At 41.9% G+C, this 228027-nt stretch overlaps 2 protein-coding genes across 12 annotated transcripts; both read left to right on the top strand.

Annotated features, from left to right (window-relative positions):
- Nucleotides 1–102772: 102772 nt before the first annotated feature.
- SORBS1 (sorbin and SH3 domain containing 1) lies at nucleotides 102773–180075 on the top strand. 11 transcript variants are annotated; one of them, XM_031053118.2, is made up of 27 exons: nucleotides 102773–102883; nucleotides 110877–110932; nucleotides 111745–111810; nucleotides 116927–117046; nucleotides 118796–118911; nucleotides 122615–122986; nucleotides 125916–126063; nucleotides 131134–131163; nucleotides 134869–135044; nucleotides 135816–135879; nucleotides 142416–142463; nucleotides 142576–142705; nucleotides 144179–144293; nucleotides 146794–146877; nucleotides 150502–150567; nucleotides 151124–151225; nucleotides 152561–152610; nucleotides 155218–155384; nucleotides 159216–159301; nucleotides 160878–161045; nucleotides 162489–162535; nucleotides 163648–163762; nucleotides 163868–163993; nucleotides 164978–165172; nucleotides 175626–175684; nucleotides 176998–177110; nucleotides 177905–180075. In XM_031053118.2, exons 1-27 carry the CDS (start codon nucleotides 102852–102854, stop codon nucleotides 177970–177972), a joined length of 2919 nt encoding a protein of 972 aa, XP_030908978.2. In that variant the 5' UTR covers nucleotides 102773–102851; the 3' UTR covers nucleotides 177973–180075. The 11 variants fall into 11 exon arrangements, with proteins under 11 accessions (XP_030908978.2, XP_030908968.2, XP_030908970.2 ...); XM_031053108.2 differs by lacking the exon at nucleotides 150502–150567 and adding an exon at nucleotides 174816–174875; XM_031053110.2 differs by lacking the exon at nucleotides 150502–150567.
- Nucleotides 180076–182202: 2127 nt separating this feature from the next.
- Nucleotides 182203–227702, top strand: PDLIM1 (PDZ and LIM domain 1). Its single transcript, XM_005153868.4, has 7 exons — nucleotides 182203–182362; nucleotides 193898–194049; nucleotides 205546–205630; nucleotides 216022–216212; nucleotides 222227–222381; nucleotides 225409–225526; nucleotides 227165–227702. The coding sequence occupies exons 1-7, from the start codon at nucleotides 182267–182269 to the stop codon at nucleotides 227349–227351; spliced, it is 984 nt and encodes a 327-aa protein (XP_005153925.1). The 5' UTR covers nucleotides 182203–182266; the 3' UTR covers nucleotides 227352–227702.
- Nucleotides 227703–228027: the final 325 nt, after the last annotated feature.

Genomic DNA, 228027 nt, shown 5'->3' on the forward strand with positions numbered 1-228027 from the left:
CCCTAGAGGATGTTTTGAGTTGGGCTTTTGAGTATTTCCAGGTTATTACATTTTAAGGTAGAGGAGCACTCACATGACATTACTTTATTCTTTGACAAAAAAGAAATTTGAAAAAACCCTGCCTATGCAGTAGCTGGACTGTGAATACTCAGTGATGCTCCCAAAATCCCTTTAGAGTCTTTAATGGAAAGCAAGACTATGATGATGATGACAAGTAGTATTATTTCAAAATCTGAGTGTTAAGTTTACCACTATTTATTATGTTTCTTTATGCAAGATAGGTCTGAACTCAGATCTAATGCTCTGTACAAGCTTAAATCTCCATTATAAAGGAGACATGAAGGAATCTGATTTTTCTAATACTATTTTTTTGTCAACCTTAGCTTTGTATCTGGTTTTGTTTCTGTTTCTTTGTTTCTTTTTAATTTGCTGTGCTCAGTTCCTTCACACTACAAATAGTTTTAGGCTTGCAGTGGATAGGTGACAATTCCTTTGTGCTTGACAAAAATAGAGACAGACAGCAAATTAAGTACAAGCAGAGAATAAGTGCTTTGCTCCTCTCCCAAATTGCTTTCAAGACTTCTGTTTTACTAGTGAAAATACTGAGAAATAAACCTGGCTGCCAGTAGTGCTGAGTAAGTATCCACAGGTCAGAGATTTGGTGATGGGCCTTGGTCTAAAGTATGACAAGCTTCGGCTCTCTTGCTTTATTAATTTCCAAAGATGTTTAGATTCACTGCATCTCTTGGATTGTTGCTTTACCTATCTTTCAGTTAAAAATAGGTATAAAGAAATGCAAAGGCAGAAATACCTAAAAGAAAAGCTTTTCCAGATCTGTTCAGTTCAATTTGCATTTAAATTTAAAATTAAAGATTAGGTTACTGGAGCTGTATTGGTATTTCATCTAAAGCAACCATCCTTAAATAGTTCTGAATGAAGAAAAAAAAATCGTGTACTTTTGCTCATCTATTTGTCCATGTAAGCAATTAAATCTGCCTCTAAATCTACATTCTCTCAGCAGTTTCTCTTTTTAAAATCTGCCCCCAACAGCACAGCTCACCTTCTGCAGGTTTTAAAAATTGTTTCATTTCTTCACTCTCATTTCCCAGGATGGATGGGGCAAGAATGGGCAGAAGAGCCCTTTCACTTCTTCTGTGAGTGGAAGGGAAGAAATTGTCCTGAGCCACAGACTATTTCTGCTCCTTCAAGGTAGGAATAGTATAAGATCTTGGAAAGAGGGATCACGGGAAAGGCAGCCAATCTGATGAAGTTATTTTTACAGCTAGTCATGTATATGTATAGTACTATTGATTGCTTAGCATTTTCTTCACTATTTACTTTTGAGATCTATACCACTTTATGCATTGTGGTGGCTGAAGTTTCCAGCTAGATAAAGGTATTTGTAGAGATAGATGGCAAAAGTCTCTATAGTGATGAAACATCTAGATCACATCTGATCCCTCTTTAGGGTGGGAAGTCCCTATGAATTCTGAACATATCAGTGAAAGAAAACCTACATGCAGAGTTGCTTAAACCAAAACCTGAAATGCACTTGGACTCTGTTTCTACCCTTTTAATGTTGTTTTTATTATTATTTCTTAATAAATATTTTAATCTGTTGTCAGAATTGTTCTTCACAACAAAAAGTTGAAGTAGCCATTATAATTCATTTATAGAAAGCATTTCAGGTTCATAAATTATTACTGTTTGTATGGAAAACCTTATTCTAAGTGTCATCTGTATCTTATCAGGGAATACAACATAAACTGTTAAAATGATGAGTTGTGTTTAACTAACAAAGATGGCTTTATGCTCTCTGTGTGTACATGTGTATATGTGTGTATATATTAATAGATATGAATGACCCTGCCTAGCCTGCCAAAGAAGAATTGGTTGTTGAAATGGTTTAATGATTAATTAGGCCAGACAGAAACAGAGGCCCACATAACCTGTCACAACTGCAGGTCAAGACACTCCCTTTGAGGAAGCATAGATTTCTTGCACGTATGATCTGCAATAGAGTCAGACTAATAAAAGCTTTCTTGACTTTCTCCATAAGGAACAGGGAACATGTCTGTGGACCCTGGGTATGTGTGGCAGCCCCTACTTAAATTGAAGGGGCTGGAAATACTGGCAGTGTGATAAGAATGGACAAGTGTTTTTTACAGGGCTGCATGCAGTAGTGACAAAGCTGGAAACAGTCAGATCTCTGAATGATTATGTCTATATATCCACCTCCATCCTCACCCTGTATACCAGACAGAGAGAAGGAATAGGCTGTGATGGTGGAAGTCAGAGAGGGAAAAGACAAACTTTATCTCTGCTCACAAGAAAACTGTCTTGGTTTGCAGAGCCTGCTTCTTCCCTTTACATATTTCCCAGCAAGAGAAGTGTTAAACCAGCATTCAGAGCCTCATTCCTCCTGGGATTTGGAATATAACAGCAGATGCCAAGGTTGTCTTTGTTCTATTTCTCCAGTGAGGCTCTAGAGCAAGCACAAACAGAATGCTGCCTTCTTCCCTTTTTAAACTGTCAATACCAACAAGGATCATAGTTCTTTACGGTGGTTCCATTTATATTACAAAGAATAAAGGTAGTGGGACTCTCTAGAGACTCAAAAATAGTTTAAAAGTAACTCAGAATCTTTTGAAGACAAGTAAAGGCTGCCCATTGAATGAGTGCAAATCTTTTAAGCCAAAGGATTTCCAAAAGGCAATGCTGTCTCGACCCCTCCCATATCAGCTGGAAGCCTGCAGCATTTGCCACAGCCAAGGTTAAAAACCATAACACAAAATCCCTGAGCTGTTCAGGATCACCTCATAGCTAAACCTTTCCATATTGTAGTTTCTGTTTCCCTTGTTAGTCAGTGCAAAGGTGGTATAAATTGCCATAATCCTGATTTAATCATTTGTAATGGTTCTGATACAAAACCAAGGCAGTGCTGCCTAGTGGATGCATGAGCAAATTAAGAAAGTCTGAGATCTCTTCTCTGCTTTGCCACTGCTTTGTGGGGTGATCACAGTCTTATTGCCATTGCCACTGTTTCTCCATTTGTAAAATTGAAGTAATTTGTTCATGTTGCATTTTCTCACAATGCATAAGTATGGCAGTCTGTTACACAAATAAGGTAGATTCTGCTTTATTTTTTAATCTGTATTTTTGGGCCTCATCCTCAATAGCTTTGTACTTCGTGCGATTATTTCCACTCTGCATTTTTTATACAAGGCTAAGTGGGAGAGGATTCCTTCTTGATGGTAGCCCATGTACATTAGCCAAGACACAATGTCGACAGAAAAAGCAGGGCCGTGAAGATCCAGGCCATTCATCCTGACAGCAAAAACAAATGTATCTCATTTTTGCACTATTATTTACTCAAGCAGAAATCAAAACAATAGAGATGGGAAAAGACCTGAAAGAGCTGTCAGAACAAGTGCACCATGCCAATAATTTGAAGGATTAAGGACTCCGAGCAGTATGTACTAACACAATAGCCAGGGCCATCCTGTTCACTGGGTCCATGGATTAGAGGGATGTCTCATATGATTCTGGTTTTCTTTTCAACTCTGGTTGAACAAATATAGTCTGTGTGCCTGTAAATCCCTTGTTAGCAATGCAAAATACAATTTCCCTTTCACTACACTCTATGATTTTGCCCTTGGAAAATGTTGCAGTTGATCTGTCTGAATGCCTTCACATAATCAGATGACTTTGTGTCTGGTTTAGTGTGATGGTGGATAGTTGGAGCCCAGAAGAGGGGCCTGGAGTTAGCATACCTGCATTGAGACTGTGATACTAAGATACTGATCTAAGAGACTGACAACTCTTGATTTACTTGTCTTACCTGCTGTCCTATAAAGTGGGGTAGTTCACACTTGAAGTGCATTTTTACTCAAGCTGTGGGTATGGAAATGCCAGGGTTTGAGATTGGTGGTGTCATAGATTTTATTTTAACGATGTCTTTATTTACACCTAAAAAGATGGTGTTGCTCTAGTGCTGAAGAAAGTTTATCTGTGTTTGAGTCAAGCAGGGATTTTTCTTCCTCTCACATCACTACCAGCATGCTGCTAGGAAGCTCCATCCCATCCAATTCTTTGCCACCTCACTCAGGAGATCCCCATTCCAGCACTAAATGGCAGTCTGTTCATGCAAAGAGCTAATGTGTGCCTCCTCTGACCTAATCTAGAGGAGCAGTTTGGGAATTTCATGATCAATGTGATGGAACTCTCATCGCCATGAAAGATGATCACAGAAGTCTCACAAACTTCAGTAAGTTAGGAGTATCTGTACCTATATCTGTATTACATATAAACATCTGTCATTAAGAATCTACCAAGTTACATGGTTTATGGGAGCATGAAAAAAAATTCAAGGGAGGTATCACAGCTCTTGGGACCAGCATGTGGACTCAAATGTGAGCTGTCTAGTGAAGGGTCACGTTTTTTTTTTGTTAAACTCACAGCTCAAAATTTTCAGTGGAAAGTTGGTGGTGGTGTGGTAGGGGGATGGAAGAGCAAATATGTGGTATAACCAAAGTCTTCCTAGAAAGAAGGATTCTGGTTGAGTGCTTTTTGTCTGTGTTGCCCCATAATCCATTTATCTCTGTTTTCTCATGCCAGTATTTAGCCATTACAATTATCTTGTTTCAGTGAGGGTATTTAGATTAGCATTAAAATTCCAAAGCACCTGGGTAATGTCTCGGGGTTGTAAATGTGGTACAGTCTTTGTATTTGCACAAAGGACAAACCCTTTAAAGAGAGGGATGCCTAAAAATGGATATTACTGTGAAGGCTACTAGACAGTTGTTCTTACAGGCCTCTACCTAAAATATTGGCAGTGTTAGTTTCTTCTTGTACTTGTCCTCGAGACACAATTAAAGAGAAAAATGGAGTTCAGTCCTTGCTCTCTGGGACTGTTTGCTGAGGATGCAATCACAGTGGGGAGCATTCACTTATTTAGCCTGGGCTTCCTCTGCATTGGATTCAAACCAGTAACTTTGTGATGAAAGATTTGCTCCCTCTGGTAACATAACTCCTCGCAGGAAGGGCTGAGTTCACTTCCTAATGAAACGATTGGCCCTGCTGCATACTTCATTCTCATGTTCATGTGTCATCTTAGACTGTTATGTTAGTAGCTTGGCTGCTAGTAACATAACAGTCAATTGCATGCCTTTTTAATATAGCAGGGGCACAAGCAGGAAGGCAGGCTTCCTGCTTTTGAGTGGAGCAGTAAGATGGTGCATTTCAGGAGAAAAATGTTTACTATTTACAAAACTGCTTAGCAGATGGGCATCTGTAAAGTCACCTGCTGACAGCAGTAAGGTACAAAGCCCTCTCCTTTTACAGAGGAAATGCTGGCTTCTTGCAGATGTACTGAGTATAGTTTGATGGCATTTTTAGCTGTAAAATGGTGCAGGCTTGTTTTTTGAGCATTTATTGAAAGGTATCTTCTCTTATTTAGATGGATGTTCAGAAAAGCTCAACAGCTTTTGAAAATTGGGTCATGTATGTAGGTATGCTTTTGCAGCTTCTCCATGGTTTGACTTGCAGTTCCTGATGCTGTGGGTGGGACTCTGTTCAAAGCAGAATAGACTTTCATTTGTGTATTCCCTGTGATTCCACCAACTCATGTGTAGTGCTGTACAGGGTCTATAAGCAATGTATCATCTTTCTAAGGATAGCAGGAGTGGTACTTTAACACTGCAGTTAAAAATATGGCCCAAGACTTCTTGCACTGAGTAGTGCTAACACAGTAGAAGGGCAGAGCTAGCTTTGTCTATTTTAGATTGGCGGATTGACATTCCTGGGTCCAGGGATGAACTAGCAAGTTCCCTACTTAAATTAACAGTACTTGAGCTGGTCCTTAGAGCACTGTTTCAAGAGTAGAGACAGCCAGACAACTCTTACAGACCCTGAACAAGTCAGGAGAGATCAAGGCTGCAATGATTAATTGGCTTTCTACCTGCATTGATCCTGTCTTCTGCCTCTTTTGTATGGAGATGTACATACACACTTGCACACGTTTTGCACTTAAGGAAGTCTCTAAATTGAAAGTGAGCATTTCAACTATTAGGTGAACCCTAGGCCTTGCTCTCGGTTATTTTCGTAGACTGCTAGTCTTATGATGCAGGGAGCCTTTTTTTTTTTTTAAGGAGTGGCAGTATTACTGAGTAACATCTGAACTTTTTTTTTTTTCTTTATTGCTATTCAGCCTGGGTAATATGAGGTTTTGTGCCTAAGTGGCTTCAGTGGTCTTGGCAGGATGCCACAAATTTTGTCACCATTCTCTCTGTCAGATGAGAGAAGATGAGAGAGAAATGAACACTTATTTTCTCCCCAAGCAAGATTTCAGTTTTGAGATTTCCCAGCTGTCCATTCTGCTCCCAGATGATGGTCAAATTCCTCTCTCCTGGGATTGCAAGAAGTGGAGAGCTGCTCAGGATCATCTAAGCAAACTTCCGGTCCCCATCTGGAAGGCAGCTAGCCTGCCTTTTGTATGTATTCATCTCTCTGAAATGAAAGAGACTTTTCCAGCTGCCCTTGAGAGGTTAGTGAGCTTTCAGAGGGAGCAAAGTTTGGTGCTAAACTTCCTTTGTGTCTTCTAGCAATTGAAGCTAAAGTATGATCTTTTCTCAAGCTACTTTACAGATTGAGATCTAATTAACTTATTTTGGCAATTGCTTTGAATTATTTGGTGATATTTTTAATTCATGGTAGTAGTTAAGTAAAGACAAACTAGATTCCTGTGGCTGTCAGAATGTTAAAACCAAAAAATAACTTTAAAGTTGAAAAGGAAGAAAATAGAACTGTAACTGCTGAAGATGAAAAAAAGAACATGAGATGTCGTGACAGCCTGAGAAGGATGAAATTCCCTCAGTGTCCACTACGTTTCCTCCTTACACAAAGCCGGCACAGTCAGGCCTTGTGTGGGTTGGTACCTTTATGTGTTTTGTGCATATGGTCTTGAGCATGGTCTAGATTTCCCTCACCTCTGTGGAGCACCTAAGCTGATGCAGGAGCAGTGCCCTGAGCATTAACGAAACCAAAATGGGAATATTACTCCCATGCAATGCAAGATGAATGAGACAGGGGGTTGTTAGGGATTTCCCCACTCCTCTATTTGATCTTGTTTCCCATATAAATCGTTCAGTGATTTGCCAGAGTCATCTCTTTCCCCTTCTTCGTATTTTCCCCTTATTTTTCTTTGATTCGTATTACATACTATCAGACGGCTGCATTGAAAATCCCTTCATTTATCGCTTGCTACGCCGCGTGCCTATATGCACCCATGAACGACTTCCCTAGCCCTCCGTCCCCGGCAAATGTCACCACCCCGGGTGCCATCAGCGACTGCCACCCGCAACAGGTCGGGCGAGGGGCTGCCGCACCCCCCGCTCCCGGGTTGCCACCGGGGAGGGTGCTCCCTTGCCGCAGTCGGGGTCAGTTTCTTTTCCCTGGCCGGGGAGCGCAGGCCCTTTTCCCCTTTCCCCGCTGAGGGCTCGCTCGGTGCCGGTGCGGGCGGTTCCCGCGCCGCGGCCGGGGGGCGGTGCCAGCGGCGGTCGCCGCCTGCCGGGGAGCCGCGGCGGCGGCTGGGCTCGGCGCCGGGGAGCGGGCGGCGGGGCTGTGGCGGCCCGGCACGGCGGGCGCGGAGGCTGACGCTGCCTCTCCAAGGTAAGCTCCTCTGCGCGGTCAACTTTTCGAAGCAGCCGGGGCTGTCGCAGCTGGCCCTTTCCTCCCCCCCGGCTGCAGTGAAAATCGCTTTGGCTCCATTTTATTCCTGAGATTATTTATACCCGTAAGGACTATGTGTCCTTTAAAGGGCCATTATACTGTGGGATATTAGCGCCTCTTTTTCCTTAATACCTGGGGATGTGGTCGATGTTACGCCACAGTTTATGTGAGCCTTTGTGCGAGCCTTGTTATTTGCGGGTAAAATTTATTGCAGATGCAGAGAAGTAGATTTGGGAATGAGTTTCTTACGCTTGTAAATAGAAATGTTATTTTTCTGTTAGTGGGAAGGGGGAGCAGAATACAACATTGCTTTTAAAAGGAGAGGGAACACACACGGTCATTTTCTGGGAGCCTTCGGACTCAGCAAACCGAGTGAATTTGGTATGGGGAGTCTGTATCTACTTGTCCCGAGACAGCTAAACCCAGGATGTATGCATTACGACTGTTCATTCATCAGCGGCTGCAGATAATACAATTACCAAGTCAGCGGCACATGGATGCTGCCCTGCGTATGACATGCTGAGAATACTGTACTTCAGGAAGCCAACACTTGCTGTAGCTTGGATAAAACAAGCTGAGAATGGCAAGTTATGAAACCGTTGTGTCTTTAAGTAGCAGAGGCTACCGGTCAGTCTCACTAGCATTTCTGAGGATTTGTATTTTGTGTGCTTCTATGCAGCGGTGTAAATACCCTTTGCAATCTGTCCGTAAGAAATTCAGGAGTGAAAAATAATTGGCACCAGTTTCAGGTGTCACCAGTGCCTGATGAGTAGTATGTGGTTTAGATTCCTGAGAATTCACAGTATTTTTAATTAAATCCTGACATGGAAAAGGCTTCATTTAGATCTCAGTATTTTATTTACAGATAAGATTCTGTAGCCCTGATATGGCTACCCCTCTGCTAAGGTGTCTTGGAAAAATGAAGGGGCAGAAAAAATGATCAACGTGATTACCATGGACACAACCCTGTCTTATTTATTTATTAGGCTATTAGGATAATGAAGAAAAGCCATGCCTGCCCTGCTGTGCAGATCTCATTTCAGCAAAACTGCCTGTGCTCCTGCTGTTACCCATGTCTGATTTTTAACCAGTGAGTGCCCTGTGCTGGTGTCAATGCCATGATTGCTACACCTTCACCTCTGGGTGCTCATTGTAGCCTCCAAATCAACAGACTCCAAGGGTGGAGCCCAGATTGTTAGTGTAATTTTTTTCTAAACAGAATGTGCTCTTCACTCTTCTACCCAAAGATCAGTGTTTGCTTACTTGTAGTTGCTGGTTATTTATTCTACTTTGTACTGCTATTACTGCTGCTGTTCTGGGGCAATATTTGTATTATTATACAGTAGTATATATTTTTTATGGCTTATGCTGCTGAAAGTAGCATCTTGTATGTGTTGCTACCACGTCATAAAAGGAAACAGTATCTGCCCCAGACCCTTTTTCTACCTAGAAGGTACAGAAAGGCAGGGGGAGGTTTAGCTTGTTTAGGATTATTAGCAGAGTTAGTATTTCTTAACTCTTTAAGGCTGGACCATGTTTGTTCTGCTGCAGGTATACATATACAGAAAATGTGTGTGCCATATTAGTGCCCCGAATGACTCCCATTTGATTTATACACCCCTTTTATTGTTCAGTAAGTTAACTTAGTATCTTTAAATAGGAGTAGTTATTTGTAAAAATAATTCTGTTCTATAAACCCAATGTTGATTTAAAATACCATAAAGAGATACAAGTAGTGATATTTAGGCAGTCAAAACACAGAAAATGTGGTCTTTGGAATACATCAGATTTTTTTTAAACATAAGCAGATCACACACATACATGCAAGCTCATGCCTAAACTGTCCACAAGACGAAAGAAACTGTGCCTAATAAATTACACATGCCCAGAAAGCTAACCTGAAAGTCAGGAAGGTAAGAATTGTGTGCTCCACGTGAATAATTTTTGCAGCTTCCTTTTTCTTCAATATATAAGCAGTTCAGAGAGTACAAATGTAAGGATTCTTCCAAAGGAAGGAGGTCATGTGATAAACAGGTTTCTTCTTGTGTTTTCTGTTTGTAGGGGAGGAAAAGTATTTGGAGTGGGGGGGAAAAGGAGAGCTCAGAGAAACCTAGAAGCACTCTGCAAATGTTGAATTGCAAGTTTATTGGTTTTGCAAAGGTTTAAACAGGAATGTTAAACCTTCCTGCAAATTACACATCCTATTTTTAGGAATGTGCTCTATGTATGTGTACTTTAGTGCATGCATGTGTGCACAGACACTCGTATCGCTATTAAGAGATGGCAGCAGATGTTGGTCGCAAAATTTATTTATTCTAATGTGTTACTGTATACAGTGTGCTAAATAATTGATGAAACTACTAAGAATGCTTTGTCTCAATGGTATCCTGCAGCAGAAAACTACATGGGTTTATTAGTTGTTCCTCTATGTTTCTTTGGTGTGTTTTCTTCAGTTTTCTCATCCTTAACTTCTCTAAATGCCTCTTGGGTTTGTTATAGAAAAGAACAGATAGGGATATCAAAGCAGCACTGTTTTGTTTTGAGCAAAGACTATAGTTTATGGATCTCCCAAGATGGATGAACAATCTTTGTGTTTTTTCTCTTTGCTGAGTCCTTTGCGGTGAGCCAGAGAGGTTCTGTTGGTCTGATTCTGAAGTCTTCAATCCCTTCTATAATCCCATTAACTTCTGTGTAGCTATATATGTGAATGAGCATTACAGAATTAGGTTGTATGATGTGTCCTGTTTGTGGTGCAAGTCTTAAGACAGGGTCAGCACTTTCATTGCTTAGTGTAATTTGTATCAGAGCAGATGCTACCTATGGGATTATGGAAACTGCTTGCATCTTTAAAAGCAGACAAGACGTTTTCAGCAGAGCAGGGTTTGTCTGTTTTTTTGTGTGTGTGTGAGGTTTTCCCTTTAGATTTATTCAGCATTGGGAAATGCACTGGCAGCATGGATAATGTTCAGTGTTCTTTGAAAATTGTTTTTAATTCAGGCCTTTGAAGTTCTTGGTCATGGGTAGGTTGTTTTATTCTTTGTTCTTATTGTGTAAAAAATATGCTAGGGCTTTTACTTGCTGCTCAAGATTTCTGAAGTAGAAGACTAACGAAAGCCTGTTTTTTCAACAGTGCTGGGTACCTACATGTTTCCCTTCACTTTTGTCTTTTCCTTGGGTGATTGGCACTTAGTCTGTGTATTTAAATAGGGATTTATGAACCTGGTCTTTGAATTCAGTATGATTTCAGCCTCTGTTCCTGTGCGTACTACACTGTGACCTTTCTACATGCCACAACATAAGCAGGTTTAGGAAGGGATGGTGTCATCTTCACATACAGCTAAGATAGTACTTATTCAAGCATGGCAATAAAGGCAAACGTTCTACTGAAGGTGTCTTTCAGAGAAGGTGTCATACTGATGCCATGCATGCTTGAGTTCTTCAGTACTCTGCGGTTCTTTTTGCATGAAAGTTGATACATGCCAAACCACAGCTTTGATAGGCTGGCTGCTGTGTAATAACTCTGCTAACTAGATACAGTTATGCCTCGTTCTCCTTGTTGTGTGTGGTTGCTGAGTGTTGCTAAAACAGACACTACATGCTATCCCAGAGAGAAAGACTATTTAAATTCTAGAAGGAATAATACCTTTATATATGCCCATGGAGGCTGTGGATGCTCCATCCCTGGCAGTGTTCAAGGCTAGGTTGGATGAAGCCTTGGATGACATAGTTTAGTGTGAGGTGTCCCTGCCTGTGGCAGGGGGTTGGAACTAGATGATCTTAAGGTCCTTTCCAACCCTAACTATTCTATGATAAGCCTTCTCATGGTCTCACTAAGATATCATAAAGCATGATTAAGTAATTTTGGATTCCTGCATCATAGATGATGTTTATTGGAATGTGTTTAGAAAAACAAATAGTATTAGATGAGAATAATTAGGTAGAAAAACTGCTTTGTGATGTGCTTCTCAGATCAGACACTTCATATCTGAATTTGGGTGTGTGAATGCTTGTATGTCAGTCGGCATTTTACTCTCTCTCTCTTCCCTTACTTTTACACTTGTCTGAAGTATGCAATGTAAACCTGGGGATTTGGGTTTCCTAGCCATTCACAGTAAGAGGAGGTAATCTGGATTGATTTTTAGGAAAGTTTGTTCCATATACTGTGTGAAGTCTCCCTAGCAGCAGAACTACAGTGTAGCACTAAATCTGTTCCTTATATACAGGTGCCAGCATAGGCAGGCAGCTCTGCCATCACTTTACAGCTGAAGGAAATGAGATGTGGAGAGGTAAAGCAATTGCTACAAGAAATTATCTTTTTTATCCATAGCCAGTCTTGTAACAGTTTATTGATGTTTGTCCTTTTCATAAACAATAAAAACTTTGAAGTGAGTGGCCTTATCTTAGAAAGCAAACTGTTGCTAAAATTATTCTTTGTTAGGAAGACTTCTGAAATAACTCCACTTCCTCTTATCCTGAGAACAGAGAGAAGATTATTCAGTGCTGTAATGGCTGAGGGTTTTCAATGCCTCCATCAAAATGGGAAAACAGGAAACAGCAGCATGCATGAAAACATAGTTTGCCTTCAGGTTTGATTTATAGCTATTCTGGTCTTTCAAAGAATCAATTATTTACTTAATATGAATGAAATATGCCCGGAGACCAGAAGGCTATTCTGGTTTTGAATAAACACTGCAACACTCATTCATGTAAGGAGCAGAAGTTATATTTTTCATAGAGCAGTACGAACATAATTAGGATGACTGTGTGGAAAGAGGGGCTGATAACAGTATGTAAGTCCATTTTTCATTACTTCTATATCTGTATTGATCCTAGCATTTAAAGGTCAAAAGTAGTGGTTGTTCACTTATTATTACAAGTTCTGTGAGTTTCAGCCCACTTTCCAGTGCCTGCAGCATTGCTGTTACAAGAGACATCAGTCTCTTGGCAGGAAGGCCAAGCCTAATGGTCCTCACAGTCAAATGCCTTTTATAAGCATAGGAATGGTTTTTCTCTGTCAAGCAGGGCCAGTTAGTCATGTGAGGTGCTAAGAGAGAAAGGCCAGATTTAGGGACTTGGAATTTTGCCCAGCTACGTCAGTTGCAATAATGACATGTAAGGTAGTGTTAGCCCTCATTTATCTCAATCCCACAGTTTGGAAGAGCTAACAAAAAGCAGTGATTCCTACACTGGAACCGAATCTGGGTTGATATAAAGTGGAATTATAGATGTCATCTCAAAAATATTCAGATCAATTAATCTGAGAGTTTATACAGTATTTATGGTAGATAATGGTAAATTTACCAAACTGCCCCAGTCTATGTGGTGTAATTACTTATCCATTTATCATTGGTGTTATTTAAGCAAGGGATAGTACTAGATTGCACTGGGTCTGATTCCTACTCTCTGTTCTTTGTTGTGGTGTGCTTTGTATGAGCTCTCTGAATACTGTGGAAAACTGTTTGCAAATAGTTGCTTAAGTAACATGTCTTTGTAATGGAGGTACTTATAACTCCCTTTTATTGGCTAATTTTGTAGAACTTTATGGAATAAAGTATTGATTTTAAAAATAGTTATTTGTCCTAAAACTTGAGTGAAATTTGTTTGCACATGAAGTACCACTAATCCTCACGGAAAACCATTTTTGTCTTTTGGGGATAAACCAGTCACAAAGTGTAAGCTGTACTGAGAGACAAGCCAGTCATGCAGCATTGAGCTCCACAAACACTTGGTGGATATTAAAGTGTGGTTGGCAGTCTTTTGCTTAGTTCTGAGTTGAGATTTGTATGGTCATGATAGGAGGCAGCTGAGCCAGTGCTTGGTAGTGGGGGTAAAAAACAAGAAGAATAGTGTGCTCTGTTGATGCCTACATTGTGTCTTGGAGGATGACCCAGGTCCTAGATGCTAAGTAATGCACTGGCACCTGTGGTCTGACATCATACTGTCCCTAGTAGAGTCTGAATCAAGCATGAGTTCAGGCTGCCTAAAAATGCTACAAGTCCTTGCATCAGGTAGTGTTGAGACTATGGGGTGTTTTCATATGATTCCCACCTCATCTTGCCCTCCTGAAATCACCATTGCAAGGGCAGATGACGTGACTAGAGGCTGTACCATGTAGGGTTCTCCTCATGCAGCTGGCTGTGTCTAAGGTTTTCTCTGGGAATACTAGCAGGGTCACTGAACACCTGTCCAGAAGTTCCTTCCAGGAAGTAAATGGATTCACTGCTCTAGACACCAATGAGGGTACAACATCTCCAGATGCTTTAGAGTCCTCAGGACGTCTCCAGAAGCCTTAGAGAAGATCTTTGTGTTAATTACAATAGAATTTCTCCATGATGTAGTGTGTCAGATACTGCATGTAGTATTCTATGTATCATCTTAGAGTTACCAGTCAAATCTTGTAAAGAAAATTTGTGATGAATTACTGCTTAGCACCCTCTACCATTATAACGTGTCTTGAGAAGAAATCTGTTGGGCACAAGTCTACAAAATTGGGAAAGAATGTATTGCATATACAAACACTCTAGATGACAGTTAAAAGCTGCATGTGCCCTGGAATTACAGCTTCAGGAAAAAATGGTTAGGTATCACAGCTTCTCCTGATGCAGTGTGACATTTGAAGGGCTAGAAATAGCACTCTGATAACACATTTTAATAGATGACTAGGTATTTAGTTTTGTTTCTCCTCTTGAAGAGTCTGTCTGTGCTGTCAGGCTGATTAATTATTAAAAGAACCCACTAAATATTTTACACCTTTTTATTTTTTATCTGTTTATCTATTGATTCTTTTATTCTTCTAAGACTTTACTGCAGCAGGAAAAACCAATCACAATATATGTTAAGAACTTATATAGCTTCCTAGAAAAGATTAAGAAACCCCACAGACTCTGTAAATACTTGTTTCCTCACTCCACCTTTGCTTCAGTTTATTCTCACTTTCTCTACAATGCCCCTCTGAATCTGTTTTGCTGGGTAAGTAATCAGATTTATTTACATGTCAAGCAAATTTGTGCTCCCCTTATGCAAGGTGTTACGTGAACGTAGAATAAATCCAAATGTACGTGGCAGAAAGTGTGCTTTCTAGGTGAGATGTGCCAAACAAAGGTCACATGTTGTGACTAGGGTAGACGGACATCCATGAAGAATACATGGTTGTGTGCTACCTCACTGTATCATTAGGTACCATTTCTTATCATAGCTGTGAGTTAGGAGTCTTTACAGCCAGCTATACACGTGCACAAAAAATTATAGAATCAGAGACCACTGGAAATAAAATTTCTTCAGACAATTAAGGCATTTGGATATGAATTTAACATCTTGAGTGGATCAACAAAATACTTGTACAGTCTTTGCTTGCTCTTCTAACATCTAAATGTTTCAAAATGTGTACAAATTGTGTTATGGTTCTCCTACAAATGGTGCTTAGTTACATACCTGGCGGTGCTGTAATACAAACAATGTGGTGGGCTGCCACCTTTTCCTTTCCTTGTCTCTGTAGCTCAGCTTTGGTCTGTGATCTGGCATCATGGGACAGTTTGCATATTTGGTAATGAGTCCTCTCCTACCTCAGATAGGTATGAGACAAAGCTAGTGATAGAAAACCCAGAAACTTTCTAACCTCTTTTTCATAGCAGTCTGCATAGTTTTGTAAGACTTCTTCTGTGAAGACTTTCACAAATAAATACACTGCTCATTCAATCATGAGATACATTATCCAATTGGGGAAAAAAAAAGGTTGAAAGTGCTTAAAAGAAAAAGAAACTTAACATCTTCACAGAGAGATGGCTGTCTTATGGACCTGGAAGACTGATTGATACTCATGATAGAGCAGATCTTCAGGCCTGAGTATACTTATGAACAGTAAATTTTTAATAAAAGTGTTCTTAAAGTATATGTAATTTGTTGCTTCAGTTTGTGAGGTGGTCTGTGGAACACTGTTATAAAAGTGGTATCAGTATTTTAATGATAAAGCTGTACTTGTTTCCTTAAAAATTATTTATAACTAGAAAAAAATGAAACAAAGCCCTCAAGGACTGTTTCTTATTTTGTTTCCTGGGTCACTGTGCTCATTGTAGAACAAATGAATGTGAATGGAGCAAATGACTGGCCAACAGTCTTTGTGCTTCTGATGCTGAACGAGTGATGATTAGACTTAAATCATGTTGTTTAATTAGCTGAGAAATGTGAAACATGTATGTTTGCGTAAGGTTTTGTGAATTTCTGTAAAAAAGCTAGTCTGTATCTTGATGCTGAAACCAAACAGTAAGAACTCTTAATGAAAAGGGTTTATCAAGCAAGTTAGCTGGGTATTCTTGGGTTAGAAGCCATGAAGGATAGAAGGGAATCCTGTTATTTTAACTCTGAAGGGTAGAAAGTGGGATAGACTTCACAGTCAGATGTTCCACATAAAATTGCTATGTCCAGTGCAGGAAATGAACTTCTTCCTGCAGTTGGTTTTAACTCATGGCACTCCTGCAAGTAAGTCTTCTTCCTCAATCTACGTATTTCATATGTCTGTCTTTCTTTGAGTGGAATTTTGGTTGAAAAGAGCCCTAGTCTCTTGTTTTGCAATCAGATTGCTGGCAGGAATAGAAACATCTCACCTGATCTCTTCCATCCCGTTGGAGGGGGGGGATTATAATATTAATACCCTAACGTGTGCAATCATAATGTTAGTAGATGGCCTATGGAAAGTCATCTGTTATGTTGTGAGACCTTATTAAAGAGAGGACAACAACCCTTTGCTATCTCACAGCCTTCACTTTTGTTCTTTCTTGCTTTCTGCTTTGTTTTGTACTAGAACAAATAGGCTATGAGCGCATTCAGCTGCACGTAGTCATGTTCACTGAAAACCATAGTGCCAGGCATGTGCCCATTGTGTTGACCCAAACAAATGTTCTGCTACTGATACTGTACTCATGTGAGCTCAGATGTAGTGTGAGCTGTGGTATTTTGTGACTCATGCTTCATAAGACTATAGCTGTTAGCTGTGTTTAGCGCTCACCAGCACAAGGGACCCAAGGTCGGATCCAAACTTACTGGAGTTAATAGAAACAATCTTGTTGGTTTTAGTGAACTAGATTAATCCAGAAAGGTTTTGGGTTGTGTTATCAGGACAGGATGTGAAATAATTTCTTCCTTTTGGTTTTTAAATGTAAATCATTTACCCTGAAATTAACAGAGAGTGAGAAAGAGCATGGAAATACTACAGTGGCATTGTAGTTCATTGTTACTTTTGAGCAGCATGTTAGGTTCAGTGGATGGAATAGCCCTTACTGCTGTACTGCAGTTGGCATGAATCGCAACAGATGCCAAAATCTCCTTTTGAACACCATGCTGTTTTCCCTGTGATTCTCCATACTGCTACAAAGGTTCCCTGCTGTGAAGAGATGACAAATTCCAGAGTCTAGCCCACGGGAAAGGTCCAGTCACAGTGTTTCCTGGTAGTCTAGGGCTTGGACATATCCCTTGAATAGAGTTGACAGAAGAGCCCTGGACAAAGGTATTACTAGCCTACAGTGCATTAAGAGAAGACAGTGCAGTCATGTCCATCTTTCCCTCTCAAAGCAGAGCTGTTGAAAATTTCCCTGATCTTAACATGTTTACATGAACATTTTCATTTGCATTTTGGTTATCACTGGAACTGAGTGGGTTTTCTTTTTTTCTTTTTCTTAAATATGACATTTCTCCTCTTTTTTTTTTGGTCAAATGTTGTCCTGCTCCCTTCTTAGGTGAAGTACTGTGCTGTGATTTTGAAAAAAAAAACAATATAATATAATAGAATCTATAGAGCCTGGTATTTATAAAGGATTGTAGTTCAGCCCTGTGAAATCCTGTGACTAATTCATGATATGCCTTTGTTCTGTTCTAAAAGCTTATAAGCCCTTGGCCAAGAGGTGATGGATGTTTCTACATAGTTTCTTTTCTTTTACAGGAAGACTAAAATTTTACGATAAATGATTTCATGCTTGTCTGTCATAGGTTTTATCCCTCTACTAGTATTTTGCACTACTAGGCCACTAGGTCTTCCACGTTTCTGATGAATATGAAAGAAGTCTGTAGGAATTTCAGGCTGATTGCAGGCTTTAATTAAGACCCCTGTGCTCCAGTACATTCCCTGCTATGTGAGCTAGAGCAAAATCACTGTTAGTTAATAGTGCTCATTGCTCAGCAATTGAATCCCATCCCAGTTATATACTCCTATGAGTCAGTTCAGTGAAGTTTTTTAAGTGAAATCTAGCTGTTGAATAAAAAAAAATAAAAATAAAAATTTGTATAGACTCACGACCTTCAAAAATATCATGCTGCTTCTCTGGCACATCAGCTGAGACAGGAATTCAGTCACCTGGCAACCAAAGTCCTTTGTGAGTCCTGGGTACAAGGACAACCCACAGCCTCTGTTTGCCTCATAGCAATGAGCAACAAGAAATCCTTGCTGCTTGAGCTGCTGGATGTCACAGACCTCCTTATCTTAAGTGACTCCTTAATGCCAAACTAGCCTGGGGTTGACAGTTAGCTTCTCAGACAAAGCTTAATCCTGTGAAAAGTCTGCTTTGCTCTGCATCTTGCCAAACCATGGTCTGTCCTCATATTACTTCAGAATTAATTAATTAATCCTGTTTGTAATGGCTTAGTAAATTAAGGCCAAATCTGAGAATACAATTAGTTTTGTATTTAGGAAGGCTTCCACTGAAATGAAGACCATTTTGCTTGAATAAGGAGCCTTGGTATCAGTGCCTTTCATTGTTAAGACTCTACTAAAAGTGAGTTGCTATTATGTTACCTCCTCTTGTCATCACGTAGGTGCAGACAGAATGATAAAAATTCATCTCCTGCAAGCTGGTGACTGCATAAAGGGTAGATGCAGGGGAAAGAATTCACCAGCAAGCTTAGCTGAGCCTGTCTTAGCACCCATCCTTGCCTCCCCGTGACGTTATGCCTACATTCTAGCTTGCACATGCTTTGGAACAGGACTCTGTGAAGCACCTGTCATGCCTCTTGATGTGTCTAATAGGGGAGATTTCTATTTCCAGCTCTGTAACTGCTATAGAGCACGGCAGCGGGTAAATTACACAACATTCTTTTATGCTTCCACTCTCCCATCTGCGATGTGACTGGGGGATTTTTACCGGCTGATAAGATTTTTCTTCTGCTGTACAATAAGAACCTTGGTTTATTTGTGCTAGGGCTCAAGGTGATTTTGGGGCAGAAGAGGGATATCCTGTCCACATCTAATATTTGAATTTACATGAAAAGATAAATGATGCAGGAAGCAATGTTGGCAGCCCAGTGCAATGCAGCTTGCTGGTTGCATGCTGATCATACAACCCAGGGCAAGTAATTAGAATCGCAGAATCATAGAATAGTTAGGGTTGGAAAGGACCTTAAGATCATCTAGTCCCAACCCCCCTGCCATGGGCAGGGACACCTCACACTAAACCATATCACCCAAGGCTTTGTCCAACCTGGTCTTGAACACTGCCAGGGATGGAGCATTCACAACCTCCCTGGGCAACCCATTCCAGTGCCTCACCACCCCAACAGTAATTAGTGGACTCACAAGCAAAAATGCAAGCAAGAGGTCTGATTATCTGCCTGGCACTTTGCAAGTGTACAGAGACATGAACTCTGGTGATATCCTCTAATTTTTTAAATGCCACAGTTCCAAGTGTCTGTTGTAACCTACCACAGAATTGTCTGTGCTCCCTGTAGTGAGTACAGGAACTTTCACCACATGTGGTTTATGGGAGTGACTTTGGGCCATTGTGACTGGAAAGCACAATAGATGTGTAAGACACTATCTTTGTGGGAATAAAAAAAACATTGCTGGAACTGACTTAATCATCCTCACTACTGTAAGTTTCCACTCCAAATACCGAAGTTTTCTATATTCTTTTTTTGTTTGGTCAGTGTTTTGCGCTAGTCTGCTACTCACAAGATTCACAGAAGCTGTATATCTTATCTTTCAATTCTGTTCTGCTTTTTCCTTCATGAAATGTTGAGATAAACACTTTTATCACACATTGTTTGTGGGCCATATGTTCCTGTAAAAGCTATAATTTCCCACAAACGGATTCTGTTTCCATTAAACCATTATGAATGTGTGCTACATGCTGAAATACCCACTGATTAAGAAGCTTCGTTTTAACTCCGTTTAGGTACAGAACTGATGTGTGATGCTGAGACCTGAACCAAAAGCATAGATGGAAGTATTTGGAGCCTCACCTCAGGCCAGATCTGAATCTGAGTGAGAAAAAAATCTTATTTAGTTGTATGCGACAGAAAACACATGTATAAAGTGTCCTGGCATGGTCAAAGGTATAACACTGTTTTTTGCTCCCAGAACAATGATAGCACAGGGAATGTCTGAGGCAGACACACAGTGTAATAGAGGTGCAGCTATCCAATCACTGGTAATTTAGTAATCACATATAATTCAATTCACTAGATACCCTGGACATGAAAAGAACTAAAATAAGACTGTCACATTCCCCAAGCCATTTTATACCCAAGACACATGTCACACAAAGTTAACAAGTGCCATAGATCTTCTCAAGGTCTCTAATGGTTCCTGTGTAAGAGCCACTGCTTCCTCAGTTTCAGACTGGGTGATGCCAAGTTCATTCAGCATACGCATCCTTGAGTGTGAATTTCATGTGTGAGCCCTTCTGAAGTACCCATGTAAATTTACTCCATTTTATGAGCATTGTTAAGGATGACCAGCCTGTGACTTAGAGTGTTTGAGTCTATCAGTTTGCATCTGGATTTTTATTTAAGGACCCTTATCAGAATTAAGCAGGGATATGGATGAGGCTGAATTAACTTTGTTGTTGTTATGGCAACTGCTGGCATAGCATGTATCACAGATGCTCTGAGAGAAGGGCTATACACGAAGTTCACTGTGACTATTAAAATAAGGTGGGCGGTCTCCCTGCTGGGACTTCGGCTCTTATGCCTGGGAGTCCCAGGTATGGACCAGAAGACTCTTGTGCTCTGTGTTATCCCAACCAGAGAAAGAGGACAATCTTAAGAACCAGCCATGGACAATGAACAGCAGAATGAAAAAATGTGTTTCTTCTTATTTGGCGGTAACCTTCCCTGGTTACTCTGATCAATGGGTTATCCCAACTCCATTTACTATAGAATGCATCTTCTTGACAAGTCCTTGGTTAACTTTTGGATGCCCAAATTAGGAAAGGTGGAACCACAAAAGCAGAGGAGCACAAGGAAGCAGAAAACAAATACGGTTAGCTGAATGTCGTCTTTTAACCCTAATAAAGGACCAGACCTGACTCCGCTTAACTCTTGAAATCAGATGAAATAATTGTGGGCAAAACACACTCTGTATGCGTGCTACTATGGTGATCCCCATCACAATCAGCATACAAGTCTCAACAGTATTAAAAGGCCATTCAAAAACTTCAAAACTCTCAAATGATGCTGTAGACCGTCTGGAGAGGACACTGGGAGGATAGAAGAATGTCTCCTTCACAGGTTGACCACCCGAAAAGGAGAAAAAAGATGTGAAATTGCTAAGCACTTCTATTATATACCTCCCGAAGTATAAAGTTGGTGACCATACCGGGAACATAAACCAGATCAGTTTCATGATGAATGCTTCTATTGTATTACAAGTCATTAACATAAAGAACAATGAGATAAGAAACTTAGCCCAAATCCCATGATTGATAAACACAAATACAGCTAATATATACTGAAAGTAATTGGCAAAATCCTGAAACTGTGAGATCAAGAGAAACAACTGTGAGAGACAATAAATCAGCATTGTGACAAATGACTATAAATCCTGTCAGATCTGTTGTTATCTCAACCCCTCGTGCCCCACGTTGGGCACCAAAAAGAACTGTCATGGTTTAAAACCCCACCTCAGTCTCCCGCAGTGCCACACACCCCTTTTTCCCCCCACCTCCCCACTCCCGGAGGGAGGGGGAGGAGAACCGGAGGAATATAACTCCCACGGGTTGAGATAAAAACCAATCCAGCAATTAAGGTATAACACAAATCACTACTGCTACCACTAATAAATCAGTGATAGAGGAAATAAACAAGGAGAGAGAATACGATACCACCCGGCAAAACGAGCCCAACCTGGAAGCGAGCTAACCCCCCCCTTCCTGCCAACTTCCAGTTACCTCCCTGAGCATGACGTGCTATGGTATGGAATACCTCCCCGGTTAGCCCAGGCCAGGTGTCCTGTCTCTCCCTCCTCCCAGCTTCCCCTCCTCCCTGGCAGAGCATGAGCTCAGAAAAGGCCTTGGACAAAACCAAACATTTGAGCAGTAACTCAAAACATACGTGCCACCAGCAACCGCTCCCAGCCCGAAAGTCAAAACACAGCACTGCACCAGCTACCAAGAAGGAGAAAAAATGACTGCTACTGCTGAACCCATGACGCTGAAGGAACAAAAAATTCAGCCCATGTTCTCCTGTCAGCTGGACTCTTAGGCAGTATCTATTTTCCTTCTTTAATCTAAAAACACCTTTCTAGATTTTAATATTATTAATACAAAGAAATTTAGTTATGCAGATCTTATGATAATTCCACTTCCTGCCACTTTTATATTTCATAAGAAAATGTTATTTTGTATCTAAAAAATATGTTTGTGATGGTTGCATAGCAGTTAACTGCCTTCTCCACAGTTGTCCTTAAGCAGAGAGTTGTTAATTTCTGTAAACCCCCCATGCTTAGCAGATGAACTAATCAATTAAATATTTAGTGTACTTCTGGGGATTTTTGCAAGCTATTATTAAATAATCTATAAAAGATAAAAAGTACACGTGTGTACACACACCTGCTGTGGTGGATTTCTTCTTCCTGTTCTATATAAAATAGGCTCAAAGGGTTCCTCTGTTTTCTGCCTCTGGTTTTCTTCTGTATGAGAATAGCATGTCTTGTTTCCTTCCCCTCCCTCCCCCCACCTTTTTTATTTTATTTTAATAATTTCTTCCAGAGTTTATGCATAATTGATGATTTGTGAGAATTATCTCATGGATATTATGAGAATGAAAGCTGACCAAAGGTCCAGGGAAGAGGTACTTTTATTTTGATGGCATAAAAGTTTAAAATGAACTAACAAAGCTCCCAAGGTTTTGACCACCTGAATAAATATTTGGGAGTAAAGTTGTTGTTTGCCAGAATGTAACAGCTTGCTCAGATAGATGGCTGTAGGAGCTTCAACTCTACAAGGCATCTAAGGAAACCATAGAGTAAGACAAGTGATATTTTAAATGAAAAGACCAAGTGGCAAATAAAACTCCCAAACATCCCTCTCTCTCATTCTAAACAGTTTTCAGGCTTGTGTGAATTAAAAAAAAAAGAGGGCACAGAACTGGAAAGGTCATCTTTTTGTATATTTTACCATAGAAGTCAATGTTATATAAATTGATAAGCAAGATGTTATTTACAGTAATAAATATTAACTATGTTGAGCAAATCTTTTAATATGAAAGTAGCCAGGTTGCCATTGTTCGCTGTAAGTGAAAGATCTGAGTTGCAACATTTTTTCCCTCACCACTTGTACAGATAGCTTTGTAATTTCTGTGTCATGGAACATGGAGGAGTTTCAAAACCATCTTTTTTTGCTGCTGTTGGTGATCAGTAATTACTCTGGCTTCAGGAAATCATTCAATTTCTTTGTGCAGGAGGGTTTTGGTTTTAATTTTATCAGCTCCTAATCATTCCACTGTGTCTTGCTTTATAAAAGCTGATTTTGATAAAGGGTCAGTATTTATATAAGTATGTGACTTAGGGTGAGGGAGGTGCACAGGGCTGAGCTGGAAGGAAGGGCTGGGAAGGCTGCTAGGAGAATCTGTCAGCACAGACCAGGGTTGTTCTCTTTTCCTCTGAACCAGAGAAGGTCACAAAGTCACATCCTGCCCTTCAATTCCAGACAGAAAACAGACTCTAGACTCCTTTCTTACTTAACTCTGTGTATCTTGTTAATACTATGTATGTGTGTCTTCTGGGAAATGTTTTTCAATTGGCTGAATGTAGCTAGCTAATTTGATTGATTTGATTCCCCAAGAAGCTTAAGAGAGGTGTGAAAAAAAAAGTATTTCTGAAGCTAATTCATATATCTGAAAGCATTCCCATTAGATGTTTCTTGGGATTACGAAGTATTATACTAGTGCTTTGTGTTGGGCTGGTTTTGTGCTTGATTTGTATGTCTGTGTATTCAGTGCTCTGCAGGATGAATGTTAACTGTTTCAACTGTGTATTGTAAGTCCTGTGCTGCCACTGGAGTAGCTATTGGAGAGTCTCCCTGTTTAGGGATATATGGTTCTGGAGCAAGAACGTGTACTTGCTCTCTTTGCTGTGGAGTTGCAAATCACCAGTGAAGCCACAGCTAACTCACGTTTGTTTCCATAGTTGAGAAGGTTGCATGGCCTTAGTGCAGTAAGGTGCTCCCACTTTTCACAAGCTGTTGATTTATAAATACCAAAGGGAATGTGCCTCTCAGTGCTGGTCTGTGGAAGACAGAACAGCCACAAGACAACATTAAGGAGAATGCGAAATACAAGAGGGGAATCCTCAGTCTTTGCAGTCTCAGCTCTTCCCCATATTGTTGCTGCTTTCTTTTAGGAAATGGATGAGACAGTGATATTTTTGTCTGCCCTGGTTTACTTTAAATTCAGGTTTAAGTTCCAGGCAAGATTAGAAATAAAGTTTTGATATGGATTTGAGCAAACTGCTATCACTACAGCTGCGTTTGATTACTCCAGTGCAACCTTTCAGGTCTGTGGTTCTGATGGGCACTGACACTAGACTGCACAAGACAACCTCGCAAAGGTAATGAAAAAGGACAGCGATGCCTTCTCTGTTTGAAATTCATCATACCAGCATGCTCCTCAGTAAAATCTCTATTGCTAAGAGGAAAGGAAAATACTTGAAAAGGAAAGCAGTGTTCTGAACCAAGCCCTGCAGTGCGTACGGTGTTGCTGAGATTATGTCAAGGCTGGTAACTAGAAAGTCTGCCCTTGCTTATGCCACACTGTCTTTCTAGGTACTGCAAGATAGGCAGGAATTCGAGCTCTCTCTTGTCAAGAAGCATAGGAATAGCAGAAGAGTACTGTGGGTTTAGTTCAGTTTGTCCTTCTTGGCCTTAAGAGACATCATCCTTGTAAGTCTGGAATAATCATTAATGTGTATTTTCCATAAAGTGCTGTGGCTGTCCATTTTTCCGAGGGAAAATGTCTTCACTTGTTTTTACCTCCTCCTTCAAGGAACCTCAGTATTCTACATAGAAATCAAATTTTGTTGGTTTTTTTTTTTTTTTTTTCTGAGCCAGCTCAGGGCAATGAAAGTCCTGTCCTTATACCTGGACAGAGTTCGCATTCTGGTCTTTGTCACTGATTTTCTAGTGCAAGTTCAGGTGAGGCTGCATGAGGCTTCTGTGAAAAGGCCTAGTGGAGTATGGGGAGGTTCATTCATAATAATTTCACCCCAGAAGCAGTGCTGCTGTAATTGCAATGTGTAATTAAGATAGTATGGAGCTCTATTACTCATATGTGCCATTTTTTTTCATTAGAAATATATGTTAGTATTTAAATTCTCAAGTGACATAATCCAATATAGTCACTGACATCTGCAACGGGGGCAGAAATGCAATGTAATCATAACAACCTTTACACTTAGTTCACTAAACCTTACGTCATTTCACTCTAACTTGTCTTTCCATCTAATCAGTCTGTACTAGAATTTAAATTTAGCAGTTTGTTTATTAATTGTCATGGTTTCTGTCTGGAACATTGGACACTGATCTTTTTATTTCCCCTCCTGAGCAGCATGATGGTAAGCAGTAAAGAGCTCAGTGGCAGAAAGATTGTTGAATGACTGAGGAAAGCATCTACAAAAAATCTGTGACTTTCCTATGTAGGTACCTCTGCAGCTGATCTCCCTTCTTCACCCCAGTATCTCAGCAATGTGGGTGTCTTCAGAATTCTTTTTTGTCTTCTTCATCTTTTAGTAGTAAGGTCTGAACCAGAATCCCTCATCTGAGCATCCTTTAAGGTTGTATTTATGTGGTGTTTTAAAATTGAAATAAGAATGGGATATCTCAGGCTTGGATAGTCAAATTTAAATTGCTTTATTAGTTATTGATTTTTTCAAGCACTTAAAATGATTTATTAAGTACTTCAGCTGATTAAATATGGTATATTTCTTCTTTTCAACCTCCCTCTTAACCTGCTTGGGAAAGGAAAAATGAATTATTTTTGTGAGAGTACTGAGGTCTCTTAGTGCAGGATTTTTCTCTGGAAAGCAACAGAAGAAATTTTTAAAGCAAAACATCAAAATGTGTTTTCTAAAAGCTATGAAATGAAGAAGTAAAATATAATAAAGATTCAAAATGTATTATTTATGAGTTTATCTAAAAGACAAAGCAAAACCTTATGATTAAGACAAAATTCTTGAGTCAAGATAGCCGGCTCTTCTGATTTCTGAATGTTTAGCTGTGGCCCTGATTTCAAGGTGGTTATCTTCTAAATTCTGCAGTTTGAAACCCAGAATTGCTCAAGCAACAAAAATCTTAATTCAGAGCTTATTGTAGTAACTCTTTTAAGTCTAATGAGCTGTAGTGCAAGTCCTAACAGCAGGTAGTGCTTTGAGTGACTGTTACAGGGTGCAACAGTAATTCATTAAAGTTCTTCAGTAATGATAAAATGTATGTCAATCCCAGGCTGGTCAGGATCCATGATTGCAATTTCTGTCTCTGAATATTCTGCATGAAATTTGTCCTTTAAAGTATTACAGTAGTGTTTTCTCATCCTTGGTGGGAATGTACTCATGTGTATTTTCTGCTATTTTGAATTTTTTTCTGAAGTAATATGGACATGGAACTGTTGGAACAAGTCCAGAGGAGGGCCACGAGGATGATAGGGGACTGGAGCACCTTCCATATGAGGACAGGCTGAGAAAGCTGGGGCTCTTCAGCCTGGAGAAGAGAAGGCTGCGTGGAGACCTCATAACAGCCTTCCAGTATCTGAAGAGGGGCTTTAGGGATGCTGGGGATGGACTGTTCGTTAGGGACTGTAGTGATAGGACAAGGAGTAACGGGTTAAAACGTAAACAGTGGAAGTTGGATATAAGGAAGATTGGATATAAGGAAGAAATTCTTTACTGTTAGGGTGGTGAGGCACTGGAATGGGTTGCCCAGGGAGGTTGTGAATGCTCCATCCCTGGCAGTGTTCAAGACCGGGTTAGACAAAGCCTTGGGTGGCATGGTTTAGTGTGAGGTGTCCCTGCCCATGGCAGGGGGACTGGGACTAGATGATCTTAAGGTCCTTTCCAACCCTAACTATTCTATGATTCTATAATTTAGCAGTGATTTCTTGCTGTTTTTTGCTCTTGTCCTTGCTAAACTTTTAGGAGTGGAGTTAGTCCTAAACTCTTGTCTATCCCCTTTTTTCTCTTTAGTCACTTTCATTCTGATTTCTTTTTCAGTCAGGCTTTTCAGTCTCTTAGCCATTACTCTGATGCATGTGTGATGCTGTTTGTTGATAAACAGATCCTGTTAACTATTTATATTCATGCAGGTACTGGGCTTTGGCATAAAATGTCCTCATACTTCCTATCAGATGATCTGGTGCACTGTGATATGTGTTGTAGGATATACTGTTTTGTGTTTTACATACATAATAATTGAGAAAGTATGTGGTCTAATGTTTTAGAGAAAGGAGCTCTGAATCAGCATCTGGTTCTGATACCAGCTCTGTCAGAGTCTAACTGCCACATTGAGCAAATTCCTTCATTCTTCTACATCGCGGTTCATGAACAGAAACTGCTGTGACACTCTGGTGATGTAGGCAGTAACAGTCACAGTGAGGGACTGCAGTTGCACGCCTTTGTTCTGCCTGAATAGCATCTCCCCACCTTGCTTTGGCTGCCTGGCACCTCTTGCTAACCCATGCTCTTATTGATGTCTGCCCACTGCTTTACACCTTCATTATTTCATATGTGAAATGGGGAGGAATGCTAGTTATCCCACCAAATCCACCACTGCATGTGTAACATGAGTTGAAACATGCTTTGGTAAATGTTTTGGGTGTGCTGTGGAGTCTTCAGCTACAAGATGTTGGGCCAGGGCACCATGAGGAGAGATGTGTCTGGGTCCTGCAGAAGGGAGTCAGGTGAGGGGAACAGGCACTACTGAGTGCTCTGGTGGCTTTATAACACCTTCCATTTGTTAACTTTGGTCTTTCAGTTTCTACATAAATCCACAATCTAGTTCTTCTAGCAGTTACATTAGACTCCATTTTCAGGCATGCAGAAAAGCTTGTGAAATAAAGCTGAAAGATGAAATCATAATTTATGATTTATGAATTTATGAGTCTGTCATTACGCTGTGTGTTGCTGATCAAACTTTTTCTCTCATTTCTCTCCTCTGCTCCCAGATAAGATGAGAATTAATGTACACAGTGCACCAGGAAGTTGTGAGGATTAATGACTCATCCAGTAGTGCTCTGAACATTACAGGTTTTGAAAGGGGTTTTATCTCTAGATACAGATCCTGAATTTTTGATCCAAGTTGAAGGATGCAGGCAGGTGTTTTGAATAGCATCCTAAGTCATGCTCTCCAAGAGATTTATGTGACTGTTGTTACAGTTCACTGGAAAAGCAGTTGGAGGACTTCTGCCACCAGTTAAGTTGCTTGGACGATAGAAAGGGTAAAGTTTGTCCCATTTTCAAATGAGTGGGGCCAAAATTCTGCCCACTTTGCTTGGGCATGTTACTATTTGGTAAAATAAAAAATAGATTATGAAAGACTTTGTAGTAAAGGTTAAATTTGTAGGATTTGTTGTATTTGATTCTTTTCCTTTTTAAGTAGAAATAATATGAAGTACTTAAGTCAGCACAGAATAAATCTCAGTTTTGTTGCACCAGTTGTATAAAACTAGGTTGCTCTGCTCTACATTTGCCTTTAAACTGTTTATATTACCTAAAATGTCATTCCAGAGGAGAGTTTGGCTTACAACTGCAGTGAAAGCCATTTTATTCCATGTATGGACCTAGTCTCCCAAAGCTATTTTAGTGAGGAGATAGAAAATATTTTTAGTGAGCCATAGTTTCATTCGTGTTTATGTGCCTAGGTCAGTTTAATGAGGGAGTTATGCTGTTCTACAATTCTCTTCATTGTTTCAGGAAAAAGAGGAATTTTCAGATGCAGGCTGGGATGTGTTTTTTGAAATGCTTTATTTAAAACCACATCTTGAAATTGCTGTGCTCTCAGTATAGCTACCAAGGAATTAAACCCTTCTGTGCCTAGGAGAGGCTCTGTTAAAAAAATTACATCCCTGATTGGTGTTAATCAACATCGCCTTTAACAGAACCAAGCCATTTTTAAACCATTGCAGGCGCTGGTACAAACTTTCACATCTCAGCCTTCAGAAGCTCATTCACCACAGTGATAGGTGGGTGAAGAAGACTCACTGGTTCAACAGCAGAATCAAAAATCTTGAAGCTTTTATCCTCGGGACTGTGTTGTGGCAGTTCTGCAGAAGCGCAGTGTTATAGAACCATGCTGCTCTGGGAATGGTAGCTGTGAGTTTGCTCTCAGGGTAGCTTCCCTTGGTGTGGATCCCCAGAGAGTGGTAAGGAAAGTGTATAATTTGACCATATTTTTAATATGGCATTATTCCATGATAAAGAAGTAATTTTGAGTCTTTTTATATTTGAGACACTATTTGGTGCTTTTTCAGAATATTCCCTTGTAATTAATTAGTATGATGTGATCTTTTAACATAGAGAAAATGTTGTAAAAGTGGTGCCTCTATATATAATACCAGGAATAATTAGAAGCAGTAGTCTTTTATGCCACTGAATGTTCCTTTGAAAGTGGTAAACTTTTATCTTCTGCTGTAACTAGCAAAAGGTAGTTCTAGTATGGCTACCCAGTTTCCTCCATGTATAGTCTAGAAAGTCCTTTATTCCGCTTCCAGGGGATGGATTTCTGCAATTAAAGGGCAAGTTGCACCTCTGACAGGGCATGCAGCCTTTGTGTTGAAACTACCAACTGCTGTCATTCATTGTTATAATCTTTATGCTGTAAGTGACCTGGAGCCAGGTTTTCAAAGGTATTTATTTGCTTAAGAGCCATTAGACTCTAAAAGGGATTTCAAAATTTGCTAGTAAATTAGATTCCTAATTCACAATGTAGATCTGATTAGGAGGCTTTGTGTATCTCTGGGTGCCTAAATACCTTTGTTTGTATAACTGTCTGCTGGATACTAGGAACTAGTCTGAAAGCAGCTATGAAAGTCACAAAACAATAGTCAGAACACAATAGTTTTTGATAGATTTTTGAATTGGTAGTATTCAGATTACTGAAGAAGAGGTAAAGGGCTCTGAATTTCTTATTGATCTTTGTCTTTCAAAGTGCTTTGAGTCACAAGCTTGAGCAAGTCCTTGCTGTAGGGCAGGACTGAAGTGAATGTGGGGATGATAGGATGAATTTATGCCAGTGCCACTTCCAGCACCTGCTGGGCTACAGTCTGGAGATGTTTCATGCTTCTTCTATTGATATGAATAAAAACTTACAAAAGATGTTTGCAACTGAGAAATCCATGGTGGGTACCTCATCAGCTTGAAACTCAGTGTTTCCTCAGAATACTGCCATTCCCTAGACTGATTTAATTCAGCTTTGGGTTCTTGCAAAAGTAGGTTTGTCTTTCACACATATGTTCAGTAGGCAGTCCTTTAGTAATTTGTTTCCAAAGAAACGTCCTGAAAATCTTTTCAACTTACCCTTTAAACTTAGTGCTTACCTTGATCTTTCTCTTAGCAGAGAAATGAGAAAACATTAAAAAACTTCAGAAATTGTAGGACTGGGCCCTGTAAATCCTGAATAGGTCTTCAAAAATTCAGTTTTGCAGCAGTCTGATTTTTACATACTTGGAGTTAATATGATCACTATCAATTTTGTTTGTCTCAGAGAATTGTTAATAAGTTCTTAACAGTCAATTGAGAAGGTTCTTACACAAGAGAAGTTTCTTTTCAAGCCTGTGGCTAAATTCAGCTAAATTGTAAGCTGATCCAGCTAATCTGTCCTTGACTTTTGTGTTATACTCATGTATATCAGTTAAAACTCATGCATATTATGTAGGCTGAGAATCTTATGACCTACCCAGGATATCGCTTTAGGCTATGGTCTATATTCAAATGACACTGTTAGGTATGCAATGTAGACATGTCTACTGTGATCCACTGATGGTGCAAAGAGTCAGGCTTTTCTCAAATTTTGGGTGGTCTAAAGTGTGTATTGTGGTCTTGACTAAAATGGCATAATAGTCACAGCACCAAAGTTGGACATGGATAACATGTAATCTGAATAATGCCAATTTTCTCAAGGCTGCTGAACAAGTTTGAGACTGATGTATCTCAGATTTGTGTATGACTATTCAACAAGGTTGTTGAAGGTGAGCAGTGAATTCCAGGGGAAAAATGTTGAGTATTCTACCTAGGTCTTAGATCTTTTATCATCACACTGTGGCCATGTTTTTTCATTCTCTGTTAAGGCTTCTTTGAATGAATTCTCTGTTAATTCATTCAAAAGCAAATACAAAACTATTCCTCAGAAGCACTTTTGAGAAGTATCTTTATTTACTTTTACGTGTCAAATATTTGGGTTTCCTCTGTTACCCTTGGAAATTATTTAATTGTCAAATACACCTGGAATTTGCTGGATACTGAAGAGCACTGCTATCATTAAAAGAGGCAAAGATAAAGAAGTCAGTAAAACCTTTACTAACATACATTAATGTCATGCTAGAGTAACTCTTGGTAATAAAGGGTGGGTCTATATACTCCAGAGCTGGACCGTATTTTAAAGCTTTGTGTATTTTCTGCTTCCTCTGAGCTGATGGACAGTCTTTTAATCTGAAGCAGCAGAGGTTTGTACTTCTAAGTTAGTGTTCCAGTTTTGCTTTCTGAGTGAATGATGTTCCTAACACATTCTTGCACTGGGACAAAGGCAGACAATTGGTAGAAAAATACTAACAAAAAGTTATTGATTAGGCACAGTGATATAGGAAGAAGCACACCATATCATAGAATTTAAGCTCCACATTCCAAAGGACTATTTTGTCTCACACACTAACTTGGAAAAGTCTAGACAAATTAGCCTGTTTCTTTTACTGAGAATTTCACAGATGCTTAAAGACATAAGATTCTTAATATCAGCTGGGTTCCCAAATGTCTTGGGCTTCTCTGAATATCCTGAGTAGAAAAAGTCAGTAACACTCTTCTGAGGATGTACCACATGGAGAGGACAAAACACATGTTTTTGAGCAGTGCTTTGCAAAAGGCTGTAAATACAGCTGGGAAAATATTACTGTATTCATAGCCATAATGGCATATTGCTGTCATCTGAAAGTGTTAAAACTCTGTAGTGAGATGTTCAGTGGAAGGCCATTAATACACCTTTTAAAGTTTTCCGCTGCAGGTTCTAGAATGTATTTGCCTCCTTATTTTGCTACAATAGGCAGTTTTGGTTTGCACTGGCTTGCATACCAAGTAGTTAGCTAATGAATATTTAATTGCTATTAATGCAGAGACTCTTGTTACATAGAAAAATATATTGTACAAGAAAAGCCTCAGACCCATCCCCACTGGAAATGGAGTCTGAATATTTATTGTAAGTCTGCTTTTGGAAAGTTTGCTAGTTTAGTTTAATTGATTTTTTTTTTAAGGCTTGGAGTGGAAGCTCCACATTTACTGGATTTTTATTGTGACTTATGTGGCAAAGTGGTGCTAGATTATTGAGCTTGTTAAGTGGGGAAGGATCAAATATAATAGAAGGGGTTGTGTTGTCTGATTCCTAGGCTATAAGTCTCTGAGACAGTACATGTTATGTATTTGCACAGTTCTCATAATACAATCAATGCATAACTCAATCCAGCTTTCATTGCTCTCTAGACATGGGGAAGCAGAATCAAGTGTTAAAGGCTTAGAAATAAACATGAACTGAAATTAAGATTGTGAGTATCTGAAGCAAGTGCAGGTAGATGAAGGGTAAGCAGTCTCAAATAATTAGAAATACGGTGTGCATCTTCACTGCCTAAATCCTTAACTGTGTCCTTCAAGATGGTCTTTCTCTTCTGTATGCAATGAAAGGTTGTATCGTGCTCCAACTAGTCTGGTTCACTACTCAACAGGCATCAGGTTGCCTGTGAGTAGGGATCTTGAACATCCTCACAATTCATAGTCCTCAAAAATAGGATATTCAATGCTCAAAGTGTTTTGGTAAATGACATTGCAGCTTGAGAAAAGGATAAGTCCTGTGTGTTTCTGCTGAGTCAGATGATCTGTACAGTGTAACAATCTTTACATTTGATAGCATGCTTCAAGTGTCCTAAATATTATGTTTATTTGTTTGGCAGGCATTATGGTTTCTATTGAGAGCTCAAAAGGTTCACTGACAGTAGCAATTCATCTGTAATAATCTGCCTTGAATGGTTTTGTTGTTTGTTTTCTTTTCATTAAACATGAACTGGAATGATTTGTAGGGGAATCAGAATGAAAAGCCATATAGATTTAAAACACTTAAAGCAAAATTGCTTTTCACACAAATTTCTTTGCAATGTCTTTCTCTTTGCAGTGTTTTTTGTAGCACTATTCTGAGAGATGCGAACTCACTGACAAGAGACAGGGACTGTGAGATAAGATCCTAAAACCTGATCAGATACCTCAGTATGAGCTGTGGAAAATGTGGGTATCATGGGAAAAACAGCTTTTAAAAAAGAACACCACAACAAAAAAAAAAGCCCTATTGTTGCGAAGATCTGTGGATATTGTTCTTTGTGTAGTGTCAAGAGCAAGATCCAGACTCGGGAAGTGGTATTTAACTTTATTTGTTATCTTCAAGTCCATGATCTCTGCAGAGAGAGTCAAGAGAGAAGAGGCTAATTTTCTCAGTAGCTTACAGACGTCTGCCAGACCTGTTTTCCCCAGGTCTTTCAATTTAACTGCTCTTTGACTACTAAAAGCAAAATGCTAAACAGTCTTTTACTGCAGCCTGGATGTCTACAAACGATGGTAAGGATGAAAGCATGTTCTATCTCCTATTTCCATATACCTACATTTGATAGATGTAGCACCTTATAGTTAGGAATTAAAATTGAAGCTATGTTTTAACTACTGTACCAAACAAAGATGAAGACCTGTTAGCATCACTGGTCAGTCTGTCAGCCATTTTGCTAAGTCAGCCTAATTTATATGCATTTTACATGGTATTTTGAAAGATTATAAGGTCAAATTCAGACCTGCCAATAGAGCTGTGCTTGCAAGTAACCACCTACTTCTTAGATCTAATTCCATGAATCTGAAGAGGCAGGAAAGTTTAATTAGGTGAAGTGTTATGTCATCCTGTTTTATTGTAAAGAGCACTAGATGCATTTCAGGTTTCCGCCATTAATTCAAGTCTCAGCCAAAGTTAACGTTGCCAGAATTTCATCTCTGTGGGATGTGAGGAACTGTGTCTAATGAACTAGTCAGTATACTGGTGCCTTTCTGCCCACAGCACTCCATGATATTGCATCTCAGCAGTCTAGCAATATTTGGTTGCTTCCATTCTGCACCATGCTGAATGTCTGTGAGGAATTCTTAATACACGAATTAAGCGCAAATAAGCCAAATGAGCACTAAGGAAGGCTGGCATCTTGGCTAGAGTAAATCTACCTAGTGCTGTGTTTGAGAAAGTTTCTGTGAAAATATGGGTTTCTCCTTCAATGTATATATAGATTAATTAAGCTAGCTCATACTTCTGTTGGTTATCTTTTATGTGTTATTATTCCAGTTTCTCTGGAACCATTCATTAAGTTTTGATCAGTAACTGTCAATGGATAGTGTGTTATCTTATGACTTCCAGACAGTAAATAACTTTTAATACGCAGCCTAGGAGGTTTTAGTATGTAGGCAGCTGTGACACAACTGCAGTTGAACAGGAGACAGTAAGTATATGTAGCAGTGCTGCTAAGACACAGTTAGGATCACAGCCTCCATTTTTCAGGATGTGAACAAAAATTTAGCTCTTGCCCCAGAAAGCTTACAGTCAACCAGACATTGTACTGTGAACACATTTTGTCTGTGGCCAAATGAAAGTACCTTTGTTTACCTGCCTAACTGAAGGATCGTATAATGAAGTGTAAGTTTAGGAAAAAGCAGAAAGCAATTTTCACTTAGCCTAGAACAATACTGTGTAATTCTTTCTTATGACGTTGTTCAGCAGCTTCTCACACTCTTAAACTGTAGTAATGGTTGCTGCTAAACCTTGGTTTATCTGGTTTTGGCTCAGACCGCTCTTCCAAGTAATTTTTTCTCACTTTATTTGCATCCCAAATCCAAGTCTATCTACCTATCAGCCATCAGCAACAAAATTATTCTTAATGTAAAATGTTGTATCAGTTCACAACTGGTGTACTAACTCAGCAACAGAGACTGGATGTATTGTGGGTTTGATAGGAAAAAAAGGAAAAAGACTAACTGCCCCAAAAGCCTCAAACAACTTAATTTGGAAGTCCTTCCTCCTCTTGTTATCTTGGTTCAATTTGCAGTATATTTTGAGAACACATGTTACAAAGTGTGCAGAGCCACAGGACAGATAAAATTATGGGTTGAAATATGGTTGTGCTGTTAGAATCAGTTTTGCATGGCATTTTCCAGCTTCTCATTATGGGAAGAACATTTAATTCCAGTCATGCATCAGATCTGTTTGATTTATACATACCACAAGATATATGTAAGTAAACCAAAATGATTTCATGCATCAGGGCTCTGAGAACTTTCTGAGCAAGCGTAACATTCCAGGTACTTGGTGCAACAGTATACACTGAAATAAATATTGTCAGGAGATGCAGAGGGGAGGAATTTTTTATACAATACATTCACACAGCAAACCACATTGACTTCAGTTGGTTTTCTGGCAAATCACCAAACCTCTGTGATGATTTAAATAAAGAGGGGAAATCTTTTGTCAGAATGGCATAATTGTAATGTCCTAAAAGGTCAGGAAAAGCATATAAATGCTTGTTTAATGTGTTTTGTTTTACAGTGCAGTAACTTTTTCATTGTCATTAAAATTTGGCTGTATCTATCTAGAAAAATATTAAACATGTTTCCATAGGGAATGTGTTGTCCTGACACCGAGGAAGCTTGTTTGGAGGGTTTTGCATATTTTCTTCTTCTTTTTTTTCTTTTTTTTAGTAACTGGCATATCTGAGTCTGTTGTTGTTTACATCCTATGAAAGAGCTGAAGCCTTTTTATTTGAAATACTGAGCAGTAAATATCTCTTGCACTCAGATTGTGCTAAGGCAAAACACAGGAAGATTCTAACTCTGATGGACCCCTGCCAAGCAAGATGAAAAATAGCAGATTAAAACCCCAGCATCCCTTCCCCCTGATTTTACCCCAGTTTGGGTAAACACCAAGTATCATGCATTAGAGTGAACATTCTCAACTAATGCATGAAACCAAGAAATATTCTGATCATCAGAGCTTTTGGTGATAAACCTATAAATACTGTGTGAAACTTAGATAATGCTGATGCACATTCAGGCACATTACAGTTTGTTTCCAGTGACTACAAGGTGTTGGAAGCATTCCAGTGCAGTATTTTTAGTAAGTCACAAATTCTCTAAAATTGAAATATGTTTCAGAGATAGCTCAGTTTTGACAGAATGATGACAGGATCCTAACTGCCAAGCGCATTTCCTGTCTGGGTGCATGTCTAATTCATTGGTTGTCCATTTGCTGGGGTACCTTGTCCTGGAATCAGTAGCCTGGGGACATACTGACTGAACTGCCTCTGAGCTGCAGGTTCCAGGCTGCCAGGATTCCACATCTTGCCCTGGACATGTGTTCTACACCCTTTCGCGATGAATGGACAAAGATTCGATGCTCCTTCGTTATCATAGAATAGTTAGGGTTGGAAAGGACCTTAAGGTCACCCTGCCATGGGCAGGGACTTCTCACCTAGACCATGTCGCTCAAGGCTCTGTCCAGCCTGGCCTTGAACACTGCCAGGGATGGAGCATTTGCCACTTCTCTGGGCAACCCATTCCAGTGCCTCACCACCCTCACACTAAATAACTTTTTTCCTTATATCTAACCTGAACATCCCCTGTTTTAGTTTAAACACATTATCCCTTGTCATATTGCTACAGTCCCTGATGAAGTGTCCCTCTCCAGCATCCTTGAAGGCCCCCTTCAGATATTGGAAGAGTAAAGCACAATTCAGAATGGAAAAATTCCCCATAGTTAAGAATTATCTTCTTGTGCACTGTTCTAGAGCATGCATCATGTTGGCAAGTAGAATGAACAACTGAAGTTGTTCTGCTGATGTAGATTTAAATTGCTATCACTTTGCAGAATCATGTTTTATATTGCTGCAGGGTAAAAGATGAATGCTAGCCTTCCATTTTAGATGGGGGTAGCACTAGGAGGTTAAATGACTAAGTTATTCAGAAAGCTTTCTTCCAAAGAAGCTGCACTTATGTCTTCAGCCTTCACCACAGGGTCACCCAGCTTTCCTTTGTGAAACCTTTCAAACTTTTCATGGTCTTGCTGCCAATAGTCTCTGTATTTGATGGTCTCTTCATGTTGCTCTTCAAGTGGAATCACCTTCTTTACACTTGAAGGCTGGCTTCAGGTACCCATGTGGGTGTGATGATACAGTTTTGGCTGATGGTATGAACTGTGACTAAATTAGAAGCTCTGTTCCTGTGTTCTTCAGCTATAAAAATAGGAATCTTGTTATATGCCTTGGTTCATGCACAGAATGCTCAAGCAGCGCATGTTAATGCAGTTGGGAAGGACTTTTCTTTTCTTAGCTTTTAAACTAAAAAGTGGTAAGTTTAAATCACCTCTTCCTTTATTGTTGTGTTTCTTATTTAGCTTTAACATAACATGGCAAAACCAGGAAGCATTCACAGAAGTTGCCAGCCTTAGCTACAGTAGCGTTTCCCTTCCCTAAGCTGCACTAGTGCTCATAGTGATGATAGCTACTCGTATTTTAATTGGTGCCTAGTGTCCTCTCACTGTTAGCATGCCTGGATTATTTGGTAGTCCCACTTGGTGGCCATGGGCCACTAGGGTTAATATGAATTCAGGCACAGCTGGTCTGGGTCAAATCCCTGCATGCTTTAGTTTGTGAAAAATTCTGATAGCCTCCAGTATGTGGTAGAAAGGATATAGCAGTTAAATAGTTATATAGAAGATAGTTACCTTTCATTATCATAGACTAATTAGAGTTGTCCAAACTTCCTGTGGGAATATGTAGTAATACCCTGTAGTTACAGAAGATTGAAACCGGGCGGGAGTTATTAGGCTGTGGAGGAGAAAATGTATTTGTTTCTGCTTCTCTGTCCTTTAGCTCCTTCTTGTATCTTAATGAAATGTAACCTGGATAAAAAAGCTGGGAAAAAGATGAACAAACACCCTCTGTTCTTTGGAGCCTGTGCACTTAGGCCCTAAAGGAGGCTAGAAGTGTTTTCTTTCTCACAGTGGAAGTGTGATTGCATGTCAGCCTTGCTTTTGAAAATTTAGAGATTTTTTTTCCTCCTCTTCTTCATTTTTGTTTTACTTCTCACTTGCACTGCTGAGGCTGATGCTATTTTGCCTGCATTGCTAGAGTGAAAACAGGCTTTGCATTCATGAACTTCTAATCAGAAGTGATGACAAGCCCTTGAACAGAGCACCGTTGCCCTTGTCCTCATGAAATATTTTATCCTTTCTGATACTGTTAGACATGTAACTGTTATAAAGGGCAGTTTCTGCCACTGGATATGTGTAGAAGTTGATCCCTGTTATCTTTGTGTAGGAACGCCTCACAGTGACATCTGTGGCTCTGCTGAACATGATTTCCTCCATTTCATGGGAATAAGATGATGCTTGTGCATTATTAAAAGGGACTAACAAGCTTCCTGGGGAGAGACTGTGAAGTGCAGTGTATAACAGTATTTATGTAATTAACTCCTTGGGATTTAATGAACAGTACTGCTATTTTGCAACCATAATTTTCATTTTCTGGCAGCCTCAGAATAAGGAAACTGTGAGTTGCAGAGTCCCTAAGCTGTTGTCTCTGATGGGAAAGGTGGACAATTTTGCTGTCTTGAAGTGATGATTAGCTGGGATCTAGTTGTGATATTAGAATATAACCACAAGCATTTGGTGTAATGTCATCAAAATGTCATTCCAAGGATGAGGTGTAGTAAGAAACTTAACTCCCCCTTCCCCCCACCCAGCCCCGCCTTGAAGTTTTTATTTGAGAAGCAGTGAAAGAGATTCAGAAAACATGCAGCAAGAGGTGAAACAAAGCATGTGTGTCACTTCTGACTTCCCACTACATTCCTCCCATGTGAAGTTAGCTCAGATACCAGATCAGGTGCTAGGCACTCTGAATGGACTAACTTCTTGAGCTGTCACTTTGCTTTTCAGCCTGGTCTGCTGGCTTTCCCTGAGCTGTCTGCGGTTGTGGCTACACTGCTCTCCAACCATACCTGAGCTAGCAGAGCAAATGGTGTCCCATTCTTGATGGTTACAGTAATAACTGAAGGGTGTATGTATCTACAACTACTCCTTTGATCATAAGAAATGTAACCTGCAGGAACATTGTACATGCTGTTGGAGTTGTAGCCCCTTCTGAATGCCCCATCCGTTTGTGTGGAACATGATTTATCCTTTCTATAACAGGATTAAGCTGAATGTAGTGCCTTTGACCTGAGTTGGTTTAGCACTATTGTAAAACAACTGAATAAAGCTCCATCTGTCATCGAAACTCAACCCCTCTAAAAGTGTAAGTTTCTGTGATGCCCAAAGACTAGCAAAATTATCTTTATTCTGTAGCTTGTCTCCGGTGAGGGTCCCCAGTGCTCTCCAGGGACCTGAACACAGTGTGTCTGCCTCCTGTGCTGTTTTCATGGCAGCAGGATTCATGTGTAGGCAAACTAACGCAAGCTGCAATGGTCTGCTTGATAGTAGACAGGAGACTGTTTGCAGTTGTTTCGTAGGAAAGTCCTGGCATTTGGCTTCATTACAGAAGAGAGTAAATGAAGTTGAGGGGAAGAGCTGGTTGTTGGTGAAGCAAGAGAATAAGGAAGGGCTCTCTGGAAATCTGATGCTAAATTGCTGTCAGGTAGAACGTAAATTGTGGAGGTTTGTTTCAGTGGAGGATAGTATAAAGTCCTAAGCAGTCTTGTCCAAGGAATCTTAACAGGTCTTATGTTATGCCTTGTGTGCATATCATACACAATGTTTAACACATACACTTATGTTTATCTCATACATTTTTCAAATGTTCTGTGCAATTCAGTCCAGGATGGTTTTTCCTTCAGACCAAATTTTCAGGGGGATGATGCACCATATGGTGACAATGGACAGCCTACATTCTTTTGGTCCCAAGAGGATTTATGAGAGTTTCTCAAGTGAATGATTTACTGTCTCTTGCCCTGTTTGATTTCCAACACAGTTGAAATACTCTAGTGACTGCAAAGCTAATGCAATCCAGTGTCTCTGTAAGGAGATAGTGACATTTTTGGCAATGTAGTTTTGAAACATTATTGTCCCTTTCATTTCCAGCATTTTGGGATATACTTCTAGCAGCAATCATGACTTCAGAAGCCTCTGCTGGAAATTAGTCCATCCGGACACACTGGACAGATTAATATGCCATGCCATGCCATGCTATCCCCTGTGAAGGTGAAGCAGCTTCATGTGTGTACATAAATGGAAAACATGTCATAGAATCATAGAATCACAGAATAGTTAGGGTTGGAAAGGACCTTAAGATCATCTAGTTCCAACCCCCCTGCCATGGGCAGGGACACCTCACACTAAACCATATCACTAGTTATTATCTGTATTGTCTTAATCAGACCACCGAAGTTCTTTTATTTATTAAACTGTTTCATAGTCTGTGGCTACTGTCATATGTCAGAAGGTTTAGGAACAAGTTTCACTATGGCATTTTGCATCTGAAACTTTCAAATATTCTTCTATAGAGAAAAAAATATTTGGCTTATTTCCTTATGTTATTGTAGTCTTTTCTTCCCAAATCTCTTGCTCATACAACTATAAGCTTTCAAGCTGAATATCCCCATGTTGTGAATATAAGGACTCTGACTATACTGGCATATAATTAATTAAATTGATTGAAGTGACAAATAATTGACTCTGCACTGAGGTGGACAAAGAAAGATGTCCATTCATGACAATGTCACTGGCTTCAGAAGCTACTCTTACTGCACTTGTTGAAGATCTGGTCTTTTGAGCCTATATATACACTCCAGTTAATGCTGTTAATATAATAATAAGTTATCTTAATTGCTTCTAAAAGTGTTCTCTTAATTTTCCAGATGGTACCTTGGATATGATGGGAACTTGCCCAGTCAATTTTGCCTTCCATGGGCTGATAACAGTCTGCTTATAAAAGGTTTTAAATCCTCTCTTCCTATATTCATGTTCTGCTTTGGTCTTGTTTATTCATAACTGAATGCCTTTGATTTTTTTTTCAGCTGTCATGTGCTCAGTATTTGATGCTTTGCATAGTAGAACTGGAATAAACTGGCTGTGATATAAGATGTTCAGTGTATACATAAGACAATGACCATTTAGCTGTCTCATTTCCTTAGCAATACTTTAAAGATTAATCATAGAGAGTGGTGTTAGCCAAGAAAAAGACAGTTGAAATAGATCAGAAATAAAATATTTTTCTTCGTGTTGTTTTGCTTGGATTCAATATTTTGATAACTTGGTGCAGAATTTGCAACCACCACAATGACTTGTTTGTGTGCCTGAAATTTGGATGGGCAGTGGTAAAACAGTTCTTAAATATGCAAGGCTAAAGTTGCTGAGCCTGTTTCTCGCTCTTTGATGAGACTGCAGTAAGCAGTCAAATACTTAATACCAGTGGAAGAAGTGGATATGTTTCCCTCGGGGGCTAGAGGGTTGTCCACTCATTAGATAAACCCCAGGCAGAGGCACATGAGTCACTGTAGTATAGGCTTCCAAGCAGTTAAAGCAGTGGCTTCCTTCATGTCAGGGAGATTGCTGTGGGGGTCTGCATGTGAGAAAGAGCTCCTGGGTTTTTTTCAGTTTAGCAGCATGGGGGAGGGAGGAAAGGCTTTAAAACATGTAGGGGAAGTGTTTTGCTTTCAAGTACTCTCAAGTAAAAATGTATTCTTAAAAATCTTTCCTATTGGAGTTTGTTTTTTTAACTGTTTTGAAACTGTTTTTGAACTGTTTTGAACTGTTTTGAAAGTCATATTACCAATTTTATGAGAATAATTTTGAAGCCTGATTTTTATATTAAAAATTAAGGAGTGGCCTTAATGCCAACCCAATATTGTTTATGTAAAAAAAGTGAGCAACCAAACCAAACCCCACACCCAAAGAACAACAATCAAAACAAAAAACCTCACTGAAAACCAAACACCTCTACCCAAAGCAATCTCATTCACCAACCTTATTGCTTATATCAAAAGGAAATCATATGATTTCTCTTCCTTCAGAGGCATAGACACTGTTGCGGGGTTCCTCTTAATGAGTCATGATTCATTTTTGCAGGTGATTGACTAATTCTGCCATAGGCATGAGAGCAAGGAATGTTTTGTGCTCTCTTTTTTAATGAAAGATTATATTGGGGTAGGTTTTGTTTTGCTTTGTTTTGTGTTGTTTTTCTGATAGGCAATCAGTCGGTCTTACCTGAGTAGCTCCAAGTGGATGAATCATGGCATCAGCTAAACTCGAAGATGATGGTTTAGACTTTATAAAGTTTATTTAATTGCTTAGTAATACAGCAAGGACAGACTGGGGAAATTTTGACCTTCCCTGGTGTGGATTTGACTCTGTTTTCAGTATAGACAGCATGTCTCATGCATGCTGGCTGCTTATAGTCTTTAAATGCTTATAATGTGTTTAAACCCTGAGTGGAAGAGATGTCTGGAAGGACTTTCTGAAGCTCAGTGAGGCCTGGATTGCTCATTTTTTGCTTTAGACAAATCCTTAGCAAAGGATTCTTACTTAGTCACTACATAGGGGAACCTTTGCAGGCCATGTTTCTCAACAGTTATGCTATGTCTAAGTAGGCTCCTTGAGCAAGTAGCAGATTTGACAACTGAAATAGTGTTTTTCATGCTTTCAGGCTTAAGCACAAACTGAAGTCCTCAAACTTGTATCTGAGAAGATGTCAGCAATCAGTCTTGTTTCCTAAATGAATGGAGTTTGTGTTCTGTGCTATTGTACCTTTTCAAGTATCCTCTATATATTCTTGATTTCATATATGTTTGTAGTTACTTTCTTGGACCTTTTTCTTATTGCTTAGTCTTTCATACATCAGCATGAAGAGAATATTAAATTCTGCCATTCTGACATGGTGTCATTTTCATCTTTGATTACATAAACTCTCTGTACATCATTATTCAGTTGTTTGTATTGTGATAGAGTCTAAACTTGCTTCAGTCATGCGTCAGGGTCTCCTAGGATTTTCAGAAATACAAAACAGAAAGACTGTGTTGCTCTGGACTGAACTGCACAGAAGCTGTGTTGCAGCTGGAGATGGGGAGGCCATATGCAATGTACTGTCCCAGGGTGACACAAAAGGTTTCATTTGACTGGGGCTGCCTCAAGCTGTCACAGGTATTCTTCTTTCATTAACAATAGCTCCCTTGAAATATAAATGACTGCATTTATTACATCAGCTCTTTTTCCTTCTTTGGAATACCCCAGCTAAAGTTACATCACACATAACAAATGTTCTTGCTCCCTTGAGTACTGGCTTAATTACTGATGTAGGTGGGTAAAGGATCTATCATGTCTGAGATGTTAATTTTACCGTGCTTTAATTAAGAGGTCAAGTGTGAAAGGCTACAGAATACCTCCCACTTAAAGATGCTGAATAGAATGGTGGGGGATAGAAGGCACTGATATGATGAGTTTTTTTACTATCTGTAGGAGTATCAACTTTCCTTCTGCATCTTATTACAATGAGGTTGGCTTCTGGAAAAACATGCCAACTTTTATTCTCTCATTGTATTTTTTAACAATAAAGGCTTTTTCCATCCAGAGTCTTTGAAGCACAAAATCAGCATGTCTCTGTTTTCAAAGGTGATGGTCACTCCTAGGTACCACTGATTTCCATTAGATATGTCAGGACCACATCCTCTTGCCCAATGTTCTTGAAGAATGGGGCTCTGACTGCCTTTGTGCTCTGGCACAAGGGAGGATGTGGGGCATGTGCTCACCAGAGGACAACAGGTGCTACCATCTTTGAACACTCAATTGTTTCCTCCTTGTGTCTCACTGTGAATGTGGGCAGATTCCTTTCAGCATTTAATTTGAAAGTCTCATTTCTAGGTAGGAAATGGTCTTGGAAAACTTTTGTGGAAAAATGAGCAGGCAGAAGGAAGTAGTGTCTCATACCAATATTAGAGAAGACTAGACAGTAGAAATGCCTTGCAGTAGGGTGGCCAGAACATATGCAACTGAGCTTGTTGCATTTATCCTGGCAGCTGGAGCAGCAATACCATAGATAAGAGCAGGTATTCACTACGATTGTTTGAAAGTTTTCTTGAGATTCACCTGTTGCACTTTGAGTAAATGACCAAATAAAGCAGTACTATTGCTCTTCAAACAGCTGTGAAGGGGTACATTTGATGTTTTTTATTAATGTCTTTTTCATCACTTACTGTCTATGTGAATTGCTGATTCATTAAGATGTTTTTGTCATGTGTGATACAGAATGTGTCTTTCCATAAACTTTTCTCCTTTTTCTTGTATTTTCTGTTGCTGTTTTCTCTTTTCTATGGTGATCACTTCTCTGGCTTTTAAAGGATAGTAGCAGTTCAGCTATGCCGCTACATTACTGCTATAATACTGGAAAAACACAGAGTTAAATATTAACATGTGCTACTGAATGTTCTCACTGAAAAAATCAGGAACGCTTCCAAGCAGTGAAAGCAGACTTTCCTTTCCTGTAGTTAAGTTTGCTTCTTAACTTTTAAAACTATAGCTTCCTTGATCATTTTAATGTGGTTAAAAGTTAGAAACTGGGAGCCCTTTCTTGTGCCCTTTCTTGTGTCCAGACTGCTTCTCTTTCCAGATTATAGACTTAGGGGGAAGATCTCATGCGGTGAATTAGTGCTGAAACATATAATAAGATTTTTCAAGGTAAGAGGTTGATTTTTAGTTTTTTTTTAATTTTCTTCCCTGTGTACTTTGGCTTGGAAATGGAAATTTAATTGCTTGCTTTTATGATCAGAAAAGCGATGTTAATAAATGTTGTGATTTGATGTTGATTCTATAGTAACTCCTTAATCAGAATTGGGGTTCCTCTTGAGTTATGAAGACACATAGTTGTCCCTACATAGCTGTCCAGCTGCGTATTAGCTGAGGACCTGGTCAGCTGAGGCCTCAAATGCGGCATTTTCTTCCGCTGACATGTAATGCCACCACTAGTCTCTGCTGAGATAAAAGGGGCACAAAGGAAATGGTTTTGATGAAGAGTAGTCTTTCACACTTAACAGTTCTATGTATTCTGAAGACATATTTATTCTGTCTTGCTAGTTGTCTCAGTGTTGAAACTTCTGCCTCAGTGCACTGGGAATCCCTGCTCAAGGTGTTAAAGCTCTAATCTTTGTGGAGCCACTCAGGTATTAGGTATAGTGAAGCAGGAGCAATAAAGCCTGTGACCCTGAACTGGAAGGGCTAGTTCAGTTAATGTAATGTTTGTGGGGTGGTACTGCTGATGCTTCTCTATATGTGTAAAAACCATGCATAAGAATATGGACTTAATCTGTCAGAAATAAAATTATGCGGTTTATTTTAATTCCCATTTACTTGCATTTGTGCAGTAGCATCCCAAAGCAAGAGAGATCTTGGCATTTGCATGAGGCATGTGCTTCTGCCCACAAACAGACAGTAAGATAAGTCAATAAAAACAAGCCATGCAAGGCATGAATTGCTCCAAAGTGGAAGAGACCTATTAGGCTATCTGGCCCTCCTGCATGCCAGTGAAGAATTGTTTCGACTGGATTTGCTTTAGAGGACAGATGAATAGCTGAGTAAAACACAGGATCACATTTTCTGTATGATATGGTGGAAGGCTATCTGTATTTCAGTTTTCACCTGCATGTCCAGCTTTGAACCTCATAATCAGCAATATCCCAGAGAAATTTTTTTTATAGTGTAACAGTGGTTTAAACAGAAACTGTTCTGATTGCACAGCTGTGCAGTTTTTCTTTGTGGGGTGATTTTTATTTCATCAAAAGAAAACAAGAAGAGAAAGCAAAAATCTGTGAGTATGGCTGTCTGTGTGACCGTGTGTGTCTGTGTGTTTGACAGAGCTAGAGGTGTGTCCATGTTCTATCAATTGTGAGAATAAAATGGCTACTTTGCTTGACTGTAGGGAAGGTATGTTATAAAGGCAACACATTGCGAAGAGAACGAAGGCTGTGCTGTATTACGGCTATGTATGACACACTTAATGCTAAAGCAAGCTACCATTTCCTATTAGTGTCTTACATGTTCATGAAACAGAGATTGTGATGCAAAGTGATTTAGCTCACTGGTAGCTGATGCAGCTGGTTGTGGCATGGAAATAAGAGGTCTCTGGTTGAAAAGACAGAAAAACTTATTGGTGCTGGTCTTTTAAGCAGCTTCATCTGCTGACTGGACAGGGAGTTGCAGGCACATTTGTCTCATTGCATCAATTTCTTGCATTATTCCCTTTTATCTGTTATTTTTTCCTTACCAGCATTTGTGTTTGAACAGAAAAAGAACACTGTGGTAAATTATGTGCCTGCCCGACTTCTTTTCAGGCCTGACATGTTTATATGTACAAAGAATTATGAAGAAATTAAAAAGAGGACCAAAGAAGCTCATAAATTCTTTGGTAAAGCTTGTCAGATTTTTAATTAATGGGCATATAGCAAAGGGAATGAAATCTGTTGCTCAATACCATAATAGGCAGTGCAGTGCTTCTGCCTCTCTCTGTCATCCTTAACAGACAGATTTATTTTTGGTAATGAGACATTTATCTCCTTTGCATCTATTAAAAGCCAGTTCCAGTGTCAAAAATCAGTTGGTAATAACATGAAGAAGTCTAATCGAGAAATGTGTTTCTTTTGGATGCTTGTTACAGTTCCATCAAACCCTGGGGATCTGTTTTCACTTTATTTTGGTGTATTTTTAACTTGCTGCAGCTTGCATTTCCAGATGACTTTGAATAATATTGTTGGTGTAAATAATTGTTTTTCAACACTTTTCTCTGTGTGGACCCTTTAGGACTATTTGTTAGCTGCAGATACCTGCCTACCTTACTTCAGCCTATTGAAAGCAGACTTGCTTTTCTTCATGGGCATCCTTGAAGCAGTCCACAGAAAACTATGCTTAAGTGATAGCCTGGTTGAACTCACCTGGTGCTGTAGAGGAGGAGTCCACATAGAAGTAATTGTGGTGAAAGAATGCCCTTAGTCAAAAAAATACGTGCTCTGCATGTATTTCTGGTCCTGATGCAATTCAGTTAGGAAAGTATTTTCATGCCTGTGGATTGAGTAATGAATGTCATACTCAAGCAGATCAGCAAGCAGACAACATTACTTAATCTGTCCATAGAGAAGCTTGTGTGAGCTCTAGATGAATGCAATGGAGGTTTTGTAGGCATTTGTTTTAAATCCTGTGGGATTTATTAGATGCCTTTTAGTAAATTCCCAAACTGTTCTATAGAGTTCTGCAGGTGGGATGTAATTTTCCTAGTGAGATCTGAAGTGCCTGACAACTGGTGAAAAAACAACTGCCTTCTTTTAGATTCATAAAATAAGATTTCTTTAAAGAAGCTGTCTGGTGCCTGTGTGCCACCTCCATTTTGTTAGCTTTAAAAGAGGGGAAATGATCAGGATTATCAGAAAGACTTACTGATGTGAAGTGACCCAGAAGCTTATTCCAGGAGGTTTATTTTCAGAAAGTGTTGAGTATTTGTACTTTGATAAACCTGTAAAATATTTATCATTCACCCCAGACACTCCTTTCAGTTTTCATTGATACCCACCTCATAAAGGTGATGCAAGACTAAATACAGTGATGCAAGGAATGTTTTGACTTTTTAGCTGATAAAGTGCTAATTATAAGAATCATAACCCATCTAGTAACAAAACCACAGATAGCAAACATTGAAAGATTAATATTCCACAGGAGTTATGTCAGCCAGCTCCATGGATGAAACATCTTTTCCATAGAAGAAACTGCATCCTATATGGAAAGAATTGTCTTCTGTACTGTACAAATTCTACAATTGTCCTTACCTACCCGTTTCCTTTCACTCTTCCATTCTTTCATGGAAGTTATTCTCCTCATCTGGCTTCTGCTGCAGTCCCTTTGTATATGTACTGTAAACAATGCTACCCTTTCTTTCCCCTATCCTCCTACACATGCTTTTAAACAACTCCATTTGCTAGGATTACAGTTCTTATAAGGCTAGAGGTGGGGAAAAAAATGTCGTTTAATCGTCAGCTTCCTTTTGTGATCTTTGCATTACTTAAGTCATTTTTTCCAAAGGCATGTTTGTTTTAAGGCCTTTGACAGCAACACTGCTGCTGCTGTGTTTGATGTTTTTGTTCTTGCTGTCCTTGATGCTCTTCCTGGCTTTTGTTTAAAAAGGCATGGAAAGTCAGTGACTAAGTTGGAGAAAATGATTTCATTTCATTGCATGCTGTGAGCTAAACCTTCGGTACCTTGCACAGGGAATACTGTAATTTGTGAAGAAAAGGGACAGGTACTCTAAAATAGCAGAGACAGTGATGCTGTTCTGTTCCCTCTCCTTCCTCCCTTCTGCCCCGTATTCAGGTAGATGCTGACTCTGTGATGCATCATGTACACTGCAGAACTGGGCATGTTTCTCCTTTGCAGGAGGTGTGTGGAAAACGACAACCTTCACATTATTTCAAGTGGCACAGCAGCCATCCTTCGTGTGCCAGACTTTTTTGCAGGCAAGAATTGACACTGTATTAGTACCACGGGTACTACTTACGGGTAGAAGGATGGATATATGTGCTATTTGTTTTCTAATAAACGTGTGCTTCTGTATAGTGTGAGCGCTGATTTTTTTAAGCATGAATGCTGTTTGTCAGCCTGCTTGAGCTACAATGTTCAGCTACAAAAAGTTTTAGTGCTTCTTCCAGGAATCTTATTGTAGATTTTCCCTGGAAGGTTTAAAAAGTGTAGTCATTCCATAATCTGTGTAAAGCTATAAGTTTGAAATGCCTTCACAGTACTGAAAGTAGTACAGGATAGTACCAAGTTCTCCGAGCCCCCTGGACCTTTTTCAAAAGGCAGGAGCTCATTTCGGAAGGAAGTTTCAATGCATCTTAACACTTTGCCTGAGATACTCAGGAGTGAGCTGTTTAATAATAATGCTGCAGCTGAATAATTCCTCTTGATCAAGAGGCCCAACATGCAGCCATGGTAGAGTTTTGAACAGGCTGCACTGATCTCTGCCTCCCAGCAGCCTGGCTGATATCCCCACATTGCCTTGGGCACCCTGTGGGAGTGGACACCGCTGAAGTCCTGCCTCTGCATTGCTGAGCCACGTGCTTTGGGAGAGGACGAATGGCAGGAAGATGTGTCATTCACCTGAAAATACAATGTGGTTAGAGAGGAATTGACATTCAGCAGTTGCCTCTCTATGTAATAAACTCAGGACAGTATTTACTCCATCAAAGAACAGTGAAATGTTCTTACCCTTTCTGTCACAGAACAGCTCATATTAGGGCACAGAACATCTCTGTGGAAGCTTCTTCCTGGGTTTTACATACAGGAGACTGTCCAGATTTGTTGGATACATTCTCTTTGCCTGTGCTTCAGCTTGTTTCAGCTTAAATGCTTAACAGGTGTGGCAGAAATTGGCTTGGAGATTGAACAGAGCACAAGTGAAAAGCTAAAAGGCTATGGTGAGTGGTAAGAAGTACTGCAAATGGTGGTTTGGGTGGAGGCAGTGAAGTGGAGTAGTATGAATGAGGTTTCTGCATGAGATGCAAGGAAGGTTCCCCAGAATATCTGCTTCTACCTTCAGCAACTTTCAGTATTGCAGCATCTTTATGGATAGTATTTTGGATATGTACTTTTGCTGCTCCTAGCTGGGTATCCAAACATTTCACACTTTAAAGTCATTTAGAAAATTTACTTGAGCCCTAAAAGAGTGCCTCAGTCAGAACATATGTTCTGTACATTTTGCATACTACTTAATTTAAAAGTTAATAATTCAGATACTGTACTCTCATCTTGCTGAAGCTATTTGGAAGCTGCTTGGCTGGCACCTAAACAAAAGTTAGACCATTGTGCTTGCCAGAAAGGAAACTTGTGCATCTTTTGCCCTGACCAAACCATTTTGCAGTGAGCAGGTGATATGCTGGATACTGTGTCTTCAAGTTATAAATCAACGGTTTAAAAGTAGAATTTCATTTTGCTGTTACTGCCTTTCTGGCTGTTAGGAATGTAGTTGCAATGTGTGTCTGATCCTCAGGGATATCCGTAGGAAGCATGTGTTAGTGATTGAACTTAATTGGACTCTAAAAGAAGTTCCCCTTCATTGCAAACCATGGAAACAACAATCCTTCGGAGCTCTAAATTAACATTAGATAGGAATGGTTCATGTCAGAGCTACTTATCTAACGGGAACACGTACTATTACTGATATTCATAATAATGTTTGTTCCAGTATAATTGGGCATTTTGCTGTCCTGTGGTGTATGGAAATTCCATAATTTTCCTTGAGCAGTCTTGCTGGAATTAGGGTGTATGTATCTCACTTCCAGTTCTCAGCTTTTGACTCTACATTCTAGCCAAAAAAACACAGGGTGGTTTTGGTTTTCTTTTTGTTTTTAAAGAGATCTGACTTTTTGTTTTGTTTCTGTTTTCAGAGGCATTTGTGCAGTGTGTAGGGCGTGATTTGAGTCAAAAAGCTTTTTGTGCTGGTAAACAATCCAAGTTTGATACACTACAAGCAACCTGTAGTCAACATCTGACCCTCATAAATTAATAAAGGGGAAATAAAAATTACCTCTGTATTTCCATGGAAGTACCAGCATTAGAGCATGAGATAGGTGTAGCTAGGGGATTTGATCCAGAGTAAGCATAGGATAGAATAGGAAGATATAGCTGTGACACTGTTAGTGTGCCTCTTTTTTTTCTTTATTAGAGTTTCTCTACAGGGATGTCAGCACATCATAGCACTCAAATTGGGTAGAATAGTGTTACTTTTCCTGCTTTGCAGATAGTAAGTGAGAAATCAAGAGCTGAGTGTCACAGGAAGGCAGACAGCTGGGCTAGGCATGCAGGCAAATGTCTCTGCTGGTCAAAGGGGCATTAGGGTATCAGTGGTACCACATGGTATCTGACTGGTATACCCAACAATGCTATGGCATATTTGTGGGGTGTACTATACAGTGTGGTGAATTTGATCTGTTGGCTCTTGAGAAAAATGAGGCTCATAACCTGAGGAGATGGGGTGAAGAGGGATGAGGTGTTCCTAGAGCCCTTGTTCTTACTTCTGGGTTCAAGTAGCTGCTGAGTGAGGTTGCTTTCTGAGAGGGAGAGAGAGGTAGCAAAGTTGATGGGAATTTTACTTACCTTGTGGGACTGGAAAAACTCCTCACTGACTGGAATACCCACAAGAACATATCAACACATGCATAAATCTTGTGACTGAGAAAGCAACAGTAGGATGGAAAAGTAGTGATGTGCTGTGCATCTGATATAAGCAGCTCCCCAGACTAACTTCTGCTGCACAGGACAATGGACTAGTATTTGATGTCCTGTAGGCAGGAGCCCTTCCTGGTGGCAGACGGTGTGATGGAGAGATGTGATTTTGTTGGAAAAATGCAAGGACAGAAGGTTTCTGCCCTTTCTGTTGGCAGAAGGTATGTTTGAGAGATCCTCCTGCTTCAGGACTCCAGCTGCCCCGACTTGAAGGATGAGAAAGGAAAATGTGGACACGATATACACGGCCAAATTAATACTTTCCATCCAACATCACTTTTCCCCACTGGGGAGAAGCTGGTGTCTTTTCCCCATCCAGAGGTACCTACATATCTACCATTTGAGAAACAAACAAATTCATTGGTATTGAGAACAGACAGCTTTTCACTGGGAGTATACAAAGGGTGTAAAAGTTTCCTTATCAGAATCCAAGTGTAACGAACATTCAAAGCTGTGAGCTCTGTGCCGAGGCTCTGTAGCATGGGCTGAAAGAAAGCTTGGATCATGGGACCTGCTTGTATAACGCACACTGAACCTGGAGAGTAAGAGTTGTATTCTTCTGTTTACTGGTATTTCAAAACATTTGTCCTTGGTGGCAGCAGCAGAGAATGAATTTCCCAGCTGCTGTCACCTGCTCTTGAAAACATATGGAGAGCGTCTGTTGCAGGTGTGGAGATTGGCAGATGAGTTCCACTCTATGGCCTTAAAGAGGTGACAAAAACCTAGATTTAGCCTTGAGCAGAGATTCTGAAAACAGATCTACAGGGCTTAGATCTCATTGAAATACTCTAAATAGCATTTGCAGATCTGTCTGGACAGCTCTGCTCCTAGTTGATTCTTAGGGAAACCTGGAATAGAGGTGCGCAAAGGCCAACATCTTCAGCCAGAAGAGGCACTTCCCTGAAAGACTGCAAGATAGAGAAACAGCAGCAGCATAATTTCCACAGGAGGGAACTAGCTCTGCTTCACACCAAATGAATTTCTACATTTCGGTATACACAGGCTCTGTGTTTGGCAAGGAAGAAGGCAGCTAACTAGATAGTGATGGCCAAAGCTGTGCAGCAGATTTCTCTGTACATGAGAACTCTTGTGCTAGTCCTGATTCACATGTAACTTTGTATTAAACACAGCATAGTAGGAGTAGTGTTAAATATTTGTATACATCAATCAAGCTGTTATTTATGTGACAAACTAGAGAATTTAACTATTTACCAACTTCCATGGTATTTTTGGAATGTTTAGAACACTCTTGAAAAAATGCTAAGATGCTTAGTTGAAGTTACTCCTTATGAGTTGCATACAGTGTTTTCATATTTGGCTCTATTTTAAGCTGTTATGGAATCTAGTGCTTTTTTGTTCTCAAGCAAGCCTGTGTCTAATGTATTAGAGCAAAACATATTCCTGTCTCCAAATGCTAACAGCAGCACATTCAGTTCTCTGGATTTCAGGAGCTAAAGTGGGCATTGCTGGAAGTTGGGCACTGTTTCTTTTTACAGCATAATAAATACAGATGATGTTGCTTTTGGTTTCATACAGACATGGATGCTCTTCCATCATAAAAGTTGATTCATAGACAAATGGTGACTCTTAGCTTTAAAAGACAGCAATGCTAGTTGAAGTAGATGGGCTAGAAATATTTGTCAAATTTCCTAGCAGACACCAGGATGGTGGTTTCTTTTAGTCTGAGAGAACATTTTATAGTTCACTTTTCTAACAGCTGCATTAGATAACTGTGTTCTATAACACAGCTTTTTTCTTTCCCAGGAGGAGTCCAGAACATACCTGTAGAGCTGTGTCTTCTCTTTCTCCAAGCTCTGCCAAAGGTATGTACTTTATGCACTGTTGCTCTCCCCAGTATACATCTCAAATGCAGTGTGGAAACTTTCAGAAAAGTAAGTGTCAAAGTTGTTAGCAGAAGACTACTTCCTTGACTTGGGAATGCAGTATTTTAAACAAAGGTCTTCCCCAGAAAGTTGTGTTGAATCAGAACTAAGCTTGTTGATAGTACAACAGTGCTTTCCTGCTTGTACTAAGTGATGTTCAAAATTGGTCCGCCTGGTAATGGATAAACACTTGGTTTCAGAGGCTTCAGAACAAGAGCAGAGCTATTTAATAGCAGGTCTACACTGACTTCAAAATCATGGTCAGTGTCTGTTAATTAATAAGATTCCCCAAGTTTATACCTTAAGTCAGTTACCACTCCTGGGAAAAGCATGTGACGTAATGGGAGTGGGGTGTCCTTCTCTTGCTGACTCTGGGAGTCTTCCCAGCCCTCTATAAGAAGGTTTTGTTTTCTAATTAAGCACTGAGTCAAGGTTGAACTGATTATCCTCAGCAGCTTGGTATCTGAAGCAGTTTTAGCAGGAGGATTCCCTGATGTAGAGAAGGTGCTTTCACCAGATGTGTAAAATTTTGACCTAAAAATAGGATAACATAGTAAATGAGAGCCTGATGTTCAAACATTCAAAGCTGTCCTTGCTGTCTAGTTTTGTTGTAAAACTGGAAGAACTGAAATAGCTTTTGTGGCAATAATTGTTAACATATGGTTGCATAGTTAAGTATAAAGAATAGTATTTTTCTATAAATGTTACTGGAAAAGCCCATAATTTGTTATATTTCTGTGTTTTTTTCTAAACTAATGCAAAAAAAAATACATAGCATAGTGATTGATTTCTATATATATAAAATAACGAAAAATACATGAGTAAAATTCTAATTTCTGATGAGCTCTGCACATCAGTTTGACAGTGTCTGCCTGGTAGCAGACAAAGCAATGTATGAAGAGGGACAGTGGGGATCTTTTGTTTTGGTTTGGTGGTGGGTTTTTTTGGGGTTTTTTTCTTCCTTTTGAGCAGAGGATGGAAGTGGTCCTTTGAACTATCACATAAGCTTTGACTACTGCAATTTATACTTCCCACTGTACCTTTTAAACATATCACCCTTCCTTGTAGCTGCAGCTGATGGTGCCCCAGGTTCTTAATGAGCCATGGGTAGTGAAGGTGCTGGTTCTTGTTTTCAGTGTCCCAAGAACCATGAACATTTTCTCATTCTGCATTTTGAAAAACAGATATTCCCTGACCCTGTGTGAACTCACCAATGCATTTCTTCCTCCGTAGACCCCTCTTTTCAGTGTGGAAGAAAGAACTGAGAGTGATTAATTCACACAAAGTTTTCTCAAGTAATTCTCAGCCACCCATGGGTTTTCCAGGAAGAGTGGCATACAATAGGCCTTTGTCTCCAAATGGATTTATTTATTGTTTTTTGAATCTAAATGCCTAGCTTGACCCTAATCTTAATGGACTTTTTAGTCCCCAAGGCTTAGCAGTTCATTCTTGAAACCTTTTGACAATGAGACTCTTCTGTGAAAATGCAATAAATAAAATAAAAAAATCATAAATCTGTTCAGTACTAGAATGCATGCAAATTCCTCTAATTATATCGAAGTCAGACTTGTTACACTTTAAGTAAAGTAGAAACAGAGCAAAATGGCAATGAAGGAAGTTTTATAGTTTCTACAGAAATATGCTTTGTGGATTAGGTCTGGATTCCTTGACAAAACCAATACATATGGGGGGGGGTTAGGGGGTGGTGGAGGAGGGAGGGGCATACTCTCAGCAATAGTTTCAAGAGTTCCCACAAGCTATGAGCTCTAAATTAGTTGAGATTAATTAATTAATTAAATGAGATTAGTTCCTCAGTTAAATATTTTTTTGATTATTTGTAACTGTGTTCTGAAGAGACAAAACAACAAATGGATCTCCATCTTCTCCTCTTTGTTTCACATTAGCTTCATTAAGCTCAAAGGCATTGTACCATTTGTCCACTTGGTGATACAACAGTGATTTTAATTTGCAAATAATGCTGCTAAAGCAATGAGGACTTCACAAAGAGGTTTGCATTCTTCTGCTTAAAAGTTTGGGTGAGGGGTTTTTGGGGGGTTTGTTTTGTTGTGTTTTTTTTTTCTGGTCTCTGAAAAAGAGTGTGCTTTTAACTTAGCCTGTTTAAAGGTCCCCTCTCCATTTTAGTTTGATTCTGCTAAGTCATTTGGCCTTGTAGAACACAGCTTTCATGGGGAAATCCTCTTACATGTGAGCTCTGATATTTTATGAGCTGAAAACTTCATGAAAATGGTTATATCTTCAGAGGAAGTGTTCCTGACACTAATTACAATAGGTAAAGAGCCATGGCCAGGATTTGGTGCTTTTGTGGTTTGTTGTTTTTAATACTTCTCACACCTTTCCTCCCAGAGAGATATAATTTACACCAAATCTGATCTCCAAAAATTGCATTGGTTGCAAGTAAATAAATTTTGACTAGTACTGAAATTTTGTCATGTGTAATTCTGAAGTCAAGAGAAAAGATCAGTTCATCTGTTTTACAGCCATGCTAATATAGCTGTGTTCTTTGCAATATATTTTTTTACTGCTTGGTCCAATCTACTTTTAAATGACTGAAGTGGGGGAGTATTTTTTATGCCACTGAGGAAACTGTATGAAGTCCAATAGATTTCACTGTTACAGGAACTTTTCTGAATAGAGTTGTCTTTTGCTTAGTTTTAGACTTGCTTCCATTAGATTCCTAATACACACTGGCAATTTGGAAAACCTTCTCAATTCATAGTCAAATCTCTTTCAAGGATAAAATATTAAGAGTGTTGTTAGTGAAACCGTATTAAAATTGATAGGAAAGAGATGCCAACCATAGGCTGCAGTGCTGGCTAGATGGGCACCATCCCACACTCCTTTTTTCATGAACATGCCACAACAGTGATTATATCTCTGGATTTCATGTCAACAGTGCACAAATTGTTGAGATTATGGGATAAGATATGTCGTCACCAACTTCACCATTAGGAACAACCTAACATAGGGAGAGCAAACCTCAGTGATTTCTATTTGTACAGGTTGTGGGAATTTGTGATGTGGTTTGTCTTTGTGAGTGTTAACCTGAGGCTGGATGTCATGAAAGCCTGGCACTCCTCTTGCCCTGTTGGATTTTCTTCATTAGCATCACCATATTTTATTCATTGGCCCTGAGGCCAAGACATCATATCTTCCCTGTTTGCTTGAGCATTTGGTGCCTGTGTGGTGTCAGTGATGAATCACTCGGCCCCTGTTTGGTCCCTGAAACAAAAACTATGCATTTGATCTGCTACTGGGGTTTCTATTTCACAATTAAGTCTACATGATACATAATACACTGAAACCCAGAGAAAAATCAGGCCAAGAGCGGTGTGAAAATGGACAGGACCATTCTAGGCTATTCAGCTAACATTAAAGAGAAAGCTGATACTTGAAATATTTGTTTAAAATTTTGTTAACATGGAGGTCTAGAGGTAGATAACATGAAGGAGATGGGACGCAATGGTTGCATCTCAGCACAGCCCCACATCCATAGTACTGAGCTCCCAAACTATCCTAATTCAAACATGGAAAGAGTAGATAGGGCCATTTCCAGTGCTGTGATGTTTTGTTAGACTACTTGAACTGTTGCATCCTTTAGCTTTGAAACTGTAGTGTCACCAAACAACTGCTTGGGTTGTGTTCTGTTTTTAATTCCAGAAGCTTCTGATAGTCAGCAAGGATTATATCCAAATAGTCTGAGTACCAGCGCACACAGCTTGTTCCAGCTAATGCATTAGTACCTATTAAACATTTATACAGAAGCATAAAGTTAGACAAGGATTCACAAACACAAACAAGACCCGTTCTTTTCACTGTGGAGCCTTTAGTCTAAGTCGTGCCTAGATGATGACATACAGCACATCTGCTTATATGAGGAAGGGTGAGAAATACCTGAAAGAAAAGTGATTTCTGAGAAGGAAGTGGTTAGAGAAGGGTATTCGCAGGTCTAGAAACTAGCAGTTGGAAGGTGTAACAAGAACGAAAATAGGCATTGAAATTCAGGAGGTAGTAAAGAACAGAAAAGCAGCTGTTAGCTGTGAGAGAAGCTTGACTATTAAATGGTCATCTTGCCACTTTTTAACATTTAAGCAGAGATGGCTTCATATCCAGATCTGATTGAAAGCATCTTGCAGATACTGAGGATGGGACACTGGGTGTTTTTCTATCAATATTCTCTGCATACTAGCTGAATGAAATGTAGTCTTTCAAAGTGTCTGTTTTGAAAAGCAGTTAAGTATAGTTTCTTTGGTCTACTCTGATCAAAATGCAAGTGTTCCTTTGTTACCTTGGTCTTTGGAGCTCTGCACTTTTTTTTTTTGTTCTTCTCTATTGTCCACCTAAGGAAGCTTCTTTTACTAATTTGGTGCTTATAGAATCATAGAATCATGGAATAGTTAGGATTGGAAAGGACCTCAAGATCATCTAGTTCCAACCCCCCTGTCATGGGCAGGGACACCTCACACGAAACCATATCATCCAAGGCTTCATCCAGCCTGGTCTTGAACACTGCCAGGGATGGAGCATTCACCACCTCCCTGGGCAACGCATTCCAGTACCTCACCACCCTAACAGTAAAGAATTTCTTCCTTATATCCAGTCTAAACCTCTGCTGTTTAAGTTTCAACCCATTACCCCTTGTCCTATCACTACAATCCCTAATGAATAGTCCCTCCCCAGCATCCCTGTAGGGCCCCTTCAGATACTGGAAGGCTGCTATGAGGTCTCCATGCAGCCTTCTCTTCTCCAGGCTGAACAGCCACAACTTTCTCAGCCTGTCTTCATGCGGGAGGTGCTGCAGTCCCCTGAGATCATCCTCATGGCCTCCTCTGGACTTGTTCTAACAGTTGCATGTCCTTTTTATGTTGAGGACACCAGAACTGCACACAATGCTCCAAGTGAGGTCTCACGAGAGCAGAGTAAAGGGGCAGGATCACCTCCTTCGACCTGCTGGTCACGCTCCTTTTGATGCAGCCCAGGATATGGTTGGCTTTCTGGGCTGTGAGTGCACACTGCTGGCTCATGTTCATTTTCTCATTGACCAACACCCCCAAGTCCTTCTCTGCAGGACTACCATGAATTTCCTTTTTGCCCAACCTGTAGCTGTGCCTGGGATTGCTCCGACCCAGGTGTAGGACCTTGCACTTGGCATGGTTAAACTTCATGAGGTTGGCATCAGCCCACCTCACAGGTGTGTCAAGGTCCCTCTGAACGGCATTCCTTCCCTGTAGCATATCAACCGAACCACACAGCTTGGTGTCATTGGCAAACTTGCTGAGGGCACACTCAATTCCATTGTCCGTGTCAGCGACAAAGATATTAAACAAGACCGGTCCCAACAGTGATCCCTGAGGGACACCACTCATTACTGATCTCCAACCGGAAATCGAGCCGTTGACCACAACTCGCTGAGTGCCACCATCCAGCCAGTTCTTTATCCACCGAGTGGTTCACCTATCAAATTGATGACACTCCAATTTAGAGACAAGGATGTCATGTGGGACAGTGTCGAATGCTCTGCACAAGTCCAGGTAGATGACGTCAACTGCTCCACCCCTGTCCATCATTTTTGTAGCCCCGTCATAGAAGGCCACCAAATTGGTCAGGCAGGATTTCCCTTAGTGAAGCCATGCTGGCTGTCACCAAGCACCTTGTTGTTTTTCATGTGCCCTAGCATGCCTTCCAGGAGAATCTGCTCCCAGATTTTGCCAGGCACAGAGGTGAGACTGACTGGTCTGTAATTCCCCAGGCCATCCATGTTCCCTTTCTTGAAAATGGGGGTTATATTTCTCTTTTTGCAGTCGTCGGGAACTTCACCTGACTGCCATGATTTTTCAAATATGATGGCCAGTGGCTTTGCAGCTTCATTCTCCAGCTCCTTCAGGACCCGCGGATGGATTTCATCAGGTCCCGTGGGCTTGTGTACATTCAGGTTCTTAAGATGGTCTCGAACCATATCCTCTCGTACAGTGGGCCCAAGGTCTAGGTTTTCAACTGAATTTCTTTTCTTTCAGTTAACAATGAATTCTAATGGCTTCTTGCAGTTTTTCCTTTTCTTTTTTTACAGTAATATCAAGGAATTGAAAAACAATGTTGCAGATGTTTTTACCTGTTGCCTGGAATGTGGCCTATATGGGAGTTACAGGAAACACTGCATGATGAGCTTCCAGCCAAATGGAGTCTCAGTAAATCTGTAAGTCTAGTGGACTGTATAGGAAAAGATAGTGATGCTGAGGCTGACTCTGAGCAAAACTGTCTAGGCAGCTAGATAGCCCTAAAATTAACCCTCCCAAAAAAAGTTGGGCTCTCTCTGCTCTGAGAAACCAAAACTGTCAAAAACAAAGGTGCATGAAACAATGACATACTTGGTGTTGAGAAAGAAGTGGCATCAGTTGCTACTTTTTCTCCTTGCTGTGTGTTGGCAGTATTGGGAGCAGCAGGGCTCCACAGCAATCTTCACACAGCCAAATGCATCATTCAGATTCATTTGCTCTTGCCCATACTGCTGGGAAGCTTTTTGCCTATTACAGCTAACCAGTGTAAGCTCTTAGTAGATTATTCATAAGAATAATTACATGGCGGTGCTACAGAATTATGCAGGCTTCTGCCAGTTTTGTTTTGTGGTGCCTTGAGGTTTCATCTGAGATCTGTGCATAGTGCAAGTATAGCAAAAGACTATGGGTATACAACCTTGATATATGTAGTGTTAATGTAAACTTTGCCTGTTTATGAAACATGGGAAGATAAAATGACTCAGCTCAAGTCCTGGAGGGAAACTCTGAGTAAGGCTGGAAATGAAATGAAGGTCTTTGCCTAGGGCTTTTCAGTGCCTACGTGCCCATTTTGTCCTGCAAAAAAAATCTGCGTGTGGCATTTGGAAAGCAAATTTTTTCTTTGCGCAGCACTTCACTTAACGTTCTCAGACCATTACACTTCTCTTTGCTTTCCCTCACCAGCACAGTCATTTTTAATATGCAGATATCAGAGAAGTAACTAAACATTTGGCTGAATGCAGCAGTTTTTATCAGAGCACTCACGGAATGTGGGAAATCACACATTGGAGAGCTACTTGCACATAGACAGCAAATCCAGAAGTATTGCTGTCAGAAAAGGAACGTCCTGTCACCAGCTTTTGTTGTCTGACACAGTTGCCCCTGAAGCGAGAATGCTGGACATGCTGTCCCTCCTGCTTGCTGACTCTGCCAGCCCAAGTCTATTTGTGAGTGTTTCTGCAGTGTGGCTAGTGCCATGGCTGTGGAATGCAGAGAAACAGCACAGCTACTGGGTACTCCCTGCTTGGAACTGAGACCAGTTTCAGGACGTTAAGGAATGAAACCCTTCCTGAGAAGTATTTTGTGGACTGTGTCTGTGTAAGCCTCCATCCAGAAGTTTTTGACTCTGGTTTGGATAAAGTCTGGATGACTTTAGTTTGTACTTTCAGGTTTCTGGGTGCTTGGGTACTTCCACTGATTTGATCTGTTGGCAGCTACTAGTACTTCATAGTCTGATGCTTACCCACTCCTTGGGGCAGGGCTGGCTGATCAGTCTACAGAGTGTGGCTTTGTGTTTCTTTTGTAGGCCAGTGACAGTGTTCAGGACTTGACCTGAAATGAGTAGGCCTGCTCAGAGAAACATAATACTGCAAAGCAGGGCTGTACCCATCCATCTCCACCAAAAAGGAAGTTGCATTACACTAGCATTGAGGTTACAGGCCCCATCCAGCTGTGTTCTTTTTAGGTTTGATTTGCAGTTAACATAAGCTTGTGAAACAGGCTTGAATTGGACTGATATTAAAACCAAGTTTAGAAACATAAAGCAGAGCAAAGGTAATTTGTATAAAAGTCTACTGCTGCTACAGGCACTGGTGCCAAGGAAAGACAGCTGGAGAGAAGGAAATGTCACAGAGAAGGGGGATGGGACCTGTAAAGTGCCTATAAACTTCAGATTTGTATCTGTAATGAAGATTTAAATGGCAGCTAAAAAACCACAAGGATGAGGTAGAAGGGAAAGCAACAAATGATGCAGATATTAATCCTGCTTAGCAAAATATTTCCAAGAAATAAAATTTCATCCCTGAAGAAAACCAAAAAATACCAAAGCCAAAGCTGATAATCTGAAGGTGAAATAAGAACTGAAGGCTGTTCCAAGGTTAATCTTTCTTTTTATCTCCTCCCGGTGTATTATTGTAGGGGAAAAGGTAGAGACTGCTATTTTTTGCCTGCCCCAACCAAGCTGGCCAGGTTGTTTAAGGGATGCTTGCACTATTTTGGGATTGGATCTTAAAGATCAAGGAGATAAATTATTACTTGCATTGGAACATGTGCGGGTGGGGGAGAAAATAAAGGATGAAACACATGGGAAACATCTGCTTTAAAGAGACATTTTAGAAATAAGCTTCAGCAAAAGGAAAGGGGAAGCAGCTGTGCTGCATGCAAGGGACCACCAGAGCTGCAGTGAGAAACAGGAGAGAAGAGGAGAAGGCTTCAGCCAAATCCAGAGAGGAGGCAGAGCTAGTAATAAAGCTTCCGCCAAATTAAAGAAAGAGACCAAGGGAAGACCCAGACTGGAACTCTGTGACTGAGACACCTCTATAGTCTAGATTGAAAGTGAAAATTTGGAGTGTCTGTGGATCTTACAACTGCCTTTAACCTTGACCTATCTCAGGGAAAGGAACAGGGTGCTCTGAACTTGCGCGGAAAGCAGGGTACGTGATAAACATTCAGAATGATTTATCAGAAATGGTGTGCTCCTCATGGAGGGAGGGAAAGAAGGTGCCTAGAGAAGATTAAGCCAGCCAAAGAGGGTAGGTTAAGGCTTCCACACTCTGGTTCTCATTGTGCCATGAGTTCTTTAGATAACCTTGAGCAGAATACTTAAGAGTAAATTCAGGTGTTTGGTTCTAGGCCTTCAGAAGTGCTAGGTGCATTTCTCTGGAAGTACAGACAGTCATATTTGTTTTCAAATACCTGGCTTACTCAGTCTGTTCTCTTGGCTTTTATTTTGTTCCACTAAACTGTAGAATAACTTCTAAGTTCTTCTGCGGAGCTGTGGTTTTGTGACTGGTGTAAACTGATGAAATCCTGGCTGCCACTGAAATATGCTGCACTTTACCCCTACCCCAGTTTCAACCTTGTGTTAGCTCTAGTGTTGATGGGTTATAGTCAGGTAAACTGAGAATGAACCCAGCTAAAATCTTACCCAGCAAAGACAAAATGGTGCCTCACTGGAGTGGGGAAGCTGCTTTATGTCTTCTCAAGTAGGAGAGATGCCCAGCTGCATCTTTCTCAGAATTGCTGATTGGTTTCTTGTATGTGACCCTGAGGCTTCTGGTGCTGATAAAGGCTTTTGAGTTATGTAAATTAATTATATGATCAACTGTGGCATCTCCCAGGTCCTTTTTTTCTGTATTTCACATTGGTGAAATTACACTGGCCTTGTTTCTCTGGTTGTCAGACTTCATGTTCTTTTCATATTGCCCATGAGAGACCGATCTTAAGGTTCAGGTATTGAAGGTAATAACAGGATTTATATTACTGATAGACTTCAGATCAGCAGTAAATTCATTTATTATACCTGATGGTTGTACTGTTTGTACTCCACAGCTCAGTTTCATTGTCCCATAGTTATCATTAAAGACAAGTTGGAATAAAATTTATCCTGTATATCCAGTTGTCTCTATTACTCTTTGAATTCATGGGAAGTCTTTCCTGTTCTTAGATACCACAGTTGCCCTAGAACTGATCTAATCCTTGTTTTTATAAAACCTTTTTTTTGGATGAAAGCATCTCAAAGTGCTCTACTATAACTGTGCTCAAACTATGCCAGTACAGCTGCTTCTGTGGTTGTGCCACACCACCATTCCCATAATGAGCCACAAGAAATTGCAAGTGTGGGATTGCTTCCTTGCAAGTTAAAAAGAACTGTCCACAGATGGGCAAAGTTATACTCGGTTTTGGCTGGGACTAGTATTTTTCTCCAGCCTAGGTGGGCTGGAGAAAAAAAGCCAACAAAACTTTCCATGAACCACAGTAAAAGAAAGTTTCGCTTCCCTGGTGAGAAAAGCCACTCCCAAAGCAGCGTGCTTTCAGGGTGGGTGGGGAAGTTAGCTGGAAGGGAGAGGCTTCATGATCCAAAGAACAGATTGAGACCATTGAGGGTCTGCTCAGCATCTCTGCATCTTAATCATGTTGCTTCAGCCTGCCAGATTTCTGAGTTAGATCAATCTCAGCTTGGTTCCGTAAAACATATGCAATGTTTAATGGATCCTGAGAAAATTGAGCCTTCTGTGCTCAGGATGGGTATTAAAACATCCCATGGGACTTCAGTGTAAGCATAACATTTGTGGCAGCCTCAGTCAAAATGAATCTTGTCTTCCATGGTTGTGAAAAATGCTGGACATGGGCAACTTGCTGATCTTGGTTGAGAAAGTGCTTATTTTTTTAAAAAAAGATAGCACTGCTGAGGAATTTATTAGTATATGTTAGGCTGGAAGTGGGAAAGCTTATCCTGAAGTACTGCCATTAAAGTCTAGGGTTGTGTCAGATTTCTGAGGTCCACTGGTGTGCTTGCAGATGCTGGTTAAGGAGCAGTAGCCATTCGTTGTCTTTTAGGATTTTGTGATGAGAGACCAATAGATGTTGTCCACCAGAACTGTTTCAGTGATCTTTGTGAAAATGAAGACAGGCTGAGAAAGTTGTGGCTGTTCAGCCTGGAGAAGAGAAGGCTGCGTGGAGACCTCATAGCAGCCTTCCAGTATCTGAAGGGGGCCTATAGGGATGCTGGTGAGGGTCTCCTCAATGGGAACTGTAGTGACAGGACAAGGGGTAACAGGTTAAAACTTAGGGGAGGTTTAGATTGGATATAAGGAAGAAATTCTTTACTGTGAGGGTGGTGAGGCACTGGAATAGGTTGCCCAGGGAGGTTGTGAATGCTCCATCCCTGGTGGTGTTCAAGGCCAAGTTGGACAAAGCCTTGAGTGATATGGTCTAGTGTGAGGTGTCCCTGCCCATGGCAGGGGTGTTGGAACTTAATGATCTTAAGGTCTTTTCCTACCCTAACTATTCTATGGTTCTACAATTCTAAAATACAAAGCTGTTTTTTACGGTACACTGTAGAAATGGCCTGAAAAAGTCAAACACGGCAGAATTTGGGAAGGATCCCATGAACCCTTTGATTGTGTCATAGAAACAATGTTTAAAGCTAATCATCTGTGTACTAATAAAATCACTGCAAATTTTCCAAAGATAAGATCCCTAGTAATATAGTGCCTGCCATTCCAGAACCAATAGCTAAAGGTGGTTGTTTTGATACATTTTAGCCATCCAGTCCATTTATATTGCAACTTCCATCTTCCTCTTGGTATTGATTTTGAAATAATTGTGAATTTTTCCAGAAAGAAACAATTGCTGGTGAAAACTGTAATACAAAGTGTAGCAAAATAAGATCTTAAGTTTTAATGGCAGGATTAACTGCATTATGTTTCCAGAATGGAACACAAAATTTTTCACTTTTCAGCTTTGAAATCCCTTGTTTCCATGGAAAATTGTTCTCCCATCCTTTCTGCTTCTCCTTTCATAACCTAAATACCTGTGCTCTCCTTTCCTTTTAATTGGTTTGCCTCATCCAATGGAAAAGAGGGTAAGGAAGAAACAACTGGGAGAAGCTCACTGGTATCTCAAACCTGATTTAAGACTTTAAAAGATTTATTTATTTATTTATTTATTTATTTATTTATTTATTTATTTTCAAATGAAAACTCTTGAGTAACTGCTCAGAAAATCCTGTTGGATTGCAGTTGCTGCAATAAATTGTTACACTGTTTCAGCTCGTGGTACAGGTGTAACCCTCATCAAGTGGGCATGCTGAAGGCTATTCAGCTTGCACCTCCAAACACCATGACTTTTCCAATCTGTGAAAACATTTGTGTGCAGAGGCACTTGTTCAGAGGAAAACATCATTTATTGAACCATCATTTCCCTCTGTAACACCTAAGGGACTTTCTATCCAGCTATTGGATTGTCACAAGTTTGCTTTAGGAGATTTTGATGGAGTTGCTGTACAAAGAGGAATGCACACAGGAGCATCCCAGAACATGTCTCAGCACTGTATTGGTCTTGTTCATCTACTGAACTAATCTCTGGTTGCACTTTGGTTGTTGTTTTGATAACCATCATTCCACCACATTGCACCTACATGAATTACTCCATAAGTGATTTCATTAGCGTCTTCTGACATAAAAGGTGTAGTTGCAAGTAAATGAACATAAATGCCCTTCTTGAGTCCTCTTGATTTACCATGCAACTTTTAATTAAGAGGGGGAAAGAAGGAGTGGGGAAGAGAGATTTCGTCAGCTTTGATTCAAGCCTTGAAGAACAGAAGATTGCATCTAGGAAAGGCAGATTGTCCCAAAATTATTTTTAATTTTGGTGATTCTTTAGCAGTAGTAAAGTGAAGGAGAGGAAGGATAGACTTGTCAGGAATCAGTGGTGAAGGACAGGAAGGATCAGAGTTTGCTGCCATGAATGGATCAAAGATCAGGACCTGAAGATTATTGATTAAGGTCTGTGCAGGAGGAAATAAAACATCAATTCTTGTTCTGTCATCCCCTGCCATGATGGGAAGGAGATGGAACATACTCTTCACATTGAATTATAAGTGAGGTAAGAAGCAAAGCCTTGTTTATATTTGTGTCTTCACTATTTTCTAACTTGCTTGCACCAAAACATTCAAAATTTTACCAAAAGGTTGTTTCAATGTAGGTGTGAAGGATTACAAAGGAAACATGTTTTCTTAGGTAGACCAAAGTCTGTGGTTTGCTAGGTCCTGGTGACCACACATCTTGTACAAGCTTAAAGTCTTGACCAGCCCAGGATTTAGAAGAAAGCTTTCTCTTTGTGAGACCCTTCTGCAGCTTAAAAGAACTAGCTGGCAAAGATAGCATCAAAACTTTCTTTTTAATATGAAGAAAAATTATGACAAAGAGAACAGTGCCAGGATTAATTAACAAGAAGTAACCAAAAATAAGTAGCATCTGTATTCTACAATGTAAATGTAAAGCAGTAAGTATTTGTCTGTCCTTTCCTTCCCTTTGAAATAAGAACTTAAGACTCTGCAGTCATTCAGATAATCTCTGTTTCTCTACTAACCCATGTCTTAAAGGGAGACATCTATTTCCTATTACAACCATATAGAGGCCCTGAACTAAAATATTTTGCATGCCTTTGCAGGCTTCCAGGAAACATTAAACACACAAAGAAAGACAAACAGCTATGAAGCCCCTGTTTAAAATTAGGAGCAGAAAAGGGAAACAGAGTTTGTGGTTGCTTTTCTCAGACTTGATCTGAAGAGGATCTCAAGTCAGTTCGCTTGTTTTGCATAAAAGTATCTTGTTTTTCACTATTAATTAAAACTAGCTGTTGAACCAGCAAGGTTCAAGTGGGCAGTTCTGCCTTTTGCCACACATTGAATGCTTGGCTGCTACAAGGGTATTTTTTAAAAAAATAGGAAAAAAAGGAAAAATAGGAAAAAAGGGAAAAAAAAGTGACAACAGGCAAACAGAACCTTGATTGCACAAACTATTTGCAAGTTGCTGCTCTAAGAACGGCCATTACTCAGTGATTGCCTGCTTGCCTTACATTCAAAAATGCTATTTGACAATATATAAAAAACACACATGTATTTAAAATAGCTTTGCTACAGTAGGATTTCATGACCAGAATACATTCATTTTTGTAACTGTAGGCAGAGTAAGAGAGAGCAGGAAATAGGAGTAATAGCTAATGAAATCATTATGAAAAAACTTTTGGTGAATAACTTTGTTCCTGCAAGTAGTTATACTGAGGTAACTATACTGGAGTGAACAGGAAAGAGTCACAGGGTTTTGAAGGGCAAGCCATGTCAGGTGCTGCCCTTGAGATGTACAAAGTCACTTCAGGATGACTTTTAAGAGTAGTACCAAGCTGTCAAATTGTGGCTACTAGTCAAAGTTTCCAAAGAGCTGTGCTGCTTTGGGCCTTAATGTACATAGTTAATTCCCCATCTCTGAAATGTACCTAATAATACAGACAATTTCTCATTAAGGACTGTTGTGAAAGTTAGGTAAATGGGACTATAAGAATGGGCACAGTTGTGGCTCAAAGATCCTTCTAATGACATCTGCTCTGGCAGTGGTCAGTGTCACAGATTTAGTAGAAGGGTTAATGTAGAGGGGAAATCCAAATTGCTACTTCACCTCAGATAAGCACACCTTCTAGTTACTTGTGGTTAATAACTTCCCAAACTAAAAATTTTAATTTAGGATAGTTTTTTAATTAAATGTTTTGAGCTTGCTCACACAGTGGACCTCCACAAGATCCTGGGGCAATGAGCTCTGCAGTCCAGTTATGTGAAAAGGTACTTCCTTCTGTGGTTTAAAACCTCTGCCTAAACAATTCTGTTCTTGGTCCCTTAGTTCTTGTGTTTCCAGAAGGAATGAGCTGTTGTTTCAGACTGGCATTTTTGGTGCCTTTGACAATGTAATCGAGTGCTCTCATCTCCTCTCTGCCAACACTTTCTCAGCCTGAAGAATCCTCATTGATTCAGTGTCCCCATGTCAAGCGGCTGAGGAGGTTTCATTGTTCTTACCACCCTCCTCCGTTCCTTATCTAGTTTTACCTTTGAGGTGATAATCTATAAGAGGCATACTATCAATTCTAAATGTTACTGTTTGTGAGCTAGTATTTGTTGTTTCCTTGAGACTTCTTGGTGGGCAGTCATTTGAGATGAATTGAGGGTTACATTACGTGAAGATTGAAGCGTTATAAAGCACGCATGTACTTATACTTGCAGAGAGGAGAGGGAGGATATTTTAGGCATCCGTTTTCCTCTAGTGAGATGTAATGATTTTGAAAACAGAGAGCTATCCACTGTGTTGTACCTATTTCTGAGCTGAGTTAGAGCCAGTTTCTTTAAGAGCAAGGCAGAGGAAAAAATAAATTCGGAAGAAAAATTATTTTTCTTTTAGAGGTTGCAGAATGAAACCATATTACACCTAAGAAACTTAATCAAAAACTGCCTGGACATCCTTTTCCTTTCTATGGCAGCTGTTTCCACTCTGAATTTTAATGAGTGGGCTGAATGAAAACCTTTAGGGAAGGGCTTTCCCCTCCCTCCCCCCTCCTTGGCGTCACAACGTAAAAGGCTGTACTACAGTATCATGCTCTGTGCTTATGTTGGGTGAGTAAATGCCTGTGGCTGGACAGTCCAAAGGAAAAGCTACATCATGTTCTCAGCTAGTTAAGCTCCTTAATGCAAGCTTTTGAAAATTTTCCTGGATATTCAACCGATTTGATTTTGGCTGCAAGAAGTAAGTATTTAAAACCTTGGAAGATGTAAGACCTTTCCAGTCTGTTGGATTTATAGGTAGATTCTGTTTGAATTACTTTAATTTACATTTCCTGTTAACTGTTCTGAATTATTTATAAATTCCCTAAAGTTGCATACTGAGATTCTTGAAGGAAAGTAATTCAAATGGTGTTGTATATGATGTTTAGTGGAAAGTATTGATTCCCTTTTACTGTATAACAAAATGAGACTTACTTACTGCTACAGATGTTTCTAAAATACCATGTGAGTCTCCTATTTCTTTATTTATCTCTGCCTGCTGAGTAACTTTTTTAATCTTAATTGTACAGTTTTATTGAAAGTCTAATCAGTCCCTCTTATGTATGCTGAGAACATCTGCTTTGCAAGTTTCTGTCCTCTTTCACAGCAGTACAATAATTTCTCTGTCTTTTGTATGCTTTTTCATATGAAGCAGAACTTAGAAAATGGTGAAAGCAGCAGCAGGGTTTTTTTTACTGGTTTTCCGTCGGCACTAGATTACATTCACTAAACTCAGCAAATAGCAGAATTCCCTCTGGAGTACTGGGAAGCAGCACAAACTCACTACAGTCGCATTTTGTTGGATTATTCTTGTAGCAGGGTTTTCTTTTTTCCCCCCTTTCTCTTTTATGGTCTGCTGAAATTCTTTCTGTTGTAACTGCATTCCTGATTGATTTCATTTTTAGATAGGCATCTCTTGCCTGTTATATTTCCCCAAATGAACATCCTGAAACAAAAGTAAAAGAGATGCCATGCATTTAATTGCAAATTTGAGAGAGTTTCTACTAAAACTGCTAGTAAAAAGGGCTGAAATTCAAGGCACCTTTATAAATTTGGAGCTGAAGTTATTGTCTTAATTTAAGAGAGAATTGAGGCTAACATCAAGCTGTAGAAACTTTTGGGTTTGGTTCTAGATTTCTCTGCTGCAGCTGGAATTGTTCGGGGCCAGACTTGGACTTGATAATTTGACACAATAATTAGTAATACAGTTAAAACAGTTTAAATGGGACCTCAGGTTAGGTCTTTCTTGGTTATGCTGGCATAAATCATTGAATCATAAAATAGTTAAGGTTGGAGAGGACCTGAAGATCTAGGCCTCATCATAGACTATGTTGCCCAAGGCTCTGTCCAACCTGGCCTTGAACACTGCCAGGGGTGGAGCATTTACCAGTTCTTTGGGCAACCTGTTCCAGTGTGCCTCACCACCTTCACAGTAAGAATTCCTTTCATTTTAAAAGTTCCAGTCTGTGAGCATGCAGATGCCTGGACTTTAAGACAAGCATCTGTCCTTACAATGTTTATTTCACCTGAGATTTACATGGCAGAAAATAGCCTGTGCTTCCCTGTAATGGCATATGGCTATTCTGGGCATTCCTATGGCCACAGGTATGCTGTGTTGTGTGGAGCAGTTCACCTACTGCTCTTTGGTACCAGAGCTCTTCTATAGGCTTTGGTATGAAAAATTAAAACTGCAGCTGGTCTGGGTTTCATTCTGACATAGCTCCAGGCTATGAGTTTGTCTTGGTTAGGAAAACTGGGCTTAAATTAAGCGGTAACTCTAGGACCATTTAAAAAACACTTTTTGGCTTAAGTAGATTTGATGATAGTAACTCTCTCTCTGTCTCATGATGGACTTCAACTTTGATGTTGCCTTCAGGTATTCATCATCTTGCTGAGTAACTTATGGTCATTCTGATAGGCTGGAGCTGTATTTTATATTGTTGTAAATAAAGGGTTATCTGCTGCTGCTTCCAAGTGAAGAAGGGAGCAGCAGCACAGCTTTCTCAAGCACCCACCAATGCCTTCCCAGTTCTTCTGTCAGTGACTGGAGATGGCTGTTAATGACTTGATCTCAGGGGGCTGAAGAGTACTGAGTGCCCTGTCTTAGTTTCCTGTCACACTTCTCCAGATGATTTCCTTGAAATTTAAATGACAAATTTTGTTATTCCACAACTTCCTGAGGCAAACTATTCAATAGAGGCAGCCATTTAGTGGGAGAGCCAGAACCCAGAGTGTGGTTAATAGCTTTTAAAGCACCTTGTAGAGGGCTTCCTGACTGTTCTATAAGAGAGATTTCTCTTATGAGACTCTTCTGAGGTGACTGAATGCTCTTCCCTGGTGGAAAATATCCTCTCTGTATGACCAACATGTGATAGTTTACTGTCTTGCACACCTATAGTCAATGAGAGAAAAAAGTAACTAGATGGAAGCGTAAGTGGGCATAGCAGCCTTTCCAGCCTGCCCTGTGGCAGATAAAAAGAAGCTTTGGCAATGAACTGAGACTCACTAGGAGGAATAAGTTTAATACCTATTTGTGTGGTACATGCTGTGTGATCTCTGGCATGCGATTTGATCTGCCTGCATTAAGTTTCCCCACCTGTGAATGTAATAATGCTTCATTTGTCTGTATTGGCTGTGAACTAGTCTGATAGGACTATAGTGTTATTCACACCTAGCACATTAGGGATAGGATTTGACTAGACTTTTAGATAACACTGTAATAAAAATACTGAAGTATGGGAACAGACTATTTCAGGTAACTGCATCATTTGTATTTATACAGAAGGCATATGCTGAATTAAAGATTTGCTGAAAGCTTTATTAGAGAAGAGTCGCATCTGTCACATAGAACATGTCTCCGTTATTTCACTTCAGTTATCTCACAGAACTGAAATATTTGTCTCTTATTTTTGATTGTGGTTTTGGTAATATGTGAATGGAGGGAAGCAGAGATTTATGTGTTCATGTCCCGTACTAGGCAAGCTGCAGTGATGTTTTGCACATGAACGTGTTTTAATTCAACTTCTAAATTTTGATGCCATCGAAATCTGCTGGTTCTGTATGTGGTAGATTCTCCAGGGCCAAGAACACATAGCTCAGGGGTGTCCTGTTGTACAAGAAACCCCATTCAGCCCCTGACTTGATTAGTTTCTGAATTCCCACAGTGTTATGTTCAGAGCTCCCAAGACTCTTAAGACCCACTTAATTTTCACAGAGAATAAACTCAGAAGTCTATTTCTTTTTTGCCTATGTCTCATAATTTTGCCAGGTTATGAGAAGCTTTTGGCACTCAAATCTTTGCTAACCAGTTTTGCAGCTCACTCTGATACCTCTTCAGAGTCTTCATCCTCACTTTATGTCCTGATACCTTCCATATGACAAAGTAATTCTCAACTCTGCTGTTTCTGATGTTGGAGTAAAAAAAAAAGTTGAAGAAAAAGAAGTAAATGGCAAATTTGGGTTCTCATTAATGAGTTAGGGAGAGTAGATAAAATGTGAAGAGGTTTATAGGGAGTATTGTTTAAATATATGATTTTTCTGCCTGATATATGACTGATTCCTTAAAGATTATTTGAAATTAATGTATTTTACAAAGAACAGAGTACTAATTATCTGTAATTATATACCTTCTCGTGGATAGTATGCATAGAAAGACTATGAAGTAGTCATCTATGTTAAAAGGTATAGGTGGATTTTTCTTTCAGTGCACTTGGTATTCTCATTCTTCCCAATTTATTCATGTTGTGAATGACTGGGTAGGAAGAAAGGTGAGAATTGTAGAAGTAAGGGAATTGTTAATGATGCCATCAGAAATCAAATGACACTAGGAGTTATTTTGTCTTTCTCTGCGTTACCTGGTTTTGGAGTGTTTTCTGTGATTGGACAGATTAATGCATTTTCTCTGGTTGGGATCTGTTTAGCTATAAGTACTGGCATGGATCAGATTCAATGATGAGAGGCAGATCTTGGATTTACTGCAATAGAGCTGGCTGTAACTGTGTTTGAAATTAGTTATTTTGGATTGACACATGAGTAAGTGAAGTCTCTGCTCTTGAGAAATGCTGCTGTGGATGAATTGGTGTAAATGTTTGGAATATTTTGGGAGAATGCAGCAAATAACTGTCAAAATCTGGTTTGTTTGGAGTGGGAGGACTGAGTATTTAACATGGTGATAAAAGTGCAAAGCTTTTGTAGAGTATTGATCAATTTTTTAAGCGCTTGAAAAGAAGACTGGTGCTTTTAGTTCTGTTTTCTAATGGAGAAAATGAGACAGTGTTCTGTAGTGCAGTGATTACAGAGGGCTGGGAATAAGGCTCAGATTTCCTGAATCCCAGTTCCTCAATGTGCTCTTTGAGAATCTGAGTCCTGCTGCATTATCTTCAGGGAGAAAATATCACACTGAATTGTGATTACTTTGCAACACTCTGAATGGGAACATCCTAAAAGGTTTGAAAGTTGAGTATAATCAGAAATCTATTTTTCATAAAGGCAAATGTGGTAGATGTATAGATAAATGTCTTCTAAAAATATGGAAGAGGGGAGTGGAATATATCCATTAATTCTACTTGCATTTTACACTATTACCAGGAGCAGGATGTTTTACATGGTAAATTCCACATGCTTATGGGGAATGTCTTATCGTTGTGTAAGCTTCCACACATTTCCTGTATCCTGGATCTTTCTTCAGAGTGTTGTTGGTTTGTTGTTTTCTTTCTTTCCTTCCTGAATGTCTGTTTCATATAGGGAAAAGGAAGACAGCTGCAGTGTTCTCCCCAGTAAGTCATATGCCGCAAGAGATAGTGACTTTTAGGTTGTATTAGAGCTTTTCATGTGACCAACCACTCCTAAAAATGGCAAAACATTGCTGTTTCACATGCACCCTGAAGGGCTGTAAATAAGAAATAACCCCCAAACATCATAGTTTTTGGCAGGGATAGGAATATTTGGCAGGAAGTTTGTCTGCAGATAACACAATACTACTACTTTAAATGTTGGTTATGGTTTGGGGTTTTTTTAATAAGATCAAAAGGTTTTCCACAGTTCTTGACATGATAATTTGTATTTGGACCATTTTGGAGGCACATTGTGTGTTTATAGACTTGTCCAAAATCTCGGATAGACAACTCCTACACATGGAAACTCATCTATCACAACTTCAGTAGCAAGGGAGAGCAGGCTATCTCAGAGCCATTTGGAATGCTTTTCTTTCATATTTGCCAAGCTTTTTTATTCTCTGTAGGTTTTAATGACTCAAACCTCTGAAATCTCTTCCATACATGGTTAAAGTGTAACCACTGGGGGTGGAGGGGGAGGATGGAGGGAACAACTTACTGAATTGATAGAGTTTTAAACAAATTTGGGTGGTTTTCTTGAAACAGCATTTCAGTCCAAAGGCCTAGATATATATTCACACACAGAGTATCTCTCAGGTTTTAATCATGTTAGGAGCTAATGGAAATAATTATCCATGTACAGTGAATGCAGTATGTTTGCATCCAGCAAGGACAGCTAACCTGAATCCTCCATTGGGATCCATGTTAGTCAGCATCTTTTCCTGGGCTCTTATTACTACTAGATCCCTTCAGCCATTCTGCCTTTGCCATTTTTTATGCACAAGTTAATGAAATAACTTGGTTAATATCACCTTCTTTTAGCAGTGGACACCCACTGCAGATTTTCAAAAGCACAGAGTGCTTATGTGAATCCATTCCCATTCAGGCTGATGGAGGCCTAATTCTTATTTCCACTAAGGCTTCATTACGCTGCCTGCAAGGTCAAGATACTTAAAACTAGGCTTTCTGCCCTGCCAGAGTGGTATAAAGGGACCATATCTGGCACTGCCAATTTTTCTTTTTATTTCAGTGGAAGCAGAATTAAACACACATAGCAGTTTAAAAAAAAATCAAATTAATTTGTGCTGCTTTGTTTTCCCAGTGTAAAAATAAGCCTAATAATATGTCCCTACTTCATACAAATGCAGCAAAGCTAATTTAATGTTTGCACAGCCATTTGAAGATGTACAGTGCTACGCAAGTGTCTCATCATTAACTTGAACTAATTTGTGTGCTGATCAGTGAAAATGTTTTATGGCATATCGCACTCTAGCTCAGGATAACATCGCTTGATTTGTATTGAAGTGACAACAGAAGTAAAAATAAAAATTTGTTTTAAGGGCATTCTTGCTATATGATCTGAAATGGTTGTTAGATTAATTAAGAGACCACAATAGTGTCAATTTAATAGGAACATACAAACACATACTAACATATGCCTGCAAACCCTTGCTTGCAAGAGAAATCCCTGCCTACATGAGTGACTGCCTTGCTATCAGTGAACTTGCTTATGAAAAGGCTGATTGTGTATGAAATTGCAAAATCAGATCCTAAATAAAGAATTCAGCAAGGCTAGTCTGTGAAAGTGGGAGGTTATAGGCACAGAGCTTTTGTCATCTCTTTAAAGAGATGTCTATGGTGCAAAAATGGTGATGATCTAAAACATTGCTTCAGGAAACATCTCACTCCATTTCCATTCCTTAGTGCTGTCTCTGGATTCACATGATCCATAATGTACATAAATCTGTCATGAACTTAATCTATATTTCCTTCTCTTGGTGTTGTATTTTTGTCTCTGTCAACATTGGAATAAAGAGGCTCTGCCTGAACAGATTGTTAAATACAACTAATAACATTGTGTGTGGAGTGAAACCTGGTTTACACTTCGAAAAACTAACTGGGGTTTGTTTACAGAATAGCAGTAAAGCAGGTTGCAGATGAGTAAATCAGCGCTTTTCTGATAACTGTGTAGCTAGCTGAGAGGACTCCTTACCTACTGTGATGTTCAGTGCAGCATGTTAAGCAGCTGATGTTTAAATGCATTGTGCTTTATCAACTGCATTATTTTATCATTGATAGAGTTGTCCAGATACTCCAGTACTCCAAAGTGGTTGTATCCAGAGACCACCAGTGATGAATAACTTTCCTTAGATCTGTGGCTGTAGCCAGGGTGCAGGTTTCCTCTGAGGAATCTAGACCCAAATCCATCTTTAAAGAAAAGGGCCCTAGCCTCATCCATGTCAGAGCAGGGGTGTGCCAGGATTTAATCTCATTTGGATACTGAGCCACACAGCCTCCATGGGACTTTTGGGAAGGTGAAAAGGTGACCATGTTATGAAATTGCTGTTTTAGTGTTCCAGACCTATCACTTTCACCAAAGAACTGTGCCATCTGGCATTGGATTAGTTATCTTAATGCCACAGAATCCTAAATATTCCAATGTAGCCTGGTCTTTAAGTACAACCACATTTCCAACCTGGAATTGATACCCTCAGCTGTGATATTTGCACCAAATGTGGTTGGTTTTAAACGACTTCTCTGCCAAAACACGAACCACAGCTTTAAAATCCACAACTTCAAGTATGTTACAAGCTGATGCTACCTAACTGTATAGATACCATTCTGGTAGGAAAAGAAATCTACATGGCTGTTCAGTTCCAGTTCTACCCTTTCTTTTTGTAAATGATTAAGCATCTCCATGTAAAGGGAATGAGAGCAGCCCTGCAAATTCGGGATACTGCCCATGTAGCTAGTGTCCATGATCTCAACTGTTACCACCCAAGGTCATGACAGAAGGTTTATTGCTGTGTTTCCTAAGGGGACGTAAATCTCATTTCTCTGAGTAAAGACTAGGATGCCAGCCTCTTGCTGTAGTGAGAGAAAGAAAAGCACTGCTGTGTGATGATTCATTCCAACTTACTGGAATTCCAGTAGCTGTCTTTGGACAGGATGACTTGTCCTCCTAAAAGGCCTTGTTACTCACCATTGGCCTCAGAGGTAACTGCCTAAATGCCTGACAAAGGGTTAACTCTAGTTAGGTGAAGTGGATCCTGCCATTACTACTTATCCTTCATGTTTGTGTATGTGGAAATGTCTGTGTTTAGAATCAATGGCATTTCTAATTGTTATCTTGAGTGAGGATTATGTTCTACAAAGTTCCTGTATGTGTATGCTGGTTTGCAAGCCAAGCTTTGGCAGCATTTTTTTTTTTTTTGTTACAGAGCACTGTGTAGCTGGTCTTGTTGAGAAATAGAAAGTAGATGTTTGTGAAGAGATAATTAAAATTGCAGCTTTCTGCAAGATCTAAAATTTCTGAAAAATTAAAAAGATTAGAGTTTTGTGCTACAAGTGCTTAACGTGCATGGTATCTTTGGTGGTTACTTGGAGCTGAATGGGATTTCACCTTTTTGCATATGTGAAGTTGTTACGAATGGACAGTTTTCTTCTGAACAAATCACCTAATTCTGAAAACTAATTGATATGAATTTGCAAAGAATGTAAGTATCCAGAGCAAGGTGGGGGCAAAGTTAAATCTGTTCAGTAAAGCCCAGTGGCACTTGCTTAAGTGGTGTGCTGCCTCAGAAGCCTTCTGCAACTTCAGCTCTTTACATCCTTAAAGTTATGGTAATACTTAATTCTGTATAGTGAAAGTAATCATGTGCATAGACTTAAGTAGTTGCAGGGATAAATCCTAGTTTTGTAGTTTCCTTGAAGCTTAGACCTGCTGATATCCAAAGCTGTGCTGGGGGTTCCTTAACTTATTGTATGTGGGGATACCCAGTTTATCATTCCTGCAGGAAGAATGGTGTTCTGTTTGTATTAATTTTGTCAAGGGTGGGAGGAAGGAGTTGTGGTAAGATACTGTGTCCTTGTCTTCAATTTTTGCGTTACTGAGAAAAGAAATCTGGTTTGATTGCCAAGCATATTAAATTCCTTTAGTCATGGGCCCGGTGTTCCATGTGTAGTAGCAATGTCAGATTCTAATCTGCTGTCTACTGAGCTGCTTCATTGATGCAACCTGAGCTGTTTCCTGATAGGGCCAGTTTGGATGGATGTTTCTGTGATGAGTTCTTTACAAGACCCTGGGCAGCTAACTTGTTTCACACAGTCCAACAAAGTTATGATATGGAGGTGACTTCTGTTCACTCCTGGTTTCAAGATCCTGTTAGCACAGAGTGGTTATTATGTAGAAAGAGGTTCTCTTCAGAGTCATCTTCATTATCAATGTCTTCATTATGCTGTTTACGTGCTTCTCTAGGCATGCTTGTGGAGAGTGTCTGTTGAAGAGTGTCAGCACTTCACTGTATAAGTGTATTAATTAACTGTTAATACTTCGATTGTAGACATGAAGCCCCAAATCACTTCGGTTGTTCAGAGAAGCAGAGCCTGAAGAGGGCTTGCTGCATTACTAAGGATGCTTTTTATCACTTCAGGAATCTACTAGCAATTAATTGCACTCTGGACTCAGTTCATCCAGCCGCCATTTCTGATTTCCCTTGAGACTTGAGACAGAACATCCTGCCTGTGCTTTAATTTCTCCATTGATAGAGCAGGGACAACCCTTACATAGTCACAGAAAGAGGCAGTTCTCAACTTGGACTTGCAATGAAGTTCTTGAGGTGACATGTTATAGAAATATATTATTTTGTTTTGACTGAAATGCAACATTAAAATTCCCCTCATAATTCTCTTCAAGAAGAGAGTGCCGGGACTTCAGCCCTGATGGCTCACTGGGCAAGTTCTTGCTATTTGTACCAGCATAGTTTCCATTTGTGATGACAGAATATTTCTAAACTCTGCTCATTATTTAGGACTGGATTATATCACTTTATTTGTTTCTGTAGATGCTTTCATGAGCAACCAAGTCCAGATGTAGCGGGTTGGCAGTAGATCAGGTTGAACTACCCAAGGTTTTGCTGAGACTAAATAAGGCTTAAATATTTTCATTATGTTTCCTCTTCACCTTACTTATCATACTGGCATTGACAGAAGCAAGGCTGCTTTCCTGAGTGTTGATCACCCTTCTGCATCGTCAGTAAGTGCTGTTAGCAGTGTTTAAAATATAAGTGACTTGTTGATGCAAGAGAGAGACAGGTTTGAATATCTAACCCTCCTTGTTTTGGCAAGCCTATTAAGATGTCAAGTGGCTCATAGGGTGGAGAGGATTCTGAAACCTGCAGTAGCAGAGCCCTGACATTTGGAACTGGCAGCCAGCCCTGGAGGTAACAGTGCACTCAGTCTGTTTTCACAGTGATTCTCCTCACAGGTCTATATCTGGTAATAGACTGCCACTAGCAATTTGCATGGCAATTTGGACTGATTGCCAACAGCATTGTCACCTGTCACAAACGATTCACAATCAAATACTGCCTCTCTGCAACTGTGGGCAATTACTGTGTATCTTATAAGATGTGTTATAATGTAGCATGATCAGTAAACAACAGCATTGTACTGACTTGCTTTCAGAAGAGTGCTGGCGGAAGCCAACTTGCTGCAAAACATGGCTACCTCTAGCGCCAGAAAACATCCTTTCATTTTCTGTGTGCAGGAGCCAAGAATGAGGGATGGCTTACACTTGAAGTGCAGGGTGAGACAAAATACTGCTTTAAAACCACTAATGTCCCCAAAACAGCCTCATGGTGTGGCATTCTGGCTTTCAGTCGTTGTCTCAGAGTAAAAGACAAACTCCAGCCCCTCAAACCTAGGTCCTAGAGCAGTGTGGGCTTTATGGAAGATGCTGTTCTGATTTTTATCAGTTGAGTCAGTAAAACAGCATGACTTGGCATCTACTTATAGAAGAAGTTGGGGAAGGATATTGCTTGCCAAATATGTGAAGCATTTATGTGATTTACTGCAGCAGAGATGTGAAGTACATCCTACTCAGTCTGAGCTGAGGAGGAACCTTGAGGCTAGGAAGGTGCAGAGGTTTGAATGGCAAATGGAGAGTAGAAAAGCTGTGAGCCACCAAGAAGATGCCTGCTCTCCTACCTGCTTGAGCAGCTTGTGGTGGTGATAGACCTACCTCTGGATTGAACCCCTAGGATTGTTCTCTATGTGTCACAATGGAGCAATGATGATTTGACAGAAGATGAAAGCAAGTTTAGGCTTCTGTTTCAGAAGAGCTTCTGCAATATTTTGTTGAAGGCAGATTGCTGCTGGAACTCCTTGATGTAGTTAGGGCCAGTGCTGCTTTTCTGCTGATAGGGAGGTCTTTGATTTGTGATACAGCTTAGTTATGCATGAAGATAAAATGTCAACTGTTTGGTCTTGTTTGTTTCCTTAAAGCTGTAATATGAAATATCTCAAATACTTCAAGCTAATTAGCTGCAGATACTATTTAGTTACCAGTATTGAATCTGTTGTATCATCTTCTGTATATATGGACTTTTGACTTCTGAAAGCTGTAGGTTAGAACTTGTCCTTTTACCTATCTGAGATTAGGCTTCCTGAATACTTTTTGATGAATTATTCAAATGGTGAGGAGAATAAAAAGGTCCAATGTACATCAAATTTGGTTTGCAGAAGTTACCAAAGTAGAATTTCTTTGCATTACAGAATTCTGTCCCACTCCAGGAAGCATGTGTACCAGCGATCTCAGCAAATCAATGGTCTTATATGGAAGATCTCATTCTGTACAACTGAGATAATGAACTCTCAGTTACATAATCTAAACTGCATTAAAATATGTTTGGTTACCCACCTCTTCACAGAGCACATGCGGCATTCCTCTTTCCTTATTACTACATTACAATTTTCTGATAGCAAAGTGAGAGAGGATTAATTTGTACAAGAAGTCATGTCAGGTCCATGTGAAGAACGTATCACTGGTACACTGTGACAGAAATGTGTACGTACTGTGAATGTAACTTACAGAAAAGCTGCACCTTCTGGACAGAGATCACTTCCCTCATTCTCTAAAAAGAATAATTTTAATAATTATTGTGAAAGCTTATTTAGCTTCTCTTGACATATAACACAGCTGGGAGCCTCTATACCATATGTGAGTTATGGAGAGTTGAGAATGAAATAGTTCTCATTCTAAGGTTTGAACATGTTTCAAGAGTAAAATATGTTGGCCATGAGCACACGTTACAAATGATGGTATAACAGTTAGGCACAGTCACCTTCATTATGTTCAGACTTCCCAGATTTTAGCAGTTGAGAAACAAAGAACTGAGTCTAATGCTGTGTGCCTCTTGATATTGATCTTTGGAATGGGATTATGTTCCTAACTCGAATCAGTCCTGTCATGCTGGGAGCAGTTCTGTTTGCTCTGATTACAAGGAAGTGTGGTAGAACAAAGCTGGCTTGCAATTGCAGAGAACGGGAGTACAATGTAATGGAAGTTCTTAAGATCCTGGCAGCTTAGCTAATGGACACTGCATGTCTTTGTTAGTGTTTGAACATCTGTTTAGTTAGTAAATCCCAAGACAAGCGAGTACCTTGCTCTTTCTAGGATAAAACTAATAATGTTTGAACAACTTGTTGAAAATGTTTTGGCCCAGCATCATTTGGGCTAGCCCAGCAGTGTTATAATAAAACCAACCACTTCGTTATCTGGACAGATGGATGGATGGTAAAAAATATCATATTATAGCCAGATACAAAGCAGCTGAGTTACTAATCTTCCAAAATGTGTGTCACTTTTACTATGTAGTCATGTTCAAAAGGTCTTCCCAGCCCTTGCCATCTAGAGGAAATTGTCTGATTGAGCCAAAGCATACTCCACTTCCGAATGCATGGCCAGGCTCTGTTCAGCAGCCCCTTAGCCGGGACAAGCAAGTTGCTTACTTGGGAGTGACTGCAAAATTCCCTACCTTTGTTTAAAAAGTGCAGGTATGGTAGATGATGGGTGATAGGTGAAAGAAATAAGAAGAGAATTTATCCTCTTTCTATCAGCATGCTTTTTTCTACACTGCATTGATTTGGTCTAGCCTGTAAAGTTCCATGAATGAGTCTTTAGGTAAAAATTTCAGACCTTAAGTCTAAAGGGGATGAGGATCTGCACAAGACCACGTGTAGGGTTAACAGAGGGTTAACATCTAACCAAGGTGTGGTCTCATAAATGGGAGCACTGTCTCGGCTTGAAAGTTTTGAGTTGGATTAAGTGTATAAACATTTCTGAAGACAGCAAGAATATCTAGAATTTTATGCATCAATTAATAAGAAGCTGAGTTTCATTTCAATGTCTAATGCCAGATACGTTACTCATGTGCTTCTCTCAGATTTTAATACTTTTTCTTGTTTTTAAAAATGGAAGTATGTCACCTCACAATCATTTTACAAATCACAAAAGTACTGGATCATTTTGTCTTAGTCTTATAAACAGTATCCTTCCTCCCTTTTGAAGTTCTGCAACCACATTGACTGTTCCATCTGTGCTATCCTAGACATCTTTGTTGCTCTTATCAAGCACATGGCTTATTTGTCCTTTGGCACGAATTTGTGATCTGCCCTATCTTTTGTCTCTGATTTTTTATTTATTTTTTTTAAATGATAAGTCTGAAAAGTTTATAGTTCATCTGAGCATTTGTGAGGTGTCCTCATCTCTCAGATATTTAATGACCATATTAGGGAAGCTCTGAAAGCCCAGAGAATATAGTTTATAGGATTAGTTCTGAAAGCTTAATGTGCTTACAGAGTTTGAAAAACAACTTGACTTGCTGGCTTGTGTTTTATGCAAAGCTATAAACAAGAGGAGAGTAACCAATTGTTCACAGATATGAATACTTTAATAATATCTCATGGGAAATATGAGAAAAGGCCAGTTATTCAGGTTCATGGGCAGCATCTATTCTGGTGAATGATGGAGTATGTACAAAGATACGTAGGTCATGCTTTCATACTACCCTTTCACCATCCTGAGTGAAAATGTAAGGGGCCAACACATCCCAGTTCAGAATGAGGAACTGATTATGTTAGTGCCATTTCTCTGTAGACAGAGAAATTCTGAGATGTTCTGCACAATCTGAGCAAGTGTGCTCAATTATTAATTGGATTACCGTTATATCTCACATCCCATGAGATATTCAGCTATGAAGTGTATCTGCCTCTTCATTTTTATAGGATCCCAGTGAACAGAAGGAATTTCAATGCAATAACAAGGTGGTTGTAGTTAATTTGTTATGAGGTATGTGGAATTTTAAATAATACAAAGATCTTTCTGCGTCATTTTGATTTTTGTTCTGAGCTTTTGATGATGTTTTTCAAACTTATTTTCTGTAGCCTCAAGGCTGAGGTTCTTCAATATTCATATGGTTCTTTAATAAAAAAATAAACCAACAAAAATAAAAAAGAAATAGCCCTTTAAGGATTGCTATATCTGCTCTGCAAGGTGATGGAGTCTTATCACTCTTCTGCAGTGGAAGTACAGTGCTCACTTTTGCAAAAGGTGCAGGTAGTTATTTTCTCTGGAGAATGATGCTGACAGCTTGGTCCTTCAGAGGTGATAAATAGAGTCTCTAAGGGGAAGTCAGTCTTTAGGAATGTGAGAAGTAAATGCTGTCTAGGCCTTGTCTATATTTATAGTAGTAATACTCATAAATGCTTGATTGATCTCACCTGGGAATCTGGAGCAGCCTGCCTTATGCCCAGGAGCACAGTGCTGACATAGGTATGTGGCAGCTTGCTCACATATCTCCATATGGCCCTGTGTTGTGCAGAGTAGGCATTCCCAAAACATTAATATTTTCTATTTTAGTTGAAACCTAAGATTCCTGGTTACTGTGTGAGCTACAACAACACAGACTTTGCAGAAAACCCCAGCTGTCATGGGAATCACAGTCAGAGCACAAGACTGGCATGGCTGTGCCTTTTGCACAGTTGTCCAAGTGTCCCTTGATATTCTTGTCTCTCAACTGGAGAGGCATGAATTTGATGGATGAACTACTTGGTGGATAAGGAATTGGTTGGATGGCTACACTCCTAGAGTTACAGTCAATGTCTTGATGTCCAAGTGGAGACAGTGATGAGTGTCATTCCTCTGATTTTATTCAGGTTTGGCTCAGACACCTAGCAGGATGTAATAGTAGTCCAAGGTGTTTGCTGTTCTGAGTCTCAGTATGCACAGGTGGAAGTAACTGGGCTCTGTTAGAGGATCCTCAACTGACCACAGCACCTTCATGCCCCCTGCACCCAGAGCACTTGTGCCATGATTAAAGGAAAGCAGTGGCTTCTGGACACTGTCACCAAGCATTTAGAAAATCATCCTGTTTGGCAGCATTTCAGCTTCTTATTTATGAGTCTTCCCTCCTCTGTCCTTTGATATTGTAGGTCTTTGCGTTAAAATAGGATGTGTGCTTCCTGAGAGAGAATACCTGGAGCATGGTGTGAATTCATGTTGTATGTTCATGGTATTGCCACTTCAGATGTTCTTGCATCAGCGTGTGGGTTCCCCCATCACAAATTAAGCAATTTCACTTAAGGGATCATGAGGGCATTTTTTCTGTCATGTAAGAATATACATTAGAATGACTTATTTGCCTTCTGGTTCTTCAAGTTTGTCTCTTCACCATCTCTGTCTGTAGCTCACTGTTTTTATTTTGGGAGTTGACTTTTTTATTTACTTCAGATGAAAGCTGAGGTTCTTGCACAATCTTCTATTTCCATCAGGTTTGGCTTTATGAAAACATCACATATTGTAAGAACTGACAAGGCCCTACTAGATGTGCAGTGCCCAGTGGTCCATCAGACTGGCAGGTAGCACTTTGGGCTGTGCCCATTCTTAACCGACTGGGAGATTTTATATGTTTAGAGTAGCTGCATAAGAGATTATTTGCAATTCTGGATGGGTTCAAGCTTTGAGAATCCCCTAGGAGATTCTTGGTTAAAGACTGAATGTTATTACTTGACTATGTGAGAAGACTTTAGCGTTTTTTGCAGTGATGTTTTGGGACTATTTCAGTTACTTGAACAATAAATGTTAAAAATCTGGGCTGCATTTTAGCACCAGGGCTTTGCTGAAGACATGGTGGCTGTTAAAGTGACTTTACAAGAAATTAATCTGTGTTAAATTTTGTGCACTTCGTGGTGGTCTGAGTATGAAGACCAAAGATGGAGTTTTTTCATGCTATCCATTCATAGGAACAGACTGAGTCACAGCTGGGGCAGACTTTAGGGGGAGAAGGACTCTTGAGCTGAAGTAAGTTATTTGCTCGTTAGCTTTCCTGCTCACTGGAGGAATAGAAATACCAATTGTTATCCCAGAAAAATCTGTAGGCTTGCTCACTGGAATTAATGCAATCCAAAACTTTTTGAGAACTTGAACCAGTGCTCCCCATGGTTTGTGCACCCGTCACACATAAGACCATGTAAGGGCCAAACAGGAATTTTACAGCCTTTTTAATTCCAGCAGTGACTCAGAAAGGGCAGACCCTGCCTGAAGGCACAAGTACAGGGCTGCAAATGATTGAGAGGTGCCTTTGCTTATTCTTGTAACTCTGCATATAGCTCTCCCAACTGTAGGTATTATTTATGTTAATATAATTGTCTAATCCTTTTTGAAAGCCAGTAAAGCTATTTCTCTATACTATTCCCTCCTTGCCCTCTGGTAATAACTTCTTCAGGCTGATTTTACACCACATTTTATAAATTATTTTCATGAAAGAATATCAATTACATTTACTGCCTTTTTATAGCGTGGAGCAGCTATAAAAAAGCAGCACATCCCAATCTTGCTTCACAATTATTTATTCATTACTTCACTTGCAGCCTGAAATCAGTCAGCATTTCTTCTTTGCTTCCATCTTTTCAAGCTAAATATTCCTCTAATCTTCCCTTGTAACCTTAATATATGTTTGTCATTTTTAGTCTCTTAAGCTTTGATTTGATTCAGTTGTCTAATCTTACAAGGTTTCTTGTTATTATTTAATTATACATGGGTTAGCAAGTCAGATTTGCTGGCTGGCTGCTCCAAGAGTCTGCCTGATTCTTCTGTAACTCTTGCCTGGAACATTATGAACCCCAGTACAGGTAATGATGGGGTCTCCAGGATTTTGACAGCATTCAAATGTCTGTCCAGAACTGTTCCTCCCATTAGAACTTTCTTGTGCTTAAGACAAGCAGGAGTTATCTTAAATCATGCTTGTTGGGACCTACAGCTGTAAGCAGGGTGCTGCATAGTCCAGCAGCACCCATAGCAGCTTTGAAACTGCCTCCTGTGTTCCTCACTTCAGCATCCCATAGCAGTACCCTGCAGTGCATGGTAGCTGTCACTTGACATGCTCTGGCCTGAACACTGTTCTCTGAGATCTTAAATATCTGTTTAATCCATTTTAGGACCCTAGAAAGGCCACCTGAGCAGATGTTTCTTAGTTGTTTTCACCCATTTTAAGGAGACCTTACTATTAGTGTAAGTACGATGGTACCTGATGTAACTTTGCCAGCTACTTTGTCACTTGCAGTGTTCAAGCCCAAGATACAGAGTTAGAAGGGAATCTCATGACAATTTTTCTCTTTAGTGATTACAATCAGTTTTCTTCTGTTATGTGTAGAGACATCAAAACAACATGAGGTTTAACCTGAACATGAATTTGTTCTTTAGAACAGGAGGCGTTTTTCTTTTCCTGTTGTCCTGATTGAGAACCTTAGCATTTGCTCTTTATTTTGCCAAGACCAGATCATGTTTTCAGGGTCTGAGTCCTATACCTGAATTAGAAGAGCAACAAAGAGAAAAAGAACTAATCTTTTAAAGTCTCAGTGGGGAAAATAGAAAGTCTCAGTCATGCACAGATGGGAATAGAAGCAAGGAATGTGACTTGCTTACATGAGACATGCTTGCTGTTTCATTGCAACACAGAGCTAATGTACAGAGAAAGTGGAGGGGTATTTCACATCAGTTACACAGCTTGAGGATGGTATGCCTGTGTTAGCTTTTCTGTGAGCTGATAGTGACCCCATGCAGTACATTGTTCCTTTTCTCATTTCCATCTGCTCAGACTTCTAGTTTCTCAAATCACTGGAAGTTTGCTGTTGTTTTTTAAATGTGTCCAAAGTTTGATGTAAAGTGACCTCATACTGCCAGGAAAAAAGATTTCGAGACACCTTCAGCTCAACATCTACCCTTAAATGATGCTTACAAATCATTACAACACTCTGGGGATGCCCGAGTTGAAAGAGAATCACCACCACCTTGGTAGTTATTGATCTCTGCAGAGATCAATTCGTTTTCATGAGAGAATTTAGAATTCAGCCACTTTACTCTTTGTTCTTTGTATTTTTGTGTATAATCATCTCTCATTTGGTAGATGCATGGCAGAGCCAAATCTCTAGTTGTGTCTTTGTCCAGCATTGTGTGATTTCATTGGAAGGCAATGCAGACTCTGTGTTAGATCAGACAGATTCTGCTCTGGCAATGATATGTCTGCCTGACATGCCCCATTGCTCCTGCAGTCTACAGCCGAAACCTCTTTATATTATTCCACTGTTCCTTTTCTCATTCCCATCTGTTTGTCATCCTGGAGTTTCTTGAATAATGGAGACACAGTGATTGCTTTTGGGATGCGTCATAAGCTTGTTGTAAGCACTTTCCTTTAATAGCCCCCTTTGCCAGGCAGTGCAGTTGGAGGAAACAGTAAGGGGAATTGACAACTTACCCCAGCTGTTCTGCTGAAGCAAATGCCAGTGGCTCTTCTGTGTGTTTCCCCACTCACTGTCCACATTGATTTTTCTATTACTCTTGGCAGAAATACTGTTGCCTATTATTGCAGCCGCTGAAAATTAAGGGGGCCTTGCCTCTTGAAGTGTTAGAACAAGAGAGATTTTTAGCACTGAGGAGACGAGGAAAATAAGTGCTTGTACTTTAAACAATGACTGATATAAAATCTAAGGCAAGAAACTTACTCTTGTTCTGAATTTAGTATGCTTCACCCTTTTCATGTTCATTGACTTAAAATTCATTACCATAGCTGTTAGCTGTGAAAAATTATATTCACTGTGGAGTTAACTCATCTGGCTGGATTTAAAGTCACAGCTTTATTTACAGCCACTTAATGTTTACCTCAAGCTGTGATAAAGATCTTATACCTTAGGGCTCCAAGTGATTTGCAGAGAGGTCAAGTAGAAATAACATACTGTCTTCCTTGCATAGCCTTCCTGAGATGCAAAGGGAGGATGCAAGTGCAAAAGGCATCTGCCTTCCATGGGAGTACCAGGAGCCGTCTATTACCAGGGTCAAAGCCCAGCTGTGCTGCGACTCAGCAAAGGTGGGATCCTTGCAACCCCTGGAGCTGTGGCTGCTGCCACCCTCCCAGTGAGAGTAGCCCTCTCCTTACCTTGAGCCTGCCTCACAGTGAGTGCAGAACCATGGTCTGACTGCAGCATATTCACCCTTGTACAAAGCCTTTTGTGAGTGATACTGCACAAGGTGCAGAAATCATTCACAACCTTCTCTTTCTCTGCCCCTTCCCTGCTATGGTTTCTTTTTCCTGGGCACTTACACAGTTCTTGGCCTTCTTGAGCCTGACCTCAGTGAGATTTTGTTGCATTATGTTTCCCCTCTCCCTGGAATGAGGGGCTATTGTTTCCTCCTAGAAAAGTGTAATTGACACAGTGCCCTGAGGCCAAGTTACTGTGTGTTTGACCCTTTGCCTTGGTCACTGACCCACATTTCATTCAAACATGTTGGTAAATAGTGGCACTTCTTATGTCTTTAAGATTTATGTAACAGGCGGGGGAAGATTAGAATTGAAGCTATCTTTTACTATTTTGGGGTGTGGGCAGCCTGCCAGTTTTACTTCTTGAGAAGAAGCATTTGGTTTTGTGAGTATGAAGTGTGTGACTTGTTCTCCTCCTTGACATGCTTTAATACATATACTGAGTGGTGATGTACATGAGGATGCATTGAGGCTCTGCTTTAGCTGACAGCACTTGATGCACTATAATCTCACATGTGGAAAGAGGAAATGAGTTAATCTGCAGTTAAATATAGAGTTGATGAAAGAGGTGGGAAGGGGAGGGGTTGACTCTAATCTCGCTTAGGTTGGGGTCAGTCGAGAGTAACCTCTGTATCTAGATGGTATTACTCTGGGGTAAGTCATATCTCACCTCTGCAGAGCTGACAATATTAGCTAATGGAAAATGGCAACAAAGTGAGAATGTGCTGTAAACTCTGGCATCGCTGCAGTGTTGTTCTTTCTGTTCAATCTCTACATGTTGGTGACACTTTTTTTTTTCTTTCAAGAGGTAACCAAAGGATTGTAGGTGTGAGCAACTACACGTCACTGGAATTACATTTTAAGGACCAAATATGAGAGTGGATTAGTCTTGATCTACAAGCTTAGTTCTCTGTGATTGTCAAGAAAATGTATCAGGACTTTGTTTCTTTATTTTGCAGTTTGTTTGTTTTTTGTTTATTCCTGTCTCGGCTTTGAGCTGGGGATGCAGAAGAACTGAGAATCCAGGATACCTCCTCTGTAGCTATCCCATTCTCTTCTCTTTTTTTGTGCAGGTGTGTTCTTGAACTCTGTGATAGACAGAGAGCTACCAATGACCATTCTCTCCAGCTTCCTGAATGTCTATGCTTTTTTTAGGGGAAAGGCTCCATTACTGTATTGCCTTACTGGTATATACTGGCTGCTTCTGAGCAATTTTCTCTGTGAAGTGCTGCTGGTATGTTGCCTGCTGGTGTGCCCAACCAGAAAGACAGCTACACCCAATTAAAGACAGGTGCTTTTTGCCAGGCTGGGACTGCTGCCAGACAGGGTGCATTGCCTGTAGTGCACTGAAGAAGAGGTTAAATGGATTTTGCCATCTCATTTGGGCAGGTAAAACGAGACTTTTGAATATGGGCTGAACAAACCTGAAAGAGGAATTTCAACAGCAGCCAGGAGTTGCTTCTTCTGAGAAGGCAGTTTGAGCTAATCTGTTATGTGCTGGCAGTGTTTTCTCAACAGAGTTGAATGCAAGTAGTCCATGTAAGGAATTTGCATTCGAAGATCACATTACTATATGGGTCACGTTTGTTGAGCAGTGGGTGAGGAAAGCCACTGGTTTACATAAGCTTGCGAAGATGAAAGGTCCGTTGGTTAAAAGAGTTCATTTTTATACTGGAGAAAATCTACACCTGTTTATAGAGATTGGGATCTAACCTGGAAGGTACTTGGGCCTTTTTTGTTGACTTCACTGGGAATCACATGCTTTTGCAGGATTTGGCCTTGCATGTGAATTTGTAAGAGCATCGCTGTTGTCTTCACTGTTCCTGTTGGACCAAAGTGGTATAATGTCAGACAATCCAGTCTATGGACACAGGCTGAACTCTGGCCATCTGTCCCTAAGCAGCTCATATAGGTTGCATACAGTTTGTTTGGAAAAGTCTAATAAACTCGTCACAAGCCAATAACATCAGAGATGGCTTATCAATATCAGGCTGATTCTCAGTATTATTATTAATTATAAGTGGCAAAATGCTATCAGGATCTGATCTTTGCTGCAGTAGCTGATGGTGGCAGTTTTATTGTGTTTGATACTTACTAAGTTAGAACTTTCAAGATGGAGTGGCTGAGATAAGGAATTTTAAAAGATTTATTGGTAGCTCCTCTTACCTGCACAAGTCTTATGACTTCCAGAGTGGAAGACCGAGGGCAAGCATTAACTGAGCAAATGATTGCTCAGGTTGAAGATGGGGACCTTTGTCCTCTCTTCCACACTGCTGCTTGATGCTGTACAGATAATGATGGTTGACTTCACTTACAGTTGTGCCAGCTGAATAATGCATGTGAGCACTGTCTGATCAGCATCAAGAAAATAGATGAGCTTAATTTATTCACTGGTTTTGTGGTTTAACATGGTGGATTCTGCTTTTTGCGACTGTGGAGTGCTCACGCTGACACTTCTGCTACCAGCATTGTGAGAAGTGGTAACCTCCAGCAGGTGGGATGATGACTAGCAGATTTAAATGGAGACACCATCAAAAGATGGGTGTTGATTTCCACCCTTAGAGGCAATATTAGACCAATGAAAAGACCATTGTGCTGGGAAAGCAGGAGCCACAGTTTGTTCCTGGCACTGATCCTGGTGTTATGTGATCAGGTCAAGTCACTTCTCATCCACACATCTGTTTTCCCTTCTTTATGCCTTGTCCATTTAAACTCCTTGGAAAAGGGTCTGCCTTATGTGGACAATGGTGAAATAATATTTTTATCCTGCTAGTCTTCCAGAGCTGCTTAAAGTTGTTGTTTGCTAAATGGCCTTTAGATCTGAGTATTGTTTTTTTCATTTCTTTCCAACCCTTTGTGTTTCCATTGCAAATCTGGCCCCATGCTGATGTGTTTGATTATTTTTTCATTACCATTGTACTTGCTTTGATTTTGCAGCTCAGTGCCCAAATCACAGGGTGCTGTACAAACAACATGATGAAGTCAAGCAGGGTTAGCCTCTTTCTCTTTTTACCTTGGAAACAATGTGAAACTCCCGTGTTTCTTTTGCTTGGCACTTCCAGTTCCTGAGCTCAAGGTTGTGTGTGCATGTGTGTGTGTGCTGACCTCCTGCCATGTTCAGGTGTGAGATCACTTGGACAGTATTTTCTATTGCTGTCTATAGAGGTACTAGATGCTGTGCTGTTTGCTTGGTTGTGTGTGATAGCAAGCTGTGAAGTATAGAAAATTAATGCAGGTACAGCAGCATGCTGAGCTGATGTCCATGTGTACAGCGTATTGGTTGTGACTAGGTGCCATTACTAGGGCTCACAAGTATACACTTGTCTTGATGATCATGTCTCACCACTGTCTGTGACAAGGAATATTCTCTCATTTCTCACCTCTCCTTTTTGATTTTTGGCAGCATTGCTTTCTCCATGGGGATGCGGCTTGAGTGTGGCCTATGTCCAACCCTTTTAAGAAGCGCCAGGTTACTGGTTGTTGATCTGAGAAAGGAAGAAAGAGCTGGATAGCGTGATTCTGTGCTACTGTGGTGTTGTCAGCCACTGTATCAACCTGAATAGAGCAGCCTCCAGAAACATCCGTAAAAATGTGGGCCTTAGTACTTTTGTACTTTAGGCTCATCCCCTTCTTGCTCCTACTGTTCCCTTCCCATGTCACTCAAAAGCCCTTAGGGCAGCTTTGGGTACCAGGACAGGCTGAGGCTGTGGTTTGGTTTGTCAGAATTACAGGCTGCAGTTTCCCTAAGCCAGGGTGATTTGTGACTGAGGATCTGAACACCCTAAACTTAAACAGTGCTTAGAGTTAGGGAAACCCCTACCTTTAAGAGAGTGGGAGTGGGAGACAGATAACCCAACAGGAAACCCCTTTATCAGCTCTGTGGTGGGGGGTTGATTTTGTGATGGTTTTTTGTTGTCTGCTCACTAAGTTTGATTTCAGCACTCACCTGTTACACTGCTGCATACTCAAAGTTACCAGGTGGGAGTGCTGGTCCAGTTTTATGCTCAGTTATCCAGTTTTGTAGTTTACCAAGCAGTTCAGTCACTGTTAGGGGCCCAGTGTGCTGCCTGCTTGTGCTCGAAGAGTCCAACTACCTCTTGTATTATTCAGTGGAAACTCGTTCAGCAGAATTTTCTGTTACAATGGATAAAGCCAGAACACAGGTGAACACCTAACAATGTTACAATTAAAAAATGTTGAAGACTTTTGGCAGTGTCCTTCATCTCTGACACTGTCAGCTGCCCTACTTCTGTTGCCACTGACAGTAAGGGAAGTTTTGTCACTAACAGCAGCGGGTATAAAGTTTGTCTGAACTAAATCCTAGCATAAATCCTGCATTGATTTTTTTCACAAAAAAATAGCTTCTTATGGTCCTCCAGGAGTTAATGTGGGGTATATTTCCAAGGGGAAATTTCAGATGTCGAGTGCTGTCTTCTAGTCTGGGGCACAGACCAGCTATAACCTGCGTCTATCTTCCTGTGTCTTCCTGCACTCCATGGCTATATGCCAGGTTAGAGTCTCAGTTGTAACAACTCTAGGCACCAGAGGAGTTTTTATCAGTTGCTTTTTGTGCCATTTATTCTCTCCTCCCCCTCGCAACCTAGCTCTTAGCCCTTGTGATGGGTAACGAGTTCTCTGCTCTGGGCAGCTTTTGGTAGCTGGGACTCTGGCCAGCTTCAGCCTTTTGCCAACTCACAAGGACAAGGCAGGTTGGGAAAGCAAACAAGCTGTAGTTAATGTCAGCCGAGCAGCTTCTTATATCACAGCAAAACCAGGACTTGACCTTGCCACTGAAGTGTTAACTCTGTCTTGGTGCATACTTTGTCAACCTTATAGGAAATTTTCTTCAAAGTACTAAATAAGCCTGGACAGAAAAATTTGTTTCAGCTTGTATTTTCCTAAGACTGTTCTAGGTTATTAAAAACTAGCCTGGTTCTTCTAGGCTTATTGTTTGAGATATTAATGGATCTTGAAAGAAGTCTTGAAGCTTGGAAAAATACCACACTATTGGAACTTTGTGAGCATATTCTGACATGGTTCCTCCTCCTAGGCAAGGTTCCTGATACTCTGAGAGTTTTTACCTCTGAGCATCAACTTCTGTTTATGCCCTCCCTGCACTGTCATGAGGACATCTAACTAGTAAGGTTTATTGGCTGACAAGCTGGTAGTACCAGGCATTTGGAGGTTCTGGTCTTGTGTTGCTTGGAGAAAGAAATGTTGATCCACTCCTCTCAGAGCTTGAATAAAACACACATAAGGATTTGTTCAGTCATCCAGCATAGGTATGAAACTTTTCGAGTTGGTTTCTTGAAGTTCTTTTTGAAGTTGTTGAACACAGAAGTATGAAGAAGGCAGTGTAGATAAAGGCTGGGTTGCCTCCTGAAGGAAACTCTCCCTTCACTCAGTGTGAAAGAAGCTTAGGGTGAGTGGCTGACTAGTTCAGCCTGACAAATGACATGATTAAAGTTGAGGGGTGTCAATACTTGCCTTATAAATTAAACTTCAAAGACATCTCACTAAAGCCGGGCTGCTGTTAATGTTTTTGAGTGAACAAATAAAGCTGCACAGCCATCTTTCAAATCAATGTAAAATTTAACCATTTAGACTTAATATTGATCTGGATGTAAATAGTCACATTTAGTAACCATCAATACATGCAAAAATTTAAATTGTCCTCTGTGAATTCTGCCTCTGTAGCTGTCAGTCTAGCTGTGTACCAAGGAATTTGTCTGAAGACAACCCAATGTATGTTTCTCAGTATGTGTCTACTATCTGTCCTTCTTTCTGAGGGTTTTTATTCCTGGCAGTGGGAATTTACATTTTGTGACTGTCCTTACCTCTAGCTCCCAGCCCAGGGTCTGTATGGAACAAGCCTATTCATGCATCAGGGATATCTGCATAAGATGTATATTCCCATCTCTCTCTGCATCTTGCAAACCAGTATACTAAATTAAGCTGAAATCAGCAGTGATTTGCATTAGTAAACAGACTGTAGGTTGTAGGGAGGCGTGAGTATTTGTGCTATTTAGCCGTCCTTGCTGCTTGGGGGGGAATCTCTAGCATAAAGGCAGGAAAACGGATGTGGTTTCAGCTTTCCCAGGAAGCAACCATAAATACCAGTTCTCACATAGGGGATGCTAGGATACAAATCTGGTCAGGCTGCTGTTTATCCTAACTTTCTGCATGGTAAGGAGGGGGAATTGCTTTAATTAAAAGTAACATTATTTCTGTCAATGGCTGTTTGCTTTGGTACAGTCCTCTTGATAGTTAATAGCATTTTTTGTCCTCTTTGACTTTTATAGGTATGTGCTGTTACATAGCGGTTGCATGTGAAGAGAAGACAGAGTGGAAGTTGCTGTCAGAGGATCCTGTCCTCATAAGCCGGGTCTAAAGAGTTCTGCCAGCTGACTGGTGTGAGTACTCTGAAGGAGTGGGGAAAGAGCATGTCACTGTGAGCCCTCATCCTGAGTTGGGGCACTAAAATCCTATCTATCTCTATCACTTGCAGTGAAGGAGTTTGTCTTCCTAATAGCAGCCTACCTGGGTGGTGCAGCAAAAGCTATTTGTGGGAAGAGCACCAGTGTAATATAGGGGCTTTTTTAGTAGATGTGCCAGTGGAAAGCCCCGGTTCATGAGAGATCAAGCTCCAAGTGCTAGTTTTCTGGCAAATCATGAGTGCATTAGATGAAACATAGTAGTTCCAACAAGGTTTAAATTTACCTTTGTCACCATCAGATGTGTTCCTTGTTTATTATTTGCATTTATGACATCCTTTTCTGTTTATTTGGGTGCTGCTGCCAAAAGAATCTTTTGTGCCTTAGTCTAGGTCAGAAGCTTATGGACATAGTGGGATTTTGGAACTGGTTATGCTTTAGGATAAAGACCAAAGTTTAGCAGTTGATCTTGAATAGGCTACAAATGCAGGTTTAGCACTAGTGCTTGTCTGTATGGGAACAATGAGCTGGATTCATTGCCTCCTCTGTAAGAGGTCATTAGGTTAGGCTTGAGTGGATGTCAGGATGTGTGACTTAACCTGGTGTAGGTTTAGAGCAGACTGCAACTGTTGGACTGGGATTGGGGTTGGAGGGGAAATATGGAGCTGATTACATAAGATCAGATCCTCAAGGGGTTACTGGACTAGATTTAGGATAGCTGCAGACATGACAGCTACAAATACTGGTGAAGCTGATTTGCTTTCTTTAAAGATGGTGGGGGGAGTTTGGTACCATATGGTCTAAGATTAAGTCCTGGTGGAAAGAAGCTTGACAGTTCTTAGATAAGGTTTGATATTCTTACTTGCCTAAGGCAGAAATGCTTCAGCCTTTGAGAACTCTGCATTGAAGCAGAAGTCTTAGACACAATCAAATCTGAGGCTCACATGTCAAGCTCTTGAGACCATTTTTTCTCCATTAGGATGGCTGTTAGAATGGAGCCTGTTTGTGATCAGGACAGCAAAGATCAAAGCAGCAGTTACAGAAGACTGAATCAGTGCCATCCCAGAAATAGCAAATACAACTCTTTTGGACTGCTTCTCTCTTTGTTTCTAAAAAGGCTGAAAGTATCAGGGGAGCAGTCTCTCCTGTCTTTCCCCTTCCCTTTTCTCTGCCTGGATGCTCTAGTGGTCTCAAATTCCAGCTCTGCATGACCATCTCAACGCCTTTTCCGTATAACACTGTACCTGATCTTTGTCTTTAAGCCACTGTTGCATCCATACTGACATGGTGATTCTCAGGGTTTGCTTATATCTCTCTTCTTTGCCAGTAGAGATCCCTTTCAGTAAGGCTGCATCAGTCTCTTGCACGCTGAACATGCAGAGGCTGTTGTTAGCATGACTGTGCTGTACTTTTTATGAATTAGTCCTCTCTGAGGAATGAAAGTCCAGGTTGTTGGGGAGGAAGCTGGAGAAGCTTTTGGGATGTATCAAGCCACATTTTATGTTGTTGTCCTGCTGCCTTATAAGCAAAATCACATTAATCCTGCTGTTGAACTGGTACAATGACTTGGGCCATTTCACACCATTTTATGATCCTGTGCTTTGCCTGCAAAAGGGAGGAAAGCTCCTTCTCCTCAGTTTGCCTGCTTTAGATAGGAGTATGGTACTAGGTTAGGTGGAGCTTTAGATGGCTCTTCTTACATTACCTTTTTATATGAGAGAAAATGTATGCCTTTCTGTAGTCTGACTCTTCCATTATTTGAAGGTTAATGGGAATGCATGGAAGTGTTTGTATACCATGTGAGTTTTGCATTTGTTGTTTTTAAAGATATAATTAAGGCATTGTGTTGGTTTTTAATATGACCTGCAATTCATGCTGCAGATCAGCTGTTCACTTCAGATCTTTAGTCCAAGCATCTGGAACTTAGTGGTGACAAAACTGTTCTGGGCTTGACAAGCTGGACCAAAGGCATGGTTTTGTGAGGGGATATCTAGCCATTGTACCAGGAAACAAAGTAAGTCTATGAAAACACAGGGGGAAAGTCTTGACTATATCTTTTGCTGTCATAGGTGAGGTAGGCAAAGTGTGGGAGAACACTGCCAAGTAGGTCCAAGACCTCACTAGTTGTTTTTCCTGCAAAGGAGGTATCTGCTCTTAGTGCATGTAGAGAGCTGTTGCGGAAGCTGCTAAGGAGCTGCTGTTCTCACTGATGGCCACATTTCCCAGGGCCTTCTGGTCAATAGCTGTTGCCTTATTCAATTCCTGAATTCACTGCTTTAAGTGAATTCTGGAGATCACTCAGGCTGCTTTAAGGTGCAGTGAGTCCTCCATTCACTAATTCCCAGAGACAAAGCAGGGTGTCTTCTAGAGGAAGGCGTTGCCTAGAATGTCATTTTGTCTCCAGTCAGCTCATCACATCAGCTCCACACCAGCTCTGCCCATCTTAGACTATAAGAAGTTTAAGTGGTGCAGCATGGTGCCAGAAACTAGAGCAGTAACAGTGAGAGAGAGTGTATAGAAAGCAGGAAGATGGAGTTTTCATTTTTTCCATTGAACTTTTGGGAACAGATGGAGAGTTGATGAGGCAGAGATGCTGGAAGGGATAGTGTGTTTCAAATGTTTTCCTTAATGTCTTCCCAATCTGCTCATAGATTCATAGCTCCTGCCTGTTCAGTATGGGGCAGTTAGTGTGTGATGTGATCACTTCAGTGCCCCCAGGCCTCCAGAGGTGGATATTCCCCAAGGCCTTTTGAGCTGTGTTTTTTAGCCAAGGAACTTCTGACATAAAGGGTCATGGGAACAGCTCGTGGCCTCATGGACAATGTCTTTTTTTACTTCATTCCAAGTCTCTTTAGTGGTGGACTTTCTGGATAGAGACAGTGACCCAGGAACATCTTCACTGAGCCTGGTACCGATGCCAGCCTCTCTAGCTGGCCTATGCGGGGGGTATTTTTCTTTCTGTGGGTTTTTTTAAAATCTGAGTAGAAGCCAAGAAGAATCTAATCAGATCCCAGCAGTGCACTGACTAGCAGCCATTATCATTACTTAGTCACCCACTTGCTGTTCCTTTGCTCTGACAAGAAAAGTTGGTGTGGTGAAAGGGGACGGAAGATCAGCTTTTGTCTTTATATCCTTTAAGAGGTTCAAGCACATTTCCTCTCAATACACCTATACCAAAATGTTGCCATTAGAGGACAGACTTAGTGAGGAAACTCGGTGGCAGCCACAGTTTGAGGGAGAGTAATCAATGAGGAGGGGGAACTTAACCCCTCATTAACTTCCAAAGGCAATGAATTTCAGCTGTGAACTGTGAGATATTATTACTCTCTCATTAGCTTTCATAGTTACAAATGTAACTGGTTAAATAATTCCAGCCAGCTGGCCAAGTTAGAGGCAAATCCACATTTGTGCTCAGACTGTTTTTTTTAGGCTGGATCTCTAGTTATTAATGACACACACAGCATGTACATTGGGCAGAACTGCTGGGACTTAATTTCCATGATAGCCTGGGCTTGTCTACTGGAAGGCATGTTGCTTCTTTTAGCTCTGTAGTTCTGTTCTGGAGAACACAGGATGAACTGTGGGTAGCCTCATTTGATATTCACTTGTCTTTAGCAATTAGGGAAAAGCATTACAGAAAAATACTGAGATGAAGAGAGTGCACAGCCTGAATTTTCTTTGCTGTCTCTGCTAGTTCCCTTCTTCACTGCACTCCTACCTCTCATTTTTACCCTTGACGGTCTAACAAATCATTGTAATTAGAAGAGGTAGTAAGCTTGGGTACTGGTCTAAAGATTATGCTAAATACCTGAGTATTTTCAATAAGCAAATTCTACAAAAATCAGCTTCCTTGTCCGTCATACAGATGATTTTGTCCTGGCTGTACCTTAAGGTTAATTTAAGCTCTACAGCACAAAGGTTTAAGAGCACTGGCAAACAGCTCATGCCATTACATAAGTTTATAATATTGGTTGGGCTGCATTCTGTTATCTTCCCAGTCAGTGGTGCCTTTAATTGAATACGGTACTGCTGGTTGGATCAGTTAGGATGGCTCTGGCCTGAACTAAACTTGTTATGTACTTGAACTGTTGTTGATGGTCTTCTGTAGTAGAGCAGCAGAAGAGCCTGGGTTCACCTGCCTCACACAGTCCAGTATCACTGAGAATAATCCTTGTGTCTCACACCCCAGTTGGGCACATATGCCACAAATCATGCATGTAAGTTTTTGCTTCCATTTTGCCTGAATGTAGGTGGTAGTGCAGGGTACAAAGTGCTGGATATACTTAATGCAGGTGAGGATGCATGTTTTCTTGATTGCATGCTGTAGTGGCAATTTCCTTAGGACTTGGATAAGCATAGCTGAACCCTAAGTTTTCCCCCTGTAGTGTTGTATTTACCACATCCTGAATTCTACTACATCACTTGGTCCAGGGTCACCAACCGTTCAAGATAGATGAGCAAGGTTATATTTTCTTTTATGCATGAGAGTTTAAATAGGTCAGCAGCTGGGAGAAACTACTACTCAGGTGACTGCTAAACAGAAGATCACTCCCACTTTGTGTTGGTGTGAGGCGGTGCTTTCCAGCCCCTGCCAAATTCTTTGTTCAGGAGAAGACAGCAGCAGGAGCTATGCTTCTCACAGAAGTCTCCCTTAAGATGCTGTAGATCCTAAATCCTGGTTAACTGTAATCCTACCAGGTAGTATTTTTTTCTGTTTTAAATGAGAGATCACTAGCCTACAGCATCCCTTGTTTCCAACAGACAGAAGGAACACTAGGACAGTTCTGCCGTCTTCAGCCAGGAAGCCAAATTACGTATTTGCTTTTCTCAGCCATTTGAGAAAATTTTCTAGCAGTTTGTCTTGTAGTCCATGCTTTGTTCTCTGTACACTTAACATGTAATGTGCTTTCATTGGATTAATACATATATTATTATTGCAAGGGCCTCTTGGTAGCCTTTAACTACTTCTGCCCTAAAGACTTATTAATATTGGCAGATCAAGTTCCTATCTAGAGCTCTTAAAAGGCTGTAGACATCCTTACAAAGTGTTTTTCTCTGTCTCTGGCAACAGCCTGAACACCTTTATGCCATGCAGATTCAGCTATAAGTGCTCCCTGAGTCCTTATGCAGTTGCACTAAGGTGCCTGGCAGTTGCAGGGGCTGCTGACAGCAGTATGTCTTTCTGGGGTGACACTGGTTCCTGTAGCTTTCAGCTGGAAGGACTGAGCTGCAGTGTTCAGGCTCAGGTCTGAGACATCCAAGGGGTTTTGGGTGTTGGGAGCTCTGGGACAAGCTAGGGCTCATCTCTGATAACAAGGAGGGTGCTGTAAAACTGTACTAACCAGAATCTGAGTGGCTGTTCTGTAACAAAGCAGAAGCTCCAGCCCAGCAGGGTGAGGCTGTGGGTGAATGGGTTTGTGTTCATTCATGGTACTGGGTGGAACCCTAGCAGCAGTGTGTTGCTTTGGCTGAGTTATGTTTTGCAGTTCAAAGCCTAGAACTTGGAGGAAACTGACCATGATGTAAGTTTGCTTGCCTTCCTCCTCCATTGGCAAAACCAAGTAAGCTCAATCGCTTTTGCTGCCATCTTCCAGATCTATCAAAAGTACCTCCTTTTTTAAATTACATGTCACAGCTCTTCTTTGACCTCTTCTGGTGGTGGGGAGGCCTAGCCCCACAGCATACTGGATGACATAAAAGAAGTTGAATGGCTTTGTGACATTTATCAAAATGCAAAAACTGTGTGGATTGTACAGCAAACTTTTCAGGGTAGCTTGTAATTGGAACAATCCACTCCTTCTAGTGAAAGGATTTTGCTACTTTGGTAGCAAAACAGACTTGATGAGGGTAGCCTTGTCCAGGGGCTGCTACAGCAGTGATCCAGAACTTCCTAGAACTGGCATCTGTCCCTGTTACACCAAAGACTTCTTTTGTTGTGCAATTTATTTTGTCCCTTTTGCTAGGTGTGATGTCTTTTGCAAAGACATGGGTATTATGGGGGGAAAACCACAGCAGTGGATGTGCAGCAGTGGGTGCCAGGAAAATTGCAATATGTAGTACACTATTACAGCAGGTTGATGGTAAAACAGCAACACTTCATAAAGCTGTTTATCCTGCACTCAAGGTTGACTTTGAAAACAAGCAAGCTATGTAGCCATCAGGTTTTACCTTCACCCAAGTGTTACAGCAAATTCTGTGAAAATTCAGTTTTCTAGTCTAGTAGCTGTCTGTAGCAGAAATTCTTCCCATTATGCCACATTTATTGAAGGTTCTCTAAGCTGGTTCTTGCAAAGACTAGAATGTTTCAAACCCCAGTCCTTGACCTGAACTTTCCTATCTAAGTTTGGTCATGAGCCAGCCCCTGAATTGTTCCCTACTTTGCCTCTCCCCAGGTGCCATTCTTTTGATCCCTAGATGTTATTTTTACAGTATAGTTTCTACTCTTTCAGCATTTTAGTCACAGTCATTTTTATTACCTGAAGACAAACTATCAGAGGCTTGTTTATAAACCCCTGCTACACAGCAAGCAGGGCTTACAGCTGACACACTCTTGTGTGGCCCAGGCTCCACAAGAGACTTGAGGAGATCAAGGAGGTTATTTTCAGGTGGTGAGGGAGGTCTCCTGTTGTGTACTGTTCATTTCAATTGGCACTGGTGATGACTGCACATATTACTCTGGACAATGTTGTAGGCTTTTTTATTGGCTTTCCTGCTTTGTTGTTGGAAACAATGTGTGTTAGCTTGCTTAGGGCTGGTTGTTTTTTTTTTATGGGGGGAGCCTGAAGGGAGGTTTGCAGAAGGGACAATAAGGTCCAACTGTTCAAAACATACTGTTTCCCTATTCTTTATTCTGACTCTTGATGTCTGAAATAATCCTCTTCCTACTCCACCCAAACACACCTAACTTTCAAAGGGGCTGGAGTCTTCACCTAGATCCAAACCTGAATTTTGCAAATAGCCTCTGATATCTGCTGCGGTGAATGGAAACAAAACTCCAGGTACAAGCTCCCCAGTGTCAGTCATTTGTGATGTAGTAGTAAATGTAGGCTCAGGAGCCCTTTGTTTCCCCTGATTAGAACTACCAGTGGCATGTTCACACTGAGGCATGGGATTGATCATAAATGAAGTGAGATAGAGCAGTGTTTTCCAACTTCTTCTGGCCCCTCAACCAATAAACCAGGTTGTGCCCATGTTGGCTAACAATTAAATGCTTCATTTGGTGGGAAGCAAGTACTGGTATAAGAAGGTGTATTGGGGAGGAAAAAGGAAATCTTGTGTTGCTGACAGAATCTTAGTCAGCATTTCACATTGCATCCATATGGGTTTATGTGTGTAGGTATTTGGAGACCTTTGTTCTGTGTCCTTTGACAACACTTTATTGAAAGGATCTGAAGCTAAAGTAAACGTTGACCCAAAAGTAGCCTTTGCTCTACGCCCTTCTGCAATCAGCAGCTCTTGCCATCTGTGTTGCATTCTAAGTCTTGTTTCAGTGCTGACATGCTTGCCTTCAAATAATTTTCAGTACATTTTCCCAGTCTGTGAGTTTGGCAGCTTATCAGTGCCTGTACATGCATTTTTGAGGAATAAAAATTCAGAGACAGGCTGCAGACAGAGATACTCTGGAATGTTATTGATGAAAACCAGCAATGTTTGGCACACTGGTTGCTGTGTTTTGGTGACAAAGGACAGTACCACGGCACTTGAGGGTCTACTTCAAATTATTTCCACTGTTAAGCTATCACTTGGTCTTGCATGAACCAACCACCAAGGTCTGATTTCAAGAAGTCTTGGTCCCATTGGTTTGTTTCATAGACATTCACTGTGGAAGGAAGTATGATCCTGTGGTGCTACTCACCTTACTTACCAAGAAGCTGCCTGGGCCCGGGGATGTATGAATATACCCTCATTCTCCTAAAAGCTGGCACTATCTTCGCAGCAGTGCAAGTCTTAGGCTATCTAAAGGGAAACCAGGCTGCACTGTGGTAGGGAAATTCTACTCTAGGGATACGCTAGTAGAGCTTGTGTCTTAAAAGCTCCTTTGATGCCTGTTATGATGCCCATGGAGGAGGCATGTAATATGTAATAGCAGTTCAAGCAGTTAGTTTCTCTGTGTGTCATGTCAAATATTTATGCTACAAATCTCAGCTGCCAAGTGCAGAAACTTTAGCTGCCCCTTCAGCTCCTACCCATTGAAATAGGATCTGCCATGTCTAGTGCTAATGAAAATAGTCCTTCTTTGATGAGCAGATGCTGCCTGGTTTAAGAACAAAAACAAAGTGCTTTTTGAAGTATTTTCCCTATATTTTATTATATCTTCAAGGTCTGCCTGTCCTTTCCCTTCTGAAGGGCATCCCATGCCTGTGCAACCATGGAGTGTCAACTCCAAATTTACTCTTTTTTCATTCCCTAGCTCTAGAGCTGCAAGAAGAGTCAGTGTCTTTCATGACGACAGTAGTAGGGTAGTGACAGGCAGGCTGGGTGGGGGTGGCTGACGGTGAGCAAGCCTAGTGACAGGATGAGGTGACTAAGAACCAGCTGGCTAATTAAAGCACAGCAATGGGAGGAGCAAAGTATTTAAGGGTGCCAGAGAGATGCCTCCACAAATTTCTTGTTACACCTCAGCAGCCAAGTAACTGGTTTCTTTAACTCTTTCGTGCCTCTTATGAGGTGAAATCAAGGGTCCAAGAAAATGGCACCATTAACTGAAAAGCCTGAATCAAGGTAAGGACATCAGTATGGTTTTTTAGTCACAGTTAGTCATAGGTAGCCCTCCTAGAGCTGCTGTGAGCTGAACTTCCACAGCTTTACATGATACTAGTGTATGCTGTGACACTGATAATTGAGTACACTGATATTCAGGTTGGTTCTTTCATTTGGATGTGCTGCTTGAAAAGATAGGAGATACCAAGGTAGTCATTACGTGGGTTTGTGTTCTCATTAAGGGAAATGGGCAGGCACTCCTTTCCGTCATGACTGGATCTTTCTCCTGACTATTTTTATGGGAAGGAGGGATTGAAAGCAATTCCTGAATGCTGATTCTGAGGAAGTTGCTAAAATTAAAGTGCTGAGAATGGATGTGGAGTTCTCAGCGATATGCAAGTTTGGTCACCTGAGGCTGGAGGAGCAGAGGGAAGTGAAGATGCGGATGTGATTTTGTGCTTCTTACAGGGATGCTTTGAATGTCAGACTATTGGTTATTCCAGCAGTTTGGTTTTCTCAGAGCATTTTCTGTACTCAGTAGAGGAGCAGTCACTGTGTTCTTGTTGCAGTGTAGGTGACTTTAGAGGCAGCACAGTCCAACAAGGATATCAAGACAGCACTCCACTCTGAACTCTGGCAGTCATGGGTTTGCTGTCTGGCCTTGGATGTGTAACAGTAACCAGCTTTCTGAGTTTTGCTGGGACCTTTTTGTGTCTGATTTCAGGTAGATTAATCAGTTTCCTGGCAATTTTCGTAGTGTAGCAATGCTTCCAGGTCAGCAAAGGCTAAGGAAAATGACCTTGTCTAATTTCAGCTTGCATCCTTAGGCTTGTCAGAAGTGTGTTGGAAGTACTGTATGCCTGGATCCTCATATGCATTGGCTAGATTTAGCTTTATGTGGTTCCCTGAAGTTCACTGCAGTTGTGTGTAAATGAGACCAGCTCTAAAACTGGTTTTGCTTATTCTGAAATTACAAAAAGCAATATATAAGACTGATATATGCACCTTGTTATAATGTGCTAGTTTAGCTGATTTCAGATGTTGCATTATAATAGCGACCCGAATCTCCCATCTCTGTATGAAATAGGAATATCATTTATATATCTTGAAAAGTGTTAGCTGTTGCTCACTGAGTGCATGTGCAGAGCTTCAAAACTGCTAGTGCTAGCAGAGGTTAATAATAAAATATTAATGTTTATTGTCACAATGAGCACTCATTAATGCCTGTGCAATTCCTTTGCCTTACACTACTAGGAATCTCAGGGTGTGTCTGGGATGGCATAAGGTGACTGTAGCATTGAAGTTTCTGGCTTATGTATTAGGGGTGTATCAGAATCTTCTCTCTACCCTCATTTTTGTGAAACGTTTGTAACCTGGGTTTGAGCTTTGTGATGATACTGAATCTCTAATTAGTATTTCTACTTAATGCAACTTTCTCTTATTTACTGCTTCACCATTTGCGGGTGTGGGACAGAGGTGAAGACAGTCTTTGTAGTCTTTGTTGTACAAAATCATGCAAGAGAAGCTTCTGGATGTTGTTTAGATGATCTAATTGATTGTATTTATAGAACGCCATTCACTGTAGTAAATGCAATGTAGTGTTTGTGTCCTGCAATCTTGCAGTCAGCTGAATGGATTCATTGTTATACATAATTAGGGCTTCTAGAATTTGGGTCTGTTTATTTACAGCAATTGTTCTGCAGAGGGGCAAGTGGCCCCATATCAGAGGTGTAGAGGGAGCAAAGTGTGGTACAAATAGCAGCACCCCAGCTGCATAGCTATTACAAGTAGTCTCACAACAGCTTGAACCCTATGAATCATTTGTTTCATCCAGCTGAAGTATAAAACCAGCTTCCTCTTGGCTAGGTGTGGTCATTGCAGATTGTCTAAAGGTAAAAAGATAAATTTGATGTCATTGAATTATTTACCCCTTAACTGTAAATAAATCCCAATTTCAGTAGTTATGTGCTCCCTGTCCAAATTCCTGTATGAGTCTCAGTTAAGTGTCCTCGATGGTCCAGGCTGCATTATGCGGTTAATTCCTTTACAACTTTCCCTTGAATTGGCGGCCTGAGAGCTGTGCCCAGTGTGCCTCCTTGTACAGGATGTACATCAGGCTGTTTGTAATCTCAGCTTCTGCTGCTCTCAGATGCTGTTCCTTATGTCTCCTGCTAAGATGAATACGGGATTTTATTTAAAATACCATAGAAATCTTTATTTTCCTGTCTGAAGTTTTAAAGTGTTCATGTGAGCTGCTTGGGTGTATGGTTGTGGCACAAAGGCATGTGTTTCTTTAGTAGACATGAATGCTAGGTGCGCCACAGGTGCTGTTACCATGATATCAGCCTTTGAGTACAAAAAAGAGAGAAATCATGGCGGACTCCGGAGGAAGTCAGAGCTGAGTTAGTGTGTTTAAAACAATCTAGTGTAATGAGAAGAAAGGGGTTTGTAAGGCAACTGATAGCAGTTATCCAGATGGAACTGGTGATACACTGCATGTCAAGTTACTCTTCTGTCTGCTCTGTGCCAAACAGCCCTCTGGACGGCCGTTTTCCAACCCTGTGTCTGTAGTAGACCAGAAGGTTGATGGCTCGAGAAAGAGACACCTTTCACACCCTCCCCAGCCCTGCACGTGTAAGTTATAACCAGTGGCTGATATGAAGCATTCTAGCCTATTTCTTTTCAGGGAGGTCCCTGTAGATATCAAATCACTACCTGAACTAACACTGACCAAATAATTGGTTTTAATATAGAGGCCAGAATTAGAATAGACCAAAAAAGCCAATTTATCTTTTAAACTTTGCTTTTCAGCTGTTGGGCAAATCAGCTGTGGCTTTGCTCTCTGGTTTTGTGTCATTAAGCAGAGTTTAGACTTTGGACTGCCAAGCTTTTGCAGTCTTCTACTATTTGACAAATTTTAATGAGATGTGTGGCAATGTTGCAGACCAGCTGTTTTGGAAGTGCTTGTTCACAGGGCTGCAAAATGAAGACCCATTGCAATCACCTTCTAAAAATGAGTGTATGGGATGAGTGCAAGGAGGAAGAGCTGCTTAAAGAGAAAAGTCGTGTCGGTACAGAACGATTTAACTGTAGCTGTTCGTGCATTAGGTTGCAAATGAGAAACAGAATTAAACCGTAAGAGGAATAAGTTCTGGAGCAGGCTTCCAGGAAGAACAGTGGAGGCAGGAAGCCTTACCAGTTTTAAGCTGGAATGTGAAATGTTCTTGCATAGGATTGTATGACACAGTTGCCTGCAATAGCATGGGAGTAGGCCTGATGACCTAGGAGATCCTTTTCTGTTCTGGGCTCCAAAAGTGGTGACCTTGAACTGAGTTAACTCAGGTTGCAGCTAAACTTTGTTTACTTTGAAATTGATGACTCTAAGATTACTTAGTTCAAAAGCATTTCTGAGTTCTTAAAGCCACATGTCCTAGTTTACATTTCCTGTCTGATTTTTAAAGGTGGCATATTCCTCTTAAATTGCAGAACTGCTGCATGTGACCCAGATAATTTTGTCCATTAGGAAGGAAACAAACGTACCATATTAGAAAAAAAAAAAAAGCACAGTGATACTGCATATGAAATGTGCTGTTGTTTATTCTAACAGCTCCAAGTTCAATTATTTATAAGTATACCTTATGCATGCTTCTGTTCTATGCTGCCATTTACTTCATTTAGCGAGCTTTCACTGCTCCCACTCACTGAAGAGCATGGGGAGGCTGTGGTCTTGTGCAGAATTGCTATGATTCTTCTATGTGCACTGCTTGCTTATTCATAGTCTTTTCGTGACATTTATTCTTAGAAGCATAATGTCTTCTCACGGAATAACAGAATGTTCTTTAACCCTTAAAATAAAAACGACAGGCAACATATTTCTCTCAGTATTTTAGGATAAGAGAATAACGATTCTTGGAAAGAGAGCTGATTGCCTGGGTTATCCTGAAGCTGCCTCCTGTATGCTAGCTTTTTTTTTTACTTGTCACATTTTATGTGATACAAAGTGAGAAGTATAGAGGAGATCTGCTTTCCAGCAAGTTCTTTTAAGTGGAAGAACCTCCTGGTAAGAGGCACTAGCTGCAGTACAGCCCTTTGCCCACTTTCCAGATTTGTGACTCCACATTGCTGGTGTGGCTGGTTGAGCAGAGCGTCTTGGTCAGGAACAGCGTCGACAACGTGGGAAGGGGTCTGAGTCCTGGCCTAAATGAATGAGTGCTGTCAGTGATGAGTGAGGTGAAAAGCAAGTTTTGTGATTGCGGATCATACCTTAAATCTGAAAGATTGTAATTTTTCTAAAAGGTTCAACTCCTAGGTTATACTAATATAAATAAGACTTTGATTTTTCATGTAAGTGCAGCCACAAAGCACTTAAAGCTCTTGAATATAGAGAGAAAACTTTGAAAATGTTAAAAACTTTGAACTGAGATAAAGCAGGTGTCCAGGTGTCAGGAGTATAGGGGAACTGCCCAATAAGTTTTGAATGCTTGTCTCATGCTTAGTAGTTGTTTTATAATCCGATGTGAGTCATCAGAGCTGTCAATAATAACAAAAGAAGAAACAGAAGGAAATTACTTTCCCCCACACATACACATTAGATCACCAAAAATAACCACCACTTGCAACTCTTAGTTGAGATACCAGTGACTTAAGAGCATGTGTCCTTGCTTGGAACTATTAATGAGCTGTTTGTTACCCCCTGCCATTGTAGGGGGAGTACTCAAATGTTTAGCACTGTGAGATAATCCAGAGACATGCTGTGCAGAAGTAGTTGCCACTTATCTGCATTCCTCCTAAATAGGCTTCTAAATGCCCTGTTCTCTTTTCCACACCAAGTAGGGAAGGAGCTACTGCCTTGGAAGAAATTGGGGGGGGAGGGGAGGGGGAAGGGGACGTTGGAAGGAAGAAAGGAAGCGTTAAGCATCCCTCTAGAGGTATGACTGAGCTGGCAAGTAGTTGGTGGATGTTACATATGGACATTGGCATGTTCAGGGTTACAGCTGCTTGCTTATGCCCTGAGGAATTAATTACCTTTCATTGTGTTTTGAATGTCTGCAGCTTTGAGACCTTTGTTGCTATGTCTGTTACATTTCAGGAAAGGCACTAATTCCAGTCTGGCAAAGAGACACGGGTTACAGCAGGGAGCTGGAAGGAGACACGTGGGGGTTCTGGAGGTTTGTTGGGGTTTTTTTAGTTGTTGTTATTTGTTGGTTTTGTTTTGCCTGATCTGGCAGTACTGGTTTCTCTGTTTTTAATACTGACAGATCTCATTTTTGCTTCCCTTGGAAAGGCTCCCTTCTGAAGCACTGTTGTGCATATTTCATGTGTATCTACAGGAAGGGCTTGGCTGTGTCTACAGGAAGTTCTTGGGCACTGGGATCCAGATGCACTTGTTTCCACAGCCCAAAGACAGCTTTTCTGGTCAACCTGACAGGAACTGCTGTTGTCTAAGGATGTACCATCCAAAGACTCATGGCACACTGATTTACAGCATGTAACTTCTCAGGTGTCAGAAGGCAACACTTTGCTATACTGGGGCCATGGAGCCACATATGCTATCTGGCTGGACCAAGTATCTAGTCTCAACAGTAGCCTTTTGGCTAAGATAGGCCTAATAGGACTTCAGTATGTATTTTGGCTTAAGCATATAGGAGACAGAATAACTGTATCCCTGACGCAAAAAAAAGGCACTGAAGTATGTTCTTTTCTTCAAACGTGCACGATGATTTCCTCAACCTAAACAGCAGTTATTTCTACCTGCATGCAGCAGATCTGTATGCAGATCCTCAACTGATCAAAATCAACTTTTAAATGGAGTTTCTGGAGCTATAGGTGCTCAGGATTGATTATGCTTACCCTGAGCATTGCTGAATCCATTCTGTGTATGGGAACCTGCATTAAGTATGTGTTTGAGTGCTTGAATAATGTTGATTAGTTTCACAGTAAGTGAACACTGAAAGCTTGCTATTTTAAATTGAATTCCATAGTTGCCATGTGTGGTGATATGTGGAAAAGGGTTTTTCTAGATCTAATGAGCTTGTACACCTCCTACGTTTAATTTTAGCAAAATTCTTTAACTATCACTTTATTTTTAGCTTTGAATCACTTCTTCTGGAAAGTAATTTGTTCTTCTAAGGCCAAATAATTGTGTTTTTTTTTGGTGTGAATTCTTTGCTTAATGCTTTCCTTAATGCAATGAAGGCCAGCACTGTAAGCAGTGTCAAGATTCTTGAATCAAAAAGACAACACTGAAAATCAGGTTGATGGCAGTTGTGATGTCACTCTTTCTAAATAGAGTTTTTTAAACAGTCTGTTTCTAAAGTGGGTGTTTAAAAACTTGGGCTCACAGGTTTAATTGCTTGGATACTGCCATTGTGGAAGGGGATCAGTGTTGCTCTGGGATTGCAGCAGCAGTGGACCCTGCCTTTGCCCAGGCATGTGAACTAGTATTTCTTCTTTCCTCTCCTGAAAAGGTATTAGAATAGATTTCACCATCCCACCATCCCCCCTAGATCATTAAACTGGACTCAGCTTTTGTTGTTGACTGGTTTTAGACTGTGCCCTCCACTTCATACTGTATTTTACTGGGATCAGCTTGGAGTTATGCTGCATGCTGCTGAATGTTCATCAGCCCATAATGTATATCTCATGTGGTTATTTTAATGAAGAAAATATAAATAATTAAATGTTGGCAGCTGTTGCTCAGTGCCATGCTTGTTTTACAGACTGATCTGTTACTATATTTGCATGTTGAATTTTCTTTCCTTTTGGGTATCTGTTGAATATACTCATTATGTTGGCTGGTATGAAACAAATGCTAGTTAAGAATGGGGATACTTTTGAAGCAAGAGAGCAAATTCAGTTCCCCAAGGGCAATTTCCACCTCCTACAATGTCCCACTGGTAGCTTCAATTCATGTAACATGAAAACAAGTATCTCAAACTCTCTTGTTTAGTTTCTTGTTAACATGAGCAATTTTTCCCTATAATTGACAGATTAGGGGCTTTGTTTATACATGATTTTGCAGCCTCAGATACCTATTTATATTCATGTCATGGAAGCCATTAATTGACTGTAGTGACACTTGATCTCACTATCTTTAGCACCAACTTTTGAGGGGAGTGAGACTGAAACATAAAATTTAAGGGCATTGAATTCAACCTAGGTCCTTTAGAGAACTGAGAGATCCTGGCAAGTATGCCTTGTTTTCTAGAAATACTGCTTTTTGAATGTTCAAATCAACATCTCTGATGTGACATTTAAACATGTTCTTTTGCTGCGGATATCAAGTCCTTACAGGAGTGAGTACTGGGTATGAACAGGACCCACTGGTGTCCTGTGTAGACTGTCAGGACCATGATAATTGACTTTTTTTTTCTTCTTTGACCTCATCTGGAAGTTTTTCTCTTGAGTTAGTAGTTTCAATACCTTTGGTCCCAGGAGGATTAAAGCTTCAAATTTTGAAGTTTCACTCTTGAAAATATAAGTGGCACTGAGGGACTGGAAATGGTTGGTGCAGAAGTTAAGGATTTTGACAAGTATATCTCTTCTGTATTGTAACATCTTTCAAAAGAAACACTGACTTTGAGCAACAGATTGCCTTGAAATCTGGCAATAGTCTAAGTCGAGGGGTTTAACTTAAAGCTTTTAGTTTCACTGATTTTTTTTTTTCTTAAAGGTGATTCATATTTTATATATTAGAAACTTGCTGGATTTGCACTTTGCCATATATAGACTCTTGGACTTTAATCAGTACTTTATGATTTAAAATTGAGGATTAGTCTTAAATTCTGAAAGTAGTACCTGTACTGGGTGGAAATAATCTTTAGTTTCTGATAATTTTCAGGAAAAAAATGTAACTGGTGGTTGTCATAAATCCATTTCGGTTTTAAAACTAAGTTTTTTGAAAAAAACTGTGGCTATTGCATGGACTTTCCTGATGAACGTTCAGCATCATGTCCTGTGCTGTCTGGGCGGACTTGAAACATAACATAACTATTCTGCCTTTCACTTTAAACAGACATAAACAAAATCCAGAAGTGAAAAAGGCAAGTCCCTCTGCCACAATGAGCTCTGGTAAGTCTCTGTTGTTTTTCAGTTGCCCTCCTTGGCATTCCTCTTTATTACTAGAAATATTCCTGTCTGACTCTGTTGTGCAACTGCTCTTTTTCTTTGTCTGTTTTGTTTGTTTTTCTGGGGGGAGGCCTTAGAGGGGCCTTTTTTGTTTGTTCTGTTGTTTTTTTTTTTTCCGTAGGGTTTTTTTTGTTGTTGTTTTTTGTTGTTGTTGCATTGGTTTGTTTTGTTGGGGTTTTTTTGCCTCCTCTTCTGCCTCCCAGAAGTGTCAAAGCCTGTCAAGAAAGCTCAGGGAATCTGACTTATAATGGTGGCAGTGGAATAGCTTTCAACTAAAAAGTGTCTTGGCTTCATGTTTGTTGTTTCAATTTGGCCTTAATGCTCAAAAAATTATTAAAAACATCTTGAGGTCATCAGCTTTTTTAACCTCATAATATGAGAATTGAAAATTACCCCTAAAAAAAAAACTGAATTTGATATGTTTTAGTAGGAATGAATGCAAATTTTGACACCTGAATAGGAAAAATCACCTGTTCAAGAAAAAAAAAATGGAGGCTGATTGGGAAGAAGAAAACTTCTGGGCTTGTCTTGGTAACAGGCTAAATTAGAGTGAAAAACAGACACCATAATGAAGTGAGATATGTAGGACCTGTGGAATAATATTCCCACTTGATTTTAGCAACATCTCCTGAGATAGTAGGAATACTTCGTGAATCAAATAGTGCTGATGCATGGCATCCCCTCATAGTCAGAGGTTAAATTTAGTTGCAGAGGTTTTAACCCAGAAGTAATCTGCTTCTTCATTTGTCTTGCAGAACACGAAGAAATTGATGTTGCAAAAACTGTTGTTAATGGACTGAGCAGCAATGGACGAGAAAAAGGTGGGTTAAGAGTTTCAGAGACATCTCTGCAGCTCCCCCTGCATGTCAGCTGCGTGATGTGTTAAATTCCCCTAGGCATTCACTTCAACAGCGGTTTCCAAACTTGGTTTGCTTGGCTACTGATACAAGAAGAGCCTTATGTTGCACTGTGCCAGTAGTGGCAGCATTTCTTAGCTGAACAAGTGTTCTTTGTCTCTTGAAGGTGTAAGGATGGCTTTACCTCTTCAGATACTTTGTGCACTATTTGTGTTACTTGTGAGCACCTGTGAATCAGTATCTTAGTGTGTTTAAACAGCATGGGCTTGTGGATGCCTATGTGTGAATCCTGTGAACTTCAGTAGGAAATGAAATTTTGAGCCCAGGATTAAAGAGCAGGAACTAACCATTCAAGTAATAAAATAAATTTAAAAAAAACCTAAACAAACCAGACTTCACATTAACTTCAGCAGGTTTGCAGTGTGCTTTATAGCATTCAATTTGGTATAGTGATTCTGTGTGTTTTGGCAGGCTGAGAGTATATGGTTGTATAGGTTGGTTCTCTGCTGGTTTAATTTCCTTCTCTTTTGATGCCTTTTTATAGTGATTAGTATTTTAACTGCATTGTAGATGGATGAATTCAGTCACATATAGGGTAAACATGTTTAGGATTGTTTCCACAGGCTGCTTGGATTTGGGATCTATTGTATTTGCAAGGCCTCCAGTACTCAGGAAGAAGCATGGAAAATAGAGTTTGATCTGTGTTGCTCATCTGTAAAAAAATAATTTAAAACAATCCTGTCAATTAAAAAACTTACTATTTTGAGGTTTGAAAACATTCTACCAGCTCTTCCCACATCCGTGAGAGCCTTGAGAGCTCTTTTCTAGGTTGGTGGTCTGTGCTTTTCAGTTTTGCCAGGGACCAGAAAGATCTGCCACAAGAGGGGGTGTCCACACCACCCTGATGTGGATGCCTCTTGGGCTGGCCCAGTGCTCAGAATCAGTGTATAAAGTATTAGAAATGTGGTTCCTCTTACTCCTGATTTTGCAGACCTGTGAGGGATGGCATGGAATGTGAGGAACACCTATCATTTTCCATTTAATACATGCAGAAAGCTAATAGGTTTTAAAGGAGAAAATCCTGGCTCTGCAGAAATCAAGAACAAGACTCAAGTTATTCTGGGGGAGCCATGATTTGCAAGATGTTTGTGTTGGCAGATCCTGTTAAGCTTCACCTCTGAGAAGTTTTGCCTCATTTTTTTTAAAAAACACCCCCACCCACTAGCTGCAATACAGAGTCAGAGAGAAATCACTGCCTGGTTTGGGCAGTTTTGTAACAATTGCTGGAATTTTGCACAGTGCTATGTATGGTTTTCCCCTATATTACTACATCTAGTATAATTAGTGTGCTAGCTGATGGATTCCAATAGAAATTTCTTCAACTTACTGTTTAAAGGGATGGACTTTTTTCTGAAATAAGTATTTTGATGCTACCCTTTGGCATTGAAAAATTTTTAAGATTATTTCACGTTTCACTTCCTTCTGTTGCTGAACTTATAAAATATGTGCCATAAAATACAGAATTCATGTAATGTGTCTAATGTTTCTCTCTCAACCTTTCAATCCTTGTTTTTTCACTTTTTGTTTTAACTGAGTCATATTAATGTTAACATTTTTATTTTTGCATGTAGTGTATCTCAGCTAAATGATTACACTAAAATTTTTTGATGGCTTCTAAAGAACTAATGCTTCCAGATTCTTTTTGCCTGCAGCATAGTGGCATTCAGCAGTTAGTCAATTCAGTAAGCAGTTCTGTATGCAGCATAAAACAGACATGTCCTGAATTAGAGCGAACGAAGGGATATTTTTAACAGTTGCATCACTGCTCTCTGGACTGCTTTTGTATTTGAAATTTCCTGCTATTGTGTCTCCAAGTACATTAGAAAATTTTGTGGCATGCTTCCCAAACTCTGCTCTTCCCTTTTTGGATGTGCCATTTACACTTTTGTGTTTGCAGCTGTTGATGTCCCTTTATGTACACGCTCTATTTCTGCCGTTAAAATAATCCCTGTGAAGAAAGTGAAAAGTTCTCCTCATCTAGTGCTGCCTACAGGTATCTTCTTCCTTCCTCCCCCTGCCATGCATTAGTTTGCCATCATCCCCTCCTCTTTTTTCTCTCTCCTCCTCCTCCGTACATCTTTCTGCTTCACCCATGTGCTTTGGCTAGTTTTCAGCTTCATGCTCTTCTCACTGTTTCCAGAGCAGTAGATTTCATCAGTAGGTAATAAAGTTAGCTCTTAATGGCACCGTACATTGTTCTCAATTAGGCTGCTCTTCTGCAGGCATAATTGTGTCTGCTTGAATCTGGGATCATTGTAAGCTCTTCAACTAATGCTTGATTATGAATAATATTGTTATTACAGCCTTGTTTTGAACCAAACTCCTGATGAACCAGAGAATGTTTCCTGCATATCTTTGGTCTTTATGAAAGTGAATATATGTCAGAGATGGTACTTTACAGGTTCAGGCATAGTTCAGCATTGGTTGGATGGTTTTGTTTTTCTGTATATACACTGACTTTACAGAATCTTTATACAGATGAATAAGAATGTTAAGCTGTCACACACCCCCCCCCTCCCCCCCCAGCACATTTTCCCACTAAAAGTAGAAGAATATTTTTGTACTTTGCTGGATTTGCACAGTCAGAGTAGTCTAGCTGATACTGCTTGTCTCTCCTAATCTGTCACGCATGTCCTCTGTTGGACTAGTATAGTGCCAATGTCATATTTATTACCATCTGCTGGATTTCTGTACTGAGAGATTCAGATTCTTGTTTTCCATCATCTTGCCTAAATTGTGAAGGAATTCAACATCTGAAGTATTTGTCTTCCTCTCTGAAGTTGAAATAGTCTGACAATATTTTATTTTCAGAGTGTTTCAGAACATTTTCATTTTTCTGATTTCAGAACACTTTTTTCTCATTCTTATTCTTTTGATTCAATATACAGCTTTAATATGTTGTATGAAAATAATTTGAATCCCAAATTTGATCCTCCTCCAGTATGATGTAGACATTTATGACATGTTGAACTCTTTATGTGTTTCCATTTCTCCAGTGCCTGTGAAGGTAATCTAGATGTAGGAGCATGAGAGAACCCTGTACTCTTTGTGATTGTCTAAATCAGGCCTGGTGACCCCTAAGAGTGTGTCCATGCCTCAGCATTACAGCGATCTCAAGACTGGATTGCCAGAGCTTAAACCTTTGTCCTCTGGTGTGAGTGTATCCATTAGAGTCCTTGGATGTGTTGTGCTGTGTATATGGGAATGATAGACAGAACTGGATTCTTGGGCAAAAGGAATCCTGACCCTATCTGAATCATGCAAAATCAGTCAGAGAAGTCAACTTCAATTTTGCCAGTCATGTGGGTAACCTTAAGGCATGATCACTTGTGTGGTGTCAGGGCAAATGTGATATATTTAAGGATGAAGAGCATTTGATATGTCTTTGTGGATAGTCTTTCCCCTCACCCAGGCTGCCTCTGTGCTGCCTAAATTAACTAAAGGCTGAACTACAGGAAAGTATCCTCTGATTCTGTACTTATTCCATCCTTTCTCAAGTCGTGTGTATCTGAAACTATGCTTTTTGTGAAATCTCTAAAGCACTGGAAGCCATGTAAAACCCTGAACTGCGGTGACCTCATCATAGAGGCCTTTCCATGTGAGCCAAGTGTTCAGCGTTGGTTGAGTCTTCCCCCTACTGCTGTTGTTCATCTGGCACTATTGATGTCTCCTTCTATTATGGCCAGATTGGCTGTGGTCTGTTTTGTAACCCTTGTTGAGGCATTATCATGGTCTATAGGCACTGTACTGGTGTGATTTTAATGGGACATTATCTTCCTGGAGTCAGCCAGGGAATATTGATCTGCACAGACATCAGTTGTTGTCTAGGCAATGAGTGGCAGCCTTTGCCTGCTCTGTTCAGTCTGAAGACATGACCATCCAGTGCTATCTCCATGCAGAGATAGCATGATCCTCACCCCATAAAAATAACAGTCATCATGTTGTGTAACACAGTGTATTATGCTCAGTACCTCTTCATGCTCCCTGTGTGGTTGCATGGTAGGACTAGCACCTCTGTTTAAATAAGTCAAAGTGAAGTCTGATGGCAGCTGCAGGGTCAGTAGTAGTGCGTGAGAAAGGGAAGTGATGTGTTTTCCTGTGGAAGTAGCTTAGATAAGTGAGAGACTCTTTAGGCTTATTTTTCTATAGGTATCTTAGCAGAAAACTCTCTGGAAGGATTTTGAGTAAGGGGAGGAAGATAGCATTGAAGTATTGATTTGCTATGACTTAAAAGGATGATAGCAGATTTAAAAAAAAACAACAAACAACCCCCCCAGAACAAATAAAGAAATCCATGGACTGAAATGCACAAAAGTAAACCTGCACAGAAGCTGTGCTGATCTGGGCCTCAGCAAGGGTGCTAGTGTGATCTAGTGTTTGGCTCATAGGGTGATTTGAGTGTGTATATGCTGAGTCTCCTATTTTTGGGGATTTTGGTTCCTATGTCAGAAGATGAAACACTGCCATGAAATGGGGGAAGATGGCAAGTAGATGGCTTGCAGCACCCTGCCTTTAGATCATACTCAGCATAGTTACAAGATTTTATCCACCAGTGGTCATAAGACATTTTTATTTTTCTTTCAGTCCTGCACAAAAGACATATTCAAGGCTTCAGCACACAAATTGTATTGCTTTATACCACTGGGACCTCTCAACAGAAGAACTAGAGGTGTAATGGTAGAATGTCCTTCTTGGTGCAATATCTCCATACAAAGCTGACCAAATAAAGCAAATGGGCCTGTGAAATTTGGTTCAAATACTCATCCAGTTTTCTTCCTTTCTTAGCTCTGTTACACTGACTCTGAACTTACTTCTATATTCATCAGTTACATGACTATGAAACTGCTTTGATTTCTCAGTGCTTTAAATCCAGAGCTAATCTTCATCTGCATAAACATTACTAGATTGGTTCACCCAGAGGCAGCCATGCTAAAATTATTCCATAGAGCTCTGATGGATCCTAGTAGCTTTGTACCATCTGTTTCAATATGTCTTCTCTGTGTATGTGCATTTCCTATAGAAACAGATCCTACTAGAGTCTGCAGTGGAAAAGGAGCTGTGACCCTGCGGGCATCTCCAGCCTGTCAGGAGAATCAGAATATCACTTTGCCATGTCCTCAGAATGTCGAGCAACCTGAAAGTAAGTGGATGAAATGTTAACTGGAATATCTTAATCTCAAGAGAGGTCAGTCCAGGGTCTTGGGGTGACTCTTTTTTAGCTACGATTTAAAGCCCCAAATTCCAGTAGCATGGTCGGAAACTTCAGGCAAGAACCAGGCCAGTGGAGGGAGACTGAACCCGGTTCTTTCATAGTGCCAGTTTGATGACTGCTGACTCTGGCTTAAGTTTGTTTACAGCTCCCTTTTGCTGTCAGGAGCACAAAACCCTCTTTCATATAAAACTCTCAGATGTTGTTTTGTATTTTTTTTCTCCTGGCAAGCCTATGTCACCTCCTTTTATCCCAGACACAAGGTTAACAGAAAGAGGGCGGGTGGTGCTTCTGCCACTGAAGCATTCACTTGGGTTGTCAAGGGATGGGGATAGGGTCCCAGACAGACAGTGTCGCCACAGAGCTGTGCTGTCTTTCAGTAGCAGATGTGTAATTACTTAATTGTAGGAGACAGGCAAAACATAACAAATCTGGCCAGTGTTTTGGGTCTGGCAGAGAGGATGAAGTCCTAAGGGCACATGCAGTTAAGAGGAGGAGGGGTCAAACTTACTCTTGAAAGCAAAGCATACGTCATTTATGAATATATTGTTGGAAGAAAGGCATTTCCATTAATTCCAGCTCCAATGTGCTGCTTTCTGCTCTGTCTTCTCTTCTTATTCTGCTCCACCTATGACCTACCCTTTTTTCATGCTTGCCATTCTCTGTTTCTTCACTCCTACCCTCCACAATTGCCTCTTTCCTTTCTGTTGATGGCTTCATAAATTTCCAGCAGCTTGAATGGCAATGAGCCCATTACTATGGAAATTGCTCATTAATACTTCTTTTGCTTAGTCTCTCAATAGCTTTATGAAATGTACTTTGGAGCTGGAAGAGCTTTTTGTGTATAACTTAAGCAGCAAAATGGGTAGAGGGGTAGGGAGGAGCCCAGTGGGAGGGTGGGTAAATAGATGATGAGACCAAAGTAGGTAGCTGCAGGAACTGGGCTATTAAGTGACACTGTATTTTGTAACTCTGTTCATGCACACACATTTAGGCTGCAAAACCTGATCTAGTTGTTAGCAGTCCTTTGTTTCAGTTAATCCCACATAGTGAATTTGGTAAGGCTAGTTATGTCTTTGTAGGGTGTATTATGGCTGAATAGGGGATCCCTACATTTCCAGTAATTTGTGGTGCCTGGATGTCAAGCTGCAGCTTTAGAAAGTAGCTAGCTGGGCTGCCTTTTTGCTTCTGAAATAAGAATGTCAATGAACAATTGTTTCTTCATTGCTCTGAATGAATTGCCTTGTGTTTACAAAGGTCAGAAACAAGGAGGGCATCATGTTTAGGGCTGGTCTCTATGGTAATTAGGCAGCCCTGTCAGAAAGCATTCTATGTGTGAAATGAAGTAGCTCAACTCTTAACTTCAATTGGTACATGTTTTCTGTAAATATAACGGTTTATTCCCCCCCCCCCCCCCTTTTCCTCTATGCCTATTCTCCACTCCGACCTCTTCCATCCCTCTTTTCTGTGAAATGCGTAGGTCTGGAGCCAGAAAGCCCAGAAACAGGTACAGATATTGGCTGCTTATGTTGTTGCTTCTGTTGCTTTCTTAGAAGTATTTCTTGTTGCCTGGGGAAAAAAAAAAGGGGGGAGGGAGGAAAGAGGAAGAAAAGAGTCCCCTTCTTTCATTTTTACTGTAGCCAGAGAGAATTCTCTGTGATCTGTTTTCCTTTCCCTCAGATGATTGGAGGTCACCGTCTAACACTGATGCCAATGGGGATGCCCAACCATCTTCTCTGGCTGCCAAGGGTTACAGGAGTGTGCGTCCGAACCTTTCCTCAGACAGCAAGCCACAGGTAAGCCTTTCTTCTGTGACTCTGAGGGTGATCTTCTGAGTTCAAGCACTGGATTCATGGTCAGGATCTCTGGGTCGAACTCTAGACCTTGCTGCAGACTTTGGTAAGTTTAAGCTTGCCTCCACTTTTCCTGCCTTTAAAATGAGGCAACACTGATATGACCAGAGTGCTGTGGGGCTTGTGTGTTCAGTCATGCCACAGTATTTCCTTGGTGGATGAAGGAGGAGGACAACACTATCTGATTGGAAGAAGAAAGGTGAAGTAACCATGTAGTACTGTTTTGAATTTTATGTTGGTGTATTTCCTAGAGGTTGCTGCAGGTTAAAAGCATTGTTAAATTAAAAACAAGATATTGGGGAAATGCCTTTCATTCTTAACACTGTAACTGATAGAAGCCAAAAAGGGAAAGGTTATTTGTACCTGAAGGTGAATGGTTGAAGTCAATCTGTTAAGAGAAGAGTAACTTCATCCTTTTTCTTTTGAGCAGTTGGTCTGCACAGTCTCAAAACTGGTAAGGAAACCCTTCATTAGAAACCACTTTCCCATGTGCAACAAGAGTCTCTTTAAAGCCTTGTCCTCTATTAGGGACCTATAGCAATGCCCCAGGACAGTGTTCCTGAAATGGTAAGTGAAAGTGGAAAGAGGCACAGCTTGTAGGAAGGCATGAGAAGGAGCAGCACCCTAGAGGAGAAACCCATTTACTGCTTGATACTTACAGCTGTCCTGTAGTCCGTTATCGATATTGTCTATGAACACAGAGAGCACTGATGCACATAGTGATTTCTATAGAAGTTTCAAGGACTACTGACCAAACTAAGCTGAAGTGGAAGAAAATGGTAAAAAAACAATTTTAGGTGGAGAATTGTTATTTCCTCATAATACTATGTAGCAGGAAAGTGAGGCTTCCCCTAACCTAGGGAAATACGATGGCATTCTGAAGTTTCCAGGCTGAAACTACTGTCCTTAAGGAATCAAAAGGAATGAGCCTGTTCCAGAAGCAGAAGCCCTTCAGAAGAAGCATTTACCAACCCAATTCTCCTCTCCCTTATATATCAGGAAAGTGGAGGGAAGAGTTGCAGCATGAGGACAGTAGTTTTTGGGACAGCAGCTGTAATTTTATGAAGCTGTTCTAGGTCTATATCCATGTAAGAAGAATACATGCTGGCTGTAAATTGTCATATGTGGATGAATTATAAAGGAGGTATATTTGTCAGATTTGAATATTGCAAGCTGTTAAGGCATCTTCATTTTCTGATTTTGACCATTTTAGCAGTGGTTTAGCCAGCCTTTGCCTATAAAGATATGACAACAAGGTAAAACCTATTTTTGCAGTCTCCAGAAGGTTAAATTTCAAGAATTCAGGGAGCTACTGTTCACTAGGTGGGTGTCTTAATTCTCTTCCTTTCAGTAGTTTATAGTTTTCAGCCACTGGCAACAAAGCAGTAAATAAAATGAAACTTCTCTATTGCTGAATGATTTTACTTCAAAACGGTTTGGCTTTCAGAAGAAAATTGCTGGAGCTGGAGTTGAAGTTGATAGGTGTTTCTGCATTTAGCAACCTATATGTTGCAAAGTACCAAAACCAGTTGTTTATTATTTACTAGAAGTAGGATTTCTCTGTTGGTTATCTTGATTCTGAAGGCAAATTCTTATGAATTCAGTTAATCACAAAACTTTAATTGTTCTTTTCTTCCTGAAGGCATTTTCAGGATGGAAAAATCCTGAAGAGAATTCAACAGCTAGCTTTTAGAAGGAAGAAATGCTGACTTTTTACTTAGCCAGCTGTGGCAGTCTATAATATTCACATGATGTCTGCTTTCATTAGCATTCATGAAACTTTGCAATGTTCATTTTTCGGCAGTACACTTAACATGCAGAGATGGCCTAGAGCTCTGAATTTAGCATTGTGATTCAGATGTCTCCAGTGGGAAGTATTTAGTTATGGAGACATGAGCCTGGGTTTTGTTAGGCAGGATGTTAAATCTTGACTGTAGCTTCCCAAGGGGCATGGTGGGTGTTGCTCTGCAGGCCTCTTGAAACAATATAGCACTGAGACTTATTTAGCCAAGAGAGAGGAGTGTGTAGGCAGGGATTTGAGAGCTGGGTAAAATTTGTGTGCTTCAGTAAGCAGTGTTAGGAAAAACAGAGTGTGCAAGGTGATGTATGTGAGTTCTGCACTGGCCTTCCAGATACTGTATTTGCTTTTAATTCTTGCTGTGTTAAAACCTGCTTAACCCAAGTCTAATGATCAAATTAATTCTTGGAATTTATTTATTTTTTCCTTCCTTATTCCTTCCATTTGGTGCTGCTTGCTCACCCTCTCCTCCTTCTTGACTGCCTGAGCAGGCCCTTGCTCCTCCCCGTCCTCCTCTTCCCAAAGAGGAAAGCTTTGCATGGCGTCCTCGCACTGACACTAAAGTGACCAACCTGTTGCCAGTGCCCATCATGGACTGTGTGTACCTGAATGCACCCAAGCCTTATACACAGCAGTGTGCATCACCAAATGCCAGTGCACGGTGTTATTTCTCATCACCTACCCCGTATGGGACTGTCCCCAGTGGGAAGCAAGGCTTGCCAGCAGCATATTCTCCCTCTCCAGGCCCCAAAGATGAGGTGCATGCTGGGCAGCCACTCTTGGAAAGTTGCTCCTCGTCAGATGCATCATCTGTACAGCACAACCCCAACAGGGCAGATCCCAGTAGTAAGGCTGGAATGAATTCCAGTCATGAGACGAAGGCGGATAAAAAGGTCAGCAAACTATATGTAGCTTGTTTATCTAACAGCACTTGCTCAGCCACATCTGAGAATTCCACTGGCACCACTCATGACCCAGCAGCCAGCACCAGTTTGGGCGCTGAGCTCACTCCGGCACCAGCCACCAACATTGTTTCCTCTGTAACAGACACTGGAAAGTCTCTTCCTGCTATTCCTCCTCCTCCTGTTCCTCCCAGGCCGTACTTTTACATTGTCCTCAATAAAGACGCAGTTAGTTATGGTGCGGGTCAACCCTCCTGGACTCAGTCATCACCTCCGCAAGCTGTGAGGGACAGAGTGCTAGAGCCCCAGAGCACAACTGCCACAGAGGACAGGATGAGAAAAGAGCCTTATCTTACCCAGCAGCGACAGGCACCATACAAGGCAATGGGACGCAGCATGGTACATGTTTTCTCCATAATCTTGTTTTCTTTCAGCCGTGTGAACAGTTCTTTAATTCATTACAATGTTCCCTTGATGCTTTATTCCCTACCTAATTTCTGAGCACTTGTTGTGCCACTTGAGTCTCGTGGTCTTCTACTTGATAATAATTAACACCCCATGTGTGCCCCCTCAACATTCATCTGTGTGTGTGTGGTGTTTGTAAGGGGTTGGATTGGGCTGGCAAGGATCTTTCTGTTTTAGGGAGGTGTACAAGAAGCAAACTTTGTTATGTGATCGTGAATGCTTCTCAAATGATGGTGGATACATTTATGCCTCACAGCACAGGGTTGGAGAAGAGGGGTGGTGAAGGGAAGGAAGATCTTTGTGAAAAACTGTGCATGTTCATAGAGGTCAGGGCTGCAAGACTGAAGTATGTCTTCTGAAGGAAAGAAAATCTGTTGGGGCTTTGTATAATTTTGGATGCCTCCTTGCATGGCACTATATGGCTGCATTAGACTCAAGTATCAGTCTCCCCTGTTGCATAACAACACCTTGTTTCCTACAGGATACCACTGCCACCACCACAACTCAGCCTGGGGTTATAGTAGTCCCCCTCCTCCAGGTTAATCCAGAAAGACAGCAAGAAGGCAGTTCCAGCACTCCACCACCGCCTCTGGTTCCTTTCGGGCAAGGCTCCACATTCCCTGAGATTGTTCCTTCTGGCTCACCCTTGACTTTTCCGACTCTAGATGATTTCATTCCCCCACATCTCCAGAGGGGTTCCCACCATAACCAAGCACCCTCCTCATCTGGCACATCACCCTATGTTTACCCGAAACTGGCATTCTTCTCATCACCACCTTCACTTGTCCCTCCAGTCACAGGGACTTTGCACAGGGGCTTGAAGCCTGAAATCACTGGAGTCATCTCACGTACAGTAAGCTTGCCAAGTACACTCCTCGCCCTTTTCCTAAATTTGTATTCCCAGATAAAAATTACTTTCTCCTTGCAATACTAAACTTGAAAGGGGAGTGATGACTCACTCCCTGCCAACAGCATGACAACTGAAACCCTGTTTACATCCTGTGCTAGTGCATGCATGTTGCCTGCCTTGTACAGCTTTGAACCTTCTGTTGACTTCTCACAACAATATTTGACTGTCTCCCTTTGTGCTCATTCTGCAGGTGGTGCACACCTTAAGAGTATTCACAGGACTTGCTCAGAATAATTAATTTTGCATAAACACAATAGTTGCAACTAACCGATCTCTTCAGGCTCTTTTAATAGCATCCTTAATTGTATCTGAATAACTTTTAAAGCAGCAACAGCAGAGCAGTTAAAGGTTAGGGCTGGCTTTCTGTTGCACTTGGAGCCACTGTACACTCCCGACACAAATCCCTGTCGAAATCAGTGTAAGACTAATGCCAGTATCCAATGACCTACAAGCAATAGTATCAGTTACTGAGCTAAGAGTTTTCCAAGTGTGTAGGCGTTATGGGCTAGATAAGAAAGAGAGTGTCTCTTCAGTTTGGAATTGCTGGTCTTTGAAAATTTTGAAGGATTCAATCCACATCACTTTTAACTTGGAATTTACTGTGTTCTTTTTGGATTGTTTGTTCATCTTTAAGCTCATCACCTGTTTTAAAAAGTCCTTAGGGACAAGGACTAAAAGTAGCTCTAAGTCGAAGTTGCAGAGGAAGCAAAAAGTACCTGACCCTCCTTGTACTGGAAGCCTTACAACCACCGTTTTTTGGGGTTTTTTTTGGACAAGTAAGAAGTTGAGCAGAAATCCCCTCCTCTCATCATGGTGCCTTTTCCTGCCCTCTGACTGACTCTATAGGCATCCAGCAAGCAGGCAGCTGGGAGGAAAAGAAGAAAAACAACAACCAGGATGATACTTTCAAAAGTTCTCAGCATTGGCCTTTCTGCTTTTGTTGAAAGTTTTACAGTGGGGTTTTTACTGCAGATAGTAATGGAAGTTTGAAGGTTTTGTCTGTGGTGTTTTGGGTTGGGTTTTTTTTTTTGGGAGAGGTGTTGGTTGGGTTTTTTGTTTGTTTTTTTTTTGGGTGGTTCTGTTTGTTTGTTTTTTAGTGGAGCTTATCTGCAGGCTCCAGAAAAATTCAGCAGGCAGAGGAGGAGTGGAAATTTTATTGCACCTGATTTTCATGAAATTAGAGCTTTGAAACATTTTTGGGTATGCTCATTTCAGTCATGTAGTCACAGAGCTGTTTTCCACAATGATTCCAATGGTCTTTGTTCACCAACTTTTGTGACAGCTGGGGCTGCTGAGCCTGTCCTTATCTGACATCCCTCTTCCAGGTGTTCTTTATATTTTAGTTATCAAAGTGAAGATCAAATCTCTACTACTTCTCCTTGACTCCCACTCCTTTTCCCAAATTGCATTGTTTGGAATATTATCATGGCCAGCTAAATGGGGCTGGGGATCACTCTTAGGGACATCTGTTTCTGAAGACCATTGATTCTCTTCTGTCCACATGAAGATCAGATGCTGCTTGGAGCAAGATCACCTCCACCCATCAGAATAGGATTGTACTTTCCTATTTCCCCTCTTGGTTGGACAGGCTGTAGATGCTTGTTCTGATTCTGGCAAATTCTTAATGATTCATCTCTGAGCACTGGTGCCAGGCCTCACTCTGGCCTCTGTTCATCCCCCCTGCCTGATCTTGTAAGTTCTTTCACCTGATGCTGGTAAGTATGAAGGGCGCTGGGTTGCATTTGGCCAGAAAAGCCAGGAATAGAAATTTTTCCGGAGCATTATTCTGCACATATTATTTTTTTTAATTAATATTAGTAATATTATCAATGAAAATCCCCCTGAATGCTCAGTTCTGTTTTGCAGATCAGTGGCCTGCATCATTTCAGACTGGCAGTGGAGTAGTAGGAGTGCAGAAATCTGCTATGTTTTTCCATACTCTTTTGGTTTGGATGCTCATTCCCAATTAATGGTAGTTGTGTCTTCAAATTCCTTAGAAGATATGAAAAACCTCAGCCTAAACTGACATAGTCTTAGTCATCACCCCTTCTTTATCTTTTTCCTTTACTACCAACAAAAGCATAGTATCCCTGGACTCAGATTTTTCAAAGATTAACTAGTTTTTAAAGTCTCCTTGCTGATACAGCCTGTATTTCTACAGAACAACCAGAGGTGTAGTGATACCAAAGGTGATTTTGAAATAAACAAATAATGTAGCTGTATGCTTTAAGAGAACAAGAGCAGCTTGCTATCCATACTCCAGCTGCAAAGCCATGTTGAGTATCTTCCTTGCTACAGTCCTGCTTTTTCTCATCAGTTTTGGGGTTTTAATGTCATTATTTGAACCAGGTAGGTGTTATACTATCTCCTGAGTTGATGGTGTTGACCTTATTCCTCAGACTTTACTTACCAAACCAGCTGCAATAATACTGTTTCACTACAGAATTGCATGAGTTTTGCATGCCTGATTTCTTGCTCTAAAAGGAATATTTTCAAAACAAAGGTCTGTGTGTGTATATATCAGGGGAAAGATGTATGTGTTTTCCCCCTCCTCAGAAATGAGATATGTTCATTCTGGCACCCTGTGTTTCCTCCAGAGAGTTCGCTGTATTAATTTAGTACCTCCTTTTGGGGTTGGAGTTGTGAAACTCAACACCAAATAATTATAGTACTGCATTACCAAACTGATTGCATTAACAGCGAGGAGGGTATGTACAGGGAACAGGGTAACACTCATGCTTATGCCTGTTTTACTAAAATTTGCTGTGATTGTGCTTCTCATTCAGCTGCCACATGTGGGGGGTATTTTCCAGATTTTCGCAGTGTAGCAGCCTTCTGCATGCTGCTAATGATATCTTGCTCTCCTTTTCAGGACCCAAGTCCTGTGCTAAATGAAGTGCCCCAGCCTGTCATTGGCACTGACTATCCAACCTCCTTCACTTCAATCAACAAGTCTTCCTCTGCCTATCCCTCAACCACAATCGTCAATCCTACTATTGTCCTTTTGCAGCACAATCGAGGTAAGGAGACATCCAATTAGATATTTGTGACTCAAATTGAGCAACCTGTTGTGTTGCAAGGAACTGGGGAGTGTGCATACCATGGACAGTTAAGTCCAGACTACTAAAAGCTAGCAGAACTTAGAGTTGTAGTTATTGGAGCATACAACAGGTGCAAGTAAGAGGCTAGAGCTGTGGGACAAGGCCTGTTTCTTCCTAATTAAAACCTGTGGATCACAGCCACTCTGAGGCTGGGGGAGAGGCTTACAACAGGCTTACAACAGGCTGTGGACATATGAGTAAGTTATTGCAGTGTAATAGCTTATCCCCCATCAGGTGTCCTGTCATAGTGTAAAGGGCGGCGCATGCTCACATGTGTCAGTAGCAGCAAGGTAGCTTGAGGTAGGTTCACCCTCACTGGAAAAGGGGCTATGTTACTTCTCAGCTGCTGCAATGTGAAAGCAGACATATTTTCAGTTACTATAGGAGAGATTTGACTTGTGATTGTCAGCAGAAGTTACCCAATAGTAAATAATCCATTTGCGGGTAAGTTTGAACTTGACAATTTCTTCCTATATAGCTGGATCGACTAAAACTCTACTTTAGTAGGCCTAAAGCTCTGAGTTTACATATGAGCAAAACAATGTTGTTGAGCACTGCTTACTCGTGTTTATTCATCTAAACCTTTCTCTGCCTCAGGGCAGCTCTTCTTGAATGGATAGTTACATCTTTTTGCCTCTGGCATTAGAGGGAAACTTTGTTTCTCCTTTTTAGTGCCCCTGATGCCTGGCATACACCAGCTTTCTAGCTTATTGCAGGTCACTGGAGAAAGTAGCTTATAAAGGGCCACAACGATGCAGTCCAATTTGCCTTGACTTCCAGTGGATTTAGGAAACTCCAGGGCAGATTCCAATCTACAATACTATGACTTACCTTTTGCAAAATAAAACAAGAAAATAAGGAAATAGGGCAATGCCTGCACTCCTCATATTGTATTCATGCTATAATTGCAGGCATGCATTTATGTGCTGCTTTGCAGTCTATCATATGTTGTTTTTTAGTGTATATTTAAAGCAGATTTCAGTTGCTGATCTTGAAGACAGGATCTTCACTGTAGCCCAGCTGATTATAGGGGTCATTAGTGGGTGATCTCTTCCTTTTTGCCAGCATCTGAAGCAGCTTTGCTTATGTGCTTCTGAATGAGGGTGTCTGAATTCCTCAGCTGCTTCAAGAGGAAAAAATACTTGAGGCATCCTTTTTTATCTCAAAGCTTTTTGCTCACTATCTTGAGGTGTTATATTCTTTTAGTTGTTTTTTTTGCATTAAATCTGGAGCATTTCAGTGTGTACCACACAAGGATATTTTCTCTTTGTAGGCTTTAATAGCATGAGAGACAAATCTATAAAATATGATCCACACACAATGGCTCTGAGACAACTGGTATCAAGTTTTTTTGTTAATTAATCACCTTCACAGTTACTGATTTGTCCTGTCTGAATGTCTTTACTCTGACCACTAGCACTCACAATATTGTATCCTGATAATTTGAAGAGCCTTCTCTCATCACATTTTTGTTGACTGCAATATAGATAATCACCTGATGAGCAACTTTATTGTGCCTGTATCTTGTTCTGATGTGTGTTTTTCAGTCTTTTTTAGTTAAACTTGTAATCATTGAACTGGTTTGACAAGGCATCTTAGTCATAAATCTGCATTGATTGTTGTGTGTCATGCTATGTATTTGTTAGTAAAATCACATATAAGTCATTACTGTTTTTTGGGGTTTTTTTTGTTTGTTTGTTTTGGGGTTTTTTTTGTTTGTTTTGTGTTGTTTTTTTTTCCTGGCATTATTGTCAACTTGACAGATAGAAATCCCAGCCATCATACTAATGCTTTTCAAAGGTTGTCACACCATTTGCTTTCTTCCTTGTCCTGAAAAAGGAAGGTTCCTTTATATTCCAAGACATACGGAGGATGAATGTTAATGGTCCAATGAGCTGCTCTCTTTAGAGCAGAAAACTGCTCTAAAAATCTTCACTACAATTTATATGAAGATGCTACTTTTCGGGTATCTGACCTCAGTTGTCATTCAGCATAGTCCTTAGTTGCTGTTGAAGTGGAAAATATTTCTTCATGGGGCAGCAGAATGTCAGATTTTTTTTTTTTTAATTTTTGTCCTCCAAATGCAGAATGGAAAGAGTAATCAGATGCATCATCTTTTCTGCCCTCTTATTAACAGTTCCACTATGTCTGTTTGGTAGAACAAGATCATTGCTAGGTTTCTGTTTATTCTTCATGTACCTCAAAACCTGTTCTTGAGTCTGAGACATTCTGTTAATTGTTTTTCTTCCATTGTCACTTTCTTCCATTTCTGAGCATATGGTGTCTACTCATAGGTATACATTTTCTTAGTTTTCCATCTTTTCATGTGTTGAAGGTTTCTTAGAGTTCATTATGCTTCTATTCCTATCTAGGCTGTACCCAAGCATAGCATTCAAATTTCTGTTTGCTTAGTGTTTTAAAATGGTTCTCAGATCTTAGTTATCTATTACATTTCTGTCCTGACTGACATGGTTCATATTTGGTTTCAACTTTATGGACCTTATCTATTCAAAAGTTGTTTGGTCTTGTAGCATGTAAAGAATTTTTACTAGTTTATGATCCACCTTCACCTGAATGGTTAATTATGTTTGTGCTGAAATCAATTCCTGTATGTCAAGATGAGGTTTAAAATAAATTTCTTTTATCTGCTATGAAATACCCTCTGAATTAGAATTTTGAAGGTCATTTTGGTGCTGGCATCTGAAATCTGCAGTAGCTTAGTCAGTTTTCCAGATGGATAATGTGACTTTCTTTCTCCTAATCAGATTATTGATTGCTTTTTAAGGAATTGGTTATCTTTCTTTCTGGAGTGACCTACTGTTCTATTTTATTCTTCATCTGCTGGCTCATTAATCTGTAAGCATGTAAGACCCTTTGATGTGGAGCTGTCAGAGACTTAGAAACAGGTAATGGCATTTGAAGCACAGAAACTACACTATACCCTTTTTTGTCTGCTTCATCTTAGTTTTGATGAGAGAGCTCAGAATTTTTTATACTAGATTTCAGTAATGCCAACTGAATAAGATTGATGCTTATCAACAATTCATTTCAGATCCTCTTTCTCATTCCTAGCAGCAAGGTAAGTATATCTTCCCTTCACAATCTGTTGGTGTCTTGGTTAATCTTTGTTTTTATTTTGCACTAAGTACTTGTCTCCTCTTCCCTTTTTGTCGCTAGTTTCGAGTCTTAGTTTCCTCCAGTGCTCCTTCCTTTGGGAACTTTGAAGGCATCTAATTCATTCCTTCATTGATGCCAGCAGTTCTGTTCCTCTGCTCAACCCTTTCTCTGAGAAGCCTACAAGTTTTTGGCCTTTGCTTACACAGAGCACAAGATCAGGAGTTAAAAACTCATTTAGCTGATGTGTGCCTGGGACTTGCGAGCTGGTTCTGGTCATGCAGGAGAGTGAAATAGATACCTCCTACTCTTTCCACTTCTTTCCTACTCAGAGACTTAAATGAAAATTAAACCTCCTTTTCTTCCTCTTCATGTAAAAAGTACTTCTTTTCTTTTTTTTATGAAAAGTCTATTAATCTTTTCTCCCCTGTGGAGAAAAAGGCATGAAAGAGCTCTCAAGCATCTACTCTTTAAACCACATGTTCTTGTCAGGAGACCTTAGTGATTGAACGTAATTCTCCTCAGTGAATGTGATGGCAGAAGCTGAGACCATCCTTTACTTGCATCTTTTCCTCCTTTCTCATAATACAGCAGCCTATCCTGATGGCCTGCTTAAAAGAGTGAACCCTGAAGGGAGGTGGTTCCCACATGCTTTCCAGGTTCAGATTGCTAACCCTTTTACCTATTTCATATAGCAGTTTGTTTCATGTGATAGTAGCTATCATGTGACCATAATGTGCAATAGCAGCTTGCTATTGGTTGTTAGCAGAGTAGAAGTGCTAGGGTTAAAGAAGAAAGCTGATAGGTGTTGGTGAGGGCACTGTACTTAGTGAGGAGAAATATTGGTCTCCTTTGCTGAGATGATCCACTTAGTACAAACATCTAGTAAAGGTGGGTTCTGCTAGCAAACAACATAATCCTGGAGGATTGTTACCTACTGCAGACTTGCTTGGCAAGTGTCCCATGCTACCCCACAGCACACTTATTTCCTGGCCAGGCATTGCATGGCATGGTTTATTATGTTTATATAACAGGTGTGATTAATATATTAAAGTTTTTTAATCTTTGCATTAACAATATGGGCTTCCAAGAGTGTTTGTATATTTGTATGTAAATAAAATCCTTTATTCTTTTCAAATGGTTTTCATGCTTTAAATGAAAGGATTAATTGCTACGGAATAGAAAAAGCAGAGAACAGAGAGTTAAGGATTCCTGGTTTATTCCCAGCTGTGACTTGGGCAAGTCCGCTGGGCATCCCTTTAGAAAGCAGCTGTGAGCATTAGCTTTAGGGTGGTCAAACATGCTGGAAGATACCACAAATGTCCCAGTGTGGGAACTCATAAACGAAAGACCCTAAACCAAGGGAAGCATTCTGAGAATCAAAGCCTTTATCAAGCTGTGTCTGTGTGGCTCAGTAGACTGTGATGACACTCAGCAAGCACCAGCAATGACTTGATCCTTTCCTGTATCCCTTCAAAGCGCTACAGTATTATTGCTTCAAAATGTACTTCATGCTAACGGGTAACAGAGTTAGCTGACAAGTTGTTTGACTCTGTGAGTCTTTACTGTTTTTCAAACTGTCTCCTGTCCAACGTTTTTTGTTCTCTGATGTTAAAAAAAAAAAAGTCCTTTGTAAATAATATTGATCACTGCATCATGAGATTTATATCATTCCACGAGGCTGCTGTGTGGAGAAGAGGCTGTGGGCTGTTACTTTGGCAGGGTATTTGAAAACATATTATCTTCAGCAGCTGCTGCCATTCTGTCTACAGTGTATTTCTTGCCCATCAGAAATGCAGCACCAGAGCACTTGCTGTTTATGTCTCACCCATTTGTTCTGTATTTCTTCTTGTTTTGTTTCTTCCTTTACCACAGAACAGCAAAAAAGGCTTAGTAGCCTGGCAGGTATGATATGAAAGGTCTGCAACCCTCAACTGCTGCTTCTGGTGGAGCAAAGCTGCTGCTTTGTTAACTTGTGGAGTACCTTTAGCAAACACACTTCCCAGAAACTGCAAAGGAGTTAGTATAAATATTTGTCCTATCTTAATCTGGGTCACTTAATATTTGATTTCAGTCTGTTATCCAAATGCTACCTGTGTTGCCACATGTTAGTATACTAAAAACCTAAATTACTCATCTATTCTTTGTCAGTTATAAGATTTACATAAAGTTTGATTGTTCTAGTTGACTTTGGGGGCTGCCTTTTGAGCCTTTAGGTTTATTCTCATGGGGCATATTATCAAGTTTCTCTACATAGCCATTAGTCTTGCTTGTGGTGAAGGGAAAGGAAAAGGAATATAAAACAATATTTACATGACTCTTAAGAGTATAAGTATTTGTGCTAGATGTCAAGAAATAGACAATACAATTGTAATGTGCAAGTATGCATGTGTGCTGCCATCCTTCTTTCTCTGGGCAGTTCTCTGCTCCTGTAATTGGAATGATAGTCTGTCCCTGAAAGAAGAGCAAGTTATTTTCCTGGCTATCTTTCCCTCCCCATGCCCCAAACAGAAGAAGGTCAGTCTGCAGTGGGCATTATAGGACCAGCATATTATTCACCCCTTACTCATATTGTTATTGTTGGGTTATGGCCATGGCAGGGTAAATGGAGAGGTGAGAGAGAAGAGTCACAGAGAGTGCCTAAGCACTTTAAATGTCACAAATAGAAACACAAGGAAGCCAATACTGTGTGCTCTTACTCTGCTGTGTGAGCCCTGGACTAACAGAGCCTGTCCCATGAGGCAGCTGCTGACTTAGTCCAACTTCATCCGTCAGGCTCCTTCAGCTGCTACACCAGTCTGTCCATCCTCGCCGCTGCCACCCTGCTGAGGTGACAGGCTGCATACAGCTTACAGTGGTTTCTCTCAGCTGACGCCACTCAGCTATGAGTTTGATACTTGCCTGCAAGTCCTGATAGAGGTTTCCTGTTGATTTTCGCTTTTTTAAGGTGTTTCCCTTAATTATCAGGAACTCCTTTGTTTTCTGAACTAGAGATAGCCACAGAGCAGTTTATTAGAGCCTGAATGATCCTTGGTCTGGAAGAGTGAAGCATATTGTGGCACAGCTGGGTCTGCATCTGATCTTAGCGTACCAAAACAACAGCACAAAGTTGCTTGTTGCCACCTCTCCCCCTACTTTTTATGTCCTGTTTGTCACAGCAGTAGAACTCTTTTGCTGTAGAACCCCATATATTGCTGCTGCTCTTGCAAAAGGATAGCTCAGGTACCATGGAGCATGCTTGCTGGTGCAATCTGTTTATTTGGGTGATAAGGCATCAGATTTGGTGCTCTAATTTTTAAATACCTCCAAGTCTGGTTTACAGCTCTATAAGCTCTTTTGAAATCATTCAAACCCCACTGCAAAAAACAAGTATGAAGTTTAGCCTTTATTTTCCAACTTGTAGGGTATTATAGGAAATATGTGGCGAAAGATGTCTGCTTTAGTTCCTCCCTCTGCAAAGAAAGTTGTACAGCAGGTGTCTTTGTTTGCAGCATCAGCTGAGCAGCCATACTGGACCAGCAGCTAAGCTGATTCTCTTGGTTGAGTCCTGTGGACCTTGGAAGAGCTTTCCTGGCAGAGTACACAGGGAGGGCTTGCCCTAATACAACTGTCCTGTCAAACAGACCTCTCCTGTCTCAAGGGTTGTCAGTCCAGCACCTTCAGCAAGTTCTAAGTGCACTAAAAAAATATATTTTTTTAATATATTTAACTGGCTGGTAGATTTCCCACCTGGCTATACCATGCTCGATTGCTCCTAAAATTTCATGTTATAACATTAAAGATGTGATTCCATGGTTGGGAGATAACTGGCACAGGCCAGGGGCCAATTTTTGCTGAATTAAAGATTTTACTTAGATCATGGCTGGGGCACTGGGGTCTGCCTGACAAACAGCCAACCACTTTTCCAGTGCAGGAAGCTAGGGAATCAAAAAGAAATAATATATATTTACCAGTCCTGTTAGAGAAGGACTTTGTGACCTTCTCTGGTGTCAGATTCTTTGTCCTGCGGAAAATAATGATTTTTCCAGACAGAAGCTTGGGACTTGTAACCAGTAGTGACAATGATACGTAATGGAAGAAAGCTGTGAACTTTCCTGATTTTTGCATCCTCTCTACATCCTTATCCACATCCAAAAACCCACTTACTTTTGGTCTTCAAAAGGTTATGGAAGAATGGTCTAGTTTCAGTTGCTCTTTCCCTACCCTCTTCCTAGAGGCTTAGTAAGGAGTTTAGTAATGTAAATGGACTAAATACTTCCTACAAAATAGAGAGCCCTCTACATCAGCAACATGAAAGGACCAAAAGACAGCGCACACACCTTCACAGGTCAGGGAAATAGTCTACCTAGTCTAAGTGGAAGGTGCCTTTGCCTGTGGTAGGGGGGTTGGAACTAGATGATCTTTAAGGTCCCTTCCAACCCTCCAACCCAAACCATTCTATGATTCTATGAAAACGCTAAACAAGGATTTAATAGATGCTTTGCCTGATTTTGAACATGTATAAACATTATTTAATTTTCTCTTAAAGAAGATGAAGACTTAAAGTTTGATGGTAATTTCATACCAACCACTCAAACACAAATCCTTCATGCACTGAGTTTTGCAGAGCAGAACTGTGTTTGCTCAAGGTACCAACAGATCAATGCTTTGTTATGCATGAGCCTTTCCTCTGCTAACTGCCCCTTTCAGATTTCCGCACACTTAATGGCTTTGGGCAGTATGGTGATGTGCATGTGAATAAAAGTATCTTTCTCTTTCTTAAATGCATGCAGTGACGTAAAAAGGATAGAACTTAGCAAAGTCTTGATGAGGCAGACTGTAAAATCAAACATGTTTCCTCTCCAGAAAATCCGCATAGAAAAAGTCATTGGCAGAGCCTAAGGGTTACTGTGCTGCAGTTCTCCAAAACATTGTAGAGCTTCAGAGCAACCTGGGCTCCCTTCGTTCTTTGGCCAGTAGTGGTGGTGCCTGCTGCTGTGTGGGTGTCAGTTCTGCTGCATCAAGGAATTCTGGGTGAAGCAAGATGGTCTGGAGCAATTAGGTGTTTTGCCCAGCCTTTATGCAAACTCATGTTCAAGAGGAATCATATGTATGCATAAACAACACTGGAATGTACTGTTTAAAAACTAGTTAGGGCACAGAGGTGTATTAAAAGCATCATATGTAATGAATGGGACTGTAATGAATGGGATTGCCAGGCAGGTGAGTGCAAGCTGTTAAAAAAATACTGCTCCACTACCTGGTAGGATGCTCCATTAGATTGAAATCACCAGCAGAAAAAAATTTCTAGGAGACTGTATCACTGATATTTTTGGATGAAGAATGAGACTGCAGAGTCACTACGTAGTCAGAAAGACACAAAACACAACCCACAAACAATCCTTGAAACCAGGATTTTCTGTTGTCTTACATGACAGCTGAGAGGTGCTAGCCTCCTTTTGCTGGCATCAAATGTTTTCATGCTAGGTTTCCTGCGGTCCAGATGTTAACCACAACTAGCAGTGGTGCAGTCTGTCTCATCAACTGCTTGCTAGGATTTTTGTCTTAAGAGTGTGGAATGTGGTGATGTGGTGAAATGCTGGGATAAGAATTGCTCATTGTCAATTCCAGATTCAGTGCCAGACAAACTAGTTTCTGATAAAGTTGATTCAGCACTCATACGGGACAAGCCACTTCAGGAGACAGTGCCAAGTGAGAAGAGAGCAATGGAGGAAAAGAGAAGCACTGTCAAGAGTCCTCAGCACATGGCTGATACCTCTGTTGATGACATTGGCATTCCACTTAGGGTAAGACAACACTGAGCACAAATGTACAAAACCTGGGCCAGATTCTGCCTACCTTAGGGGTTGGGGAATTCAGTAAAGCACCAGATATTGCAGAGATTTAAGAGAGGACATAATTCTAGTTCCAATGTATTTTATTGTATGATTTCTTATATTTATTATTTATTTCCTATTAGTGACCTATTTCAGTCGCCTTGGGGAGTGGGGGAGGGATGTGGATAAAAACTTAATTCACTCTTCTCGTATTTTAAAATACTGATTTCTGCTCTTTTCTTTTGCAGCTAGCAGCTAAGGGAGAATTTTGTCCTATTTTAGCTATCTTAAAGGCAGATACCTCTTTTATATGTCATGTTTAAGTTAATTCAGTGTTCAGGGGAATTATCGTGAAGAGAATTATTAACCTGTTTTTACAACTAGTGTCTGGAGTGACTTGAGCACTAAATGTTTCTAACTGCCCATTGAATACTTAGGAAATTGGTATGTGTGACTAAAATAGGCAAGGTGTCTGCAAAGCCTTCCACACAGTCTACAATTCTACATGGGTTATAACCAACCCATGCAAAGCTTGTGTGCTAATTAGTAACTTGAGTGAAGGCCTGTAGTTTCATTATATATGAGATTATATATCTGAGTGAAATCACTTGTATTTCAAAGTATTAATTTCATATACCAGAGTGTAAAACTTTTTCATTGCTGTAAGATTCGTAAGAACTTTGAAAGACTGGTAGAATTCATGGTTGTGATTATTTATTTGCATATTTATTTTTCCAATAGAATACAGACAGATCGAAGGACTGGTACAAGACAATGTTCAAACAGATCCACAAGCTAAATAGAGGTACTGTAACACAGATGTTTTTTTATTTACTTTAAAAGACCACCTTGATAACATTTTGTTTCATTCATAGAAAGAATTGTACTGGATAATCAAATAAAACCATTTTATGTTAACTAGCGTTTGCTCTGCACCACAGAACTCAAACAATGCATTTGAAATCTATGAAGGCAAAGGTGGGAGAACAGTGAAGTCCAGTGAAGGTCTGAGTTGTTCTGAAAGGTGAACTGCAGTGCCCTCATGAAATCAAGAGAGCTATTTGAGATCAGAAAGTTGCTGATAATTCCATATTTAAAGAAAATAGATCCATGAACTCTAGTTTTAGCAGCTAAACCTGATACACCCACACACTTTTAAAGGACAGTAGGTTATCACTAAAACTGCTCTGTGCGAAAGAGAAATTTTTACACTGTAAAGCTTGATTGGAAGCTCACTGAAACTAGTTGAAAGGTTTCCATTGATTTTTCGGTGAGTTCAGAATCTGAACTCTGCTTTTTTCAAAACCTCAATTTTTCTCTTTTCAAAACGTCAGATTGCGGTGAGCACTTGCAAACCTTGTAATGGTGTACTCTCAGAGGATCCTGTACTTTGGGGCACTTCTGTGCCTGGCTGCTGATACACTCATGTTTTCTTCTGTGTGAAAAATGGCTGCAGTAGCAGTTGAAAACTACTCTCTGAACAGCCTGACATGCAATAAAATGCCATTCAGAACCATGCTTACATAATAAAACACAGAGCATGCAAAACTGGAGCTGTATTTGCTGCTGCAGGTGCTGTCATGATGAGCTTTATGCATAGGTAGATGCTGTGTTAAACTGATTGGAATGTGATCCTAATCTTCATGGTCCTAACAGAGGTCCTTCAGCTCAGCTTTAGAAGCTCAGCTTCAGAAGGAGAATTATTTCAGGCCCTTTGGCTTCCAGCATCTCTCAGAGGGCCCAGACATGCATGGCAGCAACAAGCAAAGAGGCATCTAGGTTATGTCATGCTAGAACACCAGCATGAGAGAGACTGTTCTGCAGCCACGTTGTATGGATTCTTGTCTCGCCGTTCTTCCCCTTTAAATCTGTCCTCTCTCTTCTTTTTTGCAAATCACGTTCCTCTCCTTAGACACTCCTGAAGAAAACCCTTATTGCCCTACCTACATATTTCCTGAACTTCCTGAAATCCAGCAAAAAATTGAAGGTACCAGAAGTTTAGTCAGAGTATCTGTTGTCTTGTGCTTTGAGTTAACTGTACTATAGCACCCTAATAGTAACTAGATTCAGGTTCTAGATTTCTGTTAAACCGTGTGTTACACTGGTTGGAAATTCACTTATGCCCACTATACCTTCTTCTGTGATGCATAAAATAACAAAATCTTTGCTAATCCATTAATCTTTTTTAAAGTATGATGCCATTTAGTATTGTTAAAGTAGGCAATAAAATCATACAATGATAGGAGATTGGGGGATGAAGCAGAACCTCCACTATTACTGTGGATAGTTTCAAAATCCACTGCTTTTCTCTGCTGCAGAAGACAATCCTTATTCTCCTACATACCAGTTTCCTGCGTCTACTCCTAGTCCTATCTCTGAAGGTAATAATAAAGGACCATATATATTTTTCTGCACAAATGCTGCCTTACCCATTTATTTTCTTCCTGGATTTTTTTTTCTAGTTGCTGAGCATTATGCTGCCTCATAATGATTTGCTGCACTCTAAGCATTGCCTTGACTGTATGATGCCTTTTTGGCTTTGCAGTTCTTCTCTGGCTTTGTAACTAGTATTTGACTAATGTTACTTGGGGTTTGCTTGGTTTTATGCGCTTATGAGTTGTATTTAGCCATGTGCGTGCAGTGATTATTTAACATGCTTAGAATGTTGACTTACACATAAAGATGTGGTTTAACCGAGCTTTCTCCCACCCCCCTTTGAGATCAATACATTTCTTTAATTATTGGCTTCTGGTTTTGAATATTAACACAGTATTAGGGCCAGACCCAAAGTGCCACTGAAGTCTATTGGTAAAAAGGCTGCTTGCTTCAGTTTGTTTTGGGTCAGTCCCTCAATGTAGTCTTTTAAAATAAATATAACTTGGTGACATAGGTACAGGGCTGGCCTTAGGTGCACTTGGCGTATCTAGGCAAGGTCAGATTTTAATAGTCTCGTCAGTACATCTTGCAAATGTATGCTGTCTTTACCTGATCCTCTTCATGTGCTGAGCAGATTCCTTTAAACTTCATGTACGAACCAGAATTCTTTGCAGTCATGTTTCCGGGGTGGTGAAATAGCATCTCTTGCAGTGATAATCGTGTGACTGTGTGCGTGCGCATAAAAACATATATGCGAAACACTGGAATCCGCTGCACACATTGGACGTATGAAAATTTACTGATTGGGAATTTCTTATTGGTGACAGCCTTGCTGACTTGGTAGTGCTTTGGTGTCACTTTAGATCCTGCAATTTAGGAACTTGCCTACTTAGCCTGTGCCTCAAGCCAACCCTGGTGAGACTGTTAACCATTTCATTCAATGTTTATATTAAACATCTGGTGGGTACTGCATAAAAATACATATGCATACAATATGGGTTCTAGCTGAGATGCTCTAAGAAAGCCTGGAGATGTAATGTATATGTCACTGTTAAAATAGATGTGGACAAGTGTCACTCAGGTATCTAAATTAATTGCTCATTTCTTGGTGTAATGTGTAGGTGAAGAGTCCTGTCTTGCAAATCATAATACAGTGTAAATTATTTTCTATTGGTAGAATGGTATGTGGATATGGATGAGAGAGAAAAAAGAGTCTCAGTAACTAATTAACAATTGAGTTCTACAGAGATTCATTTTGCTCTTTTTTGAAATAACATAGCTTGCAAAAACAATGGTGATAACATATTGAGTCTGGGTTACTGTCCCTTATAGACTTACAAATGTGCATATGGAAGTAATATGCTGGCTTAGGGAGCTGGAATTTTCTTGGACCAAACACTCTATTTTTATTCTCAGTATGTTAGGAAATGCTTCTCTAATATTTGCTTGTATTCTTTCCTACATTAGGAAACCAGAATATCTGATGGGTTGGAGTGTGTGTTTCATGCTTAGAAAACATTTCAGAGTTATATACTAAATGGTAAAGTGTTTACAAAAAAAAGGGCTGAAGCCTCAGTTCCACATAATCAGCGTTTGTTTTTTTTTTTTGCTTTGGATTAGAATAATAGAATCATAGAATAGTTAGGGTTGGAAAGGACCTTAAGATCATTAGTTCCAACCCCCCTGCCATGAGCAGGGACACCTCACAATAAACCATGTCACCCAAGGCTCTGTCCACCCTGGCCTTGAACACTGTCAGGGATGGAACATTCACAACTTCCCTGGGCAACCCATTCCAGTGCCTCACCACCCTCACAGTAAAGAACTTCCTCCTTATATCCAATCTAAACTTCCCCTGTTTTAAGTTTTAACCTGTTTTCCTTTGTCCTATCACTACGGTCCCTAATGAACAGTGCATCTCCAGCATCCCTATAGGTCCCCTTCAGATACTGGAAGGCTGCTATGAGGTCTCCTTGCAGCCTTCTCTTCTCCAGGCTGAACAGCCACAACTTTCTCAGCCTGTCTTCATGCGGGAGGTGCTGCAGTCCCCTGAGATCATCCTCATGGCCCTCCTCTGGACTTGTTCCAACAGTTCCATGTCCTTTTTATGTTGAGGGCACCAGAACTGCACACAATACTCCAAGTGAGGTCTCATGAGAGCAGAGTAGAGGGGCAGGATCATCTCCTTCAACCTGCTGGTCACAATTCTCTTGATGCAGCCCAGGATATGGTTGGCTTTCTGGGCTGCGAGTGCACACTGCTGGCTCATGTTCATTTTCTCATCAACCAACACCCCCAAGTCCTTCTCTGCAGGACTACCATGAATTTCCTTTTTGCCCAACCTGCAGCTGTGCCTGGGATTGCTCCGACCCAGCTGCAGAACCTTGCACTTGTCTTTTTCCAGTTGTCAGGAACTTCACCTGACTGCCATGATTTTTCAAATATGGTGGACAGTGACATAGCAACTTCATTTGCCAGCTCCTTCAGGACCCATGGATGGATTTCATCAGGTCCCATGTCCATGTGTACATTCAGGTTCTTAAGATGGTCTCGAACCAGATCCTCTCCTACAGTGGGCCTAGGGTCTTCATTCTCACAGTCCCTGCATCTGCCTTCCAAGACTTGGGTGATGTGGTCAGAACTTTGATGCATAGGATCTCCTAGAAACATCAAGACTTAAGCTCTCCTCTAAAAAAAAAAAAAAAGCTACAGTCTCTCTAGAAACATAGAATATATGGCCAACCCATGAAAAAAAAAACAAAAGCAACCACCGGCAGGGAACAGTCTCTTGTTATAGTGATCAGATTTTGAAATTACAAACTGGTGATACCCTGCTCCATTAGGGAGGGTCCCATAGATAGAATGCAGCTCTGAGAAATAATACTCATTTCTGATTCATTCTTTAATCTTTATTGAATAATTCCAGATTTCTGTGTGTCAGTATTCCTTGGTGTGAAAAGAGAAAAAATGTAGACACTCTTTATAAAATACTTGAAGACAAAACATACCCATTTTCCGTATTATTGTAGATATTTGAATGCTAGCAACTGGAAAATAGCACTTTTCTGAAGTGAATTTTTCATTGTGTGATTTTCCTGTCTGAATAATGATCTATAATGTATATTGATATTTCTCTTCAAGTAAATTGGTATTTTCATTGATCACAAGCACTAAAAAGGGCTAAGATAGGTGAATGGCTGTGAAGACAGTTTGAGACATTGGTTCATCTCTATTTGCAGGTACAAGAGTTTTGTGATTTACTAAGTGGTTTGCTGTCTGAATAAACACAACTTTTATAAAGGAATACCAGTGATTTTTGTGAACAATTCAATGTAACAACAGCAAATAAATATTTGTTTCCTTTCTTAGGCTGAAAATGTTGTAATTGGCCTGAAAATTGACCTTCACTCTTTTTTAACCTGGGGGTTATGATAAGCACACTAGAGTCAATAACCATCTGTTTGGAACTTAAACGTTGTAATTCATTCACCAAAAGAGGAGCTAAAAATTAAGTCTTATTTGAGTCTTCCTGAAAAGCTTGATTAAGGCTGGAGTGCAATTTCAGGGCAATCAGCTGTGTTAGCTAGATTGTTTTTTCCAGCAGATGACAGTGGCCATAGCAGCTGATTGATGTCCTCCTTGAGAGAATATCTAGGAATTGTTTCAGTCTGTTGATCAGCATCACTAAATTCACAGAAGTTTTTTAGTATGTTCTTCTTATTTAGCTTATTTTGGCTTCATCTGTTTTGTTTCTCTCTTTCTCTCTCCCTCTCTCTCTGAATCTCTCTCACACTTTTGGTGGTTTCTTCACAATAGCATTGGTGATACTTTTGTTCACAGTTCTTGCATTGCATTGCATTGTAGTTTCCTGCACTTGCCTTGGCAGTCCTGTAAATGTCTCATGTACACATCCCTGCAAGTTTGAACCCTCCTCAGCATGGAAAGGTGATTGGCCTGTGGCTCCAGTTTCCAGGTCTGATCCCAACTTCCCCTGCTACTACCTCCAATTCATTGAGGTTATTCTAAAGCCCGTTAAAGATGGTGGAAAGATACTGCTAGGTTTTTGATCCAAAGTCTCTGTCCGTCACCTATAGAGTGGGGGCTGGTAATGCTGCCATCCTCCCGCCTTCTTTCTGGGCACGTCTGCCTTGTGCACTACAGTACCATGTTACCTTTGAATAGGGCAGTCTGTTGTTCCATGGCCCAAGGTGACACTGTGTCCTGGGAGTGACATTGCTGTGTTGATGCAGTGTAATACTTCCACTGTCAAAGAGAGAAAGTTGTTCAGCTTGGGGGCCAGACTGCACCACTGTTACACTGATGTCATTGCTAGCTCTTTTAGAGCTGCTTGAATATCTCTACTGCATACTATAGACATGTCTTTCCTATTTAAAAAGTTCTTCAGAACAAGGATAGTCTGTTGGTGTAAGTATACACATGTGTCTCGTGCCAGGAATATTGTCTGTGCATAAAAAATAATCTGAGTCAGAGAACAGATTTCAACTTGGTGTATAAGTTAATGCAACGAAGATGGCCCAGTGATTATCATATGTGATTGGGAGGAGGACTTCTCAGTTCTTTACTATGTCCAGCACATAATGAATTATTTTTGGCATATATTATGGCTTTTAGATACTCTATTTACCTTTCAGCTTTTGATAAAGTGGATCTAATAACCCTTGCTGTAGGGTTTTGTGATAAAAAGTGATTGTTTTCTGAAGTGCTTTGAGAGCCTGGAAAAAGGTATTAGTGTAAGTAATAATTCATATTTATGAATAACCTAGGAATTGTTTAAACGCAAATTAAACCTCATTGAGATTTTCTTTTTTAGGATCCTCTCCCTGTGGTAAGTATTGGGCTTATCACACGAATTATGACCATTGTTTTAGTAGAAGAAATGAGAATGGTCTCTGTTGCTTCTTTGGGGCTTTTTCAGCTCACTTGCAAAATGCTTGTGTCTTTCAGATGAAGATTCTGATTCATACTCTCCTCGTTATTCCTATTCTGAAGACAGTAAGCACTTCTCATTTATTGTGTAATCTGTCAAACAGAAAGTGCATGTAAGCCATGTATTTATTTGGCTTTTATCCAGTTCCCCAATGCTTGTATATTTGTCATCCTACAGGCAGAACTCACCTTTCAGTTCCCCGCTCCAAGAGTGAGATGGACAATATTGATTCGGAGAAGGTTGTTAAGAGGTCTGCCACTTTGCCACTGCCAAACCGTACTTCATCATTGAAATCAAGCCCAGAAAGGTGACCTGAACTTCAGTAGTGGAAGAATCTCTGAGAGCTGTGAATGGGAAGGGAACAAAGGTGGAAGCTTTAGGTCCACAATTCCATTTAAACTTCTTTTGAGGAAGTGGAGATGTAGTTTTGTCTCAGATTCTTCTGCTAGCTAGCAGTGAACTCCTTCATTGTCGCATCCCAATCCTCCATTTTGTATGTCCTGTTTTTTACCAGGCATCCCACAGTCTGTTGCATAGTTTCCTGCCTGGGTGAGGAGTGCTTCCCTGGGTGTTATGCTGATACAGTGCCTACCACAGAGGCACAGTGGAACCTCAGTGTGACACTGTAAAGGCAACTCTGAATACAAGCAAGTAGCAGTAATTGTGAAGAAGTAAAATTTGGATTTATGTTGAGCCTTGGTAAAAGTTTTGTTACATGTTCAATTTCTGAGTAGTCCCCCTCATACGAACTTTGTTAGAAGTAGGTTCTTGGTAGTGGTGTAATTTCTGATGTTTCTTTTCTGTCTTCTGATATTTTTTCCCTCACCAAATTCCACATGTTCTTAATATTTTTAACTTTAAGAAAATTGCTGCCTAAAATGAGCAATGCTGTAATTTGAGATTGCTAATTCAGAGAACATCTCAAGCCACTGGATCAGGAGGCAGTGTCTGTTGATAAAATATGTCTTTCTGATGCAGGAATTGAAGACATACTGCTTTGGCCCTCTGAGAAAACTCTTTCACATGAAAAGATTGCAATAATCAGTGCTTCCTATTATCCTATATTCCTTTATTCCTTCCTTATCCTTCCTTATATTCCCTATTCCTCTTATTCCTTTCTATATTCCTTTTCAGAGGAGCTGAGCATTGTAGGATATGGACCCTGAATACCCTGTGGCTACTGCTGTCTGAACTGTGCTAGTGTGGACACTGCACAAAATTACAGTGGTTTGGATAGTCAATAGACTGTTCTGAGCCATCTTTAAATATACTAGTCTGAGATGGTTTGTTTGTATCTCTAGAAAAGACTCCCTGTTGGACCCCAGCGCGGCCCCTATTAGTAGTACTCGGGTAATCAGTGAGGTGGCTAAAATGAAGAAGTTTAGCAAAAGAGCTTTAATCTGAGTTCTGCTCAGTTTGAACATATTCATGTTTGTGAGCTTATTTGAAACCCATCACTAAGTTGATTTTAATGAGGAAAGATATTGAAGCCTGGAAGTTTATTGAAAGTATTTGCAAGAAAAAACTCTCTGCTCTAGTGATTTCATCAGTTGAGCTGTACAAAAGTGCTATAAATAAACAAATACACACCTGGAGCCCTATCTGAACTATTCTTTTTGCAGCAGGCTTCTTTCCTAGATGAAAACAAGTGCTCTGTTTAACAGAGTAACAGTAAAGTACTCTGTTTAACAGATTAACAGGGAAAGGCGCCTGTCAAAAAGAAGTGTTTATCTCCACTGAAGCCACAGTGTTTTGGGTTAATTGATCTTTCTTTCCTCAGGACTGACTGGGAGCCTCCAGACAAGAAAGTGGACACCAGAAAATACCGTGCAGAGCCCAGGAGCATTTATGACTATCAGCCAGGAAAGTCTTCAGTTCTGAACAATGAAAAGATGGTAATATTTCTTTTATACTATGTTGTGCCTTTATCCTGTGATTGTAAAATACCCCTCAAGTGCTTGTCCAGTTCCATTTAGGTAGGATTCCTTATGCTTACACTGCAATGCTCACGATGTATTTCCTGTATATTTTGTTTAATAACTGGTTTTTGTTCTTAATAACTTCCTAACATTTTTATTCTCTTTAAAGCAAGATCCAGGGGGAGTGAGAGACTTCCTTCGCTTTTCAACTTGTTTTGTTTTCTGTGTTAAGTATGGATCACTAACCCTACTTTTTAATCCATGTTTGACACTATGACCTGTTCAGCAGCTGTTTTGCCAGTGCTAGTTGGTGCAGGAGGGTTGAGTGCATTATGCAACAAAGGAGGCTGGTTCAGTTTCTGTGTTCCTCTGAGGCTTTAAACACCTAATGCCTAATGTTTAGAGTGCCTGTAATGTACCTCAGGGGATGCCTCTGAGGTGCATTGGGGCATGGCCGTCTTCCTAGGTTGCTTTTTTCCTCAGCTGGACTTCACTACTTCTGTGACAGAGGTGGCAGAACTTAATGTGAGCTGGCTCTCCAGCTATGCTGGTGTGTAACCTGAAGCACTAAGTGAGGTTTTACCAGTTCCAGTTTGAATCAATAAGAACTGCTGCAAATTGTGACAGATAGGGCACATACAAAAGTCTCGTTCTGCAGGCTTGGCTGAGAACACTTGGCAAGCAACAGGGCAGAGAACAGAGAGGTGGTGCTAACCTCCTAAGCCAGTCCTGCATAAATCACCACAGCTCACTCAAGGTGTCCTTCAATGGTATAAGTATGTAAATGCTAGAAATGGTACAGGAAGATATAATTGCTCTATATAGGTGTTATTTGAAGGACCATCATCAGCATAATTGGGAAAAATTGTACAAAGCTCATCAAAGACAAGAAGAATGCGTTACTTCCAATGTTATTTTTTGAGCTTTAATTTCAAGCCATTGATCACAGAAGAAAGGAGGTGCTGAAGAAGTGGCTTCATGGTCTCTATCAGTCTCGTTAAATACAAGACTAATTCAGTGATTAGCAACTAGATCTTTCAAGGAAGTTGCAGGAGATTTGTGATATCACAAATCACACCCATGTGCAATCACACCCATGACTATCAGAATTTCAATCCAAAACTGCTTCAGAGCAATGGAGAGCCTTCTGTTGATGTCAATGGGCTTTCTTTCCATGTAAAGACAGTTATATAATAAGATGAGTACTTCTGGTTGGAGTGCAGTGAAGAAGAAAATGGAGGCATTGTTTCTATTGTGCCTTTAAGAAATTGTCAAATATTCGTCAGACCGCTGGAGATCGAACAAGATGTAATGATTTATCTTTCATATTGAAGCATTGCTTCTCCTTCAGATCACTCATGAGCTCTTGTCCTGGGGCGTTTGTTGTGATGTCTAATGGCTGTGTCAGAGTCTGGGACACCTTGCCAAGCCCAGCACTGTTGGGAACTCCCCGCTGTCTCAGTAACATCATCACAGGATGATTTGCATCAAGACACTTTATGTTGGCTCTCTGTGCATGTGTGTGGCTCATCGCTTGTGGTGATAGAGCACATGGAATCACACTGGCATATCAGACATAATGTGTTTATATTTTTAATGCACAGAGATCCATTATGTCTAAGACTAGGTACACTGAAATGCAAGAGTTTGCTAGATGTCTTTGTGAAGGTGGCACCTCATAACCCTGAGCAATGGGCTTACTCTCTTATCTCACCAGTAATGTTTTTAAACAGCTACAACTATTTCAACTTTGTTTCATTAAAACAGATTGTGTGAACAGAAGGGAACTTACTTTTCAACTGTACTGTTTTCTGTCCTGTCTGATTTTTCCTTCTTCGTAGTTTTGTCTGATTCTCTAACATTTATTTGTAAAGAAACAAGTAATATTGTCTTTCTATCCATCCCTTCAGAGATCTTTCAAGGATGCGCTCTCTCTGACTTGTCTCCTTTGATTCAGAAAACCACCATTCACTCTGTTTGCAGTGTATAGAAGAGGGTTTCTCACATACTCATGTGCTGTTAAAGATGCAGTATTTGATTCAGGTCTCACTGAATCTCTATTTTTAACCAAATGAAGATAAAAAAAAAAATTCTAAGTACATGCAGCTTTGGACTCAGTGGAGTGTCTGACAGTAGGACTGAGGGAGTGGTTGACTCCCAGCTCTTCCATTGAGTCTCCCTGTGACTCTGGGCAAGCAGCATTATCTCTCTCTGTGTGCGTCTCCTGATCTGTAAAATGCAATTCATTCATATTCATGTTGCTCACAGAGATGCCATTAGGCTTAACTGATGTTTGCAAAGCAGTTCACGGCCTTTGTGAAGAGAGGTGCTACAGAAATTCCAAATTAAAAGGCGAAATATCTACATTTTAGAATGGGAACCATGGAATCTGCATCTCTAACAGTCCCTTTCTGTGTATTCTTTGCATAATGTTATCCTTCTCTTTCTTCCATTCCCCTATCACCAACTCCTTTAGACTCGGGATATAAGCCCAGAAGAGATAGATTTAAAGAATGAACCTTGGTATAAATTCTTTTCGGAATTGGAGTTTGGGAAACCGGTAAGTTTGATAGTTCCGATGACCCATGAAGTCAACCTGCCTTTTCTTTTTCTTTTTGCCCTGTCCCCTTCCCTCCTTTTTACAATGATTTTCACATTCTTTTGATAGGCCTTAAACCTGGAACAGTTGCCTCACTTATTTAAAAATGTGATTATTCATAACATCACTCTGGTACTGATGCAAAGCAGCTGTTCTGTGACCACTTTTAAGTATTTTTGTCATTTACAGACATTGCCCACCTTCCAGCCATATGTATCAATAAGGCAATATTTTTTCACACACCATAGTTCAAACTGCATTTTTGTTGTTAATGTGTAGAAGTAATGCCTTGTTCTCATTACTGAAAGGCCTAATTAAAAGCCCTTATTCTCCCTCTGCCTAACAAGTCACCTTTAAGTCAAGGTGAATCGCTCATTTATTCCTGGCCCTGGCTTGTAAACTGTAGGTCAGTAATTTCCAGCTATCCATAAACAGATCATGACCCTGTTTCCTGCTCATTTCCTTATGCATGTAGCTGCCCATTGCCTAAATGGGGTGCATCAGTCTGTGTTGAATAGCCCTTGCTATTCCCTGAAAGCAAAAGAGCCTGAGAACAGTGTGCTTTCTTTACAAATGTGTTGCTATGTGTGGGGAAAGAAAAAAAAAAAAAAAGAGAAAAAAGCCTTGATTTCCCGCTCTGGAAAAGATGAAGTAAAGCTTAATTACTCAATAGGACAAAGGACATTTTGATGGAGAGAACACAACAGTGGTCATGGCTACTGGAAAAAATGTGACCTTAAAGCATTTTATGGCCTGATTCTTGCTGGTTAAACTATGTTAACTTCATTATTAAATACTATTTAATAAGCTACTCTTATTGCACCAGAGGGTCAGTATCAGCCTCTTACATCTACTCATGTATAGTGGTTGTTTCTCCCTTCTCCTAGAGATCAGTCATCAATTGGCCACACACACCATTTTTTGAGTGCTCCTGAGATTTCCCTGCATGTACAGCAAAACAGAATGTTATTTTTAAATTCAGTGCTAGCAACTGCAACTGCACATGGACACCAGAGAACAGGTTTTCTTTAAATCTAGCCTTTGTTCTCATGGAAGTGACAAAATTCCTTTGCACAGAATGTAGCTGCCTGAGGTTGGGTGCCCAGTCTGATCACATCATAGAAATAGTGTAATTTTTCCTGAAAATCAAACATGCACAGGGTCTGTATGGTAGTCCCTTTTGTCATAGCTATGTATTATAGCAATGAATCTTCCATTGTAAGTCAAAGAAGGAGCTTCAACAGTGTTTGAAATGAAACCCCCTAACTTTTAGGCAATAGAGGTCAGGTAAAACCAACCTCACTGGGGCTTTGAAGTGATGTAAGTGTAAGTATTTAACTCTTCACAAGTTGTCACAGTTTAACATTTCCATGAAGTGAGAAGAAACCTGGTTCTCTTTGCTGCTGCATAATTAATCACCCTATGCTCTTGAAATTAATTAATGTTTGCATCTCCATGATCCTTTGAGTTAGTATAAGTTAATGGAAAATATGTCAGAGAAAGGTGAGTATTTATGCTCTTGGGGCTTTCTAGGAGTGAGGGTATATCTGTTCTTCTAGAAGTGTGCATTTGTGCTTTCAGTCATGCAGACTTGGCCTTCAGAAGAGAGCATGTCAGGCTACACCAACAATCCATCATGTCAAACTTGCCCTAGCTCCAAAGCCATCCAACTATGCACCCTGATCACTATGAATGTAGTATTCTGTACTTTGTCATCAAGCACTTAAATTGAGGATGCCATCTCAGACTTCTATAGCTACCAAAGCTCCATCTGAGCTTCCTTACCACAGCCAAAGGAGCATTTTTTTTGTAGTTTTGCTCACTCTAATCAGTAGAGGACAAGATTTTTGTGACCAGCTGGTGGCTAAGTCTCATACCTAACCAGAGAGTTTAAACTGATGTTTGCTAGTGATTTTCAAAGGTTCTGTTTGTTCCAGCTTTTTTTCCCAGTGCTGGAGATAAGGTGTACTTCTACAGGCATGCTTCTACAGGTGTGGTTTCCCCTGGCTTTCTGACTTTATTTGAAGCTATGTGACATGGACGGGAAACACCCATAGTAAAAGGATTCTCATAAGGATTCTCCTAAGTCTGTGAGTGTAGTTCTCCAAATGGCCAGGATGGGGCTCTCCCCATTGTAGAAGGCATATGTGCTTCTTAGGGCAGCTGAAGCAACACTTCCCTGGACCAACATCCCCGGTGCATTCCTGGGCAACTCCATGGACATGCGTGTGCCCTGCAGACAGGTAGATCAGTCTCTGCAGTATGGATGCTTTTTCATTGTGCTGCTGGGACTAAATCGTCACACACTCCTTCCTCCTGATCCATGGCTGTGCAGCTCCATGGAGCTCATCTGTGAAACTTGACATTTGGTCAGTCTAAAGCTCTGTTGTCATCTGCTGTGATTGTGGGATCGCACACAGAGGAACTTTCTCCCAGCCCTTCCTGAGATAGCACTGAATAAACCCTTTGCTATAAATGGAAAAGCAGGGGGCTGGAAAAAGGTGTGTGTATCATGTCTTCTCACCTCCTTCCCTTCAGTTCCTTGCTCCAAAACTTAGACCTAAATCTTTACAACACCATTTACACTCCTGCAGTTGCTAATTTGATGGATAAGAAATAGGTATTTAGCATTTGCATCCACAGAGTGGCTGTCCAAATGTCAGCCAACAGGTTATTTTTGTTTGGAAACAGCAGATGTATTCTGATTTCAAGAAGTAAGAATAAAGTCTTTTTGAGCATATTAGTGAGAGGTGCATATCTGGTGAAACAAAGGTATTAGCATGCCATTTGGATAGGAGTGTCAGGACAAAGGTCTTTCACTTTGAATATGTGCACATGTGCATCCAAACAGGAAAATCCTATTTGGAAATTGATGCCTTCACCTATAAGATTAATTTTTAATAACTAGTTCCCAAACTTCAACATGTCCCACTCTTTCCACCAAAATCGTCCACAAGCAAACCCTCAAATGAGTGAAATAAAGAATAACAACTCTGCATTCTCATTACCCCACAATGCCACCACTGGAAATTCAGCCATTTGTTCACCTGGTATGTATTCATAGTCTGGTGTGAGGGGGGGGGAAATCCTCTGTTTTTTTTTTTATCAAAGGCCCTTGTTTTACCCTTTACTTTTGAAAAGAAGAATGAGCAAAACAAATGCTTTTTATGACTGTGTGTTTTCCCCCCTTCCCCTCTCCCCCCCCTCCCCCCCCCCCCCCCCCCCCTTTGTTTTTTGTGCTAAGAATGCTTTAACCACCAGCTATGGGCTCCCTCTAGAGAGTCCAAAATCCCTTAGATCACCTTGCAGAAGTAAGAATTTCCTCAAACACTACTGTAAACAGCCCCTCCGACTGCATGTACGCTCCCTTTTACCTCCCATGATCTCTTGATATTTGTGCTATAGTGGATTTATCCCTCTTTCTATCTCTCTTTCTCTGTTGTGTTTGGGTTTTTTTAAACTTCTTTTCCGTGTTGATGCAAATCCCCTGTTGTATTCCTTCTCTGTTCTAATCCAGTTTCCATATTCTCTGTGATGTCTTTCCTTATCTTCATTTCCTCATTTCCTTCCTCTGCTTTCCATCAGCCTCCAAAAAAGATTTGGGATTATACTCCTGGAGATTGCTCTATCCTTACTAGAGAGGATAGAAAGGTAATTGTGTCTCACGTACGTTGTACTACAGCATCTAGCGCGTATGTATGTGTGTATGTGGTTTTCCTTTTTTTTGTAGCATTGCTTGGGTTTTGTGTGCTTGTGAGTGATTTGTTTTAATTGGGCTTGAGCTCATTAGCCTAACAATTAAGTAGCTAGTAAATTGATTTAATAAACAATTCCTAAAGCATAATCAGCCATAATTGAGAGTGGTGGTTTTGCTATCTTGCAATGATAATGATACTAACAGCATATTGCATATTGTTACAGTGTCTTTTTTTTTTTTTACAGGTGGGTTTTATAACTTTATGGTTTGTAGAATTAGATTCTAGCAGGCCTGTGCTTTTCTTAATTTTCAGTGTTAAATGCTTAAAACTATTTCTTCTGTAATGATTGAATCATGATTAATCACTGGTGAATTTCTTTGTATTGTCCAAACCATCTTTGTCTTTTTTTGATTAAAAGGCTCACTTTTTTTTTTGTTAAATTAACATTCCTTTGGTTTCCCCTAACCCTAAGCATTATTTTCCCATTCTTCTTCTCCTTCTTTAACCAGACTGATCTAGAAAAAGACCTCTACCTCTACCAGACTGAGTTAGAGGCAGATTTAGAAAAAATGGAGAAGCTTTATAAAGCACCACATAAAAAGCCACAGAAGGTATTTCCTATTCTTTTCATGCTGCCAGTCCCTGTTTCCAAACTCTCTGCTCTAATCTATTCACTGCTGGATGATTATTAAATGAGGTTGGGATAAATAATGGTTCTGACTGTTCTGACTGCATGGCTTGCTGTGTTGCTGTCAGAAATAATAGAACATGATGCTGAGAATCCGGCTTGAAATCCATTTCAGATACATCTGCAGTGATTTCCTCTATCCCCGATTCCCTTTCAGCTGCCCAACCTGTCCCTCCCCCTCACATCTCCCTTTAGGATTTGGAGTTCAGTGTCTGCAAAAAAACCCTATTTTTCACATGAATAGGCAGCAGCAATCAGCTTAAAATTCTTGGTTGGCATCACGTCATCATCTCGTGCCTTTCAAGCGTGTTGCCATCTACCCTCCCTTCATACAAGCCTGCTCTCTCCTAGAAGCTCATGCCTATCCACGATTTGGATATTCCCAAGGGATTTTACACAATTTTTCTTATGCTGCACCTTGCCAGGGCCGTCTAGGGGCAGGTCAGCTGCTGCTGCTGTTTTGAGGGTCTTCAGGACCCGAAACATGAAGCAATAGATTAATTTGGTAGCACGCCTTTTTTTTCTATTTCATTCTGTTGTGATTCATTTCCTTTTTTTTTTTTTTAATTTTTTTTTTTGAAGCTGCGGCATTTCACCAGCACCTGAGCAAAGCTGCTCGCTCTTCTACATAGGAATTCTCAGATAGTTACCAAGATAGAGCATTTCTTCTAAAATTGCCTTCAATTTTTAATAATGTGCCTAGGAAGTGTTAGATGGATTTAAAGCAAGCGGATAAGAACTGGCTTTTGCAATTGAACCTGTGCAGCTGGCATTGCTTCTCTTAAGTAAGGAAACTGAACTGAAATATTGCTTTACTTGTTAGTGCTTTGGTATTATTTTTTGAATGCTGGGGAGTGTTTTGCTGCAGAAATGTAATATACCTTTAAAGCAAAGGCGGGCAGTGACCGGTTGGGGAAAAAGCTTGGGGAAATAATTATGAGCATGTATCTTCTGGTCATGGCCCAGCTGGTTATCTCTTCTTGCTTTTGGCTTTATTCACAATGACTCATTTGCAGACAAAGAATAGGCTCTGCGAAAAGGCATCGGCTGTGCTAAAAACCTGTCACTGCCCTGAAGGAACTCGGGAAAATTGTGACTTTTCTGCAAAGACATTGACAGCTTAAATTTCATTTAGACTTAAACCTCAATGTCTTCTAAAGGCTAATATTCAAGCAGTAGATGGAAAATTACTTAGGCAAGCCTTTCTCTTTCTCCCCATGTGTGTGAGTGCCAATGACTTTCATTTTGACTTTTGCAGAATACAACAGGTGTCACTCCTCTGGAAACTTCCACAGAACATTCTTCCTAGTAAGTTTTCCAATTGCTTTTTGATGTCTCTTTTACCATCTGAGGGCACGTAGGGCAGGGTTTTGGGTGTTGGAAATGGGTTGCCTTTATTTTTTGGTGATGGATATAGACAAATGTGTGTACCGTGACAATTGTACAGGTGCTTTAGATGAGTCCAGGTACAATATCTGCTCTTTGATCTTGAATGAATTTTGAAGTAATTACATCAGTAATTTTATTGTCTAGATAATAATTGCTGTTTATGCTAGGTAATGACTTTAAGATCTGTTTTTGTTGTTCGTTTGTTTGCTTTTTAATCTCCATCATGATGTGGTTTGTGAATTGTATGATTGTAACTTCATGCAAGTAACTTCACTGTGTGGAATAAACAAAGTTTGTTTCTGATACACATATATGATAGATTGGCTCCTGTTAGTTATTCTCAGTTATGTGCACCAAATCAAATGGATGCTGCACAGTGATCCCCTTTGCATGGATGGTTGTTAGGAAAGACATGTTCTTTTCCAGACACCCATTAATATAATGTATTCACCACCCCTTTGTGGCTGCCTCAGAGGCCTCTTGTACTTCTTTCAACAATGTTGCCTTCTGTTTGTGCTCATTGTGCTGAGAAACTTGTACACTGTTGTATTGTATTGTTTGCTCCTATGACTGTTTAGTTTTGGTAGGGAGAGAGCAATAAGATAAATGAAAATCTCAGAGATTAGCATAAAAAGCTTATACTTGACAAAGGACTGCTAAGGTTTCCACCCACAGCAGCACTCTCTGTGGCCTTTCTGACACCACCAAAAGCACACAGGCATTCTAGTGCCTGAGCCAGGGAAGGGATGGTCTGGGAATGGGACAGAACAGTGAGGCCTGGTGTGAGGGTTGCACCTTCTTCACTGCCCCATCTTTAGAGAGCAGGGAGAAAAGATAGCTGAAGTTCACTGGCTTTTTTGCAGTGTTATTCTTCCCTCTGTTTACCTGATTCGATGCTGCAGCCTGCTTTGGCCCTAATAAGGGAGCAACTGGTAAAGGAGCACTGCCAAAGGCCTCCTCTCTCTCCCCCAACTGTATTCTTAAAGGTGGATAGTTTTAACTCTTTGGTTTTTAACAACTAGGCTAAAGTGCTTTTACTTCCCAGGTGAGGAACTTCAGGCCAGTCATTTATTCCCTGCAGCAGCTGGCAGGGCTTCCCTGTCAGGGAACCTGACAAAGAGAAGCACTGGGATAACCCCTGTAAGACACAAATCCACTGTAGCTGTTGGTTTGTTTGAGCATTGCCTAGGTTGAAAAAGTGACAGTATTCCCTTTTTTGTGGTGCTTTTCATGAGCTTTTACTCCAGAAAATAACTTACGAGACTGCATATGACCTGGTTTTCCTAGGCCAGAAAGTAAAGTCTTCTCTGTGATCCAGACGTTGTGTAATTCCACCTCCGTAGCCAGTCCTCTGATGTATTTGAAATCTTTCTCTTTCCCCATAAGTACAGCATGTATCCAAAATAAACAGATGCATGTACAAATCTATCCACAACAAGCAGGCATAACCACAATGTTTCCACACTTACACAAGTTTGAATCACTCCTGGACATGACTGTTCACTGGCTTTCAAAGTGTTTCCATGAATTGGCAAATGCCATGCTTTATTTTTTCAAGCTTTCCAGCAGTCATGCTTTGGCCTCAAAATAGCTTTGTGTGAAACTGCATCTTATTCTGAAGAGCCCAGTTCAGTGCAAAAAACTGGTATCAGATGAGTTTAGCTTTTAGAAAACACTGTCTGCCTAATTGCTCAGTGAGTCTTTTGTACCTAGCAAGGCCATTTATACCACAGCACTGTCAATTTTTTTTGTTAAGAGAGAAATCTAGAAATCAGACGCAGGGGCATACTTGTACTCAGACTCCTGTCTGAGGAGAGGGATTTGTGATGAATGTTCAGTCTTTAAAAGCCAAATAAATTTAAATTGTACTCATTTTAACAGCATTTTTTTTCTATATCTGCATGGTAGACCCAGAGTCCTGGGCTTTTCATTCCCTGTAGTGGAAGCCTGAGGAAAAGCTTGAGCAGAACTCTGTGCATCTGGGAATTTCTTTGGTATTTAAAACAGTAGTGTCAGCAACCCCATACTCTGCATGGTCCCCCACCAGTGGGATTCAGATATTGCTCCGGGAATTGTGAACTATAGTGTTAACTGTGAAGCTGAATTGGTTGGGATGAACTCCTGAGCAGCTGTGCTTTGTAAGCAGGGTACACGCATGGCTAGTGTTTAAGGAGAGAGGGCTGGGAGCTGAAAGTTATTTGTTCTACTTCCAGCTAGCAAGTGAATTTGTGTCTATAAAGAAATGGTGCATCTGCTCTGTGACTCTCTTGTCTAATCTGTGAAATAAGGAGTGGCTTTCTGCCACCTGTTTTCTGTGGGATTGAGCTGGCAGAGTTTCCACAGGTGGAGAATGCTATGGTAGTGCCAAATCTGGAACATTATTGAAATGTCATGTTCTTCGTTCAGAACCAGTTCTTCATACTCAGTTTATTCTGTGTTCGCAAGTGTGCTTTTCTCTTACTCTGCAGGAAGCTCTCAGCAAATAGAAATGACTCACTGGTGTCCCTCCTCTTTTGTGTTTTCCAGCTCTGCATATTCACCCAACTACCAAGCAGTGAAGAGGGAATCAGAACCAGACCCTGCTGGCTTGGAGAATGAAAGGCAGATTTACAAGAGTGTGCTGGAAGGTGGAGATATCCCATTCCAGGGGCTGAGTGGCCTCAAGCGACCTTCTAGCTCTGCTTCCACAAAAGGTAGGTGATCAGGGCACTAACCTCTTCATTCTGCACAGTGTCAAAAGACAGGTGATAAAAGTGTGAACTGCTGCAAGGTTGATAGTCCTCGAGCAAGTTGAGGTTTCCTTGTCCCCCTCTTTGCCATCCCCTGTTTTCCCTCCATTTTTGTCTTAGATCACACTGGCCAATAATTTTCATGACCCCTTTATCTGATCCAGGTTCCTCTTTTCAGCAGGGACCAGCTCACTCCATCCAGCATATCAACCACACCCTGTACCCTTATGTTCTTCCTCAAGGCTGCTTAGGCTGGCCTTGTTATCTATCTGCTCCCACTACCTTGCCATGCTAGAGCCCTTCCCTGCCCTCTCTGCTCTTCCTGCTGTGGAATCTCAGCAGGCTACACCATGTCTACTGGCCTGGCTACCTTGATGTAGCTGCAACTGTGTGCTGCACAGCCTCCTGCCTGCCAGGGGTGTGCTGAGAATGCATGGGACACTGTGAACCAGCAATGCCCTGCAGGCTCTGAGACAGGGAGGCAGCAGGGTCTGCTGCATCTCTTCCCCTTTCCTTCCCCCATCATGGACTCTCTAGATTAGGACAAGGAAGAGCCTGACTCCCATCAGGGAGTTGTACTGGGGAATATATCCTGAGCCAACTTCAGCCTAAAAATGGCTTCAGATGGGGAGAGGACTGAGGAAGGAATGCATTGGTTTTCTGAGCTGCTTTCCCTAAAAATAGTTCATCATACCAAAAAGGTCTCTCTCTGTCTCCCTCTTTCAACTATTTTCAGCATTATGTCAGGCCTGTAGGGCTGGGAGTCAAACTGGGTCTGAACAAAAATATCCGTTCAAACAGTTATTATTTCCCAAACTGCAATTGAACCTGAATGGTGATTTTGACATCCAAGTTTAAATTCAAATTGGAAACTGACCTAAAAACTGCAGTCTAAGCTGAAACCAGACTGGATCTGAATTTTAAAAAAAAGTAGTGTCCTGATCTGACTCCTTGATTTTTAAAGAAAATATGGCCAACCACAATGTCTGAAGGACACTTGGCTTATTCCTAGTATGGGACTCTCAAAGAAGGCTGTTCTTGAGCAACACCAGCCGCTGCAGCCTGGATGTGCTAGCAGTCAGCCACAAATTGTAATCTTCCTCCCAGAAATAAACTGTTTGGCAAGTACTGTAATGAGACCATAGTAGGTGTGATTAAAAGCTTAATATTAAGCCATTTTTGCAATGTTAGTGCCCCTGCATTCTTGCTGACACCCTGATCCTGCCCACAATTCAGCTGCCCTTTTCCATGGTGCTGCAGCTTTCCTAGAAGCTGATGTGCTGGCACTTTTTTAGAAGGGTACCTTCACAGTGCTCCAGGTCTGCTTCTGACCAAGCCTCTCATTTTAGAGATGTTAGCAGCACTTCACCTACTCCTGTAAGCGTGGCTTGTTGTGCAGTTTCTGCCTGCTTTCCTTTGATTTGAAACTTTGTTTCTTTAAAGTGCATTTTATGAAACCCAAGCATGTTCTTTCTCCTTTCTCAACAGCTTTCTAGCACTTAAGCTAACAGGTTGTATTTATTTTATTCTGCATGCTTACCAGTGGATCGTAAAGGTGGGAATGCTCATATGACTGCACCCTCTTCAGTTAATAGCCGAACCTTTAACACTAGTCATACTGGTATGTTAGGTCACGCATGTAAACATAAGAAGCCCTTATCAGCTGCAAAAGCCTGCATTACTGAAATCCTCCCTTCTAAATTCAAACCCAGACTAGCAGCTCCAGCTGTTCTTGTGCAGGACAAGAAGGGTATCTTGCTGCCTCATGAGAAAGCTCAAAGCTGCGAAAACCTTCGTAGCTCCATTACCTTGTTTGATAATAAAAAAGCTTTCATGGTAGACATAGGGGAAAACATAGAAAACATGTTGATGAAGTCAAAGGAGGAGTATGCTATCAAATCTGGCAGTACCATGAGCCTGCAGGAGTATGGCACCAATTCTAGGAAAGGCTACCTGTTCCCTGCCTCCAAGAAGAGTGGGATGGAGTTTACAATGCTGTACAAAGACATGCACCAGATCAACCGGTCCAGGATCCATTTGAGCACAGTCTCCTCCTGCAGTGTGAGAGATATTGCATCTCAGTTTGAGAACGAAGCAAAGGACAGGATGGAGCACAGCCTTAGTCGAGAAGATTCAGAACAGATCCCCAAACACACCGTTTCCTCCCGTATCAGTGCCTTTGAGCAGCTGATCCAGAGATCCCGATCAATGCCCTCACTTGACTTTTCCACTGGACAAAACAAACTCACCACTTCTCTCCAGTCTAAGACTTGCCTCAGTTCAGCCTATTCTGCAGAGTTTCTTCTGGATTTGCCAAAAGCACACCAAGAAGAGAAGGATGCTACCAGCTTGGCAGATAAATCCTCTCTCTCCTGCAGCAACATGGAGGACACTGCTTCAGATGTCAGTGATGCCATCCCTATGGACACACTTTCAGCTTGCACGGATGAGATAGACCTCCTCTCAAATGCATCCAATGACAGTGGTGGCAGCAGCAACCTTAATGGGCCTCAGAAGCATAAAACCAACAGATGCAAAGGCACATGCCCAGCTTCCTACACCAGGTTCACTACCATCCAAAGGCATGAGCAGCAGCAGGCCTCCAGGAGCCCTGATTCCAAAGGGGATGTCTATGGAGACAAACACATGCTCCCCAGAAATGTCTACCTAATGAGCCCGCTGCCCTTCCGATTGAAAAAGCCCTTCCAACACAAATCCCGCAGGACTCCACCCCTAGACTGCCCAGGAAGCCTGGCAGTACCCAGCCCTGAGAACGCAGGTGACCCTATACAGCTGCAGGGTGGCATAGGAGACGAGAATCGCCACTTCCAGCACCAACTGTGCTCCACCAGGAGCAGGCCTCTAGCCCCCATGCGCTTGTCTTCCTATGACATTGTGGAGAGGCTTAGCTACTTCCCCACCAATGGATCTAGCCAAGATAGCTTCATGGGCCGGGATGACACTCCTGACTCCTTAAACAATATGAACCCTGTTCCATATGCCCTCTGTCACAGCCTGGACACAAACAACAACCTGCAAAGTGAACTTGGGACGTACCTAGGAGGTGGCTTTTTGTGTTCCTTACCAGTGTCCCTTCACCTGTCTTCTTGCTTCCTTTTCCCTCCCCTTTTCTTCCACAACCCTTGCATTTTTTCTCCCCATCTTTGCCTCCCCTGACTCTGTTTTTTCCCCTCGTGTGTCTAATGTCCTTTGCGTGTTTTGCTGGACATTTTTGTTCAGGACTTGTTTACAGCTGCACTTCTGAGAAAAGATTTCCACTGCCTTTCTAATCGTACCAGTTTCAGTTTGTCTCTCAAGCAACTCTGGGGATGCAAGAATCTCAACATGAGATGTTTCTAGTCCTATATCATTTGTACACATGGGAATACCAAACAAACCCAGACGATTTGCTTTAAGGAGTAGTTTCTCAAGGTCTAGTTGTGTGTGTGTGTGTGCGTGCGTGTGTATTATATTTTTCTTAACAGTAAAATGCCAAATTGTACTTTTGATGGCAGCGAATCTTTTCTTCACTAAGTCCTTCTATGTCATTACACTTTCCCGTACTGTTATTTTCTCCCCTTTTTTGGACCTTTGTTCACAAGTACAGCCCAAAAGGGAAAAAAAATGAAAATGGATAAATTATTGGGCATCTGATTGGCAATTTCATCAACAGCAATTGAGAATCCTTATTGTCAGAATGGAAACAAATTGTTTTAAAATATCTATTTTTTTCCTTTCTGGTTATGCTAGATAAATCCATCTGTATTTTAACTTCCTTATGTTGTTTCGAAGTAGATTCAGAATCACCAAGGCATTTTGCACCAGTTGATTACATGGAAACTCCAGAAGAAATTATCCGCAGACGGCATGACGATAAAGAGGTAATGCCCTCCTTTATGACCTAATAACAGCTGTAGCAGCTGCACAGATAAGAAATATAGCATTCAGCCTTATTACAGCTTGTATGTCCGTGGCTAAGTATATTGGAAGTTAGAGCAATCTAGCTGGAACTAGTATGTTTTAATTTTAATAATACTTTTGACACTGATTTAATGTATAATGTGTAGTCCAGATTAGTTTTTGTTTAAAATAAACCTGATAGTTATTTTCAATTGCATAAAATTATATATGGGGCCTTTAAAGACTGTAAAAAGATTGGAGATGTGTATGAGATGTGGTACAATACCCCAGTACTGACAGATAAAGATGAAATGGTTATTCTGTGAATTAAGGTTTTATTGTTCTCCAAGCAAGCCTCTTGAGTCAGTATTAATCAGACTGGTGAGAACAACATTTTCTTGTGGGGGATCCTTATGTTTCGAACAGCATATGTAAGATATTTTAAGCTATTGGAAAGTGTGAAGTTTTCCCCCAGTGCAAACTAGAATTCTTTATGGTGTCTCAAGTTGTTGATGACAGAATGTAGCAGTCCTTTCCAAAATGGCTGGGCAACACTGGGAAAAGCCAAAATAATAGGAAAACCACATAGACTTTTCAGCACTGACTGTATTCACACTGAGTTAAAAAAGTTATAAAGTGATTGCTTTCCAGGAAGCTGGATTTAATTTTAACTGTGGGAGTGGGGAGGGAAAGATACATTTTTAGTGTTGACTTTCTGAGTTTAGATAATGTGTATGTGTGCTTTGAAATATGGTAAAACCTGCTCTTAATTCCTGTGTGAAATTTTTTTTTGCTGGCTTCTCCTGTGAAACAGTTGGTAATCCCCTCAATTTCTGAAATCCAGCACAAGAAGTCATGTAAGAGCAAAACTCTGAATTCACTAAGACCTACTGGCTTCAAATAAATTGGCACAGAGCTGAACTCTTCAACCTGCAGTCAGCCCTAAAAGGTGGAAGAATCCTTCTACCTAGGTGCTCAAGAATGCACATTTCCCTTAGTGTTTCAGAGACTTCAGAAGTCCAAAATAACTATTTGGGGTTTATTTATTTTACAAAGTATATTACATGAAACCAAAGGAAGTATGGAAGATGTGAAACCTGAAGGTGGTTAGGATCTCTCCCAAGCTTTTTGCAAAGCCCAGGGGAGTTTGATGCCTTGGAACTTACTTTGTGGACCTGATTCAGGTCTCTTGGAAGTCAATGAGAGAAACTGTTAGTTGAAGGGTGTTTGGATCAGCCATCTGCATTATCAGCAATCTTCTTAGAAACATCCAGGACCCCTCCAGAACTTAGAAAAACTCCTTGTTGACTTCCATTAGCTTTGGATCAGATCCTCTGTCTGAGCTGGATTTCAGTTATGCCATAATGGTGTTTTATTTTCTGTGGTTGCAAAATCAAAGGGTATTGTGTAATTAGCAGAATCAGTATTTTATGTCGAACTGTAAAAGTCTAGCTATTTGCCGGGACCTCCGAAGTTTTATTTAAGCCACATTTGTGGCAGCTTTTGAATACATTTAACTAGATGATTTACTGCCCATTTTATGCAATTTTATGGCAGAAACTTTTAGAGGACCAGAGACGGCTTAAACGTGAGCAAGAAGAAGCAGATATTGCAGCTAGAAGGCACACAGGGGTTATTCCAACGCACCATCAGTTTATCACTAATGAGCGATTTGGGGACCTCCTAAATGTAGACGATACAGCAAAGAGGAAATCTGGGTCAGAGGTCTGTTTTAGTTACCTCAGTCTGCTGCTTGACCCAAAGCAATATTTGCCTCTCACAAAGTTGTGCTTTAGGCCGACATTAGCTCTTCAGAGAATGTTCGGGTTTTTTCCACCTTCCCCTTTCCCCCTCTGGCTTCATTTAGATCTGCTTTGACTCTTGTGCCTGGTAAATTAATTGATATCTCATTACCAAGCTGCATATGTTAAAGCATGGCTGCTAAGAATTGCTGGTGCACACCTGTGATGCATGCCTTTAAAGATCAGCTACTTTTAGTGAATCAAAGGCATTCTACATCTTTTGCATCATATTGCTACATTGTTGTCTTGTCTGTGCCTTATGCTTAGAAACATCATGTCTTGTTGATCCTGGCCATGTCACTGTCTTGTAGTTTTATTTAGAAATAGATTGTTTCTTTTCCTCTTGAAAGGTGCTTAATGTCCTTTAGGAACAACTGGAAAAAGTCTTGGCATGTTTCACTGCATACGACCCAGTTGGTCTTTCTGAAAGAGACAAAGGAGGAAGTAGATGCATTTCCCATGAGTCCAACACACTTTTCCTAAGGACTGAATGCTAGTTCGAGGGTCCTGGCTAAATGCCTTTTTCTGCCTTAGGGATTTTTGCTGGGGCTTTTGACAGTGGTTCTATTTCCCCAGGGGTGCTGCATTGCAGCGGTGCTTGAGGTGTTAACCACATGGATGGAGTACACTTTTCTGCCTGTATGTATTTTCAGATGCTCTGGTGCCATATGAAAGTGGCTGCTTCTTATTTTGTGCTCTGCTACCAAAATTACTTTAAAATTGGCTGAATATTTTGTGGCCCTTAAAAAATCAGCCGAGTAAATCAAGCTATAAAGCAGAGGACTGCTGTCAATGTCACCTTCAGCGTTGTAGCCACTGGACATTTTTTTAGCCACATACTTAATTTGTTCATATTTCCTCCTCACCTTTGTCTCTTTCCTGCCAATTTATACAGAGTACATGGGTCACATTCCAGGAATCAGCAGGATCAGGTAATAATCTGTAAGAACCACATCAAATAAAGTCCTGCTGTTCTTTTCCCCAGTTAGCAAACTTTGCTTTTCCATTCACGTATCAAGGAAAATTTGGTCCTGGAGCCCCCAGTAACTGTGGTTACTGGAGAAGCTTTCATTCAGCAGGGTTTGCCACATTTAAAAGTTTATTGGTGTTAAATCCATGTCCTGTAGAGCTCTTAATTACTGTTATAGCAGAAGCTGGCACTTTTTGCCCTGGTGGGAGAGACCCATCCAGCATATTTGCATTGTAATACCAGTTGTACTCAATGCAGAATACCTGCATTCAATTTCTTCCCTAGACTAATGTTAGCTATAGAAGAGTTTGGGTGTTTTTCCTCAGAAGAGGGTTAAAAACATAATTATTAATTTTAATGTGTTGATTTTATTTTGTTTGTTTTTTTGATCTCTAGATGAGACCTGCTAGAGCCAAGTTTGACTTTAAAGCACAGACGCTAAAGTGAGTACAGCTCGTTACTACTGCTTTGGTTGTTCTTCATCTGCTTTTTTTCCCTAGGATGCAGCGTTTTTGAAGTGTCGTGGAATTGGATTCATGTTTTGGGAGTATCTTTGCAGCAGCTCAAACCAAAGCTGTCCATAGTAAGACAGGGAAAAGTAATATGAATTTTACAGGTCATAGTCTCTAAAGGACTTTCAGGAACATGTCTTCTTTCTCAGTGCATTTGTAACCCAGGAACAAATTAGTGTTCTCCTCTGAGGGTGAGTTGAGCCATGGGAGAGTGCTCTGGTTGATGTGCTTCCACACACCTTGTAAGAACAATAGCTGGGTGAGACCTCTGGGCAGCAGCTCTGTCACTGCCCTTGCGGAGATAGAAGGGATTCCTCTCCATGACATCCCTGGTTGTACTCCAATCTAGGATCTGAAAGAACTGTATTAGTCCGTAGCTTACTCCCATACAGGTAATAAATCTATCATACAGTTGGTCAGAACAGCATATATATGCAGAACAGCAGCATACTTTTCACTGTCCTAAGCACTGGGACTTAAACAGTTGTCTAACTTTAAGCATGTCGAAGTGTGCCCTTAATTCAGGATTTTCCTGATTCAGGAACTGTAAGGTTACAGAGTGATCAGTCCTCCTCTGGCATCTGTGGATATACCAGTGGATGCTTCTGATGTGTACCACATGCCCTGTTGCAGTGCCTTGCATGAATCGCACAGCAATACTCATTCTTTTTGGGACACACTGTTGTGAAGAGAAGGCCTAGAAGGCCCTCTGCATGACCTTGGAGAAGCTCTTATTCTAACATTGCTAGAGAAGAAAGGAAGAACAGAATTCAGTGAAGGATCTGCTGGTTTTCTTCTCAGCTGCTAAAGTCCTGGGAATATTCTGTATGTGTTCTATATGTGATGATTTACACAGCATCTCCCCAGCACCTGTAATAAAAGAGAGGCAGGTGTAATTCTCAACATGTAGCTTTCACTTCGCATGGAGCATGATCTGTATCAATAGGGCTGATGCAGACCTTGGTATTTCAAGATTGCTGGACAGAAAAGAAACACATCTATTCTCCAGTGATGTTCTTATAGAGCACTTGTGTTGTTAACAGGGAGCTTCCTCTGCAAAAAGGAGATATTGTTTACATTTACAAGCAGATTGACCAGAACTGGTATGAAGGCGAACACCATGGCAGAGTTGGCATCTTCCCACGATCATACATAGAGGTAGCTGCTTTCCTTGCAGGTGTTCTCTTTGCCCACTCCCTTTCCTCCAGTGACCAGTTTATGGGCTTTTTATATGTGACTCATATGATTGTTTGTTCATTCCAGCTCCTCCCACCAGCTGAGAAAGCTCAGCCCAAAAAGCCATCACCATTGCAAGTATTGGAATATGGAGATGCTATTGCCAAGTTCAACTTCAATGGAGATACCCAAGTGGAAATGTCCTTCAGAAAGGTAGGACTTTCATTGTGCTGATGAACTGAATCCAGACATATGCTTTTTAACACTAGTAACTTGCAGTTTCCAAATGAAAGCTCAAATAAGATGAACTCCATATTCAGGAAGAATTCCTTCTTATCACCCATGTTTTTACTCCATACTCATTATGTAGTGTATTGTAGAGACAGTCAGGTAGGCTGACTCAGGAAGTGTCAGTTGCTTCCTTAGGGCTAGCTAAGAAGATACTTTGAGCACAAGTGCTGGAAGCCTGGCTCTGCACGACACATGAGATATTTGGTGACATCTCCAGTCCGATTCTCTCCAGTGAAGATGCACACAATCACATGAGAACAGAAATATTAAAAAAGAAGGAAACTAGATTCACCTTCCTTCGTACCACAAGCCAAATCATTGAGACAGGCAAGTTTTGCAGAGTGAAGAAATAGGAATGGGTTGTGTAATGGCTGTTCAGAGCACTCAGACGTATTTAGAGGTCAACCAGCTTTCTATTTTACAGCTCAGATTAGATTTTGTCTAATTATCTTAAAATTGTACATGAAGGTAGGGCTTGCACTTTATATTAATGGTCTGGAAGTCAGTTCATTTGTCAGCAGAAGAGGAGAGAGTGCAGAGATTTAGTTTAAACTGCAGACCTGTGCATATGCCCTGTATATCTCATACCCAAGAGTCTTGTGGTCAGCCTGAAACTGCTGGTTTCCATTTTTTTAATTGGTTATAGCAAGTAGAGTCCTGAAAATGTGAGCATAACTGAGTCTGCAGACAGCCCAAGTCAGCTCCAGAATATCTGCATTTCCCTCTTCTCTGAACTGAAAAATATCATTCCCACCCAGAGCCTAGGGTTCCTCCCTAACTAGGAAATAGAGGAGACTGAGAGCCACCAATTGTTTTAAATCAGATGCAGCAAGATTAAAAATGTAATCTTCTTTGGACTGATGAAATACGTTAAGATCAGGACTACATTACTGTTCCTTCCCACAGGGTGAAAGGATCACATTGATTCGACGAGTGGATGAGAACTGGTACGAAGGCAGAATCTCTGGCACCAATCGTCAAGGCATCTTCCCTGTCACTTATGTGGAAGTGCTGAAGCGGCCAGTGGTCAAGAATGCCATTGACTATCCAGACCCACCAATGTCCCTCTCCCCTAACCGCAGCATGACAGCCTCACCACAGGTATTTGGACTAGGTGCAGCCAGTTACAACACCTTGCAGAACAGAGGGATGTTGCCATTGCTGTAGCTAAGACTAGTGTTTTGCACAGTAAAAGCCATGTGCTCCCTGCAGTATACTGCAACTGCAGAAAAATGCAATGTTTTATTTACCAGAAGGGTTAATAATGGGTTATGTGGGGATTTGGAGACTCAGCTTTTTATCTCTGATCTGCAGCTTGAATTCAGGCCAGGTTGAAAGGGTTGCAGTTCACAGCCATCTGAATAAATTTCACTGCCAGAGATAGAATGAATTGGTGGTCCAGGTCCTTGTGAGTGCGTGTTTACACTTTATAGACCTCCACTATGAAGAGTGAATTTCTTATTATGACTATCAAAAGGGTGTCACAGTCTGTTATAGTGTGTAGCAGTCATTATGTTGATTCCAGTCAGCTTGAATCAAGCTGTATATTTACACTTAAGTGTTCCAGCTCACAACCAAGATTTTGGGAGACACGGTGAGGAGAGCAGCCTGTATTATTTGAAATTTGTGCTAATTGTGCTCAGGGTTTGAAAGCAGGCCAGTCTGGGATCTTAGATGAATATTGCAGTCACTATAAGCCATGCTTCAGTTCAAAGCAGAAATCAAAATGGCAGCAGGTAATTATACGGGGATCCCAGAATGTTTGCCATTAAAAATGTATCAGGGCAGCAGTGAGTCTCTAAATCCCCTTCTTTTGTTCTCATCCTGAAAATACTCATGCTTGAAGGTCAGCGTATGTGTCTGGTTTGCAGCCATGAGGTTCTGGTACATCCCTCTCTCACCCATGGGACAGAAGCAAGGTCATTTTGAGGTCAAGCCTCCAAGAAACAGAAGTGGAGAACTGAGATCAGGAGGGAAGGGGAAGGCTGCCATGGCTCATGCCTGATGTCTATCTGGATCTTCCCTAAAAGGAGTGTTTTTATTCTTAGCCACTGTGTAAAGAGGAAAGACTTGTTGCTTTTTTGGGGTTCCTTGTCGAAGTGGACCTCAGTTGAGCTTTTCTGTTTGAGCTTGGCAGTCTCTCTCCATGGCTGTGACCTGTCTGCCACGAGCTCTCTGCGAGCTTCTCCCTTTAATGGAAGGGATCGTGTTCACCCTTTTTTCATTTCCTTTACTATTCTTTTGATTCTTCCCTTGGTAAGTCAATTATCTCCCTTACTTTTTTGGTCTAACTTGGCAGAGGACTGAGAAAACACTTATCAGTGCTAATGTAGCTGATCTCACTGACATTACTGGTTGTAATAGCTAAGGGCAGAAGTCAGTTGTGTGTTCTGCCTTTATAAACATAGGACCTACTTTAATCACCAAAACGCCAAATAGCCACAGCTGGCTTTTTTATCCCTTTTTCCTCCACAGCTTCAGCAATGCAAGTCTCTTGAGGAGCAGGCATTGCTCATGCTAGAGTGGATAAAGTCAAAATTCGTTGCACCAGTGAATTCTGACTTGGCTCCACAGTGTGAGTTGCTGGGGCCCCAGCTGTTACTGCCAGACAGTCAAACGCTACATGCTGCCATCATGAATGGTGGCTTCAGCTGCTCCCTGAGGGACTTAGGATTTATGGTATGAAGTCTTAAGGTCTTCTGCAAGATGTTTTGTGTCTGAGATCCTGACAAAGGATTGGCAACACAGATAAACACTGGACCCTGTGGTTGGAGTAGCCGTGAGCAGCATGTTCTCCAGCACAGTGCACTGTCTGTGGAAAACCTAAGCACCATGCTTGGTCACAGATCTGCTCTTCTCCATACTTGTTTGCTCTCCTTTTACTTTTGCTCAGTCGTTTTATATATTCCTTTGTTTTTTTGTTTTTTTTTTTTTGTTCATTTCTTTCTTTTTCTCTCCTACTTTTGTCTCCTTCAAGTCTCCCAGCTCTGAGCAGCTCCATACACCAACTCCTCCACCTTTGCCTTTCGCACGCCGTGCCTTATCTCCAGAGGTGCAGGCGGTCACATCTGAGTGGATTGCTCTGACCGTGGGAGTATCTCCTAGCCCCACTCCTGCCATAACTCCTCCATTGCCTCCTCCGCCTGAAGCCTCTCTTTCTCACACTGGCTATCTCTCACCTTCTGCTGCAGCCAGCCCTTCCCCCACAGTCAGCCTCCACCATTCTCACCTCTCTGGCTCCTCAACTCCCAGGTCCATTAAATCCCCATTGCCCTCTTACTCATCCAGACCTCAGTCCTCCTCCCACAGTTTCTATGAGGCCACCCCACAAAGTGAAGAAAAGTTTGTTGGTTCCCCTTCTCCCAGTGTGAGCTACTCTAACTCCCCTCGCTGGGCAGCGGAGAGCCCCGAAAGCATCTTCACAGAGCAGCGTGACATCACTGGCAGCCAAACGTGGCTCCAAAAGACTGGAGAGGGCAGCAGCAGCCCTGAGCAGGGTGCTCACACTGTTCCCAAGATCTCTGTTGAGCGCTGCCTGAAACCATCCGAACTAGACATGCGTGTGGGCCCAGAAAAGAGACCTGTGGGTTCGTCTGAGGACAACCAGTTGTGTCAGGAACTAATGGCTATTGTGCAGGGAGGTAAAACAGAGAAAAGAGGCATGAGGAAAGGTGATCTGGGAAAGTTTCAAAGCGGGGAAAATAAGGTACTTCTCCTGCATGTGTGTGTGCTGCTCTGATTTGCTGATTTATCTGGTGTGTTAAGGTTTGTGCCGCTCTGCTGTCCAGGCAGAGCCAGTGGTTGCCACACATAATTTTGATGACACTAAGAACTTCTTGCAGGGTTTACCAGTGGTGTTCACTGGATAGTAGATCAAAAAGTTTTAGAAGAGGGCTCAGGAGCAGTGTAGTGAAAATTATTTTAGAATAGGTAATAACAAAGGACTGACTCAACTGGCCACCTCTAATGAGGTGATTGTCCCAGACAGTGGCTATTACCAAGTGTGTCAGATGAAAGTATCACACAGGCCTCATGCACATCTACCTCACTGTGTGGAATACAAGCAATTCCTTGCTATTCAGAGATTTTTCCAGTGCATAATGGATCATCTTTGGTTATAGGATTTATTTGTTACTCCTAAAGCCAAGGACTAAAAAGCCTTGTAAATGTCAGCCTGGCTCCTAGCATCACAAAAGCTGTTCCTCAATGATCCCAGAGCCTGTGGTTCAGTGAACCTCACTCTGACATGTATGTGACTCAGTCAGGGAGGCTTGATTGTTGCCTATGCATTGAGTGGAACTTACTGCTTTTGTGTCTCCAAAATGACATGAAAGGATCTAGCCATAAATAAGAATTAGAACTAGTGTAGAAGCAGTAGCTTCTACAGTAAATTCCCAAACCTTGGTCTTGGTGTAGATCTGCCCTAGTTTGCAGCTCTCAGTTGACTTGGGGTCCACTGTGGGCAACAGACAGCCCAAATGCATGACAGCATCCCCCATGCTATGTTGTGTAAGAGTGGAAATTTCGAGAGCTCAAAATCGTAGCATTATAAAGACCATCTGGAATGCACTGCGATAAGCCACTATGACATACACCATCTAGCAAACATTAAATAATGAAGAACTAAGATTTCTAAGATGACACGTTTCACACTGGGAAATCATATGAAGAATTGCTTGATTTCTGCTTGAGTCATAACCAGAAGCACATTAAAAACTATATAACGACTGTGTTATTTACCATCTGGACATACTTTTAGTACTGTTTTTTACAGACATGAGCTGCATGTTTAAAACAGAATGAGGTGGTCAGCTCAGATGAACTAACTGAAAACTGCACTTGCCTTTGCATGAAGTTACGTTTGCTGTGTGTGCATCAGATTTACTGCATAGTAGATGCTCTTACCACTAGCAGTGATAGTGATAAGAGACTATGTGCCAAGCTGACCAACTTTTCTTTTCTTCAAAAGACTGCAGACTCAAAAGCATTCTCTTCATCTGCTCCTCTCCCTTCCTCTGCCCTTTCTTCCTCTACTGTCACAACACAGCCACCTCCCAGACTTACATGCAGAGTCAATAAGCCACAGGTAATCATCTTTGCTGATTACTCCTCCATTACTTAGAGATGTTTCCATGCCATTGTTTTATCATATGCTTGTTTAGCCATTCATTCACAGGTGAGATATTTATCCTGTCATTTAATTCAGATTTTTTTTTAATCATTTTAAATGACTTCCAGGCTGTGCAGAAGGGCAGGTATGGCCAAACTGTTCAGATGGTGCAGATCCACATAGCTCAAAGTCTGGGTTTCTGACAGTTTGTACCAGCTGAGGATCTGATTTTCTGTTACTCCAAAGGATTAACCCAGGGCTCACCTAGTTCTGACCTTGAGTTTCTACAGCTTGATTGTATTTAGGCAGTATTGGTGGCCCTGTTAGCAGGAATTATGTAGTGTGAGATACTTTGGTTCAGGTTTTGTTTAACCATATCAGATCAATTCAAGGGTTGAGCATTTCGGACCTAGGGGTAAGACATACACAACTTGCTATCCATAATGTCAGGGACCTGTGCCAGCCTTCTCAAGTAGGATCCAGAGGTTCTCAGCTATATTGCTGACAGGTACAAATGCCTTTAAGGAGGGGTGCAGTTGGATTTGGACAGCATAACCAACTCAGCATCAGCATTGTGTGGCTGAGACGTTCAAGGTCCGGGCATGAGCAGTGCTCGCAGCTGCTTGTGGCTCATCCGTCCTTCCAGGCAGCTTCCACAAGATGGCAATATTTGAAAGGGACAGTTCAGCAGAAACTGGACTGAGTTTGTAGTGATGGGTATTGGGGAAGCAATCTGGTTTGATCAGTGAACCAGGCAGGCTGCTCATGCAGGATGAGTGTCAGAAGTAGCTGCCAATGTTACTTATTTTCTTTAGCAGTTTATGAGGCCGAGATACAGCTTGAACCCTGAAATTTCCCTGTTATTTGCTCATTTCCCTCTGATTGTGAGCTTGCACAGCTTTTACTGAACAGCCACCTCCTGCTTCCATTTTAGTTTCAGTGTCTGAGTCCAACAGGATACATATTCTACCTCATGTTAAAAATACATAGAAGTTTTCTGTATTGGCCTTCCTCCGGACTTCTGATGTGCCTGGTCCTGCTGTTGCTTGCACTGGATGTATGTGATTTAAAGGAGCAGGAGCAAAAAGATGCTTTTGGGGAAGGACGTTTCTCCTGAGCTCTGACTAGCATACAGTTCTATTTTGGATGTTTCACCTGGTTGTAACAGGGCCCTGTGGCCTTTCTTTGGAGTCAAAGTCAAGGCAACATTTATATTTTGTATGCCTTAACAATCAGAGCATTGTCAGTGTCGAATTAAAACTGTATCTGACATTACCAGTAGTCTTGACCTCCTTTCCTTCTCTTGGCCTACAGTTTTTTAGGGAGCAGGAGCAGTATTTATGTGTACAAATGATCTCTAATTACTTGTGTGACCCATACAGAGGCTGATGGCTTCAGCAAAACTGTGGGTAATATGTTGGAGGCCTTTACAAAACTCTGTATCTTTTCATTGGTTTTAATCAAATGAGAAAATTGCTTGGTAGACATGAAAATGAGTCATTACATTTGGGGTTTGTTTCCAGTGCTGTCTGCCCTTGGTGTCTTACTATTTTGAAGTTTAGTTTTCTAATTTAATTTCTCATTATAGAGAACCTTCCCAGATATGAAAGTCTGACCCAGGGGTCTTTTTTGCAGGTTTAAGATTTCTTTGGTACAGGGCTGGTGAAAGGAGTGTGTTCTTGCCTGTTCCATTTATTAATAGTATAAATTGCAATGGCTTTTACCTATTCTGAAGTTGTTGCATTTTATTTTTACTGTCCATACTAAAAAGAACTACCCCACAGCATGTGAAAGATAAGTCCAGTATAACTTACAGATAATTTGTTTGAATATTCCAGTAAAACATATTTTTATAACATAAATATTAAGCAGTAATGCAATCTATCATGGAATTTATAGTTTAACCCCTGTTTTACTCTGGGGTCCTGTTAGCACAATGTGACAGTCAGCAGTGGTAAGCAGTGGTGCTATCAAGTGTGTAAGCAGCAGGAGTGTCTGGACGAGGGTCCCTATATCACCTGACAGTGTGAGGAGTGTCAGGGGGGCTGCCTGCTCTTTTGCACTTGTACAAAACCACTGCAGCAGAGTGGTAATTTCACCTGCCTGTGGTAGAGAGGGAGAGCATACAAGGAGGATGCTCAGACCCCATCTTCCCCAGCACAGACTAGCTATGCTTTCTTAGCATGTCTATTAAATAGTTAGCACCATCTCCAGATAAGCTTTTATATCCCCCAGTGGTTTTCTGCTGCTGCAGAGGTTCAGCATGGTGGCATTTCTACCCAGCATGTTTACTGTCCAAGTCAGCACTGCACAACCTGCAGCAGGCATTGGCGCCTGCTCCCCGTGGGAGATGCATCTTACTGGTTCAGCTTCTGATCCAGAGGCAGAGGGGGAATCTACCTTCTGACAGCCTTCAGGCTGCTCTGCACTTCAGCCTTTTCAGCATCCTTTGTGAGAGCTCTTTGTCCAGCTTCTCCCTCATGCTCACCAGAACTGGGGCTTTGGTGTGTCCAGAGGTTTTTCTTTTTTCTTTCAGCTGGGCTGGGGACTCCTCCCTGCTCATGATTCTCCATTCACGTGTGGGAGCATCACTGCTGATGTGTGCTCATCTTGGAGGGGCTACCAATTTGTCTGTATGTCTGTCTTTTCTGTCTGTTAGTCTGTTCTGCTTAGCTTTCTTTTTGCTTATGTAGTCTTCTAATTCCCACCAAAAAGGGATGGAAGAATACAGGTAAACAAGAGCTGCAATGGATAGACACAGTGAAGACACTCGACTTCACTAGGAGTAGGGAGAATACTACTGAGTTAGCACCAGCATCTTTCTTCCTAATGGTTAAAACCTGTCTCAGGGCTTTGCTAGGCTCTTAATTATTTTAGAATGTTTTTCTGACGTTCTTACATATTTGTGGTACTCTTTAGATCCATCCTCAGACTCCATATAAGGTGGAACTAGTGGCCAGCTGTGCTTCAGGACTGATTATGCCACATATTTGTATAGTCTTGTCATGGTTTGAGCATGTTTTGAGGGTGTTTTTGTTCAAGGTTTTTTCCAGCCAGGTGGAGGAGGGGAGGCCGGGAGGAAGGAGAGACAGGACACCTGACCCAGGCTAGCCAATGAGGTATTCCATACCATAGCACGTGATGCCCAGGATGCATACTGGAAAAGAGAAGGCTGGAGGGATGGAGCTCTAGAGAAAAATGGAGGAGGGAGCACATGGTGCTCGGCCGGGCAGGGTGGAGTGAGTTATGTGTCTGTGGCTGGTGGGGTGTTGTATTCTTTTCACTTGCTGTTTGCTGTATCATTATTATTTGTAGTAGTAAATGGCAGTAGGGGTTTTGTGTTATGCCTTAGCAATTAAACCGTTCTTATCTCAATCCGTGGGGGCTACATTCTTTGGATTCTCCTTCCTAACTCTCCGGGAGTTGGGGGACTCGGTTTAAACCACGACAAGTCTGCACACTAAAGGAGCCATAGATACTTCAGCACCTGCTTAAGTTTATTCACTTAGTTTTACAAAGCACATAGTGTGATGGATGGGTAGGAATTGAGTTGTCCTCAGGGATTGTGAATACTTGATCACTTTTAGTGACCTCAGTTTACCTCCAGCAGCAGCAGCAGGGCTGGCTTATTGTTTTGGGGAACACTCTTGTGGTTTTTATTTTGGAGCTGTGCCCCACACTTGCTGATTCCTTGTCCACTTCTGGCACATAGAGGCATAACTGTAGGTAGTATGTGGGCTTTCTGAACCCATGTTTGAAGAGCATTCAGAGGTAGTATCAGATTTTTCCATCTTTCAGATAACAAACATACTTCATAGTTATTAATGCTTTTTGGAGGAAAAGCTGGTCAGGGAGGTCACAAGTGATCAATGGGAAAGGGACCGTACAACCTTAGGAGCTCATGAGGCAATTTGAGCAGTCAACTGATTAGTATGGAACAGAGAAGCACTTTCTTGAATTAAAAAAAATATCACAACTGCCTCTCACCTCAGCCTGGAAACTGGTTTTCCCAGCTACTTGACCACCTGCATTAGCTCTGATCTCATCTGTCTGGATCCACTGTATCCAGCTGGTTACCACAGTATTAATTTTAAATATCTAATTATTCTATTTCCCTTTCAGGACTGATGGTAGACAGGCAGGAATGACTTCCAGAAATCCTGTGATGATTTCAGGCTCCACAATAAATCCTTTGGATGCAGATTCCACTGCAATTAGCTCATCCAACTGACATTTAATGTTCTCTCTATAGGAATATGTATGGTAACAGAGCATTGTTTCATAGGGCGGTGATACCAGATTCCTGCACCAGGCAGTGCAGCTGATTATGAAGGAGTTACTGTTGGGTTGGGTTGGCCTAGAGTAGGTCACAATCCTCAAGAAAATAGAGTTTGTTCTAATGCAGTGATGGGCACAGCTCCAGAGGTGTAAGATGTGGTTCAGAGGAGCTTTGAGAATGGGAATGGGACAGGGATGAGCTCATCACCCTGTACTTCTCCAAACTCTTTGCATGCTTAGACTGAAGGTGTCACAAACCTCTTGATCTTCTGCTCTGTCTCTGGATGCTATGAGAAAACAAACCTTTTACTGAAGGACACTGTTGAAGTGAATAAAGGAGGGAAAATGTAAAGTTTGAGGCTGTTAGAATTTGGGTTGAAAATTGCGTTGAATGATCACAGAGGTTGGCAATGCTCTATATCTTATCCAGTCCACTTTGCTAAGCAGTCCTGCAGGTAGTACAAGCAACCCTACACTAGTTCAGACATCCCATTTACTCATAGCATGGCCCTTGCTTTCAGTAGGTGTTTGAATATGCAAAAAGCATGCAAAACCAGGGTCTAGATATCTGTGCAACATTCTCAGTGAACTTTCCCTTCCCCATAAAACCTCCAGCCTCAAACACCTTGTTTTTCCTTGCTGTGCCTTTGGATGTATGAATCCTTGTGAAAAGTTGTGACTGGGGACAGAGGCTGGGCAAAGGCCAGAGGCTTCACAGATAGTGGTATTTGGAGCTGGGGTTTCCACTCAGGGCCTCCTCTGACCTGAAGCTCTGCCTTTGTGTGAATTAACAGAGCAGCTCAGATCCTCTCTTGGTACAAGCTAGAGGGATTTTTGATGGGGCTGCATGGCACTGTGCCTTCTGAGGACCTGAGCTGATCTTTTTTTAAGAAGCAAAAGAGTTACTCTTCTGTGTCAAAGTCATTGAGGACTTTTTTTAAAGACAGCAGCAGATTCTTTCTAGCATGCTTTTGGCTTTTGCGTTTGATGCTTTCAAGTATGTGCTTCTGTCCTTGTGGGGTTTTTCCCTTCATAGGAACGCAGTATGACAGTATGTACCATTTCTGGTCGTAGCGGTGTCCATAATCTTCCACTCCGGTTCCCTGCTCTGAACTTCTCTTTTGCCCTCACCTTTCTCTTTGTAGCATTGTGTGCTGCAATGCAGATACATTACTGTAGCCTCAATGTCTCTTGTGTAGAAGAAAGATGTTGCTGTCCAAGAAGTGTGGTGTTGGGGTGGGGAGGGGAAGAGTTGTTTGTTTTCTTTTGTCTGCTCTCCATTTACATTTTTTTAATTCTGACCAATATAACATCTGCTAAAATATCTTCCTTATCATTTGCTTGGTGATCACACAGCCTTCCCACCATTCATTGAGAGCTGGACCAGATCTCACAGAGTCTGAAAAGAGCTATGTGGTAAGGCCACTGTTTAAATCAGATGTGTAGTCCTAGACTCTCCTCACCCAGACAGTAACACTTCAGTAGAGATAAAATACCAGCACTGTTTTTAGCTGCAAAGTAGGTACATATTTATCTATTTGCATATATTGTTTACTTTGCAACAGTAAAGGGAACTTATCTATTAGAAAAACTGTCAGTGCGAAGTTTGGCTAATTGTGCTGCCAGTCACTGGGTATAAGTTAAATGAAGCAAAATGCATGAATGGAGCGGCCTGCCCTGCATTCTTGAACTGACTTCATAGCATTTGTATTGGTACCACTGCATAACTAATTGCAACCTCATATGCTGCTGCTTTTAAAAGTGTATATATATGTATTTGTTACAAATCTTCAAACTAAATGCCAAATTCTTCTGTATCTTGCCTGTTTTTCCATGCTTACACCTGGATCCCTTCTGCACTCCACTACCTGGATAATTACCTGGATCTACAACTTTTTTTTTTTTTTTGCCTTTTACTGGACTTATGTGCTGCATCTGGAATGTCCCATCTCTTCTTGTCTATATTTTCCCCTCCCTCCCCCCTGTTGACTGTCCTTTGGGTGTTCTTGGATGTCAATGCTGCCCACCACACAGGAAGCTGTTTGCAATGAGATCATAAACATTGCAGAAAAGTCTGTTCATTACTGCAGTACTATTGCTCAGCCTCTTGACTCTCGCCACAAGGTGACCTCTAATGATCATAAACCATCTCTCATCATTTCTCAGCAACCTCAAGCACAGCAGCAAGGAACCAGCCCTGACAGAAGTCAAACACCACGAGACATGTAAGTCCTTTTGGCTCCCGTCTCTTCCAAGGACCTTATCTCTGATTTGTGGTGAAAATGGGGAGCTGTGAAAGCTTCAGCATTTCAGGAGTTACATTAGAATTATGAGAAAGTGTTAGCTTTTCTTTATAGAACAAAAATAGCCATGTATCATCATAATGAGTAGCTTGAATCTGGGACCTTGTGTCTGCATAGCACCTGAAACAGTGACCTCATGATCCAGGACTGGGTCTCCTTTTGGGCACTTGGCTCAGGCTGGTCATGGAGACTGTCTCAATTTCTTTGTATTTTGAACCTGGAGTCTACTTAATATCCACTGGCTACATCATGCTTGTATAGCATGGGTCAGTGTGTTCACCCCTGTTCCTAGCTTCTCCCAGTACAGTGAGCAATCCCAGCAGTGATGCCACTTGGTATTTTGTTAGCCAGTTCTACAGATAAACTGGTGCTAGGTGATTTGAGAGACCAAGCCTGAGATTTTTAAAGCTGTCTGGTGGATTTAAACCTGGAGCAGGCATTAAGCTAGGTGCAGGTTTTCACTGATGATTTTGAGAATAGTAGCCTGCACTATGTGCTGGGGACTTAAGTTCCTGGGCACTTTGCTTTGCTTTCTCCTGCTCCTTTATACAGAATGGAAAGTCTCACATCAGCTGTTTTCACTCACCACAAACAGGAGATCCAAGCCTCCCCAGATTTGCCCAAAGATTGTTGCCACTCCATAAAGTTCCTTTATAATAAATACAGAGTGCCTCTGGTGCAAGTGATATCTCAGGGCAGGATTCAACCTTGGATTTTGTATGCACTGTACCTCCTTGGCCATGATTTATCCATCAACAGTGGATATTAGTGCAGTAGAATAAGCAGTATCATTTTCTAAGGTCATTCACTCTGCTATTTGGTCATTCATGGCCCTGCTTATGTGCCTGGGCAAGGGAAGAGATGTCTCATTTAGCCCAGGAATGAGTGTATACAGGTTTTGGCTTGTATTCAGTAGGGTGTCTGCACTCATACACTCTGTAGGTGCTACATGCTAGGAAGACACCGATTATTACAGTCTATGGAGATGGCTACATGGCAAAAAGGAAACAGATGCTCTCTGCGTATCCCACACAGTGGAGGCATGACACTTTTTACTGCCATGGCCTTGTGACAGCAGCCAGTTTAATGCACTTGGCTTCCATGTCTCAAATGGAAAACACAGGTCTAGATTGCATTGAACATAGTGGGAATTAGAAAGGAGAAGGGAGATGTCCCCTTCTGAAGGGATGTGAGGGAAATCCAATGGCTAACATGCGGTATCTTTCTGGATTTAGAGTTAGCTACCAAGCCCTCTACAGCTACACTCCTCAGAATGATGATGAGCTGGAACTGAGGGATGGTGACATCGTTGATGTCATGGAGAAATGTGACGACGGCTGGTTTGTGGGTGAGTGTGACACTTGCTGTCAACAGAGCTTTTTGAGATGCAGATGAGCAGTTTTGCAGAGTGTTTGGAAGTTACTTTCATTTGTGGCGTTAAAACAGTGAAAAAGTCAACTTGACTTTTTTCACAATTTCTCATCTTTTCCCACCAAAAACATTAAAAATGAGGTGCAGGGAGGTAGAGCTTTGTTTTCCTTGCTATGTCTCTAGTTTTAAATTTACCTTTTCTTAATTTCCCCATTTCCCTCTTCCTCCTGATCCTTTTTGCTCACCCAGATAGCAGAGCAACAGAGGGATCTAAGGAAAAATGTATTTCTGTAGCTTTTCCAAAGCTGAGGTAGCTGTGGCGAGTTACCACAAGTGGGAAGCAGGGGACAAAAATAAAATATGGATGGGAGTTGTAGTCCCTGAAAATCCAGCCTCAAATGCAAAATCTAGCCCTTTACCTGTGAAGAATGCAAGTCTGGACAATGTTCTTCTTCTCAACACTGCAAATCTAGGCTTGTTCTCTCTTAAGGGAGATTAGCTCATTTACACTGATAGGAGTTTGGCTCCTATCCTACAGGCCCAGGAGCTTCACCAGCACCTTACTAAGTGTTACAGGGGAAGACAAAGATGATTAGTAGTAGAACTAGTTGTGAGCTTGTCTTTACTGAAAGGCTCTTTGACCAGGATTCCTATTTAACTTTAGAAAGAAATGCCTGCAGGCAGGAGAGGCTGCCATATCTGCCTTACCTCTAAGCCTCCCCTGCATGGCTCCATCTTACCCTGGCTTCATTGTGTTTTATTTTGTGACAGGTACATCCAGGAGAACAAGGCAATTTGGCACCTTCCCAGGCAACTATGTGAAGCTTCTGTACCTGTAAAATAACAGTAATCCCACCGTGACAATGATGGGGTTGTTTTCCAGATGGCATTTTTGAACAGTGAAGAAACAGACAATTTATGAATGTAATAGAGAAGAGACAAGATGTGTTAGGAGGATGTGGTTATGTGGTACAGTATTGAGTTGAATGTGTAACCCTGCTTCAGTGGGTTCAGGGTGTGATTGTTTGCTGAAAAAGAGACAATTTCTAGTTTACAGTGCTGCCTTTATGTATTCCTCTTCCCTCCCAGCAAGAGTTTTGATGATAATCTTAATTTGTATGGAGTACTTACCTCTGAGAAGGCTTCAGGGAAGCACATGGTATAGGTTTTGTTTGTGTGTCAAGATAAGATAATGCTTTGGGGCAGTACACACCCTTGCAGCTGCTCCCTTTCACTGGCAAGGTTCAGGGAGGCCAGGCTTTCTGCCCAGTGTCTGCCTCCCTGAAAACTCACTTTGCACTGCCTTACACTTCCATAGAAAACCCTTCCTTCATGACATGCATCTTAAGACCCAGCAGAGGACAACTGATGTGGTTAAACTGCAGAGCTCTATGTGGAAAAGGAGTCTGGGACTCGTGGTTTAATCTGTTTAACCTGTGCAGCCAAACCATAACGCAAACATGAAAATCCCGAACTCTTTAATAACATATGGCCTTATCTCTGCAGGGTTTTTTTTCTTTTGTGCAGATGGTGTGTGTGTGAGTGTGCATCAAAATGAACTGAGTCCTGGTTTTTAAAGAGAAATCAGCCTGGCTTTGATATTTATCTGCACAAAGAATAGAACCAATAAACAGAACAGCCATGAGAGCAAATCCCATTTGAGTGCTATGGCCGTTCACTGTCTTTTTCCTCCTTACCCTGTTGTTGTTTTTAAAGGATCACACACTTTCTGAAGCATAAACTTTGGGATGAAGACTGCTTCTTTCCCAGCATTGAATCTTAGAAGCTCTGATATATCTGAGCAACACATCACTGAGGGTGCCTTTTTTTTTTTTCCTTTTTGGCTAGTGTCAATGGTAGGTCTCAAAAAAATACATGCATTTTGGCGTACAAAATCCTAATCAATTTGGAAAGCTGTTTCCAGCAGTTATTACCAGTCACATAGATGCATGTTTCCTTGAGAGGGGGGAAAAAAACTGTGGCATGGCTGTATGGTTGCCTGTAAATCCACTGTTTTGATAGACAATTTGTTATTAAGAAGAAGCATAAACAAAACCGGTTCTATCAGACTCTGCTTCCTACAGTTACCATACAAATAGCAAAGGGTTAAATTGCTATTTTGTCATAATCCGTATTTAATAATATAAAATGCCTATTTTTATGCTGATGCTTTTATACAGATTTATTAAGAGTAACTACAACTAACTGTTAGCACGACTTGCAATGTTTTGATAAACTAGCCATGCTCCTGGGTTTGAAATCAAGTAGGCTTGTCTTCCGCCTAGCTCAGCGGAAGAGAAGACTCATTGTCTCAGAAGTTTGACTGTAAATATGTATATTTAACTTTGTACAGACAATGTACTTACCTTGTATAGAAAAAATAATTTAAACACATTGAGAGAAGGGAGGGGGAAAAAAAGGCAGTTGTGAAAGGTTGGGATTTTTTTCCACTTTTATTTAAATGATGGAATTCTATGTATGTTCACATAAAGAGTTTTAGCACAAAATATCCATTATGAAAGGTTTTCAGATATGACACAAAGCACCACTGTTTCTTTTCAGCAGGAGATACCTTTAATCCTGCATCTTATTTATGGGTTTGTTTTTCTGCTTTGGGTTTGCTCTCCAGTTACTTGCAGCAATATTTAGGTCTGTTGCTAAGATTGAATAACACCAAATTAATCTCTCCAGCAAAGTAACATGATGATACTGACTGTATATAACACACTCATTTAAAGGTTTATTTTTTGTTCTTGCTCTTGCCATTTTAATTTACACACACACACACAGAGACACATGCACATACAAACTGCAACTTATTTTTGTGTTGATTTTTTTGTTTCTTATTGCAGTGGATTACTATTTGACAATTAATAAATGGAATTATTGAATTACTATTGTGTTCCTTGTACAAATTATTAAATAAAGTCCATTCCCACTGTTCCTGTAGCAGTGCACTTCTCTATGAGTGCCACTCCTTGGCTGTGTCCATATAAGCAGCAGGTGTCTGTCACAGGCTTTCTGAGTGTCCTGCACCTGAGGATCCTGCTTATGACTTGTTGACCAGTTCTCCTTCCTGAGCTGTAGGCAGGCCATGACTTTTTCTTCAAAGAAACCAAGGTGTAAAAGTAGAGAAAAAGCTGTTTTGCACCCAGTCTCACTGTAACATGGGGTCAGGGTGCAGCTGCTGTCGTATGCATGCAGAGCTGTGAGCTCAGGAGCATACCAAAATCCACCAATTTACAGAGGCTCTTTGTGACTCTCTTTTAAGATTAGAAGACCACACAGGTTAAGTAGGGCAAGAAGCCCCAAATGCCAACTTCTGGGAAGGGGTGTTGATTGACATTGGGTTTACATAGGCATTTTTAGCCCTAACCTGTGTTGAAAGCCGTAAGATGCTGACCTCTGCAGTAGCTGTGTTCTGACCAGGCAGGTAGGGCTGCAGTACTAAGTCAAGGGGCTTATGGTGAACACATCATGTCTTCTAGCTGTGCAGCAGGAGAGCTAGCTGGGGCTTTTTGGGTTTGCCTTGTAGAGGAACAGTCCCTGCAGGAGCAGAGCAAGGGAAGGCTGGAGCTGAGCTGCCTTGGGGGAGCCCACTGGGGCTCACAGGTATCACCAAATTGCACCTTCCACCTCCACAAATCTGCTTAATGCAATCTGTCTGTGAGGCTGTGCCAACGCCAAAGGCTGGTCTTTCACTTCTTGAGGCCTGCACCTCAGCCTGAGCCAAAATTGGGCAACAGATTCAAACTGTGATGGGATGACCAGGCAGACACATACAACACATCGTGGCTGCAGTCACAGTGATTTTGGGAAACTGTAGGCAAGCCAACCCTAAACCTGAACTAACAGAGCAGCAAAAGCCTCAAGCTATTTTCCACTTCCCCCAAAAAGCACACAGGCACGAGCCCATTTTTCTGTTTCGCAGGTTACCTTATATGCTGCAAAAGGGCAGCCTGATCACTGCTTTGCTGCACTGTCTGTCCTAACATACTTGTTCACAGGGAAGAAGAGGACCCAGTGATGTGTCACAGCCCTCCAGAAATCCCTCACACATGGGAGAGAAGGAGCTCTTGGTGTCACTTTCTTCACTGCCAGGAGATGTGTAATGATGTGGTAGAACTGCTGCTCTCTGACAGAAATGAGATTAACTGTCCGGATGCAGGTACGCTGGAAGGAAATAACCCATGAAACAAGTGAATGCAGGAAAAAGGAGGAAGCCAAGAAAGGGGATTGCAGAGGCAAGGGTGTGCCTTGTGATTGGGCCATTTGTGGCCACATCTCATAAGGCCAGCACTTAGTGACCCACCTCAGCCACATTTGCTGACTGCTCCACACTCCCCCTCTGTGCCTGAGTCCCAGCTTCAGCAGCCGCTTTGTGCTATGGCTTACTACTGTTCTGGTCACTGATGAGCTATGTGTTCATTTACCAAATATGCAGCAGTGCTTACACTCAAGTTGTAAATGCCAGCACCATTGCTGTAAACAACCTCTCAGATTGGTGGGGGCTTAGCATGCAACTGGAACAACTATTTTTCCTGAATCACAGCTAAGGAGGTTGGCTGGAAAATTCATATATGGGAATTCCTTTGTTGGCGTTACCACCCTCAGGGGCTAGAGATAAGCACTGATGCACTTGAGCCGTTTGCCACCAGCTCCCAGCTGGGAAACCGCACACAATGCTGCTTATTTCCATCACCAACATTAGGTTTCAGAGTTAACACCGCGCCAAGCTAGCGCAGGCCGGTCCGCGTTTGCATGAGAAGAGCCGCACCGGGGCAGCCTTGCGTGCGGTTGCCCACCGACGGCCGGCTCGGCTCTCAGCTGGGAGGGGATGAAGTGGAATGGGGCGAGACGGGGTGTGAGGCGCTCAGAGTTCCCGACGAGCGAAATTCTCGCCCTCCCACCGCTGCTCGGCCCCGCAAACCTCCCTCGGGAGGGCTTCGCCTTGGAGCGCAGCGGGCCAGCGGCATCCGGGGAGCACTGCCCCGGGGCGGGACAGCCAGCCTGGCGGCGGCGGAGCCCCGGAGTCCCGGGGAGGGGCTGGGGCGGGCCGGGGGCGGGCCGTGCCGGGAGGTGCCGGTGCAGGAGTCGGGGCTGCTTCGCGTCCTGAGAGGTGCAGTCGCGCACATGGGGACACACCGCATCGTGCTGTCGGGCCCCGGGCCCTGGGGCTTCCGCCTGGTGGGCGGCCGGGACTTCGAGCAACCCCTCGCCATCTCCCGGGTAGGGCGCGGCGGCGGCCCGGGGGGGCGGGCGGTGCTGGGGGCCGGGGAAGTCGCTGAGATCGGGTCGGCGAGGCGGTGGCTCCGGGGAGGGCTGGGGCTGGCTGGTGACACAGGGGCAGGGGAAGGTCTTCTCTTTTTCTTCCCCCCGTTTATGTGTCTGATGTTTATGGAGAATCCATGATGTCCCAAACAGCCCCTTGACCTGGCTTTGATCAGAGCCTTTGCTTCTTATCGTTCATCCATAGCAAACCCCTTACTGCAGGCAGAAAGAATGCTCTTTGCTCCCACCAGCCTGTAATTTGGGTTTTGCAGCCCATCCTATGGGAAGCAGTCACACTGAGGTGGTGTTAGTGCTCTCCTGCTTTGGCTTGCCATGTATAGGTAAAAGAAAAGCCTTTGTTTACAGAAGCCGTATTAACCTACCGCTGCTGCCTGTTTATGTTCTAAGCACTTCTTACCCACTTACAGAAAAATTAAGTTATGAAATGACAGTAAAGTTCCACATACAAACAGTTTTAGTGGTGTAACTTAATGTGCCATCCTGGGCTCCAGTGTTCGCCCTTGTAACGTCAGGGATTGGTTCAGAGCGCCTGACTTTGCTGTCCACGTACCCCCTGCACCCAGACATCCCTGCGCAGGTGCTGCCACCTGCATGGCTGCTGCTGGCTGGGAGCTGGGCCCTGCTCACTGCACACCTGCAACAACCAAAGGCACACATGTCCATTTCTTCCTGTGTGCTGTCAATGCACCCCAGACTCCCTGTCTCTCTGTGGCTTTCTATGGGGTGGGCTGCTCAGTGTCTTGTTGGGGCTGGCTGCAGGCCTGGCTCCCGCCAGGGAGAGAGACTTGCTCTGATTTCATGATTTCTAGCAATTCCTCTGCAAACCACAGGCATCCGATGAGCTGCTGGCAGCTCTGGCTCTGGCATCACCTTTACATGGCTTTGGGGTCTTCAGGTGAGGAAGGGCCATGGGAAGTGGGACATACAAGAACTTGAACCTCTGTGAACTGCACTTCAAGAAGCCCAGGATGCTGAAACTTCTGAATTGTTCTTAAATATCTCCTGCCCCTTGGTCTCATGCAGTGGGGTGCCGCTGCCTGAACAACCCCAGGTGCCACGGGGAAGGCTGCTGGCTTCAGGAAGGGCAGAGCTGGGAGTGCTGTCAGACTCACAGAGGGGGGAAGCTATTAATTTTCTGTGTAAGCTCTTTCAATCACAGTTATAATGCCTCATTCTTCTAACGCATTTTTTTGACATGAAAGCAGCTTTAGTGTAGGGGAAGTGATATTTACTTCATTGTTATGGTAATTGTTGCCATTTCCCTCCAGCAAAAGGCTCTGAGGCAGAAGTATATCTGAAGTCCTACCTCACTGCTCTTACCTCTTCTCCTCAGTCACCTTTGTCAGCATTTAATGGGCACTTACGAAGAAACACAGATCAGCAAAGCAGCAAAAATAACCACCTCATGAGAAATTGTGACCCTGGAGACTAAAATGTAATAAAATATCCTCTCTAGTGGTGATGACGTAAATGCTGACAATTGGCAGCTCTTATCATGGCTTTCTCTGGTGGCCCCTCTGACATGTTTAATTTCCCCTCCAAGACTTCAAGCCATTAATCTTTCCTGTGCTTCACTGTGCACTTGGCTCAGGAACAAACGTCTTGGAGAGTCCCCCCACGCCATGTAAAAAACCCCAAAACTGTACCAAGATCTGGTCTAGTTTTGGTCTGTTTTAGAGTCTGATCCTCCTTGTGTGGTGATTTTATGGGGCTATAACTTAATTATTCTTCTTCCTTATTGCATTTTATACCTGTACTCTGACCAAAGAGTTTTTTGGGCACAGAGTCCTCCTCTCCTCACAGGTGTGCGCTCACAGCCCAGTAAGCCAACTGTATCCTGGGCTGCATCAAAAGGAGTGAGACCAGCAGGTTGAAGGAGGTGAGCCTGCCCCTCTACTCTGCTCTTGTGAGACCTCACTTGGAGCATTGAGTGCATTTCTGGTGTCCTCAACATAAAAAGGACATGGAACTGTTAGAACAAGTCCAGAGGAGGGCCATGAGAATGATCAGGGGACTGGAGCACCTCCTGTATGAAGACAGGCTGAGAAAGTTGTGGCTGTTCAGCCTGGAGAAGAGAAGGCTGCGTGGAGACCTCATAGCAGCCTTCCAGTATCTGAAGGGGGCCCACAAGGATACTGGAGAGGGACTCTTCATCAGGGACTGTAGCAACAGGACAAGGGGTAATGGGTTTAAACTTTAACAGGGGAAGTTTAGATTGGATATAAGGAAGAAGTTCTTTACTGTGAGGGTGGTGAGGCACTGCAACAGGTTGCTCATAGAAGTGGTAAATGCTCCATCCCTGGCAGTGTTAAAGGCCAGGCTGGACAGAGACTTGGGAAACATGGTCTAATGTAAGGCATCCCTGCCCATGGAGGTTGGAACTAGATGATCTTAAGGTCCTTTCCAACCCTAAGCATTCTATGATTCTGTGATGGATAAGCTTTGCCAGCTAGCTCTGGATGTAGGATTGTCATCTGCCACGGGTTATTAAGGCTTTGGTCTCCTTAAGGTGTGAGATGGGGGGCTACCTGAGGGAATGAGAGGGCAGGGAAGCTGTAGTCAGTGATGAGAGCATTGCCCACAGAGCAGGGAGGATGTGGCCGTCTCTCCCAGCACTGTTATATGTTTGCTGCGCAGGTCGTTGTATGTCCATGGCACAGATGTGCTCATGAGGAGTGCTGTTAGGAGTAGTACACAGGGCTGGGCTGCCTGCCTCGATTGCACTGTGGAGCAGCATCATCCTGCTGCTGCCAGCTGGGAGCACAGCGATTCAGGTGTGTTACATGGGGGACAAGTCCCCTCCTGCATGGTCAGCGGAGCCTGGCTGTGCCTCATCCAGGGCTGCCCATCCCAGTGAGGCACTGATGGGTCACCCTGCTGTTCCAGGTGTGTGCTTGCAGGGTAGCTTATCAGGAGAGAGACATCCATCCAGTCATGGGCCTGAACTGGGTGTTTGCAGCTCTCTTTGAATGAAGATGCCAGAATTCAGCCTGTATTGCCTGCCAGGAGCTCAGATTTGGCTTCTGGCTGTGTTGTCCTTGTGGTGGGCTTGTCTTGGTGTTTATGGCCCTCATCACCGTTGTACCTCAGCTCCTTAATAATGGCTTTTGGCTTCTTAAGCTCCCCTCTCACATGACGTGTTTCATGAGATGAGATGCTGATGAAGTGGAGCTGGCTAAAAAGCAGTACAGCTGATAGACTCCCATCCCCCTCCATCCCTCAGGTAACATGAGCTTTTTCCTGTTTGGTTGCCTTTAATTTTGATAAACACTGGAGATTTCTCTTTCCAGTTGCATATGTACATGGAACTGTCCAATAAACCTTGTTCTTGAGGTGATTTCTGTAGTTTGTGGTGGTGACATGTTTATCTTGAACAGCTGACCCAAAATAAAGGCGTAGGGGAGTTTTGCTCTATATTTTGTCATTTAAAAACCTCCCAGCTTCATTAAGGAGGGGTGACTGTCAGAGTCTGTGGAACTGAACATTTTGTATTGAAACTTAGCAGTTTCCCAATGAAAAAGTGGTTTCAGGACAGCCTAGTTTTGCAAAAGGCAAAATATGAAGTCCCAGTATTATGCTTGTTGCTGAGTTCAACCACAGTAGTGTGAATTCATCCCTGCTTAGTCTGATGATTATCTATTCATGGTATTTTAAAATTTCAGGATTTTTAGCAATTACAGAATTGGAAGATAATTGGGCATTTTTTTTGGTGTTTAGTATTTTTAAGCACGGTCCTCCAAGCCAGCTTTGTAAACTGAAAACCTGATTTAGTGAAAATAATGGGTGTGATGGTTTGAAATCAAGCACAGGACTGAATCCCATGGTATGAAAAGACATTAGGTTTTACTTTGGTATCATCTGACATCCATATCCCTCTCTCAACTGAGCAAAGGCATCCTGGACCTACCAGTGAAAGGAAGCCCCAGTGGTACGGGACACCCTGCTAATGGGCATCTCTTGCGGGGCTCAGTGGGGTGACCATGGCAGTGGATGGGTGGAGACTGAGCTCCATCTGGACCCTGCCAGGGCTCAGCTCTGTGGCACAAGTGTCTGTTCTGGGAGCTGGGCTGCAGCCTCTACCCCACACAGAAAGAAAGAAAAATAACCTGCAGCCATGTTTGATATGTGGGGAGTGCTGGGGCTGGCCAGGGAGGCCCCTGCATCCAGAGGGGAGCTGGAATGCCTCCCCCTCTGCAAAAGAAACATAGGGCGTGGTGGACATGACAGGACTTAGGGTTGGGCTGGTTTTCTTCCTCGGCATAGGGAGCATTGGCTGGTCCCCACTGTGCACACCTATGGTCACTGCCCAGCCCAGCTTTCTTGCCCGTAACAGCAGATACCAGCATTACACTTGGCTCTTGTTCTGAGACTGGCTGGGCAGAGGGAGCTGGCTGGAAAAAGCTGCTAGCGTTTATGGGAAGGTGAAAGTGGCTTTATGTTTCCTGCAATGATGTTTGCTCTTGCACTGCTGCTCCCAGCTGCCAGGCTGGACTGGGGCTGTGGCAGCACCAGCCCTGCTGGGCCATGCTGTGCCGCATTGCCCGGGGTGTCTGGCATAGCTGCTCCATAACTAGACAGTTGATCAGCACCTGTCGAGCACTGGTCATTAAGGTCACCAGCCAAGAGCTTCTGGCCCCAGCAGAATCTGGATTGATGTTTAGAGCCCAGCATGATGCCCTGTGCCTTTTTATGCTGGAGGGAGTCCTGCCTGGTCTGTCTGACTGTGTGGGGTATGGAGAGCAGAGGTTCACATCGCAGTAATTCCTCTATAGACTTCAAAGCCAGCATGAACCTTGGCAGCTTCCTGGGCAGTTGCTGAGGCTGGACAAGCTTTTGCTTCAAAGAGACAAATGGCTGCTGAGGAGAGGAAGGGACTTTGCTGATCTCCCTGGCTGCTGGGGTTTGGCTGAGATGAAATCATCCTGAATTATAGCAAGGGGAAAGCAGCAGAATTTTCTGTCAGTAAAGATGGAGCACTTTGGGACACAGGACAGGTGTGATCTTGCCCAGCCCTCTCTCATGAGTCTGGGGGCAGTTTTATCTTTAGAAAAACATTTAAAAGAATTAGGATATTAGTAAAACGCCTTCTACCAGAGTTACATGCGACATCAATAGGAGCCATAGTTGGACTTTCTGCAGTTCACCTTTTCAGACCAATTTGCCACGATTATGCAGCAACTTGATATTGTCAGACTCTGGAGTACTCATTTCTCTGTAACTCTTCTTTGAGTCCAACCCAAGTTCTTTTCGGAATGGCAACCCACCTTGATACTGATGAGTTTGCCAAAGAACATAGAGAACTCCACTTCGAGAGCACCACTTTGGCTAGCTCTGGAACAGACAGACAGAGCTTTAAATCTCAGAACTTAAGTTGATAAAGGTAAATGTTGGACTTACTGGGAGAGATTCCTTTTTGTTCTGTTATCTGCTTATTCCTAGTTGTCAAGTTACAGATGGTTGCAAGCTTCTTGGAACCTTTTACCTTCAAAACTCACTTTGTCCATCAAGAGATGTATTTGGGTTGTAAAATGCTTCATATTTGAAGGGTGCAACATCAAAATAGCAGCAGCAAATGAATTTTTTATATGTTTTTTTTCCCTCAGTAGTATAAACAGGGAAATTAAAGGAGGCCTTAACTACATAAACAATTGATGTTGTTCTGGGCAGTGACACAGTATCTCTTAGACGGTTGCTGATTACTGGACATGTTGTTTGTTTAGAGGATGAAATAAACCATCAGGAAGGCTCAGCGGATGAGCAGCTCTGTGTAATGTTTGTGAGGTCTTGTAAGAAATCCTTATATTTAATATTTTTTTTAATGTAGGGCATGTTGCAGAACAGGCTGTGAGGCTGCCCTGCAACTCCTTGACCACCACTTGAGCATCTGTCTGAGCAAATAATCCCACATATGTCCTTTTACACCACCTTCCTGAGCTCAGCCCTCTCTGTGCTGTGCCTAATGCCTTCCACTTTCTGTGTTAATAATGCCCATCTGGCTGTCAGAAATAGGCAGGACATGAAGGCAGGCAGGAGGGTGAGGGCAAGCTGGGCTATCACAGAGGGGCTTGTTGTAGTGGAAGCCTAGACCTTGCTGGTGTGGGCTGATGCTCAGGGGTTTCACTAGCTAGGGGCTTATCCACTGTCCCCTTCTTTCCTTGTGATGGTGTAGTGTGGGCCTTTACAGAGCAGCTACAGAGCTGTGGGCTACAGCAGTGTCAGACTGTAATGGTCCAGAGAATGGGAGCAGCTTGTGAGGAAAATCTCCCAGAGCCGGTTGTAAGAAACTGGCTTGTCATTCCCCCTTCCCCTAAAGAGAAGGGATGGGGAATGTGTTTGCCTGAATTTTCTCATAGCCTCTGATCTCTGGTGACCCAGCTGCATGCTTTTGCTGGGAGAAATTGTGACTGCTTAGCATAATACTCCAGTGCTAAGGACATTACTCATGGTAAAAGAGCAGTGTGTGTGGGTTGGGAGGATTAAGCTGCATGTCAGAGTTGTCTAGTTGTCACTGGTGGCCTCAGAAGTATGTTGCTGCATGTCTGTTCTGTCCCTTGAAGACGTAGCTGGGTTTTCCTTGCAGGTTCAGAGAGGTGCTACTTATCAGGATCTTTGTCTTGGCTGATGTTAACTTTCTCATTCTTATCTCTTCACCACTTCTTGCTATGTGTGTCTAGGTGTGGAGTGATGGGTGGTGCCAGAGGCTGCAGGGTCTGTGAGAAACTGAAGGGCTGATGAAGTGAGCAAGTAGTGTGCCTGAATCCATGGGGGAGAATGCCAGAAAGAATTGAATGAATTTTAGACCCACCCATCTGTGTTGACTCACATGGGGCTATGTTATGCTGCTTTTCATAGAAATGCTTTCCACCCTTTCTTCCTTTCATTTGCTGTGAGCAGCAGCTTCCCTTAATATATCCACTGCTGCCTCAGATCCTCGCCTGCCATAAGAAAAAAAGCACTGTATATCCCTGTCCAGGGACTTCAAATGTTCAAAGTTAGCATGTATGGAAGTATGGAAGTAATTGCATCAAATGTAAAACATATTTGTGTTAGGCTAGCTCTGGAACAGGTAGAAGTTTTATAAAGAGGGCTTGGGAGCTGGGTAAACAGCCAAATATATCTTCACTCCTCCAAATATATCCCTCCACTAAATAAAAATATTTCCTTTTCTATTGTAAATGCATTTGCCCAAAGACTAGCTGAAGACTTGATATGTCATAGCAGAATCTTTCATTTGCTGCTTGGCTGCCAGTGCAAGGGGACTATAGCTGACAAACCCCCTAGTAGACAGAAATGTGAACTTTGCAAAGTCACAGTGGTGTTGGCAAGCAGAGCCCAAAGTGTGTGTGCAGGGAAAGTGAGGGAAACTAATAATTTTCTACTCACTTCATAATTACAGAGCTTTATATATCTATATCAATCTCTGTGTGTGTACACGTGTGCACAAAGCTTCACTTGGTAGTATAAGAAGATAATGTCTGTTTTCCTTCTATCCATACCAACCCTCAATCTGTGGGTCCTCTTGAAAAAAAAACAGTGTTCAAGCCTATAACTGGTTTAAACTGTAATCTACCACACTGAGCTCTGCATGAGTATGGAGTGCACAATCAAGCCTACAGATTATAGAGATTATTTGTTTCTTCCACATGCTGGCAAAAGTGTCTGAGCTGGTATCAGGGACCTAATTTGATAGGTCTGGTTATAGGTATCTAGATTTGTGGTAGCCCAGATTTCTTACACAGAGACACCAGTCAAATGGCATCACTGCAGGCGGACTCTGGTGACCTCTAGGACCTATTTTGGATACAGTATGAAGCAGTGTTGTTCAACCTGTCTCAGCATTGTGTGTTCAGCAGTGAAATGAGCTAATGGTAAAGTGTTACACAATTGCCTGGCAGCAGCCACCACAAGGTAGAACAAAGCTCCTTTCCAAAGGAAGTCCTTGGGCATGATGTTACAAGGTGTGCAGAGCTTTATTCACAGATACTGTCCCTGGAGCTGGGGGCTCCTGGGGCCCTGTGATGCTGCCCATATCCCCTCTGCCAGATGCTGCTTGACCAGTGGGGGAAGACAGGGAGCTCTTTTGAAGGAGACCAGAGAATGTACCTTTGCATGAGACTTGTACAAAGTTGTGTTTGCAGGTTTTGTTCCTTGCAGTGTCTTTCAGCCCTCCTCACCTTCCCATGCAGCAGTACAGCTCTGTCTGCTCAAAGGAGAGAGGCTGGTGCAAAGCTTTAAGTCATCTGAGAGGGGAGCAGGACCAAAGCTGTTTCAGGCAGAGCAATATTCACTGGATGCCTGTGAGCCTGAAAGCTTTTGCTCATTTTTGGAGTCCTTTTGGTTGGGTTGTGTAAGCTGGCTGGTAGCTGTCAGTACTCTGAGAGCCTCAGCCTTCCCTCCCCAGCTGTACTCCTGTCCTTGCTGTTCACCATGGCCAGGGAGAGATGGGACAAAAGTAAAAGCAGGAAAAGGTCTTCCCAGTGACAGCACTCTGCTCTTAGTAACAGGAATGTTTTTTCTTTCCTGGCCTAACTGGTAGGTGAGCAGATCTCAAAAGAGCGGTGACAGCACTGAGATAAGCCCAGACCTTACTGCGAGGGGGGAAAGGAATGTTATTAGTAGCTGTAAATCATCCTGAAAGATTGGGGGATGGGTTCACTGCAGTACAGTGCCTTTGTGCAGACATGCTTGCTCAGAGTAATCCTGGCAGGGAGTACAAGCTGGATGTTGTAGGGGAGCAGTTTGTGGATGGTTGCATTTTAGGGCAAGTTATTTCCAGAATTGAAGAAACGGGATTTTAAAGCATGTTTCCTTTTGGCAAATTCGCTTATCTTTTTCATTGCTGTGCATCATTGTAGCTTCCCCTCAGGGGAGAGGTTTGTATGGTACCTGAGTGGATGTAATCGCCCTTATGCTACCAGTGGCTTTTATCTGATGGAGAAGAGCACTCACATTTCAAATTCCTCTGAAGTGGACACAGAAGGGGAATGTGACACCACAAGCACTGGCTTGAGATATTACTGTGAATGCCACTTGCTCATCCCCATTGCTCTTGGGAATTTCTTCAGGAGGCTTCAGTATTTAGTGTCCCTGACTGATCTGGCTCAGCTGCTCCTTGTGGTACAGGATCATTTCTAGCAACCTGCCACATTGTGTAGATTGTTGGTCTTTAAAAGCTATATGGCCGAGCCTTCAGCAGGGTTTCAGTGGTGATGTTAATCCACATTTACTCTTCACCCTTTGGCAGTCTTGTTTGATCAAAAATGAATCACAGTAATAGTGTGCTGAGCTCAGTGCTCCTCACAGGAGTGAGTAATGTGTTGCTCTCCCTCCTTTGGTAGTAGAGAAGGTAAAGGCACCAAGAAACCAAGTGACTTGGACAAGGCCAAGTGACCCACAATGCATCTCCTGCAGGCTGCCTCTGGTGTGGAGATGTCTTTAGGGATCTATCTCATGTTTTCTAAAATGACAGCTTCCAAATCTGGTGTGAATATGGGTGACTTCCAGTGCTCAAGATTTCTTCATGGCTTCTAGCTGTCCCTGTCACAAGGTTTGCATGAAGGGGTTCTCAAAGCAATGCATCCAGTGGAGCAGCAGCAAGCTACACTCAGTGGTCTTAGTAGGTCACCAGTCAGCTGCAGGCTGCAGGTTGGGAGATGATGATCTTCACATTTAAAGCAGATTTTCTATATCCATCTGGTGACTTGTCTGGTAATTTCATTAGCACTTCTTCTGTCACTTTGTATTCTGCTTTGAAGCATTAAAAGTGGTGAGCAGGTATTTGGTTGACCTATCTGATGATCTTTGGGGAAATATTGAGCACCTTGGCTAACCTTGGACATCCGTGATACACATCTATGTCCTTCCCGTTTCCATGAAATACTATCTTAGTGGAGAGGTGAAATAAAGAAAAGCAGTTTATGATCTTCCCTCTGGTTAGGGAAAATTTCCCACTACAGTTGTCAGGTGATGTGCTGAACAGCCTCAGTTTTGGCCCAGGGAAAGCAGTGATTGCAGCTAATGTGTGTCACCTCCAGGACATGAAGGTTTCCCTACGGGCAATGATTTGCCATCCAATCCCACACTAGGAATCTCTAAATCTTGTGAACAATGTTTATTTATGTATGACAGCTCTGCTGGGTTTGCTCAGCTGCTTTCCAGCATGCTGAAACCTAGCATGAATGCATAGAATGAACACCAGTTGCAACAGACTCATAAATGAGGTATGTCTCAGCTGTGAGGCATGTTTTAATCTGTATTTGTGTCTGACATTAGCCCACCCTTCTAATTTCCTCTGCTTATTAAATAATTGATGAGAGCCCACAGTAATCATTATGCTTCTTCCACAAAATCATTAAGACTGCACAAAATCTTATGTAATGTTTGCAAAGCCACAGACAAATGTGACATTCTTCACCCTCTGCCCAGGCAATAATTCAGTCCCAAAGAGGTCTTGGTTGTTAAGAGGACATCCCTTTAAAGGAAGTAGGAAAAAAATAAATGAGCCATTTAGCTGATTTCTTGGAAATGCCAAGTTTCAGCTGGGACCTTCTTTTTCATGAGGAGTATCATAATGATGGCGTTAGTGTCTTCTGCTTGGGATCTCCGAGGTTACGCTGAGCTCCTTCCCATCAGTGATTTCTCAGGTAGAGCACAGCACCTCTTTAGCCGTGCAGTGCTGTAACTGGGAAGCCAAGCACCACACATGCAAGGAAAGGGAGGTGTAATATGACAGAATGTGTCAAGCTAAGCTGTGGTCAGCATGGAAGGCTGCAGATGATGTTTCTTTTCCAGAAAATATCTTCAGGTTGTGGTTTAAAGATGAAGTTACCGATGCCTTTCTTCCTTCCAGTCTACTTATTAGATAAAGCACTGCTTTGGGATTGATCTTACTGAAGTCAGTGAGTGTTTGTTGCAGTTGTTCCTGGCAAACCCAGTTCATTACAACTAAAGAAGTGATCCAAAATCTCGACCCCAAATGTTTCTCCCAAGGACAGAAACAAATGAGATAATGATGCAGATGGAGGTGTTTGTAATTGGCATTGATTATATTGCAATGACACTGATCCTCTTTTTTGTCACTTCCATTCTTAAGGACTCCAACTTCCTGACTGTCCTCCCACCTTCTGTTAGGAGAGGCCTTCTCTGTCCAGCAAAGAACAGTTGCTTTCTGTACAATCTCACTCTCTAGCACAGAGAAAATTGCCTTAAGTAAAAATGTAATTTTTGGTATTTACTTGCTATCCCCTCCCCAGACTGTGGGTGCTGAAACAGAATCCTGCCCCTAATACTGAGGAGTAGCTGAGGGACCCAAATAGATTTCTGCTGAGCATTTACTTCCATGAATTTTCACCTCTTTGCTTCCAGGTACCAGTGAGAAAAACCCTGAGTGCTCCAACTCTCTGGGGCTTTTTTCAATGTTTCTATGGAAAGCTCTTCATTGAAAGTCCAATCACTCTTTTTGTTTTCTCTTAGGTGACTCCAGGTAGCAAAGCTGCAGTAGCCAACTTGTGTATAGGAGACCAGATCATAGCTATTGATGGAGTTAACACAGATAACATGACGCACCTTGAGGCACAGAACAAAATCAAGGGTTGCACAGATGAACTAACTCTGACGGTCAGCAGGTACATAACTGAGCGAGGCGGGGTGGGGAGAGGGAGGGAGGGAGGGATTTGGGGTGGGCAGTAGCTATGTTTTGGGTTAACAAAAGACTTCTGGCTGGTTTGTTTAATTTGACCTCTTAGTGCTTTCTCTGGTCAGACACTGTATAGCAGCTCCATTTCAGCCTTTAATCCTAATGCAGCTTGTGTTTCCTGCACTTTGACCTTATGAAAACACTTTTCCCACTGAGAAATTGGCTGATAATTTGTGGCAGGGTCTGGCAGCTTGTGCTGTTGCTCCTGACAGCAATCCAGGAGGTTTCTTGATTGTGTGGAAGACAACTTCCTTCTGCAAGCAATAAAGGAGCTGACAAGGAGAGATGCCCTGCTTGACCTCGTGCTCACCAACAGGGAAGGGCTCATTGGAAATGTGGCTCTCCAGGGAAGTCTTGAATGCAGTGATCATGAGATGGTCGAATTTGAGGTCCTCAAGACAGTGAGAAGAGCGTGCAGTAAGCTCACTGCCCTGGACTTCAAGAGAGCAGACTTTGGGCTCTTCAGGAACCTGCTTAGCAAGGTTCCATGGGATATAGCCCTAGAGGGTAAGGGGGGCCCAAGACTGTTGGTTGATGTTCAAGGATCACCTGCTACAAGCTCAGGAGTGTTGCATCCCAACTAGAAGGAAGTGCAGCAGGAGGGCCAGGAGACCTCCTTAGATGGATAAGGAGCTGCTGAGAAAAATTCACATGAAAAAAGAGGCTTATAAAAGGGGGAAGCAAGGACAGGGGGCATGGGATGAATACAGGGATGTTGTCAGGGTAGTTAGGGACCAAGTTAGGAAAGCTAAGGCCCAATTGGAGCTAAACTTGGCAAGGGATGTTAAAGATAATAGGAAGGGATTTTATAGGTATGTAGCAGCTAAAAAACAGACTAAGGACAATGTAGGCCCCCTCTGGAAACTTTCAGGAGAACTGGCTACACAGGACTTGGAAAAGGCTGCGGTTCTGAATGGCTTCTTTGCCTCACTCTTCACTGGCAAAGGCTCTGACCGCAGCACTCAAGACTTGGAAGGTGGATGCAGGGACTGTGAAAACCTAGGCCTTGGGACCACTGTACAAGAGGATCTGGTTCGAGACCATCTTAAGAACCTGAATGTACACAAGTCCATGGGCCCTGATGAAATCCATCCGCAGGTCCTGAAGGAGCTGGCGAATGAAGTTGCAAAGCCACTGGCCATCATATTTGAAAAATCATGGCAGACAGGTGAAGTTCCCAACGACTGGAAAAAGGGAAATATAACCCCCATTTTCAAGAAGGGGAAAATGGATGACCTGGGGAATTACAGACCAGTCAGTCTCACCTCTGTGCCTGGCAAAATCTGGGAGCAGATTCTTTTGGAAGGCATGATATGGCACATGAAAAACAGCAAGGTGCTTGGTGAAAGCCAGCATGGCTTCACTAGGGGGGAATCCTGCCTGACCAATTTGGTGGCCTTCTATGACAGGGCTACAAAAGTGATGGACAGGGGTGGAGCAGTTGACGTCATCTACCTGGATTTGTGCAAAGCGTTCGACACTGTCCCACATGACATCCTTGTCTCTAAATTGGAGTGTCATCAATTTGATAGGTGGACCACTGGGTGGATAAAGAACTGGCTGGATGGTCGCACTCAAAGAGTTGTGGTCAACAGTTCAATGTCCGGCTGGAGACCAGTAACGAGTGGTGTCCCTTAGGGGTCGGTGTTGGGACCGGTCTTGTTTAATATTTTTGTTGCTGACATGGACAATGGAATTGAGTGTGCCCTCAGCAAGTTTGCCGATGACACCAAGCTGTGTGGTTGGGTTGATACGCTAGAGGGAAGGAATGCCATCCAGAGGGACCTTGACACACTTGTGAGGTGGGCTGATGCCAACCTCATGAAGTTTAACCATGCCAAGTGCAAGGTCCTACACCTGGGTCAGAGCAATCCCAGGCACAGCTACAGGTTGGGCAAAAAGGAAATTCATGGTAGTCCTGCGGAGAAGGACTTGGGGGTGTTGGCTGATGAGAAAATGAACATGAGCCAGCAGTATGCACTCCCAGCCCAGAAAGCCAACCGTATCCTGGGCTGCATCAAAAGGAGCGTGACCAGCAGGTCAAAGGAGGTGATCCTGCCCCTCTACTCTGCTCTCGTGAGACCTCACTTGGAGTATTGTGTGCAGTTCTGGTGTCCTCAACATAAAAAGGACATGGAAGTGTTGGAACAAGTCCAGAGGAGGCCACGAGGATGATCAGGGAACTGGAGCACCTCCCATATGAAGACAGGCTGAGAAAGTTGGGTCTGTTCAGCCTGGAGAAGAGAAGGCTGCGTGGAGACCTCATAGCAGCCTTCCGGTATCTGAAGGGGGCCTACAGGGATGCTGGGGAGGGACTATTCATTAGGGACTGCAGTGATAGGACAAGGGGAAACAGGTTGAAACTTAAACAGGGGAAGTTTAGATTGGATATAAGGAAGAAATTCTTTACTGTGAGGGTGGTGAGGTACTGGAATGGGTTGCCCAGGGAGGTAGTCAATGCTCTATCCCTGGCAGTGTTCAAGACCAGTTTGGATGAAGCCTTGGGTGATATGGTTTCGTGTGAGGTGTCCCTGCCCATGGCAGGGGGTTTGGAACTAGATGATCTTGAGGTCCTTTCCAATCCTAACTATTCTATGATTCTATGATGGGTCTTGTGAAAACTCATAAACAACTGGAACCTGGGTGGTTTTGAGGGTGCTGGAGATTTATACTTCCTCTTGGTTTGAATTGTAGCCTTGGGTCCCAGCACTTGTCAAAGTAACATGACAGATGCAACATGGCATTTCTAGTTGCTCTGGAGTGAGTTTTTCCTGTGGCTGCCTCCTCCCAGAGCAGTCATCCATCAGCATCATGGCAGATGCAAGGGAAGTGCTTTCAGGAGTGCAAATGCATGACAGTAGTTTAATTGTTTAGGGCTTTTCCGCGATAAACAGAAGTCTTTTACCATAGCAATTACGATGCCAGTTCAGCAGGCATTTCCCAGTTCAGGAAGAAGAGATGGGTCTTGGCCAAAAAAAGCCTGATAATTCATTGAGGGAATTCACAGAGGGAAGAAGAGAGCTCAGTGCTGGCAGTGTGAATGGGTGGTGAGCATTGCAGCAGCCTGTTAGCCCCAGAGTTTCTCATAATGGCCTCTGACTTGGCAGCCTGTAATCTTCCTGCAAAAGAGTGCTCCTTTTCCTCTCTGTAATATCCGGCTGCTTGACTTAGCAAACCAGTGCCATGTGGCTCTGGCTGGGAGAGAGGAGGGGAGGCTAGGGCTCTTTCAGCCTGCGGGCAAACTCACTCTTACAGATCGTTGAGTCTGTAAAATGCGTTTGCTAATGTTAATTAAAAAGTCATTAACTTCACAGCTACCCCTATGCACGTTTCATGGGCCTTGTGTATGGAAGCTGCCCAGGGAGAGATTTCTAGCTGGATGTGCAGCTGTGTAAAATGATGCAGGGACTTTGATTTAGCAGAGCTCAATTCTTTTTCAAGACCCCCTTTCAATGACGTAGCATGAGTGTGTGTTGGACGCTTCTGCTGCTGTACTGGTTGATGAGCACTGCTTACAAAAGGGACAAGGAGTGTGAAGACCACAAGGATGTGAAAGCGTTGATCTGACTACTTACCCACTTCAGCATTTGATATTGCTACTCATTGCTCTACATAAAATCCATTTTATATGATTCTGGGGGACTTGAAGTCTTTGGTCATCCTCCTCCTTGGAAGCAAAGCTCTGCTTAGGGAAGAATTTCTTACTCTTTGGGTACTTGATAGCTTGACAGCTGCTAGAGATGTGTTTGTATTGGGGAATGTGATACTGCAGCAGGCTTTCTTAGAGGAAAAACTGTTCTTTAATGCCAAAAGACAACAGCATGTATCATGTGGTCTTTCCTGGTTGTGCTCTGTTGAGAATAATTTATCCCTAGCACCCAGCTGTCTCCTCCTGGCCCCCTGTAACTGTGTTGTTCCAAATGCAGCTGGACACAATTGTCAGAATTGTTATGTCTCTGTTCTTGCTGCTGAGGCTGAAGACCTTTACTTTGCAGTCTAGGGCCAAGAGCTTAAAATGGAAGATCTTACAAGAAGCCTAGAGGGGTGATGTTTTAAAACAGTTGGAACCCATGCTTCATCTTCCTGTTCAGTTTAGGGTAGAGGAAATGGGTGAGGAAAGCTGACTGGGTCAGTGGTCAGCCCCCCTCTGTGAAGAAGGGGAGCTACAGAGGTGGAAAGGGTGGAAGGCACTTTGGAAAAGAAGTGCCATCTGAAAAAGTGGTATGGCTTGGACTCCCTGAACCTGGTGGGCAAACTCTGTCAGTAAGGCTTGACTGTACAGTTAGTGAGGAAGGCTGACAGTACAGTCAGCTCAGAGCTGGAAGTTTTTTTCTTGGTCAAAGTAGCTCTGTAAGTATTTGGCCAAGTATGAAAATGAAAGTGTAATGCTTCAACATCACCAGCTCTCGGGTCTGGTCTTCAGGCTCTCCAGTTGTAGGTTGTTGTTGAGTCAGTTGTACCAAATAGCTGTACTGGTAAGGATCACTGGTCTGCAGTATCTCTGCTGCAGAAAGCCTTTAGCTACAAGTGGCTGGAGGCTGGGAAAGTTTTAGGGAAGTACTGCACTATGCCTGCCTCTTGTGCTCCTTCTGTGGACCAAAGCAAAGTTTATATGTGTTCTGCAAATATGCAGTCCTCTTTTCTCTTTTAATGGAAGTCAAGTGGTTAAGATGTCTTCATGTTTGGCCGTACTGATGATTATTTAAGAGAAGTGTAAATGTAGAAAATTGAAAGGACTTAAATACTTCTGGTAAAGGAAATGTTGTTTGCAGTGTGTACTTGATTGTGAGTATCAACAGCATTCCAATGTTTCCTGTTTCGGTATTTTCCTTAACGATGGTAACAGTCCAAAAATATTTCAGATCAGATTGTAGGCAGGATATCTAGCTTTAACACATGTCACCATTAAAAACGGATCAAATTACTAGCTCAAGAAAACATGCCTGGTCTGCTTTTTCGCCCAAAGGTGCAAATCTGTTAATTGCCTAGGATTTAAAACCCAGCCACAAATTGCTTTCCCTGGATATGCTTTTTTTAAGCAGGGTTGCCAGGTGCTTTACTGTTTGATGTGTGAAAAGTTGAAAGGGTCTGTTTTCAGCCTCAAAAGTGGGTATTCAACAATGTTGGCTCATACACCGAATTCCTGCTGAACTTAACATGTCTGGCAGCTCCCTGCCCTTTTCTGAGCCTGTATTTGTTCATTCATTTTGCTTTTTGTTTAAGGCTAGGGACTGCTTTTAGAAATGTAGTTCTCCAGGAAATCAAAATAAAGGTTCCATTATTGACTTCAGTGGTGTAAATTCAAGCTCATCACCATGGTTTTGTATGGTACATGGAGAAAGACTGACCTACAGCAGACCGTGTGTTTCAGTCAACTCAAAACCACCTGGTTGATAAACTGAGAGATTTCACAGACAAATTTTTGAGCTTCTTCCATTCTTAGGAAAAACAAAGTTTTAGATCTTGTGTCTTTGAGAAGAGCTGCTCTTCTCCCCTTCTCCCCTCCCCCATCTTTTCCCAATTAGGGTAGCATGCTAAGGTCAAGCAAAGCCTCCCCATAGTCTACACCCCTTCCAAGCTTACCTCTGGTTTTCCTTTAATGGGGGTAAGCAGCAAGACCTGTCCAACAGGCTGGAGAAAGCTATCAACTGCCTATGGAAACTTGGTGTATTTTGGGAAGGACACTTGCTCTGATGAAGAGCACTCAAATAAGGGAAGGCTCAGGAGGAACAAGCTCCTACAACAACATTCCCCTGATAACCAAAAGATCCAGGCATTACCAATGTCAGTGATAATGTTCATGATGAATTTGACATGAACATCTGTGTACCTGTAGCGGCACATGTACAAAAGCAAGCAAATACTCATTGAAGCACAGGCAAAACTTGTTTCTAAAACGAATGGCTTTTTGCCTGTGGCTTTAGTCACCAAATGGGTGGTGGAACTGTGCAGCCCTGAGCAATTTGAAGGTACAGTGGGTGGTTTGGAGTTTTTTGTTGGTGGGGGTTTTCTTGGTGGTTGTTTTTTTTGTTTGTTTGTTTGTTTTCTTCCCCAACAAAAAACAAGTGTTCCTACAGGGAGTCTGTCCTTACCTCTATGTTTGGAGGCAGGTTGGGGATGGTAATAAGAGAAGAATATTTGTGAAAAGGGACTGCAAACATGTAATCTTTTGTTCTGCTCTTAATGTCCTTTTCTTCAATTTTCAAGCTGCTTTTCTGCAGCTCTGCTGCCAGCATATAATATATTAATGCACCATTTTTGCTTGCAAAGCAGGCTGTTACTTTGCTGAAAGCGATGCCAAGGAATGAAGTTATGTATTTGCTTTTTGAAAAGTGATGGGATTGGTGAAGTCAGATCTGCTACCAGTACATGTTAAATGCATTGTCAGAAAGGATCATGTGTAGATGCTTATGAAGAAGTAGAGAGCATCTGTGCAATGTCATCTGCATTTTATTCGGGAGGTTCAGTTGCACTCTTGCTTGCTCCAACATGTTTGCAGGTTTTGGCTTTGGGTACTTAGTTGCACAAAGCCGCAATAGACTTGAATTTGTGTTCTAGGAAGTTGGTGGAATCCATTGACTCATTTAGGTTTGCTTTTTGCTTCCCTGCCAAGAAAAGTTTTCCAGCTCTGTCATCTTACTAATAATTCCTCTGGCCCTGGGAAAAGCCGATGCTCTGCTTGCAGCTATATTAGGGCATGCAGATGGCCTGACCCTCTGTGGCATCTCACAACCTTTCCATGGCTGGTGTGGTGCTTCCAGCCCTCCTGGGTACATACTGGCAGCTTTTACTAAGGATTGGCAAGTTCAAAGTCAGTAAACCACTGATTGTGGTTTACAGCCTCTCAGGTGAGGCAAAAGTAGTTAGTTAACTCTGTAGCTGGCTAGTGGAAGAACAGTGTGAGTTTGAGCACTTGGGTGTGTTTTATCAGTCATAGCTCTGTAATGAAACTGCTTATGATAACTTCTGTTGCTGCTTCTATGTAGCTGGAGCTGCCCTTTTGGTTTTAGTAGCTGAAGTGCAAGGAGCAGTGGGGCCATGTGTGAAGGAGTGAATTTGGGGCCTCTTGTCTCTAGGAAGTTGTGACTAGCATTGCTGTTTGAATTGGCAATAGGCTGCATGCCGCTGGAGTACAGCTTTGTTTGCCAAAGAGAGTAATTCCATTAATGGATGGTTGCTAAAAGTGACTGCTCATGTGTAAATCCAAGGGCATGTACTTTGCAGTTGTTGCAGCTCATTAAAAGGTACCTTCTTGGTAGCCTGAGAACTCTTGTAGCTAGTTTCTAAACGTTATTAAAAAGCCTGTCTAAAAACTCTGGAGAGGGTTCAAAGAGTAATTCTCTAGGTCTTTCCTAATATTTTCTGCTAGCAAACTTTGTGTTTTACAGGGAAGTTTTCAATCTGTATGTGTTTATACTTTGCTATCTCAGTCATGTCCATCCCAGTGTTTGAAATGGGAATGTAAATGTGACATTCTTTTCTTCATGGAACTTACACAGTTCCTGGTGCACAGAAATAGACCCTCGTTTTCCAGCTCTGAATTTTTCCTTGAAGCTATGGCACAGCTCTGCATGCAAAGCAATGATAGCAAAATCTAGGTTCTTGTAATGTTTATATTACACCATGTTCAAGCCAAGCTTCTTGAAAAATGTTGTATTTTGTAAATACCTCTCCAGATCCCTGCCTTGACTTGCATTCAGTTTCTTTCCTTCCCTTCCTACCAGTACTTCCCCATCCAAATTAGAATCAGAGAAATTCCCTTCTAATCATTGGTCTTGGTTTCTGCCTTGGCGAAACAGCTCATTCCCTGGCCCTGATTTGGTTGCTTTCTCTCCTGGAGTAAGGAAAACAGCATGGAAATGTAAACTGCAAACATGACGAAGTTTGTATATCCATGTGCCTGCAATTAATTTGCTTGACACTTGTTTCCAGGCTTGTTTGTGTCATGTTTTTGTATTTTCTTTCTGCATTGTTTAAGTGGTGCTCTCTGCTGGAGTCTTATTTGAAAAAATATGCATTAGAAACCGTATTAGAAATACTCATCAGTTTAAGTTGGAGCCTGTGAGATCCTATGGGACTTTCACCAAAGATGGGGTGGGTTTCCACAGTATGTTGTGGAGAGGCAGGTCTGGTAGCCCTGCTAGCATGGCCATGCTCTGTGGCAGAGGTGCAGTGAGCATGGAGGTAGTTTTGTGGCTGGGGATCTTCTCTCCCAAATCAGGGGAAAATTCCTTCAGAAAACTAGTACAGTCCTAGCTGTAGAAGCCTGCTGTGAGCTAAGGCACCATTGCGAAGGCTGGGTTTGAGCTATGTACTCTGATGCCTGTTCCCAGCTTCATATAAATAAGATATAAAAATGTAGATAAGATACATACATGATGAGTCTAATGAATCCATCCTACTGTCTGTATCTTATGCCCACATGTCCCAGTCTTTCAGAAAGTCCCTGTCTAGCAGTGGGACTGGAGGTGAAGTTTTAAGTGCTGCTTTTCTTTCTCCTCCATGCTTCAGTAAAAGTGCAAGCACTGACACCAGGAACAGATGCAGAAAACCCTTGCTGAGAGCTGGAACCATCGTGGTTCTAATGATGACCTGCAGACTATGGGCTCCACTGGCAGTGTGGTGGGATGGGGCATGCACCTTTTCAAAGCTAGATAAAGGCAGGGAAGCAAAGCTGTCTCCTCGTGGTGGCTTCACTGGGGCTATAAATGGGCTGCTGAGAGTGGCTGAAGGGCTTTGCTGCAGCTGTTGTGAAGACAAAGGGAAGCTTTATCCTTCCAGCCTTAGAGGGACAACCATGCGGGCTATTTAACCTTTCTGTTTGGATAACTTTTAAACTGGATTGAAAGTAAAGCCTGGAGTGACCTTGCTGCTTCCATTTATATCCAGTGACAGATCAGAATGGCAGCAAGCTGGGAAACAAACTTGAGCTTTTGCTTTGCTAATAAATAAGAGAGAAAAATCTGGTAAAAAAAACCCCAAAACAAGACAACTAAACCCCAGTCTCTGCTGTAGTTGGCCATAGCTGCCTCTGCTGTGCTAGAGACCAGTGTGCTGTGCCACCTCAAATGCACTGAGTGGGGGGCAGTGGGATGAAAGCAAGTGCCTGAGAAGTCTCCACTCTGCATTCACACATTGGCCTGCTTTGAGCTTAAATTTCCAGTCCGAGTAAGGCCTTTTGGTAATTCTGACATCTGATAATATTAAACTGCTGTAAAAAAGATAATGCTACCTCAAAATTACTTAGAACACTGCTAGTGGGAACCGGCATGTGGATGCCTCATGCCAGAAATCAGCTGAAGTGTTAAATGCTCTCTGACCTGCTCTTTCATCTCTTGATGAAGCAGCCAATGTCCACTTGCTTGCAGTCTGGCTGGCAGGGTATTTGATTTCCATATACTTTGATGTGTTCCTTGTTTTTCCAGAGGAGATAAAATTTGGTCACACATGAGTTCAAAACACTTTCAAGGAATAAGGTTTTGTATTGTTCAACAGGCTGCTCTGCTCTGCAAATACAATTTTCAAGTGCAAAAACCTCTATCTTAGATATGGCTGTGACTGTCAGGGTCAATAGCCATAATCTGGGTAAAACTGCTTAAAGTGTGGATTGCCAGAAGCAAGGAGGGATTGATTGTTTTATACTCACCTGGGGTATGTTGTGCATTCAGTAGCAGTAGCTGTTGAGACAAGATAATGATTAGATTGGCATAGATCAGATCCCATGCAGCTGTTACATTCATATTTGTTAGTCTGTGTGTGCCATAAATTGCCAGATGTCAGGATTTGGGTGACAGGTTCTTGGGTATTAGCACTGTGGCTGGTCCTGCAAGATGCAATAGCCTGGAATCAAGGGTTTGCTGTACCTGAATGCTTGTAAAGGATATCTGGTGTGACCTCTATCTTTGTACTTTCCTGTGAAAGGGGGTGCAGCACAGCAGACTTAATTCAGGTTTCTTCTGTGTAAAGTCCAGAGTGCAATAGAGGCAACAGCAGGTCAATGAAATTTCTCCTCTTCCCAGAGTGAGAATGCTGCCTCCTGCTGCCTCCCACTGAGCTGCCCTCTGGATGTAAGTGTTAAAATTCTATTTATGAAGCAAATGTCTGGGATGTACATGTGCATCACAATTAAGTTTGGGCTGTTTAAAAAATGTCCTGATACTGGAGGGCTTCTAGAAGAATGGTATAGATTAGACTGAACTTATCATTGGTAGCTCTGTTGCCTATTTCTCCATCCTTATCAGTTTTATAAGCCTTTTCTATTTAAAGGTTTTTTGGGTTTTTTTTCCAGTTATCAATCTAATTCTCAGTAGAAGCATTCCTGTTTTGCAAAGTACTTAAATTGGAGCTGGCCCTGCACCCACAAATACCTGGGAAGTACATCTATCTGCAGTTGCAGATTCCACAAAGGGCTCTTGTCAAAACAGGACGTGGTTTTCAAAACTCATCCTAAAAGTTTATCAGCCATCTGGTTGTTGCATTATGCAATGTTTAGCACTGAACTACAGTCTTCACGCAACAATACTGCAGCCACTCATTCCCTACTATTAAAAACCTTGGGGAAAGTGGCACAGTTTAGTCCATCTGAGATATCAACTACTGTTGTACTTCTGACAAATGTTGGTAATATATGTTTCCCACAAAGTATCTCAAGCAGATCAAAGCACTCCTTCCTCACCACTTGTTTGTTGTTCTCTGGGACATAGCAAAACTCCAAAATGATGAAGGTAAAGTGGTTGGTTTTGGTCACAGATCTTCACTTGTCTTTCAGGCTGCTGTGAGTAACTGGGTCAGACCACATATCAGTAAAGGTTATGTAGACTTTCTCTGACATATGATGTCATCTCAGTTTTTAGGGGTTTGCTTTGGTTTGGTCTGGTTTTTTTTCCTCCCCACAATTCCCAAAAGCCTCTTTGTTTAGCATGGATACTGCTGTATAAATAAGAAAAAAATTTCAGAGACCCAAACAAAAAAATATTTCTGTGTTATCCAAGGCAGCCCAACTTCAAGAGCAAAATACTAGCTGTATAGTCAGTTTCTCTTCCCAGCTATCCATAAAAGATGAAGCACACAGTAATCTGAATTGTCCCATTTAATTAAAGGATCTGCATCTAAGGGATATCTCCACCTTCTGCTGTTGGGTGACCACCAACTTTACTGCCTGGTTGATGTGTTGCCAGTGAAGTCCCAAAGGATAAGCCAGGACAGTCACTGCTGAGATCCTGTCTTTCTCCAAGGACCTTGTACAACATAACTAAGTCATTCAAGTTACATGCCTAAAATGAGGCTGTCTAGATTCCTTCTGATGTGGATAGTATTATATAAAAGACTGGGGAAATGTTTGGGAAATTGATGAATTTTAGGTTTTTTAGTAACAATAATGATGCTCCCTGATGAAAACAGATTATTCAAAATTTGTGTGTTGCAGAACAGAGTCAAAAGTCTGGTCACCACTTGTAAATGAGGAGGGAAAGACGCATCCTTATAAGATGAATCTGGCCTCTCAGCCACAGGTACGTAATGGAATAACTGAGTGCTCTTCCTGCGTACTTCCGTCCAACTTCAGCATGGTTTCTGGCCTGATACTCCAAGGAGCTCAGCATGTGTTGCTCCATTGGTAGCCTTGGGGATAGCACCATGTCCCATACCTCCTGGAAATCACATGTCACTCAGAAACCTTTGGAGACAGACTCCCTCCCTCCTGGTGAGAAGTCTGCTGCTGTGGAGAGCTAATCAGGTACCTTGCCAAGGTGTCTGACTAGCATGGATCAGAGGTGCTGTCTCCTGCTGTCTGCATGCTCACACCTACAGTGAGGCACAGAATGCACTGTAGAGGTGTGGCTCAATAAGTCATTGCTATTGTTGCTAAGCCTGATGATTTTCATAGATAAGAAAGGTCTTGAGAGGGGAGGAAAATGATTCACTCTTACAGTTTTTTCTGTTGCTGGGCTTTTTTTTTTGTTGGTTTGTTGGCGTTTTTTTCCTCTTACTTAGTAGGTTTGTATTAGCAGTCTAGCTGTGGAGAAAGTGGAAGAGAAGTACATCAGCCTGTTACAGTTTTACCTGTGTTGCAGGTCTTTCAGCCTCTGTCTAGAAGGTTGGTTTTGTAACCTGTTGACAGCCTTGTTTCACTGGTCTGCTGCCTCTGTGAAGTAAATATTATAGTAGCAGCAACCTGTGCAAGGGCTAAATCTAGCCTGGGCTAGATTTCGAGGATTACACTGCAAAAATCTACAATAGTACACTAAATATAATAATACATATTACACATAAATAATATAATACACTACAATACTATGCTAAAATCAGTGGCATTTCTCTGGATTTTTACTTGGGCAATGGCATGGATTTTGGTCCTATCACACATCCCATGTGAGTCTTTCTAGCAAAATCAGTAGAAATAGAACTCTTTATTAGGAACTGTAGTGATAGGACAAGGGGTAACAGGTTGAAACTTAAACAGGGGAAGTTTAGATTGGATATAAGGAAGAAATACTTTACTGTAAGGGTGGTAAGTCACTGGAATGGGTTGCCCAGGGAGCTGTGAATGCTCCATCCCTGACAGTGTTCAAGGCCAGGTTGGACAGAGCCTTGGGTGACATGGTTTAGTGTGAGGTGTCCCTGCCCATGGCAGGGGGGTTGGAACTAGATGATCTTAAGGTTCTTTCCAATTCTAACTATTCTATGATTCTATGATAATTAATTAAACACTAATAAGTCTATTTGGGTTGGAAAAGACCTGAACCAAAAGTAGCACATTTGCAGCAATACCCTGTCCAGACCTTGGCCTAGGATCTATTCCTGTTCTGTTTCATGTTGGGCTGTGTGTTGCTTGGCTTAAGAATGCAGTGTGGTGTTCTCCAGGTGTTCCATAACTCAGCCAAGGCACAGTGTGAGAGTGAGCCATTTGGACTTAGTTTGGGCTGGGGCCATGCGATGACACCTGTCTGTGACACTGTCTAGCTGAGATCTGGCCTGTGTCTTGTGCTGCCCTAGCTCTGGAGATGTTCTGCTGCAAACGGTAAGACTTGGAAGCCATGTCTTGCTAAAGGAGAGTCTGCACTGAGGCTTTGCTGCAAGGCTGCAGAGGGCTATTGTTAAGTTCAACAGGAGACCTGATCCTAGAAACCAAGTTCCTAACCCCCCCATTTTTCCCCCTGAGTCCAGCCTGGGTAACTGGAAAGATATTCACTGCTGGTCAAATACTAAACATAGGCCATTTTAATTAACTAATGCCACCTCTTAAACTCATTTCCTATGGCAGTTTTAACCCTAATCAATAGCTTTCTTTTAGTCAGCTGCCCTCCAGGTAGAGTGTTAGTATGTGAGTCAGCCCTGGGGTGTTGCAGGGAGCCTGCTGCAATCAGTAAGAAACACGGTTGAGAGAGACTAACCTTAACTCTGGTCTTTGACTTCCAAGTCATGCCCTGCTTTCTAAGAATCCAAGTAAAGGGTATTATGAAGGTCAGACTATGCAGGATTCAAGAATAATCCTGCTGGTGGAGCACATTCCCTCCTAAATCCTAACCTTAGTCCTAATGCTGGTTGTAGGTCTGGCCACAAATGGAATTAGGTATACAGATAACCCTATGCTGCTAATTTGTAAGTCTGGCACATCTGAATTTGTTGATACTAACCTGTAACTGACTTCAGTAGGAGAATTTGATGAGAAACTGACTGTGGAGAGATTTCTGTTACAAACCTTGTCTCTGAGCAGTCACCATTGTCTTAATCTAATACTAGGATTAAACTTTTGCCTGAAAACTAAGCTTTGACCCTTGTGATGGCTAATATAAGAGTTATTTCGTGCTGTAAAAGGAACATTAAAGCTCTCACAGAAATCTTGCCTTTCTTATTCCCCTTCCTAAAATGAAGCCAAGGAAGTCATTTGCAGTTGCCTGAGTGGGGCTTGCTATTGTTCAGAGCATGGAGCTTTCTTTCCTTTAAAAGGTTTTGCCTGCTGCATTCTCTGAGGAATTCAACTGTGAGAGGGAGGACATATGATGTCAAACCACAAGCTCCCATTTACTCTTGCTGCTTCACAGGGCGTGATGATCTAGTCCACTGTGTCAAAGAAAGGTGCCATGAACACCATGAAGTTTTAAGGTTTGTGTTGGTGGTTTTTGTTTGGGGTTTGGTTTTTTTTTGTTTGTTTGTTTTTTATACAGACATGCTTTTCAATAGCTGACTGCAGCGAGTAAAGTTTGTGGTGAGATCTGTCTGCTTGGAGCATGAAGTCAGTGGAGCACACCAACTGCTGCCAGAGCTGTGGCAAGCATTGGCTGAGTCACTCTGGGTCTGTCTTTGCAGCATCACCAGGGATTTCAGCCAGGCTTGCTTCAAATCAGCAGCAGCGGAGTGGAGCAGATGCTGTGCATATACATATCAAATGGCAAACTGCTATGAATTTTAGCACAAAGATGCTGATCTCACTTTTCCAACAGGATTGGTTGAAGTTATGAGTAGAGCTGAATCTTCAAAGGCAGCACTGAGCTGTTCAGGTTTTTTTAACTTGCTTGCCAGTGAAAACAGTGTATTTGCTTTCCTTGGCAACAGTCTTGTACAGAGCACTTATTAATTCACTTACCAAAGAAAACAGGACATAGGGAGTCCAAGTGGTTCATTTAAGTCCTGATCCAAGGTCCTCTGCCATCTCACTTTTTTCACACAGCCATTCAAAAATGCAGAAATTCATGTGAACAGAAAACAAACCAAAGAAAAGCTTGAAACTCTTTGAAGACACAGGACTGCAGTTATTCAAATAAGTTTCCACCTTTCTTAGACAGTTTGATGTTGAAGGTAGGAAACTGCCTTCAATATCTTAATTGAAATTTCTCAAACTTGTCCGCCTTCCCTTCCTCTTCACATGGTGTTGGTGCAGTTAAATAACTAGGTCTTTGCAAAAGGTCTTGCAAAAGAAGTTATTTTCCTGTTTGTCTCAAGAGCTAGATAACTCACCATATTTTACCCCATTTGATACAGACTACTTGTTTATTGCTGTAATGCTTTTGGAGGCTGATACTTGGTGAAGTGCTGTGTTGTCCTCTGTAAGTATTTTCCCTTACTTGGAAGGCAAGTTCAAGATACTTTTAGGCACCTTTGGAAAATAAAAAGACATTCTTTAACCTCTTGTGCATTCCCTGAAGTCCTGAATCCTAAGGCTGACTTCATTGTCTAAGCTGACCTTTGCTATGAAAGAGTTACAGCCTTATTATTATTTCATTATTATTATTATCTTTATCTTGTGAAATTACTTTAAACTGAGGCAAAAGTGATGACAAAATCACATTTCATTGAAAGGTGCAGCAGCCTGTCAGTGATGATGGCTCAGCCGCTGAGCCAGCTTTGTTTTGGGAGTGACCATGGCAACATTACAGGAAGGAAATGACAGAGCCATCTTAGTATATTTACTCAATTATTTCACTTGCACTTCTCACCCAGATCCTAAGGGTAATCACTCAGTGTCATTTTCCCATCTTTTCCTCACTGCAGTGGGAAAGATTAAAATAGCATGTCTGCCTCTCTCTTCTGTTTAATGTTTTTTGAGAAAAGTGATCGCAGCAGAAGAGAACAAGTTATGTGGTGACTAAGGTAATTTTAATGCTTATGACAGTGACCAGAGACCAGCATAACTTTCAGACTCAGCCATGCCCCATGGTGACCCTGGGCCAGGAATTAAGCTTAGGACCCATGCGCTGGTGTGTGTGTCTGTATTGCACCTTGGTCAGTTAAACAATAAGACTCTATCCCCCAGACTGTGCCATGTCTTGTCAGACCCAGGCTCTGTGGGAAAAGGTTTGTTTTCTTTTTTTCCTCCTCCCTGTATTTGTAGGACAGTGAGATCAGTGGGGTCTAGGTCTCCGTGCTGAGTGAGCTCATGCAGGGAACGAGCTGAGAGAGGCCAGCTTTGAGGGAGGTCAACACCAGCACTGTCTCCAAAAAAGCTTGTCCAGCTCCCTGAAGGCCATATACCCTGTTTGCAGTGAGGCACATATTAACATCACCCCTCAAGAATGTCAGCAAAAACTTAGTTTGGAATGGATAGATTGGTTCTTTCTAACCACAGAAGATACAGTCATTCAAACATGAGGATGTTTTGTTCTGTTTTAAATGAAATATAACCTACCGACATGCAGCTGGAGGAACTCTGGGGGTGAATCAGGGTATCTGTGGGATGAGAGAGACAGACAGCCACTTCTGTCTTCCCAAGGCTTCTTGAGTGCCTGTCCTGTCCTTATCCTTGTCATCCTTGTCCTTGGAGAGTGATGTCATTGTTTCCATCTTGTGTATTTTATCTCCTTGGATACAGGGAAGGCAGGGGCTATAGAAACTGGGCGTGTGGCTGGCTTGGCCTTTGATAAGGCCATGCATGTATGGGCAAAGCATGAAGCAATAGGTATAAAAAGTAACAACATTGCATTTCAGACAAGGGAATTGTGCTGGCATATCGTGACCTGTTTTTGGTTAAAAGGCGTTACCACATGGATGTGGAATGTGTCGGGGATGTGGAGGAGAGGATGTGGGAAGCCAGCTTGTTGTTTTACCCCCCTGCAATAACAAGACCCCAAACCCTTCCTAATTTCTAATCATATTTCAAAGCATTGCAAAAGATCTTTCCATAGCTGAAAACCCCAAACCATAACAGTGGGAGAGGTGAAAGTAAAGGCACTTCTGAATACTTGTGATCGCAGCTGTTGAAACATAGCATGGGGTAGAGTTTGCCATGCAGATTTCCCCTTCCGAGCTGTTGCTGCACATTTGGTGAGAGCAGCCTACCCCTCAGCTGGGCACAAGCATGGCCTTTGCTCCCCAGGCAGCTTCACAAGGGTGAGGATGGGACCAGGGAGTTTGTCTGCCAGGCTCCACTCGTCCCTCCTTGTGGGACCAGAGAGCTCTTGTTTGCTGAGGTTTGGTCAGGGGCCTGTTTTCTTAGAGCTGAATAAACATTTATGCTGAGAAATGTTTAATCTTGTTTCCGCTTGGCATGGCTCTCGAGGTGTGCAATCCAGGATCGCCCGCCCCGAGCCTCCAGGCTCTGACTAGGGACCTTGGAGGGAGGGGCAGGAGGAGGCAGGGGAGTGGGGGTACCGTAGGTGCCGTGGCAGCAGGGCAGTAGCCAGCACCTCTGAGCCCCCAGCACTGCCAGCTGCCTTCAGGCTGTGCTGTGGGAAGAGGAAAACCCTGCTTAGAGGAAAGGCTGCCCAACCCTCATGTCTTGGTTTAGTTTATTTAGCAAGTATGAAGAACTTCCAGCTTTTTCCTGTTTCTGGTGGTGGTGAGGTCAGTGCAGCCGGGATGGCCTTGGCCACTTCACAGCGCAGTGGATGGGTCACAAGAGCCCACCCTCATCCCAGACTACCTCTAAACTGCCTGAGGGCACTTGGGGCCATGGAGGTATCCAGGTGGCTTTATGCCCCTGATGCATGGGATGTGCTACAGCTCAGCTGATGGAGGTGGCTCATCTTGGTCTGCCTATCCATCTGCCTTGCTGACAGCTGGAATTTCCCTGGAGTCCCATTATCAGATTCCCAGGATAAGCAGGCCCCATGGTGGTGTCCACACATGGTGAGGAGGAAGCAGCCGGCCAATGCGAGCTGCTGCCCAACCCCAGCGCCAGGCATGGAGGTGGTGGCAGATGTAGCTTTGGGGATTTCACAGGCTGGGCTTCAGCGTCACTGAGCATGGCCTGGCATGAGTGGGAGGAAGGGGCTATTGTTTTCCCAGATAATTCCCCATGACGCAGCCTGAAGCCGGTGCAGTAGGAAATGCTGATCAGCTTCCTGCCTTGGCACAGGGATGATTCCATCCCCGCAGCCTGATACTGTGGCTGGCGGCTCCCTGCCAGGAGGGATATGATAGCAGGGGAGCCACTTGGCACCCAGCTGGAAGAGCCACTGTGCAGTGTCTGCTGCACACAGCAGCATCCCCCTGTGCTCTCAGAGAGGGCTCCTGCCACTAACACTGGCACCCAGACAGCTCATCTGGCAGGACACCTGCATATTTGACCTGAAGCTGGGGTCCTGCAAACCTTGTTTGTCCTTGGGACTGGGGAATAGCTTTTTCTCTGGGATGCAGGGGGAAGGGTTTGTGCTAGTGCCTGATGGACTTGAGAGCACACAGGGTTGTGCTCCAAAGCCACTTGGAGCTTGTTCATAGCAGGAGGAGATAGTTTCAGATAGGGAGGGGGCTGTTGGAGGAATGGCTTCATTTTGAAGTTAAGCAAGATGAGACCTCTCTAAGTTCAGAAGCAACACCCTGGCAGAGAAGTTTGTGCAGTTGCTAATTCATTTTAGCTAGGGCTAACCACTCTGGCAGGCCCTCTGGAGACATACCTCTACAAAGGAAGGAGGGGAGCGTGGCTGGTATCTGTGCAGACAGAGTGCTTTAACTATCGTGGTGTTAGTTTATAGTGGTAAAATACCGTTCTTGAGTATGCTGCCTGGAGGCTGGGAGCTTCCATACCCTGTATTCAGACCAAAACAACTGCTACCATTACCCCTGTTCGCTGCTGCCTGCAACCCACTGCAGGCAGGGCTGGTGTCAGGGGACTGGGGCTGCCTGTTAACAGGCTTAGCAACAATAGCAATGACTTATTGAGCCACACCTCTGCAGTGCACTGTGCCTCATGGAAGGCAGCGCCATGGCTTGCAGGAAGGGTGAGGCAAGTGCTTCAGGATCTGACGGCAGATTCTAGCTGAAGATGTCTCCAAAAAGATCTAATATTAATTAGTCACACTCCTCTTTACTACTGACAAAGAAAGAGTAGGTCATGCTCTGACTGGATAAGATCATGTCTTTGTGTCTGACTGCCAGTTCTTTCTTTGCAAACAGATCATTGCTTACTGATTTGCAGTGCATGTCCAGCCAGAGATGCTCTTTAATGCTGCTTGCCCCCTTTTCTTTGTGTTGGTCCTGGGAACACCACAGCCTTAGAGATGCTGCAAACCCCAGGCATCTCAACTGCATACAAATGCAGTATGCACTGGTTTTGTACTAACATTTTTCACTTGCTTTCTGGTGGTCAGGTTTTTGGGAATGTCACATTTCTGGTATTTTTTTTTTCAAATACAAAGTCTGAGACTCTCACATAAACATATGATTCCAGGAGCTGGGGCTTTAACAAAACTGCTGCAACACCACAAAGCCTGTATTGGTGGTTCTGGCAATCCTTAGGTAAATACATTTGACAGTGAGAACACACTATCTTTTGATCTTGGGATCATGAAAGCACTTGTTCTTTGCAAATTCCTTTCACAGCTCGAGCAGAAAGAGCAGAACAGTATGACAGGAAGTGCTGGAGACTTTGGATTATCCAAATGCTCTTTATAATGTTACTGTTCTTGTAATCCTTGTCCATAGATTCTTGGGTTATACACCTTCTACACTGTTCTCTAGATGAGAGTTTTGTAGTCATCTAATATAATCTTCAGATAATACCTTAAGCACCGATATCTCTATTTAACCTGTTATAAAATCCCTTATAATCAGTGGACTTGATCCACATGAGAGATACTACAGGTATCCTGACGCTTTTGAAAGCTTCATTTATGGTCTTGGATATTATTACGTAGCAGAAAACCTAGCTGGTGGCCAAAAGTAAGCCAAAATCTCCTGTGTGGATTTTGTGTCTGAGCATGTGTTGGAGCTCTTGGAGTCAAAGCACTAATGTGATTTCAGCCTCACTCATCCATCTGGCTGTCTATTTTCTTAACATTTGTAGGAACCTAAACATCCTTGAAGCCTCTATCACTGTCAGACTGATTTGGGCTTGGCTGACAGATCCAAAGGTCCTTCGTGGGGGTGGGAACATGCCCGTGTGCATGTGGAGTATGTAACTGAGATGCCTTGCTTCCTTAGGAAACGAGAATTAAAAAATAAAAGCAACTCTAAATTACTTCCCTTTTTGTAATTGTTGATTAATACTTAAATGTTTCTATAATAGAAGTTGTGACATGATTTCAACTTTGAGCCTATTTAACCTAAGAGTATAACTCCTTTAGCCTAAAACTTGTGCCTCTGTCTTTCATTAAACTGGCTATTTATGTGCACTTCTGAACCTATTTCCTACTTACGGCCTCCAAATGGTGGGCTAGCATGTGCATTTAATGCTGATAAAAGATCACTGATACTTTTCCCCACGGTGTGATATACAGGATGAAGTATATTTTTGCTAAAATCCACAGTTTCTGCCATGGGAAAGACTATTTTTATGAGCACTATTATGTGCTTTGAGTGACATTGCAACAAAGGGAGATTAGCTAATTACTCCAGGGTCTTTCTTCCTTTGGTGTGTGAGAAAGTTGCATGGCTGACGTCCATAAGCATCAGACAGAAAGTCATGGGAGAACAGTTCCGCCACCCCACATCTTGAGTTAGCCCACTGATTTCAGATTACTTGTAACTCATGAGTGTGTTTGGATCCACACCGCTCTTCTCTAAGGGCTCTTATGTGCTGTGCTTGGTGCTGTAAATAGCATTTGAGTGCCATGACGTGAGATGACTCCCATCTGTCAGTCTGGGAATGTTAGCCAGCTGCCTAAGGAAATCAGGGGACATAAAAGTGATTTAAAGAAAAATCTGTAGGGGAATTTCATCATACTTGTTTTTATTGAGTGTTTATCCTGTAACTATAGCTCTATCAAACAAATGTCACAAGATGTTCAAAGGGCGGTGAAAGCCGACTTCGTTGCTGTAGAAGTCAGCGCCTATGTGGCTCCCTATGTGGGAGGGGGAACTGGTTGTGTTAATTAGTGCTGGGAACCATGGGCCCAGCATGTTAAGAAGGGCCCTGTTTCATCTTGTGCCATTGGACCTTAGCCCTGTATTGAAGCCCTGCCCAAACTTTACAGATGGCTAAAACAGTTCAAAATGCACATTTGGGTGCCATCTTTCAGCCCTGGATATTTCAGCTGCCTTTGTAAATGTTAGTCCTTTCTTCTGCCTGCTCTAGTGAGGCCTCATCGTACTTTCTTCTTGCTTTGGTCAAGTGTCTTCTCTGGAGAGAAATGTTGTTATCTCTGCCCAGGCTGCTAATTCCCAGCCTCCTGAACTGGTGATGGGGCTTAGAAATTTTCCTGGTTTTGTTAGCACTGCCTGTGATTCAGAAGAGTCTTGGATTTTCCCCCTTTCTTATGAAATTGTAATTAGTGTTTCTTAGTATCCACTAATACTGCTCAAAGCCTCCAGTTTGCAGCAAACCCAGGATGTCTGGGTGATACCTCATACTTCTGACACTGTAGAAGTCTCTGGCAGTTAGCTGTCACTGCCTGTGGACAATCTTTTGTATTAACAACAGCCATCTTCCCATCCTTATTGTGGGAATTTCTTGTCCAGAAAGCCCAAAGTTGTTCATCAGAGACAGCTGTGAACCCCAGTCTCAGCCAAAGGAGCAGACACACTCCAGACCACTTATAGTAATAACAAATCCCTTCTTTCTGGGTTGCCCTTGTGTAAGTAAAGCCAAGCTTTCAGATGTCATTGAAGAGTCTGCCTCTTTCTGCTGCTCATATTTTTTCCATAGAAAGCCCTGCTTTCAGGAATTGCAAGGAATGCTTGTCTTGCATGAGAAGGTAGGTCCTGTGGTTTACCGTAGGCTTGCGGGAGGTCCCAGGTATGTGGCACCTTGAACTAATAGCTCTGGCGATGTTTCTGGGTTCTTATGTTGCCAACATGTCAACTCTTGAAATGTCCTGAAAGTCAGCCTGAAGCCATCCAGGATGGGGCTGAGGCTCTTGTGACTTTTGGAAGATACTTGCCTGCTTTGATGGTTATTGTTGCATACTCCTCAGCTGACACCATACGTAAAGGCCATCACTGCAGTGGCTGCTTGCTCCAGGCTGCCCTGTCACATCCCACCTGCATGCTTGAGCACCTCTGATTTTTGCCTCTGCTCCTTTGCATGCAGGAAGTAAGACACATAGGAAGTGCACACAACCGGAGTGCAGTGCCCTTCACTGCTGCCACAGCTTCTGCCCCCAGGGTGATCACTGCTCAGTACAACAGCCCAGCAGGGCTTTACTCCTCAGAGAACATCCAGACCTTCAACACTGCTGTGGAGTCAAAGACATCACCAGGGGCCCTAGAATCTACCAAGCCGTAAGTATCTTCCTTACTTCCCATCCCTGCCCAGGTCCCCAGGGAAAGGCTCCAGGAGATGTGTGTTCACTGTGAGGATGCCAGTTTGTTAACCCAGAAAAGGTTTTTTTCAGGTCAAGGAAAGGAGCAGACACATGAACATGAATGTGGTTCTCAGGGCAGGGCTTGGAGGAGCGGGGAACATTTCAAGAGATCCAGAAGTGAAATTAATGCTGTTGTGTTTCTTTGTTTAGCAGAGACCGACGCAGTTTCCACGTGCGTTCAGCATGACATGCCAGCCTGCTGGTCTGACCAGGTGCCTGACAGCTTGTTACAAGCACTTAGTTAGAGTTTTGTGCTGGCTTTGCGGGTAATGCTGGGCAGGAGGGGTACTAGCTAGTGCAGGAAGCACACATGTCCCCCTTCCTGGCTGGTGTCTGATTTGTAGTCAGACTCTACCTAAGTCTGGATCTTTCTGTTTCTTATTACTGAACCTTGTTTTTCACAGGAGTTTTAAAAAGTAGTTGAAACATTGATAGCTGAAACATTGATACCTGTGTGAGCAGTTTCATATATGGGACTGGAAAGGTTCCCAACCTTAAAAGGGCCTACTGATTTTTGTGGTTGTGTCTGAGCTTGCCAGAGACATTATTCCAAAAGTCCAACATTCCTCTTTTTTTCATTGGAAGCAATAAAGCAGGAGCTGTCTGAAATCTTTCTGGCTGTGTTGGTCAAGTTGCTTAACTGCCCTAAGTCTATAGCCGTACCAACTCCCAGGAAAACTTTGGCCACTTTTACAACAAAAGCTGCAAGACCAATCTTTACGTGATAGTTAAATTTCTGACTTGTGAATGGGGAGCCAAAAGTAACTTCAGCCTCTGCTTCTGTAGGGTACAAAGACCTGAGATTGTGTTTTAACACAAGCCTAAAAACTTGCCCCTGACTGAAACTGGCTTCTCACACTGGCAGCTCCAGCTGCAGGGCTTCTACTAGGCAGTTACAGAGTTGCAGCTGGCAGACAAGGTGCCAGATGTTTGTTCCTCATTTGCTTCTGGTAGAGCTCAGCAGCCTCATCCAGGGGCTGAGCAAAGGCAGAGCAAGAACAAGAGAAATCTGAATTTGCATTAAGCTGATGGGACCATTTGGCGCAAGCAAAGGATATGTAGGTTCTCCCTTCAAACAGCCTTGCAGCTGTCTTTAAATCCCTGCCCTTCTGTTTTCTGAGTTATTCGTACATGACCCACCTTGCTCTAGGTTTATCTGGTATTTTATCTACACCCCCATGCTGCACACAGTAGACATGCAGCCTATCTGAACCCAACACCACTGCACATAGTAATGCGACATGGGGCCTGGTCCATGCTCCATCTTGTATGATGTAAAAGCAAGGCTGGTACAGACAGAAACACCAGCCAATCCACTGGATTTGCAACTGGTGTTGCAAAGCAGGTGGGGAGGGAAGGGGGAAGCCTCACAGCTGAGCACATCTGTTTTGGGGTTGGAGGTGAGATGGGCCCTCTATAGGATGCCCGGGCTAGGTTTGGGAAGGGTAGCAGTGAAGGTGGCACTCCTTGGCTGGACAGTAGGACCATGAGTGCTAGTTCATATTGAAATCCCTGCTGCCATGTCTTCATTACCTTTACAACCCCTTTGCTCATCAGTAGAGTGACTACATTTTAAGTTTTTGTGTGGGCACACCTGGAGTGTGAGACCAGAGCCACAGCACTAGCCAGAAGCCTTTAATGTAAAGTCATGTATTCAGTGGTGTGCCCCTCAGACAGTATTCTGCAACTGCTTGTACTGCTTAGAGTATTAGGTTTAGTCTATTAATGTCTTCCTTCTTTCCTTTTTTCCTCTGTTGCACTTTTCCCTCAATTCTACAACGTAAAACTCAAATGAACCCCCAAAAAACACAACTCAATCTGCCCACATGAACGTTTGGGCCCTTAGTTGCCCTTTGCCAATGAGCCCAATGCAGGCTCCCGTCGCCTCCATCTATAACCCTCTGCAGGTGCAGACCTCCAAGCGGAGGCACAGCACCTCCTCCATCCCCAGCCAAGTCCGAGTGGGGCCTGAGCAGCTGAAGCGCACGGCTCAGATCTGCCCCAAGAGCCCCGTGGAAGTGGAGGTGCCGGGACTCAAAGTGCTACACGTGCAGTTCAATTCTCCCCTGCAGCTCTATTCGCAGAGCAACATCATGGATTCCCTGAAGGGGCAGATCTCTTCTGTTAGCCCTGATTTGCCCAGGTAACCTACCCGTTGACTTTGCAGTGGGCTTCAGTGCATCCCTTCATCTGCATCTTGGTGTCCACGAGTACCTCGTCCCTGTCTGTGGCTCGCAGTGTTGCTGGTCACAAGGAAACAACGTCTACATTTCACCTTTCTGACACTAGTGCATGACTCTTCACAGGGGCTTCCTCTGCATTGTGTCTGTGTCTAACATTGCAGGAAGCACCAAACATGGTTTCAGCCTGTCACTGTGTCCATTGCTCTCTGTGCACCCATGCGGCAGGCCCTTGACAGCAGCTGGTGGCTTTCCTGGAGGAGCCACCTGTAGCAGACGGCTTTGCTGGGGGCAGGAGAGTGCTTTATCCTGAAAGCTGGTGTTTCTCCTGCACTGAAATGATTGTTGTTTGTGACTGGAAGGTGTTTTCACATGTGTCCTTGTGCTTTTGTTCCACAGGCTGCGGGCAAGGCCATGTGCGTGCACTGGGCATGTTTCATTTCAGGCAGAAGCAGGTCCCCATAGGCTCCATCTTATGTTGGTAACACTCATGAGTTTGGAGCAGCCTGGGCAGGCAGTGGACACATGGAAGACACAGTCTATGTTCCCATCCCTGCCCAATTGTCTGCACAGGTTGCTGTTCTTGCAGCTGCCTCTTTGCCCATAGGAGTGGAGTATGCTCAACATGCAGGATGTGCAAGAGCCTCAGCATCACAAGGCCAGGGTGCTTTTAAGTGTTTTGCTTTGTGGCAGTTGGGAACCAGCTGGCCTATCACTCTAAATGATGGCCCACAGGGTTTTACAGGGAGGATTTCAGTACTGAGAAGGGTGAAGTAGAAAGTACATTTAGGCATCTCACAGGAGGGCTCCAACCAAGGCTGAATTGTTTCAGATGTGAACCATCAGCAGTTACCCCACTCTGTAACCATGCAGTTTGCAGATGTGTAACATGTGATTCAGGGAGGTGGTCAGTCTCTTGGTTTCCAAGGGACGGAGTGAAAGGGCACAGACAGATCTCATAGCTCTTCCTCTGCTCACAGTGCCCTCCTGGGCTAAGCACCGTATGCTTTGAAGAAGAAAAGTCGGTGTCCTCACCCATGGACCCACACAGCCAAGCTTTTTCCGTGTGCCAGCAGCCAAGAGATAATGGGAGGTTGTGGATTTACTCCTGCCTCGTTACTCAGGCCAGTTACTTGCTCTGGCTTCTAGTTGGTAAACTAGAAGCCGAGCATTCCAGTAACAGTCTTCTGGCTGGCTGTGCTGGTCCGGACAGCTGATAACACTCACAAAAGGAGCCCCAGGCATTAGCAGTTGTTTCATTGCAAAAGTGAATGCTCCAAGTACTTTGGAGCCCAGCTCTGAGATCCTTGTAAACTTTACAAAATGTGCTAACAGAAAATCGTAAAATGCCACTAGTAAAGAATAAGCTGTGCTTTTCTGAAGACGCTGTGCTAGACTGTGTCTTTATGGGTTTTATTGCCATCTTCTTGCCAATTTTAAAAGCTCAGCAATGCTGTGTTACTCAATCAGTGTTGCAAGCTGCCCATGGCAGAAGCAGTGAGATCCAGTAAAGCATGTTGGAGTTGTCCCCTACAAAGTTTTGGAGTTGAGGAACTTCGGTGCATGGTGAAGGAGACCAGTTGCTGGTGACTGCTGCAGATAAAGTACCTGTGTATCAGGAGGTGCCATAAATCAGCAAACATACAGAGACTTACTATACTGCAGGCACAAATCGTGTGCCTGTGCCCATTCAAAAGGTGCATGTGCTTTTGTTGGTTTGTTTTTTTATATTTTCTTTAAGCAGCATAGCTTTCTGCCCTGACAAATGGAGCTATTTCACTCTGCTCATACAAATTCTAGGACTTGGAGGTTTTTATAGTCTTTTGGAAGTCTTGTAGAGGCAAATGTACCTATAGGGTGTGTACCAAGGACAGGTGATCTTTCGCACACTGCCACAACACATGGTTGAAATGTGATGGCTTTGTTTGACTTTAGTGCTCTTGAAGGTGATGTAGCCTTTGCTTTTTGAGTGCATGTTAATGAAACATTCTTAGTATGCGAACTGCAGTGAAAGGTTTCTTGCCTAATGTTTTCATGGGTCTATAGAGTGGGGGGAGTATATGGGTTTACATAAGATGAACATAATGTGGAACATGGATTCATTTTGGATGAAGGACCTAGGACATTTTCTGTGTAATAGAAAGCACATCATTATTTTATTTTGGGTGAGAGGCTTCAGTAAATGACATTCAGGCAACAAGCGTTCAACTGCTTGCAAGCCCAATGTGCTTCCTGCTCCACTGAAAATTACTAAAGATGGAAACATTTTATGAAATTCTTTTTATGGAAATAGTGTTTTATAACACGTGCAACGATTTTAGCTCCGATACTTGAAGATTTATTATGTAGAGTAATTCTCAGATGACTCTGTTGCACATTGGCATGGAAAGTATGCAGTTGACTCCTCAAAAAAAGATTTCCCTTTGCAACTTAGTCTTAACTTTAGAATGTTTATTTACTTTGCAGGCAATCACAGGCTGCAGGAACAGTGAAACCTAATAGATCATTTACATTTATAAGGCTGCATTATGTGATTGAGCTGTCAGAGGAGACATGTCAGTTGTCTCATTTTTCTAGAGACGTTTTTACTCCAGTCATAGAATACAAAGCAGGCAGGAACCTCCCATGTCCATCCCCTAGCCCAGCAGTTATTTGATTTAAACCATCAATTTAATTAATTCCTATGGGATATTGTCCAGACTCTTTTTAAATCCTTTAGTATGGAGGTTGCTCACTTACTTACCCATAGCAATCTCCTCCAGCATTTCAGAGTCTGTCCATTGGAAGGCTTTTCCCAAGGAATATTCTGAACATCCTCCTGCAGTTTTAACCCTGTAGTTTATCCTGCACCCACTGGATGTGGAGAACATTCTAGGTACTGCCTCCAAGCCTCTTTCCCCCCACCCCAATGACCCTTCCACTGGCATAATGACCACCCTTTCAACCACCCTGCATTGGGAAAAGCTGACACTGAAGCACTTCAGGCTCTAGGCTGAGGGTGCAGGTCCCTCATGAAATGAGTGGCAGCTGAAAGGAGGGCTTAGTGTTAGCACACAGAAAACTCCTCTGCCCTTCACTTGCTTGTTAACCTTGATTAAATGCTCTAAATGGGCTGTGGCTCAGAGTCTTCTCCTATAAAATGGAAATAGCAACACTCACTTGAAAACCAAATTAAATTGTTGCCAGTTAGGGGTTCTTATCGTTAGGTTATACAGCTGTTACTTTGTGAAGATAGCCTTTAGGATCCATTCATAGTATACTTAACAAAGATTTCTGTTTAATGGAATAAACTTTAGTTAATTTGAGATTTTCAGTGGTGCAAGGTACTAGTCTAAGGTATTAGTTTATGCATGCAAGGAACATGCATAGATGGCACAGCTACCATGCAGGATCCCATCACAACACAAATTCTTTATTTTCCTGTTAACAGAGAGGTGATTTCCTGAGAAAGTTTTAGCTTCTGGAGTAAATAGTTAATTGTGAAGCACAGAGAACACCTGGGGACTGGCTGGGGGGCAGTCAGTTTGAACCTTTTCACAGTGGTGTATGCGGATAGCCCAGGGTGCCAGTCCCACCTGGGCTGTGGGTCTTGTGTGAGCACATCCAGCACCTCTGTGTTTTATGGCATCCTGTTGCACACTTGTTTTGCACGTTTGTTCTTCAGTCATATGATGCATTGTGAAAATTTTGCTAGAGGCACTGGCTCTAGTTTTCAGCTTTTTAACAAGCTTATTCCCTGTTCCTTTCTCAGTTTAGATCAGCATAACCAGCCCCCAGGCAGTATTGTCGTAGACAGAGAATCTGAGGTTTACAAGATGCTCCAGGAGAATCAAGAGTCAAATGAGCCACCCAGACAATCTGCTTCATTCCTTGTGCTGCAAGAAATCTTGGAGTCAGAAGAAAAAGGTGAGCACTTACTGCACACCTAATCTGAGTGTGCTTTTCTCTTTGCCATTCCTTGGGCTGCATATGATGTTTAAGAGTAATATCTAAAACTTTGTTTTCCTTTCTTAGCTGTTGATTGTTCAAGGTAGCGCACGTCAATGGTTTCTACAGAAACCTACAGACCCTCTCATAAACTTCTAAATATTCTCTTGTTGATTAGTGTCAGTGTCTACAGACCTGTATCACTGCTCACTCTTTGAGTGCTCAAGAAATAACCCCATACAACATTTAGCTATCAAGAAGGAATTTACAAAGTTGCAAAAATTTGTCCGTGTTTTGTAAAGTTTTGCCTCTTTAAGATAATATTCACTGATTAATGACCATCTTGGATTCAAGATTTTGAAAGGTACCTCAAGATAGTGATATTTAGTGAATCTTAATACTTCTGATAGCCATCCTTTGATATAAGAAAAATGATCTGTTTCTACAGCTGAATGTAAAAATAGGGAAGTTGGGTTACAGCAAGCAGTTCATAGCTTTTAAACTCTGAAATTTCAGTCTGCTTTTGCATTCGTGATCTGACATCTGGACTTCTGCAGTTCAGAGCTATAGATCTTAAGATTAAAAAAAAGCCAGTTAACTTAGATGGGGGCCAGATTGTACTTACTTTCCCCTTAAATAAACTAAAATAAACAAGTAAATAGGAAAAGAATTCCAAGAATGACTTTTTTTTCTTAGACCAGTTGAGACTTTGTCTTTTGTTACTAGCTTGGCAGTGGTATGTTCAATTTCATCCAACAAAAGCCTGATGCTGAGATACCACAAAATAAAACAGATCAGACCTACCATGTCTGAGGAATCTGTATGGAAACAGAAAAGTGAAGGAAATAAGGAAGCAATAGGAAGAAATAAACCAGGATCTTGGAGTCTTTAATATGCTGTTAAAATACCTACCTGAAAGCATATTTTAAATACTGAGTTTGCAACTTTCCCTCAGTGTTCAGCTCCTGTGTGGAAAGGACTTGAGTAGCTGCAACTTCTTACACAGCCAAGGTTTTCCCCCATGCTTATTAGTGCTGAAGAAGATATGAAGCAAAGGCCTCTCTGCTTTATCTTTCTTCGAAGATTTGCAGAATTACTGGGATTCTCTGGCACAAGGTTTGCCTGCTAGATCACAGGCCAGGATGGGCTTTGGCATCACTCCACTGTGAGCTGATAATCACCCATGCGGAGGAGGGCCGGGAGGTTACACAGCCCCAAAGGAATGTCAGTCCCTGAGGAGATGATGCCCCTGCCTGCCAGGCTCAAACACCCGTACTGCTGAGTCAGATCATGTCTGCTGTGATAAATAGCACATTGGTGATAAGCGGCACATTGGCTGGCTGCTTCTCCCAGCCAGTTTTCAGGTAGTGGCTTGTGAGTAGCAGCAGGGAGCTATTTCCCCAGCTGGGACAATTTCCTCGGGGTGTTGCTCTATTGGCTGTGCTGACTTACACCAGCTGAGAACCTAGCTTCCAACACACAGGGGATATGTGTGGGCAATGGTGTGTGGAGGTACCACAGCTGGTCTGTGTTTCCATGTTTAGACCTGATCCTGTACTAGCAGGGGGAGGGTGTTTCACAGGGTGGAACACATTGTGTTTCCTGTGGGCATTTGATTAGGCTGATCCCTTTAGAAAGATTTAAAAACATACTGTCAATGCTGATATGAGCAAAGTTTGAGGCACAGGGAGTGAGCAGAGGTGATAAATAGGGAAGAGCCTCCAAACATGGTTGCTGCTGTTTCCTTCCCAGGAAGGGTCACTTGCAGTAACTGTTGGAGACCAGGTACTTCATTTTGTGTTTGGAGGGTACATAAGCTGTAAGGAACTTATACCTCTGGACCAGCATCTCTTCATTGAACTGAGTGCAGACCTCTGAGCTGAAGGCTGCCACGGAGGCAAAGCATGTCAGTGTCACCTGCCCCATGGGTGAGCAGTGGTGACAGGGAGATGCAGTGGGCAGTTCCTTCCTTTTTCCTTCAGCTCCCCTGTCAGTGATGCTGCCCTGGGCTGTGACATGTCCTTAACCTTGCTGGTCAACAGCATATGCCTCTGGAGGATATTTCCTTCCCTTACAACAGGAATATCCACTGCACTGCTCTTTCGGTTTGACGTTAGTCAGAAGGGTTTTATCATTGTCCTTCCTAGCCTGAGGTGTCTGTTGATCCCCTCTGTTTTGGGTGAAACACCGGGTTGAACCACTTGCAAAAGTCACATAGATAAGACTAGTCACATCAATGGTGTCATTTTGTAAGAGGCTCCTTTTTCACTGCAGATATTTAAAGGCTTGCTTCGTATCCTGCATCTAGGATCCACTGCCGTTGTAGGAATTCAGGTCAGCAGATGTCTCCTGCAAAGGACCTGCAGGACATCCCTGCTCCAGAGAAGCTGCACTAGGGAGACACCTGGAGCATGCTATGCAGCAGCAGGAGGGCATGAGGTTATCCCCAGTGTCTCAGGGCCCTGCAAGAACAAAACGTTTGTTAACCAAACCTTCAGGAGTCTTGGGAGAGTCAGACCTATCGTATGCCAGACAGCAGACTGGAAAAGGACTTCTGACAGCCCTCCCCAGTCTGCCAGGATGCTCACCTCTTGCTGAGACCAAATCTGGCAATTAGCTTGACCTTGTGCCTGTGACTGGGACATGGCAGGGAGTCTCTGGTGCTGCCAAGGCTGGGGCAGGGGTAGAAGCTTTGCTTTGCTTTGTGCATCTGTGCATGTGAGACACATCGACTGAGGTCTGATGGGCTGTTAAGAGGAAAAGAAACTCTCATCTGACTGCCCACAGTCTCAGGCCCTCAGATTTCCAGGGCCAGGTTCAGCTGTGCCCTTTCTCTCCCTCCTTCCCACACATCCCTAAATCCCTGCCTGCTTTCCATGCATGAATCCCAGCCTCAGAGCTGGGGTTAAAGAATGTCACATCTCCCTAGAAAAACATCTGCTTGGGAGGGATAGCCTAGAGCCACGCATCTCACACGCTCTGAAGCACTCTCCTTCCACCCCCCAGGAGACCCCACCAAACCATCTGGATTTAGGAGCGTCAAAGCCCCCACCACAAAGGTGGCCTCATCGATTGGGAATGCCCAGAAGCTGCCCATGTGTGAGAAGTGTGGATCTGGTATTGTGTAAGTAAGCCTGTCCCTGGGGTTGCAGGTCAAGTGTACCATGCCTGTGCAAGGGGCTGAGGTGCTGCACCCAAAACACATCACCTGCTCACATCCAGAGCATCCAGGAGCTGGCCCAAGGCACAATTATTCTCACCAGCTTTGATAGCACCAATTTTGCAGTTCCCTGTAGTGAGACAGGAGTTGGGTTTCCCTCTACAGATTAATATCAGTGGAAACCAAAACAGTCCCTATGAGAAAAACTTTGATACAGTTGTTGCTGCAGTATTTTGCTTTCTACCTTTCAGGTAGGAAGCACCCAGAAACAAAATGTGCTATTCATTCAGGGCCTGTGTATTTAATGCTTTTAATGTCTTGGCACCCCCTGCCTGCCATAGAGTGGTCAGAGATGCATTGATGGTCAGAGGCAGTGTGGACCAAGAGAGCTGTGTTCTCCCTGGTTAGCTGTAGTACACCTCTACTGCATTTACGCAGACATAATTTTAGTTGTCTCTATGTGGGTATGTCCGACTGCCAGCACAGCAGAGGCATGGCTTTGATACGGAACTGCTGCACCGTAAGTATGACAACAGGAGGGACCCAACCCATGCATTCAGTTTGCTGTTCAGTTTCTCAACCATAGATTCTTACCTACAACCCCCTTAGCTTAACAGCTGACTCCAGCAGTCAAGTATTGGTAGTCTACCTGCATTATCATGGAAGAATTCAGATTTCTCCCATACTACCCACCACAAGCTATCAATCAGATAGTTGCTGAGACTCTCTACACTGTGATTGCCTGGAGCACCAGGGACTGCCTCATTAGATGTAATCCATACCCTGTAAAATATGAATCAGAGACAAACCCTACAATTATTCTAACAGCTGGGTAGTCCAGGAGAAAAAGCACAAAGCTATAAATAGCAATAAAAACTTAATGAATTATGGAAAATATAGGTGGCTGCTGGAACAAAATTATCCTCCTGGCACATTGTTGTGTTTTCCTCATCATCTGCTGGGTTAAGCTGTGAAATTTTCCAGAGCTGGCCTGCATTTGGCTGCATCCATTCACTGTGGCGCCTGAGCAGCAGTGTCTGAAATCAGAACAAGGATCTGGTCTGTGCTTCTCCCACACAAACTTGGCACATCAGTCACTAGCAAAAGGGCAGCAACAGCCTTCATCCACCTAGGTTGGTGGTAGGCAGTCATTTCTGTATTTCTTTTGCAATCCACTTGGTTTGGACCTGGATTTTGCTCCCCCAGATGGTCGACTTGATGCCTGCCATTTGATTCTGGGCATTCGAAAGCTGTTGTGCTGCCTCCAGCCATCAGCTAAAAGATGCCATCACAGTGATTCTTGCTGCTACACGATAGTGCCCCTGTGAAACTTAGGCAGGCCAGTGATAGGAAACACTTTCCAGAGGAGGAGTCCCATACCAGCATGTATTGGGCTCTAAAAGTGCTGCTAACATCTGCCTGGCAGGAGGTAGGGCCTGTTCTATGACTTCTCAGAAGACGTCAATCCTTTGACTTTTCAGGAGCAGCAGAAAATTGTCTGTCCTCAGCACTGGTGTGGGTCTGGGCTGGATGGGAGGTAGCTGGGGAAGAAGAAGGCAGTGGGGGGTACCTGGTGCTGAGGGGTGCTGGTTCCTTTCCCAGAGGGGTGTTTGTGAAGATCCGGGACAAGCAGCGACACCCCGAGTGCTATGTGTGCAGTGACTGTGGCACCAACCTCAAGCAGAAAGGACACTTCTTCGTGGAAGACCAAATCTATTGTGAGAAGCATGCACGGGAGCGAGTGATTCCCCCAGAGGGCTACGAGGTGGTCACTGTCTTCCCAAAGTAAACTGCGCTGCTCAGAGAGCCAGTGTGGATGGTTTATCCCCTGCTGCTTTTCCTTGAAAAGCACCATCCCTGCCCCCCTGCTGAATCTTGTTTGCAATAAGGAATGCTAGGCATGGCTTTGAATTTCCTTGCCATTATTAATCCTCCATTTGTTCACATGAGATGTCACTAATTGTTCAACATTCTTTTTGTTTTCTCTTGGCTTTTTCCTAATACACAGAATTATATTTTATTTCCCTCCTTTGCACTGTCACACAGGAAAATCAGAGGCCAAAGTCACATTACCACTGTTCTGTGTCCCAGTTATTTGCCTTCTGTTTGCATTCAATAAATGGGGTGAATCTACAAGGCAGATGGTTCTGCTTTCTCCTGGTATTCCTATGCATTGGACTGGGGTTACCTGGGCAGCAGAAGAGGTACTCAGTGCCTGGCCGTGTTTACAGAGAGTAGCAGGGGGGAATTACAACATTGAGTCAGACTGCTCTTGCGTGCTGCCCAGCTGCTGTTAGCAGCTGCCTGCTGGCAGCCAGCAAAGGCCCAGTGGGCACAGCCAAGCCACAGATCATAGCTGGCGCTGGTGGCCTGCCCCTGGTGCAAGGCAACTGAAACCTGCCTTCTTCCACATCCAGAACTGCTTCATGATGATGGGGCCTGTGATTCCCATACTGCATCACCCA

The sequence above is a fragment of the Melopsittacus undulatus genome, chromosome 4, assembly GCF_012275295.1.
Source record: "Melopsittacus undulatus isolate bMelUnd1 chromosome 4, bMelUnd1.mat.Z, whole genome shotgun sequence".
Lineage (NCBI taxonomy): Eukaryota > Metazoa > Chordata > Aves > Psittaciformes > Psittaculidae > Melopsittacus > Melopsittacus undulatus.

Excerpts from the sequence above, each read along its gene's own strand:
- SORBS1 (XM_031053118.2), top strand. The coding sequence starts at position 102,852 with ATGGCACCATTAACTGAAAAGCCTGAATCAAG. Across the intron at positions 135,880-142,415 it reads GATCCACAAGCTAAATAGAG|ATGAAGATTCTGATTCATAC; the intron begins GTACTGTAACAC and ends TGTGTCTTTCAG. Across the intron at positions 159,302-160,877 it reads GACGGCATGACGATAAAGAG|AAACTTTTAGAGGACCAGAG; the intron begins GTAATGCCCTCC and ends ATTTTATGGCAG.
- PDLIM1 (XM_005153868.4), top strand. The coding sequence starts at position 182,267 with ATGGGGACACACCGCATCGTGCTGTCGGGCCCCGGGCCCTGGGGCTTC. Across the intron at positions 216,213-222,226 it reads GCCCTAGAATCTACCAAGCC|TTTAGATCAGCATAACCAGC; the intron begins GTAAGTATCTTC and ends TTCCTTTCTCAG. Across the intron at positions 222,382-225,408 it reads CTTGGAGTCAGAAGAAAAAG|GAGACCCCACCAAACCATCT; the intron begins GTGAGCACTTAC and ends TCCACCCCCCAG.